A 258,534-nucleotide genomic window follows, 5' to 3' on the forward strand; every position below is an offset into this window, starting at 1 on the left:
CCACAGCCACCCAGCCATGATCACGACCAGAGGCACAGGCAGGTGGTGGGGAGAAGAACAGTACATGGAGGGGCAGGGAGAGCTGGTCCCTTCATATGTGTGTACTTCTCACCTGGTCTGGCTGACTGGGAATATTGCTCTTGTCCCAGAAGGATTCTTATATGTCTTCTTTGATTTGGCCCTATGCTTTGTGCCCTTGCTTCTTGGCCTCAACAGAAAAAGAAGAGATCAGTAAAAGTGTAGGAGAGAATGACTTTTGCTGGTGCATATCATTCCCTGCTGTTTATCACTGTATTTCTATGGCCATACCATTCCTTTTTGCATACCACCACATCATTGCATACCACTTTTTTTATTATTGTTATTTCTAGGGGATACACTAGCAGGTTCTTTTCTGCTGCTCTTTTTTATTTTTTTACTACTGAGGGAGCTGGAATTGGCTCAAGCTGTCCAGACAAAATTGCATTTAATATTCAGAAGTCCTCGGATTTCATAAGACCAAGGTAGATGGTTCTTACAACCACTTTACATTTTTGCTATGGAAACATGAAATCCAGTGCAGATTTTTCCTATCCTTCCAAAATCAAATGTTGTAAGGTCAACATTAGGCACTGAACAATAGTATAACTTGGAGCAAGTCCAACAAATTTTCGTTTTAGGATTAGGAATTCCTGTTTATCAGCAACACTTCATCCAACTCTCCATACTCTTTGCTTTTTGCCATGCTGAGCAAGTTGTCATGAAGTTATCAGTTCTCACTAGCAACCCTTCTCTGACCCATTTACCACAAAGAACTATGCAGTCTCTTGCAGTAAGAGTTTCCCAGCACAGACACGTCTGACACTATTTTTTGGTGAAGTTCCAGCAACTTGCTCTGTAATTCCTAGCTGAATTTCTTTTTTTCTATTATTAGGGTTTTTAAGTTGCCAAGCACAGCCAGCATTTAAGGCCTAGGTTTTGTGGCTAAAGTCAAATGCAGTCAATTCTGAAAGCAACTAGTTGCTCCTTGAATGAAATGACTGGGCCTTTGTAGCTCTATCCCAACTATTAAAATTAGAGAGAGAAAGAAGTCAGAAGGAAAATTAAAGCATTTCTGATGAAGCAAAATTGTCAACCCCAAAATAAAATGAAGGAACTCTTCATGATTTTTAAGCTGATCTCCCCAAATCTGTGGTAAGATTAGATAGGCTTTTTGGTTAGAAGTCCTTATTTCCCAAGCTCTTGTGTTTTCAAGACCACTCAAAAAATTCAGTGTGCTGCTATGTGAAGGATTAAAGTTTTCCTGACTAAATTATCAAGATTACAGCTGCATTCAGCAACTGCTTGCAACTTATTTTTTCTCTAGGGAATAAAAGACCCCCAGTTTTAGGGAAAGGGCTTGCATATGCATGGTAGTCTCTAGGTTCAGATATAGAAAAGAGATTTCTAAATGCAAAATTTAATATGGGAAATATAATAACAGTGTTCTTGATAAACACAATGTGACATCACAAACAGCCCTGAGTATAACCTCCACCTCTCGCTCATATTTGCTGCTGCAATTTAATATCTGTTATCATGTTGCTTTATAAACTTCATTATACATAGAAGATAAACCCGAGTCAAGTATCTCAAGCATCTTTCAGAGTCTGCAAGCACAATACCTTAAATAGAAAGTATTTCAGTTTCAGAGTGCTGAAACATTCTCATGTTTAAGAATTATATGTATAGGACAGTTCAGCTCAGAAATTATGTTTAGCTCTTTAAAATAACATTTTTTCTGATTTTAATCAGCTTAATTCTTTAGTCTCCTGTACTTAAAATACAGGAAACAAGAATTAGACAATGGATAAAAGGGATCATAATAACTAAAACAAAATTTCCTCCCATGAAGTTGGAGATCTGAACCTTGCAGGAATATCAAATGCAGCATATATTTTCTGTGCAATAAATATTTTTAAATACCATAAAATCTATTAAAAATAAATACCTTAGAGCACTATTCCTCCTAAAATATTTTTAACAGACACAATTTTGTTTTTTATTTCTATATTGCTGAAAAGAAGAGAAGAAATTCTGATGTAGTGGAAACCAGAAAACAAAGCAAATGCTGTAACATTCCTGTAGAAAAGTAAACAAACAAACAAAAACCACTGTAGGCAAAGATGTACTGAGCTATCAGATTGTAATGGCAGTGAAGGGAATCACAGACACCACACTAGAAAATGGAAATTACATATAAAGCCATATTATATTACATATAATCTCACTACAGAAATTAAAAAGATAACTAAAGCATGTGCATGCATTCTGTTGTCTTTACTTGTCCCTGCCACACATCTATGGATTTCAGTTGTTGATTAAGGATATGGGAGATTTTTACATTTTCATGTGTCTGCTACTGGCTTGAGGATATAAACTGTCTCCTCGACAGCGCACTGCAGATGAGAGATGGAAGCTTGCAAAAACAAATACTAGGTGTCCTCAAGCCAAGCTTAGAGCTGTGCATTTCAATGTTTTCTGGGGAGCTGGTTGTGCAGTACTCAGCCTGCTCTAGTCATTAGGGATGCATCTGCCTTTTCCCCAGGTCAAGATTGAGTGATAGAGCCAGAGCATTTCACATTATGAAAAGTTGGATGATAATAATATTTGTGAATGTTTTCTAAACTGTTGAATAACAGCTGGGACTGTTCTAATGGCACAGGTGCCTTTGCAGTGGAAAAGTCAGCAAAAAGTTTTACCCACTGACAGAGTAGCCAGAGCTAAATTTTGTGCTTTTGTCTAATGAATTATGACTTCAGTGATATGATCATTGATCCAGGTCCTACTGAAGTCAACAAGAATCGTTCTATTGATATTCAAGAGAAGCTGGATATAAATAGACCTACAAAGTCAGTAGTCTTTGGGAAATACTTTGGCTTCAGATAGAGAAAAATGCAGCCCAATAAGGCTGTAAATATTTCAGTATGGAGTTATATACTTCTGCTGGCACAGCAGACAGTTTCTTTTTATCTGGACATAAAGAGCACTTCAGACAGCGTCTTGATTTTAGCTGGTTAGAACAGTTTTAAACTTCACAAAATACTGCATTACAAGTGGCAGATGTATTCCTCACTGCTGTGGATCAACAGTGGGAAAGTTTTGAAAGAGCTTGAAAGAGCTCGCTGTTTGCCACTTTGATGGATATTCATTGATTTGCTGCATATTCTGGGGGGTTAATTGCAACTTTAGATGTAAGCATTTTGACACATCCATGGATCAGCAAAAACTCTGATGCAACCTTTCTTGGAGTTATTGCAGGACTGAACTTGCGTGGTGTCAATGATTGAGTCAGAGAGGCTAAGCCTCCTCCTTGTGCCTAAGATGATCCTTTAGAGAGACATTTTCCATGTTTTCTGAAGTTCCCAGTAGAGATTAAATTTATGGACTAAGGCTATTACTAGAACTAGAAAGGGGGGGTGGAAGAACCTCACAGACCTTTATATACAGAAAATTCCTATGGGATTAAAGTTCTCCAGCACAAAAATGTGTTAGGAGTGGACCAGGAACACCAGTGAACAAATCTCTGAAATCCTCAAAGAGACGAGAGGTAATTTAACTAAATAGACACTAAGCTACCTACATCTGAAAATAAACACACGGTATGGGGAAATAGAAGTATGTGCATAGTGAGGATGGAAGGAAATTCAGTTTCCCCATTAAAAGATCTAGCAATATGTCTTGCACTGGCCAGTGTTAATGAAGCAGACTGTATTTTCATCACTACCTGATAACTCTGGCCATGCCAGTGTGTATATGTGCATGCTAAGTCTGTGTGTGTGTGAAAAAGGACATTTTTTCTGTCTGTCTGCATGTTCACTTCCCTTCAGTGGACAAATCTGGCAAGAGATTACTGTCTTTAACTCTGCTTCTGCACGACCTCTCCTGAGAACAAACACTGTACCTTAAAGCTTTGCCCTGAAAATTTTTATAGCTCCACTAAAAATATTATACACACATTTAAAAAGACATCTTATCAGAAAACAATTATATGGAAGGCCTTTTAGAGTAAATTACTCTAAAAGGGAGGAAAATCATATCCTTCCTCTCCTCACACAACATCAACACATACCATTATTACGTAGGTGTTCCTGTCAGGAGTCCAACCACATATACTGCTACATATTGAAATGTTTGTACGTTAGACAGTTACATACTTTGAGCAGCTTCAGAAACTGCAAGCAGATTTTAAGCACGTTCTGTGCTTCATCCTTATGGCCCAGTTCCTGTTATCCATCAAGCCTGTTTCAAAATAGGACGCGTTTTTGGTACTGCAAAGTCAACAGTGTTGGAAAGTTGGCAGGTAAGCTTGTTTAAACAACATTCCCAAGTAGTCTCCTGGCAGGTGTTTCCAGAGTACTTTGAGCACAATTCTTTGGATGGGAGATTTGCCAAAGTACATAGCAACAGGGAAAGAAGTGTTTTCCTTTTACCGCAGTTGGGACAGTGCAGTGTTTTAGATGCTGCGCTGTGCATCCATTTCGGGAGCTTATTTTGGCACCGAGCCAGAACATATACAATGGCAAAATACACAGCATCTTCCTGCCTGTTCAATGCAAGGGAGCTCCAGAATACCGACTGGTAGGTTATCTTCCTGGCAATGGGCCAGCCTCTGACATGCCTCTTGCACCAGTCTAGTCTGTCAGCTATACAGAAACCTTTCACCTTGGAGCTGCTTTCCATAGACTGTCACGCTGCAAGGGTTTGTGCAAGTTCAGAGCAAATGTTCACCTCAAAGCTGGCAAAAAGTACAAAATGGGAAGGGCGGATGGGGCAGGAGAGGGATTAGAGAAGCCTTTTCTACCTGGCACTGATTTCTGTTATAGCCAAACCTAGCTTTGCTTAATTGAAACCTGTCCTTTGGATTTGAAAAACACACAACTGGTTTTATAATCCTTCTGGCAGCCTGTCCACATCTCAGTATGTATCCTGGACCTAAAATTACCCTCTATAATATCCCTGCAGAAATAGTCTCTTAGATATGTATACTCTTACCTACATACAAATACCCTCTGACCTAAAATAGAAACAGGTATGTGGAAGAGTAAACAGACATCAAAGGCTAAAGGAAACATTAACTGAGGGATATGCTGGTTTGAAATTTAACCTTTAATGCCATACTGAAATAAGCCCTGTTCAAAGACATGGTCGCAGCATGTTTGGTTATTAAGCAAGTTCTTAGTAATCTAATACCAAAGCTGCAGCTACAGGTGACCTGCACTCATGCAGCCTTGGCATAGGCTATGGAATGTGTTCTATAGCACAAAACTGTTTTCCAGAGCAGGGGATTTAATCTAAAATCCAATTCTAGTTCTTAATTGTAAAGAAAAGAAAAAAAAAAAAAAAAAACTGGGTCAAACCAAAGCACTTGTATTTTCCTGGATATGTAGACAGCCTTATGAAAAATTTCAGATGTGACCTATTCCAATCACTTGAGAACCTTTCACCATTAAGGCAACTGTGTCAGCATCCATACTGCCATCCACACTTGAGCTGCTGCTGGGCATGTGACACCACTCCACACTGCCTCTGTACCCACACCCTTACTGTTCCCCATACTCACCCACCCCACTGGCTGTACAGTGAGCTAACAACACCTTCACCTCCCTCATGCCTAACTCTGCAACCTGCCACAGGGACGTGGTGGTACTCTGTAAGCTGCAAATGACAATACTGTGAGGTAAATTCTGCTGGAAGACAAGCAGAGTGGGCGGTAGCTTTTTTTCTGTTTCATTTGATAAAAGTCTTCATTTCCCTATTGAAATTGTCCAGCACAGAATTTTCAGGTTGTTGGAGCCATCAAATCCAGCTGGCCCGGCTACAAAATATGTGGACTGGCAAGGACCTTCCTTTGTCCTCTGTAACTGCCAGCCTTCCTGTTTCACTCAACCCATCCTATTTCCCACCCAAAATTCACCTTGGCCTAATCTAGAGGCAGGCTCTTCTCCAGGGGCTTGGCTTCTCCAGGGAGTTGTGACTCCTCCCATCTTCAAAATTAACTTCAAAGCTCTCTTCTTACTCATATTTTATATGTGGCTATTCCCATTACTTTTCTTTGTCTTTTATGTGTAAGTAAAAGGGGATCTTTTTTTTTTATAATGTACCTCATATCAGTTAGAGGGCTTAGGTGTATGCTTACAGACAGGGACTCTGTGGGATCAGGCCCTGTGCAAACACAACACAAGCACAGGCAGCCTGGCATCAGACACCTCGTTGTGCAGGTGTAGAGGGTGGATGAGCAGGAGAGCAGAGGACACAACTAAACAAACACTGCATGGTCATATGGCAGATCTGAGCAGCCCTGCCCTTATTGCACTGGGACATTATGAGCATTGCAGCAAATGGAAGTTTTCAGCAGAGTTTAGGATAAAAACTGTCCAAAGCAAAGCACAAAGGATCTCTACAGGGAAGCCCAGCCCATCAAGATAGTTAAATATATTGTAGGGAGAGTCTACAGTGTCTTCTTTCTAATAAGTATTTAATAAATAGTTTTCCATTACTTTGTGTAATAACTGTTTTAATTAATGAAACAAAGAAACATGTAACAGAGAAAATGTGCAATGGATCCAGGGGAATCAGTTATTCTATGCCTAGATTTGGTGTCTGACTTACAAAACTACTTCTCAGTGGTACAGATTGATACTAGAGTAATACTGAGGCATTACAGGGAGAGTAGCTAAGTGTCCTTTTCTCTTGTTTTTTAGAATAACCTAGTTATCAATCATTTAATATTTTCAGATGGTGACATTTTTTCTGATGTTGGCTCTGTCCCCAGGGAAGAGAGTAATCCAAGAAAATAAATACCAAGGCTTTAAATCTGGGTGAAGCAAAATTTGAGTGACTATTTCCAGAAATGTTTATAGTACTTGCCAGTGTATGTTGCTCAAAAAATAGAGTGAATAATACTAGTATGGTTTGTAAAAAAAAAAAAAAAAAAAAAAAAAAGGTATATTCTGAGATGTTATTGGAATCCTAAGCATTTCCAGGTGTTGTGCATGGCTTACAATAGTAAGGATAGAAATGTTCCCAGCCTCTTTTTCCTTTTTGTTTTGACTTTTTCTAATGTGTGAAGGATACTAGACTCACAAGCCTGGATATTTATTTGTCCTGATAGAGATTATGTATGCTCCTGATGATTGGGCTTTTCCCTTTAGATCTATGATCATATTTCTTTTTTGACTTCATTCATTCCCTTATGTTGGAGCTGTCTACCTTCTCCAGATAATGAAGCGAGACCATCACCATTTTGTAGCAAAAAAACCCCGAAACCTTGGTCCATTCAAGTTGCATAAACCACCACAGATTTATGCATAAACCACATCAATTTGAACACAACCACTTGCAGTGATGATGTATTGATGAGAAGTAGGCCAGATGTAGTCTGGTTACCTAAAAACCTCAGATTTACTTTATAAATCCTATAAATCTCTGTATTCCTCAGCCAGAACTTGGATCTGTGGCATCTAATTGATTGTCAGACTGATAGACATGCCTGTTCAAGGGAATAATGAAATTTTAGTTCCCTGACAGTTATGACTGGGCATATATTTTCAAACTGCTTGCCTTTAATTTCTGGGGTTTGCTGATAATTATTACTTTTAGCTAGGAAATGCTTCTGTTGGGGAAGGTACAGTATGGCTGTCGTTTTTTAAAGGAAAATATTTAAACCTTTGTGATCTCACAGATCTGCATCAGTCAAACAAGCTCTTGGAAATGAAGCTTCAGAAACAGAAACAGAAGTTTTCAGAGCTTTTCTAAAACTCAGGGATCATAGTCTGTCATTCTCACTGGTAACTTTTGAAAGAGGAATGTTCCTGGATATTTTAATTCCCTTACAGTTCTGGATGTAATTTTACTCCAATGCTGGCATAGCTTCTTTGTCTAGTGTGGGCAAAGTTCTCACAACCAAAATGGAATTTCTGTGCGTGTGGTTGCAAAATGCTTTCTCTAGAGAACCTGACAAAGGAAATGCAGAAGAATGTGCTAAGTTATCAGTGTGGGGATTTTTTTGCGAACATATCAACGCCTGTCACCCTCTTTGAACAGTCACTTCTGAAATTTGTGGGACTTTATCTGTACCAATGCCAAATTACCAACTAGGATACAGTATTAAATAAGCTTTTCAGAATGCAAAGAAATCACATATTTTCCTCTATTGGGTGAAAGGTGCATAACAGTAATTCAGTGGAGATTTTCCTGCAGAAAATAGAAAGCACTTAAAGCCTTAGAACAAAATGTTTTTGAAGACTAGCTGAATGGTTACCAGGCTGTTGATTTGGAGCCAGCTTTCAGATCCTTGTTTGTTGGGACCAGTCTCTAGGCACAGCTGCTAAATCAGCTTACCAGCACACCTCGGTGGAACAGATCCTCCATCTCAGCAGCATGTGCTGCTATAGCATTTAGCTGCCAGAGACCAAAGCATCAGTTCTGAGACATCCCATTTCCTTTACTCATCTCAATAATTGAAATATGCCCAATGCTCTACCCTTTGAATCTTGTGACCAATTAATAGAGGGGATAGAGAATGTTAGCTGGCTGATTAGTTTGTTCCATTGCACAGAAGACAGATTAGGAAATCCCAGCCCATGCAGGAGAGGAATATGGAATAACAAAATTTAAATGTAGGAAGAACAAGAAAGAAGTAGCACATTAGGATTGCCTGTTGGAAGGTGTCATAGTTTTGATTTGCCAATTTAAATATACTAATTTTGGTGTCGTGAGACAGAACAAGGAGCAGAAGTATGAGAGGCTTTAAACTTAAAGGGATATAAAAAGAAATTTATTAACTACACAAAGAAGGGACAAAAAAACAAAAAACAAATTCAGAATAAGATCTTCAGACTACTTCCTCCTCCCCCTTCCTATTCCTTCTTAACAACAACATACAAAGACACTTCAGTCAGTTCTCCACTAAAATAATTTTATTCTGTTCACTTCAGAGAGAGGAGCTTCTTCTTGTTTGGCTATAGGGATCTCTTTTCCAAAAGTGGGAAGGAAACAGTTTTCTTTTGATTTCACTTTCACGAGTAGCAGCCGCCCGGGAACCTGCAGTCATGGCACTCTTCTTAACTTCACAGCCTTCCCAGAGCTGTGCTTGTGGGCCATGTCAAACTCATAAGGTATTACTTTTAAGACTGTACGGTTCCAAAACAAAAGTTCTGTTCATCTCTTTTCTCTTTGTTCATGCTTCATCCTCAAAAAACCAAGATCCCCTTCTTTTTTCGGGGCAAAAGATTTTTAACACAGGTGTTTTTTGGTCAAATAATCTATCAAATGGAACACTCCAACCCCTATGTCTTTTTTCTCCATGGTTTATGAGAATATTCAATGTAACATCAGTTCATCCCTACAACGTACAAAAGGATTTTCAGCCATCTTCACAACATTTCCTCATTTTTCTTCCATTTAAAGAAACAATGCTCTTGCTTCACTGACTTCAGAGTATCTCCTTTTTCTCTTCTCACTCCGGGGAGGATTGAAAAGTCTGCAAGTCTTATCTGAGCATCGAAAAAGTTAAAATTTCACACAGGAAAAAACAAGGCTGCAATGCTGAAGCTGTAGCAAGATCTCAAAAACTCGGCCATGCTGGAAAAGGAGAAGGATGGGGAGGAATTGGCTGGGATCTTAAATCAGCCTCTCTGGGTCTCCCTGGCCACTGCCCATGGCCACCCCTCATCCCTGCCGGGCCATGCCAGTCCCCAGACTGGGTGCCCAGCCGTGTCCCCTGCCAGCTCGCAGCCCTGCAGTGGGACCAGTGGGGCCCTGTTACCTGCACTGCTGCCTGAAAAAAAAGAGGGCTCTTTTCCAGATTACCTCCTTCAAAATGTGTGTTCACAGAGAGAACTAACTTTCTCCAATTGGTTGTTCAGGCTGTCAATAACCAAACCAGCCTCCAATTAGCCCCATCAACTCCCAGAGGGAGTTCTCATAGAGAGAACTTCTCTCTGAGTTTCTTCTCCCCAGGGAAAACCAGCACAGAAGGCAACTAACTTTCTAGCAAAACATGAGGACAAGGATAGGAAGGCAAAAGAGATGCCAGATTCTTTGGAAGGGTGCTGCTGCCAGGACTCTTGAGGAAGGAATCTCAGTGGAGGCATTCAGAGAAGACCATGGATGTAACATAAGCTGTTTTCTTACAGGCTCTTGTTTCCTGAGCTTTGTCAATATGACATCTCATTTTATCAGCTATTTTGTATGTGTTCTGTTCCGTGACACCACCCAGTTCTAACTATGCCAGGCCTGTTTTAAAAATAACTGGCAGAACTTAAGGATTTGTTTTCTAATTAAAAATCTGAGATTATCTTCAGACTTCAATATACAAGTAGGAATGGTTATATTTTAAATGACCATGCCCTCATAACAGTTATATAGCAGAGACAACTAAATACTTTTCAACATTTTGTTAAAGAAATATAATGGGAATAGCAATTCAAGCTTTCCTTTTATTTTTTTTAACCTGTTGTTAGTTCTGTGTTAATGCTCAGCTTCTAACTTGCTGAACAAAAGCAGTGACTGTATTTCCAATCCATCATTCTGCTCTGCATATTTTTTTTCGAGAATATTGCAGCAAATAAATTCATTAATACTATTCTTAGAAACTATGAATTTTAAGCGCGCACTAGGGTTCATCTGCAGAAAATAAATTTTCAACTCATAAAACTTAATTTTTAGACATGATAATCTCCATCATATTTCAGCATCTTAAATAATTCTATCTCAGCTCAAAATTAATGCTATGCAACTGAGTCATTGTAACAGACCACTGCCATGCGTTTAAACCACTACCAAGCAGAGTCAAATTAGTTATTGTAAATAGCCTCTAGTTGTTATTCTACCACAGAACAGGACAAATACTCTGTGGGGAATGAATCCGAACCAGACTAATCCTCAGCCTTAGAACTTTAATGATTGAATATTCTTACCCAAATGTCTATAAAAGATAAAGTCACCAAACTTTGAAAACCATACGCATTGAAAGAAAATTGGGAGGTGCTCACTATTTATTTCCAAAATTTTCATTTCATTGAAGTACATGATTTGTTGCAAAATATTTACCAGTTCCATTAATGACAGAAAGAGAGAGAAAAGGAAGTCATATAACAGCTTCAAAATAGAAAAAGGAGGTAGTGTTGACTGTCTTAGACTGAGGGATAAAGAAGACATTTCTCCTTCAGAGCAGGCTTCAACTAGTGCAGGATACCATGTACAGTGGTATTCATGTCATAACACTTCATTCATCTGGAAAATAGATGTTTTAGTAGCTGCCTCAGTATGCTCTGTAGCCAGCAGCAAGTAAGCACCTCCTGAAATTCCTCATCCACCTCAGATGGGCTGAATTCTCCTCCCCACTGGTAACAGAGGAAGCATCAGTAACTGGCCCGATAGCTCAGACAGCTGCCTTTCAGTAGGTTAATATCAAGTGAGGTGAATCCTCCTTAGGGAAAGGCTAAAATTACAGGTCAAAGTTTATTGTGTGCACGTTTGTATTTTGTCACAAGGGCCTCTGGCTGGTGAGAGACAAGTGTATCCATGACGTGGCTGTCCTGCTCCTGGAGTGGTTCTTGCTCTGCAAAACGCAACAGCCCTGGGGCTGGCAGCACTGGGAAAAGAGCAGCTCAAGGAACAATGGGCTCGCAGCTGAGCTGTGCACAAATGAGGAAAGGAAGCCATTTGTCATCTCTAGGCCTTAATGGAGAGCCACTTCCTATTAATTAGAGAAACATAGAAATTGGAAAAAAAAAAAAAAACAAGAAACTTACGTAATATGGTCTCAGAGCTGGCTGATTTGCTAATGTAAAACACAGGGTGGAAAAAAAAAAGGCTGATAATGTGGAACAGTAGGGCATGACTGCTGATCTCATAGAAAAAACATGCGGAAAATACTATTCAAAACACTGGCAAAATGACTTCATGTGAAAGGCAGATCTCTTCTCCTCCAGTGGGCAGAATGTTCCAAAGGAACCTGCATGCGTCTGCATGTGTGCTTTTTCCATTAGCAGGCGTGCAGGAGGCTTGGGTATTACAGAGTCAAATGGACACAGTTTGGTTCACACGGTGTGTGCCTCTTAGTCCTAGATTAGGGTGCTGCTAGATTGTATCTGAGACTTTTCCTGCTTCAGCCCTGCTTGTAAGGCTAGGAGAATTTTCTGAGGTTTCAACAGCTTGAGGTGCAAAACAAAGTTCCATACCAGATGCAATCATTCACCTCTCCAGACTCAAATGGTTAGAAAAGCAGAATTAGAAGCAGGACATGCCCTGTCCCTGCTTTTTAAAACTGGAGTCTGGAGCATGGGCAAATGACCCAAGACACTCCCTACTACTCTCATTTAAACACGTAACATGTACACTTTTAATTATTTTGTAAGTTGTGGATGACTGAAGAAATAGGCATTTGTTCACACAGAACGAACAAAAGCCCTCCCTTCATATTACTATAAAAAAATTAAAATTTACCAGGCAAAATTTCCCTTCTCTATCACATACTGAAAAAGGGTTTAATAGTGACTGCTTTAGGAAGAGATAGTTTGTTGTGCAAAAAGTAGAAGATGTCCAGTATTTTGCATGAAATTTGGTTTCAAAGTTGTTAGTATTTACTAAAATTTTACGAGAGATTTCTCTAAGTGCATATGAATTCTAACTCCCACTATTAAACACTCAAACACTACACTCTTTTGCTTTTATTGGCAGGAAAAGGAGTTTGACAGGGGCTGATCAGAGAGTTGAGAAACAAAGTTGTTGGCCTGTTTCTCATGCTGTTTTTCCTTCCATCACAAAATCTATAATGAGCCTAGACATTGAATGAAAGTCCACACATGCTGAAAAATGTGCCCAGATATCCCTGTGGAGATGAGCATGGTCCTCTCCTGAACAGGCATCCCTCTATTACTTCCCTGGAAGTAAATGTGCCATATCAGCACTACTTGTGTGAGCACAGTCTCTGTCACCCCTTTCCTTCCTAGCAAACCTGTGTTTCTTATCCATGTATTTTTGGAAACATCTGAGTGAAGTCAAAACTGAAGTTTTAACCCATGCCAAATAATAATTTAAAAAAGCTGTCGAGTCCTTTACCCTGGGTACTAGGTGTTTGTTTGTGCTTTGGTGTATTATTTTGTCCTTAGTTACCAGCTTCTCTGGCACTTGGTGTTATGACACCTTCTAATTCTTTGACAAGCGCAGAGGTAAAATGAATTATTTTATTGCTCATAACTGTTGCAAGCAGTGTCTTGCCTTAGTAGTGCTACTGTCTGGAATAAACAAATCTGCTTCAGGTAAAATCTACTCGAAGTGCCCAGTTTTAGGCAACAGTATTTTTGTTAGGTCAGGCACTGAGCTGACTCAGATGTAGCTTACACTGGCTTTGGGGTCTTTCTAAAGAGTTGTGCAGACACCATGGCAACTGACCCAGCTAAGAAGGGCAGGCAGGGCATTGCTAAATGAGGCTTTGAGATTTTCAGTGCAGTTCACTGGAGAATAACCTGACATCCATACATATATATGTATGTGTGTGTGTGTGTGTGTGTGTGGCACTCAATTGGGATTTTTAAGTATTTTTTTCATTAATAAAATGTTTTTCCATAATTTCTGACCTTAGGCAAAACAGCCTTGGCATTTGCAAAGGCTATAAAGATTGGTAATATTTGACTAGTCCCTATAACTTCAGCAAATCAAGCATCAAGAGCCATAAGGGATATGGAGTGTAACAGGAGTTTGTCTTTTTGTTATTCATATGGGAAATATACATTATTCTGAGTCATTGCATTTACCAAGAATAGATCTAAGAGCTTCAATAGTCTACAGCAGAGATCAACAAGGAAGGTAGGAAAACCAAAGATGGCACACAGGCATTCTTTCATGCTGTGTGGTCTAGAGATAGGAGCAACATCACAGAAGAGTGATCTGTAAAAGGAAACATCTCCCTGCTTCTGTTTAAATTTAAACTGCACTGGAAACTATTGTCTCATAAAAAATTGAAATAACCATCAGTAAAACATTCTGTCTTGGAGGTGCAACATGTCCTGGATTTCTGGTGATCTTTTACTAGGCAGGTTTTAATATCTATTTCAGGGGAAGAAAATTACATCCTGATGCAACTCTTTCAGATAGGCTCCTGCCACCTACATAGAGTACTGGGCAAAGGACTATATTACCTATAAGTAACTATATAAGGGGAGTTTTGTAATGTAAATTGTGCCCCACGTTTTCTTCTGATAAAATTTTATTCACTCTCTCTCTCTCTTTCATTTTTAAAACAGCTGAAAATTTGTCATGTGCCTTAATGTAGGACTGAAATCTTAATCCCAGTTTTATGAGGTCTATTAAACTGATCTGTATTGTGCTATGTGGGAATTAATCCCAGGTGGCTTCCAGGAAAGCCTGGTGTCTCTAGTTCTCAAGTGATTTTCTCCTGTGCATGTGATCTGTGTGTTTTCCAGTGTGTACAGTGTATTGTGTATTACAATTTAATGAGATAAAGACAAGTGGAATGTGCACACTTAATCAGTTCAAATGATAGTATTTCCTAACCCATATCATCAAGAAAGGCTCACAGCTGTTCAGGCTCATTCCAGTGAGTAACAGCTTTCAAAGAAAAATGAACCATAAAAAATAGTAGAAATCAAAATGTAATTAGAGTTAACTAGTAATCTTTTCTGTCTTAATTACAGCATTGCAATTGTCCTTACTTCAGAGAGAGAACTCCTGAGAGAATTTTGCCCACTGGATTGTTTAGAGGATAAAATCAAAACCCTGTAATTTTTTTCTCTCTTGTGTGGTTTCTTCCTTTATCCTATCAACTGTCAGGTTCATGTATTCTTAATTTCACTGTCTGGGAACATGTTAGCTGTGTTATGGAAGTGACAAAGAGAAACTGAGTTTTTCTGAAAGCTTATGGAAACTGGACAAAGTTTTATGAGATCATTATTGCTGCAGAAACTAGTGATTTCTCTTTTTCGAGGAAAACTGCTTAAAAAGTACTGGAAACTACTTTCATGAAGCCGGGTGTATTACTTCATGTATTTTGAACCTGGTGGATTTTACATGTTTCTCCAAATTAGATCTACCTCCCTCTTTGCTCCTCACCCTTCATATCCCCTTTTTAGGACATGTTTCTCTAGTGCCTGTTTTTGCCCCTAGTTAGACTGTCCATATTCTGAACAAAGTTCTTTTTTTTCCCCCCCCTTTTCATCTTCTCCCCTCTTATCTTGTCTTTCCTGTAATGAGCAGTTTAATCCCATAGGTATTCTAGAAGAGAATGTTGTGGGTATGCTCTGACTGTTTTCTCAAAGCCTTGTCCTTCCACCTCAGATGTCTCTCTGCTCACCAGAGCCCTTCTGCTGCTCCATGTGATTGTGAGGGTGGGATTCAGTCATGTAAACATAGGTGTAAGCATGTAAACATAGGTGTCCAGAGACCTTTGAATGCCTAGGGTATTCCCTAAGGCTTCCAGTTGTCTGTCTTGAAATCTTTTATAGGGTCCATGTCATTTGAGGCTGTCAAGCCTATGTTTAGGTTACTGAATTGTTTTCTCTTAAATCCTCTTCCTCTTCTCTGGTGAAGCAACTTGTTTTCTGTGACAAATACACAGTCTGTAGGCACAAGACAGCCTGCCAAATGTCTCCTCTCTGGCATATCTATTTCCTGGGAAGCTCCAGCTGTTGCTCCCCTTGAAAATTTTTTGCACAGCATCAACTTCCAATACTGAAAGAGTTCTAGAAAAATGAGTAAGTCACTCAGACACATCAAGGTTTATCCCTTGATAAACTATATTTACCAACAGGATGTTGAAGAAAGACAGACCAATTGTCACCCATACTTGAATCTACATCGTGATTTATCTCACTGAATACTATAGGAGGCCTGACAAAAGGGAATGCATTCAGGATTTTATCCTGCTTGTAGCATTAAATCCTTATTTCTCAGATTGTGATTTTCCCTTGCTAGTCTCTGATAACTTTTTATGTTTCCCACGTGAGTTCCTGTGAAAATGCAGCTCAGCCAGGTGTTTTGAGTGCAAATCTGAAAGACTGAACAAGTGCAACATGGGCTCAGAATCTGATATCCTTTTATTTTCCCAAAGCATTGCTCCATACAGAGCCTGAAGAGTAACTGGGAAGCTCAGCAGTACTTTAAAAAAATTGGACTTTGAAAATGGTGGCAATAGCTTCATTTTTCACCCATTAATATCTTGCAAAACCCCACTTAACATAATTCTTTCACAAATTTGGCTAAATAGTTGACCTTGTGCATCAGATTATGAAACAAATTACAGAAAATGCAATGTTTTTCTAAGAAATTAATCCAATGTAACCACAGAATGTCGGGTCAGTCTAGAATCCATCACCCTGGGATTTTGTTACATGTGCAAGTATTACTGGAAGGAGTCTAAAGAACTGACCCTTGGGAACCCTTTTTTATGGGAAAAAAAGCCAGAAAACATGAGTTTGCTGAGAGGGTTGAATGATTTTTCTTAAAAACTTTCTTCAATGAGATGGGAAAGCATCTATCTGAAAATCAGTTGTTTTGCCAAATTTTGAATCTCCTCCTCAACATCTTTGCAATGACAGTCTGGAAAATCTGTGGGTAGTTGTTACCAGCAGTAGTTTTGCCTAATTTCTTCTCAAGAAAAACCCCAAAAAACACAAAAAACAACCAAACAAACAAGCAAAAGAATACCTGTCCATTTTAGCCTACTCTCCTAATTTCAGACACAGTCAACAATTTGATGTCAATTAAGATAATGAACAGTCAGGTATTTGATGTTGTTAGCCAGGTATGTACACTTAGCTAGGTGTGTAACATTGTTCTTGTCCTTGCATGTGTGACAGGATTCTCTCTTGATCTCCCCTGAAAACTGACTGAAGAAGAGTAACATGTAGAGGTCATAGTCTGATCTCATGGGGCAGTACCACAAGATGGTAGAAAACCCTTGGCTGTGGACAGCCCCTGATATGAGTACAGGCTGGGGATGAACAGGTCGAGAGCAGCCCTGGAGAGAAGGACTTGAGGGTGCTGGTGGGTGAGAGGACATGACTCAGCCATGGGCACTCCCAGCCTAAAAAGCCAAACCTCTCCTGGGCTGCGTCCAAAGCAGTGTGGCCAGCAGGGTGTGGGAGGAAATTCTGCCCCTCTGCTTCCCTCTGGTGAGACCCCACCTGCAGTGCTGCATCAGCTCTGGGGTGCCAGCATAGGAAGGATACTGACCTGTTGGACTGATTTCCAGAGGAAGCCACCAAGATGATTAGAGGGATGGAGCACCTCTCCTGTGAGGAAGGCTGAGACAATTGGGTTTGTTCAGCCTGGAGAAGAGAAAGTTTCAGCGGGACCTAACTGAGATATTTTAGTACCTGAAGGGAGCTTACAAGAAAGACTGAAGGGAGAGTATCTACAAGGGTGTGTAGTGATAGGACAAGGAGGAATGGCTTCAAACTGTAGACAGTAGAAAGACAGTAGGCTTAGATTAGATATTAGGAAGAAATTCTTTACTGGGGAGCTGGGGAGCCTCCCTCTATCCACACCCTCCTGCAGATCACTGGCTTTGCTTGGCAGCTCAGTGACATTTACTGTTGTGGAGCACCTCCCTGGTTTGTTAGGTGTCCAGCAGCCAGGCATCTCTGTCTGATAAATGGCAGAATTGTGTTTCTGTGGGGTTTGATAAGTGAGACATTTTGCAGAAAAACCTAAAACCGTCAGGGGAAGTATTTATAAAGCAATTGGAATAACTTCCCTGTAGTGCTTTTCCAGACGTTTCCAGCCTCACAGCTCTCTTAGATAACTTTTCCCTCCATTTTCATTTTCTCGGGTACTTGAGTAGCCACTTCTAAAGTCTATTGCTCAAAAAAAAGCTTTCTGATTTGCAGGGGGGTTATCCCTGCACATAGTTCAGAGTCAGAAATAAATCTCCTTGCCTTTAATTGGGCTTAAGTGTGTAGAGGAGATACAAAGAACCAAGCTGTAAACTCTTAAAAGAGTAACGAATGCAACTTTGCTGGGAAAATATTTTCTAAACACCTCCGCTCTAAATACAATGATTAAGAACCAACTGTATGTTTTTATCTGCTCTAACACTGAGTTAGGTAATACCATTTAGTAAAAAGCTTCTATGTTATTGATTGTTGAGTCAAAATATTTTCTGCCACAAAATGGTTTTGCAGCATTTCGACACAGCTGGAGAAATTATCATTCAAGCCAAAGGGCAGCAGCTGTGACATTTCAAAGTCTTACCAGGAATGGAATTCTGGAAATGTAACAGATGTTTAAAAGTCCCCATCATCTGTCCAGTCCCCCTCACCTCTTTCTCTTTCTTGCCTACATATGTATTAAATAACAAATAAAAGAAATTACTGATACAGTATAGTTCTGGTTTCCAATTTATATTATCTGATATTTGAAAGAAAATCTATCCATATTATAAAAAAGGTAGATGTATTTGTCTTAGGGGTTGGATGTCTCAGTTTTAAGTATTAAACTGTGCTTTAAGAATGAATAAACTGTAGACATCCATTTGAATCCAGTAATTCAAGGCTGTGCTGTGAAAGAAAAGACTGAAAGGAAACCTGAAAGTTCACAGCAGTGATTGACTAACTTTCAGCCCACTAGACAACTGAATGGACAGCTTGCTTTTCTCAGCATTTACCTGAGTCTCACAGACCATACTGCTTGCATGCACTGTGAAAATTATTATCCTGAGATTGCAAGTTTGAAGACTATGGATGAATTGCAGGAAGAGAAAATGACATAGCAGGCAACTGCCATCAGCATAGTGATTTTTAGAGCAAATTTTTTTTAGTAACTTGCTCTCTGTCTTTGGGAATAGTTTGAGTTTGCACAGCTTTTCTTGAACAATTCTATTTCAGAGCATTTTCCCTCATGCAAAAGGGACAATATTTTCAGTTTACAATTCTTCAGCTACGGCAATAGATGAATTTATTTAGCACTCTTAAATGTTGCTACATGTATTTCACATAACAGTATTCATATTTCACCTGTATTTCATCCTCTCAGCATAATGCAGAGGAATACTGACCAGCATATGTTTTGCTGTTTTTAAAGCTTGATTTTCTTCTTTGATTCATTATGAAGCATCTTTGCACTATGGGTAGTATTCAATTTACCAACTTCTGCAGGTAGTTTCCCCAGGGCCACCTTTAACAATAAACTGTTCTTGACTTCAATGGCATCAAGAATGTATGTTAGGCAGAATCAAAAAAGAGCACAGAAGCACTCAGAAAGCAGGAACACTGAGTAGATGGCAGTTTCAGATTTGCAATCTGAGAATCCACTGGTTTCATTAAGAGCATCTAGAAATAGCTAAAGGCATCTATTGGTGATTTTTCTGTACCAGAGTATGAGGCTGCAGCAATGAAAGATGTATTCTGAAAGAATTAGCAGCCCTGTGCAGAGCTCCTGTTCTTGGAGCTCAGTTCCTCTGGGCCATCTCTGTCACAGATTTCAAGGTTCCTATTGCTCTCATTGGCATCAGAGTGGGTTTTGGTTTACTCAGTTTGGAAAACTGCTTTTGAAAATCTGATCATCTATTTGAGATGTCCAGACCTTCTGAATGGCAAGTTTGTTTGCTTGTTTGCAGTCATTTGCCTGCAAGTTTATAAGGGGACAGAAGTGTGTGTGGAGGGAATCTCTCTTGGCCAACACAACCTGTTTGTAACCTGCTGACAACACAGGGTAGGCATAGCTATGCTGAAGTAAAGGGAGTCTCTTCTGATGTATCTTGTGTCACGAGGTTTTATCCAGAAGGGCTCCAATGGGAGGCTCTGCCAGCTGATCCCCATTAGCACAACTCAGTTCAGTCTGGACAAGGGAGCTCCTACCAGGAGACACGGGTTGGCACCTTTCCCTAAGTGCTCAGAATACATTGTGAGGCTGTTGATGTTGCTAAGGTGTTAGTGAAATACCTAGAAGGGAGTTCTGCCTTAATATAAGTTATCTTCATGTCAGCCCAAACTCAAATTGTGTACACCCCCTGTTGAATGATGCAACCACCACCACTGGTACCATGTCAAAATGCCTACAGGGAAGTGTGAAGATGAAGCACAGTCAGCTCAGGCTGAACCCAGGCAAGACTGAAGTGTGTCTGGCTGAAAGGAGAAACACTTTGAAGAGCTGGCCAAAACATTGTCACCACCTTTCCTCAAAGATATATAGCTTTTATTCATCAAAGTTATGGCTGACTCCTCATTAGACATGGATGTATTTCCCAGAAATACTTTCTCTCACTTTCAGCTCACTAGGAAACTCTGTCATTTCCTTGTAGATGGACATGTCGTCCCAGTGATTCATGCAGTTGTCACCTCCATATTGAATTCTTGTAGCAGAAATGGATTCCAAAACCTGTGAATAGATCCAGAAAGTAACTGCCTAGTTTTTCCATAATGTAAGGTGTTTTTAGCACTGAATGGCTGAGCTCAAGTCCCTCAGCAGGCCTCCGCTTTCTCTCAGTACCTGTTTACAGCCTTGGCCATAATTTTCAAAGGAATTGAAGAAATGTCAGACTAAACTGGGTACTTCTGATGTGCTTTAGATCACAGGGTTCAGGAAAATATGTGGGAGAACTATTTGCAAAATCAATCTAGTTTTGTTTTGTGATGCCTGTACCTCTTGCCAAGATAATGCTGCAGTGGAATGCTCTTCTGGATTCTGATAATCTTGATGAAATATTAGTATTTTCCCTATGTGATTGGGTGGGTGAGGAAAAGAGCTTATTACCACACATGACACAATTCAACAGCTGTTTTTATTCCATAATCCCCTCTTCCTTTCACTCCCAAAAAACAAAAAAACCAAAACCAACCTCCCAAAACTTAGTAATCTTGATCCCACAGACTACATGCAGAAGTAACCAAGGACTTTACTATTGCTTTTGAAGTTCTGTGGAAGAAACCCAGATAGTGCCTTGTTCTGTTTAGGATTTAAGGCTTAGCAATTCATTTTTTTCTACCTTCAGGCTCTTTCCAGCTTCAGTTACATTTATTTCAAGGGAGGCCATAAAGGTTTTCAAGTACTCTGGGTTTAAAAAAATTTGAATTCTAGAGTTCCATGACTGAGATCTTCTGAGTGCAAAAGTCAGTTCATGTGATTTATTCACATGGAACAGAATTTGTTTCTGCTTAAATACAGGGAAGTTCTCTGCTTCTTCATACTCAATTTGAGGTTGTTAGGACAGTGTATTTCTTATGCAATAACAAAAATTTTGGAATTAGTCAAGTAAATCAACAGTTTCATTCAGAATGAAAACACAAGAGGGTGTGTTTTAAAAGTTTTAAAAGTTTTAAAAGCAGTAGAAACTGCTTTTAAAACAGTGAAACAGTTTAATATTTAGGTTTGTTTTGACAAGTGACTAAACACAAGGGGGTACAGGCTAAACCACTGTAGAAAGGGTGGTTTTCATATGATAGTAAAGAATGTGAATAAAAGTAAATTAAACTGAAAGGAATACTCCATCAAAATGCACATTTTTCTTTGGAAAAGCGGGATAGTAAAGGTTGACACAGAAAGCTTAGGTGAAAGTGAGGATACACAGACTGTTACTGCACTGAGGCCAAAAGGCTTGCAAGAGTAAGTAAATTGCATAGGAAAAATGCTTTTGGTCTTCAAAATATAAATCGCCCTTGAGTCAGTTTATCTGTCACAAGAAGAATTCATCGGCAAACTGGCTTGCCTACAACTTTTCTCGTTTTAGAATATCTTACAGAGCTAAGGGGCCAATGGCCATATGTTTTACCTAGCTGTATAGACCAGACTCAGGTCTCAGAGATGTTCTTGATGCTAAGTTGTGAAGCACCAGCTGGGAAACGGGCTGCTGCTTTGAATTAAACAGAGCAGCAGACCTGACTGGAATTCTAGACAGAAAGCAGCTGTAAATCTGTGGCTAACATACATTTCTATGGAGAAGAAGAATAAAAATTCATTTGCACCGATCACGGGTTGTGTTGTCTTGGTTGTTCATATGGCTAGAGAGCTCTTGTGTGTCTCTAAAGTTCTTCCCCAATTTCCTTTTCCACCACCATTCTAGCTGCTTTCATTGCTGGCTAAGTGACATACATTGGCCAAAATCCTTGCTGTGCTTTGGGACAACCTTGCAGCTTAAACTGTACATCTGATGAATGCAACTAGTTCACAGAGTAGAAGAAAAAAAGCTGGTAGAAAATGTGCATTTATGTATGATTGTCAGTGTTTTGGGAACAGAGCCTGCCTTTTGGCTCTGTGCATTCAGCAAGCTGGGCTACATGATCTTACGAGGTCCCTTCCAGCCAAGGACGTTCTGTGGTTCTGTAATGAAATTAATTATTTACTCTATCTCCTGTATATAATAACTGCAAAAAAATGGAAAAATAATCATTTGAAACTGCCATTCTTGTAGCAAAACTGGGCAGGCAGGCAGGCAGTCAGGCAGGCAGAAACATCTAACACAGATATTACTGGTGGGAGCCACTCATGGGAAGAGCCACTTTCCCATTCATACTGACTATTTCTGGGGAAAATGGGCACCCCAGAGTGTATAGACAAAGTATTTGATGTGCAGTTAATAAAATTCACACAAATGCTTTGGCATAAATTTCCACATTCCTGTCAGACTGAAGGCAGGGATGTTTGCCCCAAGCAGACCCCATGAAGCTGGAACTGTGGCTCTTCCTTTCTGCCATACATGGAGTAACTTCTACAAGAAATCCAAATTTATCCATGTAAAAAGAGCCTAGTAGAAATGGCAAAGAAGCTCAGCAAGAAAGAGAAAATAGTTCAAAACAAAAAAGCGAAAGGATCTCACTTTCTTAGTTGCTGTGGATTAGAGAAGTGTTCTGTCCTGAGCGCATAGCCAGTGAGAAGAAGTAGCTGGGGTTAGACAGAGGGAGCTGCTGCCCACACTTTTCCTATGATTTTCATACTTTTTTGGAGATTCCTGTAATTTATCGTCAGAAAAGATTATTATTTAACTTAGTCTGACCCATGTTTTCTTTAATTCTGACTTAGTCCAGTAACTTGTCTTTAGTTGCAACACATTTCCTCAATCTGAAGACCTTAAGAAATGCAGAATCTACCACCATCTGGACCAGGGGTTTTTTTTCCAATGATCAATCATCCTTCCAATTTTTAAAAGAATGAATGTCATTTCACAAACATCTCCCTTAAGCTTCTGGTCATTTATTACATATGATTTTTTTTTCCCAGTATTTTCTCTAGATGAACATAATTAATGCAGACATCTCAGTCTTATTCTTCCCAGCTGAATTAATCTCTGGCAACATAAACCAGAAGTAAAGCTGTCTAACAGTGTCCATGGAGAAACAGCATTGGTTTAACACAAATAATTCATTTTAGTGTTGCATTTTACTTAGCACAGAATACTCTCTACCACCAACAACCTTCTTTAGGGAACTGAAGCAGTCACCGCAATTATTGCCAGTGCTCCTAAGACCCAAAAAGGCAATAAAAAAATAGATTGCATATTTCCTTTAATGATAAATTTGTATTATTATGAAGACCATATTTTATTATTTTTGTTCAAATCTGAAGAAGAGTCATCAGAGTAGTCTGAAATTCAAATTTAGCGTTTTTCTAATTATTCCTGTTTTCGATCGTTTTAGTGGCAAACTGAGGTGTACAGGGGGAAGAGAAGTGGCAGTAAAATCAGCAAGATAAACACTTGTGAAAATTCTAAATATTTTTGAAATATTTCAACAGAATGGGCTTAGGGAATGAAATGCTATTCCATTTCAAAGCTTAGAAAACATGGATTTCTTTAGATTTTCTGAGAAGACTTCACCAAATCTTAGTCCTTTCTAATGTCCTTAATAAGGAGAACTCCTGGGGAATATGGAACTAAGCTGGTTTACCCAACAGATCCTCTGAAGGATATGATAAAGAATGTTTCTTGTGCAACTTTCTCAGATCAGGGAAAGCTGCTATATTTGCTGCTTCCCTCTTTTCCTTCCTTTGTGGAGCAGTAAGGCATGGAGTCATTTCTCAAGGGTGTCACAAAAAATGAATACATGGATCTAATGGCTATAGCTCACACTGAGGAAAAACAACATTCCTGATCAGCTGAGAAATATGAATTCTTTAAGCTTCCAGCATGAGAAGAGTTCTTACTACCGAGTAAGACTTCAATAGTTTAGGAACGGTTACATTAGAGATTAGAAAAGCACTCAGAGTAAATAGCAGTAAAATACTTAGAGCCCCTGGGGAAGGATTTAGAACTTTGCATTAATATTAAAAGCAGGACCTTGTTAGGTGATCAAAAGGAATAGTAACGTCTTCATCCTTTCCAGATGACTCAACTGAATCTTGATTGTCCAATGTTGTTTGACCTTAACGAAGGTAAATAAATCCACAGATATTTCTCTCACTGATTTAATCTAATTGGTTCCGATTACAAATCAAGAACCTCTGAGAATGTCATAGTTTGTTCAAGGAAGAAGGTTGGACACCTTTGTATTTGAATGCCTATATTCTATTCTTGGCCACAGCTCAGAGGTAGAGCCAGTTACCTTGCTAACTATTTTGCAAAAGTATTTGAACTTGAACGTTAACCCCATTACAAAGATCAGTCAGCTTTAAACAAGGCATTTGTGCTGTGCTCCACGGGAACAAGGGGTATGTGTGCTGCACTCTCCTCCTCCAAAGGAAGGCCAGGTGGCACTGTTGCAAAAACACTTGCTAACTCTGTCAACCTATGTGTAAACTGGCATGCCTTGAAGAGCTGCTTCTTGTCACTTGTGAGGCATTGTTTTATAAATCTCCCAGTAACAATTGTGTTCCTTTCTTTAATCTCTCTGCAAAACCATGGTAGGTAGGTTTGCTGCCGCAGCAATTGAACAAAATACTGTACAATGCGAAGATACTATGCTACACATGAGTTCTTACCACATTACTCTCCAAGAACTTCTTTCCACCCAGTTAAAAAGAGGTGGCACTTTTTCTCTCACTTCCCTTGGCAGTCTCTTCGACAGCTATTTAAATAATTCCATTGTGGATTATTTTGCCTGAAATTACTTTATGGGAAATCTTAATTCTCTTGCCTATACTCACATGGTAAGAGCAGTAACAGAACTGAGATGGGGCCATAAATAACCACAGGAATTTATTCCCTTTCCTTCCTCACACAGCCTAACCTACATGAATAGTAGCTTGACATGACAGGTGCTGCTGCAAGTGTAGATTTTCCCAGGGCTCTGTTCTGACCTCTAACATCTGATAGAGTCTTTTTGCTCTTGCTGATTTTCTAAGCACTTAAAAGACAGCTGTCATTATCAGCTGGAATGAAATTCAGATAGACGACCATTTCCTTCATCCAACACAATGAAGTTTCACACAGAGACTGAACAGAACATGCTGGTGTGTTTGAGAGGCTGACAAGAGCCCAGGAGTAATGTAGTGCTAGGTTAGTAATTTAAGGTCACTGAGACTTCTTAGCCGTGACCACAGCCACCCCCTGCTACTGATAGTGTTTCTTTTGCACACTGCTGGAGAAGCAACTGTTTATATAAATAAACTTTATCACACTTTTATGAGGAAATTGCCCACTATATCAGAAGATGAGGGTTTTCAACTCGAGCTCATTTCGTTTCAAGCCAACCGCTGTTTCTGTGCTGCTCAGTGAGCACGGCCCATTCAATTTTAATTTTGTTACAAACAAAGATAACTAGTAACATACGCTTTAGAAAGACTCTTTTTCCTAGAGCGAGATGTTCGCCAAAACCTTCTGCAACAAAGAGCCAAGAGCAAAAACTGTTCTAAAAACTCAGGCGTGACCCTGGGGAGTGCAGTGCTCTGCTCACAGAGCCGACCTTTCCTTTGGGCAGCAGGTGTTCTGAGCCACTCCGAGCACCATCGGCTCTCACCCACCCAGCTCCAACCTGGGATTTTTATACAATGGCAGGAATATAGCAGTCATTTCCTTGCAATGGCTTGGTAGTCCACTCTAATCTGTTATCCTATCTCTGCACTAAATCTCTTAGAAGAAACAACCCACCCCTCCAGAAGCAACGACTGGAAGGTATAAGGTCGAACTAGACAAGGACTGTCTTTTGGGCATGTTTCTTGAGTTAATATTAAATAGAGATGTCTTGATACGTTGACTGGCGTAGTGCCCGAGACAGAAGACACTACACTCTGTAATCTATATGACAAAAAGCCTTTATTCCCTCCTGACTTCACCTTATATACCCCTTTTAATGTTCCCGGGTAAGCACCTGTGATTGGCTCCAAGTTCAGGCTGCTCAGCTCTCTGACCAATAGCTCTCTGCAGCTTGGGCTGGAACTCATTGCATCACATCCTTGTCTATCTCCAATTCTGTGCTATCTCTGTTCTCTGGGGGCCTGTCTTATCAGGTCAGGCTGCTTCTCTTATCAGTGGTCAGATTAACCGTCCAGTACAAGCCAGCTTGCACTGTGACAATGTCTTTACATGTAATGTAATAGAGAGATCTATGCATATAATGTAATGAGATCACAAAACAGAGAATTCTACGGACCTAGAGTGGCTGATTTGTAGCCAAGTATTAGACCTGTTGGAAAAAATTCTGCATATTCTAGTTAGTATTAATCTTACCTATATGACCTAAGTGTCCTTTTTAAATCAGTGTCAAGAAAGCAAGACTCTCCTGGCTGCAATGGGAGAAATATCTGGCCTTAAATTTTCTACATATAGAGTTTTCTAAATTAGCTAGAAATGGAGCTAAACCAGAGCTGCAACCCCAGACCCCAAAACTTGGAGGTAGTTTCGGCTGGAATACAAGTTTTGCAGCTGGTGTTTGATCTGAAAAGAGCAAGCCCAAATCTAGGATAAGATCTCCTGTGAATGCTGAAGAAAATTGTGTTTGGATCCAGATTCAGACTTTACAACGTAGGGCCCATCTCCCAGTGGTGCAGGTGAAGGCCAGAAATGGCTGCCTGCTGCAGAAGGAGGCAGAAAGCCCCCAGCAGCTGCATGCTCTGAAGAGCGTAGCTGCCTGTGTACAAGAGCACCAGCACGGCAGGGGTGAGCCCACAAAGTGTCTATGGTAAACTGCTTTGCAGAAGCTGAAAGTGGTGTGCACTCTTCGTAGAGCAATAGCAGAAGACTATTTTGTGGTGCTGCAAAACAACCTCTAATTCCTGTTATGGGCTGCAAGTGCTGCCTTTGCAAAATGTGTGTTAGTCTCTGAAACCAAAGCTCACATTGGTTCTCACTTATCACATATTGGCTTGCACACTCTGTCAACACCTGCAGTTCTCACTTGTCACCACTTCTTTCACACCTGGAAGCTCATGTTGCTAGTCTATGATTGGTACTCAGCTACAAGTAGTAAGTGGTCGTGTTAGCAAGCCTTAGATGGATCCTTTTTGATACAACAGATGTCTTGTAAAGAATCATCAACATGAACACTGGAAAGAGATGGATGTTGGCACCTGAAAGGTTGTGTAGAAGAAAACATATTAGAGTTATGAAGTACATATATCATTTATGGTGTTTTACACCTGTGAAGTGAATTCTGCCTTATAAATCCTAATAGATAAATCCTATCCACACTGTGGGGTAGTAGTTATTACTTGTGTGTTGCACAGAAAAGAACATGTCCACAGAGTTATGAGTTATCTCCCATTTGTCCTTTCATGTCCCATACACAGAAGTAAACAACAGAAATAAATATACTTCTTTGTTTAAAAACCCATTCAGTGCTGTATGCAAAACAATTATTTTTTTAAGTCATAATGTTCACTCATGAGAAAACAAATTTGCTTGTTCTTCCTAGGAGCCTCTTTTTCCATGCATTCCAGCTGAGAATCTTTGAGCACTTCATCAGAAGCAGTGTATCTCTTTGTGTATAAGAATTATTGGGTTTCCTCTGATTCTTAGAGAACTCTTATGGTTCCCTGAAGAGAGGAAGAGTCTGTGGTCACGAATGGTGCAACTATGATAATTCACACCTTGAGTGGTTTCATCCCATGCAAAAACAAAAATGTAAAGCTTTTTACAAAAATTAACAATGAAAAAAAATTACTCGTGTTCCTCTAGAGATTACCTCTAGTGGAAGGTTAAATTATATTTATTTTTGCTTCACTAGTAGTTTGAGGGAGGTCTACATTTCCATGTAGAAAAGGCAAAACAGTACCTTGCTCCCTTCATCACCTCCATGACCTGCCTGCCTTCCGGTTGCCAGCAAAACCCCTTCAAAGGTGTGGCTTCCTTTGCCTTGACATGGTTGTACAAAGAGCAGAAAACAGGAAGGCAATGGAGCTTGGCTCTGTGCTCCAAACATCATGCAATACCATCACAGCTGGCACCATTTGTCATGGCACATGGAAGGAATTGTGGCTTTCAGGGGACGTTCTGTAGGACTGGAGACTTTTGGAGCCTGTGTTCTAAATGATTGGGCTGACAGCTATGTCTGGCTTAGAGTGGGCAAGGGAATGAACAATACTTGAACTGTCTGTGTAAATTTGTTCCTTGACAGATTTGTATAGTTCTCACCAACACCCAAGAGGATGAACAACATCAAAACTAATCAATAAGCAACAACTAGATATCCACGTTCTTAAAGACTCCAAGACAGCACTTACTCCACATTTTTATGGGTAGAAATTCAGAGATCAAAACCTCTTTGTCAATCATTATCGACTATATGACTGTGACACCAGCAAATTTTAATCACACCACTGAAGTGCTAAAAATCCTGTTTGCCTTTTAAATTTTCTTGCCCACTGCAGCTAAGTTAGGAAAGAAATTAAACAGTGACCTAGTAGATGTTTCAGATTGCATTTTACCTTGAATCTTTATTAGGTTTAAGAAACTTTACCGGAAATACCATGTAAAATGTTTCACAAGAGCCATGGAGTGTGACCCATGCGGGATTCACAAAGGCATGTACCCCAGCATTTCTTTGAAGGGCACAATAACCCAAAGCAACCATGACAAACCCTGGGGGCTGCCACCTAGTGAGCCATGTAGCGTGCTCAGTGGGCTGAGCAGGCAGTGGCAGCAGCAGCTGGCAGGAACACAGAGGGGATAGAAATAGCTGCAGGGAGACTGTGAGAGAGGACTCAGGAACTGGAAGGAGCAGGTGAGAAAATGCATTGATGGCAGAGTGGAAGGCAGGACAGAGAGGAGATGCTCTGAGACTGAAATATCCTGCTACAGCTCTGGGTTATGGTAAAAGTCTGCCAGTGTTTTAACTTCCCATGTAGTTACACAGAAGATAGGTCTTCACTGCAGTCAGCATAGGCTCTGGTAATGTGAATCTGAGTGTCTAAGTCAGCCTGCTCTACCTTTGTCCCCACTGTATCTTTCAGGAGTGAGTGTCAAACAAGTCTGGGAGTGGATCACTGTGCAAATGATCTGGTCCCTGGAAAAGGTAGAAGAGCTCACAGACAGACTGTGGGACAGCACCAGCAGATAGTCAGCACTCTCATGGCTCAGTTCACATTATCGCTGCAATTTAGACACCTTTTCACAGTGAAAATAGGAACTGTACTCCCCAACATGGCATTAAAATCCATAAGCAGATCAGAGAGGAGTGGAAACAGGTTCTGTACAGGAGGCCAAGCTCATTCTGCTACACCAACCCCAGTTCAGCTGCCAGCATCACACACACACATAATACAATTGCACTGCTAGAAAAGGTGGGACCTCATGCCATGTGTTTTTTTACAGGACTCTACATATCAGCTTATCAGCACATCTGAAAATACCTAGAAATTTTTGAGGGTGTTAATGAAATGGAGACCAGCCTGGGCTGGGACTCTTTATTGTGGTTAAGAGGGCAAATAAATGAGCTGTGAAGTATGTTATGCCACTCTCATTTCCCTGTGCCCTTTATTCAGGGCTTTGACTAAAAAACACTATGAGAGGCCCAGAGGTTTTACCACTGTTTAATTAAGTAAGTGTGGTAGTTGCTAACTGTGAAACTAATAGTAATGGGTTTTTTTTATGAAATGTGCACACAGAAGCACACACACTTTTGTAAAAGCAGTTTGTAAGTCTAACATTACATATAGTTTGACATAGTAATAATAGCAAAGACGTTAAAAAAAAAATCTTAAAACAGTAGTCTGTAATTGACACCCAAAGGAAACATCAATGGGGATGGATTATAACACTCAGAACAAATTAACTGAAATAAACAAAGGAAAGATTTAACAGAGAATAGGAGAAATGGGAGAAAGGAACCCAAAGAATGGAGGGGAAAAAAAGGCAACAAAATGAAGAAAAGAAAGGCATGCCAATACAGAGCAGCATACCCTTTAATGGGAAAACATTGAAATCATACAAGAGTAATGTCATACAGACAGCTGTAAATTATTTTTCATTTATGATGGAGATTATTGAAGTTGATTTTTCAATCTTTTCTTATTTCTGAATCACACTAAAAAATCATCAAAGATGATCAAAGGCTAGTATTTATGGCAAGCAAATGCATGCATCAAACAGCAAGGACTATAAAAGCTCATCAGAAAATTCATTCTGACTTCAACAGGATATTCTCACTCTCTAAGGAGCATCACTACACTTCTCTGCACGATATCCCACTCTGCTGCCTGGCTGTCTTGTTATACTCACCATAAAGCCAACAAATTCCTAAATTTCTGAGAATTTTTAAAATATAATATTGGCAGAGGTCCTTCAGGGCAAGAAGGCTCCAACTGCTGCATGATTCAGAGATCAAACTATGGTAGCACTGGACAAGATATCTCCTTCAAAACATGTGAAGAGACATCAAATATTCATTCACAGTCTCGTCCTTCATCATTGTCAATTGCACCTCCATTTGTAGTAGGCAGAAGAATTACCAAACAGCTTTCTCCAAGTACAGAAATATTCTTACAGACAGGGAAATGTTGAGTAAAAAATGTAATACACATATTTATGGAAGGGAAAAGTGAATTTGTACCAGCAACGTGCATTTTTTTCCCTCACTGAAATCAATACCTGGACATAGAACTTGGGAAATTGAAACTCCAGAATTGCCAGATTGACAGAAAATACAGTGTTATTTCTCCATAGTGGAGACAATAATGAATCTTTTATTAGCAAAAAAAGCACTTCACAGCATTTAATTCTCAGTTAAGGACTATCTATAACAGTTTAATATTGAAAAAGGTAACAAAATGGGTGCAAATTGCATTAAGGCTTTCTCTCATAGCCCCTATATTTCTCTAGTAATGGAGGGAATGTTGAGTATCACTGAAGCTGTGGTTTAACAATCTTTACCTCATCCTTGGAGAGGTCTTTAATGCCCCAATGTTTGTCCCAACTTGGCAGACAGAGTCAGTATCCTTTACATCTGAGAGTTTGAGATGAGCATGATGTAATTTTCATTGCTCAGTATTAGACTGCTACAGCCAGGAATTGAAACCACTGATGGTAGCCTGGCCACTCTGGCCTGAGATGTGACTGGAAATGCTTGCTCAACATTCAAGGTTAGTAGGATTGCATGGAGAGCATCTTCCAACTCGGGAGATATCGCACCAGTTGGAATATGTGGGGGACTGAAAATGGGGCTTGCAGGCTAGTTTGATGAAGATCTTAGTCACAGAGGAGGAAAATAGCAAAAGTGAATTGTATTAGCTAAGTTATTTGCAAGCCACAGTTAGCTCATTCGTTATGGGGTCAGCTCTGTTGGAAAAATATCCAACTTCCAAGGCATTCTGGATCCTCTTGAACTGCTTGCTTTTGACCTCTAAAGCACAGTAGCCACCTCCTGTGACCGCAGATCATAAAGTTGCCTTGCAGATAAAAATTATGGAACCGTGCATTTCCTTCCTGAGAGGAACAGCTGCGCTATCGCAAATAAATTTGTTTAAAGATCGCGGTCAAATGAGCCAGTTTAACATCATCAGTGTGCTGCATTCCTGAACGACACAGACATAATCTTCTGCTTGGTGGGGTGGGAGGATGCTTTCCTCGGTTCTGGGGCTTTGTGGTTGAAGTATTGAGATTCTTTCAGATTAGATTTAGGGATATATTTTATGATAGATTCACAACTCCCTTTTGTTCCTGTGGGAAAAATGAAACAGAAGGGCCTCTGTGTTATACTGCTGAGGTTCTTTGATAGTCTCAGATATTTTTTGAGGCTTGGCATCCAATGTCCAAATTCTTTCTAATGAAGAGCCTATAAAAACAAGCTTTGATGATAGTAAATACTACAAATTATGCGGTAATAAAGACAGGTTCCATGGGTAACCATATTTTTGAGCAACTTAAATTATATGCAGAGTATATCTGTAATAATTTCTTTCCGTGTCTTTTAAGAATGCCACATCATCGATACTTAATTTTACAAGTTCTTTGTACAGGTTAAATATTCCACAAAAAAATACAGCACATTTATGGAAGTGTGCAAGTTGCCCTTCAGCTCAGATACTCATTGTAGAAGCAGAAGAAAACAGCATAAAGTCTCCAAATGTCCTTTGCTTTTGGAAAAATAGGATGGAAGTTTTCATTTCAAAGGTTGTGTAGTGAGATTAAATGGTGTTTCCTGCCAGAAGCACTGCAGGAAGATATCTCTTCTGACACTAACGTAGTTCTGCTTTCACTGTTGCAGGGTATTTACGCATTCACAGTAAACACAGAGCAAGCCAATTCAGTGAAGCTTAGAAATGGTTGATTTGCATTATAGCGAAAAGTCAGAGATCATGTGAACAGCAGTGCCCTGAGAATCTAGTGCTACTTCGAATAATATTTCAAAACCTTATTTTGCTGAGTGTCACTCAGAAGATTTGTGCAGAAAGCTTTACTAAGATAAATCTTGAAGATAACATTATTCTTGTTGCCTCTGATGTGTGCAGGAGTTGATAACAAGCTGATTTCCTTTTTCTGATGGATGATTACATACAACAGATGTTTTAATTTGATTATATCTATGAGATAAGCATAATGCTGTGTTAAGTCCAAACACATTTTATAAGTTTTTCAAAACATTTTACAATGAATGTAACCTTTTGTAAATGTCCTTGCTTGAGGCTGTGTGTGTTCTCATAAAATGATGCAAATTATCAATAACAAGTAGGAACCAGTGATTATGTAAAAGAGGAAAACTGCATTTGACAGTAGCTGTAATTCTGTGCTTCATGATAACCTAAATTAAGAGAGAAATATGATTCAAATGGTGATACAGGGCACAACAGTTTCACACTGCTCCAAAGAGGACAATGTGTTCTTCAGCCAATGATACACAAGACAGGCAGAGCTATTATCAAGGATGCTGAAAGGCTAATACTCCATGCCAAGCACCCTCAATTTGAAAATTAGCAGGCAAATGTCAGCTTTGTGAACAGAGCCCTGCAGGGAACAGAGATTTTGAGTTTCAAATAATACAGGCTTACAAAATTTGACTTTGATTTGAACTGAAATGCCAAAATTTCTCTGAAAAATAAACCTCTTGCCTAACTGTAGTGAAATCAAAGTGTCGTATGTTGTTCCCATGTCCTTTTTTTTCATACATACCATGGTGAGAACAAAAAAAAAATAAAAATTCAAAACTAATAGTCTACCTCAAAAAAAAAAGCCAATCTGTATCAGAACAAAAACATTAAAATGGGACATGTTGGTTTTTCAGACAGATTTCCTATTTTCATTTTAAAAGTAGTTATGACAAAACTTGTCCAGAGTCATCAATGTTTTTTATTTGGGTCAAGCTACTTATTCCAGTTACTTCACTAATAGTTTCAGTAAGACAATATCAGCATACTATGTACCTGATTGCCTTGTGTCATTCCAAACAAAAATCACAGGCATTAACTCCAATGACTGCCAGTAGGTAAAGCATCTTGTAGCTTGCTTTATGTGATGTATACAATTAAAGAGCATTTCCTTTAGGATTCACGTCACCTAAGATCCTAACAAGTATATGTCTGAGTTAATTATGCTCCCTATCATCAGCTCATTGTTTTAAAAGGTTTTTAAAATATCTGGACTTATCTTTCCCTCCTTGAATGACCAAGAGAATGTGGGTGACCTAATAGCCTGCTGCCACCATAAAGGCAATTCTGTTCGTCCAGCATTTGTCCTGCAGGACTGCTCCATTAGATGGTGAGAAAGGCGACAGGTTTTCTCAGCCAACTCTTGGAACTTCAGTCCAAGGCTAACTTTTAGGCAGCTAAAGTTGAGATGTCTCACCTTACACCACATATACTAGCTCTACACAGGCATGAATATTATGTTGTGTTAGTGCAACTGTATCGGCCTTACTTAATTCTGCATCTGGGAACTATCTTGTTCTGGGATTCTTAAATAAAGCAACACTGGAGTTAATAAACTAATCAAAATAATTGCTTTATTGTGCACATCAGCAGTTTGTGGCTGTGAGCAGAATGGTTTTCAGTTGAGTGTATGTTAAGCATAGTGAAACAACAGTTTTTAGTAACAAAGCATGTTTTGTAGAAGCTTGAAAGTGCTTTTCTATGAGGATAATACTGTAGTTCACATGGGATTTTGACAGAAATATGATACTGAAAGCTAGAAAATAGTTAGAATAACAAAGAGAGATCATTTATACTCAGTAGTTTTATGGACTGTTTTCAAAGCTGTACTTAAAACCTGCAGCAAGGAGCAGTTAGCGTGTTTTCACTAGGAGGCCCTGAGATACAAGAGGAACTAAATTGTTTGTGTTCTGGGTATATATGTCAAAGGCTCTGAAAGAAAACACAATATTCAGTGCTTTCATATTTTGCCTTTCTAAGTGAGGAACTGAAAGTAGCTGTCTTCCCTTATCCTGTCAGATTGGAGATTATTATTTACACCTTTAATCTCCCACTCTTTGAAGAGGACTCTTTCTCTACCTCATTCCTGGTTAAATACTAACCTCAGGATGAGGTCAAATAAAATACTCACAGTTTAAATCTAGAAGAAACTGCTATCTGAAAACAGGGAACTAGGAGCTATGAACAAGGAAATGGAAAGAAATTACTAGTTTAGTCTTGTTTCATATATTTTGTCACACCTGGATCATGAGAGGTTTGAATAGTAATATTAAATCTGTACTTACTTGATTTTAAACTTCTTTTTCGTGTTGGAAGGTAGTCACCAAAAACTAACAGGAGAGTTCAGCACACACAGCCAACTTTCTAAGCAAACAGCAACTCTTTGGCACCTGCAACTTGACAGCTCCAAGGAGAGAGCAGTGTACAGCACACAGCATATACTTGTGGGGGTTGAGAAATGCTTTTGTTTAAGTGGATACTGAAAACACAGTCACCTTCTAGCACAGAGCTGGTGCACCGGAACTGATAAGAACACTCCAGTCTGTGCTCAAAGGGGAGTCTGCAACTTTTCTTACCTCTGAAGGGTGGTGACTGCCACCTGTTTGAGTGAATCTTGACTATATTAAAAGGGGATGAGGGAGAGAAAAATGCTCTTGGAGTGGTTTATGAGACTTTGCCATAAACTGAGACTTCATGGTGAAAATATGCATTTAGGGAGTGTTTAAAACTAAATTTACATAAAATCACAATGATTATTTCTTTTAATTGTCTGTTATAGGCCAATTAAATTTTTTATGCAAACATTTCCAAATTCAAACAGAGGTGAGCTGAGACATTCACGATTACATTTATTCCCCCTGAGGGCTTAGCCCTTTTTCTGAAATACCCAGATCTGTATCTCTAACTAGTGCTGTAACCAAGACAAAAGTGAATCAACAACATTGGAACAATCACCCTCGATTTACCCCTATGTACATCAGTTTACCCTTCAATCAATTAACTCAGAGAGGAAGGAAGACTGTGATCTGAAAATGGGTCTCAATACAACTTCTGGCTATGCAGTGGCTGGATTTATACAGGCAGAGAGCTCAAGCTTTATTCAGGCTCAAAACGGAGTGGTTCTTACAGTCTCTGACTGGGCCACGAAAAGCTGGCATCACCCATGTGGTCCTACTCTCTGAATCCTAGATGCAACTTCCCCCTTGCAGAGAAGGCAAAATCTCTGGTAGAAGTTCCTTTGGAGAGGGATGGAGACGAACTTCATTTGTGTCACATACGCAGCATTTGAGATAAAGTGATGCCCAACTAGCCTATTTGGGAGCAAAATAAGCAGCAGGTGACAAGTTGTTCCAGTCAGCTTCAACATCTGCAAGCTGAGTGCCCAGCTAGTCTGTGTGAACATTTCCTGCTATTACCCTGACTTCAACCTCCCCTGCTCCCTGCTTTGGTTCATCTGGGGGTTACGTCCTTCTTTCCGATACCGGTTCTGCAGAGGAGGAAACAGGCTGCTGCAGCAGCATCGTTGAGGTCAGGCATACGGATGCGAGGAGGAGCTCTGCAAACTCCCCGTGTCCCAGATGACACGACTGGGTCCTTTTCAACTCGCAGGGAGTAGGAGCCCTCCGAGCTGGCAGTTTCCTGTCGACCTTGAGGCTCCCTCCTCGCAAGCCACGGCGCAGCGCCGGGCGGGTGGCGGTGCCCGGTCCCCGCCTCGGAGGGAGGCAGGCGCAGGATCCGGGCTGCACGTCGGGGCTGGCCCCGACGCGCTTGTGGTGGGAGAGCCAGACCTGAGAGGGGCTGGCCTCTGGCAGATGATTGACACCCAACTGGGTGAGGTTTCATGTTAAAAGGGAAAAAAAAAGAAAAAGGAAAGAAAAAGGGCGAGAGCAGGGGAGGGGGTGACTGTGGGAAGGGGGAGAAGGAACTACTGTAAGAGTAAGAAAGTCCTGCCCAGCTGTTTGCGAAGTTTAAGATTTCCTGTTTCCCCTGCAGCGCCGAAGTGAAGTTTCAGTGAGTCACCCGCGGTCCCGAGCAGCGGAGCGGCGCAGCCCCGCTCCCCGCCAGCCCCGCCACCGCCGCCGCGGCCTCCCCGCCGCCCCCGCGCCCCGCCCGCGGCTCGCCGGCCGCGCCGATCCGGCTCCGCGATGACTCCCCGGCTGCCGCGGAGCCTGCGGCGGCTCCTGCTGCGCCTTGCCCTCTGGGTGCTCATGGGCAGCTCGGTGCCCGCTCTGCTCCGGGGTAAGTGCGCGCCGGCCCGCGCTGCCGCTTGACAGCTGCTGGGGCCGGCGGCAGCGGCGGAGCGGGGCGGGAGGGCAGGGGAGGGGGCAGCGGCGAGGGACAGGCGTCCGCCGCGGGAGGCGGGGGACACGGTTGCTAAGAAAGTTTTGAGGCTGGAAACATTTCGGGAGGGGGCGAGCGTGTTTGTTGATGGCCCTGCGGGAGAGTAAGCGGGGAAGAAAGGACCAGGAATCTCGAGGTTTCGCTGCCAAATCTGAGGTCCGACCGCGGAGGGAATAGCGGGGAGAAAGGAGCGGATTTGGCAGGAAATCAGCAAGGTCTGCTCGGGCCGCAGGAGCCCGGAGAGGGCATCTGGGGGGCTGCCTGCGGCGGCCGGGAAAGGGCTGCAGGCCCTGCCCGCAGCTGATGCGGCGGCTCCCGCACCTGGTGCCGGGCCGGGGAGCGGGACACGGGCCGGGGCCGGGCCGGGGAGCCCGCGGCCCTCGGCAGCGCCCTCCGGCCCCGGCACCGCCGCTCCGCTGGGCACCACGGCGCTGGAAGGTGCCGCGGGTGGCTCCCAGAGCGAGGGCCTGTGCGTGGCCACTGAGCCCGCTGCTGCGTGGGTCTGCGCTTGGCTACCAAAACCTGGGTCTCGTGTGAGTTTCTGCTAAGAGCGGATTTAGCCGTGACTGTGAGAAGTTGGGCTGAAAAGCGCTCACGCCTCTAGCACTGGCCGAGCATGTTGTTTGACACACTTTATAATCCTGACCCTGCTTCTGCCAAGACATCCTTTGATAGGTTTTTGGGGTCTGTGGCTGGCAGTATTCTTCATATCATAATTTATAATATACTATGAGCTTAAAGTTCCGCTGCAAAAACAAGACTCCTGCCCTGAGGAGCTTTCCGTCTCCGTCCTACCAGTAGTTACCCACATCTGTGAATTAACATCTGTAATATCAAGGTTAGGCCCTAAATCATGTTGCAGCACAAGTGGTGAACCTGAAAAGAAAACAGCAGATTGCAGCAAACTGAAACATTTGTGAAAAATTAAGTAGATTTCTAAAATATCTTGTGATAGCACATCTAGTTTTAGTCTTCAGGTAAGGTGTGCAGACACCTGGACTTCTACTTTGCTCTGGGCCCTCTGATTCTCAAGTCTGGTCCATTCATGGTCAGTAGGGTTCCCAAATTTTGGCTGAAACATAATAACATAAAGTAGATAACACTTGAATAGCTACTGCCTTTAGCTATGTGCAGTTTTGAATGACTTCACGCTTCATTAACAGCCCTGTCAAAGTCAACAGGTCTTGCATACCTGCAAAGTTACTCATGAAAGCTTAGTGCAGAAGAAACGAACAGTGTAAGAATAAGACACTATGGTGTCCCACGACTCAAAATTATATTAAATTTGCGGTGTGCAGCTTGTTAATTTTTAATATATTTTTAATATATTTTCATTAACATAAATCATACTCAACTAGTGATGGCTTATTTTGACCCTGGCCCCAACCTTTTGCAGATTTTCATCGCAAAAAGCTTTAAATGAAGAAGCTCAGCTTTTGTTAATCATATGTTATTTATTATTAGACTTCTTTTTTCCTACTCAATCAGTTACAGACAGTCTCAGCCTCTGGGTAGATTTTTAAAAGTGGGTATGGCTCAGGAGTTTGTTCTTCTTTCTTGTCACAGGTCCAGTGAGGAAAAAGAACATAAACTGGTTACAATTCCAGCATTTTTCATACTCATCTTCATCTACACCCTACAATAACCAAACCTGAGTAGATGTGTTGTCAGATAATCTATCCCATAGCTCCAAAAGCTGTTTTGATAATCACTGTAGGATTCCATTGTGCCATTGAATTATATTATGACAAGAAGAGTTGATCAAAAAGCAACAGTTCTGTGAAGCAGAAAGTGTGAGGTTTGGATGTTGGTAGTTATTTGGCACCAGAATGAAAACTAGACCTGCCAAATGCTTGGGGGAAAACAAAACATAATGAAAAAAAAAAAAAAAAAAAAAAAAAAAAAAAAAAAAAAAAAAAGAAGAAGAAGAAAAAAAAGTACTTATTTTGTAATAACTCAGCAGTATAGTGAGGCTGAAAAAAAGAAGATACATCAGTCTCAGAAGAGCTCGGTTCCCAGGTATGCCAACTAATTAACTGGACGGCTGGTTAACAAAGCACCGGCTAAAATTTCATTTTAACATTTTCACAGCAAAACATTAGACAAGAATGACACATTCCCGTAAAGATTTTGGTGAAATCCACAAATTCATTAACAATTTCAATAGGAATTATCTGCTTTGAAAAAGATATTGTCATGTCCTATACTACACACAAGTAATTGACCTTTTTTTTGCATAGAGTGAAGGGGCAAGGTGCGATTTTTTGGAATGATTTTGAATGATTTATTGAGAGTTTAATCAGTTAGTGCAAACCAGCAGTTGCCCATGTAAGAAATTTGTGTTAGTGTTTAAATGAATATGAATTTTATCTTTGGGTTATCATAACCAGAAATTTATTCCTTGGACTCATCCATGGAGTAATTGTTCATCTGAACATCAGGAACTTAATGTATCCATTCAGCCAAACACTATTTGCATTACTGTCTGTTTTTTTGAAAGCCATATCAGAGTTAGTTAATTTTATAGTATGAAAATCAAATTTAGAGCTTCAGATATTTGCAAAAAGGAGAGCAAACATTTTGTAACGGGATGGAACATGTAACAGGATTGAGTCTAAAGTGCATTCCTGCTCCCCATTAAAACTGGCATTCTTCCAGGTATTTCAGGAGGGAAGTAGGGATACATCAGAGATGATATTGCATTTTCTTCTATTTATGGGGTATCCTTGAATTGTGAGGGGTTTATACCTAAGACTTTGAAAAACACTTTTGTTTACATGCTATTTTTACTTTCTTGGCATTAACATGCTTCTCTAATACTCAGGTGGTGAATTCCATACTGGAATGGTTTCTATTAAAAAATTATGAGCCAGATCTTAAGCTGCTGCAAGTGAATATAGTTCCATTAGCATTAGTATAGTTACACAGAGTTGTAGCAGGTTTCCTGAAACAGTTTCAAAAGTAATTTCAAAAAAAAAGGGCAATGGAGTAATTCAGAGCTTTTCATATTCATAGTATTTTTTCACTCATATTTTAAAACACTATTATATGACCTATATTTAGTCAAACAACATTGCTTCAAAATTAAATACTCCTTTCTGGGATGAATTGTTACAGTTTCAAAGATGAAACATTCTATAATGGTGCCTGATAAAAGTTGTCATTGTGACAAGGTTAACTCTGAACATAGGAGGAAATATGGTGTCAGGCTCTTACCAGAAGGAAAATTCCTCGTGGCTTGGTTTGCGGGGGTTTTTGCAAGTTTGTTTTTTTTTCAAAGGCTTTTAGAAAGCATTTGCTCTTTTGAGGGGAGAAAAAAAAAATAGAGCATAGTATCACTGTAGCACCAGTTGTTGGAGTTTCCGATGCTTATATTTCCTATGCAAGATATTTTGAAAGTGATATTTTGTTATTTTTTGCATTTGTGGTATAGGAACTCTTTTCTCAATAGTGTACGTACGTGCCTTGTGCACTTTGCTAGCATTCACTGCCGCTTCTCTGACCTCAGAGGAGCTGTGCCTTACTTGCAGCACTGCCAAAATGAGCAAAACCAACTGGTTGTAGCCAATCTGTTACTCCTGGATCTTGCATCACAGGGTGTATTTGTATCAGCTAGGTGTGAAACATGCTCACTAGTGCAGTGACAGATTCTGACGGAAAGTGGTCCATGCAATCTCCACACTGGCTGGCATGGCTACAGACCAGCATTGGTGGCACAGTGGAAGGCAGGGCTTCCAGCCACCTCTGTGGTCCTGGGATCACAGGCTGCTGAAGTCTTGATTTGCCCATGGTTCCCACAGCCCTTCTGGCACCTGACAAGCAGAGGAATGAAAGGGTGCCCTGAGGAAGGTGGGAGACAACGGCATCGTTTCCTTTGCCGCAGAGGAGCCTTTTGACTCAGGGGAAATACCCAGGTAGCCAAGATAGTTTGTATTGCCAGAGCATTGCGAGCTCAGTAAAATTGACTGAGGTATCAGTCAGTCTCTGAAGATATTGGAGAGTACAAGGGGTTCCTAGCATGAAGTAGTGGAGAGCCAGTCCTGATACAAAAAGAAAGTTGGCTGAATCCTAGTCTAAGAGAGTTACTGCTGAGATTTGGGTTGCTTAATAGGTCTTTGCCTTAAATTTTGTTGGTATTAGAGGGTTTTTTGTTTCTTTTTTTTTCCCTACAGGATAATGGGAAGTGGTTTTTTAACTCTTAAAAAATTATTTCAAGAATAAAATAAGAGGCGATGTGAAAATACTTGCACTTTTCTATGAACTCTTATTCTGGAAAGTTAAGAATATGTCTTGGGCTTGATAGCCAAAGTCCTTTTGAAGTTTAACTTCACTGGCAGGTGTTGTATTAAGAAACAGAGGAGAAGCTTCTTAGTACACGGGATAGATTGCTTTTACAGCAAGTAGTGGGCACACACTGGGACAGGGCAAATGCTCCTACAAGCAATGGGTTGGCACTAAACATTTGCAGAACTGGGTTCTCAGTGACCCAGCTAAGTCTTCAACAGTTGTTTTTCATATTATGTCTGCTCTCTGGCATGGCAGCAGAGCAGCAGCACTGGCATTTGTTGAGTACAACATTTTATATCCTACTGCCTGAAAGAACACAGTTTTAGTTTTGTACAGTTTTACAGTTTAGGGTAGGATATGTAAAGAGAGCAAATTGCTTCAAACGCCATCCACTGATGGAATCTCATCCAGAGGAGTAGAATCTTATCAGGAATTCCCTAATTCTGTTTTTCCTGGTGTCAGCATGCTCCATTTTTATGTCCATTAGCTTCCAGGGATTTGAGCAGAATTTAAATGGAAGCAGGTATTAAAGAACTCTGCCCCACAGTTCATATGGACAAATGTCAGCTTGTTTGCATTGCTGTAAAGCTTTAGCAACTGTTCTAGATTTTACGAAACAATAACATTAGCAGTGTCAGGGGAAATACTAGTTGCTGATTTGTCCATGTTTGTGCATATTTTTTTGAATATGCCATTTCCTTGCTCTTTCTCTTGCTGTGAATGCCATTGTAGTTGTTACAGCTGGAACTACCTGTCCTTTTTTTCATATGGGTTTTAAAGCCTTTTCACCTCTGGGAAGATCATCTCAGGAAGAAGTAGTTTTCCTTTGCTCAAACAACTGGTATTTAGCAAGAACTTCCTGCTGGCATTCATCCCTGAGTTAATCTGGTTAGAATTAGAGCTGGTTGAGAGTTTTTGACACTGTTTTTCATGGGAAAATGCTGATTTGTCAAAACTGAAACAATTTGTGGAAATGTACCAGTTTCCATTAAACTTTCATCAGGAAACATTTCCTTTTTTTTTTTTTTTCCCTTCCATAGTCCACAGTGGAATTTCTGATATAGAAAGATAAAGAAATAAGCATTAATCAATAATTAGAACAAACGCTGGTCAATAGAAGAAAGGTGGGATTAAGTGCATGGCCTGACACACAGAATGCACATTTGAAACTGGAGCTCCCCCTATCCCTTCTCCCCAGGATATTGTCCATTCTCCCCAGGACATTGGAGGGCTGTCACTGTCTCACTGGGCATGCATGTACAAACACCCCTATACCTACCACCTCAAATGATTTTGGTTTCACTCTGTTGTGAATATGAAAATGTATGAAATGTTGAAGCACTTTGTGGGGCTGGAAAAACATTCTCCTGACAGTGTTTTTAAGGTTGACTTGTAGCCATGTGCTCATTGGCTCCTTATTGGGTGGGGATGGCAGTGCTTTGAATGGCTGGTGTCTTCTAGTCTTTGTTTCACATCATAATAACAAGCTGTATTCATAAATTATTGTCATGCAAAGGAACCACAATTTCGATTATTAAGTCCTATTAGTCCGATTACAGGATTCCAGTTCTCTGCTCACCCAGAAGAGTATTTTGGCAAAAATTTGACTGAAATTAATAGATTTCAGGAACAGATAGAGGAGTCTGCTCCCTCACACTCAAAGCATCCTTCAGTTGACAACCCAGCAGTGACACCTGGGATTAACACCGTGCCTTTCCAGCAGCAATCTGAAACCAGATCTGTTACCTACTATCTTCTGTTTGTACCCAGATGCTTCAGCCCACACCCTCAAATGAGCTGTTTCCCTGTTCTGTAAGTAGATACCTGAGGTTTTGAGGTAAAGAAGAAAGATTTATCAAGCAGCCAAAGCTGCACACTCAGCCAGTGATTTGCAAGTCACACCACATTTTTTATAGTGTTTATATTGGTTTATAGTGGTTATGCTGGTTTATAGTTATCAGTAACACAGGTTTTGAAGGATCAATTCTGCCCTCTGTTCAGCTGATCAGTTCCTCCAAAACATTGCATTGGTATTCCCATGAGCTTCGTTTAATGCAGCATTAAAGCTCAGTTTTAAAAAACTGGTCTATGCAGGGGACATTAGAAAATGCGTATTTGTTCCCAAGGTCGCCGTGGCTCTGTCAGGGCTTAGGGACTTTCTTCTGTTAGAAAAGCAAGTGAATTTGAACAGTACACCCAGAGAGCAGCAGGAAGGTCTCACAGTTCTATTCCTCAGAGCAACGTTTTCCAAGTAAAGACCCAAGCGTGGTTCTTACGTGCCTGGGGCACTTTAACAGGTCTCTTTAAAAACTAGCATTGTGCAAGTGGAGCGTGTGCAGCCAGACTGTCAGCTGGCATAAATCAGCTTCCTCTGTTGAAGGCGAGGAACCTGCCCTGATTTATACCAGCTGGCAGAATCTGGCCACAGAATAAATAATAGGCAACTGTATGTTATGAGGCTGTAATTCCCTCGAGGGGGCTTTTGTGGTATCAGTCTTACAGGAGCCAGAGTGATCTGGTTCTCTTTCTTGGAGCTAAAGAGTAATTTAACTGCAGTTTTTTGAAGTCCTCAGAACATTAAGAATGGGAGATTTCAGGCAGTCAAGGGAAAGAGAATACTTCCAAACTTCTTGTAAGGTGTCTTTAAGGATTTTTGCCCAGGAATAGTCATGGTAGGGGAATTTGGGAGGATGCAGATGAATTGATATGGGTTAGGTAGTCCCAAAAAAAGATAAATATCTAAGAAGGATGATTTCTCATCAAGACCAGGCCTTTCCTTTGAAAACACTTGTGTGCATTTCCTAAGATGTATGAAAACTGAAGCTCCCTCATCACTGATAAGCTTCTAGTGCTGGTATAATTAAGAAGGAAGAAAAGTGGAGAATGGGAAATGAGGACTAAAGGACAAACACCTCCTCAGACTGTGGATGTGGTTTTTAATTTTGTTTAGCATTTTACCCAGAAGGATCATAAGTGAGCTGGTACTCAATTCATTGATTTAGAAAGAAAAGGGGTTCAGTTAGATTTATCAAGTGTTGACCTGCAATTCTTCTGGATCTAAATATTTTAGATGAGATATGCAGGTGAGCCATCTCCCTCCAATTTTAATCCTGCTGTGGATTCTGCAGCCCAGAATGGGATTAAGTTCATCATGCCTATACATCACCTGTTGGCATAGTTTGATGGTGCCTGGGGCTTTTGGATGATAATGTGGCAATTTTGTAGATTTCATCTCAGTAACTAATATAAGCCCATCTTTAATGTTGCTGTACAAGGGGCTGAACTTTGAAGCAGACCACAGATGATTAATGGCTTATCTCTTTTAGTTATTTTTAGGGAAGAAAGCAGGAGCAGCTATCCAGGATTCTTGTGTATCTCGAGATACTGATCTGGTCTGATCCCTAAGCCTAATTAGCAGCTTAGACACTGCTGAAAACTTGTTACATAAAGTTGCAGTACATCAGTGGTTTGGATAGCCCAGCTTCAGCAACAATTTAAGAAAGGTCTTAGTGTTTACAGGAAGATTAAAATTCTTACAATTTTGGCTGCCCTCCTGATTTTAGTATTACCAAGCTGTCCTGACCAACTTCCATATGCTTTGGGAGCTCTGTGGCTGGAGCAAATGTGAAGTCATAGTTAAATCAGGACTCAGCACACCTTCAAGTACAGCAGCCAGTAGAGTACGTGAATGACTTCTGGCCACTGAAGTGTGTGCTTGGGGAAATAGGATACACGTAACTATGCCTTTTTCCTTACCCAGCTTTTTTCCTTCACCTGTCTAGTCTCTTAAAATATTCCTTCTTTATGCAATTAGTATCCACTGTGCAAATTCAGGCCTCACTTGGGATGCTCCTCTCTCTGCTCTGTAGCTATTTTAAGCTTTCCTTTAACATTTCTGGGTAGTGATTTCAGCGTGTTCCATTCTTCTTGAGAAACTTACAGAAAGCGTGAAGGAAGTAAGGAGTAAATCTTTGTGTGTTTCACTAATGGGAAGCCTTTTAGAAGATTTTGAAAAATTTTGAACAAATTTGTCAATCTGCAGTCAGGAACCAGTGGAGAGGAGCTGTCATTTGCAGGTGGTGGTTCATCTTTTATTCCCTTCGACCAGTTCTGCCCACCAGCATGCAGCAATTACCCTTCTCATTTGTCGCTGGCATAGAAGGAGATCTGTGATTCTGCAGTGACTGTGCTGTGGCAGTAGGCCAGCTGCCCTGCAGTGTACCTTCTACCTCGCCACAGCTCCTATTACCAATTTTCACGGTTGCCTTGCCTCCTTTTCCTACCGTGGTTAGAGCTTTTGCCCTGAAAGGGGGAGACCCATGGTCATGTCACTCCTCAGCCTGAGAGTATCTAAACTCCACCAATGAAGGGCTCTAGGATGAAGGATCCTTGCTGGTTGAGACAGGGGAAGGCTTTAGAGGCAGCACTTTGCAGAAAAAGGGTTGACATGTGTGTGGGTGGTCCCCCAAAGCATGTCACTGGAGAAGAAAGCCTGTTCCCTGATGGATTCATTCATTATTCCAGCCCCTGCAGGGTGACTGATATTCTCTCCAGGGAGTTCACAGCACAACAAAGAGACACTTTACATACAGAATCTTTTTTCCTTTCTAAACTGAAAACAACCATTTCTCATCCTCATGAAAAGATCAGAGGGGACCATGTAATAGTCATGACTTCGTAAGCTTCTTTATTTAAGCCTTCACAAAGTAACTAGGTCAGCAATACATGCTTCTGGGCTATTGAATTTCCCTTCTTCCCCTCAGTCTATTCTTCCATTTCCTCACCCAACTTTACCACAAGGGAATGCCTTAAGTCAAAAATCTGGGAAACTGATCCTTTTATTTAATTTGTAGTATTCTCATCTGGTAAGTCCAGTGCCAGGCCATGAGGCTTTCAGCTCTGAAAGCCATAACCCAAGTTTGCATGTAAACAGGAATACCACACTGTCTTGTTATTTGGTTGTAACCAAAGCCATATCTGCTCCCTACTTGCTCTGGATAATAGATATAGGAAGACATTCAGCAGGAAGGCATTGGTAAACTATTCTGGAAAAGAAAATACAATTAAAATGTGTTTCTTTTTTTTTTCTTTTTTTTTTTTTGTTTTTCTTTCTCCATCAGCTTCTTGCTCACACACTCCTTACTTCTCACGTTTTATACTTTTGCCTTAAGATTTCTGGCTGACTGGGGGCTTTGCTGTTCTCACTTTTCCCTGAGGCCACACTGGTATGATGAATATTTATTATGGCAGCAGCAGCCTGGGGATTCTTATATATATATGTCCCCTGATTTTAATGTTTATGAAGGAAAATAAAGATGTAATTCCAGCTAAATCATCAATATTCAGGAACTAGGGTTCAGAATTAAGAATCAGGTATATCCTGTTGAGTTATTTTTAAAAATATGCACTTGACTCTAAAAAGATTTCAAAGTATCTGTATTAGACATGAAAATTCCTCCTATACGGACTGGAAGGGATTAGAGGCTTCCTATTTTACATGAGAGGAGACAAGATTTGTTGGTGACTCACAACTAAGAAAAACTTTTGCATCTTGGCAAAAAGCAGTGAACTAGGAAATGAGAAGCTTCTTAGTCTTTGGAGACTCAAACACAGATTTCCAGCATCCTATGACTTCATCCATTGTATTTTTGATGTCACCATTAAACTTCAGTACAGTCATTTATATAAGTATTTCCACAGTTTCAACTTGTGTGGCTTAACATGTGGCAAAAAAATAATGTAATCATGTGTTAATTACAATTTCTATAGACAATTCTAGAACTTGTGGGAAATGAATAGAGATTGTTTCAACACTTGTCTATTGTGATTGGAAAACTGAGGTTCAAAAAGTTGTAACTCCTATTCTTTCTCTACAGAAATTATGAATTAAAGCCTTTAAAGAATCCAGAAATGATCAAAGGTCTCAAATACCCAGTCAAATTCAATAATATATTAGCACTTTTTTTCTCCCCTACTTTTTTTCAGTTTAAGAGGCTATATGCCAGGAGCTTGCACATGGAAACATTGGTAACTTGCTTCTGTTTGACAACGAAGGCCTAACTTCTCCCTCAGTTGTCCACATATATATTATTCATGGTTCAGCCAATTTGCACATTCCTAAACTAGGCTTTTTTCTTCTGGTGGCTAATAGTGTGATTATCAGGCACATACCTACTGGTGGTTTGAAGGCAGAAGCTTACTGGCCTTCTCATGGGTGAAGGTGGGCAGCAAATGCTAGAAGCAAACCGCTAATTATTTGAAGTATCTTACCCATGAAAGCTAATGACAAGGCACATTTACCACTATCATAACCACATACCTAGAAATAGAAAGCACTGACACCTGCTTTTCCAAGCTGTTGCTTAGCATGAGTACTTAGACTAGCTATATAATCATCACTTTTCCCTATAAAATGTGGATTTTGATTTAAATTTCCACTGTGCTTTTAAAAATGAGATATAGTTTGCTTTTATCAGGGCATCAATTTCTACTCTATTGTCCTTACCCTACAGTGGGTAAGGAAGGAGGAGGTACTGCTTGTTTAGGGAACCATGCTGCCTTTTTTGCATTTTCAGATGAGAGTTTAATGTTAATAATTTCCTGCTCTTTCAACATGATGAAGTGTTGTGGTTTTGGGCATAGGAAGAGGTAAAGAATTAGGAATAGTACCTACAGCTGCTGTTCTCTGGCTGGATATGAGATAGGGTTGGTCAGATTGGTCAGATATGCAGGCACTTTGCCATGCCTTGTTAAGATACCATACATAACATAAACACCAGTAACTGGGATAATTTGCCTTGAGGCACAGTTAAGGTAGTGCAACCTAGCTAAATCTGCTCTACCAGAATGTTTAGCTGTAGGTAGCAGAGCTCACGTGGAAGTTTGACACAGTTAGTTGGTGGAAAATAAGGTTTTAAGCTGTGCTAACTTGATATTTTAGACTCTGTGGGGGAGGATATTATGAAAGATGAAAAAGGATCTGTTCTGATAAATGGAAGCTGTAGATGAATGAAATGACCCCAGACACAAGGTGTAGATTTTTAGCAAACAGGATACTTCCATTATTAGAGTATGGCCAAAGGATATGATGGCCTTTTCAATGTGAATCTCTAAATTAAGACAGGGTTTGGCTTGTTAAACAAATACCGAGGTAAGTTAGGGCTTTGGAAAACTAGCTGAGTGGAATGGCTTCACTTTCAGAAGACCAGACTGGAAATACCATCCATAGAGTCATAGATCTCTTGCACTCTTTGAATCTGTGATGTAGCAGGTTTCCATCACCAGGCTGGTATCACTCACATCCCTCTCAGAATTAAGACTAGCATCTCCAGAAGTAACAAAACAGTTAAACTGCTCTGCTAACTAATGTTGTATTAGGAATATTTCAAATATGCATGAGTTACAAAATTTTACATCTAAGGAATTTTAAAAATGTCTCTATTGCTATGAAACACTTTCCTCTGGCATAGTCTAAGCTATTACTGTGTTGGGAAAGCTTGGAATTGTTTTGCCTTTTGAGAACACTTCTAAAAACAAACTGTGTTCTACATGAGTGCAGTATTTGTGAGAAATGCCAAAGTGACAGCTTTAGAGAATGAGCTGCCCATGTCACTGAACAGTTTCACCAGAAAACATAACAAAGCATGTAACTGGCTCGTGGTGTTTAAAGGGATGCTGAGTGGTTCGGCTGCTATGACCATGTTATGCACGGCCTCTTCAATGACTGTTGTTGAAATAGTATTTTCATTACATAATTATTAATCCACTTGGCATTTGATTAAAAAGATCAAGGCATTTCATAGAAGCCCTTAGACATCCTGCAGACTTTTACTGATTTCTACAGTTGAATAAGTGCACTCCAGATGAAGGATGATGATGACCAATATCCAGAAACATTTGACGACTCTAAAATATTAAACATCAATGAGTATAATTTGGCATAGCAACACTCAGAAATCACAGCATCTGCTGAAGATCTCATCTTATTAAATGTAACTCATATATGTGACAATAAACATCTTCTGTCCTGCAGTTGCAGGAAAGTTATGCTGCACCAGAAATGAACTGCACCATTTAAAAATTTATTAAGTATCATCATATTTTGCTTTTCACTGTTCTCAGTTGTTAGAAAAAAAATTATTGAAGTAATTGGAAGAAGTTTGAGGTATTCAGATGAAAATTGAGAGGTAGTGGTAGGTTCTAAGCTGCTGCTTGGTACACGTGCTCTTGCGATTCTGTCTTATCTCTTCCCAGCTTTCTCTTCAATAGAACAAATTGTTTTGTAGAGACTTAAATTGGTCTTTTCTTTGCAATGTTGCTTTTAAACAAGCTTGCAAGTGTATATGCTGTCTTGGAGTCCTGGTGAAAGATTATGGTCTTAAGAATGACTGAAGAGGCAGCTGGAGGACTGGAATAGTGGATTGAGCATAACAAGTATTACGTAAAGCAACTGGGAGGGGAAAACCCTGGAAATTCAACTTGATGTGTGCATTTCAAATTTACAATTATATTCTGTCTCATCATAAATGAAGTGTAAGAGCCTGCAGTCCCTCACACGTCTTCAGGCAGGTAGACTAAACATTTTAGATTGGCAAGTCCCTTCCTGCTGAGCAGCACCTAATGTGGGAATGTCCTCCCCTCACATTGTAATGCAAGCCCTGCTGGGGGCTGGGTGCTGCAAGCAGTGAGTAATGTGTTGTTGTATGGAATGAGAAGTGTTGCATTCCTACATGCAGGTCTTTAGGTGTCCACAGTTAATTATTTTTATATGGGTGGACCATGCACTCATATAGATGCAAGTGTCCTTAAAAGACTCAGTTTTATGATATAGTGAATGAGTTATCTTTGTATGTGATTTATAAATAATGGCAAATATAAGGACCTTTCAGTGACGTTTCAAGAAAGGTATTTAAGAGTAAAACACCTATTTATTTAAGAATGAGCAGATTTCACTCATGGCTTTTATTTTCTTTTAAGCCCGGTAAAATTTCAGCCTCAAATAGGAATGAAGGAGCTGATCATTCGTGCCCTTATTTTAGCAGGGTGGTATTGCCAGCTAGGGATTCACAGTCTCAAAGGTAACTGGAGGGAGTAATTTGCAAATGCATGAAAAGGAACAGCTAATACCCAGGGGATATGTTAGCAAATTTACCTTTGGCAGACAAAGGAGATGCTGCTTGTTAAGAGAGATACTTCTTCACCAAGAAATCTGAGAACTCACTAGCAGTATGCCACAGCAGTAAGATCTCTGCAACAGAAGTCTGAAAAAGAAAGTCTTCCTAAGGTTGAATATCATTAGAAGTGTGTAGTTTTATGCATATGCCCTTTTCTCAATACTCAGTATATAATTACCATTAATAGTTGTGGCAGTTAGATGCATCTATCAAGATAGCATATCCCTGGGATATTGAATTCTATTATTCTGCTTCTTTGCATGTAACTTGACAGAGACAAATATAACCATCCAAGCTACTGAATTTGAGAAGGATGTGTATTTTTCTTCAAATCTATTCAAAGTGATTCTATTCCTAGGGGATTGCATTTGTGTCTAACTCTCCTCTGATTTACTATTTTAGCTGAGCTGATGGATTATGAAAGAGAGTAATTTCTTTTTAATACTGTTTTCCTGAATCTGTCATTCAAAACTTGCTGTGTGGGGACAGAATGGTTCATAAACACCATTTTCCTGAAGGAAAATGGCTTCTCACAGTAAAAAGGAGCTCTGAACAGAGCTTCCGCATAAACATGTTTGCCCATCAGTAGCTGACAGAGAAGCCTCTGTGTGTGTGTTAAGGATGTGGACTTGTTAAATGAGTCTTCTTATTTGGAAACAGTTTTTCAAATTGACTAGGAAGGATGGATTGTATTCAGGTCTAGAGAAAGAAAATACATAGAATTCTGTCTTATCATAGCATTCTCTGGTCATGGAATGTGCCTTAAATTCCAAATCTCTCAAATATTCCTCAGGTTCAGAGGTCTTCAAAAACCTAAATAAAATAAGGTCTTTCATGCTGCTTACATTAGTAACTTGTCTTTTTATGTTAAGCTTAAACTAAAATCCCCAAGCCTAAAATTGTTACTACAATATTCGCATGCATAACATCCTTGGTTTTGATTTTGTTTCCTTGTTTGTTTGTTAATGGCTGGGAGGGACAGATAGTGGCAGTGAACACACTGTAAAAATCCCACTAATATCCTCTTTTTATCTGGAAAAACAAATATTTATAAATCCCTCTGATTTATGTAGCTTTGTAACAATTGCAAGTTGGAAAGAACAGTTGTCTGGTTAATCCATTTAAATGCTTATTTTGATTGGGCAGCTGTGAGTCTTTATGTGCACACAGCTTCTCCCCACACTTACTGGAGTGTTACAAAATACCATGGAAATTCTGGTTTGGTTCAGCAGCAGCCGGTGTACACACATACAGTTTTCTGTTGTACAGATAGAGACTCTTGCCATGCAGACCTCATCCTTGATTAATATGGCCTCAGGAGCTGTGGCTGAAGCCAGTTTGCTCTGTAAGCTCCAATACTGGCTGTACAGGTTACTGAGATCATGCCTAAAGAATGTGGGTTCTGGCTGGAGGCACAAAGCACCCCCTAACTCCCAGCTGGAACATGCTCCAGAAGCTGACACAAGAGGTGCACTTGGGAAGGGCCAGTGCAGAGGCTCACTATGGAGCTGTGCATGGAAAAAGGGTGAGAAACTTCTGCTCAAATCTCTCTGCCTAGGTGAAATTAAAACACTGAATGGCAGGCCTGTGATTTATGTGCTCCAAACCATGCCATTGGGCATAAAATCTTTTTATGTTGTACTCATGCTAATTCTGCCCCTCATGCTTCATTATTCTGAAGTATTTCCTTTTTACAAATGTGATGCTTAAACTGATATTTGAACAGATGCAGCCCATTCCAATTACCCTGTTACATTTTAAGATTGCTTTTGATTTGCTTTTTTTAAATCCCAAATCCATTATTTGTGTTTGGCTTTGTTTGACTAAAGCTTTGTTCGTTGGTCCACAGGATCTTGATTCCAGTTTAGAGAAAGGAATTGTAGGTAGAATCAGGATCTTTGAAATCAGAGATACAAGTTACAGTTCAGCAGAAGTTTCAGAACAAAAGGTTAAACTTTTGTCTGGGTTTACAGAGTGTTTTCCCAGACTAGTGGCAGTTTCAGGTAAATATTCATCACACTTTTCCCCTGAAACAAAGCAGAATTGGGGTGACTGGTTGAATTTTATTTTTTTGTGTTCACATTACAAAACTACTGCAAAATCAAATGTTTCATGTCAGACAGAGGATATATGTGCTTCACATACTCTGTACCTTTCATATTCTTCCTCTTGAAAAAAATTGTATTCTAAAAAAAGACTTCCAGCATCCTGTGAAGAGGAGGCATCTGATAGGTCTCTGTACTGCTGAAGAAACAGTCGCAGAGAGCAGTACCTCTCTTCTCAAATGTCTCCCATAAATCTTAACTTGAGACACCAAAAGTCCTTTTTCTATACTTCAAAATCAAAATAACCTCCAATCTACTTTTATAGTGGATTTAAACAACTATGAGGCCTGAGGTGCTTCTGCAGATATGTCTGGAAAGAAACATCAATCCTTGGAGTGCTCCCAAAGTGTCATAACCCATGCTGCTGAGTCCTAAGCAAATCCCATCTGCCCTTGCAGTGATGATGCCTGGCAGAACAAACGAACTGCAGAGCCCGTGTTCCCTCTCCTGAAAGGGCTGTGACATCTCCTGTTTCAGGGCAGGTAACATTTGAAAGCCGACTGTGGGTTGGAGACAGCAGCAGACAGCAGCTCCCCCATGTCCCTGGCACGCTGGGCAGCCTGACATTTCCCCAGATGTTGCTCCAGCCACAGCCCCACAGAGACTTTTCTCTGCCCTGAAATAGGCGGCTTCGCCTCAGCCCAGCTGCGGGTTGCTGCTCCTCATACCACATTCTTCATTGTGTTTGTGTTGTCAGATAGATGTCTAGACTGGAGAACTCTTCTGGGTCAGGCTGCCCTGTGGAGGGGGAGGGAGGTGTGGTAAGGTGCGGTCTGATTCCTCTGGGAGGGAGGAGAAAGTGAAATGAGGGATGTGGACTCATAACGAGCAGGGGAGCATGAGTGAAGGTTTTTGCAAAATTCTTTGTGCGGGTATTCCTCCATGGCCTCACTAGAGAGAAAGGCAAAAAGGTAAAAGGGGAGGCTATGTTGTGTTCACAATGCTTTAGAAACAAATTTCTAAATTTTCATTTAAAAAATGAATGAAAAAAAAAATTTAGTCATTTTTCTGAAAATGGTCTGAGGATTTCTCCATGAGGCAGACAATTGCTGTTCTCAAAATATGTCGTTTCTTTGCATCAGAAAGGAACATTAAAAATAAGATGTCAGAAGAGATGTGTGTGTGAGGGGGCCTATGCAGTGGCATCCCCAAAGGAGGGATCTCATGAGGGCTCTGTAAAGCTGCATGTAGCCAGAGCCTTTCAAAAGAGAAGATGGGTATGTTTTTCTGACTTCTAAACCTGTCATGAAAGTGTGTGCCAGTAATTTTTAGGGCATACTGGTAAAGCAAATACAAATGAGAATTAATAGCATAAAATGGCAAGTGCAGGAGTGATACTTTTTCTGATTCACCAAGCAACCTGGGGTTGTATCGAAGTGAACCTGTGGGAGTCAGATGTAACTTTGAATTTCCTGTTTTGTGTGATTTGTCACAGTCATTATGTCTGTGTTTCATTTCCACTGCTTTAAAAAGGAAGCAAAAGTCTTCCCCCAAAGTAACATACTCTCATAACCTTTCCTGGAGGTTGGTCTCTGAGACCAGAGAGGGTTTGGAAGTGCCTGCCAGTCTCCTGAGTGAACAAATAGTATTAATAAACATCTGCCCACCTGTATTAACTCTTGGCAAGCCACAGCAACTTCTAGATATTTAGTTTCCTCTATGTTTTAGTTCTCTTAGTGTGCTCTTTTGAATACAGTAGAGGATATACATTTGGCAAGAGTTTAGCTGTAGCAAGGGTTAACTAATGAGAGTTAACTGTGGCTTCAGCAGAAAGATTTGGCTTTTTGCCACTTGAGTTTCTGAGTATGCTGCCAGTGTAGAGAACAGTCTTCAAATAATTTCCATTTTACATTCGGAAGAGATTATTTTCTGCTGTGTATCCAGCCTTCCTTATTACTGCTGAAAATGCTGCAGGTAGATAATCAAGTAACAAACAGAAGGTTTTTTCACGTAAGGAATTCAGACCTCTTGAGCTTATAGCTGATTTTAAAGTAATTGAAAAAAACCACAACAACTTTATGTGTGGTAAGTCTCAATTTTGAGTCTGACTAGACTTGTTCCTAATACAATCTATATTGAGGTGACTTAACAGGATCCAGCTTAAACAAGATTTGATGATCTGCATGAAAACTTTAAAATCTCCACCCCTTTAATTGAATGCAATAAACTCATCTGATGGTGTGTGTGTGCCAGGACAGCGCTTAGTTACTTGTAGCCATTCAGAAAGTTAGGCAGGATGAGGCCTTATTTACTAAATAAGAGTAAAGTCCCATTAGAGCATCGTTTGTGAGTGTTTGGCCAAGCAAGTATGTTACTATTTTAGATTTCTCTGTGTCTTTGGTGGTGCAGTGGTCTGTGGGAGTTGAGGGCAGGGCTCCCCCTGCACAGCATGCTCTGCTGTCACAATGAAGAGTCAGCACAAGAGTTGTCGTTGTAAGGGAAAAATAGGAGCTGTACCCATGTGCCCACCAACTCTGTCCATCACAAGTACCACAGCTGCAATTCCCCATGGAAAGGATGGCAGGGTTTGGCAATACAGTACTGCAGGAAGCTCCTAATACTTTTGAAAGTTGCCTCTTTGCCTGTACCATGAATCCTAATGTGTTCTGTTGCCCAGAAGTTAAGCAGAAGGTGCAGTCTCTTGATCTGAGACATAGACTTCAAAACTTCTCTGCTTTCCTCCCACCTGTAGGCTGTCCAGTGAGGATGCACTTAAAAAGCCCGACAAGATTGCCTTTGCATTAAGCAGATATCCCAAGACAGGCATTTAGGACTGCTTGTAAGTAAGAAAGTGATGCCTCTCTATAAGTAGCGCTGTTACCTTAAGAATATCATCACTTTCTTGTATGATCTCATGGGCTTTTCGGTTTGCACGTGACATTGAGCACACTCAGTAGCCTTGCAGATAAGCTGAATTGCCAGGGTGTGTCTCTGTGGAATACTTCATGGCTAATAGGAATAGCTTAGCCATAGCATTTTTAGCAAGTAAGTTATGTTCCACCTGTACTGGGTGGACTTCTGAATTTCACTGTTGGAAACTGGGAGTTTAATAAATAAACCCTTGAAAACAGGGTAAATGGCTCTTTAAGATGGATGTTCCTCATTACTTTTGTCTTAAGAGACATAAGGGTAAGAAATATAAATTAAGCTTTTGGAGAGAATATGGGCCTCCATCAGGACAAATTATTCACCTTTCCCATTGCTATTATGAAAAATTAAGAGCTCTATCATATTTTGAAGCAGGCAGGTGGTGGTACTGAGGAAACAGGAGTGGAGAGAAGCAGGTTACTATAAACAGGCTTTCTTAAGTGTTTGAAGAAGGAGATGCTATGGGTTCAGAAACTCCACTCAAGGTATGTAGAAGGTACACTTGCATGAGTTTGTACTGGCAAGGTTCTGTAGCAGAGTAGAAGCTTATTTGTGTTTTTTTCAGTCAGAATTGTTCCTAATTATGTATGTTCTAAATGTTAGGGGGTCTTCCACAGAGGCTCATCTGTCATGAAAAAATATCACAGAAATAACTGTACTATGCTTGAATGGCTGCTGTCTATTTTCAGACCATATAACTTGGAAAAATAACATTTGTACAAAGCTGAAGTGTTTATATTCTTTCAGCACTGTTTCAAGTGAAGTAATGGCAGCTTTCACTGAGCAGAGGAGAACAAAAAAGGAGGTTTAGATGCAGGATATGCTTCTTAGTGCACAGGTCAGAGTTAGTTATGCAAATGTCAGTTCTGAACCGTGAATCATGCTTATTCCAACAAAGGAGGAAAGCTGTTTTTGCTAATCTTGAGAACCAGATGAGCATTGTTCTGTTCGATGTCCATTGTATATCTGAAGTCCCAGGAGGGGTTAACCACCAAAGACAACTTCCAGTAAATCCCAAACTCATTGCATTATGCAGGAAAAACCTAGACCCTGTAGTCATAATTGAATAAATTGAACTTGGTGTTATATCACATATGGTTCTCCAGTACTGTGTGCTGTTTACCAGCTTTATTAGGGAGGCTGTGGGTTAAAGTGAGGAGAAGATGAAATGTCCATTTAAGCCTATGGGAAGCCATAATTTAGATTTTTTTTTTACCCTCTTTGCTTGGGGACAGTATTCTTTTGTTCCGCCAACCATGGAGTGCTTAACAGTGGCCAGAAAATGTGCTGCAAGTTAACAATCCACAGGTGAAAATCCATCTCATTATTTGAGGTATCACAATAATGTTCCCAGAATGCTTTCACCCTTCTATTGTAAGTGCTGAGCTGGAGTCTCACCTGCACTGCTGTCAGTCAGGAGTCACGACAGCGAGCTCTGTTCTTAGGCATGTGTAAGAACCTAGCCCATGATTAAAACTGTTAATGATCACTCATTTTTTAAAATAGTGGATAAAAATAGTGTTATTTTAATGCTTTAAATGCAAAATTTATTTTCATCTTCAGGATCTCCAGCTTAGTGTGCTATTCCCTCTCTTATTGTCTCCGGTTGTGTCCCTTCCCCCAGCTCCTGACAGATTTGATTCTGTGTCTGTGTCAATGCCTGCAGCAATCCCTAAAGCAAAGTTTTGGCAGTTCCACCTGCTGTTAAAAGCCAGGCACTTCTACTGCAGAGGCGACTTAAATGAAGTTTTCCAACTCCTGCTCTTTTGTCTTCTCCCTCTGCATGTACCTTACCCTATACTTGCCTGCTGGTAGGTGAGAAATGGTGGTTTCCCAGATTCAGTGCAGTTCATCGGTGGTCTTCTGGCTTTCCTTTCTTCTGCTTTGGCCTTCCTTCAGCTTGGGGTGGCCAAACTACTCCTGACCAGGCTAGCTAGTCAACATGGCTTACCTAGTCTGCACTTTTCTTTCCTAGCAGACTTCTCAGTCATGGCTGAAGAGCAGGTCACACAAACCTCAAAAAATCCAGTGGGCCCCACCAAGTCATTCTTTGGTGTGATAGGTGTGACTTGCATTTTTTTCAGATGATGGGCAAAAAGCCTTTACATGACAGGGTGAAGCCATGACATGCATCTCCTCCAAGCAGTTCACAAAGTACTGTGTTCAAATGGGAAGTTATTTTGGCTTTTATCGATTTCTGAGCCCCTGAAGTTTGCAAAAGTGCAATCAGTACACTTAAAGGCACTACTTTAAGTACTGACTAAGGCAGCTGTTGTGCTCTGTGGTAGTCAGTGATCTGTGGCTAAGTATGATAAAGATCGAGGCTGAGAGATTCTGCAAAACAATCCAGAGGAATGTGGTTTCCTGGAGTCCTGCCACAGGGATAGTTAAACATTCATGGAACCTGTTTTCCTCTGACATATTTTAGTCATACGTAAAAGATAGCACATGTTTGGCTTTACAGAGGCTGTCCCAGCACTCTTGATATTCGTTGTTAATCTTAATAGAAACAGTTACAAAATCGTAAAAGTTCTGTACCCATGACAATCCTGCTGGGGAAACTCATAATTGAGGTAAAGGACTGTACCCAAAGCAGTGTCCAAAGTAGTGTGAACACTGTGAGCTCATACTCACATGGTGAAAATAGGACTATGTACCAGAGTGAGACTCTAGCTCAGATGACATTAAGCTTAGAAATGGCGGCTGCAACTGAAATACTGAAAATACATATTTCATAGGGTTACCCCAAAGGTGTTATGATGGGAGTTACCAGGTGATCTGCAGTGTTGCCAGCTCCTGTGATTTTATGATGAGTAATGCAATACAGCTATTTTTTTTTTAAGATCCACCTCCTGGATCCCAATGATTTATTTTCATTTTATCTTCTCTTTTTTTTTTTTTTTTTAGTTAGATAGTAATTCCAACCCTCCTGTTCTTGGCCAAAGTTTCAAAACATGTCTCAAAAAGCACTCTTAAGAGTACAGCCGGTAATGGCAAGGGAGAACCCAGCAGTTGTTTTTTGGTTGCTTGGGGGTTTTTTGATTGTTTTTTTCCTTCCTTTATTTCCATGATCTGTCTGGCTAGTCTTGTGATTTTGTAACTCATGATTTTTTTTATCTTTAGGATTGATTATGTTTCCATCTTCACTTCCTTATATTACCATACTGGACATAATCAGTATAATTAAGAATAGCCATCAGGACTTGGTCTTGAAAGCAAAGCTCAGATCATACACTTTCCTTGACTCTCTCACTCCTGCAATTAATTCATCAATATGTGTAAGGCAAATTTAATTAAGCTGGCATTGTCACCATAACTGTCAAAGTTCCACTAGGGTTGTAAATCATGTACTGGGGATAGTAGTCAAAACAGAAGTCATGCTGTGTTTAGTACAGTTCCTGGCAAAACTTGATGTCTTTCTGTTGCATGAGAAGGTAATACAGTTTGGATGCTCTTCATAGCTGCTACTGTGCTTTCCAAACATGGAAATATGATGTCATGGAGCGGTGCTCTTTGGAAGAACAAGGACAATCAGCTTCAAGGCTCTCTGATAAAGGCATTGTCCTCCTGGCAGATTTCCATGATGTAGTGGAGTGAAATCTTAAAATCTCTTCCGTCAGGTAGAATTATCACACACCAGCTGAGTAATTGAGTTCCCATCCCAAAGTCTCTCAGCATTTTTTTGGGGGGGATGGGATCTGCCTGCTGTTTTATACGTATACATGTGCCAGAGATACTGGAGAAAATAGAAGTGCTGTGACAGAGTTTTACAAGATAAGAGTAAGAGAAATTGGCTGCTGTTTCTGAAATACATCCTAAGACATAAAAAGTATTCCCATGTAGATATTGCCAAAAAGACAGCATGTTGGTTTGGGCTTTATTTAATGTTGTTATCTTGTGAGAATTATGTAAAGATATTAAAAATAAGAGAAAAGTAAACTACAACGTTAGGCTTCAATAGAAGTTACATGTCTATAGACAACAGATGCAAAGCAAATAGCTTCAAGCCAAGTCAATAGAATTTGAGTGAGGTGTCCTGTTTATGATGTCCCAAGAAATCATAAATAAAGATGTGAGCCATAGAAGAGAAATCATGTTCTGCAGGCCTGGTTCCACCAGAATCCATGGAGCAGACATTTCTAATGTGACTGCTCTAGTGTCTCTCCCATAATGTCCAGCCCACGGGTTGGCTTGCATGTTCCATGCATTTTAATCACAGTGGCTGATCTCTGCTGAACTGGTTGGCTGAAAGTTTCATAGCAAAGAAAGCACAGTCTTTTATTTGGAGCCCTCTCCATGGACAAAGAAGCAAGGAAAGCTAGAATTAGGCTTCCTGTAGAAGTCAAAATAAGAAAACTAACATTAGACAGTGGATGGCAAATTCAAATTTCAGGAGACAAGCGCACATTTTAGGGTGGTTTCATTCACCTGTGCTAATCTGTGATTTCTCTGTTGACTTTTCCATTATATCCACTTTTTAATGCAAAATCAAAGGTTGCTTCTGTCTACAGTGTTCAAGTGACTTTGGTTGTCTTAACAGGAGAAAATCTTGAGGAGTTGGCTCATGTGGCATGAAATGTGCAGCAGGATAGTCAAATATTTTCAGAGATGAACATTTAAGTGACTACAAGAAGAGGAACAGTCTGCTGGTCCTGAACCACTCTTTGCTTATGAGTCCCTCAGGGAATGAGTGAATACACTTTCCTAGGGAAGAATCCTATTAATTTGTCAGTATCCAGGAAGGACTTTGTTGATTAAAGATAGGCATGAGTTCATGTGACTTGGAAGAAGACCCATCTTTTCAGGATTTCTAAGTTCTCAGAGTCTAGTAGCAGGGTGTGATCAAAGAGTGATGTCAAAGTTCCTATCTAACTCCAGATTTCCTCTCAAGCCATCTGCAGGGTGTGGTTTCTGTGGTTTTTGTGATAGAAAAAGTCAAACTTTGCTTTAGTTTGGAACTAGATAGGTTATCACAGTAGACAAGGCCAAGGAGTAATAACAAACAATACACTAACACCTGCTAGAGCATTATGGCAGTCTTAGGGAAAGTAAACTGCAGTCTCACTTTAAACCAAACGTTGAAGCATGGAATAAAATTTGTACACCTGGACAGTTTAGACAATTCTTTGAATGGCTAGAGGCATGAATAAAGAGTCACTGATCTGTCAGCCTCTGTTAGAAGAATTTCAGGGAGGAAATACAAGTTCTGAAATCCCAAAACCCCATTAGCTTTTGACAGTAATTAAACCTGATCAGAAATTACCTGGGCCTAACTGCCCAACTTTTTGCTACTGTTGCTAGTGATTAAACTAGCCTATCATAGAAACTTAAGGTTTGTGACCTTACAGGGTCACAAACTGCTTTCCAGATGGCTTTTTTTTTTTAATGAAGTAGTTTGGTTTGAATATTCCTCCTTGGAAGAGGTCCAAAAATATTTATTTTCATCCATTTGTTCCAGTGGGTGAGCCTTGGCAGAACCTGGCACAGCCAGGGATGGCATAGCAACCAAACCCTTTCTCTCAACAAATATAATGTGCTTGAAACAGTTTACCTAAGGACCCACCTTCACATGGCTCTTGGCTCCAGTGCTGTGGGCACTGGAGGGAACTGAGTCATGTTTATGGCAGAGGCATCCATCGTGCCACAGCTGCCATGTGAGCTCAGAGCTGAAAGCAGCATGGATGCAGCTGAAGTCTTTACAATTTGAGCAGCAGATGCCTTTCACCTCTGCTCAGCTTTGAGATGCTTGGAACCCTGCCACAGGTTTCCTGTGTACATTTGGGTGAGTCAGTTCACCTCTCCATCAGTATTTGTCTATACTCCAGGCTTTTAGGACTGTGGATTTTTTTTTTTCTGGGTAGAGGAACAGTTCCTCACTATCAGGTTGTTTCAATCATTACTGCAACCTAGATAAATTGTGACAGCTATTAGTTTCTCCTCAGCATATGGTAAGTAAGAGGCACCATCCAGTAGAGATGTACAATTTTCTAGAGTGAGGATTATGTTAACATGTATTTCACGGAACACTACATTCAAGACCTTCTGAGTTCCTACCACGCCTACTTCAATGAGGCATTGTTCCTCTACATGGCTACTGGGAGTTGTTGCAACACATATAATTAAGAACAAGAAATGTTTACCTGGGGCTTAAAATTCTGCCGGCCCATAATATACTGCAAGCATTCTCCACCCATGTAAGTGCTCCCAGTGTTGCAAATGGGATGACACACTTCCCTTAGAAAAGTAGCAATGTTTATTTTAACAAAATTTGATAGTACGTGTGACAGTGCTATAACAAGCTTTGATGACAATGTTCACTTGGTTATTTGCTGCATAGAGAACAAGGTGGGACAAAACTGACAGAGACACCCTCATGTTGAGTTACGAGGTTCAGAAAGGACCACTTCGCATTCTAAACCCCTTTTTCAGGGGGTTTCCAGGTGTGGCTGGATCCAGACCTAGTTCCAGGCTGGGAATTTAGGTCTAAAGGATTATATGTGCACAAGCAATCTTTTATCTCACTTAGCTAAGATTTCAAAATTTCAGCATGCTTATTCCCCTTTCACTTACTATTTGATGCAATAAGGATTCTGTCAACCTCAAGCAGCATCCCTGTTCAAGGGGAGATCCTGGCATGCAGCCCACTGCTGTGCAGGAGAGCTCAGCAGACCCTGGGCTGTTCCCTATTTATGGAGCAAGATGATTGACTTATAGTAGTATTTGCATGCCAGCTGTATTTTGGTTGGCGCATGCTCAACTAGCCCTCAGCTGTTGAGTAAGTTTTATGACCCTCAGCTATTGTGTTGTTATCTGTCTTCCCAGAGTCCAGCTTTAAGCCAGGTGCAGCCCACACCACTGTTAGCTCTCGTTTAAGCCAAAAGCAGTGGGAGCACACTGCCACACCCACTGAGCTCATCCTAACCATCCCCTCTGTGTAGCATCTTCTTCTATATCATAAAACCATTGGAAGTTTTGCCACTGATTATAGTGGCTGTTAGATCAGAAACCTTAGGTCAGTACCAGAGCATGCTAGTGATGAGAAAGATGTGTGATTTAGATGAAGAGAGAAGACTTTTCTCTCAGTCCCTCACAATGGTTCAGAAATCCATTGAAAATGTTAGCAAGAGGCCCTTTTATTTCCTCCTGGAAAAATCATGTGTATTTATTTCCTGTAATAAAATAGTCTAATGGTAGTAAAGAGTAAAGTTCTAGAAGGAAAAAATTGATTTCTCAGCTAATTGAGTAGAGAGGGGGAAATTATAAATCCCTGGTTGCCTATTACTTATTGACTAGCAACATTTGGCCACAGAAAGCAATATGAACACAGTTTTAACATGCAGGTGGCTACAAGAGAAGGGCTGTGCTGCATGTAAGCCCAGTGTCTCCTCAAAGTGGTTCACCCTACTTTTCCAATTAGATTGCAAAGTGAGTCAGACTGAAACCGTTGTTGATTGTCTGCTCCGCTTCAGATAGTTGCATGTTCTAGCTTTAGTTGCATGTTTTAGCTTTAGAAAGAAGTTTGTGTCAGCGTTTTCGGTTCCTTATAGTTACACTGTATTTTCAAAATAGTTTATGAGCTAAAAGTATGTTTCCCGAAGTTCAAACACTGGCACAAAAAATATCTCTTTCCTTACTGCTGCCACACTGAAGCAGGTGGTGAGTACTAAGACTCGGAACCAGTAAGCGTGTAATTATTCAATTTATGGGTGCAGAAAAGTAGCTGTTGGGTTAAAGCAGGCATCTACAAGACAGATTGTCATTCCAAGTTAGTTTGAGTTCCAGTCCCCTGCAGATACCCACTTAGGCTCCTGCAGTAGATCACATGAGCTGCACAGATGCCCTATTGCATTGCTAGCTCGAGTTTCACCCACAACCTCTGGCAGACCATCTACCTTAAGCTCAAAGTCTGTTCCATCTCTGTGGTTTGTATGTGTGAACAGTAATCAGATTAGGGATGACACCTAGGTTATGCCTTAGGTTAGTAAAGACAAAACTGCAAAATTCATCCTGCTCCAGATTATAATGATGCCACACAGCTCACGTGCATTCTCACTATGGAACCCGCAGTTTCTGTGGCACACAGACCGTGATGCAGTGTTATACAGGGGGGACAGATATGCTGCCTGTGATTAATGCAAATGGGTGAGTGCAGAGGAGCTATTTCAGTGCAAACTGATGTTGGAAAATGCTTGATTCTGCAACTTATGAAGCAACTTTTGCTCCCTCTGAAGTCAATAGAAGTTCATTTCGCTTTTCAAATTCACTTTGATTAACCTGGTCTTGACATCGTGGCACTTACCCTGTTGTAAAGAAAATTGGTAGCTGTGAAAGATCAAAGATTTTCTAATTTTAAGGTAGGAGCGAGTGTTTTCTGCTGATGAAAACCTTATCTTCATAATAAGCAATAATGCAATCTGATCATCTACCATTATTGAGTTTCCCTTTTTTTTTTTTTTTCTTAAGCTGAATTTACGTCACCTGTAGACAGAAATAAGGAAAGTGGACTGAAAATGCCAAACCTATGCAAATTTTGTGATATTAAAGTAACAACCTGCTCAAACCAACATCAGTGCAGGAGCAACTGCAACATCACTTCTATCTGTGAGAAGAGTAGTGAAGTCTGTGTTGCTATATGGTAAGTTATTTCTTCATACAGGTGGGAGCAGGAGCACACCCTCATTCATCATTGCTTAGTATTTTCTTCAATTGCTCTGATATTCAGAATGTCCCTGCTACCTCACCAGGCTTTGCTCTCCTGCTTCCAACTCATATCTCTGCACAGCATACCGAAAGTTGCTTGAGGTTAACAATTCTGATATGAAATGTTCTGGGGACCTTTTTTTCTTCTAAAACAGTTCTGTTCCAGCTTAAGCTGTTATTGGAAAAAAGGCGTGGTTTTGTGCAAGCCGTTAAGCTGTATCCACCCATAGCACTCGAGTAGGAGCAGATTTGAGGCTCAAAAGAAGATTGTATTGACAGTTGCTGAACAAAGACAATTCTCTCTCAGGTTTCAAGGAAACTAGATTATGTTGATTTATCACAAGAGGCTTACTGCCATGTATAGGTACAAATACTTCCTCTTAATTCGAAAAAACTTCCGTGTAGATAGAGACTTTGATGAAGGCATGGTGCTTTTTATGTAGCCTATGTCTACGTTCAAAGAAATCAGGAGTTGACGAAAATGAGTTGTAATACTTTTTAAGGATTTATTGGCTTTAAGCTTGTGTTCCAGTCTAAAAACTGAGGCTTCTCTTGCCCTTCCATAAATGGGAATCCAGTCCTACCAAAGAAAGCCAGAAGCACCCTTAGTAAGTTAATAACTGGACTAAAGGAACGCACTTAGTAAAATAATTAGAACTAATTACAGAGGGTCATAACTAATTGATGTGCTGAGGGATTAGTTGTGCCCATTGACTTGAGATGTTCAACATAACTGGCATTTCAGTTCAGGATCAGTCCAGATCAGTGGGCTTTTCCATATTTGTCCTATGCTTCTTTAGTAAGTCATCAGTGTCTATTATTGCCATAAAAAGGAGCTGTTGGACAATTTAAGAAATATTTCGGATTTTTCATGACCAATTATCCAAAAGGCAAGCAAGTTGAGAGCTGTAAAGTGCTTTTTGCACTTTTGAGTCTTTTGACAATGAAATTAAATCTATAGATCAGGACAAAACACAGAAATATGGTCCAGATTATCAGATGTAAATATTTCCCTGACTGTGAGGCAGCTCTAACTTGCATCAGTTATTATGATTGGTATTTTGATGGGGTTTTTTTGGTTGGTTGAGGGGTTTTTTTGTATATAATTCCTTCAGTGCACAAACTCCGATGATTATAGGCTTCAAAAGCAAAATGAAAAGACCAACTTACTAGAAATTCCTCAGATTTTGAGGAAATAATTCAGTTTTTATCATAATTTCCCACAGATTTTTACTGTCTGCTCAATGACCACAAAAACCAAAAGTGTGTTCTGAAGTTCACAGCAGTTCATTGAGCATTAGCTTGAATATTCTAAGTGAGATTTTCAGAGGCACTCTTGTGAGCTTAGCGGTAATATGATACAGGAATAGCTGTGCCATTGTACAAATGTGGGGAGCCCAGACAGGGCCAAATTTACCCCATTCAGGAAAGACAGAGAAGAACATATGATGCTCTTTAAATGCCATTTATATTCTCAAAAGAGGCAAATTTTGGGCAGCCACAGTCCTGTCTGCTCCCTTTATGAAGTATTCCTTTTTTGATTTTAATTTTCTCCTTTTCATTTTTAGGAGACAGAATGATGAAAATGTGACATTAGAAACAATATGCCACGATCCCCAGGAAACACTGTATGGTCACTTTTTGGATGACTATCATTCAGAGCAGTGTTTAATGAGAGAAAAGAAGGACGATGGGGGATTGATGTTCATGTGTTCCTGCACAGGTGAAGAATGCAATGATATGCTCATTTTTACACCAGGTAGGTATTATCATTTACCTTGCATTCCTACATTCCTTGCAAGTAATATTAACTGTATTACACTGAGGATCTTTGGAATTACATTTTGTGGGGAAGAACTTCTAATGGCAGGTGCTATTTTGGTCTTTTTTGAATCTTGCAAAACCACAACCTTTCTTTTCTGTGTTCTGAGGGTTCTTCTTCCTGCCAGGCTGTCCTCATTTTGAAATAGGTCTGATATTTAGCTCAAGATACTGCACTTAAAAGCTGATAGAAGATGAAAACAAGATGTTTATAGTTGTTCTGTTGACAGACCAAAATTCAACACCTGCTCATTCATTATAAAACTAAACTAAAGGCAAATGCTGTTTTTAAGGTCCTCTTCTAAAAAAACTGTATTGCCATAGTGTGTTATCTGCACAGAGAGATGTTACTGGTAACCTGATAGGGGGTAACTGACCACCTGCACCTCTCCTGTGGTGGGTGTGACGAAGTTAGGTTCCTTCTCTGGGGAATATGTTCCCTCACACCAAATACGGCACAAGGAAGTGTACGTGAGTTCAGTTAAACCAGGGAAATGCGAGTACAGACCAAACCACAAGTGCATAACCCATCTCCATTCTGCTTCATGAGCTCTGATAGAGGCCATGCAGGCACACTGAGGACAGTGCAGGTGTGTGCAGGGCTGCTGGACCTCATACTGCACACATAGATGTGCACAAGTGCATACACCCCTTGTGCTTTACTTTGTCCTACCTGCTGTGATTCTTTTACTAAGATAAAGTCAGGTTTCTCACAGGTAAGAGTGAGGTCTCCTGTGGAGACACTTGTGTACACAAGCTTCTAAAGGGGTGTGGCACACCACACCCATCCTCATCACCCATAAGTTCCTCAGAAAAGGGTATAATTATGTCCTTGTTGCCTGAGATAACAAAGGGTTGGGATGCTGTTTTCACTCCTGGGAAACATGGTGTGTGACTGCACTGAGGTGAAAGACTATGCGAGCGATTGTGGCTCTCACTTTCCAGCCTCCAAGAAGGCCAACTAGTTTAGCTCAGAAAACCACACCAAATTAGCCAAGAGCAAGCTACCAAGTCTCTGCTTCTATTGGCCCAGGCTATCCATATCTGGTGCCATCCCTCATCCCTGTCTTCCTCATCCCCTCCCCAAGCTTGATTTGAAACCAGACAACCTGACTGCTGATCCGTGATTGTATGACCAACCCTTACTTGGGTGATCTTTAAAGGATTTGGAGTATATACTGGTATTGATATGAGCACAAAAGGTACACCCAGGACCTAATTCTAACATATTGCCTTGGTTTTATTGAAGAGAATGTTCTCAGAGAACAGATCTTACTCTGTGTCAGCTGTCTAGTGTTTTTGTACAACGTGAACCACACCCTTGTGGATTTTGGCTAAATTGTTACGAGTTAGCCACGTTATAGCTGTTTTTCCTGGAGCTATGTAGCTGAATGCAATCACTGATAAATGTGTGTCTTTAGTGTGTATGGTTATGAAAACGATTCTAGAAATTCAGCACCAAGTGCCTTCATTCATGTAAACTCTGCAGCTCACTCACACTTCCAGATCAACCTATAAGGAGTAGTAGAAATTTAAACCTAGTCTTTTTACCCAAATTCCTTTCAGTCTTCCAAGTGCAGCCTTTCCTTCTAGGTCACGTGCTGTAAGCAGATCAGATGACTCATGAAAACCATGTGCTGCATTTGTATGTATTAAGTGAATAACTACAGATAAAAATTAAAGTAATGTAAAACTTCACTTTGTAACATTTCCAGTTCATTCACAAACACAGGCATTAACTCCAGTCAGGAGGGGGGAGAATTGAGGCTTTGTCATTCCTTTTTTTATTGTTGTGGATTAGTGTTTCTTTTAAATGAAAACAGCCCCTTTGGGTTGCTTGCCTGGTTAGCCATGGCAGGAAGACAAACGATTTTTACAGTATCAGACATGCGGTTTCCTGTCTGTGTTTAACTTTGAGCAGAACATCACAGCCAGCTGGTCCATGGCTCCTCCAGACAACTAGATAATAGCCTGTAATAATTTTGCCTTTGGAATGACTGTCATCCAGATCTATTCTGTACATTGTTCTTGGGGGGTTTTTTTCTCTACATTTCTTGTAGACCAGAACAAGAAATTTTTTTTGCAGTGGTTTTGCACACATTCAATTGTTTTAGAGAGCAAGACAAGAGCTACTCTAAAAAAGCCTGATCAAATGGTGATTTTAATAGTTTATTCACAGAAACTGAGATTTAAAAATTTTTTGCCCGTTAATCACAGCATTTCCTTTTAAGCTATTGCTTTAAATGACTGATGTTTTACCTCTTCTTCCTGTATGCACACTTAAGACAAATCAGATTTAGTTTGTTTCTGAGGTAAGAAGAAAACTCTGGGTAAGGCAAAAAGTTCTAATTTCCACCAAAGGTTAGTCACCAAATTCCAGTGATTCACAGCTGAGCTGTTACTGTTTATGGAAGAATTGGTTTGTAGCACTATTGGCTTGCATGAGTCTTGACGGTGAAGGGCAAAGCTCCTGACTCCATTTTTAGATATAAGCATCTAAAAGTTTTGAGTATTGGAGGTCTTGTGACTTACTCAAAAGTGACTTTGGAAATGCTTGAAGTAATTTCATCAAAATCAAATGCCTGTTTATTTAAATTGTCAATCTGTAAGATAAGCAAGACACAGTCGAACATGTGCCTAAACATGCCTGTAGTTCTGCTTTGTCAGGGGACTGACTCTGATTCAGATCCCTGTCATTCCAGGCCACTGGCAGCTGGTGGAAAATACTGAGTGCAGAATCACTGCAAATAATGTTCTGTAGTTCTTGGAGAAATAGCATGCAGGAGACAGGTAACAATTGTAAATCTGACTACTCTGTTTATTTTTTTAATCCCTCCCTTTTTTGCCAAACAAAATTGTGTGTAACTGGCTAGCAGCTTACAGTCCTGTGGTGGAAAAATGCTTCTCACAGCAAATCTCAATGCCAGTGTGTTATAATTATTATTTATTCAAAAATCTAATGTTAGTGTTACCAGAAGGCAAAGCCAGGGAGCAAAACCACTGGAAAAGATTAGCCAGAATCAGAGGTAAAAGGCCTTGGGTGGTGAAAAGTTGGCTAGATGGCAGAGGCCTGGTCCTTCTGTCGTGGAAAAAATGAGCCCAGGACTAGACTATGAGGGTTTTTACTCCCTGATGTCTGGTTGTGTCTGGTGGATCTCCCGCATCATGCTTTACCATCTTCTACTTCAATCTACTGTGATGAATCAGGTCTGTCTGTAGTTGTTGGCACAGTTCCACTCCTGCCCTGATGTTTGGGCAGCTTTGTTCCTCAGCTTTCCCTTCACCACATCTCCCAGCCCTTAGCCAGGGCGAGCATCACAGGTGCCTAACAAAGCTGGGTTTTATTAGCAGTCCCAAGTTCTTTGCCTGAAGTCGAGCCTTATTTACCCTAAGGGACCAAGCAGGACTGTGCCCTTTCCAGCCCCACATCTGACCCGTTCTCCATGGACAGAGATGACCAGGTACTCATCGTAGACAAGAAAATGGTATTCCTGCATGTTAGTGCATGACCTACCTACCTGATGTGTCATGCAACTCCTTCCTCTTGTGCAGCTCATTTAGACATTCACAGTCAATCAGCAATATGCAAACCAGCAGTGGAGACTGCAAACAAGAAAACAAATAAATAAATACTTTAAATAAAAACTTTAAATACTGTTGTCAATATATGTGCCGTTGTTATCCTGGGCATCAAATTCAAATTCAGGCAACAGTGCAGAGAACTCCAAAGTTGGAACCAGGATTTCAACACAGCTCTGTTTGGTTTACAGTTGTTTCATTCTAATAACTTACATGGTGATGTTTTTTTATTGTCACCTGTCTCTTGCCATGCTATGCAAATCTCCATGCAGCTTGCAACCAAGTTGTCTGTGGGATTGTTCAGGTAGACTGTGTTTAGTGCTCACTTACTGCAAGATGAAGTCATTATTTTGGGCATTCCCACCACACCCAAATATAAGAGAAACCTCTAGCAGTAACTCTGAACCATCCAGAGAGGTGCCTTGAAATAGCATAACCTCAGTGATAGAGATGACTGACAGGTCAACAAGTGTTTATGAGAATAATGAAGCTAATTGAGGAAGCTTGTCAAGCGAGGGAGGGTGTTGTGCTGCTAAAAAACTTCACATTGATCATGGTTTAACAGAGATGGCCAGAGTATAAGAGACATGCCTATTTGATTAATCAGTTGTGGCTGAGTCATTTGCCTGAATGAATTACAGCCTGTGGATTTGCAGTCAAGTGCTGTGACTGCTCACTGTGTACAGTTGTTACCTGGGAGAGCTGGTGTTGCTCTGCTGCCTGAACCACCAGAAGCATGCCTGTGTGATGCCTTGTCCTGTGCCCAGACTGCAGGAGATATGGATAATGCTTCAAAGTGTCCTTAACTTTGTATCTCTCATTTGTCTCTAATATGTTGTCCCTGTCTTTTCCTTTCTTTCTCTCCTCTTCCTCTCCTTACTAGAGTCAAAGTTTTAGTGACTTTACTTGACTACATAGGAGGATCTCAGACTTAAGAACAGACTTAAGATCTGTGCACAAACAGTCACCAGTCCATAAATACTTACGTGATGAGTTGTCCGGTGCTCAAGGAACATCAGAAGGGAGATGATTTCAGCTGGACTGCTTCCAAGTGAATTTTAACAAAGGCTTTCATTAATCTCTTTTTCTGTTATACAACTAACATGTTCAGAAGGTAACTGTCTTCCAGCTGCCCCATAAAAGAGGTCAGTAACATTACATAACATTGCACAGAGCCTCTCACTGCTTGTATGTTGGCTTTGTTCTCTATGTTTCCTCTTAGGTATTTGCAGGCGCTAGAGTCCCACCCAGTGCCTGCAGCTGTGTGTAGCCAAAGGAGAGGCTGTCTAATGCTGAACATCTGATTCACTTAATGGCATAGAAAGGAAATAGAATGAAAAGAGGCTAAAGAAGCCAAAATTTTGTTTTGCTCTGTATTATTTATATTGTTTGCTTCTTAGGAAAATAATCATGCTCAGTTACAGATTTGTGTAAAAACAAACTAGGCAGTGCTCTTCCAGTCTGGTTGGCATATTTGTTACAATTTGCATCACTTGAGAGCTTAATAAGTGTGGGAATGTGGCCAACCTTTTATCAGGTTGTCATAGAAGAGACTTTAATAATTACAGACAGAAACAAACTGTAACTAACACTGGCAACATAATATTTTGGGAAAGGTTGGAGAGGTGAAACTCAGGCTGAGAATAAAAATAGTGGTTAATGTGTGGCATCTGTTGAAACATATTGAAACTGGAGAGATTGATTTGTTCCAGAAATCCACCAGCAAACAGCAGCAGACACCCAAGCTCTATGAATGAGCCATGTATCACAGAAAACTCAGTCACATCATGTAAAGTTAAAATATGTTGGCTTTCATATTGCTGAGTAGGAAAGCTCAGCTACAAAAGTCAAAGTGTGTGAGAGATGCTATGTACACACAGTGAAGGGACCTATTAGAATGGGAGAGATAAGAAGGGAATGCATTAGGGGGGTGGAAGATTTTAAGCAAATGGATGCTGTGCCAGCAAATCGAGGAATTACGCTTTCTAGCCAGCACTGAGGGAATAAAAGCAGCAACAAATTCTTTGTTCTGTCTTAGAGCTTAAGAGTTTCTTAGACCTCCTGGGTGCTGAATAGCATACTTGGCAATCAGTTGAAAAATGAAATTCTGCTTACAATAGATGAAATATCCATTAGGTCATTGCTGCCCAGCCTTTTTGCTGAAGTAAGCCACCCAGAGGCAATCAAGTTGCCTGCCTCCCACCCCTGTGACTAAGATGCAGCCATTCCCATCAGGTGACAGATGCATATGCATGACTCTTCCAACATGTAACACATGTAACTATATCATGTAACTGGGGATTTTTCCCTGAGCATTACACAGAATTCTTGAGTCCTGATCCCCTAGGTAGTTGTTTGCCAAGGCTGAAGCTGCAGGTCCGCAGGGCAGAGCAGCAATAGATGTGCCACTGGTCTTCAAAATAGCTCATACTTGCTATCTTCCAGGAAAAGGGAAGAGTGCTGGCACTGGGCACTGACATGCTTTAAGTGCTCTGAGAGCTGGGTCTGGTTTGCCAGCCATTTGTTGACTGCAGAGCAACATTTAGGCAGCCAAATACCCAAAAGAACAGGTGAATGAGTTCCCATACCTTTAAGTAGACCCTTAGGGCACAAAGTGCTGGAACCTGCACTTGGGTCACAGCAACCCCATGCAATGCTGCAGGCTGGAGGAAGAGTGGCAGGAAAGCTGCCTGGAGGAAAAGGACCTGGAAGCGCTGGTCAACAGTGGCTGAACATGAGCCAGCAGTGAGAGCATGTGGCCAAGAGGGCCCATGGCATCCTAGCCTGATTCAGAAAGAGTGGAGTCAGCACAACCAGTGCAGTGATTATCCCCCTGAACTCAGCTCTGGTGAGGGCACGTCAAATCCTATGGGCCCCTCACTACAAGAAGGACATTGAGGTGCTGGAGTGTGCCCAGACAAGGGCAGCAAGGCTGGGGAAGGATCTGGAGCATGAGTCCTGGGAAGAGTGTCTGAAGGAGTTGGAGATGTCTAGCCAAGAGAAAATGAGGAACCTTTTTTTTGCTTTCTACTACTATCTGAAAGGAAGTTGCAACAAGGTGAGAATCAACCTCTTCCCCCAAGTAAGAAGCAATGGAGCAAGAGGAATTGGCCTCGAGTTGTACAAGGGAGGTTTAGATTGGATAGCTGGGAAAATTTCTTTACCAAAAGGGTTGTTAAGCACTGGAACAAGTTCCCTAAGGAAGTGGTTAAATGACCATCCCAGGAGGTACTTAAATGACCTGTAGATGTGGCACTTAGAGACATGGCTTAGTGGTGGACTTGGCAGTGCTGAGTTTACTTTTGGACTTGATGATCTCAGAGGTCTTTTCCAACCTAAATAATTCCATGATTCTATAGCAGACCAGGCTGACCTGCCAACTACCGGAGGTGGTGCCTCTCCAGGAGAGAGATACTCTTTTGGATACCATGGTAATATCCTTTTCAGACTAAAAGATGAAGACATACAGCTCAGGCACAACTTACTGGCCTTGACAGACTTGGTTTACCTAGTCCAAAAAAAGCTCCTGTCAAATACAGGAACTTGTTGAAGGAATTCAACTTTCAGGAAAGTCTGCAAGAAATGCCAGGGTTTATTTTCCACTGGATAGTAAGATAGAGCCCACTCTGGTTTTAAGATCTAGTAATCTCTTTCTTCTGCCATGAGCTGGTTCAGCATAGAGCTGAGGAAGGGGTGGAATTGATTTCCTGCACAACAAAACTATAAATTGAAAAAAAATTCATCTTCAGCAAGTACGAAAAATTAAAATGTTTTCAAATAAGCTATCATGATTTAAAAATGCAGGTTAATTTGAGGTGCAGCATTTGAATTTGATTATTACCAAGTATTTTGTGTTAGGATCAACCGTTTTCCTAAGGAAACACCCTCCACCCTGAGTAAAAAAAGCTCCCCATCCCCCATCTGCAACCCCCCCCAGAACAATGCCTGTAAAACTAACAGAAGTTTTTAAAAGTTGTATCAACTTCCAGACCACTTTTGTCCTCAAGATAGGGGTTTCAGGGAAAAGCACAGGAGAGTCAGGAGCAGAGTTCCTGTTTTGAAAAATCAGTATTTCCCACCAAAAAATGTTCTGCTGAAGATATCCAGGCCATTTTAATTCTAAAAAGGCCAGAATCAGGAAGGTACATGAGACACTGAGCTACAGAATTTCATTTCCACTTTAGGATTTTTCAGTAGAGATAAACGAAATTACTCCAAACAGCTGCTCAGAGTAAATTTAATTTCACTGAAAGTGCAGCATTTTATGGAGCTAGTTTTCATCCAGAAAATACTAAAGAGATGGGCAGGCTTTTCCATATTTTGTTGCCTTGTGCCTTGCTGAGAAATCACTACATATGCAAGGTTCAAACTCCCATTTTGTGAAAAGCTTTCACTTGATTCAAACAGAGCAGGTCTTGAGCTTGAAGCTCCTGTACCCCACCCATACCAGTCTACTCACTGCTGGAGATTCAGCGCTCACATACATCTCTTGCCAAATTGCAACATTTGAACAGAAATTCTGTTCAAGCAAAAGCATGCAAAAAGTGTTAGTTTTCATTCCAGTGTGGAATTCAAATCAAACTTTGAAACCTCAGAATTTCTACAAAATGGAGTTTTCCTCCAGTCAGCTCAAAGGACTGCTTTGTGTCTTGGGATCTTGCAAAATAACTGGATCACAGTTCTGTGTCTGGGACCATGTTCTGTGGCTTTGTGTTTCTGGGAATTTTTAATACACTGCACAAGCTTGCAATACATCAGTGACGATACATTTAACTTGAATTCTGCTAATATCAAATATATTCTTTTTCTGCTGTGTGGCTTTGACTAGCAGTTGAATAGGCAGCAGCTTTAGAGCTCACAGGAGCAGCAGACAGCGAGGAAGTAGTTCTGTCAGTACTGGCTGGGCATTCTGCTGCCCTGCCATTCAAGTGTGTGTCCTCATTTCATTGCCATTGTTTCACTTATTCCTTCCAAAGTTCAGTGACACTGAAGTTGTATCAAAGGAATGAAAACCAACCTAAAGAATTTGCAAGCTCTTGTGCTTTGAAGTTCCCTGACTGAACGGGGAGCTGTATAGTGTTTCCATTTTACTTGGCACCTGAGCCCTATTCCCTCAAGGCTTAGGTAGTGTTAAGGGTTATGCAGATGGTTTGTGCTTAGTTTAAACCGAATACAGGAAGCTTTATTTTAGCTCAACTTCTCCATTGTTATGCTATATTAATAGGCTCTTTTGAAGCTTAAGAAAGGACTGATCCACCCAAATAATAGTTCTGGGTGGGGAAAGTTATTTAGAAGCACGTTTGCAAAACATGAAAGGCTGTTTCATTTAACCATTTCCTTGCCTGCCTGTGCAGGCAGGTTTTGCTCATTCCAGTGCTCAGAAAGAGGAAGCTGCACTCCATTTTTAAAATTATGAGGTTTCAGTCATAATAGGCATTTATTTATAAGTGAACATATTTATTCTTAGATTCCTGTAGTCGAGCCATAAAATGTTGGCTAGCCACTATACAAATATACAGCTATGCTCTGAATTTTGGTCCAGTCCTGATTTGGCAGAGAAGTGCCCCATCCTTAGTTTGTGCTGCAATGGCTGATTGATTCTGCTCATATCATCAGGCAAAATCAAAGGCAGTTCCAGAAATGTCTCGCTCAGGGCACACCTCAGTGTCACCAGCTCTTTGCTCTTGCAATTTCCCCTTTAATTCTTCTGTCAGGCAGCTTGGTCCCCTCCTAAGCTTAGAATTCAGCCTTGTCAGTCCTGACATTCAGCTCTCCCTGATATGTGCTCATTCTTGCATTTCCCAAACGTTGAGTGGGATTTGCCTAGTTGTCTTAAATACTGAAAATTAGCACAGCCTTTGTCCCTGCTGCTTTAAGTGGGGTTATGCAGCTGTATGCTTTTCACCCCCTGCTTCTCTGCTTCCTCCAAGCCACGGTGCCAAAGTGGATGTGTCACTTTGCAGCAGGGCTGCAGGATGATACAGTGCTCAGGGGGAAGTGGCCAAACCGCTCAGCTTCTGCTTTGATTAAATTTTTTTACATTCTTTTTCAAGTAACATTTGCAATATCGACAGTTTTTCCCTTCTACCCAGAAATCCCCCTGCACCACAAGCAGAGCTTTCTCTTGTGCAAAAAGAGGAAGAGCTGAAGGAGCTGTGAACTCTGCTGGAGAGTTCTCAGCTGTAGAGCAAAATAATACAGCTTGCTTTAGGACTGTAGGATCATTGTAGGAATGATTGGAGAGCCTCACACAGGTAGCCATAACAGTAAAGGAGCAGGAACTTTGGGTGCGTTTCTCCTCAATTAGAGCTGAACATGCACCCAGCTACCTCCAACTGCTCAGAGGGAGCAATTTGAAAGATAACTAATACATCTTAGGGCTTTGTCACTCATTTTGAAACATATTTGTCTTTCAAATATCTGGTCTACAAACTGCAGCTCTGTGGCAAAGAAAAAGGACTGTAAAGGCCATAAAGAAACATTTTCATCTTTGTGAAAGAGTGTACCCTATGATATAGATGACTTATTATTCATTTCCAAGAGCAGAGTCCAGACTTAAGCATGCTTTTTCTGTGATCAAGAAAAAAACAGAAACAAACCAAAACCAGCAAAGCAGAACCCCAAATGTTCAATAGAATTACTTTCTCTGGTGGTTACAGTTCATACTTGTGTCACGTAGTAGTGACACAAGTCACCTGCTTGCAGCCAGAACTCCAAAACAGCCATCCCACAATGTAATCAGTTCTCCTCCACCAGGGTGTTTCCCAAGTTCTTAATAAAGCAGATTTTCTAGAAACAAAGAATGCACAAGGGAATAAGCAATGCAAATCTATTTACTGACAGTGACATTTGAATTTCTAAATATATTCCTTCCGTAAGAGCCATACAAACACAGTGGTTTTTTCTCCTCTTCAATGTTTAAAAGCAGAAGAGTTGCCTTTAATCTGTGATGTACTTTTAGGTACTGTTCTCATTTTAAAGTTAATGATTTTAAAATTTACTAACATTTTGTTGTCAAGAGAAACTACTGGAGAATAAGAATTTGTTGTTTGCATAGGTCTGGAAGGATGGATTGCCTTAAGTTCTTTTGCATAATGGAAGGAAATACATTCTTTGTAGGTATTGCTAGTGCATGTCATTGACCTGTGCTAGGCTGGGAATGACAGTGCTAGAAAGGCACTTCCTCTTCCTTGAAACTCTGTAAGAGAGGCTAGGATTTATTTACTCACTTGCATCTGGTTCATGAACCTTTCGAACAGAGGAAGCACATTCTGGTTCAGGATTCAAATAAATTCTTCTTCCAAATAAAAAGAATATACTTTTCAGATGTGCTATCACCTGCCTTTGAATAGCTGATGGCTCCTGCTAATTGCCAACTGAGCTTAGAATGGAAAAGTGATTGCAAGTGAAATTGGAGGGTCAAAGATGCTGTTTGTGTTCTAATTGTAAACTTTTTACCCTCATCCGTTTTAGCATTGCTCACTTTTGTTTTGAAAGGCACAGAGTAGGGGAAACAGAGGCTTGTGGCTAATGTACTTGGTAACAGCTTCCCTTCAGAGCTTATTAAACTTTGCCTATTCATATCGACTTATGTGGCCTGATGCACAGAGACCGAGTCAATGACATGGCAGTCAGCATCTGCCAGAGCATCATGCTGCCACCACAGGCCACTTGCTTAACTGTAGTTGCAGCTTCATTTGTTCTAGTCCATTCAGGTTAGGCTCCCAGGATTTCTACCACACAATCCCTTCCCTCATGCAAAGATGATACAGTACATTTTATCTGACTTGAAGGAAGAAGGAGACTGAGAGTAAATTTCTGTATGTCCAATCAAATCAGATTGAGATATAAACTCTGACCCTTCTTTAATCTCTTCTTGGAGCAAAACCGTTCCCTTTTAAACTGGTTATCTTCCCTAAGAAATACTGAACTAGGAGGTAGTTTTTAAAGGTGACAGGGCAGCTCTCACCTCTAGGATTATAATCTGTACTCTTCCCAGAGCACATCCCTATCTAGAATAGGTCCCTTATTCATATACATTCTTATATGTTCCACCTAAGAATATGTTGCACTGCACTAGGTATGGAGTTTGAAGTGAACCTCTTTTCAGCAGAAAAGCAGTGTACAGCCAGCAAGGAACTCACAGGGGAAGTTTTCTGATACATAAATCCATGAAGTACCTGGAGGGTGGTGGTGGTGACCACTCTGAGTCTTTTTACATGCAGACGTTTGAATTTGTTCTAGCAGCGCTCACATACATCAATGCATGAGAAGGAGCTCTCTTTTTGGGGTCTGTATGCAAGCATATATATTTGTGCCTAAATATTTTCATACAGTGTGTGAACAGACTACCTGAGGATGGTTTTGCAGGGATCCTACTAAAATATACTGCATCTAGAGTAATAACTGGGCAAGTGGGAGTTTACAGGCTTCATTGTCTGTTTATTTATAGAAAAATTAATGTGTTCTAGTAATTAGTGGTTAAAGGAGCAGTTCTGTCAAGAATGCATTGACAGAGTAAGTACAGGAGACTTTGCTATTGTGTTCAGGAAAGTGAAGGTTTCATCCATTATGTATTAAAAGCCCGAGAGAAGAACAAAGTTACTAAATTAGTTACTAAATTAGGTTCTTATTTGTTCAGTTCTGGCTTTTTATAAAGTAAGCAGACAGGGAGGTCCTGGTAAGCAGAGGCCTACGTACAAAACAACATTTTGAAGCAAGAAAGCAAAGACAATTTTTATTATTTGCTGTTAGTGGAGAAGATAATGTATTGCATTTTGGATAAAAATTATAATTATTGACAGCTTTCTGTACATATCAAACTGTGATATAACTTCATGAATGCTTTCCTTCTGTTCTTTACAGATGACCCTCATAAGCCAGAGGAGAAAGATGAAATTTCCAAAGTCACAATCATAAGTCTTGTCCCATTACTGGTGATTTCTGTTGCTGTGATTATTATCTTTTATGCCTACCGCACTCATAAGAAGAGGAAACTCAACAAGGCATGGGAGAAGAATGTTAAACCCAAGAAGCATAAGGACTGCAGTGATGTCTGTGCCATTATGTTAGATGATGACCGCTCAGACATCAGCTCCACGTGTGCCAACAACATCAACCACAACACAGAGCTGCTGCCCATTGAGTTGGACGTTGTTGTTGGCAAAGGAAGGTTTGCTGAAGTGTATAAAGCCAAATTGAAGCAAAACACATCAGAACAGTATGAAACTGTGGCAGTCAAGATTTTCTCCTATGAAGAATATGCTTCCTGGAAAACTGAGAAAGACATTTTTTCAGATGTAAACCTCAAGCACGAAAACATTCTCCAATTCTTGACAGCAGAGGAGCGTAAGACAGATCTTGGCAAACAGTATTGGTTGATCACTGCCTTCCATGCTAAAGGAAACTTGCAGGAATATCTCACACGGCACATTATCAGCTGGGAGGACCTCTGGAAACTTGGTGGGTCCTTGGCCCGAGGAATTGCCCATCTACACAGTGATCACACACCCTGTGGTCGTCCCAAAACACCGATTGTACACAGAGACCTAAAGAGTTCCAATATCCTAGTGAAAAATGATTTAACCTGCTGTCTCTGTGACTTTGGGTTATCCCTGAGGCTGGACCCTTCCCTGTCTGTGGATGACTTGGCTAACAGTGGGCAGGTAAGTTGGAAGGTTGAAGGTGGGGGGATGGGGGTAATGTACCGGTTGGTCTGTCCATTCCTGGGCTGAAAAGATGAAAAACCTCAAGCTTCTATGGCAGCTTTGACTTAAAATAATTTAAAATTAATGTGAATGTGTTTATACACAATAGGCTCTAAACATTAAAGCAACAATGAGAGAAGTGCAATGTAGGTTTTGTTATGATTGGAGATCTGCATGTGTGTGATGCAACCATCCTCTCACTTATATTAATCATATTTGAGCTTGTCAGAAACTGTTCATGGTGCTGCTGCAATGCACACACACACACACACACACACACAGACAAATACAATAAGGATCTGATTCACGTTGTGAGGTTTTGACACAGTTTTCATACCTGATGGCATTACACTTCTGCATGACTTGACCCAATCCTGGTCCACCCCAGCATATGTGAAGTCAGTCTTGTATCCTCAAAAGCTGTAAGCACAAGACTACTGATAGATAATAATTTTAAAATTCAAAAAAAGGAGACCTCTTTAATGAATGGCACATTCTCCACATGCAAGCAAATACAAGGATGTCAAATAAAAATAATTGCTCTGTTGTGTTTTTTCAGCTAAGTAGCATGGATAATACTCATCTACTTGACAGGGATGCTAGGGGATGTTTATGAATGTGTTGAAGACTACATATATCTCTAAATATTGTCCCTTTTAATAAAAACTCACATAGTATAAATTCAGACAATTTGTTAACTTAATTCCTAATAGTTTAATTAAACATATATTTATATGTGTATTTTTATATTTATATTTTTATGCCTAGGTCACTCAAAGCCTGTCCATTTAAACTGACTTTTACCGCACACAGAACTGATATTTTAGCTTAGAACATTTTCAGGGACAGATCTTCGGTCTGTAGTGCTCTGTTGAGTTCACAGGAACTTTACTGTTGTTTTATCAAATGAAGATTTGCCTTTGAAAGCCTCCTTATTGAAAAGCAACTGTCCTGATCTCATTTTTAGAAGATCTATTATCCAGAGCCAGGAGTGAATGTTTATCAGTGGAGCCATATTTTACCTACTACAAATACCACTCTGTTACATATGATTTCTCTCCAGCATGCCAGATCTTTTTAGAGTTCTATGAAGTCATACCAGATTGTCAGGCATAAGCCTGGTCTCATTTGAAGCAAGACAAGGACTCTGAAATTCATCACCCACAGACACTTTGCTTAAAGCAGACCATTATTGCGAGTTGGTTTCTCTGACATTGCTCAGAGTCATTTGGAAGTTGGAGGATAGTATTGATACTGTGACTTCCACAGTCCACACCAGCACTGATGGCAAAGTACAGAGGCTGCCCAGATCAAGTTATGGCTTTGGAGTTGATGTCCTTGGGCACTGGTGTTGAGGCTGACTGTTTTATTTTGTTTAGCTTCAGTGAATCTGTTTGGGGGTGTCCCAGCTGGTGTCATTCTTCTCTGTGACAAGGAGTATGAGCCAATTGACTTGACTCCACTTCAACCTCTGCCTTGTTCTTCTTGGGCACACAAGAGCAAGCCACTTTAATTCTCCAACATACCATCTTCAGTGCATAGCTTTTATTAAAGAAGTCTTACACCAAGATTTGCCTTATGCATAATTTCTAAAATTTACCCTTTGACTCAAAACCTCGTCACCAGGATATTAAATTTTATGACATATATATTGGATCTGATCCAATTTTTAATTCAAGAAAACCTCAAGCTTTCTGTGACATAAATAAGAGTGTAAGTATTTAACTGTTTTTCTGGTCATCCCTAGACACTAATATTGAAGGCAAGTTGTTGGAATTACAAAGCCATTTTCTTTCCAATCTACCCAACTACCTTCCATATCATATCAATGGCAGACAGAACCATTATTGACTACAATACCAGGCTGGAAACCACCTTTTTTCCCCGTTAGAACCTTTGCAGTCTTTTGAGTTTGGTCATCCATGATGGTTAATATTTGCAGACATTATTTAATGTGACTGTATAACTCTGGACCTTCTTCCCACTCTGTTCAGGGGACTGCTAGGTGCCTGCAAGGCCAGCAGATCTGTACCTCACTCAGCAGCATCAGCACCCTTGTAATAGAGGGTTTACCATATCAGATAAAGAGAAATATCTACTGCCTCTGTGACTGATACACCTCAGGGCATGAAACATCTCTCAACAGCTTGAAAGAAATGTAAGATCTCCAGTAAAAAAAAATGCAAATGTCACAAAAAATGATAATGCAGTGCAGGAAGAGAGATGGTCCCTCGCTAGAGTTTTAGAAAATCAAGAACTGAAAGCAGACTGGTATTTACAAAGAAAAAGCATATCCAGAGCCTAGAGGGGCAACTAGCTTGGAATTGCCAGAGTTTAAGTCCTAAAAATGCCTTTGAGACTCAGGAGTCACTTGTTTTCAAGATACAGAAAAAGTGTCTTTGACTGAAAGACCTAATAATCTAAATGTAGATAAAAGAACATAAGCAGAATGGAATACATTATAAATTCTAAGCAGGATGGGTATAAGATCGGATTGATAGCATTCTTCAAGTCCATTTTTCTCTACACTTTCTTCTGTGCATTTTAGTTATAGGGCTTCATCCTTCATTGTCCTGCAAAAGTGCAGAATCATTTTCATTGCTGTGAAGAGCATGTGAAATGCCAGACCAGAACAGAACTTTGTGAGGGATCTGTGTCTAGGCATCATTAACTCTTATTAAAATCAGCAAGGTTTGTGGGTAGGCCGTATGTACAGGTAACCTTCTTAAGCTTTGGATGGGGATCTGCTTGGAGAAGGTGCTAGGGAGTTAATGGTGGGTAGCAACAACCTCTGCTTCAGCCTTTCCATATGCATGTTTTACATATGGAAGGGAGTTGGTGCTCGCCTCAGTGATGCTGGGATGTGACTGTCCCTTGTACCTCTTCAGTGTATAGCTGCTGCTCACATGCTTGGCCTTAAATTAATCAGTGTCAATGTAGCAGAGAACTTAACCTTGAGACTGCTCACACTGAATTTTTTTCCTGCCCTCTTTTTATAAAGGCTTTGATCCTACAACCATTCGGATATTTTTGACACAGAGATTTTTTGTTGTTGCAAGGTCCTGTGACAAAGCTGTGTTCTTGATCTTTCCTTCTTCTTATGATACTTTCCACTTTTTGTGGAACATCTTCCCATTTGCCCTGAGCCTGAGGTCATAAGACATGTTTACAGAAGCTTATAAAATGGGTGTCATAGGGCTCTCTCAAGACATTACGTTTACTCTGTGGATGTCTGCAGTTGCAGACCCAGTAACTGAAATGATCTTTCACAGCCCTGCTTGCCTCTGGGCTCTGGAGTGATTGCTGTAGTGTAAACAGCTCGTTTAAATCATATGTCCTACTGCATCACCCACTTGTGTTTGTTCATCTCTGCCATTAACTAGTGTCCAACTTGAAGCTGTCTTTGCCTGATGAGAGACTTCTGTTTGCAGTTTTTCAAGGGGAGTATGTTATTTATATCCTGTGAAGAGTTTGTCATTTGAGAGCAACTGTTGAGTGATCCAAGAATTCTTCCTTAAATCCTTTCTTGTGATAAAAGCAGACTTTTAAACTTCACCTTGTGTAACGCAAAATCATATCTAGATCTCAGCAAAGCTGCTAAAGTCATTGCTGAAAATTGCTCAGTATGAATAAAGTTTATGAGAAACATTTTTCAAGGGGCAGATTTTTGGTTTCGATTCAAATGTGTGGTGCTGCATTCAGTATTTTTGTGTTTGCTTTCTTCTCCCAGGCCTTCATTTACTCTCCTTTAAATCCTACCATGGAAAGAAACAGCTAACACTTTAATATGCTGTGCAATAAAATACAATGTGTTTCTTGCTCATCTGAAAGACACTTGGTTAGCAGCAATTGCTTCAGGCTCAAAGGCCAGAGTTTATCTGTGAATAGCCAAAGAGTGAGGAAACTTGTCAGTGTCAAAATTATTTGCTTAAGGAACTAAAAAGGACTATTTTTTTCCTTACCAAGAGAGGTGCAAGTAAGTTGGTAGTCAGGACAATGCCAGATTCCCCTGGCAGCAGGAAATACGAGCAGTGCCAAGTATAGCCTGAATTTCTGGATACATGTCAAATGGCACTGTTTCTGTGAAAGCTGAAGTTAAATCACAGTGGAATCCAAAACATGAATTGCAATTTCAGCTTGTGAGCTCTCTCCAATCTCTTCTCCTGTAGGTTGGCACAGCAAGGTATATGGCCCCTGAGGTTTTGGAGTCCAGGATGAACCTGGAGAACATGGAGTCCTTCAAACAAACAGATGTGTACTCCATGGCTTTGGTCCTCTGGGAAATGACATCTCGCTGTAATGCTGTTGGAGGTAAGTGCCATCTGTTTTCTTGTCTCTAAAAGTATGTTGAGACAGACATGCTCTCATGGTTGTCTGGGGAGAGGGTGATTCTCTTTAACTATCACCAGGTTTTCTAGTGTATCTCGATGCTGTAAATTAACAGTCCTTCAGTAGTGTGAGATGCACATGGTCATGAGCAGGCTTGAGCACCAAGCAAATGAGCACACGAGTAAATTGATCCTCAGTTGATGTAAGGATAAATTTGCTGCTAGGTAGGTCACTTCTAAAGATTATTAAAGTGTGGTTTCCCTATGACATCTTGGGTAGCCATGGATTGACTCAGTCTGGTTGATCTCACTCAAAATAACTGGAAACATAAATTTGAAATATTAAACCAAAGAAGTGATAACTGCTTCCCATTTACTTTCATGGAATGCTAATTCTCAATCCTAATAAGGGTCACTTAAGTGTCACATTTACTAATTGATAATTTCAGTAAGAGGCATCATAGTGGTATGGAAAATTTCCTGTTTTCCCAAAATCACCAGCTGCTGCACATCATGCTTTGTGATTTTGCAAGAGATCATCCATATGAGAAATCAAGGGGTGTTTGCTGTATAAAGTGTAGTAACAAAATAGAAATTATTGGAACTGACTATCAGAACAGGCCCAGGAAAACCTGCTATGCTTGTTCATATTCAGAGTTTCTTCTGAAACAAAAATCTCCATTTCTGCTTTGCCTAAAGTTGACTTGGATTTCCCAGTGTGCAACAGTAGTATGTGCCAGAAATCAGAAAAGTTGCTGTTGAGACATCTACAATATATATTGCCGTGTTTGAAATGTTTCACCTTACTTCAGGAACTAAAATAAGACCAAGTTGCATGTAAAATTCTTCAGCCTTCTGGAATCTTCTAAGAATCATTCTAAAAATATTGCTGCACAGTTCAGGGCTCACACAGGCAGTCTAAGGAGTGAGACTGTAAAAGGTAACACTAATGTGGATATTATAGTAGATATGCAACTATGATTTGATTTGTTATCCTTCTTCCAAAACCACAGAGGTTCCCTTTTCATCGGAATTGGCCCGGTTCCACCTTGAAGGGCTGCCATAGATGCAGAGACAGGACAGTCTTGCTGGCTAGAGCACTGTGCTATGAGGAACACAGTGTACAGGAGGGAAACCAATGTCCCAGGGGAAGATGTGCATAGCTGCTCCTTGTTTCTCTACCAGCATCTGTGGGATGCCACAAGGGAGGTTACTGAAGCCGCTATGCACAGTGACTGTGTGGCTGCACCACAGTGTCCATGTGCAGGAGGGAGGAACTGCCTCCATCTCAGCCTCCTGCTCTGTCTGACCAGCATTTGGTCTTGCTGGGTGGGCTGTACTGTGGGCAACAGACTTGCCCCTGTTTGCACCCTGCCAGGAAAGCTACAAAGCGAGTATATGTGCTGAACGTGCTAGCATAAAAGCATGAAAGGAACACCAAATTCTTTCCTAGTCAAACATTTAAGGGTAAAACATTTAGTGCTTCAGGAACTGAACCTCAGTCTGACATATTCCAAGGCAAACCTATCCATACTTAATGGATCATGGTCATGCCTGTTTCTAAGTGCATTGGCACAACCTCAGCCTTTCATTAGCACTTTTGTAAATGTGGCAGGGGAGATTTAAAACCTGAAAAAAAAGGAACTGTGGCCTGTCTCATGATCTGTCTCTGTTTCTTGCACTTAGGAACTCACCTGATTAGTATACATATGAGCTGTTCACTGTGGAGTCTTTTATCTTTGATGATGCCTGGGTCCCTCCTTGTTCAGATTTGCTGAGTAGGGCAAAATTAAGATTGTAGCAAAAGCAAATCTTATTGCTGCTGTTCTCAGAAGGCAACTGCTAAAAGAGGATATAAAGGGAGTTTCATAAGGAAGGAAAATCACCAGCATGTTCAGATAGAAGAGATTGACCCTTTATTACCTTGAGAAGAGCTGAAGTCATATCAGTAGAGGGAAATATTTCTCTGGCCCAGCATCCCCTTTCAAGTGATGCTTAACCCTCACCCGCATCCTGATTTTCCCAATTCATTTCATCCCTCAGTCATTCTCATCTCCAGAAACATATTTTTTGAATTTTATTTCCCTATTTTAGTCACCTTTCTTGAGGTGAATTCCCCAGTAAAACCCCAGGAGCACTAGGGCAGATCTGTAGGGGTTGGAACTTGCACTTAGCATGTTTGGTTAAAGCAGTTAAACACAACTCCCAGGATGCAGATCCCTTAACTTGTTATTGGTACTGTGCTGCAACAGCATTGCACCATTACTCTCATTTCCTTCTCAGATTTTCCCCTAGTTCGTGCAGTCTGGTTATCTTTGCAGCCAGCTGGTGAAATACCCTTACAGTGATTCATGACTGCAGCTCCCCCTCTGCTTTCTTTCTCCATCTGTCACTTGTGAGACTCCCTCCTCTCCTCACAGCCTTCCTGAGGAGCTGCCTCTGCTCACGAAAACCCCTCTTTTGCTCCTAGACTGTTTGGCAATGAGAGAAATGTTTTTGCATGTAAGGCAGAGTAGGCTGACCTGATTGCAGACAGCCTTTTCAAAGGAGCCCACAAGATCGAGGCTCTGTCTTTGCAGGGCAGGCTTGGCTGTGGTGTCAGCTCGGGGCAGTTTTGAGGACAAGAGTGGGAGTCTTAGCTGAGGCAACAGCATTAACAACTTTATTTAGGGAGGGAAGCATGCAAGGAAGGGGGGGCTAATTCCCATTCACCCGTGTAGAGGTACAGGGACTTATTTCTTTTTCAAAGGGAGCTCTCGGGATTCATTTGTCAGCGTGCAGGTGTTTGGTGAGCGTGGGAGGTGATGCAGGCGGGTCCTTTCACTATAGACGCTTTGTCAAACACAGCCTCCGTGCTATGCCAGGCCTCTTCAGGCCTCAGCAGACATTTAAACAAAAATACCCAGCAGCACAACCCGTACTGGGAAGCTGCTGTAGTAAATAAGCAGGTGGGGATCGGCTTTTGAGAAAGGCCACGCTGTTCGTTGTTACTTTGTTGTGCTAAATATGGAGAAGCAGAAATGGGGCACAAGGGAAAGGGAGACAGAGGCAAAGATCGAGGTTGACTGATTTTTCACCAGAGTATAATTTAAGAGGCATATTTAGAAACTCAGCAATACTACTTTGGGGAGAACTTCAACTGTTCCACACTGCTGTTAACTTGGTATTTCATTCAGCACAACAGCTGTGCACCAGATGCTGCACATTGCAAGAAATATAATTTTCATCTCAACCACTTGCTTTCAGAGTGACACAGCTTTGGTGACTGAGACAAGTGTAATTTCTCTGACAGCCTCCTAGAAAGAAAAGAAAACCATCTGGTTTGAATCGCAATTGCTATGGGTGAGGGACTATTGGGGGCAGCAGGGGAGAAGGAGAGGAAAGGGAACTTCTGGATAAACGGGTTTGGGGAAGAGGGAGAAGAGAAACCCCTCAGAAAATGGCAATGTTGCTTGAGCAGTTCTGTACTTCCTGGAGTGGTGGCTGACTTGAGTATAGTAGCAGGGCTTTGTTTAAAATGGCAGCCTTGCTTTACCAGAGCTGTGTTTCATGTGAATAAAATCAGGATTCATCTTATGCTTACTTGGAAAGAGTCACAAGAGCCACAGTTTGGCAACTAAACATTTGTGCATCCTGTACCTCATGAAATGCTCAGCTTTCATCACACTGACGTGGAGCAATGACGTTTCTGGCAGCAGGGAGCAAAATTAGATGGTCTGTACAGCAGGGCTGTGCCTGTGCAGTGGGCCCTGAGGTGGCTGCAGCTGGGGGCTGATCTAAATTTCTCCTTGTGTGAAGCAGAGCCCAATTAGGGCATGTCTGCACTGCACTGGCTTGTCGTGGCATACAGCCCTGGCTGCTGGATCCCCACAGTGCAGCATCACCCCATTACAGGTACCCATGTCCTGGAAATTCTCCAAGTGTCACCGCAGGGCTACATGTAAGGTAGCAAGTGCTGTGCTTCAGCATGCCCATGTGGCAGTGGATAAGGTCACTGCACCACAGCCTGTGTTGAGCACTGATATGCTCTGTGTTTGCTACTTTCCCAGCTCAGGATTCACTGTGTGTTGACTGAGCAGCCCCTAAGCCTACACTGATGGCAGGGCTTGTGCACTCCCAAACCTTTAGAAGGGTGACTGTGTCAGCATCTTAACTTGGCCATGAAACAGCTTTTGGACCTCTGCTTTGGGCATTATTTTCCCTTTGTGCAACTAGTACAAGTTAGCAGATTCCCTACCCAAATTCCTCTAGTATGAAGAAAGACACTATCTGAAGGACTCTACCTGTGTTTGCATGAGCTGTCACAGTAGCTCCACCATCGACTGATTTATCCCTTCTTCCCCCTGATAAGCTCTAAATAAAGGGGTGTTTCAAAGGGACCTAGAAGTTCCCAAACGCAAGATCACTGTTGTGGACTGTGCCTCACAGTTGACATATGCTGGCCTTTCACCTCACTCCTGCTTTGATTCTGCAAATAAAATTTCATCATCCAGCATGAGAAGTTGTCCCACAGAAATCAGTAAGGCAGATCACATAAGAGAGTATCAACAAGGTTTGTGGATATGCTTTTCTGACCCAAAGAAATGTTCAGTGCAAAAAACTTACAGTAGAAAAAGACCACAAATTTTCCAAGCTTTCATCACACACAACAGATAGATTTTCAGTAATGTCTCTTGTTTGGGGCTAAAAATCCAATCTCAGCCTTTCTGAAAATTAGTTAGGCCAATGTCAAAAGAGGTACAGCAGTTAGTAGTGCAAGTCAGGTCTCAACCATAAACATTAAATGCTAGAGGTTAAAGCTGAAGGAAGTCTGCCATTTCTGAATGCTAAAGGTTCTGTAGTTCATGGTTCCTGACGTATTTATGGTACTTCATCAGTTGTCATTTTTAGTGCCCAACCAGTCTAAAACCAATGAAAAGACACATAGAAGGCATAAGAAACTGAGTCAGCATCTGTATACAGCCACACACAGGCATCTAGGCACAAACATTTTAACCTACCTCAAATTGACATCTGTTACATTTACTGTAGCATGTAAACATGATCCATGAATAGCACCAGCTATTACTGCAAAATGTGTCTGACACTTGAGATTCCACAGCATTAGGATGACTTGCTGCATGAGGATTTAGTGGGCTTTTTTTTATTTTCCAAGGGAAAAAGAAGCATGATAATAAATAGCAAGAAGATGGTGCATGCTTTTCAAAGTGCTGACAGAAGGCAAGACTGTATTGGTAGAAAGTCATTACAGAACTGGCATCTGACCTCAATTTCTCTTTCTTTACCATAAACAAAAACAAAGCAACAACAAAAGATCCAAACCTGAAAAATCTATTCAATCTTTATATTTGGAAGAGGAATTCTCATAACTTACAAACAATTTCTCAAACAGAGAAAAATGTATTATGAACCTATCAATTCCCAGGAAAGGCTTTTCCTTCTCCTGCTTGAACCATCTCATTAACCTGAGCAACCTTGAGATTAAATCAGTGGGAGGGAACAAGTCAGCACCACAGCACCAGCTTCCCTCTGTTGGACATTGAGACTCCTCTGACTCCTCACCCTGCAAGATCTCAGAACCTTGGCTACTGTCCATGACCACTACCACAACTGAACCATGACTGATGGAGATGGTGCAGGAAATGGCCATCTAGGTCATGCAATTTAAATTCTCTTGGTGAACTTTAATATTTTTGTTGGCTTTGAACATATAGGTATGTGCAATATAATCACTGTGCATCTGCTGCATGCTAACCCAGGTCTGACTAGCAAGATGGCAACTTCCCAATTCATTTCTAGGGCTAGAGTCTTGTAAATTTACTTTGGCTGAGTAATCTCACACTCAGATTAATGTGGGTGAAACTGGTTTGCCTTCTTGTACAGGAAAGAAAGCAAAGCAGACTTTGGCACTTGGTCTTAGAAGATGGGAGTTTTGTTTTTGGACTATAGCCATTCTCCAGGGCATTTTTTGGAAAGTGGACAGCTGCAAATGGCTAGGAAGAAGGAAGGAGAGCTCTGTAGGAGGCGTCTATGGAGTGACCTGCTGCACTGCACACAGTTGTTTGCAGCTGAATCTCTAAATGCTGAGCATTTGAAGCACAAGGTTTAATATCCCTTCCAAAATGTTTGTTATTGTAACTTGGCCATTCATTTTAAGCATTAGTCTGATAAAGTTTTCATCTCATGGTCATCACACACTAGTGAGAACTACAGCCTTGGCTTTGGAGAAAAGTCCAAAGTTAGTTGTCTTCAATACTACCTTGTTTTTGTCATGAGACATGACAGAAGGATCTGATCTGTTATCTTAATCATTTTTTTATTTTCAGCCGAGTATCATATGACCCCTCCTTACCTTTCTCTCCCAAAGTAAACAAACCCAAGTGTCAGAGGTTCTTCCCATTTCTTCTGAGCTTTCAATCCTTATTCACATTTCTTGGCACTTTTTACCCCTTTATAGGAGTGAGCAACACTGAGCACTGCAGTTGAACTTGGTTGTAACATCATGCAGCAGTGGTTAGTCTCTCTACTCGTTCATCTCTGTTCACACATCATCTGGGCATTTGCATGCATTCTCCAGACTGCTTTGTAGATTGCACTTCAGTTTTTCTTGCCCTCAATTAATTCCTAGAAAGAAGTAAGAGGCAGCAGAACGGGCCAGCTTCATAAATCTTTCTATGATAGCAGCAAGTCATTAGGCCTGTGAGTAAAGTCTCCATCTGTTCCCAAAGAAACCACAGCATTTTCTACACTGTGTCAGCATTTACTATAATATTTCCGCTCTCAGAGATTTCTTGAGTTTTCTCCAAAGGTCCCATATGTCTGCCTCTTCCTTTCTCTCTCCAAAGAAAAGCAAAGAAAATATGCAACATGCAAACAAAAACTAGAGTGGCAGCATTCCCTTCAGAAAACTGTGCCCCTGTATCACAGGCCAAAACTGATCCATTTTGGGAAGGAAATCTAAAATAAGAGCAGATTACTACTTTCTACAAAAGAATGCAGCTTAGGAGTAAACAAGGGCAGTATGACAGTTTCCAGCATTGCTCCTTAACTGTATCTTTGTCCTTTCCAAGCAACCGTTTCATCCTAGCAATCTGCACATTCACATCTACCATGACCTATACAGATTTCAGTTTTTATTTCACCTGTTAAGTGTGTGTGGACTCCAGGAGAGCTAAGGGTGACCAACTCTTCAAAGGCTTGGCTCATGTAAAACTCACCTTAAAGGTCCTGTGCATTTTACCTCAGCAGAGATTGAAAGGCTCACAAACCATTATAGATTACTCTGCTTCTTGGACTGTTGCTATTATGTACTAAAGGGTTTAAATGAGAATTGTTTTGTTGGCTAGGAAACAAAAGGGGAGGGGAGGGAGTGTGTGGGAGAAACACATTTGAAACATTTTTGAAAATGCCAACTGGCTTTGCTTTGTTTGGAGCTGGTCAAGCAGAACAGTGGCAGTGAGCAGCTAATCAGTAGCTCCTGCTCCTCAGAGGACAGCCAGCTCCCTTCACTCTCGGCAGCAGCACAGCCCAGCTAAAAACCCTGTGTTCGTTTCTTCTCTTATCAGAGGTGAAAGAGTACGAGCCCCCATTTGGCTCCAAAGTGCGAGAACACCCTTGTGTGGAAAGCATGAAGGACAATGTCCTGAGAGACCGAGGGCGACCCGAGATCCCCAGCTCCTGGCTTAACCATCAGGTAAGAGCACCAGAGGTGAGCGGTGGGAGCTGCACTGTACATTGCACTGCTGCCTTACCTCAGTGCCCTGCCCAACAGGCTGGGTTGTCCTCTCTTTGCGTGGAGAGGTCTGTCACACATGGAGAATCTATCACAGAGTAGCACTGGTGCTGAAGTGGTTCAGACACCACAGTTCTCTGCCCTGTGCCTGCCCCAGTGCCCTGGTATTCCTGCTGCACACCAGTAATCTAGAAGCAATCAAAACAGAAAACATTGGAAGCCTGAGCTCCAACAATCATCTGAAGAGCCACAGAAAAATTCGGCCCTTAAAGCAGTGCTCACTGTGTGTAGGCTCTGAAAGGGCAAAGAAAACAACTTCACACATTGGCTTCTGTTGCAAGCAGAATGGGAGCTTCAGACAAAATTTATTAGAGAAGCCTTCCTGTTGAGTCACGAGTTACAGAAAGGATTGCCTTTTTTTCTAAACTCCATCTTAGAGAGGTTGTTGGATCCAGTCTTAGCCCCAGATTTTGTCAACTGTTTACATTTTAAGGATTATATAGGTGCAATTGAACCATTATACAACTTTATCCCACATGATTAAGGATGGCAAACCAGATATTAAAATATAAATTATTTATTATGATAATGACTAGACAAAAAGATCTTAATCAGAGTTATAAGCTGCACAGTAGAGGAGCTAGAACTACTTGTATACTGTGCACTATGAAGCAATATTGAGGCAATCATATTAAAGCAACCGTACTAAAGGTAGCAAAACCAATTATTAACTAAAGATTGATGTCAGCCACCCATGCCAACAACCATAGACAAATCTTTTCCACTCAGCCTCGGGGAGTAACCTTGAGGGCATGGGAGTAACCTTGAGGCATTGGACTCCTCAAGGGGAGGAATCTCTACGCTCTGTAAGAAGAGTTACATTAGAAGATGCTGTTGTTAAAAAGTGGTACTGGGCTTTCGTAGTATAAAGTGTTTGACTGTCAGTCAGATGTCTCCAGGCCAGCTCATTCAGTTCAGCAGCTTTAGATGAGTTATTAATAGTATCACTTATTTGTTCCTTTGTTGGGCAGTTTACCAAGTCTACCACATCTTTACCTCACTGTCAAGATATTTCACTTTGAGTCAGGCTGGTTTCAGCATTATTCAACACCAAAAGCAGCATGACCCCCTTCTCCATTCACCATGGTAGCTTTGCAAACATGGCAGTGTTCAATTTATTTTACCCCATTTCCAGGGAGACCATCCTACTACAAAGGGACTTCAGCAGAGAAAGCAAATCTCAGTACTTTACCATGGAAACCAATCATAGTTGTATCCCAGCTGTTGACAGGTTTAAGGAAATATGAAATTAGTGTTCAACAAGCCAGTCTGGTTTTATTCGGGTTGTGCATTAGTAGTCCCTTTCCCTTGCATATCACAAAGCACATGGTCAGCTTCTTCCACTCACCAGCCCCACGGTTGCACTTCCTAGGCAATAGCAGATTTTTCAGTAGATGAAACTGAATGGAAACAAGCCAAGCATATGCGTTTCTTCACCTTTGCTCTCAGTTTTTTCATTAGAGATAAAATGTGAATCATATCAGAGAAGCAAGGCTTGGTCATTCCACTTTTCAATGAAATATGCTGAGTGGGCTTTAGCAACAAAAGGAAAGTATCACAAATGTTTATAAAAGCCCAGGCAACCAAGAATGTCATCTACTGTTTCCATCAGGAGCAATGTAACACTCCCTTTTTAATTCCATCTGGGAAGTTAAAATCAGTCTAACAGCTACTTAAAAAAGACCAAGTGAGTGGCTAAAATCAGTCATTTTCCCAACCAAGAACATCTGCCACCTGATGACTGTAGCAGAGTGCAGCCCCTTCCTGGACTGCAGGGACTTGCTCCTTATGTACTCAGCTGAGAAGAGTAGGGTTATTGAGGAGAGGCTTTTAATTCAAAGTTGAATTTTGAGAGATGCCTGGATATCTGATACTACCAGCACTAAAAACCCTTGACAGCGAGGCTGAGTGTGCAGAGAGTTGCAGCTTGAGGTGCTGGGGTAGAACTGTAGGATACACTGCACATTTCATCATCTCTGGGTTTATAAAGCATCTCTGTGTTTATGGATTTAGACCTAGGTGTCCTGCATTTGACTTCAGAGATTTCTTCCCTGTATAAAACCCACATCTCAATCTGCCCCAGCAGAGAGTACCCTGCCAACTGGGAGGACCATGCACTTGTGCTTTTGTGTCACCAGAATGGGCACAGCTGGCTCCAACAGAGTTCAGCTAAGAGTCTAAGGGAGGAAATGGATGCCTGATAACACTCTTAGAGGACATTTAATGAAGGTGTATTTAATTCTCTTTGCCCGAATCCCTTCAGTGTTTCACATTATGCTATCTAAGATGCAGTGATGCATCAGTTTCCACAGGGCTATGAGAGTTTGCAGCAGCTGAGGATCTGCTTTGAACTCCATAGAAGTTATTCTTACTGTAATGGCTCTTCCATATTCATTTCCTTCCTCTGCAGTCATGTTTTTGTAATGAACTCATTATTCATCATGATAAAATTCTGGAATGGATTTACATATTAAAATTAGCCCCACACCCCCCTTAATGAGATTTGTTGCACTATTGATTTCAAGTTAATGTTTAATATTTAATTTAATTTACTGCTTGTAATTTCAATGCCAGCAGAAAACTAACGTTATTTGTATACAGACAGTAACATTCTGCTATTAGCATTGACATCAGTCAACATCACCAATTAGGTAAATTATACAATTAATGCAGTGTTGTGAAATGTTACTTTTTTTAAATAAGTTTAAGATAAATCCTACTTAATGGGCTTTTAGTGTCATAAAGCAAAACAGTTTCCTGGCAAATACCTCATGTTTATAAAATTCATTACAGAGATGCAACTGCTTTTTTGCTCATGTAAACATTTGCATCAGAATTGAAACGAAGGTTAAACAGTTACAACTGTGAGTGATGTGTTTAAGTGTTTGTGGGACTGTGGCCCATATTTGCACATAGATTTAGGTAGTCTACAAGGAATTCATAAAGAGCTGATGTACAGCCCAATACTGCTGGCAATCAGAATTTTGTTTGAAAAACCCAAGCAGAACACAGGCGTGCAAAGGCATGGGTTAAGCAGGAGGTCATATTATCCAAGAATTTTAGTCATATTTATTTAAAAAAAAACCCTGCTTGATTCTATAGCACTTGTCTGAAGTGTTCTTGTTAGAACATATCAGACCACATGCCCAGAAATGACAGTCCTAACTAAAGTGCTGAAAATAGTGCAGTAGGGTTTCTTTAAAAAACCGAAAACGCTGCCCTCTTGACAGAAGCAACAGATCCCATAAAGAACCCCCAGGACACACATGAAATAACCCCCAGACTTCTGGGGGCACTGAAGCAGCTCTCTGAGAGGTTTTGTTGGCGGCCGGCCCCCTCACGGCTGCTCTCTGTGCTCCCTGCAGGGCATCCAGATGGTGTGTGAGACCCTCATCGAGTGCTGGGACCACGACCCCGAGGCGCGGCTGACGGCGCAGTGCGTGGCCGAGCGCTTCAGCGAGCTCAAGCACCACGACCGGCTCTCGGGAAGGAGCTGCTCCGAGGAGAAGATTCCCGAAGACGGCTCCGTGACCACCGCCAAGTAGCGCGTGCCCGAGGGCTCCGGAACGGAGGGAAGCCGCTCCTACACGTGTTCACCTTGGCAAAGGAAGAAGTCTTGATCTGTGCCTTGACTTGCTTCCTGGAGGACTGAGGCTGTCGCTTCTCCCTTTAGGCTCCAGCTCTGGACAGGGAGATGTATTCTGGGAATTAAAAGCTGGGGGAGTAGCAGTCATACCCTAGCACTGGCGGCCAGCATCATGTCGTAGGAGGAGCTATATATGGTAGCACTTCCTCAGGAAAAGGATTTGAAAATAGCCAATAACATTATGCACTTTATTAATGCCTGTATATAACTATGAAATTGCTATTTTTATATATATATATACATATATATCTATAAATGTGTGTGTATGTATATATATATATCTATATATCTATAAACAACCATGTCCTGGGAAAAGAAAAGTTATTAAAAAAAAAAAAAAAGTGCTTCCAGGAAATTACCAGTGCATTAGAAATCCCACCCCTTAGGGAAGGAGCCTGGGGAGACTGGTATAGCACCACACCAGCAATTGTGCACTAAGCGTTCTGCCAAAAAACAGGAATAATATGCAATAAGAAGATGACTTTCAAAGCATGTGCTGTGACCACCTGGCTGTGGTCCTGCTGTTCAGAGTTGCCAGAGCAGTCTCACAGCAGACAGGCCAAGTTGACTTTGCAGTTGTACTTGCATGGTCCTGTCTGCAGCACATTGTGGAAGGTTCAGGAATGCCTTTTCCCTCTCATCTTAACCCCAGAGTCCTCAAAGTGTTCCAGAACAGGCATGTGAGCAGGTTTGGTCCTTCCCACATGTGTGTTTTGTTATTGAGTTCATTAATGTATGTTTATTGCTTTGAATTCGTGCTGCTTGCAAACAGGTTGCAAAATATCAGCAGGATGAGTTTTCCCCTCCTCCCATCCCACCCCCAAACCATACAGAACAGGACAGGGCCAGCAGCGATCCAAGCAGATGTTTTATATTTGCTGTGCATTCTGAGTGTGGGCAGACCTATTTTTTTTCTTTGTCTTTCACCTTGATTTTGTTGCTGTAAGAACAAATTTTTTTTTCCCTCTACAGTGTGTCTAGACAAACCAGAGCCTGACTCTGTTCCATGCTTTCTAAAGTAAGAGGCAACAGCTGGTGCCTTCACTTTTTCAAAAAGTCCTTGGAGGTGAGAGAAAGCTCCATAGCAATACGTTAATGGCATATCCTGCCCTCAGCATTGCTTGCATTAAGGGCTGCCTCAGCAAGTCAGCAATTCACAGAGTTAAAAAAAAAAAAACAAAAACAAAAACAAAGACTTTTTCAACAGGATCCTTCAGACTTTGCTTACATTCTTTCAGTTCCCCAAAATGCTTGAGACAGTTGACATCACATTGGGCCTCTATACATGACAGCAATGTGTGTTTAAGAAGTGCTAAAAATTTTGTCTTTAGGTGTTTTACAGTGATTTATCCACTTTTCTTCATGGCGTGTCAGCAGGTCCTACAAGTTAGAAATTCAACAGCACAAACCAATCCTGGACAGATGTATCTGGTGTAATTTATGAAACACCTTTGACAGATAAACATCAATACTTCTCTCAAAAATGTTGCCATACAAGTCAATAGGAATCATGCTTATTCAAATAGGAGTTAAGATTTATGATGGCAAATGCTTTATTTGAAATGGTTTTGTAACTGGTTTTTTGGTTTTGGTTTTTGGGGTTTTATTTTTATTTTTTTATTTTTTATTTTAACCAAACTGCTCAGAAATGTTAAAACAGAGCAACGGAGGCAAAATGGGGCAAAACCTCCACACCTACAGTGGAACTTAGAGGTTCGTTTTTGTAGGGATGGAATGTTGTAAGTTCACAGGGCTATAGGCAGAGGTAGGAGATGTAGGTAGGGAGTGCATCCAGGCAGGTTGAAGGTCTCGGCCCATTTCTCTTCCTCCATCCACACAGAAGGTCAAGCAATGGCAACCAGTAGTTCCTTACAGTACTGACGTTTTTATGGGGTTTTTTAACACTACATGTAAAGGATAATTTTTATTCTTTTAAGGAATATTTCACCTGTACATCATGTATGAAATAGGAATGTGAGCAATATATACTCTTGTATATCAAAAGTTTCAAACACTTACCTTGCTTTGTAAACTGTTTTGAGGGGGTTTTCATCTTGTTTTGTATAAATCAAATGTTTATTGGAGCAAATAAAATAACACCAACTCAAGTTCGTCTCTGGAGCATCCAGGATCGAGAGACAGGGCTCCCTAAAATGAGCCCTATCCTAAAATGATTCAAGTCCATTCCTTCCCACCAGGGGCCTGAATGTCACTCTCAGTGTGCCCAGTGTGCATGTGTCCTACTCTGTTAATGACTCCTTCCCCTAGTCTCCACCCTGCCCTTCAGCAGAACAGCATTAGTAGATGGCCAAACTTGCTGGCCCCTTAGCCCCTGCACTGTTATACCTTCACTAGTCTCAAAAAAAGGGAGGGAGAAAGGGCTTACAGCTGATGCTTTCCTACTTCTGGATTGCTCAGGTGTCAGTGTGGGTTTGACTCTTACAGACATGGTTTAGTCACGGACTTGGCAATTTTGGGTTAGTGGTTGAACTCTGTGATCTTAAAGGTCTTTCCAACCTAATAGATTCTGTGGTTCTATGGTAAGGCCATAGTGAGACCTCAGTCATTTTGGTGCTGATATTTAAGTGAGCCAGAAGACAGCCCACTAAATCCGTGTCACTGAGAAGTATGTGATGAATGTGCTTGTGCCTTACAGCTACTGCTCTCCACAAAGAACTTTCACTTTTTGAAGCTGATATCCCTCTCGTGGAAGATATGTGGAACACAGGCACCACATAAACAAAGAGTAAGATCCCTCCCTCTGCCCTCTTCAAATTACCTTGAATTTTACATGGGTTGAATCTAAGCCTTCCACCAGTGCCTGATACTGGCACCCAAGATGCTCCAGACATCACCGTTTTTTTCATGGATTGTATTTTCATGCCAAAACCTCCACTGGCCCTCACACTTGGCTGCACTGAGTCTCTCCTTTTGAACCTTCAAATGTGGATACCTCAAAGAGGCACCCACGTCTTCATTCACAAGTCAGGCAAAATCACAGAATAACTGAGGCTGTCAGGGGTTTGTTTGTCATCTGGTGCAGGGTCATGTTCAAAACAGGCACCTTAAATCAGGTTGCTCAAGGCCTTTTGAGCATGGAATTTTTTGTGTGGAATTTTGAGCATGTAGGTGATTTCACAGCATGTCAGTGATTTCACAACCTCTCTGGGCACCCAGTGCTCTGAACAGAGCAACACGCGCACACAGGCAGTGTCAGGTGTGCAAAGGAGAGTGGCCACATCTAGTCTAAAAATGGCAAAATGAGGGCTTTGTGAAGGAGGCCTTGCCTAGGTGCCTCTCCAGCAGACAGCCACAGGTGAGCAGCTCTTCCTTCAAGCCAGCTCCCCTCTGCCAAGTACAAGAACAGCTCTCAGCTTCCCGACAGCCGTGCAAAGGCTCACTGCCCACACCTCTGTGGTTTCCAGCAGTGCCCTGCTGAGCCTTGGCAAGCCTAGCATCCCTGTGGCTGGCCCCAGCATGTGCCAGTGCACTGGTGGCAGTGGCCACCCCTCAGCAGTCCCCACCACTGGCCACGTATTGGCAAAGATCTTCAGGCCCGGACATCCTGTTTATGCTGGCTCAAAGTCTGAGTCCTTTTGGCATAACACAGCAAGCAAGTGTTTCAAATGTCTTTTAAAAACGTAGCAGGCAAATTCCACAGATCTTTTAGTCTTGAAGTACATGATATCCTTGAAATAAAGTACCCTATATACTTCTAATATTTTTTCAGTTAAGACTTTTGCCCACCTTTCTTATCCTAAATATTGTATTCTACGTCCTACTGTGAGCAGCTCTTAATTAGCGTGTCGGTCAGCACTTTATCACCAGGGTGCACAGCAAGGAGGCTCCAGCTGTGCTGTGCAGAAAGCATTCCTTGGGTTTACTGCTGAACCTTGCAGAGGTCTGTCCTGGATAAGGAAGTTTCCCAGTGCAGCCTGCCTCTGTGTCACCAGTTCACATCATTTCCAGCACAGTGGGGATTCCACCCCCTTCTAGGATATTCCAAATTGCTACTGGAGTAGACGTGAATGATAAAAGACGGAAAAATCATGACCCAGCTCCTGAGGAAAAAAAAGAAATAGAAAATCACTAAGACAGCATTACTCCAAATGCACCTGGAAACAAACTGGGCCACATGTAGAGCACCTGCAATATTGTCCTCTTGTCAAGCCAGCTGTACTGGGGCCCAAGGGCTTCCTTTGCTTCCAGAGGAACATTGATTAATTTCTTTCTCGATCCTTGATTCTTTCTCTCTATCCTGCTAGGTTGTTAGCTTGGTTTTTCTTTCCTTTTTTTTTTTTTTTTTTTTTTTTTTTGGCATTATGTTTTTAATAAAATGCTGCCTGTGGCAATTTCTCCCTCTGGCCACAAAGAAGATGGAGTGAATTCTGTTCCAGACTGTCTGCCTGTTCCTGAATGCAGTTTGGCTGCCTTCATGCTGCTTATTACTTGGCAAACAGTCCTGCAAGTCGGTGCACACCATGTGCGTGTTGAGAAGGCTCTTGCTGGGGGGGGATGGCAAAAATTTGAGTTTCAGCCTGGGTTGCTATAAGTGATACACCTTGTTGCAGCATTTTGGTGCTTGGTTATTTTTTTTCTTTCAGGCACCTGTGTCCTACTGGGTTGCACTTCCCAGCACGACCCACAGGACTCAGTTGGCCTGAGCCCATGGTGCCCCAGCCTGGTTGTCTGGACCCCATTTCCTCTCCATGATTTGACCTATTGGCCACTCTCACCTATTTTTGACCTCTGGATGCGGAATGGCTCATGGGCAGAAATCTGGAGACACTCAGTGGTTTGTTGAAATACATCCAAATTGTGAGGCCCCTGAGAGGACCAAGCCCAGGAAATAGATTTAAAATTCTTGACTAATGAATATTTTGAGCACTATCTAATCACTTCATGAAGAGGCAAAGGCAAAAGGCAGCTCATAAATTATCTATTGTGAATGATTTTCTCAGCTATAATGGTGATAAAACAATATCTTCAGACACTTGCATTTAGGTAGCTAAACTCTTAAAAAGATTAGACAGTCACCTGATCAAGTTTGGCATGATTAAACCCTCACTGCTGAAATGTCTCTCTCACAAAGACGTTGCCATGTGAAACCAGGGAGAGCAAAGATCCCTGGCATTTCTTCCCAGGCTGATCCTCTCCTGTGTCTCAGGAGGAAGCACTCACAGATGAAAACACTTCTCTTTCTCCTCTGCTGTAGCAAGGATTTTCTGTGGAAGAAGAAACAAAAAAGCAATTCACCTTGCACTTTGTTCATTCATCCATGGCCTTAAGCCCAGGCTGCTGGCAGCCCCTCCCAACCACTCCTCCTGCCAGCACCTTCAGATCCCAACAGGGGCTGCACAGTGATCTCCCCCTGCCTCCGGTTTTTTATCAGGTTGCTGGTCTTTCTCTCACAAAAACTCCTCTCTCTGTGTGTGTCTCAGAACAAGACCTGCACCAGATATTGCACGACCTCCCGAAGGGCACCTCACCATTGTTTGTGATCAGTCTGGAGCTGTGCCCTTCCTCCTGCACCACTCTACCCCTCCAGCCTCATCCTTACCCCAACAGGGACTGCCCTGACCCCCAGGGTGTGTCCTCCAGAAACAGCACCTGAGCAAGCAAACCTATTGTATACACCTGTTTAACACACTGCCCCTTGGCTCGTTTAGGGCAGAAGTGATGCAGGGGAAGCAAAGCCCAAGAGAACCACACGTCAGATGTGTTTCTAACAGGCTTGAATAGGCATGGTGATCAAGTTTCTAGCCAGGTCTGCTGTCTTTCTGCTCCCATGAGTGGTTTGCACGAGGCTCTCTGGATCACAGCTGTTTTCTTCTCTTTCTAAAGGAGAGGACAACCATAATCTGCTCCTGGTACCCCTGGGGTAAAGCTTCCATCACTTTGAAATACACATGAGCTACTTGCATTAAGTCCCTCACCCTCAGCTCTCACCCCCCTGTCCCCACGAATCCCAGGTGCTAAGCCAGGAATGAAAACAGCATTTCCAGCCCTGCTGGAGCAGGGGTTTCTGTATTGTGCAGCTCAGCCGCCTGCCAATGTAACATAAGGCTCTCTGAAATGTCCCATTTTTTACAGAGTGCTTCAGCCACCAGCTGGTGGTGTGTGGGGCATAGGCAAGTGCTTTATTTTGGATGAACTAAACCAGCTTGAGATGCAGGACCTGTTATCAGAGCTGTATGCTGAGCTACAGAAATGGAGCTTCCCCTCTCCCTGTCCCCAGCTCAATAAAGCCTGCGCTGCACAAAGAGCTCCAGAAATAGATTCCCTTCTGTTAAAAATATGCCAGGGTCTTCATGATTCAACATTTCAGGAGACCATTTAAGGTTAGAAATTTTTTTACAGAAGCTATTGATTGCATCTAATTCCTGATTTTGCTTGAAGGTGAAAACTCTCTTTCTACTTCTCAAACAGAAGTCAGTATAAACTTCTTCTCAGATAAACATCTGTCTGTCTGTGGCTGCAAATGTTCAGCTCTTGAGGCTGGGCTTTATCTGACTTCCTTATACATGTATGTGAGTGCTGAGGGGATCTCTGCACTCACTGATCAAGGCTGTCTATGCTATGACTACTCATAAAAACGGATTTTAAAGATATCCATATTAAATTGGGAATAAGTTGTTTGGCAACATATAAGAAACGCTTCCCCAGACCCAGAAGTGCCGAGGGTTGTTTCTTCAGAGATTGACATGGAAATACATGGCCTACTCTGGGGTCTTTCAGTGCATTCTCACAGTGACTTTTTGAGAATCATTTAAAATAAAATACTATTTTTTGAAAGAGAAAAGCTTTTTATATGCCTAGAATGACAAAAACAGTGTTTCATCTTTGATCCAACAAAACTGAAATAAAGGCTGTCAGGGAAAGGATCCAGTGAAAGAAAACACAAAACCCATCTGCTCAAAACAGCTATGTGATGCTGCCACCAAGGAGAATTACAATTTGCAGCACATGGGTTAGCAGACAGCATATTCAGGAGCAGCCCATCAATAAGACAGGCACTAAGCAAGTTAAAAATAATAACTGCTGATACTTGAATCCAGACATTTCAGGAAAGATGAGGTTTCCTCCTTTCATCAAATTAAAGTCAAGCTACTGATTCTCTTCAACAAAAAATACTTGCTTTCCATAAGCCATCTGTGCTTCTGGAGGCAGAAGAAAATGGGCCATACCTTTAATTAGCTGAAAAGTTTAGACAGGATATAAATCTCATACCAAGACTTTTAATTTTCCAGTTGGTAAGTCCTGTACGATTCTACACAGACTCACTCATGTACAAAAGGGGCTACCACCCCTTCTGCTCATATAATCCCCATGTGAGCAGCAGGGGCAATGTTTCTGTGACATGACATCGCTGACACTTCAGCCCCAACACTGAGCAAGAGTCAGCAGAAGCAACTTGCAAGGGATTGGAAGTCAGGAAAGACACCAGAGGGTGGCTGGGCACTGGAACAGTCTCCCCACAGAAGTGGTCACAGCACCAAGCCTGAGAGAGTTCAAGAAGTGTTTGGACAATGCTCTCAGGCACATGGAGCAACTCTTGAGGAGGGTCCTGTGCAGGGCCAGGAGCTGGACTTGATGATCCTGATGGGTCCCTTCCAACTCAGCTTATTCTGTGATTCTGTGATTTGAAGAATTTCTTGTAATGCTTAGAATGCCACAGTGGAATGCTCCTGTGTTTTGTTCATAAGGACATCTTCCATTAAGCAGCTGATTTTTTATCTTGTGTACATCTGGAAAGGACATGTAAGCCTTATTAAATAAGGAGGAGGGGAACCCCATAACTTCATTTTAATGTAAGAATGTTAATATTCGTTTTCTTGCCTTGAAATAATTTCTGGAATAGTTGCTTTAAGAACCTAACCTTAGGAAAGCTGTAGGAATTGGAAGAAAGAATTTAAATTAACTTGTTTCAACATTTCTCAATTGTTTAGGTTAATCACAGTAAACCAAACAGGATCCAGCCATACTTAAACACAGCCTTTGCCCAAGTATAAACTGTTTACTCTAACCATGACACACAACCAGACAAAATTAATTCCTGATCTGGGGAAGAGTCTAATTTGCTTTTATTAGGTCTAGATGAAAACATTTTGGCAGAGTGAGGTTTGCTTTTTGATGTGCAACAGTCTCAAAATGTCCCGAGAGCAAGCAGGCGATGCAGCAGTCTCAGCATCCTCACCACACCAACAGCTTGACCCAAATGTGGCTCCTGTGGCCAGGCTGGAGCAGGGCTGTCCAAAGAGCCAGGGCAGCCTGAGCAAGGGCAGCAAATGATCCCACAGCTGTAGCCTGGAGAGGAGAAGCCTGCTCCATGTGCTTTCATGGGCTCGTTTTGGGACCATCCCTTAGCTTCACCAACCCTGCTCAGGTCAATAGATTAGACTTCAGCAATTTGACTTCTCTTGTCTACAGATTGCAGACAGGTTTTCAGCACTAGCACGGTGCTTTGCCCACCAACACATGGAGAGTGCTCACAAAATAGCTTAAAGACTGGTTGTTATATCCTTTAGGGGCTTTCAGATTAGTGTTAATAGTACAAAGCATTTTGTTAAAAAAACAAACAAGATAGAATGGATTTTTACAAAAACATTTTGAATTGCAGTTTTCCGATGTGAATTTTGACAATGCTTGCTGAGGCCTGATTGCCATATGGGATGGCTAGGCTGGAGCTCTCTATTTTTGCACTACCTTTTCTGATGTGCAAAATCAAGCATATTAGCTTCTAGAAGAGATGGAAATTTTTTTCATGGACAAATGCATGAAATAAGCTTTGGATACAGGGTCAGAAAGGTCAAATGCTGATGTTCATCTTTTTCATCTCCTTTTCTGTATGCACAGCCAACACATTAGCAATAGGAATGTATGAATGCTATGGAGTAAATGTCTTCTCTTTACCATCATAGGAATACACTTCTTGCTTGAACCACATATCTTGTCAATCCTAAAATTATTAACTTGAGGATATATGCTGGGTTTGGCTGAGGTAATTTTTTTCACAGTGGCTTGTATGGGGCTGTGTTTTGGATTTGTGCTGAGCACAGGGTTGATAATGTAGACATTTTTGTTATTGCTGAGCAGGGCTTGCACGAAGCCAAGGCCTTCTCTGCTTTCCACACTGGCAAGGAATTTGGGAATGCATGGGAGTCTGGGAGGAGACACAGCTGGGACAGGTGACACAGACTGACCTAAGCCATATTCCAGGACTTATGGCATCATGCTCAGTTTATAAAGTGAGGGAAGAAGGAGGAAGTGGGGGGGGAACATTTGGAATGATGGTGTTTGTCTTGTTAAGTCACTATTACATGTGACGGGGCCCTGCTCTCCATGGGATGGCTGAACAGCTGCCTGCCCATAGGAAATAGTGAATTAATTTCTTGTTTTGCTTTGCTTGTGTGTGTGGTTTTTGCTTTCCCTATTAAACTGTCCTGTAGTGGGTTGATGCTGGCAGGGTGCCAGGCACCCACCTGAGCTGTTCTATCACTCCCCTTGTCAGCTAGACAGGGGAGACAAAATGCAGTGGAGAGTTCATGAGTTGAGATAAGAACCAGGAGAGACCATTCATCAATTATCATCACAGGCAAAAGTGACTTGAATTGGGGAAATTAACTTAATTTATTACTAATAAAAATCAAGAGCAGCATAATGAGAAGTAAACCAAATCTTAAGACACCTTCTGCCCACTCCTCCCTCCTTCACAGGCTTTACCTCCTCCCCTGCAGTGGCACAGGGAGACAGGAGTGGGGGTGGCAGTTCACCACAGGTTATTCCTGCCACTGCTCAGGGAGAGGAGTCCTTCCACTGCTCCAGCATGAACTTCTCCAGCCTGAGTCCTTCCCATGGGCTGCAGTTCTTCACAAACTGCTCCAGCATGGGTCCCATCCATGGCGTGCAGAATTACATTTTTAAATGACTGCTTTAATTGTCTTCCAGAAGTAATTAAAATGAAATCATAGGTATTGTGAGCTGCATGTTGTGCTTTCATTAAGACAGTAATTATGGGGGAAGAGCTCTTAATTGGGAAGGGGAAGTAGCTTTTTTTGAATGCCATATCTCCTACATGATTGCCTCATCAGGTTCAACACTCTGGGTCCAGATCAACATCTTTGCCCTCCAGTTCTAAAGAAACCTAGCAAACTAAATGCTGAGAGTATGCTTTATGAAGAAAAATACACAGAAACACAGAAAATAAAACCCACTAGGAAGAACTGAAAAAAGTATCTGGAAAGGTCAAACTGTTTTGTATTTGTTTGGCTATATTAGTCTTCTCTCTATCTACAATCAGACAAAAATGGATTAATTTTCGAAATAGCACAGATAACAAGAGGGTGAAGAATGCTTAGTGTATTGTATTGTTTAGTCTGACTGAACTGTCTGAAATTCATCCTCACAATCTCTTACCTAGCCATACTTGCCTTTGACTACTCTGACTTTCCTGCATAAAATGAGAGTACATGTCTGGCTCCAAACCCAGATGCACGTCCCAGCCACATTGTGACTCTGTCCCAAGGCAAGACTCCAGTGCTCCTTCATCGTCCCCTTCCCATGCCCTTGCTTTCCCATGGAGTCAGCAGCCAAGCACATGGCCTCGATAGACCTCCCTGCACCTCCAGCCTCAGCTCCATCCACATCCAAGATGAGGCTCAACCACTCCAGGACCAACTTCTCCAAGCTGCAACATGCCCTCGAGAGGGTTTCTGCAGCTGCTCATCTTGCTCCCATGTTGTCCCAGGGGCAGAGCTGGCACTTGTCATTTGAAAGGGTGCAAGAGGAGCTGGGGAGCACATTAAGTCCCTTGTATCTCAGATAATTACGAGGGGTGGGAAGAATCAATCTATTTTGAAGACAACTGGAAATCCATGGGAGAAGAATAGGACTCAACATGGATTTAGGCAGCATTTGAATATGGTTCCACAGCAACCCTGGTTCCTACCCAGTGTTTTATGTACTAGCCTAGATGATGGACAAAAATAGCTGCTTATTAAGTCTGCAAACTGCATCGTTCTCTGAGAGGCTGCAAGTGTGCTGCAGGACAGACAGACTGACAATTCAAATTGTTCTTGGCAGATTAAATAAATATTTTGAAAATGCATGATTCTCTTTAGTGGAAACACTTACTAAGGACTAATTAAATGTACAGATATCTAACGGGGAAAAGCCATTTAGAGCAGTTGGCCAAAGCTCTAATGCCAGGGGGGATCACAAACCTGACAAGAATCAATCATTTCTTGCTGTTACAAAAGAAGGTGAATATCACACTGTGATGGATAAACAGCAGTGGTAGCTGAGAGATGTAGAGAGTGATCCTGCCACTCTCAAAACCTGGTAAAGTTCGGTCTTATTTTGGACAGAATAATCAGAAGATTTTAAAACATGGCCTCTGAGGAAACACTGGAGGAATGACTGCAGTGCAAGACTAGACAAGAAGACAATTAAGGGGGAATAAAATTATAATCTTTAAAAATGTAGAAAACGCAAAGGGGGAAAATACTTGTTAACCCTAATTATGGTGGTGATCAAGGACATAAGAGAAAATCTGAAACATCCATTACAAAAACCTCGTGAGAAGGCTGCAGATTTTCCAGAATTTTTGGTCATGAATTATAGACTAGGAAAATGTTGGACACTAGTTCTCTGATATCACCGATCCTGTTTCAGGATGGAGGTCATATTTTCTCAATGAGATCTTGAGATCTTTTCCTGCCACAGAAGTTGCAGGGCTGTGTTCAATCAATTCCTCTAAATGTTTGAGTTCAGAGTGGCCAAGAAGCTGGAAATTTTGTTCTGTGGGAAATTGCAAAATGTGCTGGAGCTTGGGGGCAGGAAATCCTCTTTTGCAACTCCCTATAGAACATTGATATTTCTCACAGAAAGGAAAATATGATAAAAAACCCTGACATTTGGATTGCTTCTGAATAAATGTCGTGCTCTACTCTGCAGTGGTGCAGACTCATCTGGAATTGTGGGTGCAGTTTTGTGTACCACAATATAAAGAAGACATTAAATTTTTAGAGAGTGTCCAGAGGAGGGCAACAAGGATGTTGAAGGGTCTGGAGGAAAAGCCTGGTGAGGAGTGGCTGAGGTCACTTTGTTGGTTCAGCCTGGAGAAGAGGAGGCTGAGCAGAGAATTCAATGTGATCCTCAGCATCCTCGGGAGAAAAGCGGCGGGAGGGGAGCAGCTACAAATCTCTTCAGTCTCATGACCAGTGATGGAACTCAAGGAAATGGCATGAAGCTGGGTCAGGAGAGGTTTAGGTCAAATATTAGGGAAAGGTTCTTCACCCAGAGGGTGTCTGGGCACTGCAACAGGCTCGCCAGGGAAGTGGTCACAGCACAAACCTGACAGAGTTCAAGAAGTGTTTGAACAGTGCTCTCAGGCACATGGGGTTATTCTTGGGGTGTCCTGCGAAGGTCCAGGAACTGATAATCCTGATGAGTCCCTTCCTTAACTTAATAACTCAGCTTATTCTATGATTCTATGATAAAATCAAGCCTGGAAACTGAGCATTCTGAAGCCATACAACTTAAAAGAGGTTTGCACACTCTTGAACTCCATTTTTTACCTTGGTAAAAAGCAAGGGTTAGGAATTATTGGCTGAGTATCAGGGAAGTGAATTTTTCATGTTGCCATGAATCCTCCATTGCTCATCTCGGATGCCTCAAATATACCAGTGTCATAATGGGTTACACAGCATGGAAACACATTTTGGTCACTATTTAGGCAGGCTAAAAACAAATAATCAGAGGTCTGCATATTTTTCCCTGAAGTCCATCAAAATCCAATATTTTCAAAGGAGACTGCCACAAGCAAAGCAACGTTTTCTGAAAAATATTTTTTGCCAAAAAAATCCCAAGATCTTCCAGTTCCCTTCTCTGCCACATGTGAGAGGTCCAGGAGTGCCCTTGGGAGAGACCTCCTGAGTGTGGTGCAAGTGGGTACAAGAGGATACACCAGTAGATGGAGCACACGACTCTGCAGTGCTATGCTTTGGCTCTGTAGCACCAATTAATATTTTCACTGTTCTCTGCTCACAGCCTGAGGTACAACAGAGCTGGACCAGCCACTGAGCCTGCTGTCCAGCTAGAGTTTCCTTGCTGCTGTGCTCCAGATGAGAGGCCAGGTCTGCTTTGATGACCACTGAATTTCTTGGCTGGGTGGCTTTATTTGCATGTCATTTAGGCTTAACTCATACACGGCTTTTTATACCATCATTATACTTCTCTTCATAATTTTCTGTTTTGCAAGCGTTTAGTTGTTCCTACCGTACACAAAAAATTACTTGCTGCTTTTTGCAAGTCCGCAAAGATTTTGCACTTTTTTAACTGTCTCCTGTGTCACACATACTTAGAAATCACCTAGTTCTCCATGCATGTCAAACTCTAAAATTTCCAAGAAAACTTCATCAGCAAATTTCATGAATGTATGTCTGATCTTTCTGGAAAAGTTAGTGGTAACAGTATGAAGTTAGAGTAGCTCAGAATCAATACCAAAGTATCCTCCTGTCCCCATTACTCATTTTCATCTTTCACTAGTAGTCCTATTCACTTTACATTTTCAGTCCCACTTCCCATCTTATGTAGACTGTCTCAAATGATAAAACAGCAAATACTTGAATAGTCCAGTCTAGAAAATCAAGTTTTTATTCCCATAAAGCTGTCTGGCTGGTCTAGTAGCATCTCCATCTGCTAAGCCAGTTTCAGAGTATGCCCCATTTTTCACTCACTGCTGTCTCCTGTTAACGCCTGTTAGTGACTCCTTCCACATTTTTTCTAAATCTATGGTACAAGTTTTTACAAAAATAGAAGTTTCAAGTTCCTTGTGTATCATTCATTGGTAAAAGAGGACATTTCTCTCTGCCACTCTTTGTCTTATTCAGTTTCTCAAGGCCAAACTTGATCTCCCATGTGAAGTCTTGATTTTGGTGTTACCACAGTTCCAGCAGAAGCAGTGGCTGCTCATCATCTGAGCATCTGGACAAATCCCTTACTGGAAAAAGGAAGACAAAATATTCCATCAAGATAACCTGAGCACTACGTTTGCTTCAGCTTTCAATCTTAGCCCTTATGCTACTCTGACATTTTTCCTTATAGCTCCAAATACTGAAAATATCCCTCTGAAAAAAATTTACAGGCATGAGAGAGGGTACAGAAACAAAGAAAGAATAAAAATTCATATCAGCTGGCATGAAAAGAAGGGATGGATAAATCTGCCAGTGTCAGTGCCTGACAGATTTAAGGAGTCACTTCCCAGAATGACAAGCTGGGTGAGAGTTTCTTGGAAGAACAGTGTTGTGCACAGTCCTAAAGAAAAATGTTACTTTCCATGGGTCTGCGCTATTTCATGGGAAGTTTTTTCATCATACTTTCCATTTTTAAATAGCTTTGTACAAGTTAAAAAGTCACAAGAAAGAAATTACTTCATCGAAACAGAACATGTGTTTGACAGATTGAGTCCATACCTTTCTGTTATTTGCCTTCATCCTTGATAAAATAAAGATTTTACAAGTTTTCTTCAATGAATTTTAGAAATGTGATCTATTGTTCTTTAGTTGTACATGAGCTACCAAGGCTGAAAGTGGTCCTCTCTCTCGGACTTTTAAAAGATTACCCTTTCAGTGTCACTTTTCTTACTAAGACCGTTTTAAAACAAACTTTATCTTGGTACATACAAAAATTGTCAATGAACTACAAAGATGCAGACTTGTGGAAGGGCTTCTCTAGGATGCTGGGGCACATTGCTCCAGTGCCAGGGCATGTACAAGTTCCTTGATGATTCCGTGACTGGAACAGCTTCCCTGCTCCTCTCCTGCAGCACAGGCTCAGAGCAATTCACTTAGCAGAGGTTAATAATTCACACAGCCATTGTTTTCTTCTGTGGGCTTGCCTTGAAACCTTTGACATTCTCTTTTTTGTTCCTCTTGCAGAGCAAATTTCCTTGATTTGTTTTGTTTTATTTCTCAAAGTAATTTTTTGGTTGATTATTGTGCAGTTACAAAATTAGAGTAATAACATCTAATTGTACATCTGAAGAAAAAACATGTAATTGTGGGAGACTAGATTCAATTTAAAGAAAGAAAACCCCTCCACCAGGGTTTCTTGTGGTGTACACTGTGCATTTGTCAGGCAGTGTGGCTTTGATTGCATCTAACCTGCAATTAGCGTGAGCAATTAAGACAAAATTAACGTGTGCAATTGCATTATTTCAGGATTTAACAGTAGCAATATTTAGCAGTTACTGCACTAGATATAGTGCTCATAAGCTCAAATAATTACCGGCATTTACCAGTTACACCACAGAAAGGAGGGCAGGAATGAGTGGGCCATACCTTCAACATCTGATTTCCAACAATTGATTTTCCACATGTCACTCAGCCACTGAAAAAACATGGAAGTAGCCAACGGGGAAGAGAGGCTGGGAAGATTTGGCACTGTGGAAAATATGGGACTCAAATGTCACTTTTAGTTCACTTTTGGCTTGTCACAGAGCTGATGTGTGAGCTAACAGGAGAGAGCAAACTCAACATTTAGCAATTCTGAATTATTATCCTCTGCCTTCAACATTTCATAGCAGTTTTCTAAGCCCTGTCACAATACCTGGAGCTTTAAAAATAAGAATTATTTCAGCATGAATCAGTGCTGTAGGCTGTGTGTATGAGGAAGCTTCAGGCACATAACAGGTTTTTACATACTCTTATTTGGCATTCTGGGAATGCAACTCTACCAGTTCTACTAGGCTTTTCTTAAAGGACATTGCTTGTCCTTTAAGGACAGGTCAAATTATGTTTGAAAAGCATCTTAATGTATCGTTGAAGGATACAAATGAAAATACATTTCAATCCAGTCTCACAAAAATAAAGATAAATCTGAATCTCTAGGCATGAACCTCGAGCAGGTTAACTGAGATATTCAGAGTGCCAACTGGTGTTGAAATGAGAGATCCCAGTGATGAGACTCAGGGTCCAATCAGAAAGGGTTTCCAGTTAAATGAGTGGGAGTTAGAAGCACTAAAAGCATATGTAACCAGACTCTGATGATTAGTGTTCATTAATCACAGAAAATCATATTAGAAGTCCTGAGACAGGGACTGCTAGCTCTAAGCACAGTGATTTATGTGGGTGATTTTGCACATGGACCCATCACAAAATGCCCAAATTTCTCACAAGATGCAGCCAGACAACTAAGAGTAAAATCTGCCTCCATATCCCTTCTGTCTAAATATTTCTTTCCTTTTCTATTGTAAACACTATTAGAAGTAGACACAAGAAATTATAGGTAAGAAATGGATCAGCTTCTACACTGATTTAGGCATGTACCTCATTACTTCCAGAACTTTGTTTAACATCCTGAGAGATGGAGCTTGCCAGTAACCAGGAGAGGGAGTTCATGGTCCAACCTCAACTAGCTAGAATAGCAAAAAAAAATAAAAATTAAATGTCTTTCTGCACAATTAAGCTTCTGCATTTGAAATCAGGAGTAAGATAAATCGTGACATGTTTTCACCCAAAATGTTTATAAACGATGATGTGGGCACAGCACACGGATAAACCACATCCTGAAGCGAGGTTAAACTAAGTTTCACATTTTAAGATGAAGTGCTATTTATCTGGAGTGCTTAGAGTTACCACCTATATTTTTATATGCAGTTTTAGATTGACAAATGACAAACACAGCCTGTATTTATAAGGTTATCATTTACTTCAGTTTTTATTAAAATCACCATCTACAAAATAGACCTTTTGTACATACTACTCCTACATAAGCAACTATGAGAAAATTACATTAGTCTTGAAATGAAACCATCTTATTGAGCACCTGGGACATGGTAAGGCGTCAGAAACAATGGAAAATATATGGAGATTGGATAAGGTACTCACATCACACTGGAAGGTTAACCTATAGCTTCAAAGAAATCAGTGCACATGTTGATCAGAGACTGATTTTCTGCAACTATGGAAAAAGTTCCAGTTTACTCTAATTTAAAAACACTATAGCCACTACTGCTACAGAAAGGAACCGTGTTACTTCCACCTGACATGTGCCATGAGTGTCACAGTGTCTGGAAACAGAGAAACGCACTAAGAACATGGAAAGAAGCAATACAGTAACACTTTTTTGATAGTGGTGGTGTCACAAAACACCACAGAGCAAATCCTTAGCTGATGAAAAGTGTCAAAATTTCTCCATGAATCAAAAAATCAAATGCTCACCAAGAATCTGGACCGTAAACAAAACATCCTCTCATTGTATTCTGTCCTTCCCTTCAAGGTCAAAAAAAGAGAAGGAGAAGGGGTAATGGTCCTGTCTAACTCAAGATGAAAGAGCAAAGTCATCTCCTTCATGCAACATTCCTTGTGCCCTCTAAACTCATCCCAAGTGACTGGGAGGCAAAAAAGGGCTTATGGGCTCTGAATTTAGGTTTTCCAAGACCAGAATAAGTTCTGGTATAGCCAGAAGCACACCCCATCAATAACTGGTGGAGTGTTTTGGGGGTGTTAATGAGCAAAATCCAGGGGCCACGTTGTGATATTCATTTTATTATCAACATGGGTTTTGCTTAAAGTCCAGTGGATCCCTATGATAGCACAAGTATATCCACTTCCAGGGCACTGTTAAAGGCACCTGTCAAGGGCTGCAGGTGACCCTTGCTCTTAACTACTGCTCTGACAGTGTGGCCTCCTTGGTTACCATGACCTTGTTAAGCTTTGCACACCATCACCCTGGAGACTGGAAATAGGAATTTCGTACCATGTGGGATCTTAGTACAATGTAGGAAATGAAAACAAGGAAGCATTGTGTCTTAAAACAGATTTCAGGAGGACAGAAAACATTATAGCAGAAAGGTTCATACTGGTCAGTGTTACCTCAAATACAGAATAAGGAACAAACAGCAAAGCATTAACATTGAGTAGATGTTGATTACAAGGTGAAAGACATGGCTATTTCCATTGGTTTGCTGCAACAACTTCATCACAAGGAATACATTTCTATCTTTATAAAATGGATTCTTTTTATGGAATAAAAAACAGGTGAAAAGTAAAGTCAAATTCTTATGACAAAGACGAAGTGCAGAACTTAATTTTGTAACTTAAGATTGATCAAAAATGTTCAAACTGTTCACATCCTAAAATCACTGGAAGACCTTCTCTGATCACCACTACTGTAATTTCAGAGTAAAATTACAAATTATACACTGGTAACGTAAGATTGAATATCTCAAATCTGTAGGAAAATATAAACAAGCACTGACAAATAAGCAGTTTTTCTATATTATTAATATAAAGTCACCATGCATAAAAATATGTATCTTCTGCGTAAATATATATTTTTTCTCTGTTAAAATTTTAAAGTGCATCTAAACGGTTCTAAATAAATCTTTACACTTTAAAAAATAGATGAAGGTGAACAGCAGCTCAGAAATCATAGGTAATTCCTGTTAACAAAATAAGAAGTTCTGAATGTTATTCCAATATTTTCAGACTCTCCTTAAGTGGTGATATTTTGGGTGGGCAACACTGGCAAACACTAACTGGATCAAATGACTGTGTTTCACAAACTCACAAAATCCTGTGGGTTGGAAGGGACCTTGAAAGGTCATCTGGTTCAACCTGCTCCCAGCAGGGTCAACATGGGTTACTCAGGGTTTTGTGCAGGAGGTTCCTGCAAACCTCCAGGTGTGATGACTGAGCCTCAATGAACTGTCTGCCTGTGCTCACAGCAGAAAACCTGGGCAATCCACCTAGTTAGGTGGCCTTGAGGAACTCATTTCATATAAGTTCACAATTTCCAGTCTTCTCATGTTAATTACCAAACTAAAATATTGACAGAGCAGAGAAGAGAATTAACTAGCAACTTAAGGCTCACTGACAAATCCACTCGTAATAGCAGCTTCAGAGGAATTTTGCCTGCATACATAAGTGACCAGTTAGAGCTGCACTGTGCACAGGCACCCAGTAAATAGCTGCCTTTCCTGGGGCATAGACACCACTTTCAGAAGTGCTCCCTTCTTGAGGAAACACTTCCCAGAATGGCAGCAATGGTGCTGGAAGCACCGGCCTGCCCCCAGCCCCTGTCAGCAAATACTTTCCTGTGAAGGGGTGTTCTACTTGTAAAGTTCTCAACATCAATCTGTAAAATGACAGTCTCCAAACTATATGCCAAGCTTTTTACTACCTTTCCCAAAATAGCACCAGAATGCTGCTGCCACTCTTCCTCCATAAATATCACACATGAGCAGCACCTGATGCTGTGGACCTACAGCTACAAGTCCTTAGCAAGAAGCTCGATTTCATCCAGCAGGAAGTCCATGTCCTCTCGGCTAACTTGAGGGCTGATAACCACCTGGCGGAAGAAGTTGACTTTGCCCCGGTGAGGCTGGTACCCAAGCATCATGCTGCCCTTCTTCATCATCCTCTCCTTAATTATAGGAGCAACCTGAAAGTAGAGACAAAAAAAAAAAAAAAGGTTCGATGTCACGCTCAGAAATACAGCATGTTTGGGCAGGAAGTGTATTTTGTGACTTAAAAAGTTTTTCTGAACTCTCTGAGATTCACACTCCTTGCCTGTCTTCCCCTCTGCCGCCCCCCAGGAAAGCCAAGCTCAGACCTGCATGTTTAAAGCACTCAGACCCCTGTGTTCTGCAGTTCCTGGAAAAATTGTACCAAGATCTAAACCCTGGTGCTTGAGGCATTCATCATTGACATGGAAAAGGCTGGGTTAAGGTCACTAGTCTTCCAGCTTTAGATCAAAGTTTTGAACTCAGGAAGAACATGAGCCACAGCTGGTTAAAGGCAGGGTTTGTCTCCTTGTGCTAACTAGGCTAAGCATGCTTTCTTGCCCTGGATGACCCTTCTCCACCACATCTGCAGAGCAGCTGTCCCTAGAGGACATTCTGCACTGAAACCCCGTGAAACTAAAGTTGCCAAAAAAGTCAGTGTGATGCAATATTAAAGGACAAGGCCTCATCCTGGTGCTTAAGATTTCATCTTGTAGATTTAAGACATGAGTAGCTTTTGGCTACACCAGTCTTGTGTTGCATGGAATGAAATCCCATGGCTGTCTTACTGCAGAAAAAACTCATGAGTGAGATTGGCAGAGTCAGGTCCTTATAGCAGAGCATTTGACCTCATCCCAGAAGGGCTGTTAATTTCAGCCAATTAATTTTGTGCATAGCTTAAAGCATGTGAATAGTTCTGCATTGTCATGCTTGAAATAGGTCATAAGCTTAAATGCATTGCTAGACTATTCCTTGGAAGGCAGAACTAAGTATTTTGAGAGGAGTATTTTTTGAAAGGTCTTGCATTTTAATTTATTCGTAATAACACCAAGGTATTTCAGAAGAGTGTGTTCCTCTTCTTCTCTTTGTGATGGTTTGACTTTGAACTAAGAAAATAGGTATGTGACCTAACCCTGGTTTCTGCATTAATTTATTTCAGTTGTGCCTGATTTGCAAAAGAAAAGTGATCATGCCAAACTTACCTAATAGGTTTATTTTTTCATTACATATTTCAGTAGTCTTTTTTGCTTAGATAGAAACAGATGAGGTTCTCAACACTAACAGCCTAGCTTTACTGTGTTTCTTTAGTGGCCAGGTCCCCTGAGAACAGGTCACAGCAGCAGAGGAGCAGCCATTTCCTCAGACCAATGTCCCAACAGCACAGACGTGAACTGCAACTAGTTACTTCTAAGTGTATTCATCTAGTTTGCTTGTGGGAGTAGTGTGCAAATTAATAACAAATTTAATTTAATTTATTTCTTAAAAAAAATAAAATCCTCTCCACTTCAGCCCAAACATTCAAAACTGCACCCACAGTCAGGACACACCAGCTGGTAATGTGTCCTCACATTACCTTGACACTGTGACATGGTGCCCCAGAGGTGTTGTGCTGGACACCATGTACACACAGAAAAGAAAACATTCCTCTACCTCTGTCCTTGACAGAGCCCCCAGGTGATTTCTGCTCATGGAATAAAGACATTACAAGTGCAAGGGGAGAAGCGAATTCTTCTTAATACACTTTCTCAGACTCTTCTTTAAGATTCAAATCCCTATGGCAGCTTTTAGCCTTTATTGATGTTCCATCACAGTTATTTCATCTTTTGTATCACGCTATTGATTCTCTTCATCCCAACACCTGGCCCTCCATAATCCATCATCCCAAAATGTGCAGTAGCACAAACAGAGGCCATGAAAGCAAAAACATTTACAGCTCGAGTAATTTGAGGACTGTAAATATACTGTGTTTCAGCAGGTCTTCTCTCATGGAAAGGAAAGGTAGAAAAACCTCACTTTCATGATCTCATTTATTATCTCATTCATCCTCCATGCTAATGAAGCTGTCCTCTTAATTTGAAGTGTGTTCATCCCTTTTTGAAGGCAAAATAAACTCTTCCTACATACATAAAACAAAGCAAAAAACTGATCTAAGCTTTTGACAGGATTAGTTTTGGAAAGCTTTTCCATCACATATTTTGCGTGTTGCTTTTGCTAAAGTGGTGCAGTTAGTGTAACACAGAAAACAATAAGGAACAGAATCTATGTTCAAATGCTTAAGCACATGTCTCACAAAAGAACCATTAAATGATGCCTGCATGCTGAGGCTTGGACTTGAGTGGCACAGGGTATGACTGCTAATAGAAGGGAAAGGCAGCTACCACTTTGCAGCAGAAAAATTAGACCTAGAAGAAACTAATTGCCTAGTGAGGAGTTCAATGAGTTTAATTCTCACTGAAGTCAATGAGAAATGAGGATGCTCAAATATCAGAAAGAGCTGCACAGCCCCATTCAGGATAGGCTCCTTGGAAAGCAATTTAGTGAGAGTGAGATTGCTTCACCAGTCCAATTATTTTCTTACGGATCTTAGTTCAAATTGTAAATCTAATTCTTTATGTGGCCCATCCATGGAGCAGTCTCAGAATTTTAAGTGTAATATATCCTGAACTCAAAGGTCTCTTCTCTCCTTTGCTCCCTTTACCTCTTCCTTCCCACTGCTAGCCTCCCCTGCCAATCCACCCTGGAGACTATTGTTTCAAACACTACAGCACCATAAAATCTATCAGACAGGTTCTTCTAGGAATGTGGGGAGGAGGTGCCATTTGTGCAAGGCCATTCTACAGCAGAATTTCCCACATTGCACTGTGCAGCCAGAGCCCAGGGAGCTTTTCCTAAGGACTGATGGGTGCATCACAGTCTGCCTGTGCAGAGCTACATGAGGGCTGTATCAGGTCCTACTTCCCTTACTACCAATAGCAGAGCTTTTTAAAATAGACCAAAGATTGCAGAGCAGTTCAGCTCCTTCTCTATCTACTTGAGTGACAGGGTAATCTCTTTTCCCACTCCCAGCCAGCATTCAGCCACACTACCAACAATAAAAAGTTTTAGCCCTAAACTTTAAGCTGTTTCTATCAAGAGTCCAGACCACAGCTGATCTTCATACATATTTACATGGAAGATGTCAGTGCTTCTTCCCAGCACATATACACACAGAGCAGTATGATAAGTAGCTGGGATCAGCTTAGACACTACAGCTGAAGTATTTAGTGCACCAGGGGGATCAGAAGAACAATGTATCTCCTTCTCCATATCTCAAGTATCCTTGAGAAAAGTGATTCTGCACAGTCACACCACAGAGCAACATTTACCTTTAAACCACTGTGTCCTACTAATTGACTCATCAGTGACATTTAATCCAAATTTCTCCAACACTTTAAGAATCTCCATCAGGCTCAGGTCATAACAGCATAACACACTTCAGCAACCACCATTACAGACTGACACAACAGAAGGATTGAGCATATTCTCAGCAGAAGAATTCCATACCTAGTGTTTCCAAGAGTTAGTTCCCAAATTTGGACAATAAATAGTATTCAGAGGAGTTGATGAAACCCCTATTGGAGAAAATTTCTTCTTCCAAATAGCAAGGCCTCCTAAACCATTCTCACCTTGGTCAAGGTATGCAAACCTTGTTCTTAGGCCAAGAACAGCCTTCTAGCACAGGGGTTTGTTGTGCAAAGTGAAACCTTCAGAGCAGCTCTTTAAATAGGTAATGTTCTCACTCCATTAGTTATGGCACAGTATTATGCTTTGGAATTCATTCACCATTAGCTGCCTTCTGGTGAACACTATGAACATTTGTAAGAAGAACTGGTTTGTAAATTTTATTCTAATAAAAAAAAAAGAAAAATTGCAGCAAGATAACAGAGCACTTGATTTGTTCAAAGCACATAATCACATTGACTTCTAAAATACACACCCCACTATCACCAGTTTGTAGTTCAATTCGTACACTTAGTTCAAAATAGCAGATACCTTCTGATGCAAAAGAACAGAGCAGAGTAATCTGGCTCCTTTGTTCACACGAGGTAAATGCACTGAGCCCCCAGCCCCAACTGCACTGGTGCTGCTGGGTATGGATGGCCAAACAAATTGTGCTAAAGAAAAGCAGAATTTCCCAAAAAATATGCTATCTTGTTCTTTTTTGCTAAAACAAAGAAATTGACACCCACTGGTTTTAATTAACCCCTTATTTTCTGTGCTAATGTTGTCCCTGTCAATTGCAATTAACAGATATGTTAAAAGTGCAAGAAAGCTCAGGTTGGACAACTGCAGACTGGCTTGCTGATAATGCAAGACCATGTCAACCTTGATTATAAGTTTCTTTGTCTAGTAACCTCCTTTAATCTGTAAGTGATCTCATTGAGTATTTTCAAATTGTGCCATCACAAATTATATTCCCCACCCCTGACACTGTACCTCTGTTACCTGGATGCCACCTGTACTGCCTTCATTCTCACAGACTCCAGATGGATTTCTCTAGTCATGCCTGATGTTACATATCACAACCATTTTTCCAAACTGTAGGCAAGAGGCTATAAGCTTTAGAAGCAACGTTATGGTTGGGGGTTTTTTTGCTTAAACGCTAAGACAAAAGGAGTGAGTTGCAAAATTGCTAGCAATCCTGGGTAAAAATATTCTGCTAAGCAATGCATTTATGAAAATATATTGCTTCAGGGGGGAAAAAAAGTGAATTTGAAAAATAGCCTAAGATATCATCAGCCAGAAAAATAAAGAAACCAGAAAAAAACTAAACTTTTTCTGAACTTTGGAAACAAACATATTTTGAGTATTTGTTTCAAAATACTGTTTTCAATTAAAACTTCAATTGGAAATCGACCCATCTTTATTAAAGTCTGTAGAAAAGGACTAAGAAAATTGAAACTATGCAAATTGCTTCATTTTAGCTTGCCTGAAAACAACTTTCTGGTCAACTAAAACCAAGAATTTCTTCCAGTTTCTCAATTCAATGGCCAAGCAAAAAAAGAATTCATTGTTTGCACAACCATAAGTATGTGGGATCAAAAGTGCTGACACTGCTTAAATAAAATATCTGTAGAATTTCTGTCCCTCAGAAACTATGAGAAAACTCATGGGACTGCCCATTCTGTTGGCAAAACCTGTCTGGACATCCCATGTGAACAGCTTTGAGTAGTATGGATGAGTCTAAATGTGCTAACCCAGCAAGTACTGCAAAGACAGAAAGCCTACCAAAACTAGTGTTAATATTGGCAACTGCTATCAGAAATATTTTTCCAAATCTTTTAAACGGTTCCCAGGTGGTTGAGCATCTCCACAACATAAAGCTGAAGAGTATTTCCAGTTGCTGGCAGCAGTAACTCCCAGTCACAGGACCCCATTCTGCTTCTCCTGATATTAATTTCCAAATTGCCACGGACTTCAATAGAAGCAGAAAGCAATTATCTAAATTTCCTGCTTAAGCTTCTGCTTCAGGTGGCAGTTTGCAAACAGCCTTCAGCTTTTGCTACAGAAAGCCACATTCACAGTAAATCAATAACCTTTCTAGGGATCCATAAAAGCAGGCTAGACAGCACTGGAAGAACAGGAGCATATTAGCAGCTCAAACTATTTCTCTTCCTCAAATACAGCCTTGATTAAATTTTCCAAGGTACAGAATACCACATGAGAAACTGGCTGAAGATTCGTAGCTGAAAGACAAAAAAGCTGCCCTTCTCACAAAAGGGAAAGATCACATTCTCACGATTTCACAGATATGGGAAACACATTTTGTGCCCTTGTCTAAATTGTTCCTTGCAATGAAAGACAAATTTATACAGAACAGTCCCTCTCATCTGACCACAAAAATCTATTTTGTCTCCCCAAAGAAGGGGCAAATTTTTATTTGGAAGTTCATGATTTTTACTTAAAAGGCAACTATTGGCTGTTCAAAATCTGACAAGTTATTCTTCCTGCTAGAAATTACCAGTTTGAATTCATGCATATTCATAACAAAACAACTATTGTACAGCAATTGCCAACAAAAAAATTAAAAAGTCAATAAAACCCCAATTTATTAAGTATTTGGACACAATCTTAAATTTTTACATAATTATCTTTTAATTTCAGGGTTTTTTCACAACATAGTTTCTTATCTTGCTTAAATGATAGAACAGTGGTTTGAAGTGGTTTGGATACAGACTCCACAAATAGGGCTGGGCTCAAACCCTGCCAGAGGCTGTTTGGACAAATTACTACATCTCTTTTGGGTAACACGCTTCTTTTTTCCTATATAACCCTTCAGAACAGTGAAGTTTTTATGTGTTCATACATTGGTGAGGGTTGGTCTCTTCTCTCAAGTAACAAGCAATAGGACAAGAGGAAATGGCCTCAAGTTTTACCAGAGGAGGTTTAGGTGGAATATATTGGAAAATTTCTTCACTGAAAGGTTTTTCAGGCACTGGAGGTGTCAGCGCAGGGAAGTGGTTGAGTATATTTAAAAGTATATTTAAAAGCCAATGTAGATGGTTTAGTGATGGACTTGGCAGTGCTGGGTAATGGTTGGACTAAATGAACCCAAAAGGTATTTTCCAACCTTAATGATTCCATGACTCTGTGATTCTATCTATTGCAATTGTCCAACCTGCTACGCCCTGATACAAGTGGGCAGAGCATCCACAAGGTATGATATATGCATTTTATCATTTCTGTGTTAAGTAGGTCTCACAAACACCTGCCACAGCATGCCTGCTGCATTTCCCAGTGTGGCTGCAGAAGATAAGCTTGATATCAATTATACCAGTCAAGTAAGAACAGTAGCCTGACATTTTAATATCCATCACTGGATGCAATACAAATGAACAAAACACTTTCCTTGGTTGGCTGTAATCACAAAACTAGCTAAATACTATAAATATTAAGTAATAGCGCTTTCATCATATTTTAGCACCAAGAAAGTATATTCTCCACTGTTAAATATCTTTTCTTGCCTTTTGCTGCAACATCAGCTGCTGGCTTTAAAACAGGCTTTTCCCCTCTTGGTGATAATTAAAAACAAACTCAGACCATTTGTCAGCTGTCACAGCAACCAGGACAATCAAAATACCAAATATTTGCACACCCAATCACAGCTTTGTTCCTGTAGCCAAGGCTCTCTGTAAAACCCAAACATGTTTTTCTTTTGTCTAGAATTTGTTCTGGGCCCACATCCCTAAACCACTAATAAATTATTGCCTTACACGATTGCACCAGTGCTCCCCTTGTGCCATACCACGCAACAAAAGCAGAAATAAGTGCATTTGTCAAAATAGCAGTAACCACTTCCACGTTCTTTGGGCAACCAGCATATCAAAGAAGAACAGAAGCTGCTGCATTTTTGTCCCAGTACCAACATTCTCTGTGCACCTTCTACTCACACTCAGGGCTGCACAATATGTCCACACTACCATATATACCATATGATGATGATATACCATCTTCCCATCCACTGCTTTTTGCCAGAGGACATGTTATGAAATCCCAAAAATCCCTGAAAATTACCTGAATAATAGGAGATAGCGGCTGGCTTCAAATTTTGATTGTCTTCAATGGCTTCTTTAGGCTGGTCATTTATGCAAGGGAAAATAGCCTTCAGACAAAGGCTTTCACACTAATCTTATTGGCCTCTGAAAAGGAGGAGCCAGGACAAACAGCTTCCAGAACAGAATCAGCACTTGAACAAGTTTGTGTGTGTTTTTACTTACAGCTAAAAAGTACATTGGTGAATAACACGGTTTTCCAGGTGCACAGTCCCATGTCTGCTGCTGTCTGAGCACATGTGGTTTTTCAAGACAATTCACACGGAATTCTTGTTATTTTTCTGTCATTTCTGTGTTGCTTTACCAAGATCTTATTAATAAGCTGTGTAGAAAGTGCAGGCACTAAGAGAACTCCAGAGGCTAGCACACAACACTCTGATTCCAGTGTTCTGATTAGTTCAAAAGAGTTGAGCACTAGTGGTTTTATAAAAGTAATCATTTTTTTAAGAGCATACACAAAGCTCTTCTGTGCACCATTTTATTAAGTTCCCATTTTAGTGACTAGGATTTCCAGTCTTTCAACTCTGCCAAAACTCCCCTTCTCCATCCAGGATGAAAGGGTAGCATATCATCTTGAAAGTAAGAGTAACAAAAAAACCTATCCTTTTTGGTTTGCATGCACAGGGCTGAGATTCCATTCTACTCCACTGAGAGAATAAAGAAATCACAGTGCAATGTGAATGTCTGGGGCTGGGAGGAACACTTTACAACAGGAAATGGTTGCCTTATGTAGTGACACAAGTTCAAAAACTCAACACGCCTCTAGTGTAGAAAAAAGAACGTCAATTCAGAAGCTTGGAATTACTCTCCATTGTTAAGATCTTATTTACTATTTGCACAAGTCAGCTTCTGGTATAAGATATGAGCACCTTCTGTATTTGCAGTAAAGTAAGAACTATAGAGCAGCAATGCCTATTCCTTAACCAGATCAAAGGAAAAATGTGTATTTCGGCAGAACTAGGTAACTTTCATGACTTGTTTTTTTCTCCTTTTCTCTCCTTTCTCCTCATCATACTGACTTTCTCAGAGGCTGCATACAATTCCTTGGGGAGCATGAGGGGATGGTGTCTACCATGACCCAAAATGCTAACACAAAAGCAAGGCAGTTGTCTAATTTGATCACCCAGTTTAACAAAGTAAATGATCCCATTTGCCCCTCTACACAGTGAAATACAAGGCCAATAATTGTCAGTTATCAAAATTGCTTTTCTACCTGAGATTCCTTCCTGTAAAGCCTGATATGCCTATGAAATAAAGGCCACTGAGCCCTATGAAAATCAACACAACATTTTTCCCATGTACATCTTGCCCCCAGACAATGTTCACTCCAGGTCAGCCTTGCTCCTCTCCTCATTCCAAGTGAGCTGTTTTATCTTTTTTTCATCTCAACTGAAACCAAATATGTGTTACAAACCTCTGTGATTAATGCATGGACAACCAGGAAACTGAAAGAACAAAGCAGGATCTCTAGGGTGTCAAAATGTGCAATTCTATTGAGGTCTGAAAGGGTGAAAAATGAAAGGAAAATAATGATTTGCACCTATGAGTATTTGCAAACGAAAGAGTCAAAGTATAGGTAATGATGATTAATAACAGTGTTAGATAAGTAGAACTAGACTGCAGTCAATCCCTAGATAATTTAAGGTCAGTTAAAGAGGGAACAACTGACTGGGCACAAAATTTAGAATCCATTTTCCAAGGATTTGTAACCTCAAAGGAATACATGCAATAAGAAATCTGCTAACCTTGAGCCTAAACCCTTAGAGACATAGATATGGCTCAGTATTCAGAAGCACAGATGAAATTTTCTAATCCTATACACCAAATTGCTCTGAGGACTTTATTCTTTCACCAGTCTGACCAGGTATTCCCTACATACCATGGTAAATGCCACAATTTCCCTTTGTGCTACATCTACCTATAAATCACATGCAATCAGAAAGAAAATAAAAGCAGGGTAAAGTACTTGCATGTTTTTGTCAGGGTTCTGCACCAACAAATGTTCTTACAGAGAAGGAGAGAGAGCAAGAACAATGTTTTGAGCTTTGAAAGCAATTATGATCTGCTACACAAAACTCATCCATTAAAGTCTGATAGATTTCACCTTTCTTTATTGAAAAAGTTCTGCAGAACTCAATAAATAAAAATAATTTCCCTCCAAAAATTTATAAATTTTCTGATTGTTCAGTGTGTCTGGAAAAGATTCTCTACATTAATCAACATTCACCAACTGAACTCTGCCATTGAAGTCACAAGTTTTATAGCTAAATTCACCTGTGATAGAGTTAGACTAACCCACGTTTCCTTATAAATATCACCTATTAAATAATCTATTAAATTTGAAAGGAAGGTCTAAATATCTGCTAATTGATATCAGTCTCAAGGATTTTCTCCTGCTTTTAGAGGACTGCTTCTCAATTATAATTTTCTTAGACTTGTAGATATTTTTAACCACACTGACCCCTTTGGAGAATAACAAGAAATCCCTCCCTTGTAGGCATGAAAAAGAAATATATTCTGTCTCATTCCTCTTGAAACTCTCACAGCTGGAAAGGAATCTGTGCTTAAATATCTGAAGCACAAAATTAAATCCAAAGTCCTAAAAAGAACTTTGTATCTCACTACACATGAAGGAGCAGAATTTCCTCTCACTCATCCCCAAAAATATTTTTGACACCACTCACAACATCACACAAGTATAAAGATTGCTTAATTGTGCAGATGATGCAAGCTATACACCTTTTCTGTGGCATTAATAGTAATTGATTTTTTCTGAACATTTCTGAATTTTCTCAGCAAGCAACAGCAAGGAAGGGCAGTTTTATGTGACGAAAGGACAGTTTAGGGCCCAGACCTTTTTTCTTCCATCTGCAAGCTCAGTGTTTACCTGAAAAATGAGTTTGATGTAGCAGGAGAAAAGTGCAGCTCCCCTCTCCTCCCAGTGAAGCTGGTGACAGGAAACAGAAGAGTGCTAACGTAATAAGTAGATACTAATTTAAGTGGACACAAGCTTAAGATTTATTGACCAGAGAGCAAGAGGTCAATATTTATTCAGAGAACAATAAATCTTTATACTTTGTTCTAACAGATGTTAATCCAATGTATTATTAAATCCATCCCATTAAAGCCAATTAGACTGTGCATCCTCATGAGCCTTGTTGCCAATAGTCATTAGTATTGCATGGGTTGTTATTACTGTGCTTTGATAATTAAATCATATAATATTCGATAAAATTAAATATATGGGGATAAAAATATTTATTTTTCTCTATCATGACTATATTGTTGCACATTTCATTAGGTTCTCCTTCATGCTCCTATAGACCTTTCTTACATTCTTCTTCCACGACCAGCACAGCTAAAGAATCAAAAGCTCTGTTTTAACTACACTATTTTTAAAAATTTTTCATTTTTCTTAGAAACCTGATGCTCTCAAAGCCACATCCATCTACTTGTCATGCTCTAGGCAGGTAAGAAGGAGAGACACAAATCGCTAAGTAGCTATTGTTAGGGAAAAGAAAAAGGAGTAAAGCCCTTAAGTGAAAAATTCCTTATATTTTGGAGTTTTACAGTGCTGTCCGTCCTCACATTTCAATGCACTTCTCAGATAAGAAGAAATACTATTATCTCCACCTTAATCTCTGAAAGGAACTGAGTCACACAGAAAGGAAGTAATGACTGAGATCTTAATCACAATCTATGCCAAAGCTAGACATCACTCAGGTACATTAGTGAGCAGGACAGGGTATTTTTAGTGCAAATTTGCCTTACAAATACTCTTGCAGAATGCACACAAATTCATCCTATTTGGGTCAAAGAGGTTTCCTTCCTGGGGGAGCCTCACCTGGACAGCAGCAGCAGGATGCAATGCAGAGTGCCCCCCTTGCAGTGCAGATGCCAGCTCCTCCAGTGGGTAGCACTCCACAGGGCACATCCAGGGCTGCTGGCTGCTGTGAGCTTCACTCTTAGTGAAGGCTTAGTGAGGGATCACAGAAAATCAAACCCTGGTCACTCCATCTTCTTTATACCACACACATCACTAACACAGACTACCATTTCCCAAGTTCCAGCTCTGTATATTGACTTAGATTGATCTTTGACAGTATTTTTCTTCCAGGACCCACACTGTTTACAGGCTGCAGTTGGTTATTTTTGTAAGAGCCTCACATATAAATGGAGCAACAGCTTCCTTGAGAGGAAGTGTTAGGTGCATTGAACTGTACAACATGTTACCCAGAGACACAGCCTTCAGCACTGAGGATAAAATGTGGAAGTAGGATTCTATTCCCATCATTTTGGCAGTCTAAAGGTTAGATCGACATCTAGCCTATGCTAGCTATCTAGGTTTTGGCTACAGTTAAGGGAGAAAAAGAGGCACTGCTAGAGAGTGATTCATCTCACTCTAGAATAAGACAGGCCTTAAGATAGATGGGCTCAGTTTGGAAAAGATTCTCTCCTCCTAAATGGGCTTCAGTGGAAGACCTCTGCCTAAGTTTTAATTGGCTAAAGCAAGGTAAGATGAAGCCCACACAGACAGTTTATCTTGAATCAAAGCTATATAAAACCCATGTTCCTCTGCTGTGGATTGCTCCAAAAGCTGCACTGGATGAAATACAGAGGGAGGATATCCAGAGTACAAGAAGATTCAGAGGGAACCAAGTATGGAAAATGCATTATGCAATGCTTAGGTGAAGAACCAACAGCGTGGACGGAGCGAGGTCAGGAGGATGGAGAAAAGTGAGAAAAACTCCATGCAGCATTACAGGCTTGGGGCAGAGTGGCTGGAAAACGGGTCAGTGGGAAAGTACCTGGGGGTGCTGGCTGACAGCCAGCTGAACACGAGCCAGTGTGTGCTCAGGTGGCCAAGAAGGCCAATGGCATGCTGGCCTGTATCAGAAATAGTGTGGCCAGCAGGAGCAGAGCAGTGATTGACCCCTGTGCTCAGCAATGGTAAAGGCACACCTCAAGCCCTGTGCTCAGTTTTGGGCCCCTCACTACAAGAAAGACATCGAGGCACTGGAGAAAGCCCAGAGAAGGGCAACAGAGCCAGGGAAAGGTGTGGAAAGTAAGTGCTATGAGGAGCTGCTAGGTAGCTGGTGTGGTTTAGTGTGGAGAAGAGGAGGCTCAGAGAGCACCTTCTCACCCTCTGCAAGTACCTGAATGAGGGGCAGCCTCTTCTCCCAGGCAGCCACTGACAACACAAGAGGAAATGGCCTCAGGCTGCACAAGGGGAAGTGCAGGTTGGACTTCAGGGGGAATTACTTCACAGAAAGGGTTATTAAACATTGGATTGCCCAGGGAGACGGTGTGGTCACCATCCCTGGAGGCATCCAAGGAAAAATTGGATGTGACACTTAGTTCCATGGTCTAGCTGACAAGGTGGTGGTCAGTGCAAGACTGGAGTGGATCTTAGAGGTCTTTTCCAACCTAAGTGATTTTGTGCATTAAAACACAAGGAAAATAAGATTAATAGGGCAGATACAAGGAGACAGATGGTCAGCACACTTACCTGTCTCAATCCTGCACTTAATCACTGTGGACTATCCTTTATCCTTGTAAAATCCAATTTCTTTCTTCTGTGTGGGTATGTGAACATTAATAAACTCCAAGATGGACAAGCCAGATAGCAGAACAGGAGGTCTGAATACCTGCAACCAAGGTGTCAGCAACTGGATAGACTCAATTTCCAAAACCAGCTACTAGAGAGATGGGAATGTGAGCATATTTCAAGACTTCAGTCTGTACCAGCTGAAGAAAATATGATTGTTTGTAGTGTTCATTTCTGTATGACATGATTTTAGATGTGTTCATGGGGATGCCAGTAAAGACACTGCTTTCTGTGCTGATCTCTGCAGCCAGCTGTGCATCATGTATTTTATGTGTGTGCATGCATGCACACAGGTGTGCACATGTGCACATCTTGGAATTTGTGTACTCACTGGACTTGAGGACAGGGAACCACAGTGGTCTCCCACTTATTAGGCTGGAAAGGGAGGAATGTTACTGGGTCCCAAGGCCAGCCACCTTCTGACACTGTACTGAATTGCCACTGCTCTGAAATCTTTTCTGTGGTTGATAACCCAACACAAACTATTCTATGGTTCTGTAGTTTTCACTGAAATGATAGGGATCTGTACTTTGAATAATTTTCTGTGTGTAAGAAATTATTTGCATTTTATCCCAGGAGCATCCCATTGGTCCCACAAGTGCACATTGATCATTAGAAAATTCTGGGGTGGAGCTTCATCTGGCATGAATTTGAAATGTAACTTCAGACTAGGATTAAATCCACATATGTTTTTACCTCATTATTTTATCATATGTTAAGTTCTCTAAGATCAAAAACTTAAACTGTACAGAATGAGGCAATGTGAGGTTTGCATTTCTGATGGTGTTTGAGCAAGAGCCATCTTTAACCAAGAACAGTTGTGAGAATACGTGCTAACACCATGCTAAGGGTGTGCCTCAACTCTCCTGACGCTATTTCCCTTCTATGCTTGGAGCCAGTTTTTATAAATTTAGCACATACAAATTCCTTTGGTGCACTGCTGCCAAGCTGGTCATGTGTACATGCAAAGATCAATTTTTCCTGCAAGCACAGATTATTTGTATGCATATGTTACATATATGTATACATGCAGCTGTGCAGGGTCAATTTAGAATGAAAGTCAGGGTTGCAGTGCAAACACAAAAAACAAAGGAAAAGCTCCATCTTTTGCCTGGCACAGCTCTCCAACAGGCTAAAGAGCAAATGACTCTCACATCTAGCATAGCTATAGGCCACGGCCCTCCTACAAGCTTCAAACTGTAGTTATTTTACTTCACTCAGATGATTCTCATTATGACTGGGATGAGTGCTGAGTTTAAAAGTCAGTGTATGAATCATTTCATCAACTCAGTTGTCTGGAATTTTGCTTTTCCATGCATTTCCTCGTTGCTACACGGATCACCAGTGTGAAACACGTTGTAGCTGCATCAAATTTCCTTTTGCTCTTTTAACCCTACAATTGCTGTGAGCAGATACATATTTACTGCTATCCAGCTTCCTAACCACTGATGATCTGTGCCTTCACTGCCTGCCTCACAGAAGTCACACAGTGTCACAAATATTTACACTGAGGTTAAATCCAAGGGGGATTTCTTTATCCAGCTTCTGGGATAAAGTCTCTGCACTGAGTGCCTGTGTTCTGTTCAGGAAAAAAAAAAAGAAAGAAGGAAAGGAAAACCCAGATGTTCAGTTTAAGCCTAATTTAAGCCATGCCATTGCTCCATGCACCATCAGATCTCATCCATCTTTCCATACACGGAGGTGACTCCAGAGCACTGCATCTTTTGCCACAGCCACCACCCATGGCACCTCCTCCCACACTGGAGCAGAATGAGGGTTGTTTCCACCAGCTTTTAACTTTGCTAGAGAAAGGATGTATGCATGTGAGTGGCTCTGAGCACTAGTCACAAGACCAGCTTCTGCTTCCTAACAGATTTACACACAGGACAAGAAAGAACTTTTCCCTGCTATTAACACTTACTGTTCATGTGACACGCTGCTTCTTTCAGCTGTTTATTTGAACTATATTTATTTGGCCTATAACAGCTATAGTACAGTCCAGTGTGTTGTACATCATCATCTTACAGTCCTGTCTGTGTTTTGTACATTTCCCTCTTGCTGTCTGAACCCTGCACCATTGATATTTTCCACCTACAGTCACTCTGCACAGTACTGTACTAGATTTCCCCTTGTCCCAAATCTGTCTAGGTCCACCTATCAGCCTCCATTCCTGAATATTATACCTTGCCTTCTTCAGTAAAAGAATATTTTTGACTGATTCTCTTCAGTGGAATGCATTTTTTCCAGTTACAGAATCCAAAACACATCTTGCAATCTTTCCCCTTGAAGCCAGTAGTAATCTGAAAGTACAGGACTAGAGCAGGTTTTATAATTTCAGGGTGGGAAGTAAAGAAATGTTTTTTCCTTGATTTGTTTTTAATATTATAGAAAACTATAATCATGTTTTCAGAGTAATGCCCCTCCACTTTTTCATTACTACCTTGTATTAGCCAATGGAAGTCAATCTCTACATTCAAAGACTTAAGTTTCAGTCCATAGCAATTACTTCAGCAGCTAGTATATTTGAATTCCTGTATTTTGGAAACAACACTAATCCCAGCTTGAAGTTATGGAATATTTGATGAATGTTTTACAATCGGACAGAGAGAAGCACTTCCTACACTTTTATCCAACAACTGATTTTTAAAAAATCACAGTTAGAACAGGATATATGAATTTAGCACCACCTCTACCTTAATGTCTAAGATGATTCTACTGAATAGATTAATCATTAAAGGACAGCAAGAAAAGTTTAAAAGCGGGGCAGGAAAAACTGTCAATCTTGGGCTTTCATTTTCCAATGTCAGCTGCGATTTTGGGAAGAAGAGAGAGATTTTGGGCTGCTTTTGATCACCATCTAGTGCATGAATTAAAGAACTGCACAGGTTTAAGGACTGATTTACCAATTTAAAGTTAAGCAGCAGCAGGATTAACAATTCTTTTCATCATTTCTAGAAGACCTCAAATAGGCTTAGAGAACTTGAAAAAGCAGGAATTTTCAGATGCCCCTATCTGCCTGATGAAAGTCAGATGCTTCATGAAAATACTGTTTTCTAGTTGTCTTGGTTATGATGGTCTAGGGATATAAAGAAAACAAGACCTGCATAGTGAAATAGTGTCTTTTTCAGTCCAGCTTACTTTGTGAGAAGGAGCAACATGGTTTCAAGCAAGGAGTCCTTTCACCAAGCCTCTTCCATGTGTTTAAATGCTACATTCATTTCATTGTTTTGTGATTTTTTTTCAAGTCAGAAACACTATTTGCAAAATTCTTCACTTACAAAAATTAATTGTTATAACTAAAGCCCACATTCTGATTGTGCTTCAACATTTATCAATGCAACGGGGATTTCAAGGCTGGTAAATCAGTAGGATAACTGGACTGAGGAAGACTATCAGTACCACTGGGGATAAAAGCCCCTGGCAGGTTTAGGTGAGGACCATTGCAGATGACTCAGAACAATGTGGACTATGCTTTTCAACAGTACTGGCCAACCAAGGCCAGTTCTTGGATAACAGACCCACTTTTCAGTAATCATACTGAGGCTCACAGAAACTCAATATCTTCACCCTCAGGAGCTTCCTTTAAAAGACCAAAACATAACAGAAAATATGTATTTACTAAAAAAGGCTTATACCTTCAGTATTAAATATTAATACTGTGAATTTCCATCAAATATTAGAAGCAAGAAGGCTTTGCATGTGGACAGCAGAACAGCCTTCTGTTTAAGGGAAACAATGCTTCCTTCTCCCCATTTTCTTAGGAGGCCAGGTGAAGGAGCAAAGATGCTTCAACATCATGACTTACCAGTAGCCCATAGTCACTGTTATATAATATCTACCCATGCTAATAACCTCATACAGCAACAAGCCAAAAATAATGTCTATAGGTATCCCTTCACATCTGAAATTCAGACCATCAGCTGAACTCTCAGGAAAAAAAAAAGATCAAAAACAACAGAAAACCAAACACAGCACTCAACTAATGTTAGAAATGTATACTAACTCCTCAAATATTCCTCTGTTCAGACTCCATATAGGACCCTCAAATGCCTAGGAAGGGCTGTAAAATCCTTACACGTTTCACATTTTATTAGATACTGATTTCTCGATGATAATTATTCAGGAGGAAAGGAAAAGGAAAAAGGAAAAGGAAAAGGAAAAGGAAAAGGAAAAGGAAAAGGAAAAGGAAAAGGAAAAGGAAAAGGAAAAGGAAAAGGAAAAGGAAAAGGAAAAGGAAAAGGAAAAGGAAAAGGAAAAGGAAAAGGAAAAGGAAAAGGAAAAGGAAAAGGAAAAGGAAAAGGAAAAGGAAAAGGAATAGAGGAGTGCTGCCAGGAAAGTAGGAGACAATTCATGCTTGCTAGTTTATTCTTTAACAGCTCATGCCTTCAAAATAGAGCTTGCAGTATTAGTGAGGAAATTATGTTGATTTAAGAAATGGCAGAAATTTCTTGCCCCCCTGACATAGGGCGGGTTTTCCCGTGACTGCACCAGAGACATTACGAGCCGGAGCGCTAATGACACATTGCTGTCGTTCTGGTGCCCCCCGATGGTCACCCGGCTCCACTACTGCGGCTGCAAATCCTCCTGGAAAAGCCGCGCTCCGGGACTGACCCCCAGCTGCAGCTCTTCGGCCGGCCGGACCCGAGCCCTGAATTCCCATCCTTGGGATCCAGAGCGGGGCATCCAGGGCAGCTCCTCCAGCCACGTCCTGACCAGCATCCCTAACCACTTCCAGCAGAGCTCTTTGGCAGCTTTGGCAGCGAGTCCTGCTGTCAACACAACTGCCTCGGAGCTGTTGGTGATTGTGGAAAGCAACCTGACTCACAAGCACAAACGCTAGGCAGAATAGTCTGCATTGACCTTTCAAGGTCAAGATCCAGCAACCTGCAACGAGCAGGGAAACCACACATTGACCTATCACATCCACAGACTCTAATTCATACAACAATCACTTTTGCACACCCTGTCCCAACTCACCAGCACGGTGGTGCAGACCCAGTACACATCTATACAGGCACATCTTCATTTTCAACCATATTTCAGCCCAAAGAAATTACACGCTGATCTATAAATCAGCACTTCCCACTGTGAACTCATCACAACCTGGCTATACTCAGTGAAGCTTGAGGAAAAGGATGGTCACAATCACAAAGACTGTTTTAAAAGACTTAATTTCCAAAAAACTTCAGGTGGAAAAGATATATGAAGGCTTAAAGCTCTTTAAGAAGAGATTAGATGGCCAAAAGCTGCAATACTTCAATCAAGAAAGGAGACAGCTTTATCTAAAAGCCCATCCCGATTTATTGGCAAAGGGAAGATAGCAAAGCAATATTTAACAAGTTGAAAGAGGGAAGCAGATCAGATAGCAATCAATACAAATGTGACATGAGGAAAATTTATCAGAGAGAAAAGAAAACCTTTGATTGACAGGACTAAGGAAAGAAGAAGCAATTTAGTATGTACATTAGGGATGACTGAAGCCCTATCCATGGTTAAATCATTAAAAATTCAGGCAAGGCAGAAATGTTCAATAAGCTTTCTTTTTCTGCTGGGAGAGATTCCTACCACAAATCTGATGAGCTTTCCAAGCCATCAGCAGCCATTGGGATGTTAAAGATCTACTGAAAAGAAATGTTTAGGTCTACAGGCCTGAATGGCTAAGATTGAAAACAGCTCATTAAAGCTGTGGATAATTTTTGAGGATACTGTGGAAATTTCAGAAAACAAGCACTAAATATTAGAAGTGGTAAGGAGATAGATCTAGTGAAATAAGGTTGCTTAAGATGCAACGTGGACCTAAAGTTAAAAAAGAAATCTCATGCTGGATTTAATTTACAATGAATTAAAGGGTAGGAATACATAGAAATTCTAAAATGTATAGAGACAGATTTGAAATGCAGTCTTTTGTGTTCAGTCATATTTATATCTTTGCCAAGTACCATTTTTTTGGGTCAGCCCACCTTCATTATTTTGCTGATATTCCAAGTTTTCTTGATGATTTATTTGCACTTAGAGCATTAATAGGAAAGCCTTACACAAGCCATTTAAATGAAAAATAGCAGGAACAATTCCCACAGGAACAGCACCAAAAAATTAGGACCACACAATAGGAATGCAGTAGAACTAAGCAAGATTTGAATAACTAGTATATCTTCCCATGCAGGAAAAACAGAAGGTCGATCAAACACTGCTGCTAGTGAGGCTCCACAGAGACCAGGATTAACCTTGATGCTGATGCTCACTGTTGGTTTTCTGAAAGTCAATAAATGACAGCTGATACCATTTGCAAGTGAGAGACTCACAAAGGGAGAAAAACGAGGAAGACAAACCATTGCACAGACCTGAACTGCTTAAACTCACTCAAAAGGTAAGTTATGCATGCAGAGAAAAAAAAACAGAGACAGCTCAAAATGGATGACTACTCTAAAAACAGCGACTCTGAAAAGACTGTAGCAGTCAACAATAAAACAAAATTCATATGAGCTTCCAGGTCACACATCAGAAGCCAAAAATCCTTTCTGGCAAGGAACTCACTTCTCTGCAATTGTTTTCACTCTACACCCAAGCCAAAATCAGCTTTTAAAAGTTCTGTCAAGAGGCAGACTACAAAGTTTTGTAATTAGGTCATTTATGTGAATGCTTTAAAACAGCCAAGCCTGCTCTTAAACAAAGATTCCCAGATCATAGGACCACTGGTTTATCTGGGATGTCAGCTTGTTTTCCATAGGCCAACATGAAAAATAACCCAATCCACCCAAGATGTCTTGACAATTTATTTTGATCTCAAACTAGTAATTTATACACACAAAAAAATTTCTAATTTCAGCATTCATCATATATATATATATATTACAGAACCTCCAAAAGAAATACAGTAGAAGAAAATATGCAACATGATCCATGATTTTATAAACAAGTGCATAGGTATTAGGGAGACAATTTTTTCTCCACGTACAGTAGTGGGAACACAGGTGCTGGCAAGCAATACAGAGTTCAGATGTTTGTTGGGGTTTTTTTTCAGTAATGAAAAATGGGAAGGATAATGATGACAGCCACAGAAATAACTCAGTGTCTAATGAAGACCTAAAGATATGAATCTATTTAGTTTATTAATAGAAGAATGAGAGGTGGCTTGACGATAACTTATGAGCAAAAGGGAAAAACACATTAGAAAAGGCTATTTTAGTGTGGAAAGCATTTTTTCACCACATTTTGTATAGGAAGGCTAATTTGCCATTGAAAGGAGGTGCCAAAGAAAGTGTTATTTTTGTCATTCCTTGATGTTTTCCAGTCAAGAACAGATGCCTTTCTAGAAGATGTGCTTATACAAAAGTCACTGGTCTACCCAGAGAAGAGTCCCCAAAATACAGAGCTGGCCAAGCAGAAAATGACAGTACCCTAAAACAGCCTCTAAACAGTTCTTTGATCAAATATTTGCAAACTGTGGTTGAATTATGATTGTAATTATTTTTTAGAGATGCTGCATTTGCCCAACTGCCCACATCCTTTGAAACTCCACTGACAAGGGAGTTCCTACTTATGCCTGATATAACAAATACAGTGAAATATTTCCCCAGCTAGGCTAAGCCAGTGTTGAAATGGTCACCCATGTTTCAGACTACAGTGGATTGTGAGGCAAAATAAAGACTTATTATTCAGCAGCTGCTCTTTTCTGGCTGGTAAAGCAGAAAAAATATCTTATTTTCCAACAAATATATACTAACTCATGTTGTAGCAGTCCATTAATTAAGGATGAAACTCAAAGATTTTATTTTTCTTCTGTCCAACTCACTACAAAATGACCCAAAAAAAAATCACTATGCTATTTTATCTCACGATCACTATTACTGCACTATGGTCAATTCATTGCTGTTATTTATTAAACTTGTCAAACCCAACAGAATGCTAGAAGACACTTGCTTCATTTAGAAACCACAGCGGGTACCAGCTGACAGGGGTGGTACCCCCACCAATACCACCAGAAAGACTTGTAACCAGAAGGAACTTTATTGAGTAGTGTAGAAATGGTTCATTTAAAAAAAACCACCACCAACAGACCACACTACTACTCACTGTTCATTCAAGCAACTTCTGATATTCGAGTACCTTTATATCTCAAGCACTCAGAGAAGGTCCTGTTACTACACCCTTGCAGGGGGAAAGGCAGCACTTAAGAAGGTGCCAAGAAATGGTGCCTTCCATTCCACATTGCAGGTTAACTAGTGCAAAAGCAAGACAAATCATGCATCAACAATTAAACAACTGCTAAGAATGATTTTTGCTTGGCCATGCTCTTTACTTTCACTCTCAGTGAGATTCATCCTATGCACAGGAGCAAGGGGAGAGGTAGATATTAATGTTATCCTACACGTACCCTTCAGCATTGAAATACCAATTATTAGCAAGGTTAATGAATATATATAACCATCATAAAGGAATATATATATATAGCCATCATGTACCAAGCCAGTGGCTCTGGTGGGCAGCTCCCTTATCTGTCCCTAGTGCACCCTAAAATGTCCACTGCAAATGCTCACCTAAAAATCACCTCAGTCATCAACCCCATTCAGTTCAAACTCTCCCCGTGAAACAGATCCTCCGAACTGCATACCAAAATCCTCCCAGGGCCAGGGAGCCAAAACTTGGGCAGCTGCAGGAAGGCAGCTCTAGGACCAGCTTACAGGCACAAGGTGAAACAATGCAGTGAAAACATGATGGTCCTCAAGGAGCACCATTAAACACCCGGAGAGGGGACTGACCTGGGCTGCACGGCTGCCTTGCTGCCCCAGCCCCGAGGGCTCCAGATCAGCCAGCCCTGCCACAGTCACACAATGCAGCCCTGGCACACCAGCCCTCTAATATTCAGTCAGGAAAGGTTCAAGGGTCTCAGTCTTGCCAGGACTCCTACAGCTTCATTCCAAGTCTTTTTCTCTGTCAAGCTGCTGCAAAAGTCAACTTTCCTTCTACCACATTTAAATAGGAAAATAATTTATCCCTTGTGCAAACCACAGAGCAGCAAGTCCACAAAACCCTTCTGTTACTGCTGTTTTTCTGAGACAAAACTACACATCCCCCCATACCCACACAGTACCACCTGTGCAGCTTCAGGCTTGCAAATTATTGCTTTCCCATCACCAGGAGACCAGTTAGGATCCTTCAAAGCGCCCCTGAGGCTTCTCATATGAAAGGAGTAAATTCAGAGTTGGCAGACGGATAGATCAGCCTCACAGACCCAGAGAACGGGTTCAGTGCTCCTGAGGGACCATTCTGCAGACACCCGGGACAGAGACGAGATAGCCATGAGTCAAGTGTGCTGGAGGTACTCTGAAATGCTAATGTCTCTCAAGGACTGTTTTTCTCATTTGCAGAAAATTAGGAGGTGGAAGAGGCAGAAAAGGGAGTTTATTGTTCCCCTGAATGTCAGATAAAATAATTTAAGTCAGTGCATTAAAATATGATTAAAATTTGTTATAAAATAATAGATGATAGGGCTTTTATTCAGGTAAAATCTTAGCACAGAATGAAGCTTCTAGGCACCTCAGCACACCAGTACTTCGACATTCCCAGAATGCTTCAATTATTGAGTTCCCCTGTGATATATACTGGGTTTCATTCTGATCCACAGGCTATTAAACATGATCTATGATACTTTCAGAAAAGCACTAGTTTGGAGTTCAACCTGTAACTCGAACTTCTTTTCTTCTATCATTGGTTATTAATGTGCATACAGCACCAAGAGAGCAGAACTAAGGGGTGCACAGATATTCAGGAGCACAGTGCTGCTTTAGGAGAACAAAGTCCACAAGGTCAGACAGAACAAACTGTGTTGAGTGCCTTCAAACTCTGCTTTCTTACTAAAAGCAGTTCTCTTCACAGAGAGGCACAAAAGGCCATTTAAAATATTAGCCAGCATGTTCTAACTCCAAAATGAAGCAAAGGAAGTGTAATTAGTCCCATTTAAGCAGAGGAAAATACATGCTGATTGGGCAAACAAGTACTATGCAGTCACAAATCTAAATGCACTTTTTCATTGTCAGGGTGACCAAACACCTGCCCAGGGAGGTTATGGAGTGTCTCATCCTTGGAGATATTCTAAAGTCACCTGGACATTGTCTGTTTTGTGGGGCAACATGACTCCAAGTAAGAAGTACTTATTTATGTTATGCTATTGGGAAATGGTGAAAGGTACAAACAAGGATGACATTGAAGTGCTCTTAATGCAAACAAACAAAGAGAGAGGATAAACTCCTACAGTCATTACAAAATCCCTTTTGTTTTCTATACTCAGAAAATAGTTTAATATTTGCTTTTTTAAAATGTCATAGTTGACATAGTTTTCAGATTAGCTTTTTCAATTCTGCCCAAACACAAAGAAAACAATTTTCTGAGGCATGTTTCCAACTGCCTGCTTAATTTCTATGAATTGCACCACTTTCATGTAGTCGCCCCAAACATTCACCTTTCTGGAAAAGAAATGGGGTTGTTTAACCCTCTTGGTCTTTCCACAGTTTAAGAGATGCTTAACAATGGGTGCAAAGCATCTGCTGCTCTGGTTGTATCTATTTGAAAGCCATACAAATTTTAAAGTACTGTCTTTGTTCACACTGAAATAGCAAGGAGCTCTTATGCAGTGCTTAAGTGCCCCTTAGTCAACTGAGTCTGTGCAATAAAGCAGAGAGTGCAGTTGCACTGAATCCCCACCACTTCTGTCGACCTATCAGTTACAAAATAAGACTTTTTAGAAGTTTCCTGTCTACAGACAGAAAGATTCATTACATGTGACGCTTTTAATAATGCAAAGATTTGAAAGGAGGTTATTTTCTATATCTGAACTGAAAGCTAGAATGACCCCCAGGTCTAAGGATGTGGCATGCAAAAATTTTAAGATATTGGACAAGTGCAACCCACGCTTTCCCTGAAAGAAAGGAGTATGCCTACACAAAATATATACCACCACCATAGGTGATTTGCTTTGGTCCTGAAAGAACAGTCATGTCAACTGTTCCTTTTTAACCTGAATTAAGTACCATATTTAGCCTGTGGCCATATGGCTCCTAGTACCTGAGCCATCTAAGGTATCATCACAGAGCATTACATACCGTGATGGAAACACACCTTGCAGTCGTCTCCCTGGAAGGGTTGGTCATTTACTTTGAATTTGAATCTGTGGGGCTCTTGTGATTTTATTTCCTAAGATTATTTCTCTCCACTTTGTCTATCACCCCCAGCTTCATTTATGCCATTATGTGTATTACCACATGGAGAAATTATCAGACCCTCCATTATCCTTAAAAAGATTTCAAGCAAGAAACGACTAGTGTGAAACCTACTTCATCTCTGGAGATCTGAGCAATCTTGCTCTGCAGGTGGCTTGAGGAAGATGAAATCCTTGTTCAACTTGAATGCAACATATGGAGCTGCAGCAGACTCCCTCCCTCCAGCTTTGATTGTTTCAGTAGGCTGAGCACCAGGGATCAATAGACCTCAGTCCCCAGTGTGCCTTGAACACGCACAGCTCAATGTTAAGTCTCTGACAAAAGTTGCCCTGCATTCTCGTCTAGTAAACCATTCAGCATCAAAATCATTGGGCTTTCTTCTCTTCTTTTTTTTTTTTCTCCTAAGAGCTGAGGTGTAGTTTTAGCTTTTAATATAGAGTTGTTTTGCTTCCAGATGTATTATTTAGTGATGTTGATTGTTGCCTATTTGCATCAACTGAGACAGGTACCACTAACCTAACAAATGTAAAGATTTCTGCATAATGGGACTGCCTTTAACTGGAGCCCAGCCGATGCTACACACCCCTGAAAAGTCAGTCTGGAATAAGGGGCAAAGTAGAAAGCTAGAAAAGAAATATCTATGACTGTCATATCATGAATTACTACAGTATCACTCGGGACTATTACAGAAAGCACGGGCTGGAAGCAGTTCACACCCTTGTCTTATGACATCTACTGCAGTTACAATACAGTCATACAAATATACCTCTGTTGTAGCCCCATACACACGCCTGATATGCCACACATCCCATGAAAGAGCAAGTGTGAGATCAGGTCACTCTCATACACCATTATATGTGGCTGAAAGTTAGGCAGGTGTACAACCTCACCAATGTAAAATATACACTGAAGTGCCCCTAACACCTGGGTCGAGTGCTAAGGTGAAATGGACACTGTCAAGTGCATTGATTCATGCATTGATTCCTACTTCTCCTGATGAAGACTTTATCATCCCTTAGACTAACACTACTACTTCAGTAATCATGCAAAAATAAATATAAAAGAGAACAAAAACATAAATTCCAGTTATAAGTAGATACACAGTCAGAAACCAAAATATTCTTTGAATTAACATTTTTTTCTAAAATGCATGTATTTTTTTTTATTCTTATAACCCAATTCTGTGGAGGATACATTTAAAACAAAGTAATGTTAAATACCTTGTTTAATTAACAGCTACAGTCACTTTTTGTATTGATGAGTTATATAAAACTGCAGAAAAAGACACATATTAAAAGGCAAAGTGTGCAAATCCCTCATTAACGAGGTACTGAAACACTGCTATAATTTTTCTCAGCTATTATATTATACTGTACTGTTTCTTCTCATTTATCAAAGCTTAGACCTTTCTTCTGAACAACAACAGTCATTTATATGCAGCCAAACCACAAAAATTTTATTAATCTGCTGCTGTATATTATGCAGTATTAGTTGCAAAATAAGAGATGTTGTTACATTAAAAAAAATGCTTATTTTATTATTAAACTTCTGAGCATCACCTTTTGCTGAGGAATCGTCACACTACAACATAAGTCCTGATTATTACCATGTTACTCATTTTGTGGCTTCAGTGCTTGTTGTGCCTCTCTCCCCTAAGGTCCTTGCCTTTCTCTGCAGCCCTGCCTCCTGATCTCACCCCTCCTGGAATGCTGCATTTCTGCCCCTCTTGAACACAACACCGAGAATGCAGCTATGTCCACTCAAATGGGAGGAGGTTTTGCAGCCCTTCTCCCCAGAAGCCTGTGAAATAGAAATCTAAAACAGCACACAGCACGCTGAGGATTTAGTGTTAGGGTCTTTTTACCTGTATTTATAAATAATGCAGCTAATCAAGCATCGTAGCATCTCTTAGGTTCCCCTTCTGAATAATGAAGTCTTTCCCAAGGGTGCTTCTGACTGCAGGTTGCCTAAGTCATGATCTGGGAGCTCCCTTTCTTGTTCTCCATGTCAAAGATGGTGGAAAACCAGCCAATTCCTCAAGTAGCTTCCTTGAGTAACTGCCTTAAGTTTTATAGGGTGAACCTGCAGCTTCTGTTGACCTTGATTTCCCTGAAAAATCAAATTTCTTCAAAAAGACCCTTCAGAGGTCCCATGTGATATGCTGAAATGGCAATTCACCTGCCCCTGGAAAGTCTAAAAGAAAGATTACCAAAGCAATTTCTTCCACCTATAGATTTTTGTTTCTTGAAGTCCACAATAGATTTGAAGGGTGATTTAAGAGAAAGCAAAGACATTGAGGGACGGCACTACTGAAGTCTAGACAGACAATCTCCACAGCCTTTCCTTCATCCCTAAGCTAGTCATCTTGTCATGGAAGCCAATGATTTGGCCAATCTAACTCCCAAATATTTCTGTGCAAATCTTACCATTTGTTTTCCTGACATTTGTTGTGGCCCTCCACTGAAACTCGTGTCAAACTGAGCTAGATGATAGAGGCAGTAGGCTACTTGCTATCATAAAAGTAATTTATGTAAGGAAAGATCACAGAAATTGTCTCTGTCATTACTCTTCAAACACACATATTAAAGTATTGTTTAATTGTTTCCGTGTTCAAGTGTAAGAAAAACTCAAAGTGTGGTACACAGAGTTGCAACAAATCAAATAACATCTTGAACAAAAATCCCAAGTAGAAATACACTTGCAGTGACATGTTTGGGACCTTTCTTATGCATAAACCTGATTTTCACTGCATTTAATACTGTGGTTATAACTTATGTTGTTTTTCTCTTGTTCTTCCAAAATGCAGAGGACGAATTTTTTTAATATAGCCAACCGGAGGTCTTGTTTTCCCTTGCTATTCAAATCTTGTACCATAATCAATAGGTATTTTGAATATATAAATACAGCTGACTCTGGTCCTTGATTAAGACTACAACATCCAGGGGTTGCCAAGGCAACCCCTCTTCACCCTCCTTACATTTATGCTTTTATATGAAATCTCTCATTACGCAAATGTATCACAACACCATTCAGCATGACAATCTATTTTACGAATATGTCTTCAGAAAACAGATACATTCTTCTCCTAAACAGGAGAGAAAGGCTGGAATAAGCCTTTTACTAAGGTGAAGAGAGGAGGGGCAAAATGGCATTCCAAGCTATCCAGGCTTTAGTAGGACATTACTACCTTAATATGACTTTGCATCCTGAGCCTTCCATTAGAGCAAATAAATTTTGTATTACTTGGCCAAAAATCCTCAAAAGGAAAGGAAGGAAACAAAACAAAACCAAAACACACCAACTGCATCCCACAAGTAGAGTCTGAAACTGAGATGCTAGAATTCTGAGTTACTGAAACTAACAACTGTATATAAAAGAATGAACCATTGGAAATCTAATACTCCAGCATACGTTCTTTAGAACTACAAAGCAGGCAAAGTTTAGTAAATCACAAAAGACTTACTAGAAACCTACTGCCACTCTTTGAAGGTAGATTTTGAAGGTCTAAAGTGGTACTTAGGAATAAACCACTAGCCTCCTTTACTGAGCAGCATTTATTACATAGTACTCTACCTACAGTTATGCTCCAGGATCCTTTGGCAAGGCCAGGATCCTGCAGGAGGAGGGGTCTGTTAAAGACAGTTACTTCTGTGTTGTCTTTTAGTCTGCAAGACTAAAGTCTGAGTTTCAGCAGAAACTGATCCAGAATGAGTAAGAGATGGCTGGCTAGCAATAAGATAGTTCCAAATGTATCCCTTCAAACTCTTCCTTGTGCCCTAGCATCCTCTGTGCTGCCAGGAGGCTTTCCAGAGGTGCTATCATTAACAATCAGCTAATTCTACATCATCTGCAGCCTTTCAGTATAAGCTGAGAAAGCTGGCTTTTCTAAAGATAAGATTGTTATGAGAAAGAATATGCAAAGATATTTGTTGGTATGGAGAAAATATGAAAATTTAAATTATATCTGCTTATGCGTTTTTACTTCTTCCCTAACTCCCATTTCTGGCTTGCAATTTCCAGTTCAGCTTTTCTCTCCTTGACCCTGGGACACAGCGACCATTCTCAGCAGTAAACAAAATAAATCCTACGGTGTGTCACCAAAGGAAAAGGAGTGAAATTCCCACTGGGGGGCGCATACAGCACTAGCAAAGCCATCGCTCCTTCATCCCGACAATTTTGTCAGTTCCAGGTCAGAGACAGCAGCCCCCAGTCTGCAATGACAAAATAACATCACTTAGAGACACTTCTAGTCGGATCTACCGGCAACTCCTCCGTACCACCGAGGGCCCGTTTGCATGGTTTCTACAAGAAGAAATCTCTCCTCACTTGTGAAGGATGGCACTGGAAAACACCTTACACAGCTGGATCGTTTATGGGCTGTACAGCCTGCTCAGTGTTCAGGGCTTTCTCTGTCTTGGACCATCTAACTGCATCCAAAGCCTTGCTGCACTGTTTACAGGACTGGTTTCACTACACAGCCAACTCCTGCTGTAATCCCAAAACATCAAAGTGGTGTCAGACTGTGGATGTGCACAGAATACCCAATTTCACACAAAACAGAGGAAAGTACCATTCATGCTGCTCGTTACTTCCCCCACCACTGTGTTGTTTTCTCACTCCCTAAATTGTTCAGGGGATGAATCAAATGACCAGTTAGTGGCTGTTACAAGTCTTTCAGGCATCTATCACCTTTCTGTTTTGAATGTAGGAGACTGAAGAGCACAAATTTCACACCTGAAGTTGAAGGCTCCAGAATTTAAAACAAACAGCCTACCCCCAAAAAAAAAAAAAAAATTTAAAAAAAATAAAAATAAAATAAATAATAAAAAAAAAAAAGTAAGCTTCTGAGAGACACATTCTATGTAGGACAACAAGAAGGCTGACAGAATCAGGTATCACGCTACCATCCAGTCAGTCCTGACACATTTCCATATAAAGTGGGCCATGGAAACTGGAGAAGAGCCAGTACAGCAGAAAACCTCCAGGGTTATTTTGCATAGGACTATGCAAATTCTTCACAAAACTGAGGATTTTAGATCTGAACAATTTGCTTATCAACTTTCACCAGCATTAAAACTCATATAACTAGTCTTAGAAGACAGCATGTTATTCTGAACAATATTGCTGAACAAGTAGTTGAATAAAATCAATTGCTTGCCCTAGGGATTTTTAAGACATATGTTTCCTTAATTATCGTCAGTTATGCAGGTCAACAAAAAGGAAGATTGATTTCTGGATAAACAGAATAACTGTGATGTTAAAATGTGGTGTAAAAGAGAAATTGTGAATTAAAGCATTTTAATGCTCATTTTAGTGATATTATGGGAATATTCAGGAACTGCTTGCAATCAAGAAACCCTCACAGCCCCATCTGTCTGTCAACAGCACCATGTAACAACCTCTTCAGCCTTAATGCTCTTATCATTTACACCTTGCTGATCAGGATGCATTCCTTTTGTCCAGCAATATATTTGTATTGATTAATGTAATATAATGACCATGCTGTTTGCATCAGCAATGTTAAAACAAATTGATCTTAGCTGAAAAAGTCGTCAGTCTTATTTTTTCTGACCCAGTTCTGTCATCTCATCTGCTCACTGATACATGTTGTACCCCAAGCTGGCCCTCAGCATCCAAAAAGCAGAGTAACCCCAGACCTGTTCCTGTAGAGAATTGGAGAGGTGAAATAATATGTTTTCACTGTGAAACAGGCTCACTTCGGTAGTGTCAAACTACTTCCCAGCAGTGTCTAAAATAACACAACTAACAATCATAATTTTTTGTTTCTTCCAGGAGAGAAATTTGTGCCACCTCCGAGGGAGCTTTGGTCTGTTTTGTGCTAGATTTTTTTTTCAGGCATTTGTAGGGAAGAGTGAAATACTTTACATCTTAAGATTCAGGATTTCATAGTTTTTCAAGCTTTTTGGAAGAAGAGTGAAATATTTCATGTCTTAAGATTTGGGATTTCTTAGGTTTTCATCAGAGGAGATATAAGAATCAAGAAAATGTCACCTTGCCCATGAAAAGAGTGGTTGAGATCTGCAGCAGAGGTCAGTTCTTGGAAGAAATTGCATGCAAGCTTCTTTCCCTCTAAGTTCTTTTCCAAAAACACTGGCTAGGAAATCTGTATTTCCAGAATCAACCTATCTGTATTGGTACATAAAATAAAGGCAGGTATCTATTCCCTACCCTGACTAGAAGTACCACAGAGTAACAGAGCAAAGAACCAGTAAGTTACACTCCATAAGCCACTCAGATATATGTGTTCAAAGCCATTTGTTGTGCTTCATCCCTTCCCTCCTTGGTCCCATCTGTAGCCACATAAATCAAACAGAGACAGTTGGAGCATTGTTTCTTCTATGCCTTCCTGTCGCTCCTTCCCAAATTCTCACTCCTCCATGAGTAGATGAGCTGTTGTACAGCTCTGTATACATACAGACATATACACACACACATATATATATACACACATATTCATATATAAGCCTTCCATTCTAAAGAGAGGACAGGAAGCCCCAAACAAAAGGAACATAACTTTGTGAAAGCATGGTAAATTCCACGCCCTTGCATCCGTACTGCAGCTATGCATGCATCTGTACTACAAAAGTGTACTTTTCAAAACAATACAGATGGGGTTAAGGAAGATCTTCCTCCTAAAGACACCAGCCTCCAGCAAAAATTGAAAGTAATTCCTGTGAAAGCTGCTGAAATGAGAGCAGATGTTACAGGAAGCATGTATATAAAGCATGTAAGCTTGTTTACATAGCATGCAGATGATATACACATCTTTGGTCTAGTTTAAGTTTCTAGTAGCAAATCCTATGAAAAAAATAAATACAGAACACCAAAGCTCTTCCATAGATGAGCAAACGATGAATTAAATTCAATTCCTCACAGAATAAGTTATTCAGTAAAACATAATACCACAATGTCTAGTGGCTTCTTAATTAAGTCTTAATTAATGATTCTCCACTAGTAAATTCAAAATTTTATTGCTGCTTTTTTTCCAAAATGTTCATGATTTTCTATCAGGATGACAAAGAGTTACCAAAACACTCATCTGGGAAGTTTTTCCCACAGTCTTTTCCCATTGTATTCATGTTGTCATTTATGTTCAACATCAGAAATATATTCTTAGGCACTTCCTTGCTTGTCTTACCATAGATTATGAGAGATAATGCAAGCCAGGTTCCAAGGACAGCACTAAGTATATTAAACAGGTAATGAATAATCTGTCTAGACAAGAGATGCGCCAACACTGTTCCTCTTCTCTCAGTCTGCCAGCTGCCAACAGCTTGGATAGCAAGCTGAATATTTGTTAATGCTTACATCTCTTATAGTAAGAAAAATATTAATTAGATTTGTCAAAACCAAGAAAAAAACTTAAATCTTACCCACATCTATTCAAGGATTAAATCCCCAGTCTACTGATTGGTTATAATGGTGAGCAAAGCTGAGGGCTATTTCACAATCTTATCTGGCACAAAGATAAGTCAGTAAGCCTCAGGTAACACATGACACTCACCTGGTGCAGCTTTTGCCAAAATTCAGGTCCATCCTCCATTTTTCGTAAGCTTGGTGGAATGTACCAGAAGCAGACGTTTGCATACTCCGGCTAAACAAGAGAACGAGTGATTGTTTATAAGATGCAATAGGGATACATGTTATAGCTTTTCAAAGAGTTCTGCTTTATTTTTCATGAGGGTGAAGCCTTTGAGTTTACAGCCTTTCCTTTAAAGCTTCCTTTTCCAAGTTACCTTTTTTTCCCCTTTTTTTGAAAGTAGAAATAATTTTTCATATCATCCATTCCTCTTCCTGCTGCCAGGGGCTCCTTTTTAATTTCTACTTTCTATATCCATCTTTAACTCTGTTTTACTCAGTAAAAAACTTTTGCTAGAAAAAGTTTAAGAGAGGCACAGAAAGGTAACTTACAGAATTCATATTTGAAGCAACTTTAAAGAATACTTTTTCTTTTTACTGTTTTGGGGTTTTTAAATGGAAATTTCTAATTATGCCTTTTATACAAAACACAAAAACCTGGTTTTTGTGACCATTTAACACTTGCACATCTCGTCATTTTTCTATTGAGCAATGCCAATCTTCTCTCGTGTCATAAAGCACTCTATACAGTGCTGGAGTTAATGCCAAATTTCTCACTTTCCACATTTTATAAGAATCTCAGGACCCCTTGCAGGGTGTGCACCATATCCTGAATGCGTCTTGTCTAACACCTAAGTAGGCCTTTTGAGTGAAGACTGCAACTCCACATGTCTGCTTCTCTCCAGAGAAATTTTGCCTTTAAACTCAGCAGTTAGCTGCACAGCTCCTAGCAGAAGTGGCTGTTCATTATGCATTATAAAATAAGGCATTTTGTGCTTATGAGGTTTCCGTATCATATATGATTGAGAAAATGTTCCCAGCAGGCCAGTCCAGGGTCTCTATCATTTCCTGCTAATTTTGAACTTTTTTTTGTTTACCTGCATAGAGAACAATAATATGAGGAATAGATATACCTTCTGATCCCATCCCACACAACCCACAAATCACTAAGTCAATCTTGACCTCCACTGTCTGCAGTACAGCATTCAGATGCCATCTAGATTATAGCATGGATTATGATAATTCAGATTGTGAACTCACACATCTCACTACTCTCCCATATGCCATCCTCATCAGTACTAGTGGAAAGTAAAAAAACACTGTTAAAAGGGACTTAGTAGCTGAGTCACACCATCTCTTTACCCCACTGTGGATGTGGCTGCTATTATAATCCCAGACAGTCTCCTGAACAAGAAGAGCCCACCAACTGGGACATATTCTTCCATGAAAGGCCACTGAGAGCAGCTCATATCACTTCCCGCTTCACTTCAAAGAACGCATTAAATACAATTTAATCATCAAAAAGAATATCATTGTCAGCAGGAACTGAGCTGCAAACCTGCCATGTGCTGCCACTGAATGGAATAAAAATTGGTTCTTAAAGTGCCATTTCTTCCCCCAAAGAGCTTGCTTTGAGTACACATGTAAACACAGACCCTAAAAAGGCAGCGCCTTCCCTGTAAGAACAAGCACTAGCTCAGTGTTACAGGGTTTACTGCAAAACTACTTAAAATCAGATGGCAGGAGCAGACAGATGGCATACATCATATTGCCATTGCCTATATTGCCTCCTTGATTATCTCAGTTTCCTTTCACACATCAAATACATCATTGCCCTCTGAAAATACCATTCATCTTAGAAAACTACCCCCAGCCATGCTTCACCTCTATTTCTGTTTATCTTGTCACAGGTCTTACCCGAGCAGGTAAGCAATTATACAACAGAAGAGTTCAAGATGGCTCAAGTGGCATTTCCAGGCTGCAGAGCAATTCTCATTACATGATTTTCTTTACTGCAATGTATCAGAGGATCATCTTCCAAAGATTCTTGTCTGAAGCCCATCTTCCCTTCAGAGAGGCCTTGCACAGCTGGGCCTTGCTGCCTCATAGCATCTTTTCTTTGAATTCTCATTGCTTATCCCCAGGCACTCCTGAAAACTTTCTTAACCCTTTCAACTTCTCAACTCATAGAAGAACTCATAGAACTCGATAAGCTCAACTTCTTTCTCATAAATACTCCCTTCAAATCCACTTTTAATCCAGAGGTCCCATTCCTGCAGGAACTACACAGCAGCTTCTGCTCTTACCAAGAGTTTTCACATCTACAGCAGATCTGGCCTCTCTGCTAAGGTCCATAATAACAAGAAATGGACAGCTTTTAACAGACTTGCCACCTTACTAATCCCATCCCATGCTGCTGGCCAAAAACTCTTCAACTGACCAGAAGTTTTCAAAGTTCAAGACAAATTTTACATTGTATGAATAGTATAAAATATTTTTCATATTTTGTATTTTGTCTAGCCTAACCTAGAATGTCCACAGTGACACTTACTCCATTTCCCATCCGCCTCCATCTACTCTCTTCCTCCTGATCCCACATACCAGCCTGTCTTTCATACAAGTACATTTCCAACAATATAAAAAGTTTTTTTATAAAAATGACAGGTCTTTGCAACATCCTCAGATATCAGCCTTATTAACCAAAGAGCTGAGGACAGGTGGAAAAACAGTACTTAAGCTCTATTCCCTTCACTTACTCTCCCCCAAGCAAGATCACCAAACAGGAAATAAGCTGACAGGTTTAAAAACACATAACTTTTGGGTAGTTTGTAGGAAGAGGGGAGTCAAAATAGAACTAGGAAAAAAATATAGACTTTAACAATGAAAAGTCAATTTTTAGGATCAAACTATTTTTCCATCCAGCACACAGTCTTATCTGTAGGTCTGGCAAGCATTGCTTTTTTTACAGCCAGCCTCTTTGCTCTCACAGAAGAGTGCTCCAACTACACCCCCTGAGGCAATTCATGACCAGAAGCTAGGAAATTAGGCAGAATGATGGTAGGGAGCACAGCATGTGCTATGTGTGTTCAATCATACCTGTGGATCTCCAATACATAAACTTACTAGATGAGATACTTTAAATACAAATTGATAATTGACTAAAAAGAGCAGAATCAAACAATGGACACTTCCAAACAATGACAACAGTTCAGTTCTCTTTTCACTTACCTCCAAAAGAAGCTGGAATCCCTCTCTTTTTCTAATTTCCTCCACTAGATATCTGTAATTTATAAATCAGGGGTTTAAAGCATAGAACAAAACAATAAACACAGACAACAACAAAAAACAGGGTCTTAAACATGTATTTATTTTTCTTTTTTTCCCCCACACTTAGAAAACAACAGAGTTAAACCTCATTTCTACCTGCTGTGAAAATGCAATAGCTATCAGTTCCTGGAAACAAAATAAGTCTACAGCCAGCCAAGAAGCATTGAGGAGAAGCCAACTTCTGTCCTCAGGCACAGCTTTTCAGCAGAGCCACACGGCACAAATTGATCCTATTTGCATCAGGTTGTGAACTTTCCCAATGCAAATTAATACCTCCATCCCTTGTTCTCAAGTGCCAGTGCTGGGCTGCCATGCTATTTCACAGTCACTCTGACACCTCCTGCATTCTATTTCTCTTAGTTTAGCCCAGAATTTTAGAATTTGAACATACTTCAAACTCAGCAATTTTCCCAGTACTGTCCACATTCCACAGAGTACAACAGTGCAACTTCCCATCCAGTGGGCCATGCTTATGTACAACAATCCCTAGACCTCCTATGCTAACAGTGTATTTAAATGCTTAAATTCTTTTCTTTCTCACCCGCCACGTGTGAAAAACACAGAAGCCTCTAAGGGAAAGATGGATTTGAATCAAAATTTTGGACACAAACAGCTTCAATTTACAGATTTTTTTTAAAACATTACCACAACTTTGCCACAGCAAAATCACACAGGAATTCTGAAGCAAAGAGGACATAGATGGGAATTCTCTCTTTCTTCTCCCCCCCTCAAAGCCTTACAAAGAAAAATTTCAACAATTTCACTGCAAATACATGCTGCTTTTCCATTCCAACAGAATTTTAGTCTTCCCCATGAAGATATTACTGTCTAACATTAATAAACCTGACACAGCTAAACTACTGATTGTGCACAAATCTGTTCTTCTCTTGCACTCACTATTTGGCATTTTCCTGTCAGAAGCTGCATTACTGGTCATCATACTAGTAATTCTTTTTGGCAAGAAAGAGAAGAATTGTGAGAATAACCTCCCTTGGTCCTACTTGTCCCTGGCAGGGACACCATCTCTAGCACAGTTGTCTCTGCAATGCCTTCTCCTTAACGGAGGTGCTGCAGAAACAGGCTGTCTGGGGAAGCAATAAACAATACCCTGATGGCACACATTTTTCCAAACAGCTCCTGGGGAGTTGTCACGCTGTTTATCATTAGCAAGTGCTGTGCCTGTGACTCATCACCTCCCAGCACACATCCCAGTAAAGCCACCACTGCAGTGGAGGGCCAGAGCCCACAACAAACAGCTCAGGAGCTGTGCTGTGCACTGGTGAGGTGTTTCCTCTGGCTGGGACAAGTCACAGCAGCTCAGGAGCTGTGCTGTGCACTGGTGAGGTGTTTCCTCTGGCTGGGACAAGTCACAGCAGCTCAGGAGCTGTGCTGTGCACTGGTGAGGTGTTTCCTCTGGCTGGGACAAGTCACGGTTCTGGTCTTTTCTGCCATGACCACTCAGATCCTCCTGTGTGCATTTGTTTGTTATTTGGCTGTTAACGTCCACACTACATGATTATCTGTAGGGTAATTATGTCTAAAGAGCTCGCTGCTTCTGTCCTGTTTATTAGAAGATACCTGATGTCTGTGCCATAAAACCAAAATGCAGCTGCATCAGCAGGCTATTCATATGACAGTGACCTTCAATTTATTTTTGTCTGTTAATAAATTATGAAAGTGAAACCTATGCATAACCACTTTCCTTTTTCTTTTGTTTAAGGTCTTGAATTGTTAGAGCAATTTTGCAATGCTTAGCACCTTTCCCTCTTACCTCAAGTGCCTTTATTTCATATCACCTTGTCATAAAAACTGATGTAGGCTACCTGATGGTCAGGTCAGGGTCACAACACTGTTAATCATGTTCTTAACTATACTGCCAATATCCTAAGAAGACAGCCATTAGAAAATCCATTGTCCATGATTTATCTTGCCAGGATCATTTGAAGGCAGTGGAGCAATTTACTTTGTGCATCTTGCCACAGTTGACAATGAAGTTTTATTATCACATCACAGTTGTAGTATGTTAGAAGGGCTTGAATCTTAGTGAAGACCAAAGTACACAGAGAAATGTCATTTGCTATGATTAAGCCTTGCAGAAAATGAGGGTTGGAGATTTGCTGTGAAAGTAGACATATGTCTGCTAACAGTGGGTGTCAGAAAAGGAAACAGGCAGGAAAATTCCAAACTAGATGAAGCATGAAATGCAGAGGTGCTTATATAGTAACTATAGTTGTATTCTAAAAGCAGTTTACTTCTATTTTCTTTTTAGTGTACTTTATAAAGCAACATACCTACATCAAAAATAATTGAGGGGAACAAAATACACAGAAAAATTCTGAAGTGATCAGCTGGATGCTCTATTCTATGCATTTAAAAAGCAAGCCTTTCCAAATAGATAGCATCACAATGTTCCTGGGATATTTAATATCCTGAAAGCATGATTCATTTCCAAAACAAGAAGATATTACTGGATTAGCCAATAGGCAAAGTTCACTGCATCAGAAATACATGCCTGCAGTTACCCTAAAACCTTCTCAGCTCTGCTTCTCTACCAAAAAAAAAAAAAACAAAAGCAGCAATCTCACCCTTAAATTCAGTGGAATTAATTCCAGCATTAATCCAGTCAGTGTTCAGGAACACTGAAATGCTACCCTTGCAATTGAAGTAACATCTAATGTAACAAATGAGGAGAAAGGCTGCACAGCTGCACAGCTGAGTAGTGGGTAAACCTGGTACAGTGCCCATGTCCATGCAAACTCAAGATGGCAATGTGAAGAATCTATTTCATCAGATAATGTCTAAAAATTAAATTACTTCCTAATGGAAAAACAAACCGAAAACCAGAAGAGACAAGCCAGTCACTCCTAAAAGTGTTACCATCTGAATCCTAATGTTAAACAGAAATATCGATCCCAGAAAGGTCATTAATCACTACACAGTCACTCAAATGACCTTGGCCAGTGACCTTGATAAAGCTGAATTCTCCTACTGATAATGGAAAGAATTACTTACTCTGAACAGACAAAGAGCAGTGCAATGCTTCACAAGAAAAACAAGGTGCAATTTAACCAGGACATACTAAAAAACACAAAACCAGCCAAAAACCTGAGTGGCTTAAAAGAAATAAAGTAGAGAAAAAGTCACCGTTTTTTTGTGCTTTTCTGGTTTTGGTTCTTTCTTTTCGTTCCTTTCAAATCCACTCTGGGTTTAGGTCAGAGGCATTTTTATTTTCTTTTAAAGTAATTTAATTAGAGTCAGACTATTCCTTTAATTTTGGTTGAAGTAAACATTCAATTCTTTTCTACTTGTCATTTCATATAAAAAGTAAAATGTCAATACTAATTATTTGACTTAAGGCGGTGTGTAGCTAGTTTGGTGTAGTTTTTGTTGTGCTTTGTCTTGTAAAAATTCTGAACAAACATTTTACTTAAAGTGACCTGTTTTTAATGGACCATTATCTTATTTCAAAATAATTTCTTCTAAGAGAAAGCCCCTTGTGTATGGAAGTCTTTTCTCAGAAACCAAGACATCACCTTCACTCTATAGACACCTTCTACCAAGAATTTTGCTGAATTCACTTGTGAAACTCAGTTCTGCAGGACCAAAAATTTAAGGAAATTGAAGAGGATGGGTATGGGGAAGACCACAAGAAAAAGGTGTTTCGGTCCTTAACAGAACACAGTATTAGCATTAAGAACCTCAGCAAACTTGAGGAAAACCACTCAGTACATCAGAAAAATATTGCTTTCATATACCTCTACTCGATCCTAATATTATCACAATGTCCTCATAAGAGTTTTCCATGATCAGTTTTTGTATTTCCTCTTTCAGAAGGAATGACATGAACAGGAAAATTTGATTCTTGCCAGACACAGATTGGATTCTGGCACAGAGAACTTCTTTTACACCAATACCAGAACACACAGTTGAGCTAGAAGAAAGTGTTTTAGTAACTCTGTCCTATGTCTAGTTCAGATAATACAAATGTTCCACAATACAGACTGATAGCCTAATTTTGACCTCCATGTTTACCAACATTTATGCTTATTGAAAAAAAGCAGTAATTACTACTAAATATTGTAGCAAATATAATAACACTATTTATTATTGTTATTAGTTCCACCTATTATACACAAAGAAAAGGATAGAGGCAAAATAGAACAATGGGGTCTGTTCCAGAATATGGAGTACCAGCAGTGCCAACATCTCAGCCAATCAAACAGACTAGACATTCTCCAAACTGTGAGGCAATACCTCGCCAAAGCCAGTGCCCTGTTTACTCTCTCCTCCAGGCCTGTAGTTCCCACTGCTTTCCACATCAGCCAGAATTTGAAAGCATCTGGACGCCTGCTGCACTGGATGGACTTGTCACCAGTGTCGTAGCTGACATCATAGAACTTGTCCTGCTGGAACAGGTATGCAGCCTCGGCAGAGTAACACTTCTTCAGGAGCCCCTGTGAGGAAACATGGTAGAGACTTCGATTGGTGAGAAGCATTTTCAAGTCTTCTCATAAGCCAAAGCCTTTCTTTTCCTGTCTGTATCAAATGCTTATTAAAGCAGATCTGGATATACAGGATACCATCCAAAGTTTATGGTGTGATTTAAGAACCCTGAATGAGCCTAAAGTCAGTGAATTACTCTGACAACCAGCAAACATTTTTTAAATTATTATTTTCTTCATAATGTCATGGAAGAGCAGCAAGCTGAAGAGAAATTTTGACTCAGATCTCAAGAAATGGGAGTGGGTACTATAGAAACAGTTGCCCTAAAACATATGGATATGAAAGAGAAAGAAGAAGGAGACACCTATGTACACTGCTCCAGTCTTTAGGTCACAGAATCACAGAACATTTTAAGTAGGAAGGGACCCACAAGGATCACTGAGTCCAATCCAAGTGAATGGCCCATACTGGGACTGAACCCACAGTCTTGGCATTATAAGCACCACAGTCAAGAACAACCTCTGAGGAACTTCCTACTGTTCACAAATGGCTCAATCCATTCCTGCTTTGGTTAGGTGCAGGTAGGGAAGATTTTAGCCCAAAGAAATAAATGTTTAGCCTTTAACATCAAATAGTCACTGTGGATTTAGCATAGGCTGACTGTTTGAACAGAAAAAACACAAAGATTTGTACAACCCAAATTTTTTCCCTTTCACATTTCAGAAAAATGTAACATTTGAAAGCAAACTTAAGAAAAGATACTTTCACATATGCTAATCACGATTTCTAAATAAAAATATTTTTATTCAGCAATCTCTAGCCTACAGTTTCTGAGGGGCAACCTGGGCAGAGATGAGCAGCACAAAACAGACAAAGATTAATGAGTGATGTGGCAAGCTCCAGCAGAGAACAAGGCTGGGAAACAGAAAGCACAGAGGCTGTTATAGGTTTAAAGATGCAGAGGAAGAGAAGAGACATAGGACTGGTCATTGGCTGAAGAATGAAATATCAAAATATACTCTGTAAAACTGTTGAGTAGAGAGAAGGGCTGGTAGAAAGCAGGTTACAAGAGCAGAGATGAGGGTGGCCCTGCAAGGGGCCCAGGAGACAGAGAACGTGCATCTGTCAGTACTAAGAGCACAACTCATTTTCCAATTCAACATCACTCTTCAAACTGAACCAACAAAAAAAACATTTCTCATTTCCCCCTTTTCTCTGCATCTGCTTCAAGTTTGATTTTGAAATGGCACAGTGTCTGATATCACTCTTAATCAAAGTGTCATACTCCCACAACAGAGATACAATTCTTGATCTACATTCTAATACCCTACTTATGACTTTGGGGCTGGCAATAAAATGGAGTAAAAAAGTCAAGAGAAAAAAAATGAACAAACAAAAAAACCAAAAAAAACGCGGCACAGAGTAACTCTGCATCTCTCCTAGATTTTCAATTCTCTCCAAAAAAGCAAAGCAAATAAAAAATCCCACATATATGCCTATTTATAGAGGACAAAAGGAATACCACCAAGGTTTCTCCACAATTTCTGTAATGGTTTGACAGTCCCATTGTAATATTTGTGTGATAAAAGTACAGCAAATTTGGTCTGAACTGTTTAGTCACAGGAGCAGCATGTTCATCCTTGTGAAAAGACAGTTTATATGACAGCTTGGGGGGAAAAAAGGGCTGGTGTCTGCTCTCTCTTTGCATAGTGATAATGTGCAGCTGCAGCACAGGGTAGCCACAGCTGGAAAGCCAATGATGGATGCAGTGTTTTGCAGCATATAAGATTCTAACACCTACTTTCCAATTTTCTCAAATAAAGAAAGGCAAGAAGATGACATTAGAAACGACAGAATAGTCAAGCACTGAGTCATCTATACTTCTGAGGTTTTTTACAGCTTTTTTTTCTCTGGCTAGCAGCTGCACAACAGAAACAGGAGTCATTCTGTCAAGACATTGTGCTCTATTCTATTTAGACCTTTATACCTTTACTTCAGGAGAATTACAAGTTCACTAGACATGGTGCTTAAAAAAAGAGGGGAAAAAACCAAGCAAAACGGCAACAACATCCACAAATTTAAGCTAATTGCTTTGTCTCTTACTGACTTAAAATGTTGAACGATGTATCTGCAGCAAGTGTACAGCAGGGTTGATCAATGTGGAACTACCTTCTGCCCTATCAGAATGCAATGCAGCTGCACAATGAGGATATCAGAGAACAGTAGCTCCCCTCATGCCTGTCATCCGATAAACAGTAACCACTGTTTGTCACAAGAAACCTAAATGCACTTGGCAATATTACACAAGACTGAGAAGTTCACTTAAGATCACAGGACAGTTGCAGAATTACATAGCTTTTTAAAAATGCTCTAGAGTGAAAAGGCAACAAATAGTTTGATGGCCCTGAGTTAGCCTGTATTGTTGGTAATGTAGCTCATTTTAAAAAAAATTAAAAAAAAAATTTTTTAAAAAATGGCAGGTACTGTCCTGGTCTCCTGGTGCATCTGAAGCTAACAATACATGTTGGCTTGATGATCCTTTACCACCTACTTATCTTACTAAGAACTGCTGAAGATATTGACACTATCAGTCTCCAGAGGCAAGTACAATGACATCCTCCTGCATGTCACTAGATCAGAGAGGAAAAGAAACAAAAATCATCCTTTGTGACAAAGAGAGAAATATTCCAGAAGAGTGGTGGAGGAGAAAGAGAAGGGAAAAGAAAGGGAATGGAGGACTAAAAAAGTCAATCTCAATTTTCCTAGTCACACAATGAAAAAGCAGAATAAAAAAAAAAAGAAAGAAAGAAAAAGAAAAGAAATATGCTTTCTCAATCAGCATTCTCAGTCCCAAGAAGATCTCAACAGTTTTCCACACAGTAACTGAGCTGCTACATCTGCTCGGAAGAATTGCAAGAGTTTCATTAGAACTGGACAACTTTGAATTTCTTTCTTCAGCATCTTTTAGCTTTCTACCTTTTTTAATGCAAATTCTCAGCCTTATAGTCAGTCTGTTTAAGTTTAGAAAATAGAAATATTATTTTCATAGAAGCCCCAGTCCACTGTGTAGTTTCAAAGAGCTTTTGATTTTGATGAAGTCTACATATAGTTTTTGTGTATTCTAATTATTGGCAAATTGATGAAAAAATATTGATACTGAAAGCAAGAGCTCCAGTTTCATAATTCAACGTATTTTTCTCATTGAACAGACTTACCTACAGCAAGTCTTCTGATCTCTTTCCATTTCCATTGCTAGTTAAAAGTGAATTTCCATTTCATTAATAAAATATATTTTTCCCCAAGACAAGCCTCCCCCTGATTTGTCTTTTCTAAGGCAATAGTGACAATCTTTTGAAAAGCACACTTGAAAATTGTCAAAAGCAGTGCAGTGTGAAAGGACACTATAGCAATTCATTTCAAGAGGTGAGGAGGTGCTCTCAGTTGTATTAAACCCAAGCAAAAGCAATGAGAATAGAGAATTTCCTGCAGCTGTCCTGGAGGGGAATCTGGGAGGTAGATATGTCTATGATATTGCTGATTACGAGGAAGAGATTACATGTGGGCAGCTATCATCATCACCGTAATCAATTATATTCTGTACTAAAATGAGATTTCATTAGCTACATTGAGACTTTTTTCTTAACTAATAAGCAAAAATTCTGCTTATTACCTAGAACTGATTCTTAATTACCTAAACTAGTGCTTCACTCTCACGAGTCACAGAATTTGGCACTGGTGATATACAGTAGTTCTCTGTTTATATGTCAATAATATTCACACAGATATGGATGACAGCAAGGACAAATTGGAGTAGCTCTGTGGTTTTAAGGGAGTATGTACAACCCAACACTGATTCCTAGTATTTTAAGAATATATAAGACCCAAACTGATTTCACCAATGTTTTGAGATTATTGGTCCATCTTTGTGTTTAAACAATCACTGCAATTCATGATGCAGCAATACCAGTGTTTTCTGAGTAAGACTTCTTGGAGAAGTGATGAAAGTTACTCAGGGCATGGGAGTGAAAAAGGAATAGCTGAGCACTTCTTGAGTGCTTTAAGCACTGAAGAACTACAGTCATTGATCTGAGCTTTCACAAAGGATTAACCAATCTTTCTTTCCCTTTGGTGAAATTGCTTCTCTCGTCTAATCAAGCCAAACACATATGTCTCTTTTCTATCTCTACCTTCCCTGGAAATATTCCAATTTTGTTTCACTAAGGCTGGAAGATACTCTTTTATCAACATTTTACTGCAGTTAATTTTTTTTAGGTATTTTCTTTAATCTGGATAGGAAAGTATTTAATTACAATATTTCATTCTAACAAGCCAGCTGCAGTGCCTTAAATATATTAACACTACTAAACCCCATTGAAGAAATATGGCAGAAGAAAAAGCCAAACCAAAAAGAATATTACTATTACTAAGAACTATTACTTTTGTTAATGGGAAATTACAGTATTACCAGTACAACTGAAACGTGATGATATCTTCTAAAGATTGTCTTTCATACAGAAAATATGAAAGAGGAAAAGAAAAACTGAAGGGGATTCATTTGCTCACTTATAATCAACTAAGCTTAATTCTGAAGTATTCCACAATTTCCAAATGGACCTCAAAGCAAATGAGAAGATGGGCTAACAAAATTTCCTCAATCAGTCTTTTAAAGGAAGATAGGGTAATTCATAAATGGAACTTAATATTCATGATTAACATTTTGCTGCTTTGATTTCTTGCAGAATTCAGAATCTACCTGAGGTTCCTTGAACATCCACTAGCAGAACAATGTGTGCCAGACTCTTCCAGCTCACATCTCAGTATCCAGTTCCCACTGATGCATCCTAACCACAGTGTGAAGGACTTATGTTCACAAATAAACATGTGATTCATCTTAGCCATAGGTATTTATGTGCTTTAGATGTGGAACAAGCTCCCAAGTGAGAAACCGATACATGTACTTTTTCCTTCTCTTACTGGTGCAAAAATAGCATTCTTAATGAGAAACTGGATTCAGCTGCCTGTGCCGGTATGGAGAGGATCAAAGTGAAGCAACACTTTTCTGTCAAAGTGTCTTAAACATGCATTTGATTTTTTTTTCTTCAGGATTTATATTCCAGCTAGTTAATAAGAAAGTACTTAAATCTGTATGTGTGTCTGTTTGCATATAAAGACTTCAGTGGCACATACACTGAATGAGTAAGAGCCCATATTCCAGGAATTAGACACAGAGTAAAACAACCTTTCTTCCCAGTGCAGACAAATCTTCTGCGTTCCAGAACATGTCTCACTGTACAATGGGATCTGATGCTGTGATCCATAATACTTGTTTTCACTCCTCAAAGACCTAAGATTCAGCTTTACAAGTATTTCTAATACAATATTGCCTTGCTGTGGTTTAAAAGTGGAATAGGATCACTCTACCAGACTTCCACTGCACAGAAGGGAACCACAAAAAGGCTGCCAGAGCTCTGAAGTTGGAACAGTGGTCATAAAGTGACTCGAAAGGCTAGAGCAGCTAGAACATTTCCATCCTCTACATTTCTTTCCTTTTTCTTCCTGAGAAATTTCCACTATTCAGTCCAAGTAGCCTTATCATTACCTGGGGCGAAATCTATGTACTGAGCCTAATTAGTTAAAAATACAACACTGAAATCTTGCCAAGCCTGCAATTAAGACCCCATATTAATCTTAGTCAATAGCTTTATTCTGTTTGTTTTTCAGCTTGGAATAAAGATAACACGATGGATAGTAACCCTGAAATCTAATCCTCTTCAATCCCACAGGCTCTAATCTAGAAATGAGGTGGCACACTTCTCCTTGCTGTCCTGTAATGTCTCACCCCTGACCTGGAGCAACCAGCTCCAAGAGTGTGCTGATTAGCAACTATGCTCTTTGGTCCTCATCAGTTCTTACTAACTGAAGTTAGTAACAAATTACATGGATAGCTAACCCTAGCAACTGACTAGAAAATATCAGTTGTTTTGACAGAGATTTATAAAAGCAATTTACAAATCACAGCCACAGAATAGTGATGCAAACCTTAGGGGCTCAATATCTTCGTGATGTTCAGTCATTTATAACCTGTGGAGTATAAGGTAAAACTCACCCATAATGGTGGGCAGTTGGCATAGGTTTTAGCAGGTCCGATTTTTAAATGAAGCTTGAAATAATGAACCTCTTACTGTTTTTTGGTGGGTTCTTTTTAAGATAAAAGAACGTCACAAAGGCACAAGAAAGGATTTTTGCTACATTGCAGAGTCATCTAGAGATCAGAGCTCTGTTGTGCTCTTGGTTAGACCTTTAAATTAGTCACGGCTTTTGGGAAGTCCAAATCACCCTGCTGATGAGGAAGAACTGGTGGAGCGTGGAGAGAAGGCTCAGCACCTTTACCTGCATGTGCTGTGACTGCCATCCCTCCCCCACTGAGGTGCTCCCTCCCGTACACGGGGAGTGAAGATGAGCCCTGCCTGCCTGGAACAGACGCTGCTGCAGTCCCGATGCATGACAGCTATTCTGAGGGCTTTGGTGAGCTCCGTGTTTGAGTGTGCCACGCCAGGTGACAAAATACTCCCTTCTGAATGCAAATCATGTGCACAAGTTAACTAGCAAGGGCACCAACCACAAAATCTGACCACTTGTGAGTACAGTGACTTGGATCATTTTCACCCTGCTCTTTTATTCACCCTTTATTAATTAAGTGGTGAAATTCAAAATAATATAATTCAGCCTTTGTACTGCAGCATAGTAAAACTGACTTTCAGCTGTTTTCTAATTATTTCCACTTTCATATTACAGCAATGACAGCCTATTAGAATTTAAAAAAAAAAAAAGGAAAAAGGAAAATTAAAATTAAAAAATAGGTCAGGAGGGCTTACAGAGTTGTCTTTCACCAGAAGAGCACAGCACTGGATTCCTGCCAACAGCATTTTATGGGGATTCCAGGCAACAGAATCAGCCCTGCAAAAATCATAAATGGAGAAAGGGAGGTGAAAATTGCATCTATAATCATGAGTCCTTAAGAATCAAAATGACCAAACACAATCCAAGCAAACAAATCAGATTTCCCACACACATATCCCCACCACAGGTTCAGAAACCTCTCCAACTATTTTAAAAACTGCAACACTTAGAGAAGCTAACAGGACATAAATTCCACCTCAATCCCTAGTATGTGAGCCCATGGACTAAACAGACTTACCTTTGGATACCATAAAGAAGTCTGCGATGCTTCCTTGATATCAAAGCTGAGCCACCCCAAGAAGCCTGTTGGAAAATTTATGGAGGCAAGAAAATATTTGTATAAAGTCATTTTGATAATACTTCAACTAATAATTTCTAAAAGATGTCTTATCTCATCTAAAACTTTGTTTACTACATGGTCAGGGCTAAAAGGCTAAATTTTGCCTTTATTTTCATCTCCTGAAATAAAAGTGGCAGCCTGGGGCTATGCCTGAAATAGATGAGGTTGTGGTCTGTGCCACTTCATGAGCCACAAACCAGAGTGGCCCTTCTGTGTAAGCAAGGGCAATGAACTGAAATGTCCTTGCATAACCAGACTCATTCCTGATTCCAAATAGAGCTCTTTCCTTTCCCCCAACCTTAAACTATCAGTGCCAGCAGAAAGCCCCACTTTGCACATCTTTCTCCTGCTAGGCCATTCCTTTCTGAGAATTTCACAGGGGAAACAGTGGACAGTGATAATCTCTGGCAATTGCAAAGGTCAGATTTTGCACAGATATGAAAAGCAAAGTCTGTCAGTGGCAGTAGCAGCATTTCTGTCACCAGCAACACAACTGACCATAAAATGACTTAAGACTCCCTCATCTCATCTAAAAACTAAGTATATGCTCTAAGAGTCACTTAGACCTCCTGTAGGGAGGAGCTCTCCACTGAAACTCCTTATTTCGTTCCACCTACACTAGACACCCATCTTTGGGTGACACCTTTGGCAGATGTGTCTCTCCAGGGACTAGAGAAGGAACCCAGACAACAAGTTTCTATTAATAAAGTTTGATTTCTGGAAAACCTGAACCAGGGAATGTGACTATTTTTCATGAATTCTGCAAGTATCATCAGGTGCTATGTACCTTTAGATCCCAAACAACATTTATCCACAGTGTGAAGGTGAGGAGATCATGCAAACATTAGACGTTTCACACCATGCATTTGAGAAGTTACTGCTAAATAAATATATAAAATTATTTTCAATATTCATGCAGGCAGAATACACTCAAGCAAACTACCTAAGCATAGAAAATATATGCTTGTTTGGTTTTTTCTTTCCTTGAAATAAAAATATGTGATATTAATTTATCATCAGTATTTGCTTCACAGGCCATACATTAGGAACAAGATCTGCTATCTCTGGGAGACAGGATGGCAAAGGCTCACAAGGGAGATGAAAGTTATTAACTTGCCTTAAAAAATCATCTCATTAATGCCACAAATTAATAGATCGCATAATATTTTACATGACAATGTTAGTATTGTCACGCTCTCAACATCCTTGCTGAGACAAGGGCTGCTGCACAAACTACAGGTGGGAGCTAAGGAAGGAAATATTTTTGCCTCAAACTCATGGCAATCCTGCAGAACCATGACTTGCAACTTCTTTTCTCCAGCTAGTCCAAATTTGCCATGCTATGGGATGAGTCAAACTGAACTTCCTATTCAGAAATAAATTTTACTCCTCTCATTCTATGATTCAATAAAATAAAAACAGTCACTAAATTATTCCCTGATTTTCAGAATTTATAAACAATCCATTAAAATATAATGAACTTTTACAAAATTTGCACTCAAAACTTCCATGTTTGAAAAAATTGGCATTCTCACACTGTTTGTGAAAAACAGACTAGAAAGGCATTTGAGAGGTCATCTATAGTGTGTCACCCCCAAAGACAAGATTAGCCATACTCCTCTCATTTCTCTCAACCACATCTTTTCTAGAGGTTATTAATTCACAAATAAATTACACCTGTAATTAGCATTGAAGGGAAAAATTAAATGCAGCGAGAGACCAGCAATTGCTGCCTCCACAGAGTTATTGGCCCTACTTTCTGCCTATTTTAAAAAAACTGCTACTGGAGATCTAGATGAGAGAAATTCTATTACTCTCCTAGAGCCAAGTAACACAAGACGAATTTGTGAATCTATGTTTCTTTACCCAATTCAAAGAGCAAGTGCTTAAGGATCCAAGGCGGGGGAAAAAAAAAAAAAAACGACAAAAACCAACAAAAATAATAATAAATGGGAAAAAAAAACCCAACAAACCACAAATGCAACCAAAACAAAAAACAAAACACCGTGAATGAGAAGGCATTTAAGAAGACTGAGAATCACTGGCTTTGTTTGGTTTTAAAGGCCTCTCTAACAATGGAGGCTGCACAACTTAACCACTTAATTTGTGTCTAACAGGAATAACACCATTTTAATTTAAAGTGTCAGACCTAAAGAATGTTACCATTTGTCACATCTCCAGTGGTCAGGGAAGCAGATTAGTCCTTTTCTTTCAGCAGCACCTTTTAAAGCTTCTGTAGACTAATATGTTCTGTTTATTTGTCTTTCCTAGTTTAAATAACATCAGTGCTTTCCATCTTTCCTCATTGGTCATAATTTCCAGATACTATCCTGTTTATCTACACTGCTTTCCCATTTTCTCATCTTTCTCCTGTAGGGCCTTCTTGAACTGCATCTTTTTATTTGGACAACATTTAGATAAAGCAGATGGCGTGTGAAACAGAAACAAAGAATTATTTTATATACTTCCTTCATTCAATTCTGAAAGGTATTGAACTCTATTTTAAAATATCACTGATCTGTAAACTAGAAAAAGTTCTGGGCTGTACAGTAAAGATCTGCTATCTAGCCAACAATCCCCAGCCTGTGTTTGTGTACTTGAGTACTGCAGCTTAGAATGCTATCTTTATTGAACTGTAGCCTAGTTTTTCCACTTTTTTCTCCAAATTGTCAAAATCCCTTTGATTTCTAATCCTGTCCTCCCACTGACTTTTTCAGAAGTCTTATGTCATTTTCAAATTTGTCAGCATATTCTTTTTCATCCAAGTTATTTAAAGAAAATACCAGATAATTTCTACCCTAGGACAGACCTTTGAGGAATCCAGCTCAAAATCTTTTCCCCTTTCAGTGAATTACTGGTAACTACTCTGTGGGAATGGTTTTCCAGCCAGGTTTTCACTCACTACCAGAGCTACAGCTTGGCCTGTTTCTCTGACTTTTTGATGAGATATTGCAGACATAGTAAAGTTGACTACTGCTCCTCCATCCACAAGACTATAGAAGGAGAGCACATTGATCAGACTAGAATGACATTTTGTTTAAAACAAATCCAGCTGAGAGCAAGGCAGGGTAGGTCAAAACACGACTGTCCCACACAATGTAATTGGTAACAAGGTATGAGAAAATTGCTGTTTCATAGGCAACAAATCACTTACAGCTGAATGATGGGAATCACAGTGTGCACTGCCTGATTAAGCTAATTACCTAAGCATGGGCTAATAGGTCAAGCCTGATTTTCTCTACTCGCTTAATAGTAGGAGAAAAAAAATAGTCAAAATCAGGACCATCAGGAAAGAAATACATAGCATTTAAAGCTACGTTAAGATAATACATGACATATACAGATGCTGGAGGGCATATTGATGATACAAAACAAGTTATTAAGAAAGGCAGCAGAGATGGAGGTTAATATACAGTAAGCAACTGGAATGCTGTAATGTGAACAAAATAATCGTGGTATAGCCTCTGCTCTTAGGCTTGACTGAACAGCTTGATGGCTAGGGCAGTTTGGATCTACTGGTATTATCTTCTTAAAACATTTTCCTTAACTTGCTTTTTCCTCTTTGGTTTGTCTTCATATCAGAGCTTATCTACTATTTCTGACTTTATTGAAATTTATCTTCCTGAAGCTTACTGAATTTCTGTTGACATTCTCCCTTTTGCCCTTCCTAAGAATCACAGCTTTATCATTTCATATTTAATGAAAAGAGTCTCCCTAAGGCAAACACATCAATTTTTGGGATCAGAAAATATTCTGAAACGAGATAAATCAGTGTAAATCTGGAAACAACACCACTGACATTCATATAAGATACTCTAAGTAACAGCCTGGGAGAGCACTTACAGTAGATAATCCTGATGCCTATCAATGATGCATGAAAAGTCCTAAATTAGACAACTTTACCTGGGCTTTACGCTTCATTTTGATTGTACGGTACCTTTTTTCCTTCAAAGTTACAGCAGGCCTAAACAGCAGTCCACACTTGTTAGACTGCACAATAATGTGTAAATCATTCAACAAGAAGCCAGGCCTCTCAGCAGACTGTAGATTCTCAAAGATTTCAAAAATATTACATTCCATCCTATAGTGATAGGAGATATGCTTGATTAAGAAAAAAAAAAATCCAACTCTTCTCTGGGTTTCTTATAATCTTTCTGAATGGTAGAGACCCAGTCTCACTGCACCTGCTCACATGCAATTTCAGTAAATCTATTTCTAGTGGTGCTGTGAGAGAAAAAGTGCCACACTAAGAATCAGAGTCTGTTCATTTTACCATAGCACACTTGTATATACGTGTGTGCCTGACGTCACTCCTGTGGAAGGCTTTCCATCCTTCCCCATATCCTGTTCTCTTATAAATACAGCTAGAAACTTTCAATGAAAAAATAGAGAAACAGCCACCCACCCAACCCTTCATATAGTGTGAAAGATAGAGAAAATACTGATAGAACGTCTGAGAACCACTGAGAGGCTCATAATATGAATCACATCTTAAGAGAACAATTGATCTTCCAGACTGTAAACCCAATTTATTACTGGACATTTGTCCTCCTACTGGGAAACAATTAACATCTGACAACTACACTAATTTCAAAAAAGAAAGTAACTTAGATATATTCCTGGACATTTTACCTTAGTTTAAGATGAGTTGGAAGAATAAAGTTAGTTCTTTTCAAAACACTAACAGCTCACTAAGGTTCAAAACAGGACCCAGGCTTACCTCACCATATTTTAGTTCAGCTCCAAGGACACTACTCATTGTTCTCCTACAGCCACTGGAGATGGCTCCAGCCACATCTACTTGACTCACCTAAGATCCAACACAGACTCCAACTACATCCCTCTTGCCACCAGCTATACACAGACACACAAGAGAGCTGTGTAACAAGAGTGCTGCACTCCTGTGGAAATTCTGATGAATTCTTCTCAGCAGCACACAGCCATGAGGAGGCTTGGCAAACATTTTAAATATTCAGCCTAAATTCTGCATTTTTGTCTCCAAGAATATAAGAAAACTCTTTTGACTCACACGTACAGTGACTTTATTTATTAATGTCTGTGAGACATTTATTTGAAACATGCATCACTGCCTACGTGAGCTTTCTTTAGATACCCAACATTATACAAACATTTCAGAAATTTAGAGCAGGTTTGGAAATCTCCACAAATATTGCTCCAGATTCTCTTATTGCTCCATGACTTTTAATCTAGCCATTCTGGATTTGTGGCATTGCAATTATAATGCAATTTTAGAAAATATGAAGTGGCCTATCTTTAGAAAAATACATTTACAGCTAATTCATTCAAGTCATAAAAAGGCACATAAAAAAGGATTATTCCAAAAAGATTCATGAATGGATTTTAATATGCAAACCTAAAATTACATATAAATTTTTTAAAAATAAAAATTTCTGAACAGTTTAGGAAAATGTAAGGACATATACAGGACATTCAAACCTGTAAATATGAAATAGAATGACTAGCTGAGCCAGAAGCATATCTTTATTTTAACATGTACAAACCTCATACCACAATTCGAATGTGTCTATTCCCCAACAGAACATGGGGAGAATCAAAACTTGGGTTTGTATATAATTGCTCTTGAAGAATTTTTAGGAGGTATATAACCTTGAAATATAACCAGACAATAACAAAATGGCTTTGGCTTGTCAGAACCAAGTTATTTGCTGCTTTGCAGTATATGTAACAGAGTCAAATCAGAACATATTTCTGGTCCCTATGCAAGGAGAAAGCAATGTTATTAGACCCCAATTTCTAAAAAAAAAATATCAACAGTCAAAGTAAAATAGCAATTATAAAAAAGCCGTGCTAAATAAAACCATGCAGTATACAAACTCACATCAACATGAAGCCAGAGGCCATGCTTTTCACAGATATCAGCAATTTTATCCAGAGGATCAAATGCTCCCAGCACAGTTGTGCCTGCTGTAGCACAGACAAGAAATGGTGCTGACCCCTGCAATAGGATTCAAAACAAAACAAAAAAAAATATAATTCGCACTGCTCATCTCTTGCTTGGATACTTGCAGAGCTAAAGTATAAAACGATCTAGGAATGTAGGACAAAGATGTGGAAATCTGCAATTTAGTTTCCCAGCAGAAGGTACTGCATTTAATAATGTTGAATCTCTTTTTTTTTTTTCCTTTATTAAAAAAAAAAAAAAAGGCATTTTCCATTTCTAGTTAACACCATCCCAGGGCAGACTTCTGCAGCTTCAGACTGTTTTGACAGATGCTAGTTTTGTCAAAATCAAAACATACCAGATCTATGACATTTCTCTTTACACACTGATTTTCAATTCTCAGTCTTTCACATTTCACTAACATATATGCTGTCATTCTGATAAAATAAAGTGATTAGCTGAGCCAGCAGACTACCCATGCAAGGAAAGGTGTCTACAACACCCCTGCTCTCTGCCTGGTGAAGAGGAAACTTCAGCAAGGGAACGTGATTTTCCTGCAGCCACACTGGTGTGTGCCATGGCAGGGAGAGTCACTGCTGTCTGATCCCACACCTGACCTGCAGCTGGGTGCTATTCCCTGGCTCCCACTCCTCTGTCTAGGAAAGAAGAAGGGCTGTAGATGGTAAATGAATGTTAGGAGAGAGACTGCTGGAAATCTCAGACAGTGTTAAGGTCAGGCAGGTGGGGTAAGGAAAACTTTTGTTAGGTTGTGTCACAGCCAGCCACTGACAGCTCTCCATCTTTGCTTCCCTTCAGCTAACACAGACCCTGGCAGATCCATGTGTCGGGTCCAGTTAGGAGCAGAAACTGCAACAGTGGAAAGAATGGATGGAGTCGGCAACAACTCCATGAAATTGAGGGTATCAGGCCCAGCAACGACTGTGCAGTCTCACTTGCTGGAAGAACTGCTCTGCACAGTTCAGCATCCGGCCTGCAGAATGACAACGCACTTACTGAGGAGGCACTAAAGTTGTTACTAAGTTGTTCAAGCTGGGATCACTGAGGTTCATTTGCAGTGAATTAGATCTCTCAGATGATGTGTGTCTGTGGAGGTAACTCAATGGAGCTCTAGTGACAACAGACATCAGCTGAAAAATCAAACTCCACACAAGTCTCCCATGTATCTTCACTCAGCTGAAATCCGATTTATTTTTTTTTCTTTCTTTTTCTTTTATTTTTTAACTGTTGCTACTTTAAGCATCTACAGAGACAGACAAGCTTGATTCATGTTTACACTCTGACAGTTTTATACTTCTTTACAGTGTAGAGGACTGTTAGAATGGTACATAATTATGATTTATTTATATTTTAGATTTTCTTTACAAACGACTAAAGCAGTGAAAAGTAACATTGGAATTAACCTAAATTAATCCCATACATTCACATAGACTTACCAGTCTTTAATTCACTTCTTGGTCATTTATTCTGAGTGCAAGCTACCACAATAGTTAATCAAACTTACAAATCAGCCTGAAGCTTGAGTACAAAACACTTGCAAGTGAGGCAAAGATGTATCAAATGCATCTATTTTCTGTTAGCATTCCCAGAAATTTTGTCCCACAGCTACATCAAAGGTAAAGTCAAAGGTTTTCAAGCAGCCAATTGGTAGCACAACTGAATACAGGAACAAGTCTCAGATCTCTACAAATTCCAGTAATTGCTACCATTATACTTTTCCCACAAAGAAGTGAATTAAATTTTTATTACTCTTGACAATATAGTTAAACTAATCTTCCTGCCTAAATTCTTTTAAAAGAGAAGACTCTTGCCATTCATATTCAGTGATCATTTTTGTGCTTCAATCACTACCAAATACATCCTCTGTTGTCTAGAGTCATTAAAATATTTTCTGTAATTCACTGAAGTGTCTTTCTGTAAAAGCTCTAAAGTAGCACTTTGTCAAGGACACACTGAAGCTCTGATGAAATTAAAACCTTCCAATACACCTGTAACTTCCTTTAAAATGCAAGTGAAATCATGTTTTTCTGTAAGCAGAGCATTTTAATATAGAACATTTGTTTTTAAATTGCAGAGTACCATACTGAGGTTGACCTTTCTAAAATAGTTATAAATGCCAGGTGACTTCTTTCAAATGACCATTACATGTATTGTTACAAGAAAGAGAATACTGTTTATTCAAAAGCAAAGGATTGATTATCTGGAAGCCTGCTTCCTCTTGCTTTATTTTATTTCAGTCCCTTTTCCCACCCAGCTTGCTCAAATGAGTAAAGTACAGGTTGTCTTCCTCAGAAAATGCAAAGCACAGAAAGAGGCAAGCAAGAGAGTTTGCTAGGTCATTATCAATAGCTCTGCTATCCAGAATGAAACTCAAATAAGAGATGGCGCTTTGCAGAAAATGCAGCCAAAACAGAACTTACTGAAAGCTGTTGTGGCCGTGACAGTGCAGGACAGGACAGGACTGCCTTGGCTTTTCTATCAGCCACAAAGGTAGATTTCCCAAGATAGAATTCCATGGAAGATATTGTCCATGCCATGGATATTGCACTAGTTGCTTTGTATTCAGTCACCATGGACTAAGGGCTGAGCTCTGAATTCTACTGCTCTGATGCACAAATTGGAAGTGAGAAATAGGGTGAGCTAACCAAACCAAAAGAAGATCCTCTTGGAAGTCACATTTAGTCCTCCAAGCTCTCTAAATTAAATTATACTGACTATAGGTAAGGGCTGTCTTACAGATTGTGGGAATGTGTGTCAATGTTGTCCAAATGCACACATCAGTGCCTTTCCAAACTCTTGCCTTTGACTTTCTACTTGGCAAAGTCCCTGGGGGAAAAGAGGCACCTCTCTGCACTCTCGCTAAACTAATAGAAAGGACAGAATTTATCATTTGAAGCTTGTAAGACAGTTTTAGAGACTAAGCCACATGTTACAGTTCTTGCTCACTGCAGAGGCAGTAGAGCAATAGCTGTTGTAATTAACTGAAAAATCGTTTTAGGAAAACACACTGCATCCATTTAAAAAAGGATCAAGGGCAAAAGAAATCCTATAAGAAATGCCCTAAATACTTCAGAGCAGCATTGTACTTGGGACTTTCATTAGCAGGAAACACCCTGTGGAATTTTCCTCCCTTCTAAGAATGTAGAACCCATAAGCCTTGGCTTGTTCCACAAGTTTGTGGTAAACAGATTGCACCTGTAAGAAAGATATTGTTACATTAGCTGCCCTATTTTTAAGATTTTGGTCACTCTTAGTTTTCCTTCCTTTCACTCAGATACAAGCACACAATCTGCATACACTCCTCTCTCCTTCACGCTCTCTCTCCCCCTCTCACCTCTTTCCTGGCCCGCTGGACTTGTTTCTCCAGTTCCTCAGGTATCATCTTACCTCTAAAGGACACAGATTTAAAACTTTTTCAGTTACATTCAAATAGGTTACTTATGTACAGCACTACTGCATTTTTAAAAGGCTCAGAGATCAGTCATGGCTTTTGCTTTCTTACCTTTCATCTGTTTTGATGAAATACACGTTCTCTGTACCAATACCCAGGAAAGAGGCTGCCTTCTTCATGGAGTAATGGCACTGTGGGTGAGAGAGACACAAAAAAAAAAGTACACACACAATTAAACAAGAGAAACTAATTCCCTAACATAGGGAACAGTGACAAGTACAACAGCACCTAACAGCCATGACAACAGCATATTCTAACACAAAAAGCAAACTAATAAGTTACATATTGCAAAGCCCATCTTGTACTTAACACACACAGAGAAAACTGGGGAAAATAAGGCAAAAAAAGTTGTGCACCATGTTTAAAATGCAGGCTTAATAAAAAAGTTAGAATCTCTATTTCATGCAATTTTACTTAAAGCTGATTCTGTGTGAATGAAAAGTAGAAGCTTTGAAGAGTCATCAGGGAAGAATTATTAATTGTTTCAGAATGTTTTAATAGAACTGAGTCAAAAGTATCAATGAGTGTAAGAGTTAGGAAATGCATGAGGAAAAGGGTCTAAAGGCTGCTTGACTCAACAGCTTGGAAGCAATTAATTAGGTCTGAAAGTCCAAAAACACCACTCCTTGGAAACTGGGCCCTTTGTTAGGATGTATATTTGAAGCCTCTACTACTTTTTTTATGCTTGTAAAAATTCTGTACGCTTTCTCTAACCCTCAGCTGGTGGCCACTACCAGAGACAAGATACTCCAGAGACAGGATATTCTGCTGAGCTGACCCATGGCCTAATTCAGCAACCCGTGTTCACAGGATCAAGGACCTCAAGTCCCAAGACCTACCAAAGCTTCAGATGTGGTAAAATGGGGATTTGCAAGGCTTTCAACATCCCATCTCTGCAAAAGGATCTGGAAATCATGGTGGCGTGAAGATAGCTTGTGTGAATGTGAACCTTAGAAACTACTATGAAAGCAAGCAGACTTTAGACAGGACTCAGTACACCTTCAGACTTTACTGTGGGTTTTGCAAAAGGTTCCAGTGTGGGCCAGTCTGCATTTTTCAGAAAACTGAGTTACTATTTTAGCAAAGAATTTTAGCTAGGTCTCATCACAGAGACATATCTGAATGGGTACACAAACACATGCAGCCCACTTCTCACTTTGCACTGAATAAAGGGCATCAGTCTATGAAGCCTGAAAAGTCAGTCTAAAAGAAGACTTTAGAAATGGGAGTTTATTTAATCAGAATGTGGTAAAATGACTAAGGTGAGAATGCTATTCAAGCTCACATATACTTTTTACCACTATATACTTTTTACAAACTTTTTTCTTTTCAACAAATAATAATGGTTTATTTAACCATATTTCCAAAATTCACCTTTATAAGACCTGCTGTACTGTGGATACTGTTATTCCAGCACAAGAGCACTGTGTCTTATTCCAGAACAAGAGTACACTGATCTCTGCTTAATTTGTCTTCAAGATTAGCCTGGGAATTCAAGATACAGTAACCTTCTTAACCTGAAGATATTTAGACATCAAAACTACCACCTATACCAGTGGAGTCACTTTTGAGAGTACACCACATCCCGTAGGACTAGACAGTTCTTCTCAGAACCAAGACCATCCAACCCTTGGGTTATCACTGCCCTTCTCACAAAAACAAAATTGTCTCTTTTACACATAATTACTGAAGGGTTAAAACAATGCATACTCCAGCAAATGCAAAGATGTCTAGAATTGTTACTTTTCATACAGGAGGTGAAGCCAGGTGGTTAATTAATTCCATTTTCTTCCTGAGAGTTCACACAAATGCAGTTACTGCAGAACATAATTATGAAAAATGTACAACATTTTAATGTGTGGGCATGAATATATTAAGGGTATTAAAGCCTGTCACGATTCTTTTGATGAGATGGATAATCTCAGAGGGCTCTTTTTCATTTTGACAAAGAGGTTTCCCCCACCATCACCCACTTTTTAAACAAAGCATACAAAGACACTACCTGATGCTACTGAGTAGTTTTAAGAAAGCTTAATTTGCAACATGACACATCCACAAGGCCTTTAGGGCTCAGTCATTTAGACTGTTACAAGAATAATAACATACATAGGTGGATAATTAGTCTTACATTACATCAATAAAGGTAATAATGATTGTAAGTGGCTGTGTGTTGTTCAGCAGAAGTTTGGAGATGTTTTTGATTGACTAGTGAATCACTCAGAATACAAGTTGCTTCCATCACTGATATCTAGCCATTACTTTCAAATGAAAGGTATGAATCACCAAGAATAATCAGATTGCTCCAAACTGAGTAAGTAGCAGACCTGCAAATTCAGTATACTAGTAAGCAGACAACCAGTAAATTATATATTTTATTATAAACAATGGTATGAGAGACTGGAAGAAAGATAAAAGAGGCTTGAGTACCCAAGAGATTATACCAAAAAGCAGAGGAAAAGAGAAGAATAGAGGGAATACAAAAACAAACAGGCTGCAAATACATTATTTTTCCTCCAGAAGTACTTCTGTACTTCTTGGGAAATTCTGTTCTTCAGTAGGACAGAAAATAGAACAAGACTCATAATACTACATAGGTTTGGAATATGCTTCCTTTGATGAAAAAAGAGGTATTTCAGTTACATTGACTAAAAACATGTAAGAATTTCTTCCCCCTTCTTCATTACTAGAAGCCATTATGCTAAATCACATTGCATCATTTTAAGAAAAAATACACCAAAGAACATTTAGCAGCTACAGTCACAAGAGTGCCAACTAATTCACTTTTCATAGTTTCTTTTCCAAAAAAGGAGAAGATACTTTTCATCTGGATATTTCTATTTTAAATACTGTGAGTTCACATTTCTCTTGCCACGTCTTTCACAGTTGAGTTTGCCTGGAAAAATTATTAAATTTGTAGCCATTTGTGGTAAGAAATTACCATCTTTGAGCACAAGATCAAATTGGAGTATTGGTGCATTTAAGATGTGCTGCTGTACTATTTTACCTTTATCTAGACATAGTTTCCATTTCCTAATAATGTTTACAAAGACAAGGCACTTCCTACCTGTGCTCATTAAAACAGAAGATAAATTTGTATTTTCTGGGTTTTAAAAAGTTTCCTGGAAACATAATTGCATAAAGCAATTACATTATTATGAGATTGCTTTATTACCCATTTTTGTCTGTTGTAATTCTAACAGGGGACAACATGATAAGTTAATGTTGTGTTCTCTCACTTTATTACTTTCATGATCAAGTTGCACTGGGGAGGAATTTCATTTCATTTCATCTAAAAAACTGCTCATATCAGCATGTACATTTCAACTGTTTACACATCTTCTCCTACCCTTACTTACCTCAAACTTATCAGATTTCTGCCTTTCAGATCAATGTAACACATACTTGTGCCAGAATAAAGTTTAGATGGGACTCAAATAGCAAAAGGGAATAAAAGGGTGAGCTGATATCTATAACTAGAAGCATATTTATCTCCTACAGAGCCACTAATCATGCCTCCAGAAAGTGGGATATAACAATTACTCTTCTGCTGCTCCTGTCTCAAGCAGAATCACTCTGTAATGATCCAGTGAGAGTATTACAGAGTAGCAGTATAAACAGTGCCCACTGTGTATCACCAGTTTTAAATATCTAAGCATTTACTTGCAGGAACAAGGAGCCTTTTTATTCCTGAGGGGCAAGCACGATATGTGAGGACCCTGAGTGGGCCATGCATTAAATATACATCTTTATGTTATCCAAAAACATACAAAAAAAACATAGCCCCCGATCACATAAGTCACTGAAAGTCTGTGCATTCCCCTGCCCTGCAGCAGGGCAACTCTTTCAACCTGACAAGTGCCAAACTGAGACTTAGAGACTTTGCAAATCAAGGCAAAAATAATTTTATGACAGCACAGCACTGCAGCCAAGCCCTGAAATGGCACAAGGGCCTTGAACAGTCAAGGCTTTTGACTTATTAATACTCAGTTCATTATTGTCTCATGGCTTCTCCATGGCAATGCTCTTCTTGCCTGATTCATAATGGCCCAGGCTGTCAACTTCTCCAAGTATTGTTTTATTTTTTTGTTTGTTTTGTTGGGGGAAGTTGACAATTTGCTTCTCCAGGTACCTTTTCAGTTAAAACAAAGCCAACATAAAAACATCCAGCAAAAACTAAGGATGTTTGGATGAGGGGATTGACTGTACCCTCAGGAAGCTCACAGATGACACCAAGCTGGGTGGGAGATTGATCTGCTGGAGGGTAGGAAGGATTTTCAGAGGAATCTGAACAGGCTGGATTGATGGGCAAGGCCAAGGGTGTGACATTCAAAAAGTCAAAGTGCTCAGTCCTCATCCTTTTAGTTATATTGATTGAAAACATGTAAGAATTTCTTCTCCCCTCTTCATTACTAGAAGTCATTATGTTAAATCACATTGCATCATTTTAAGAAAAAATACACCAAAGAACATTTAGCAGCTACAGTCACAAGAGTGCCAACTAATTCACTTTTCACAGTTTGCTTTCCAAAAAAGGAGAAAGAAATATCCAGATTAAAAGTATTATGTTAAAAACTGATTACATATATTCTCAATATGGCACATCTGAACAAAAGTTTCCAAAAGGTCATGTAGCTTGGACTCAGTAAAGGCAGATCTAAAATAAGTATAAATTAATATTCCCTTTTCCTCCCTCATAACACTGAATAAACACGAGTAATCTCGGAAAATAGTCGCATTATCTAGCCATTAAAAACATCAGCTTTACAGTAAATAATTGAGCACTAAAGACTATGTGGTTGTGTGAAGCAAACAAAGTATTAGAGATCAAAAGCATGGCCTTACAAATAATTTACCAATTTATTTTTCCTGGTCAGCTCTATGTTTTATGGTTTTGGTCTTCCTGGTGAAGCAAAGACATAAAAATAAATTTATTCTGGTAGCCAATTAAAATTTCTTTTGACATGAAATTAAATATTTGCTTATTTCAGAGCAAGAAAATATATTGTAGTTAAACCATGCAATGAAATAAAATGTTACTTCATTTTAGAAGTTTCATGGGCTTCACTTCAAAAGCATTGATGGAATTTGCTTCAAACTCATTTTCTCCTCCTTAACTATTTTGAAGATGTAACATGATGGATTAAGTATGAGCTGGCATGTCATTTCACACACACACTTTTCAGGAAAAAAGAAAGAAAACAAACAAGAAAATATATTTTGTTGGGGAAAAAAACTAACAAACCACCTTTATTTAGGACATGTGGGCTCAGTTCCAAAAGACATGTTATCTTGGAAAACAAAGAATGCCTTCATCCCCCAGGCTTCTTCAAAATAAGCCTCTCAACAATTTATACTGCAAACTGTTTGGAGCATAAACGTCTGAGCTAAAATTATTCTACTAAGTCTATATTTTCTATTACAACAAGGTTTTGTGCAGGCTTCCACTGGGGTCTTTATATAGTAGAGTCAGAATCAATAACAACTCTGCACTAATCAAATGATAAACTCTCAAAACTGAAGGGACAGGGAAGAGAAAAAAAACTCCATAAACTACCTTCAGAATAAACGTATTAATGTAACTCAATTCCCCACAGGTGTTTTGGACAGATATTATTCAAAAACTTTTAAAACTAGCCACATATTTTCAATTATTTAAAGAAAAAAATGTCTAAAGGTCCAGCTTTTTTTTTTTTTCTGAGAGGCATATGGTGGGTTTGACTCTGTACTACAACCAATCTGTACTCAGACACAGGGCAAAATGAGAGCTGCAGAGAGCCATCTCACAGGCCCACAAGTGCTCAGTTTAGTACAAATTAAACATGCAGAAAAAAACCTTTGACATCCAAAACCTACCTACAGCTCCTGCTAGACTTAATGTTGTGGGAAATCAAATGCTGCAGACCTCAACAATTCAGCACATGCATTCTGCTTCAGGTTTACCCCATGCACAACCTATTCTTATATCAGCAGTTTTCCAAGCAGGAACATCTGTGTTTGTTTTCTGAAAGCAAGAAAGCTTCTGCAGGGAAATTAACCATCAGACTTCTCCACTTAGCTCCAATATTCCACATCATACACTGATGTCAGAATTATTGTACCAGTGTCCCATCAGATATGCAAATGATATAATTTTGATGCTACTGAAAAAATAAAGTTGAAAAAGCTTTTCTTTGTTTTCATTTTACCTCTTCCGAAGCGAACAGAACTAGTCTTGGCAGACCTGAAAGCCCTTTCTCCTTTATCTCGGGGTAAAATTTGTACCTTGCTAAGTTCATAGCATACATATTAGAGACAGAGCCACCTGCAAAAGGAGACATACAAATATTGCATTAGCCACAGTACAGGTACCTTCCCTGCATCTGAGTGCTTGACCTAGTAAGGGAAAAATAAACCCCACAGGCATCCTAGTAATGCATCCATCACAATTTATTTCCTCTTCTGAAGGCTACATACATAAAATGAGCCTTGGGCTCTGCAGCAGGCATGGAAATGGAGCCTGTTTGGAGGCTCTTTGGGGATATTTCCTGAGGAATAAGAGCTGTGCCCAAGCAGTCCTTCCCAACAGAGAAAACCCTGCCACAGCACCTTCCCCTCTACACGGAAGCAGAGCAAGCTCAGCTGCCTGCACCAAGCTCAGAGCCTCGGAGATCTCTTGGGCAACCAGACCTCAGAGGACCATGGGAGAAAAAGATCTTTGGAAAAAAAAAAACAAAATAAACATAGTGAGTGGGAATTGCAAGGTAAGATCTGGATAAGTTTTATTCACTCAGGACAGGTTTTATTCCTAGAAGAACAAAACCAAAGTAGTAAGAAAAACTCTTATGTAAAACTAGAACCAAAAAAAAGGACAATTAATTTATCTTTTCTCAGTAGATCACTAAGTTTTAAGCCAGAAATTCTCCTGTAAAAGTAACGCTTCTACCAGAAATACACATCAAATTTGATGGGGAAAAAAAATTCCATACCAGTTATATATTTAAAAAATAGGGATTTTTAGCTTATTTATTTTTCTTATACTCATGTAGGCTAGAATTACTGACTTTGTTTCAGTTTGGGGAAGGGACTTTAAACTCATGTACTCATTTAATTTCTTTCTCACTCCCAAAATAGATACAAAAGCTTCACATCTAGTCCAATTATTTGTTATCTGAATAATCTGTGAAATATCACCATTATGCTTCATAATTTCAGTGCAGTGGGTAGAAACACTGCCTTACAGAATATTATAAAAGCATGCTTTATCAAGCAGCTTAAGACATACCTGTTTGGCCTGTCTTATCATAACATTTAATAAAATTATAAAAATTCAAAGGAGTTAAGATCTTGTAAACACTTGCTCCCTCAGCTCATAGGCAGGATAAACAGATCTATGTCCTCAGGCACCATGGGTTGACATCTAGCACATAAATCAGCTCCCTGTCTGTCAGCTGACTCCTTCCAATGAGGTCAGGAAGGGCATCAGCTACAAACAATTAATTTCAAATAATTCTATATAATTATATTTAATGTATAAGTGTTTTCATTCATTCATTCACTGATCAGAATCACTGAATTATTACTAGAAACACATAAAATAAGCCTAGATTGAGTAGTTTTGTGTATCACTACACTTTTCACTTTTGCATTCATTTTCAAATATTCTACATGACTCCAGTGTTCATAGAATTAATGGAATTAGGCAGTTTATAATGACTCAGACTGAGATCTGAACAGTTCCTACCTGGATTAAATATACCATCCCCTTCTTCCCAGCCTATGAATTCAATCATTTTCTTGATGACTGCTTCTTCCACCAAGAGAAACACAGGGGATACTTCATATGTGTATCTAAAGAGAAATGATAATTGATATGAAAACTACAGAACTCATGGCACAGAGCATTGCTAAAACTAGATAAAGGCTTCTTGCTCCTTTCTCTAATCTATCAGCAGCTGATCACCACCAGCAGTAGGACTCCAACTAAAAACATCATGAATTCGATCCAGTAGAGCAATTGCTTAGTTTCTGGCAGCATCTCATTGACACTCCCACTCCCAAAGCAGTACACCAGTTTGCTCTTAATGTAGGTCACATGCTTAAATTTCAGCTTTACATTTGCAAGTAAACAGTAGACAGGTAACCATTTGCATTCAACTCTGTGCAGAATGCCTCAAAGGAATGAACAACTAATTGAAGTCTGATTAATTCATTTTTATGTACTAAGTGAGGTAAAAGTCTAGGTTTAATAGCATAAAGAAAAAAATCTCTTCTCTTAAACCCCATCTTCATCCAATCAGAATCAGCCTGTTTTCTCTCCCAAAGTCTTGCACAATTCCTACCTCTTCTGTAACACTGAAAAGCAGAAATCAGAAGCAACGAGGTCAAAGAAGCTGTTATTCCCAAAATCATGTTATGTTAACTCATCATCAAGAGGACAAAGAACCACACTTACACACTGGGGTTCAGAGCTTCTGTAATGAAACGAGCCACTAACGAGTAATGATCTATTCCAGCATACAGCTGATTGAAAAATCTTGGATGATCTGAAAATACAGATGAAAAGCAAGTGACAGGATATTCCAGAAAAGAGAATACATCACACTCCCTCTCAGTTGAATGCTGATTATTGCAAACCACAATTGACTCCATTCTCTCAGCATTCTCTAGATTTGCTGTCCTTTCCTAAAGTTAGACATTCCTTTGAAAGTAAATTTAATAAGCTCTTTCTAACCTCAAAACATGTCTTGAGAAACACAAGCGGTGCACAGAATAAATGTGAGCTGTTCACAAGTTTTATAAATCAAAAAATAAAAGGGATTGACAATTGAATATACCTAGTGGCTTTAAACAAGGGTTTTGAGAGGCCACAGTCAATGCTCAGCCAAATTTTGCTAAGCAGTAGAATACAGGAATCTGCTATCCCCCAAGCTTTTTCTCCCACCAAAGTCTCAACACAGACAGAAAGGCAGTCCAACAACTTGGAAAATTTTGCTGTGTACTTAAAATGAATGAGAAGTTAAGAGAATTTGTTTACCTGCCTTGAAACACTGAGATATAACTAATTTTGATAAAATTCTGTACTATTTCTACCTATAAAAAACAACTCAGTTCAACAGTGGGGTCACCACCTAAATTTTAATCCATAGCACAGCATTTTTACATGCAAAACCAGGTAAACAGTATGGCTCCATTTATATTATAACTGGGGCTTCAGTAAATGTCCATACTCAAATTAAAGGCTTATTTTTATATATGACATCCTTGCTAAGGTGACATAGTGTAATAAATTATAATCTAAAGGCAATTTGCAAAAGTGAGATAAACAGAACATCTTCCACTAACTCTGTAATTATATCTGTATATTATTAGTACACTCCCCCTGCAGATCAGTATCATTACTCTTCTGTGGTTTTCAGAAGCATAAGTCCCATTTCAAAATTATTTTACAGTTTTACTCTGCAGCAACAGTGCTTGTAGCAGGGAATGCAGCCCAGAAATGCACAACTAACTACATCAAATGTCTTTCTTACCAAAATACAGCCTTAGCCGTACAACATCTGAAATCCTGAGCTACGGATTCACAGTGCTATTTCCTGAACAGGTGCTGCCCATCCCTTTTCACCAAGATTGAATTACCCTGCACATGCTGCAGAAAGGTTAGCTGTAGAGAGCTAATCCTGCAGAGCTGTGGAGTACTGTCTCTGAAACACTGCAGGCTCTCTTCTCATGGTGTCTGGAACAGGAATTACTGCCTATCAGCAAATTAACACCCTACAAGATTATTGCCCAAATAGAACAATACCAAATGGAGGGTAATCATCACAACGAACACATGAGGGCAATGACGGTGACTCCAAATCACATCACTCAGACAGCAGGAAATCACACAAAAAGGTCCTTCTCCTGCCTATTTTGCTAGACTGTCATATCATTTGTCTAAATGACTTTCCCAAGACTTCAGAATTACAGAATCTACTATTAATGCAAATGGCATTATGTTAATTACTTTTTGATTAGTTTACCATTATTACATATTTTAATCAAACCTATGGTGACCAGAATTCAGTAAAACAACTGTTTGCACACTTGTATAGGCAGGAGGGAAACAAGCATTCATACTCCCAGTCCCCTTAAAAGGTGACAGGGCTTTGTAAACATTATCCTGTCTAAGTCAGCATGCAGAGCAACTGTGCTTAAAATCCCATTCCTACTGGTTTTGACGCTGTATTTTATAACATCACGGCAGAGCTGCAGGATCTTCTCATGACATTCTCCAGTGTCTCTCATTTCCAGGTCAAGAATCTGCTTAAGCTTTTCAGGGGCTTGCCACTCACAGACCTAGAGATGAGGAGCAGGGCAGACAGCATCAGTGAACAGCTTAGCCAGGAGCAACAGGTTATAGAGGTACAAAGTAATCACTCCATTCTGCACTGCTTTCACAAAACTTCCCATGACAGGGCAGCATGCCACCAGAAAATACATCCAGTAAACTGGCCTCATGGGATGTTGGTTTTATCATGTCTCAGGCAACACTCAACCATGAACATTAGAGCACGAAATGCTGAAAGGCAGAAAAGAAAGAGGCCTGCAGCTCAAATCCTGTCCTTAGGTAAGGATTTGTAATCACAGTATTTTCAGATGCTGCTCTGCCAAGGGGTGGGAGCAAGCAGTGCATGCCCAAAGGCAAGCATGGTTTATTTGCAGGACTTCTTCCCATACAGTCTCTTAACCAGGTTCTGCAGAACCCACAGCAATCTTATAATGTTGTCCTCTCCAGTGGTACCACACCCACTTCCCTCCTTCTCCAAAACCAATGTCCCTGAGGCGCAAACAAATAACTCAACCCCACTCCAAACATGAAAAACACTACAGCCCTTTGTGATCACAAAGAAAATGACCTTTGTATTCTGTATTCTTTGTATTAAAAAACCACCATCATTTTCTGGCATGTATGCTAATGTATGCTAATTATGTTATTGGAATATTTTATAATACATTCTTTATTAATTTGTAAGGCTGTATTTTATTTTTGAGCTAAGCACAGGCTAGAAGCAATTTTGAGGCTACTTAGAGTGCAATAAAATACAGCTTATAAGAAATTGATTTATTCTTCATGATCTTCACTACAAAGTCTCAACAACACTCTATGGCTTTACCTTTTCTGTTACATCATCTGCTTTCTGGACAACTTCTTCCATTATAATCTTACAGGCCTCTTCCACAAACTTCTCTCCTGCTTTTGAGTCCATTATTGGACCATTTAGGATGACCCCATCCACCAAAACAGCATTCTTCTTCTGCAGCATCTCCTGCCTGCAAACACCAACTGTAAGAGAAATAACTCATCATTAAAGCAAGGATAAATAAATAATAAACTAAAACAATATTATTTCACTGATGGAGATTTAGTCAACTTAAGAAAAAACTCATATGCACTTTTTACCTGTACAAAAATCCTAGATTTTGGTGGAAGAATCTTTACAGACAAAAAAAACCCCACATTACTTCAAACATAGACTTATTCTGTAGGCACTAATAGCCTACTTGTATATTATCTACTGCTTTCTCTAACATACAAAAGCATGCAAGGGACCTTCCAAACACAGAGGAAAATACAGTTCTGTTTTAGAACATGTTACAGCTGTATAAATGAAAACACAGCAAAAGATAATGGGCATTTTCCTCAGCTAAAAATATTTCCCTCCAAAAGCCATCCCTCTGCTCCCACTATTTTCATGAAATAACTTTCAGCTTTGTTTCCTGTATCTTTATGCTGGCCCTTCCCACCAGCCAGTCCTCTTGCTCAGTCTTCTGCATTCTTTGCAGAGTGCTTCACTGACCCACACTCCATGAAATTAAAACCTTTCGATGGCACATACCTGTACTTTTTTCTGCCCTTATCCTATTAAGTGTCCTCAGTCACGAATTACAATAATCTGCTGGGCAGATTATCTTGTTTATTCCTTTCTCCAGCGATGATCTCTTTCCCCTCCCTTACCTTTACCCAGGAGACACTCTCCTGGTGTATTCCGTGAACACATTTTTACTTCCTCCTTTACATTACCCCTGAGAGCTCATCCAAGATGCTTGCAAGACACTGGCCAACAGTGACAACTACGTATCTCTTTCATGGATTGATTTCATATGGTGAGATCAGGACTCTAGTTTTCATCAGCATGAGGATGAAGATGAAATTGAGACATTTGGAGATATCAAGGGAATAGATATTTGAAACAGTATCACGCTGAAAGGAGAAGCGGTAACTACTGTAGCCAATTATCTGGGTTACAGGCAGTATCTGTTCACTGATCCTGCTTTGGAGCAGCCGAGATCTATAACGCCAGGCAGCACTGCCACCATGGGTTGTCTTCATTTACAGCGAGGATGATGCAAGGCTGGGTGTGTGGAGAAAGTTCTATGCCCAAGACCACTTTATCTTATTGCTTTACTTTTTCACCACCTACAAAGTAGAGAAGTCAGGTGGCTCTTTCACAGGTCCAAACAATTGAATTTCCAGAGGACTGCCAGGCACTGCAGTCTGACACATTCATCATGCTTATCATAATTCCAGCTCCTCGTGCACAGGAGGACATAGAGGAACAACAGTGCTGCTTAGAAGTGTGCATCACTTCAAGGTCCATTGATTGAAAGAAACCCTGCTAATCCCATGAGCTTTTATTTTCTGGTGACTCAGAGAAGCTATTCAGTCCAATTTGATTTATCAGGAGAGATATGACAAACAAGATAAAATTCTAACATAAGACAAGACCTCACACTTCTCATAATGCTGCCAACAAAAATGACACACACACCCCTCCACCATGCATTTCTGAAATTACTTCTATTTTTAATCCAAATGAGCAGCATAGTAAATTTCTAATACTCTAATACATACTAATACTCTAAACAGAGTAGCCTTCAGCCCACTGTTATAGAAAAGGCATGAATGTTCTTTCTGGACAGATGGAGAACAAGCAGGCAAACAGTATTAAATCTTCAACAGGCAAAGAGGGAAAATCACAGACATCAAAAATGTCAATTCTCATCATACTTTCCAGCACACTACAGCAGAGGCACTGTAAAGAAACTGCAGCTTTGGAAAAGTCTTAGGTGTTTATCTCTGGAAATGCAAGCTAGTAGGTCAACTTTACAAGATTTAAAACTCTGGGTATTACCAGAAAATGGAAGGCATCAGGCTTTGGGCAAAGAGAACAGAGACTAATTTTGTGTTGAGACTTAGTTATTTGACGCATAAATAGCTGTCTTAAGTACTATTCAGAATTCAACATAAACACAAAAAAGAATTTCAGCCTTAATATCACGTGTAGAGACTATGATCTCTATGTATGCCAAAGGTGTTTTGTTTCTACAGAGAAGAGGACAGGATCTAAAACTACGAGGGAGATTAATATCTACTGCAGGGCACAGATATTGATACTTCCTTTGCTTACAAGAAGAATAGATGGCGCAGCAAGAGAACTCACTAACTCTTCAACTCTTTTTTGTTTGTTTGGGGTATTTTGTTGTTGTCGTTGTTGTTTGGTGGATTAGTATTGGGTTTTTTGTTCTCCTTCAGACTCTCAGGAGTCTGCTAGAAGCCGAGTTGTGAAAAAGATTTCTATTGGTAACTCCCTTAGCCCTATTCCTGTCACTTTTGCATAGAGACAAGATACTAGTAATTCCATGGCTTTACAAGAACCTTTTTACAGGAATTCTGCAAAACCAGAACTTTACATTACTTTTTCTACCAGGTCTTTAGAGTCTGAGTCATAGGTCTAACAGCTTCCTGTTTGAAGCAGGTCTGTTCACCTCTACACGGTTTTACAGTCTGCCTAGGATGCTTTGTGGCTCCTGAGGAAGAAGATATGCTCTGGAAAATGGGTGACGGTCTGCCCCTAGTCCCCACATCTGTTTCAGAACTTGAGCACAGTCTATGAAAGAAAGGTAAAGCAGAGAGGTTAGAAGGAAGAGATGGAAGACTGACTTCACTTTAACAGCATTTTACCCATTTAAAGGTCCATCAAAGAGTTTGTAACTTTGCCCATATTTTATTTCATGGAATAATACTCCTTGCCGTTATTTACCACTCCTCAATAACTTTTTGGTTATCACTTATAATTTCAATCTGAATTTGTTGCAAATTGTGCCCCGGAATATACCATATAAGACCATTGCTTGAAATCAGCAGAAACAATTATTTCACAATCAGGTGCTAAATCATGCTCCAAGCACACACATTTTTCTGAGGTTGTCTTCAGGTTTTGGAAACCACTACTGAATACATACACTCTTCTCATCCCTCACGATCTTTCTGTGACTGATGATACTTAATCTTCTACTTTTAACTGTCTGGTTTCTGGAGTGCTTACGAGATGACTAAACTCTATCAAAAAAATTAATGCGTTTCCACTTGGTTGCAGTAAAACCCTGAAGAGAAAAACTAAGTAGATGATAAACCTCTGAAATTCCATAACATTTTTTCTTTTCATCACATTTTTAAAAGAGGCGAATGACCAATTTATTATGCTTTAGAGGTGAAGCTCCAGAAAGATTCCAGGTTCACTTTTACTTTCTATGTCACAGTTAAATAGATGCCTTTAACACATTGTCAACATCCAAGCTAAGAAACACACTATGCTGATGATACATGTTGTCTCTTATTAAAAAAAAAAAAAAAAATCATTCATCAAATGCTCACATTATTTAACAAAAATTTTGGGCCTTTTATGTATCTGTCTCAAACACATGCAATTGCACTAAAGGAACATCATTTTCTTTGAAGTGGGAAGGCCCACTTCATAGAAACAGCATCTTGTCACATACACCTTTTTTGTTTTCAAATATGAGAGGGAAACCGTCTAGAGATGTGACTGTAATAAATGTGCTCTTTCCTTTTTGAGAATACAGAAACACACTCTGAAGCAGACTCAGAAAACAGACTTCCAGAAAATACATCAAATACAATTTCAGCCAAATGGCTTCAGGCTTGAAACAGAAATAAAAATTTAGCAAATGGAAGTGCTTTAACACAGAGATTAAGAATTACTGACTGTTTAAAATATCCTTCTGCAAAAGAGAAGACTCAATTCTGCTCTAGTTGAAGGCAATTGGGCATTCAGCCACTGGCTTCAGCAGCAGCAAAATCAAGTACATAATTCTCATATTTCATCCTGAAAGAAATATTCTATTACAGAAGCCTAAGTATTTCCAACCAGCATTTCATTTTTATGATCAATATTATTTTCTCAGCAGAAAACATAAATTAATTGGGGTTGGAATAACGTAGAGAAAAAAATAAACATTTTTTCAAATGTTGCTATATCTTCATGAAAGTACTACCATATATTTTAAAAGCTTCATCTGTGTTTCCATATTTGACTGCTAAATCCTTGCACCACAAAAAGAAACTGAAGCATTGTACTTGGCCCATTCTAACAATATTTGGGAGAGTAGCATGAAATGACTAGAAAGATTTACTGCTTGCAAGGCAAATGAGAAAACAGAAGGGCGTTCTTGTGAAAGAGTAGCTTGTGCTTGAATGCCAGAGCCAAATCCAGTTCAGTTTATACTGTATTAGCACCACTGACTATTCAAGGGAATGCAAAAAGCTGGCTTTGGCCAAAGGCCTATTTCTGCTTTGTAACAAATGCACTAGTAATTGCCAGCATTAATCAGAAAAAAAAAATATTTTTTTTCATTCTGTATGATCTAGTTATGGGTCTTCTTTTAGTTGGTCCAGCAAAACAAACCACGTGCCTTCAGCATCAAGATTCCACACCACCATGTTTAATGAATTACTATGGTGCCATATCATGTATCAAAGCATTAAAACACATACTTGTCCCACACCATGCAGCTATTTGAGTCCCTTGGTATAAATAATCTTTAAAGACACTTCTGTTTCTTTAATCACTGCTTTCTGTACATATGAATAAAGTAGAGCCACTCCAGTCTTAAGGCAAAAATACATTATTTCTTCATAAACTGATTTCCCAGGCCTGCTGCCAAGTTAATGAGATGCAGTTTTCTTAAAATCCAGTACATAAAATTACTTGTTGTCCTGGAAAAGCTATCCACGTGAAAAAGAGAAGTAGGCATGGGTATGGTAGGGCTTATGCAATTCCCACTGTATTACATATTCTTGTTTTGCACATTTATGGACCAGGCCTGTGGATAGAGAACAAGTTGGGTGCTTCCCCTCAGAAGGTCAGCAGCAGCCACCCCCACACAGGAATCCTCTGACTGTGAAAAGGCAAATGTGACCTCTATAGAGAAGGACCCAAGGGAAACAAAAGTGCTTGTGTCTGGGCTCCAAAACCCCTGAATAGACTCATTGAGCACACAGAACAGTAGGAGCACAACAAATGGGTCCTATTCTCCATCCCACACCTGAATTTCCCTTTCCTAAAGGAGGGGTTGGGAGAATGAAATGAGGAGAGGGGACCCAATGATGAATATCTGACACGGAATGCAAGGACCATACTAGGACAGAAGTCCTGCTTTCAAGCTTTCAGAGGTATTTCCTGAGTTCTGGGGGGGAAAAAAAAAAAAAGTATGTAGAAGTTACAAAAGAAGATTCAGACATTTTTCTGCAGCCAGTCCTTAGCAATTGATGTCAATTTTTCATAACAACTCTGCAATGTCCTAACTAAGTAAGTGCGGGAATGATTTCTGCTATAACATTTCCAATTGGGAAGAAAAGCTGTGGAGAATCAGAATTCACCTCGATGCAAAACTGAGAAATGGCAAATGCCAACTATGAAATGGAAATCCCAACTTCTTGACCCCAGTGGGATTCTATCTCACATGTTCTAACTCTTAACACCTGATAACAGTGTAGGAAGTGTCTGAGAAACAAAAGTCTTTTCATTTTAATTAAAAGTTGTGTATTGATGATGAACATCTAATGAACATTCCTTTTTCAGTGAGAAAGTGGCTAAACAAGTCAATCAAAGCGCTGTGCATAGGATAGCAAAGTTAACTTCGGGAGGCTGAGTTCAAACAGAAATGGTGAATAAAGGTGTGACCCACATAGAGCATACAGAATCCCTGAGATTTTTCTGGTTCCCAGTGGAAAATAAAAAAAGATTAAATGAAAGCACTTTTTTTTTTCAAATGGAAGTTCTGCAACTTGTTTTAAAAGAGTTCCTGACAGCCTGTAATTTCATGCAAGAACTATATTTTTAATATAATATAAAATCAATTTTTAGCTCCAGTCTTTCAAAAATCAACTAAGAAGGCAGTAATTTACTAAAACCTAATTTTATATGATTCAATGCAAGTTAAAAATGTAGAAATAGATGAAAAGTCTAAATTTAATTTTAGGAAGTTTTATCTGCGCATTCAAGTTACAGTCAAAACAAGTGTTTTCCTCTCATTTTTTCATATCATAAACACATCTATATTTTCTGCTTCCTACAAAGGATGTCCAATTGCTGCTCAATAACTCACACCCACAACATAACTCTGAGATACGCCCTTATTTACTAACATGGGGAAGCTAGTGCATAGCTAATCAGGTTGTAACTTTCCAGATCACTAGGTTCTCTGAACTAGTTCCTACATAGATATTCAGAATTTATTAGCCTATCATTTCAATGTAAAAGTAGTTTGAAGTAGCTCCATGCACTTTCAAAATGGAGCAGGTTGCCTTGCCCAGGCTATTATAATGCTGCTGGCCACATCAGATGAGGGCTCTGGACACGCCATTTCAAGTTGTGCCAGCCGGGGGTTTAGTACCTGATTTTGGGAAAACACTCCTGAGCTGAAAGGGGCCAGGCTGCTGCATGGCACTGGCAGGTGCCAGCTGAAGACACTAGCAGCCCTTTTCTAGAGCATCAGTCTGGATGGTGCCCGGTGGAAACACAGATGTGATCCTACTGAGCACGCTAGGGCTCAGCAATGGCAAGCTGACAGAGACCCAAACAGAGCCACCACACTGCCTGTAGTCTGGCTGCACCCAGGTCTTCCATTCTTCCTCCATCGCAGGCAGAAAATGGACACCTTATTTTGTTTGGGGTTTGTGTGTTTGGACCATGCTGAAACTTAAATCAGTCATTTGACCCCAGCATTAGTGCAGCAACCAAATAAAAGGCACAAACAACATTTGTCACTTGTACTTTCCCCTTCAGGCCGGTGCCAGAGCTTTTTAACATGATATATTGGCCCCAAAGAGGGCTCAATAATCCCTGAACAATGGAGCAGGGCTGCTTGCAAAAAATTAGTTTAAGCAGCTCAATAAGACCCTACAAGCTGTCTTGCAGTGTAACCAGCAGAGGGATGCCAAGCCACTTAAAGACAACCTTTCTTGTGGAAACCGTGACATTTGTCAATGGATAAGATCATATTTATAAGGCATTTCAGCATACATAAGATGAGATGTGACAAAGGGCAGAGATAGCCAAGCTTTAGAGACACAAGCTTTTCCAAATTATCCAGATTTAACCAACTACTTTCTAGAGTCATTGCTACCTTGCTGACAAAAGACCATGGTCACTAAGAACCACCTTTCTCACAACATTCATGGTACTGAAAAGCTTCTGATCTAGTGGCTTTTACTTTGAAAGACGATTCTATTTGCTGACACTTGACAAGTTTTTCATTAAAAAAATAAAGATCACATATACTCAAGAAATGGCAACAGAGATGGACATATACATATATTTGAATCAGGTCAAAGATACCTTTTATTACCCTTAGAAGAGGCCTGACAATAATTATCAACAGAAACAACCACCACTGACACACTAAAAGCAACAACAATTTGCCTTTTCAATTTATCATTCCCTCATTGCACATGTATAAACCTCAGTAATGCTAAAATAAGATTACTTGTGTGCACAGATGGAAGAACAAAAGGGAGGAAATGGCCCAAATTTAGCCATGTCCTGCTGAGTATCCTGGACTTATCAATGTTTTACCAACTGCTACCTCCTACAACCTCTGCAGTTTGTGATGCAAGGCAAAGCAAAAAAGGCCGTAAGAAATTTAACTTCTGATTTTTGGAAAGCTTGAAGAGGTAGTTTCCGTAAACATCTGGGATGAGCATAAAAAAATATCTCAAACTGGACCACAGAGTGGGGGGAAGTCAGAAATACAAAGGCATGTACTTCAGTGTGTCCATTTTTTCTGTCTTGAGTACGTAATAAATGCTTATGCAAATATAAATGATCTTTAAAGAAGCAGGCGGCTTAAAATAGTCAAGAGCTGGGAAATTAAGGCACAAGAAATCAAAACTGTTTAATAGGCAATAATAGCTGAATCAGTATGCAGCAAGATCTCATAATGCATTAAAAAGTGACAATTTTTGGTTGTATAAGTGACAGTTTAAAAGATGCCTTAATCAAGAAAGAAAAATTGTTTATTGAACTTCTCAAATGTCAAATTAAGCTTCTTCACTAAATGTTCATTAATGCCAAGAAATCCTTATTAATTTTAAAGCATTATGAATGCACTCACACAAAATGGCTTTATTTGATGCAAGCTTCATTTCTTGCAAAATGATGTCTCCCTTCCTCTGATGAAGTGATATTAGAAAATATCTGAGTACGTCTTTTATCAGATCAGATTTTAAGACACAGGAGAGATCCTATCCCCCTCCTCTGACCAAAATACTAACCTGAGTGTCACATTACCAGTGCCTTAAAGTCTCCCTAACTTCCAGGGTGTTTTACCATGCCTCACATTACAGCTGTTTGAGACGGCAACATGGCAACACCTCACACGAAGTGTTTGCCAGCTCATCTCCCCAGTCTGCCGGTGGCATAAAACCATGCAACTCCCCATTGATACCAAATACACACTGAGCCACCAGCAATTCAGAAGTTAAAAAGCAGCATATTGCACAAATGCTGGCTGCTCCCTTCCTCTTGTGACTGCCAGCTCTGACTTTGCTGATGAGCTAGCAACCTGCTTGAAACTCTGTTTAACACACTCAGACTTATGCCCCACCAGAAAACAGCTCACCTACTTTTTTTTTCTCCAAATACAGAATTTGCCAAGCTTTCTCCATGCCAAATCAATCCTGAAAAACTATCCTGATGCCAAATGACTGAAGTATATAGGCAGTGAAGATCCCTTTTTGCAGCTAGGAGTAGGAATTTACAACTTGGCCTCCTCTCATTGATGGGATTTTGCTGTCTTTTGTGTGAATGGAAGCATAGCCAAAAGAAAATCCTCTTACTCATCCCTGCATAGTCATTAAGGTTTCCCTTGTAGATAGTGGTGATGTCTGAGAGAAATTAAGCTCATCTAGCAATCAGCAAGATGAAATTCAAGTAATCACTTTCAGATACATTGAGGGGGTTTAGAAAATAGAGGGGGAAAAAAATTAGGAAAAGAACCCAGACTGTCACCCCTCAGATTGCTCCCACTGTGCTCATCACAGCAGCTACTGCAAGTGTTAACTCTCTGCACATTCAAGTCTCCACTTTGCCAGCTGCTCCAGCTGTGCAAAGCAAACACAATGCTAGTGCTGCAACAGATAGGTGCCTTCAGCCTCTCTCCCAGACGATTTCCAATAGGACATTAAAAGATAAGAGCCCATAATATCAGTACTGAAAGAAGAGCTGCACTGATCAGCCCAGAAGATCTAGTTTTAACAATGGACTCACATTTGTTTATGCAAAAAAAAAATTTCATCAGGCAGCCAAGTTTTACAGCTTCCAGAACCACAGAGCCAAATTTCTACAATAACTTGAGCTTATATAGAAGGCTACAATGTAGCCAAGCTTCATTCACCATGCCACTTAAGAGAAGCTCATTCACAGACAGAACTTGTCAGAAGACACAGCAAATCACCAAATGGAAACAGAGGTCTGTGAGAGTAAAGAATTCCTCATGAGAGACAAAGTGCAAAGAAATAACAGATGCTACTCATGAATAAGGTAGAGAGATTGGGAAACCTGCAGCAACAAGGGTGGAAATCACATTACCATCAGACACATTCATTACCAGCACACACCAATGGTTTTGGAAGGAAATTAAGGAGGAAATTAGGACTTTTGGTAGCATACAACAGGTGATATTTATACAAGAACACTACTACTCAGCTAAACCACCAGGACCTCAGCCTTAGTGACTGCTGGCAGAGATATCTTTGCTGTTGTTTTGGCAGAGTATATAAACATAAGCTGCATCTAAAGGAAATGACTTTGGGAGCTGCTTTCACTCATACAGTACTTACTGCCCCTGCTAGTCACGTAGTACAGCTGTCCTTACAGTACAGCTTGAAACTGCTATGGGCACCAGAACATACTTACTACACACCAGAACTGTCATGTAACTTTACAATGCTCATTCAATTTACAACTAATAAAGCAAAAGGGATCCACTGGTTTTAAAATATTAAGTTTCCGCAGTTTTCTTTCAAATATATGATTTTGTTCGGAGATTTTTAGCCAATACAGTGCTAATAATTTGGATCACCCATGAATGTAAGAGACTTCTCAACCTAGAAATAAAAGCTTTTTCACTGTTTCATCCATGTTTAGGGTAAAATATAAAAGATACTTATTAGGTCTCAAGTATTTTTTGATGATTTTCATAAAAGAGTCACAATTTGAGAGAAGTGGAGAAATTATTATCAAGAATATTGATCTTGTGGAAGAGGAGGAGAGCCATCTGCAAACACTTTTACTATTTTCTGACTTAGCAATCAGCTTCCATTCACAACCCTAAGGACTTCCTCGTTTCTTAACTTTGCAAATTTAATCTCTGCATTTTCTAAGGTCCTCTGGCAGTGTCATTATTGTATTAGCCATAGTTCATCCACAGTCCCAACTTTCATAAACATATGGTCAACTTTGGCTTTTCATTAATGATGCGAGGCCTTCCTCTTCATGTGGGTAAAGAACTTGATAATACCTTTATAAAACAGGATTAACTTCTCCCTTTTACTGAGACCTTTCGTTCCAAAGCAAATCACCATATCGCTATATATCACTACGTTATTCTGGTGCCTGATGAAAACAAAATGAAAAATTTAAATAAAAGCCACCCTTTTTTTTTTAAACAAAAACCATTCTGCTCTGCAATACTGTTGTAAAGTCTGTGCCTTATTAAACCTCCCGGGCTACGCTACTGCTGCGCTGTGACAGAAGGAGGTCACAGGTAGGTCCCCAGCAGGCAGCCCTGCCCCTGTGCACCGACCCTGCCTCTTTCCCCTCGCCCCGAGGCCCCTCTCCTCGCCAAGCCCGGGGACACCCGCGGTACCCGGGGAGGCTGCGGGAGCCCCCGCGGGGCGAGGCAAGTGTTGGAAGCCGCGGAGAGCCAGCCGCTCCCTTATTCCCAGCCCGTCCCGAGCCCCTCCGCCCGCAGCCCGGCCGCAGGGGGACAGAGAGGGGACAGAGGAGGGACGAGGCGGCCAAGCCCCCAGCGTTTACCCTGCATCTCTGCGCCGCGCTGGGACCGGAGAGCAGCGGGGGCCGCTCCCGCTGTGCCCTGGCCGCTGCCGCAGCCTCCGGGCTGCCGGGCCCGCTATAAATACCCTCGGCACCGCCGGGCCACCGCCCCTCCCGCGGGGCAGGGCGAGCGGGCACGGCCGGCCACGGGCACGGCTGCCAGCCACGGCCCCGGGGCTGCGGCACAGCGGCGTGCCCGGGGCTGCCTTCGGTGCCAAACCGAGGGGCTTGCGGCAGTCGCTGCCTGTGCTAGCGGGTTTGTTTCGCTGCCTCTAAAGCCTGAGCCGGCGCCTCAGAGCCCTGGCGGGGCTGCGTGGCTCCCCTGCCGGCAGGTAGCCCCGAGCAGGGCTCGCCCAGCCCAGTGCCAGCAGCCTGGCCCGGCACCGCCGCCCGCCGGGGACAACTTCCACAGAAGCACACAACAGTCTCGGCTGGAAGGGATCCACAAGGATCGCCACGTCCAGCTCTTACCGCTGCACAGGACATCTCTAAGAGTCACGCCGTGTGCCTGAGAGCATTGAGTCCAAATGCTTCTTGAACTCTTGTCGGGTTTGGTGCTGTGGCTGCTTCCCTTGGGAGCCTGTTCAGTGCCCAACCACCCTCTGGATGAGGAACCTTTTTCTAACATCCAACCTAAGCCTCCCCTAACACATCTTCAGGCCATTCCCTCGGGTTCTGTCACTGGTCAGCAGAAAGAAGAGATCAGTGCCTGCCCCTCTGCTTCCCACCATGAGTAAGCTGTACACTGACCTTTCATTCTACTCCGAACTGAACAGAACAAGTTTTAAGGGCTCTGGATGAGTTGTGGCTGACATCCCTGTTCCAGTTCATTCCAGGACACCTGCCTCATTCAGTGCAACATAGACCTTCTTAATCCTCATCCCTTGAGTTCCTCCTAATTATTAACTTTTAAAATAAATTTCCTCCAAATTACTACCTTTTTAAAGAAAAAAGTAAACAAGCTTTGTTTTTGAGTGCTGCTGTGGCAGGAAGGTCTAGAAGGGTCCAAAAATTAACTACCAATGCCCCAAAATTTTATGCCCCCCCCTTAAAATTCAATCCTGATTAAAATTTGACAGAGACGTTTAGAAGTAGTGAAATAGTCACGTGTGAATTAAACATCTATTCACAGTAGTATCCTAATTTTTCTTATTTGCAGGGAAACAAGTGTAGCCCTTTTGTAGCTTAACAGCAGATTCTACCAAGCCACTAATGACTTGTACAATTGGAGAAGGTAATTTTGTAGCCCAATAGATACCCTACACTACAGAGATAAGTATTTTAACCTCATTTTGATAGATAAAAGGGATTGGTATCACTAAATTAAGAGTTTGTAGTTGCCTGGGAACAAGCAATTGTGGTCTGATTGTATTCATCATGGGTAAATGAATGACAGTCCCAATCAAAACTATGCATTTCTGCTGCTTCAAAGAGCTAATTTCCCCAAATTTCTGAGAAAAACAGTAGGGATGGCTGACAAGGGAAAACATATTTAGTGTGAACGTCAAAAGAGGGGCTCTCATAAAGCCTCTAATAAATGGCCAAAAGACTGAGGCTTTGCAATCACAGAGAGCAGTATCTTTGCCATAAAACCTCAAAGGTGGCAGTCAGAAAACATATGGAAAACAAAGAGAAATTATATAAATTACAGTTGCTATAACTAGCAAATTACAATATCAGAAATCAATAATTTAATAGAGAAGAAAAAATATCCACGGTTGTGAAAGCTAAAGACAAACAGGACATTTAAAGTGTGTTAGGAACAAAAGAAAACCCAGTGATGATACTGGCCCATGTAGTAAAGGTAGTTCATAAGTGGTTTTGTGCTGATGTGTAAAATGTAAACATGTTCTGTAGGTACTTCTGTGCTACAAAAGAAACAAGTGATGTATCTCAAGGGGATTATGAAGAACTGCTCCGACCTGCTAGTAATTAAGAAAGATGAGAATAATGATTTTTGAAATTCCAAACGGGTGTTAATCTCATACCAGTAGTCAAAAAATGACCTAGTGCAACGAGAAGAAAATACAGGCCAACACTGGCACCCTAAATAATAGCAGGATAAACATTTAATTTAAAAATATTTCAAAGTAATTAATAGAAATAATTCTAGTCTTTTTTATGAAGACCAGGTCTTGTTTGGTTACGTGCACATTGATGGTTCAGGTTTTAAGTCTGAAAGAAAATGTGGTACCCCATGATACCAAAGCAGTAACCATTTAAAGAACTAAACTGACTAGGCCTTGCCTAAATGACTGATGACAAAAAGCAACAAAAAGTAAAGGAACCTTCTCTGAATGGGTGTGTTTCTCTGAAAATGACCCACCCCAAAAGGAGAAAAATGGCAAAGGTAGCAAGCAACCCAGTGAAGCAGTCAGAATTGAGTGGCAAACTGGATCTTGTCAAACAAAATACATCTGGTATAGCTAAATCCCTGTAACAAGCTTGAAGGATTGTAGGTGTTGTGTACTGAGAGGGTGATGGCACTCACTGGAAACGATTTAGGGGCTGTAGTCACCAACTCATCCTAAACACTGACTGTGGTGTTGCTAAAAGGGAGGATTAACCTGCATCAAGGGAGTAGGAAATAGGAAACACAGCTTTCTCTCTGGATATATCACTGATGATATCAATCTTGCATACTGTGTTCCTGCCCATGTTTTGAAAAAAAAGTCGAAAAATAGCAGTGGGGGCAGATTAAGAGCTGAAACTGTGATTTGAGAATTGAAGAAAAATGCTGCTAAGTGAGACGTAAAGAGCACAATCTGTTTATCGTATCAAAAAGATTGACTTGATTACAGCATATAAGTACCTCGATGCAGAAAAAACTACTGGATTCTGAAGGGCTCTTTAATCTAGTGGAGAATGGCATTACAAGAAGCTGTGGTAGAAACTGAAGTCAGATAAATTCAAACATAGCACAAAATTTTTCTTTTTAAGGTGACAACACATCACTGGAGCAGCTAATAAAGGCGCCAAGAAATTTATAATGGTTTTGTGTCCCTCAGCCAGGACAAGATGCTTTTCTGGAAGACAGGTTTTAGCCAAATGCAGGCTACTGTTACTCCTCTCAGTGCTTGTACATGTGTGAAATGTAATGACACAGGATACAGAGGAGATCAGACCATATGACTAAATGGTCCTCTGTGCCTTATTTAATTTTTTGTCTTATGCTAAGTAATTATAAGTAGGGCTGGCTACTGGTGAGTATCTGCTCAAGATGATATTCTTTGTCAACTGACTGCAATCAGTCTGAAAAAAAAAATGACTACCCTGAGTGTGTAGGATTCTAAATGATTGCAGTATGTAAGACATTCTTGGCAAGCAGCAGATGAAATACCAAAAGACAATCAAAATTAGTCACCTATTTTCATTTGTCAGTGCACAAGCTGACAAGATTTCAATTCATTTCTGTCAAAAATGAGCTCAGAAGAGCTTAAAGAGAGGCTGAAGGAAAGGGCAGCAGTATGAATCCATTAAAAACACTGGCCATCAGATTTAGGTAACGTGATAATTAAACGCAAACTTTTAAATGCTGGCAGGCAAACCAGACAACTAATTCAATATGCAATATTACACTGGTAAATATACATCAGTTTTAAATATTTATTAATTTCTTGCCCAGTTTGTGCATATAAATGAATTAGGTTACCTCACCTGAAGCTATGATCCCCCATAATGAGCTGTGGTATGCAGTGAAGACTAAAAGGTTTGACAGGACGAGTAATGCCTACCTCTCTGAAAGCAGCCAGGACCACACAACTGAATTGTGTTGCACATAAACTACTGAGAACTGCGTTAAAATATTAATGAACTAACATTCTTCTTAAATTGTTGCATTTGCCAGGATGTGAACCTGCATATTCTCTCTGCTGCTTACCAAGCTAATATGGCAAAGTTACAACATACACTTGCTGATATTACAAAGCTGAAAGGTCTCAGTGGTCTTCCTGATCTCGTTACCTGTCCCCTGCCTGAAGTTTATTCTCTGAGTGCAAAACCTTTTCAACAAGTCAGGAACCTCCTCTAAACTATGCAGAACCCCAATGCTGTAATCAAATAGTTAATATAGAAGACTAGAGTAACAATTCATCCTCTACTGAAGGAAGAACGAATTGTATTGAAGAGGGAAAGTTCATTTTGGAGATGAGATGAAAATTTTTTTTCAAATCCACTACTGCAAAATTCAGAACAAGTGTGCTTTTCAAACAAAAAGCTTAATTTTATCCAAAAGAGGCTCAAAGATTTGTAATACCTAATAATGGTATGCAAACTCTAATTACACGTGATTGGTCCTGACTTTTAGAAATTATTTCGATAAATGCCAGGGCCTTTAGAATGTCTTAAAGATGGAAGCTTTTAAAATTGCTGTATACTCTACAAATCTAACCTGGAAGGTGCATAAATTAGGGTCTCTTCCTCAATCTTTTCCCTAGAAGAAGCTGCGGGCTCCATTTTTAGAATGAAAAAGAATTCACAACTACAAATGGAGGGGGAAAAAAAGCTGCAGGATCCCTCAGCTTGTGAAAATCAGATCCAGATCCTGAGGCATGAATAACTGAAGTGTCATGGTTACCTCCATTGGTGTCAACATCACCTATGGAGCTCAAACACTAGTGGTCCAGTGCAGGTAACTGAGACAGGGAAGAAAAAGCATTAAGGAGTTGAAGGGCATTCATTACCTTTTTGATGCCTAGAGGAATAATGTTGCTGTGCTAGTGGAGGCCACACAAAGGTGAAGACTGATCATTCTACACAGTAAAGTGAAGAAGTAGTTAGGTTCTCGAGTTGCAGCATCTGATGCCTTCAAAGGAACAATATGGCATTAGATGGCTGGCAAAACACATTGTTCAGAACATCAAAGCAACAAAACAACAGCTGCCAAGGTTTGGACTCTCAAGGCATCAGCAAAGACAACAAAGCCAGCAGGAATTTGCAAATACTGAATTCAAGCTGCAGTGCAGGATATTTTCTGGAGATGATATTTTGCAAATCAGAGGCAAACAAATGTCATTCTCTTTACACACAAACAGGCCACATGTTCTTTTGGATAGCACATCTGCAGCTGCCCAGAGATCACATATATAATAAAGACTGGGTGGAGGAAAGACAGGGAGCAGTTCACAAACAGCAAAATCTCCTGGATCATTAGGAGGCAGGGCAAGGACATGACAAATGCCAGGACTCAGTGTGGTCCCTGGTGGTGGTGTCAGGGGCAGGATGAACAGGAAACAGCAGACTAAAAGAGTCAGAGGCTCTGGAAGGAGTTCTCAGCATTCCACTGGAGGCCTGGGCTGGACATCCAGCTCAGTCCTCTGACAACCTCATGCTGCTAGTTTTATCCCCACTCGCTGCTCAAATGGAAATTTACTCCACTAGCTGGCAAGTCTTTTGTGGTTTCATAGACCGAGCTTAGATACCCATGTTGTGCATTTAAATCTGTTAAATCACATCTGTATTTTCTTGGGGTAAAAAAAAAAAAAAAGTAGGGTAATCCAAATAGGTCTGTTTATGACCTTTCGAGACTGATGGTTGTTCATTCAAGTCAATAATGAGTCTTACAGATGTGTTAATATTCCCATGTTTAATAAAAACAGACATGCAACATATATTATTAAACAGTAGACTGCCTACAGTGGCTGATCTCAAAATTGTTATACTATTTTTGAACAACTGGTATGTCTTGTACATTTTCCTTTAATCAATCTTGGCAAACCAGGTCATGTCATATCCCTTCTCTAATGTTGGTGGGAGGTGAAAGAATTTAAAGTCTCTTAGGAGGAAGAACCTCTCAAGATTTGGGAATCAGCATACAGTTTCACCCATTATGTTTTAATCAAATATTTTTTCTGGAAAATATCCTCATGGTGAAATAATACTTAACAAATCTCATTACTGAGGTTTACGGAGTTGCTTGCCCCTTCTGTAATTCAGAAGGATTAAATCACTCCTGCAAATTAAAAATAAGATAAGCAACCGATTAGAGCAAGGTTTCTCTTTGGCTTTTGAATCACAAAAAGAGGGAATAGGTGCAATAAGGAAATCACAGATAAAAATTGCAACAAAAGTGAGGCTATAAAAATAAGACCCTAATTTTATCTAAAGATTTTGTTGATTACAAAGAAATTGTCTAGACAAGCTTCATTCCTATAGTTTACAATATTACCAAAATCTTTTCAGAGATATATAACCCATTTTTGCCTATTTCATTGTGTTCTAGACAGAAAAGCTTAGGGGAAAATAGCTAAAAAAAGCAAGGTGCTTTCACCCTCATTGTGTGTGTGTATTTGATTTATTTTAATAAACAAAAATATATAAACATGCACATAGCTTTTGTCTTGCTATTTTTAATGCAAGAATCCAACTATTTTAAGCCAAGACAATAACAGAGAGGGATAGAAAAAATTAGAGAAACAGTAGCTATCACTCTACTGTGGTTACTGCAGCTAGTGTGGGCATGTATGAGTTCTCTCTAAATTAGCAGGGTTAGATATTGCTACAGAAGTACCAAAAGTAACACAAAGCTGAGGGCAAGCTGCAGACTCTTGCTCAAGGCTGGGTATTTGGCCCATGGCCCACGTGGAGGCACATGCTGCTGCAGCTGGACACAGCTGCACAGGAAGGTACCAAATGGTGGTATGTATGCTGGCTGAACAGATCCTAGACCAGTCCCTAGGTTGTCTTGGAAGTTAGGAGATAAAATCCATACAGGAATATTACAAAAGTTGAAGATGAAATTAGTAAAAAAACAGGGTTTCTCTGCTCAGTCAGCTACCTCATAATTAGATTCACCCACAACATCTCTTTTCCTAAATTTTTTTGTGAATACTGCTGAATCAGGTTTCACTAGATATTCCTGAGACAATAAACTGAAGAGAACAAGAGTAGATGTGACAAAGCAGAGCATGAGTAAACTCTCCATTTTGACATTTTGAAGTGTCAAGAATCTTAAGAAAACCCTATATACGTAGTTTTTCACATAATGTGTTTACATATTTATTCCTAAAAAAAAATCCTTTGTGGTTTTCAAAAAAAATAAAACTGGGAAATTTTGAGCAGGCTAAGTACATGCCACCCTGAAATACCTTCGCAGCAAAAGCTGTAATTTTCACATTAGCAAGCTATAAAATAAAAGGCATGAGTATTGTTTCTAGAATCAAGATTTATGTCCTACAGCCCCCAGAAGGTAACATGAGTCCAAGAAATGCACTCAAACAGGTCTAGCTCTCCATCCAGTGCAGCTCATTGTGTGGAGCCATTTGGAAGCAGATAGAGACTGCAAGTGGAAGATATCTCCACTGTCCTCCAGAGCATGTAACCATGCTAAGGAGGGTTAATGCTCCAGCTTCCCATCTCTGTAAACTTGAGGAAAGAATGAAGTTTATATCAATTCAAGACAGATTTTACATGAATTCTTTCCTGTTGCAAAACAGGAGTCCAGACCACATAATATTTTAAAAGGATGCAAAGCAGCAGGCAATTTCAGAACCACACTGAGCAATGTTATTTAGCAAAAAACTAGCCTGTGGGTTCTGCAAATGAAATTACTCCCAACGCTCACTTCCATGGAAAATGTAGAATTCTGTGTACAAACAATGTACACCAAGCAGCATGAAACTGCATTTGAGGACAAAAAAAAGCTTCTTTGAGCCATCTTCAAACCTGATTTGACCTTCGACAATTTCACTGCAATGAGCACAATTTCTTCTCTTTGTGTGAACACCTGTTATGGATAAAGAAGTCTGAGGTAAAATGAAATTGCTGCATGCAGGGATTTTAACAGTTGATGTCATGGCTGGGATACAAAGACTAGGAACAGACAAGAAGCAAACAGCTGTCACCATCCCACACCCAGAACAAAGGGGTTTTTTTAACAGTAGCATGTTTTAGATAATGTAAATACTGCATGTAGATTAGAGAGACGGTTTCAGTTAAGTGGCTTACTCCTTTTCAGTCTTCCAAGGGAAATGGAGCAGCAATAGAGAAAGGCATAAGTTCAGCATAGTATCAGCTATGTGAAACCAGAAGGCACTTTTGGCCTATGTCTGCTCTGTCATGCTAGCACAGGCAGAAGTTAAGTAATTCAATGGCTCCTTTTTGTCTGAGGATACACTTTGTAAAAAGCACAGCTACACCAAACACTGTGACTGTGATAACTAAAAGTGGTTCTGATATCTAAGTCCCCATGCAGAAAAGGAAGTGACCACTTATTTCCAGTGGACACACGTTCAACTGCAAGTCAAGTCTGTCCTGCTGCATCTGGATTTCACACAGCTTTCACAGCACCGAGCTGTATCCCTGATGCAAATAGGCAGCATATGTGACAAGCTGACCTTGCGAAATCAAGCTTAAAAGCAGGAAAGAGATGACTGGAAGCTGGACACTATACAGTGCATATCAGTAATATTTGCAAATCTTTTTCTTTTGTTTGGTTTGTTTTGTTGGGGTTTTTTTTTTGGTTGTTATTTCTCCAGCTGCCTTTTTCTAGCAAAGAAAAAGGTCAGTTGGTGACAAAGCATATTTTCTGAGATCAAAGGAGATAAACAAGAAATAAAAGCACCTCTCAGGCCAAGAATTATACTAAGCAGCTCACTCCTCTTAGCATTCTAAGCTGTTATATAACTTTAAAAGTCTCCTTTGTTAGATTAAAGAAAACAGCCTTGCATGCAGCCAATACAGGGGACAGGAAGGTCAAAGCAACACCAATGTGCTGCTGAAAGTTAACTACTATACTCCTGAGAGGTCAAGGATCTGAACTCCCATCTCCTGCATCCCTGCACACGGAGCACATTTCACACTTTGAGCTTGGGAATGAGCCAGTGAATTTAAATTATGACAGGGCAAAAAAGAAGTGGAAGTCCCAGCCCCTAACTAGGAGAAAAGCCAGATTCTTGTTGCTGAAACTATAATCCCTCTTTCTGCTTCTCAAAGACTCAAAAGGCCACTTCCTCCAAAGAAAACACCGTGAAAAGTGCCCGATGTTTCTGCTGATGGAGCTGAGGCAAACCTAGGACAGGTTTACCTGAGGAAGGAGCTGGAAAAAGATGTGGCACTTAATGAGTATAGCACAGCTTCATCCCTTCTGACATGAACACCTTTGGATACCTTTTGTAATATGACCATTATATAAATAAAAAAGAAACTAGAGTTTGTAGGTAGAAATGGCAGTGTGTAAACATGAGAAAATAGGAAAAAAATGAATAAAAGATTGTTTTCACTGTCTTCGGCTACATTTTCAATCTGGCAAAGACACAGCTGAAGGGCTGAACTGGAGCCTGTGCACTGCTATTTCTTTCACCATCAAATGCTTTTGGAGCACTATTAGATATTAGGATTGTGTGAACTGTTCTCCTGAAAACAGCAATTCACACAGTGGTTTTGAGAAATTTTAGGGAGAAAAAGAGATAAAAATTTAGCTGAAAACCAACAATTGCAACTTAAAGGAAGTGTTTTAAAATCCTGAATCTTTCAGTTATGTAGACTCCTTCATGGGATGGGCTGCTCATGCAGGAAAGAGAAATCATTATTACCAATGCTATTTTTTTTTATTTAATCATTTAAAACTGATTTTCTCCTGAAACATCATCCATTCAAACTTTAGTTGAATTCTTTGCCAAGACATCTTTTCTCTTGGGGTCTCTCTGGATTGCACAGGTGAAGAAATGCCAACTGTCACTGCTCACTCAACCAGCTGTACTAAAAATAGTAGAGATGACAACACTGCATAGTCTTTTGTACTTGACAGAATGAAAGAATACAAAGACTTACTCTACAAGCACATCAGAAGGAATAGAGTCAAATGAGTCATGAAATACAAGGCTTGTCAGCAATGAAATGGAAAGAAAGTAAAATGAACTTCCACCTTGTTTTAGAAAAGACCCAGCTAGTATTTTACAAATAAGCTGAACTATAGGGAATATCTGACAAATATGTAAACTAAGATGTATGAACACACATACTATTAAGAATTAAATAAAGACAAATGTATCATTTTAACGTATTCTTTCAGTACCTACTTATATAAAGCAGCACAGAGAAGTATATAACACATTTAGAGAGAAAGATGGTATTAAATTATATACTTCACAACCAAATATAGTACATTAAACCCAATTGCATTCCCTGCTGAATCATAACTGTCCTAAAACATTTAGTGCCAAGAGCAACTTAAAACCAAAATATGTAATTTTACATCCTCTGTGTTGCATCCTGCATGTAAGCATCCCATTTTGAAAGGTTAGTCCAGATACACTTCTGGTATCAGTGTAGCAGTTCAGATACAGAAAAACTAGCACAACCACTGAAACAAATTCTCTTACCACTGGAATTTAGAAGTGTTAAATCACTAGATTAGGCCACCATATTGCCTTTTAAAATAGAGCGACATATATTGACATAGATAATTCTTCTTAATCGTGTGGATATTTGATTTCACTTCAAAGGTCAATCCCTATAGTTTTGAACTTCTCAATAAACAGTATAGCCCCCTAATATAAATTGACTTACTGTAGCAAAATTAGGTATCTCAGATTTCTTCCACTTTTACAAGATGACTCTTTAAGGCAATTTGCTTTTTATTACAGTGTTTGGCCATCATAAGACAACACTGCCACTATTTTTGACCCCTCTCTGTAAATGCATGAATATATTCTTTAATCCTAACCTCTTGTAACTCAGTTCATTTACAGTGGGCAGAGTGACAATAAGGGCTTTTGTTCCATTCTGGATGCCTTGGTTTCTTAACAGATGTCAAACAAATTCCTGAGTATTCTTAGTACTAGAATGGATGTAGTAACTGTGCCATTAGAGTTTTCAAGAAAAACATCTGTTGACAGCAAACAGGACTTTTTGCTTGACAATCCCAGCCCTGAGTATCTTGCACACTGTACTGCTCCCATTTTCGCAGCAGCTAATTTTAAGAACTGGTTTAATAAGAGAAATATCCCAAAGAGTATTCTCTTTACCTTTCCAAAGCATATATAAGTTTTTTGGAAGAAATAACCAAAGGTCTGAGCCAGTCCAGAATCATTGGGAAAAGCCCATATTTATAATTTCGTTACTCTAAGGCTTTTTTCAGCATTCTAATTCTCACAACAATAAAAATTAGAACCTAATTAGTTTCATAATTAGGCAAGCTATAAAAAATGGAGAGAGTTAATTAGTATTTCTCCCTTACCAGTCCAGGAAAAAATTCTATTCAATAAAAATGTTGCAGCAAAATGATAAATAACAGAACTCCATTCAGGGAGTTTCTAGATTCCAGTCAGCACTAAAAGGAATAGGGAACTTTTGGTATATTAAGACGTTATAAATCCAATCTTTTCCACATGCTGGGAACTATGTGTGAGACTTTTCAAAGGTTTCCAACTCAGAGTTGAGTTTGTCTGTTTGGGAACTGCCTGGTGATTTGTGTGCTGCAATGCCATTTTTTGTCTAAGGACAGCATAACTACTAGTGCCTCTTTCACGGTCTCCTCTTCTTTGAGTCCTGCTCCAGAGTGCAATGTACAACCTCTTGGTGTAAAGAATACACTGAAGCTTTCACTTGATTTCTTGTTTACAATGTCAACACTTCTGCTTTCTTCTCTTTTGTTTAAAGGCTAGAAGCATGTGGCCCTTAGTGGCCTTGAAACCTCAAAGGGTAATTTTAACAGACGTGTATGATAAAGACTCTAAAAGTTAACCTAGTTTGACAGCAGTCCCACCTGAAGGAGTTTAATTTATAAAAAATGTATAGGAAAGGACAGATTTTCCATCTGATCTGTGCTACTATAGACAACAACAGAGAAAAATAAGATAGATGCACAGAGTGGCAACAAGAGGAAAACAAGCCTACAAGATTTCTGTGCTAGTCTCTAATGAGCTCCTTCTCCCTCACCAGAAAGCTCTAACAGAAAAACAAGCAAACATTAAAAAAAAAAAAAAAAGGTTATCTTATTTTCAGAATATCGTTCTTACAAGATTTGACACAATCTCTCTAACAGTGGGTTAACAGCCAACGTAAGATGCATCTGAAAGTCTGTGTCCAGTTTCTTGTGTGTCTCACTATCACTATATCCAGGATCATCAATACTAACACGAATCTAATTAGCTGTCTCAGAGGCCAGTAAAAACCAGACTGGACATAGAGGATGAATGATTGTCCAAATCAAGATGCATCTTGCTCAGGCACCAAGAGTTAAGCTGGTCCCCAGGAATGAAGCCAAAAAATCCTTCCAAACTAGATTGGAGGGAAAAGCTTGGAAGATTTTAGTCTCTATCAATAACATGATGGATTGTTTACTTTGTTGGACCTTCTAAACTTCTTTAAAGGACAAATTCTCCTGATACTTTAGAGTCTGAACACACTGGTATTGCCCCAATCTCTTCTGCTTCTTTCCTGTCACGTGGTGTGCTTTCATGTTTCTGCCTTTTGTATTATGGCCTTTTGTAATTACAAGTTTGGGGGAAGTTCTGTGGCTCCCAGGAGATACACAGAGCAGCATTTCTGTTGACTTACCTGTATTAAACATTTATCACAGGGCTGCCTGCTACTGCAAAGGACTATATTTGATGGCTGAGGTGACTCCTTCAAGATTCTTCTTCTTTTGAGGTGATCTTTACAGATTATGTATTAGACAACTTAACGTGCAGCTCAAAGGGAGCATGCTCCAAACCTGCCCTGCCCAGCCAGAAAAAAGAAAGCTATACAGTCTCCAGAGCCATCAACACATCATAAACTCAATATTGCTGTTAAAATAAACAGTAAAAGCAGAGATTTCTCGGTCTGACTGCAGCTGCTGCTGCTTCCACCATCTCCTTTCTTACCCCAGGGAATCAAACTTCGCACTGCAGATATTTCCACAATACATCCTCCTACCTGGCTGCCTGGTATGTTAACACCAGGCTCAAAACAACACATTGTCTCCATCTACCTTTTTCTTCGGGTGATTGTAACCCTTTGGCTGCAGATATTAATCCTTTCCCTCCTGAAATTTGCCATTTTATTTTAGACAATTTTTCATCTCAATCTGTCATTGTCACATACACAATTCCAGAGCCAGTAGTAATGAGCAGTGCTGGGGGCAAATAGCATAATTCAAGTGCTACCTAAGATCCTGCCCTCAACATGTTTAGGAATTACAAGGAGAAATGCTGTCCGCATATGAATCAAGAAAATGATTTACTACTAACTCTAACAGAGTCAGATTTTTCAGCCCTGGTTACTGAAGCTCCAAGCAAAGCACTTTATACTGAAAGCTTCCCCTGTGGCTGCCACCAGAATCAATTAGCAAGGTATTTGTAGGAAAATACTAAGGCAAAAGCAGATCCACATTCATATACACCCTCCTTCATCCATTCTCCTTCTTCAAACCATCAATATACCTGACCCACTTTCTAACTCCCTGTTGTTGCAGATGTTGCTGATGCAAAGCCTGCTTCAGCTTATTGGGAAGATACATTCATCAGAGAAATAATGCAGTGCAGCAGTGTCTTCTTTTGTCAGGAGCAGCTGGAATTATTGCTTATTTGGTGTCACTGCAAGGCATTCATAATTAGGAGCAGAAGATGTGTGTGCCAAGATAAGCTGTAAAAGACACATTTTATGCCAAAAGCAGGTTGGGAATGTCTTTGTAAGTATGGCAAATGGTTTCATTTATACCTTAATGAAGGCAGTTTTCTTGGATTTCATTTTTACCATTTGCATAGAAGAATTTGATCTGCTGCAATAAAGATTCAAGTAGCATGCATCTATGATGGCAAAGTACCAAAAAACATTACTTCAGACTGCAACAAATTCATAATTCCATAATAAAGAAAAAAATCTCCACAATTGCTCACATCTCTGAGTATTTAGATATGAATCTGAGGATTTAATTTGACAATGAAAGAGCATTATTTTACATGATTTTCAATTAATTTAAAACTAATTTCAGCATGAAGTGTGTTAGTTTCAACCTCGCTCAAAAAGTTTAAAACAAAGTCCCATGATGCCCCAACACACCTGATAGTTGGCAATATCAAAGGACACGTGTTTCCACTAAGATGATAGACTGTGGATGGAAATGGCAGAGGCATGGGTACACGTTTCTTCTTGCCAGGTTTCCCACTGCAGTAGTAAATGCTGGCAGAGTAGCAATCAGCAAGGAGACTATAAGATCTTAAACCTATGCAGCTGTTTTCTTAGCAGCTGACCTAGCCCTAACTGCAAACACATAGCTCACTTCACCAAATGGGTGATAAACTGTTATCCCTTGTCACATTCCCTTGCTTGGCCATGAGTAAAGGTATCTGTGACAAAAGGCCGCATACAGCTCAGGTTCACCACCAGGACTGTGCTGTGTGGTTTCCCAGTGGGACACTGTCCTGTCCTCTTCTCTCCTAGGCACAGGCTGAATAAACCAATTCATCAGTCTCCTCATTGTCAGAAGGAATTATTGCTACTTATTACTGAACAAGTCCAGCCAAACCTCCTTGCAGGACTATCCCCATGCATCTGACAACACCAGCCATTCCTGTGAGCAACTCAGCTGGGAATAATTGTGTTACAAGTCTTCAGTGTGACATATTGCAGACTACTGACTACCAACCTTTTTAGTCCAAGCCTCACTCCAGTGACTCCTTTTGCCACCAGTCATAGCCAGGAGCTCTTTGGCATAGTGGCTTGGTGGAGGAGTCTGCAGAACACTGGGTGAGCATCTCTGCATCATCTGCATGTGTGAGTGCAAACCAGTCATACCCCAGAGGTCCAAGTGTTGAGTTTCATTACTTAATACACAAACATCCCCCATGACCTCAAGTGTCTCTGTACAGTACTCAGATAAATCCCTCTGCCAAGATCAAGTTGCAGGGGCCAGAGACAATCACATACTACATGATGCCATAATAAGCTCTTTTCTAATACCTCTTCCTGGATAAATGAAACTTAACCTCCAAATTATTTTTTAAATTAAAAAATAAAATAAAAAGCCCTATATATTTCAAATATATAATCAATTTCATTCTTTATCAGAAATCCTTTTAGCTGGAGTTTTCCAGAAAAAAAAATTACCTGGGATCCCCAGATGACTTTGTATTTTAACCCGAGTAGATGACCATTATTCTTCTAAAAGCAGAAAAATAAATTAGCAGTCACAACACAGAGGAAGAGAACACTGATACATTTTGACACTTATGACTTGCAGATCAGAGACCTACGAAAACAGTACTGCCCTGTCAAGATTTTAAAAAATGAACTGATGAAAATCACCTACAGAATTCTAATTAGGCCTATGCTTCTCTGTCCATCCCTGACATGCCACATGTTGAACTTCTGCTTCTTCCCTCTGCAACTGAAAGTCAAAGAGTGAAAGGTCTGACATTTGTTGCTGGGCTGCACTGACCATTAAACAAATGAATGAGGTGACAGGACATGTATTTGTTAGGTCACCTTATAACTGAGATGAAACCCATGCATTTTTAGGGATGAAAGGGAAAGGGAACCAAAGCACAGGATTATGACTGCATGATTAGAATTGTACAGGACAGAGTACCTCAAGACAAAAGCCTGAAAAGACTTGGCTCAGAGCAATGACATGCAAATGCAGAGTTTCCATGGGAATAAATTATTTTGGTCCAAAAAGAAGCTACTTGGAATTCAAAGTGGGGCAACACTTCTAAGGCAAAAGGACCATGTGGTCATAGTTTTTCCTCCCTTGAAGGAACAAATTTTTTTCCAGTCTTACTCCACTTACACACACATAGTCACAAAATATGTAACCATTTCAAAGACAATAGAGTTTGCAAGTGGACTAAGTATTCACACTTTCATATAAAGTTTCCTCACTGATGCTGGAAATTGTTAGGCATTAATAGCAGAGGTTCTTTTCCTTCTTGGTCAGCCTTGTAGCTAATTGGCCTCATTATGGCACTACCACCACAGTGATCATCATTACAATGTGCTGCAGTGGAACATAAAACACTCAAGATGTTCAATCATAATAACTAAATACTGTAATATATATACAGAAGAAATTCTTTACTTTTGAACCTGGTCTGGTACTGGACACATTGCCCAGAGAAGCTGTGGATGCCCCACCCCTGGAAATGTTCAAGGCCAGGTTAGATGGGGCATTGAGCAAACTGGTCTATTGGGCAGTGTCCCTGCTGATGGCAAGGGGTTGGAACAAGATGATCTTTAAGGTCCTTTCCAACCCAAGCCATTTCATGATCCTGTGAATTTATTAAATAAGCAGGGCTGCATACTGCCCAGAGCTCTGGACTGTGATCATCGATGCCATTTAGGTGTTAGTATGCTCTCAGCCCAGTTCTCACCCATCCAGACTCCCACTCTTCCACGTCCTACCTTGGCTCCATTTTGGGGTGGAACAGTATTGGCATGTTCTTACTAAGCCATTTTGGCTCAGCCATCACGTTCAAAGATGGAAAGAGAATTTAGCCATGTGAAAATGAGCTAAGCTACACTACCTGGCCCCAGATTTGTCTAGCTTTAGAGACACTGCCCCTACACAATATTCACAGTACTGGCGCAGCAGGGGCCCAGCTTAAGGCCAAATTGCTGAACCAATTGTCACCTGGAAAGCCTCTACATTTGTTGGTATTGAATCCAATGACAGTCAGAGAGAGAAGCTGACCTCAGATGCATCTTAGGCTTTGCAGGACAATTACAGGTGTACTTATCTACCAGACAAAGGGTTCTGATCTCACTCTGAGCTCACTGACTCTCCTCAGTGAGACTGAAGCAATTTAATCATTGACATGTGGCCAAGAGGGGCTATTTTTTAAAAAAAGTTCTCTGAAATAAAATAGGTATATATTTAGGTGTGATAAAACTAGAACATTTTTCCAACAATAGAAATCATTTGACACTGCTCAGAAAATCTGTAAAACTTTCACTGGAAGAGTTCATATAATCAAAATTTAGTCACCAAATCACTTTTTTTTTTCAGGAGGAAGAGAAATAAAAACAACTGTTGTGTTTTGGAATCATTTATGATCTCACATGAATTTTTTCCACAATGTTTACTCTGACAAGGACAATTTCAGTTCCAGCAATCTATGCCCAAGTGCAATGGATGCAAATATATAGTGGTTTTAAAAACAATAATAAGACAGTATTTCACTATCTTGTTTTGATTCCTCTTCAGGAAATGTTCTCCATATGGATATTTTCATAATCTTACAACTGAATCGAGGACCTTCAAGACATTTTGAATTGTTTCAACATCATCAAGTAGATAAAATGCTGTGAAGTGGGCAAAGTGTGAAGTTGCATGAGATATTAAATTGAGGCTAAGAGAAAAAGGAAGATGCTGAGTACTTGGGAAAGGAAATGGAAAAAAAGAACATCAAGATCAAAATTTTCTCAGAGATCCCGTCCCCTGCAACAACAGTGACCTGTGCAGATCACAACTAGGTCAGAGTCCCTGCAAAACTAGAGGACAAAAGATAAGAAAATCACAGTTTTCTCACAGGTTGCTGAGCTAAAGGCAAATCTCAGGAAAGAAGAACATACCCTTACAAATGCTAAAGGCCAAAATAATAAAGCAGAGGGACAGCTTCAGGTCTCTCTGCCAAGAATCTAAAAGAGCAAATTCCAAGTCCCAGAAATATTAGACAGCAATCCCTGAACAGAGACACCAGTTCAGAGCATATAAGGACATTGGGTATGTGCACACAGATGGAGAGGCCAAGACTGTGAAGCTTGGCCTTTCTGGAAATCTGAAGAATCAAATTTCCAGAATTCAGTGTTTAGGGTATCCATGGTCAGGTATAATAGGAAAGAGACATGGTAATGAATCAAAGAGCCTGGATTTCGTTTCCTGCAGCTAACTGGAGGAACTCGGGACGTCAGCTCTACAGTCTCTGGGCCTGAAAAAAAAAATTGTTTTGAACTTGCATATGCCAGAGAAGTCTGTACAAGATCAATTTGCAGGATGGAAATGTAAATTATATTCTCTACAACAGAGATAATTAGCTGGGATCTGTACAAAGGAGATTAGGGGAAGACCCTGGCAAAAGGCTCCTGAATATTGGGTCCCATGAGAGGGAGTATCTGTGCTCCATGTAGGACTGTGGCCCTGCCTCTCTACCAAGCCACACAGCAGGTGCCACAGGTCACACTGGTCATGCATCCTCCATCATCAGCCTCCATAAAGCAGGAGAAAGGACAGGGTGTTTCTAGTGGATGGCTAGGGCAAAGGACAGTCAGGTGAGAAAAATGAGATGCAGTGCCATGGCAGGAGCAGGTAGGAGCCTTTGTGCAATGCGAGATTTGACAGGTCTGTGATTTCCTTAATCTAAAATAAAAAGAACATGTTATCCTTTTAAGAGGAAAAAAGCTTGAGGCCCTTAATTGTAGTGACAATCATTCTAACAACATCCTAAAAATAATCCTAAGAACAACCCACAATAACTGAAAGGTCAAAGAAGGATTGCTGCTAGGTTTAGCTAAGGAAATTCACTTGTGGTTTTAATTAATCATATCCAACTGGCTTAAAAACTGTTCTTTGGACTCTTTTGAGCATGTCTCACAACACATTCACTGAGCCTCCCTATCCTAAACTGCAGGGAAGGAATTTATGATTGTCACTGAAGAGCTGAAAGTGCAAACACCAATGTAATGAGTCTGCCTGAGCTGCCTAAATTTGACTGTACCCCTCATGTGTGTGCAGCTATGGATATTGTGTGGGCTAGTTCTCAGTTTCTCAGACCACTTGCCAAGCAGAAGATAGTCTCAATGAAGCATACAAAGAGGGGAAACCAGGACAAGAGGCTTCCTTGATGGAAAATATCTGATCAGATTTCTCCAGTATCAAAAGCATACAAACAGATCTTTCCGTATTCATCTTGTCAATAATTTACAATTAAATTAGCATATACTTAAAATCTCCTACACACAGATGGACTGGAAAACTTCCATGAAGCATTACACAATCAAGAGGACAAGTGGATGTTAGATTCAAGAGAGCAGGGATGAGAAGCAGGAAGCTGTAGCCAGTACAGACAGAAGGGTCTAACAAGAGACTCACACTAACATTGACTGAAGCTTCAGCTTGCAGCAGAGAGCAGCATGAAGCCACCATTGGATGGAACTTGCTTTCATGTTCAGCTAAGAACAGAGAGAGCTGACAGGACTGAAATGGGCTCTGTCACAGTTAAGGGACCAACTTTATTCTCCCACTGGTGCTATAAATATTCCCGTGATTTAACTGTTTTCCAGCAGTAAGTGCACAGACATGTCAAGACAGAGATAGTGCTTTTTCAAGCAGGATTTCAAAATTGCAGTCTCAGTTACTCGCTTTTAGGGGGGCACGTAAGTGCCAATCCAGATTGGAAAATCATGTTTTTAAATGGCCTCCTTTGAAGCATCACACTCAAAAGTAGCACATCTTGACAAGCAGAAGAGAATTACGGTATTTACCAATGTGTAAGAACTCGCAGTTGCTAGAAATATGTATACCAACATTTTTGCTTTATCGTATATGGATAGAAAGTGAAAAATACTAGGCAGTGCTCAGTTAGCCTTCTGCACTGTGAAATGCACTGTGGTCTGTTCTGTTTTCTTGTGCCTAGCAGGGTAACAGCTCCCCAGGCAAAGCACGGGGATGTTCAGTGCTTCTCACCTACCTTGTACATTTGAGCATGCATTGTACTGACCCTGCTACAACTATTCAAGATTACGGTAAATGTCATGTAGATTTCTATAGTGACAAATTCAAAAATAAAACTGATGTAAGAACTGTGTGAAGAAAAAGAAGTCAAACATGGAACTTTCTGGTCTGCAACAAAATGGGTTCCAACATCCAAAGCATTGTGCATGAGCTGGAGCTGTCTGAGGAAGTGCTGCTGGATATTTCAACAACTTCACTCTATCATCAAAACTTGCATCCTATTAAAAAAAAACAAAACACCTGTCTCAATGCAATCCAACATGTTTTCAAGCACCGCACAGTTACAATCTGGATTCCTACTAATTAAGCCTTGCAGGTGAAAAAATAATCCCCTGCAGAAATCATTCAGATCTTCTAAACTTTCTAAACTTTCTTCTAACTAGCTTTCTTTGTGTAACTTGTGCAGCTGGCACCAAACATATATTACTGTGGTTTTCTTGGCACGAGGTTGCAATGGCAGAAGGCCATGTTGTTCAAGTGAAATAGATACTAAGTACCAGATGCACAGAAGGGCTAGGGCATATACATTTCACTTCTCCCTGTATTTACCTCCCTACCCTGAAGCTTGGATAAGTAAAACTGCTGGCTGTCTCCTTCCCCTCTTGGCATATAAGCCCTGAATTCCCTCAAGGGACTCAAGCGTAAATGTGAGTGTTCCCTGAGTCTCTGGAATAGTTCTGGCCATGCACACTGATATTTAACATCACTTGGCAGTCTGGTGCCAAGCCCTGCCAGGTTCCACCAGTTGTTCCATCTGAGGGGTGATCCAGCTGGTAGACTATCAGCATATCTGAAGGAGGAGTGTTATTCCTGCCTTTGGAAGCACAGCTAGGGGACAAACCACTGCTCCCCGTTTTGTACCACAAATTAGTGGTAAATTCAGAAAATGAAAATGTGCATTTACAGCCATCTTCTGCCTGATGGGATTCAATTGTCCCCTCAGAAAGCTTCTCTTAATACTAGTGCTTGCCTGTTTTATGGGGCAGAAGTCCTTACAATCTCTCTGGCTGAGTTAGCTTCGATTTACATGAAAAAGTAAAAGCTCATTGAGTGAAGGAAAGTAACTTAACTCTGTCACCTAGTGGTCAGGATTCTCTCCATGGAGTTTGCAGTCCCAGGTCAACAGGAGTGATTACAAATTTTGCAAAGAAAAGTTACAATAAACAGTCAACATTGGTGAAGGGATAATGCCCCAGAACTTCATATGGGGGAATCACTGAATACAAAGCATACCCCTTACATCTTTCATTATTAAAAAAAAACTAAAACAAAAAACAAACAAATGAGGGAGCGTAAAAGAAGTACCATCCCTTATCCTCAGATAAGGGCAGTTTCAGTGAAAAAGATGGGTTAAATTCCACTCATCAGAGCAGAACAAAATGCCCCAGTGTCTCTGTATGCTGGTTATTGCCTCTGAGCTGTTTTGGTGCTGTCTCATTCTTCAAACATAAAGGAGCAACACAAATCTAGGCTTAAGAAAAAATGCATCCTGCAAGCTGAAGGGTGGCTGTAACACAGCAAATCTCACACTCTCACAATGTACGAATTTGTATTCTAGCACTTGTACCCAGGGACACTGGGAGCCTCTGAGCTTGGTTAGTTTGCCATCCAGCAGCCATTTTACAGGTGCAAAGGACACCTGGAGAGCCACTGTGCTGTTCTGTTTAGACAATCATCTTTTGCTTGTTTTCTTCCACACAGAGAAATCTCTGAGTCATCAGCATCATTACTGCCTCCTTTTTGCTTACCTAGCCTCATTAAAAGGATTAAACAGATCAGCAAGGGGCAGTAATTTAACCAGTACATACTTTACAAACAAAGCTACACCAATTTCTTCCACCTCCTCTGATATTTTTGCCACATGAAGAAACACTGTGGCCTGATTTTCCCTATGCAGCACTTCTGTTCAAGGCAGTACTTTTTATTTGATGTCTCCGATACAAAATGCCCACGTATTTTAATTCTTCCCATCAGTCTAACATCTCTAGCTATAGTAAGTTGAAGAAGCTTATCACTCTATTGTCCAAGCAATTACCCCATACGTGGCAGAGAACATTAAATGCTCCCTCCTTAAATCCCATTACAGCCAGAGGAAGATGAGTCACTGGATGGCAACTAAAATAACCATGGCATTGAAGTTGTTTTCAGTGACTGTTGCACAAACACCATTGAAAAAGTCAGGATGAGTGACATGAAGAGTCTACCAATAAAATCTGCCTCTCTTCAAAATAAGATGAAAACAGTGGTTGAGATTAATATCTTTAAGATCACAAAGTATATATATGCTCACACCAAAATACACTACAAATACCTGAAATGCAGGGAAAGGCACTTTGCAGAGCAGTCATAGAGTCCAGAGCAGTGTTAGGGGACATGAGTCAAGTCTTATACAGCTGAAGGATGGATTTGGCCAGGGAGCATTAAAGGTGAGGCCTATTCTGCCTCAACAATAAAACTGATATAACAGTTATGGGCAACGACAGCCCTTCCCTTCAGTAGGGAATCTGAATTCCCTAATTCTCTTTCTTACTCTGGTGCTGACCAGGAAGGGGGAGTATCACCCACTGCCCTTAAAAGCACTGTTCCATTTCAGAAGAAAATTATTTTCTTGCCAGTTTGCTGTATGAGCAGGTACCCTACCTGTCCTGCCAATCTACCTAAAAGCAGCTGGTAAGCCTGATGGGATATCAGTGTTTTATAGTCAAGGATAGGAGCAGAGAATTCCTTATCTGTGGGTTTCTGACTAAGCTGATACTTGCTACTCTAAAGTGAATGCTGAAGTCCTTGTTTCTCTCGTCTCAATGAGATTCCTGCCAGTGAGGTATCAAGGCATAAGGATGCAGTTCTCAGGGTTTCTGCTGCTCTCAGCTGCATCTTAAAATTCTATAGCTATTGTTAAAGAAAAACTAATGAATAAGACTTGGCACAAAGTAGCAAGGCAAGCTTCAGATCTTCTGTTTATTGCATTTCATTTAGTGAACTTCCTTGGATGGGATTAAAGATTCGGCTTTCTACAGCAGCAAATATTTTGATTTCTAATAAAAAAAATCATGTTGATTATTCAGGCCAATGGATCCACAGCAACCGTGACATTACTTGTGACAAGTGATGGGAACAGTGGATATTTTTCGCTGGAGATAGTAAATTGGAAGACAGCTGAAAAATGGAACCAGCACTGGAAGAGATTAATGAGGAACTAAATGATTTACAAGCGCCATGTCCTCATTTGACTGGGAATTAGATAAATTAACAACAACAAAAAAAAAAATCAATGCTTTAATGAAGCTGAAGGGCAACTCCACAAATATATTAGAAATGGACTTGGAGACAAAACGGGGGGGAAAGAGAGGAGGGGAAAAGCAAGCAAAGGAAAAAATGACAGCCTACATGTAAAATGTGCTTAGCAACCCAATGGAAATGGTAACAATTCAAGCAGAAGCCCTTAGTTTTTTTTCCTGAGGGTGACAGGCAGGGAAGGAGAAGCTGGTATAAGACAGTTGATAGATCTGTTAATAAGAAGATACCTTGTATGTGGGGAAATCTTATAAAATAACTGGGTCATGCTACCAAAACTATAGAAGAAGTTTAATTTTAAACATAATACATTGGCTGGATATGGTGGTGTACAGAGGTACAGAGAAATTTAGCCTATATTAAGGAGAACACTTAGGATCTTCCAGGATACATTCCTCCAGCAACAAAAAAATGTAAAAGCCGTTGTAACTTGTCCTACTTCAGCAAACTTCCAGAGCCACAAGATGAAAAATATTGATTCTGTACCAAAAATAAGTTCTATATGAAAAGGAATATTTCTTGGGAACTGGAAAAACATTACTGCATAGCAGGATTATTACAAAGGAAACAGCAATGCCGTTTTTCAATAATTATCATCACCAGTTCCATTTCTTGACCATTGAATTCAATCTTATCCTTGACAAACCAGAAAAGGGGCTGCAGCTTAGCAGAGAATGACCAGTTATTTACATATTAATGGTCATCCCTCCAGCCTGTTGTTTTATTAACACAATTTTCACTGACTCTTGAGCTGAGGGCTGTTCATAGTCAGCTTAAGCATTTTAACAGGCCTACTTACTGCTTTGTTTCCAGCATTTAGGTCCCTGGAAACTGGGAAAGGATTCAGAGAAAATTTTTACAGGCCAGGTTATTTATTGAGGTGATTCAGCTATATCTTGTTGATAAAACATCTATAAGATATTACATCAGTTTTACCTTTGGTGGGAGTTTGCAGCTGCAACAGCCATGTTTGCATAATATAGTCTATAGTGTTTGTCCTGCCTAAAGCTTCCTGCTCTAACACTTACTAGCACACATAATAATTAATATGTACATTACTAAAAGTATATATTTTTAAGCATTCCTCAGTTACGAATAAAACTGAAAGAAAATCCAATTTTTCTGGTTCAGACACCAAAACCAAGAAATGGAAAAATATTTTAACACTAACCTACTTGTCAGTTTGAACATTATCTTTAGCATAGGCCATATCCAAATATCTGCTTGATCAGAGAGGGACAATGAGAGTCGCTCTGGGTGGCTTCAGGCCTTTTTGTAAAGGAAGCTATCTGGCCTGCCTCATCTGCTGCAATGAATGCTTCTGCATTACACACATTAAAAATATCATGTTGGGAAGAGTCAAACATACCATCCTAGAGATGGATAACAAGTGCTGTTCCAAGATGTGAGAACCACTGCTGTAATCTGGGTTTAGCCTAGATTTAACACTTCCTCATACAAAATCCAAGCAAGAACCACTGGAGTTTAGGCTATTAATGGAGAATGGGATGATACTTTCCCTTTCTTTATTGTTGTAAGTTCTCTTCTGAATGAAATCTCTGATTAATAGTTTGGCTTGATGATCTTGGAGGTTTTTTCCAGTCTTAAGGACTCTCTGATTCTGATTCTAATCCTGAAAATACTCATGTTTGGAAAATATTAGAACTATTCTTTTCAACATTTTCATCTCTTCTTTTCTTTTTAGGCTTTGTTGTTGCTGCTGTTGTTGTTGCAGCCAAAAGAATTTGCTGCATTAATCTCAAATTCAAATATTATTCTGACCAACCAAATACAACCTATTTATTATTGAAGGAAGGACGACAGGAAGCAGGCAGGATGCAATTCTGCTTTGGGTAAAGATATTTTATAGGTTGTGTATGTGTAAAAAAAGGTTAAGGACAGGAACCATGAGATGAGCTGTCCTTTTAGTGTGACATATGGCAAATTTTAACAGCATCCTTAGAACTACAGGAGAATGAAATTCATCTCTGAGTAGAAAATTGCACTTAAGCCTTCAAAACAAGGCTATAAGTGAGAGATAATGGTCGTATATACGTTTTCCTGGCTCATGAATGGAGTTGAATTTCCTCCCAGGGGTTTAGGATAAATATGAATATTCCTCTGAAAAACTGCAGAAATGCCACAGGTAAGCAAAAAAAATTTGTTTTCATGAAGGCTTTTAGTGAAACAGAGAAGTGTTGTGAATTCCTGCACTCTTGCAGAAGTGCCCTTAGTGCATATGATACTTCCTAGTAAGTGTGTTCATGCTGTTCCACTTCACTGCATGGTAGGCACAGCCATAAAAGACGTGGATTTTTTAGTATTTACTCCTGAGGATTTTCCTTTCTACTACATTTCACTGCTTAGGTGGAACAGGACAGAAGCACACTCACCAAAAGTATCATCTGTTACTGGTTCTATTTACAAAAAAGGGCAGTTAAAGAGAGATTCCTCATTTGGTTAAAAAGTTATGCTAATTTTGCTGGACATTTAAACATAATCAATGCTTTCAGTAGAGCATTCTTAAGAGATTCATAGATCCTCTAAAAGCCAGATCCAGTTTTTGATCCAATCGGCATGCAAGCACATTTTTTCCAATAATTTGAATATCAAAATAATGTTGACATGGAGCAGCCCAAAAGAGTATTTTTCCAACATGACATCAAGTACCCATTAAAATCCAGTTTTGCAAGGCAATGAGTAATCTGATGAGAGCCTAAGTTGTCTCTGTGCTTTGCATAAAGGTTCTCAGACTGCAGCAGCAGGATCAAATTGAAGGAAAAACAATACAAAGATGATAAGAAGAAAAGAAGAAATACATTACCCTTCTGTTCTTCCTTAAAGATATTTGCTATCAGTGATGATAATGTTGCAATGAAATTAAATCTAGTCTACAATATTGTATTCTCAAAACAAACATGCTTCTCAAAACAAACACATATTTATTTATTCTCTTCATATAAACAGCAATGTCTATCTGGAAGAATCAGAGTTGTAAAAGGAGTAACTTCCAAAGCTCAGGGAACTTGTTATGCTCTTCCCATATCTCCCTCAAAGTACACAATAATCTGAATTGTTGGTCTCAGCAGGCAGGCAATGAAGGAGCACTAAAGCCACTGCTCCTGTGGTAAGGAAAATACTGATGTCTTTGTGCAGGGACAGCAGTGCTTCCTCGCCTCCCTTTGAAGGAGCTCCACCTGCCAGGACACACCGGGCAGGGAGCAAATGCCTCTGACACAAACCACCCCCAGGTGGGCACTTACTGCATGTAAGGCATCTGCGGGCATGCTGGGGAGATGAAACACTGGCAAGAAAGTGTTTTTCACATGAGTGCATGTGAAAAGGGGGCAGGAGGAGGAAGAGGAGAAAGGACAAGATCATCTACCAGGCCAGAGGGGCAAGAGGAGAGATGTTTGTAGTTTCACTTGGAATACCTTTGTGATTCTTCCCACCAAAAACAGCGGGACCAAAATGTTTCCTGGTGTTTTTAGAGATAAATGCAAATAAATTGGAGGCTGTGAATGAAACCTCAACATGAAATCGCTCTGATAGACTAGTGAGCTGTACAAGAAGGAAAATCATGTTCTGAATGAGTGAAAAGCTCAGTTGCCCTGCCATCAATATGCTAAATGAGCCATCCTTACTCTCCACTGGCCCTGGGACAAATGACAGACATGCTGGCAGATTCAGAGGAGTGCCAGCCACACATAACATACACCTGTGACTCCTTATCCTGTGGAGAACTTGGGACTAATCTCTGCACCACTGTGTGATACTGCTGAAACTTCATAAGCCATTCCACCACAGGACAACAATTTTTTAAAATAAAAACAGAGATTAAGAGGAGAAGACCGGGAGGACAAATTATTTGAAGTATTTCAGCACTCCACTGTATTCCTACTCTTATGAAGATCACACAAAATATTTGATGGAGCAACCAGAAGTGCCAAAGTGTAAAACATTTTCTTCATTATTAAATTTTAAAGCTTTAATTATAAACATGTCTGACCAACTCTAACTGGCACCTTTACCTTTATGGTAACGAGAACAAAGCCAATGGAACTTGAGAGAATTAATTATTCTTTCATTTATTTGGATAAAGGCAAAGGCATAAATCTTCTAATTAAGGGAGAGTTTGAACTGCCAGTGTTTGAGCCAGACAAACTAGATCTGTCTTGCACGTAAGCAGGGGCTCATAACCTTGGTATGATAGTTAGGACACACACTCATTAATGGCTGTCTAGAGCTATCATATGAGTATTCCTTTACACATCTGTGCCTTTCATTCCATTCATAGGATTTTAAACTAGCTTTTTTTGGCTTGCCACCTGCCTTCTCATCTATTCAGGAAACCAGCTCACTTTGTGGACTCAATGCCAGCTCCATGCCGAGGGCTGGCACGTGGTCTGTGGACTACTGGAAGCAGGAAGGGAGCTCAGGTCATACAGAGTCTTTGTACTATATCTCCAAACACACACACAATATCTATCCCTTGTAACTACACCTGAGGGAACACCAAGAAATGTTCCATGCAGGTGGAGCTCAGGAATGTAGAAGCAGCTGATAGCAGGTGTGTCCAGAGGTCCTTCCTGCTGGAATCCTCTCTCTGACAGGGGCCAGAGCCAGATGTTTAAGGAAAACAAAAACAACAGAGTTAACATGTAGAGAAACTATCCAACAGTGGATGGAAATCCTTAGCACTATACAGCTTCCTGAACTGCTGATAATCTTTTTATTATTTTTTAGTCCGTGCATTTGTCCTGTCACTTTTGAAACCTGCACAGACTGGTTTGGGTACAGAATGACACTTCACCCAGGCAGACCTAATTTTTACCTAACTTTTGCTGTATAGGTCTTGAATGGCTGGTCTAGGCCATTTTCTGCAGTTCTCTATCAGCTGAGACAAGCAGGGTTTTCAGAGGGAAATTCCACTCATCATAAGATTAGTTATTGCAGACACTGGGGATGAGTTACATCATGGAGATGTTTTTTCCTCCATTAACTTAGAAGGGAGCCTAATGAAAGCCTCACTTCTGACAGCTATAGCTAGGTGACACAGATGCATTGCCAAAAGCATTCTTCTGGAATGCAAAGACGCTTTTGCTTTAAATGGATGTTCCAAGGAACATAGAAAATAGAGTTAAAAGGGATCTTGTGAGGGTCCCTTTAACTATACAGAGATTCTCTCAACATCACAACTGAGTGATGCCACTGCTCTTTAGGATGGAGATAGTTACTGGAATGACCTACTCACAGTACGTGTTTTCTTAATAAAGTCCAGGGCTCTGACACAAAGAAAACTGAAATTAGTACAATATTTGACAACACACTTGACATTTCCAAGAGAATGCTCTATATAACAATAACAAAAACAACAATAAAATGTTTCAGAAAAGCAGAATCTGATTATGCAGTGAACTGCTAAATAGGAATCTGAGCAGAATCTTTAAAGGGGGGAGATAATTAGGCAAATGTTCGAGAGATAGAGCCTCATAAGAATGTCAAATGTCACAATTATCCATTTACTTGATAAAACAAGTGTTCTGTTGATTAAATTTTATTGCTCTCACTGCTTCCTGCTTTAAAGATTAAAACATCAGAATCAACTCTAAGACACAATTTTTTAGGAAGGGAAAGAGGATGCCTGTGTCAGCAGAGGTCCTCAGGCAAATTCTGGGCCACTCCTGAGAGCCTGTAACACCTGCTGCCACTCACAATCACAAAACCCTGAGTTTTGTGGCCTGTGCTGGTGGGAGGGGCGGGCAGGAATCATAGCTTTGGTTTCATCAGACCTTTTGGGAAATCTAATCCACCCACCAACACCAACTGTTCAATGGAGCAGTCCTCACCAGCCATAAAAGCTGGCCACTGCAGGAGTCTGGGTGAAAAACATGGCACTTATACTCTGCTTTTCTGGAGAGCCAGCTATTGCCTGGCTTTAGGCAAACATGAAAAAGTCACAACCATTTGTGCTCCAGTCCGGCTCACCGTGGTATTTCCATCCCAGTGTAATTTTATGCATCAGCACAAACCTGAAGTGACACAGGAGTTATTTCAGCCCTGGCTATTTAAAGTTTCACAGAGATGAGCTGTTACAGTAGGTCTGTTTACATGAGAAGAGGGACATGGTGATTTACAGCTCATGACAGAATTTGGAAAGGCCAGCTGCTTTCACTCTCTGTTACACTATCGTTGGCTCTAGCATGAATCCAACACATCAGTTTAGGAAATCCCTCTGTTTCTAGATGAGGCTATTTTCACATCTTGCTAATCATGTGTAGCAACAACAACTACAGCCTTTGCCACCAAATCCAGATGCATCAGCTCCAGGCTTCTGTCCTGCTTATTCAGTGTTGTCAGTGAGCTATGCCCTGCATGGCGTGGAGTGGTACTGTCATACTACGTTGTCTCTGAGCTCCTTGGCTCAAGCTTTCAGTGGACTAGAAGCAACTTTAAGCTTATCAAGGGTCTCCTTTCTCCATCTCTACAGTGGAAAAGAAGAATGGGAACTGTGCAGCAATAGCAGCTGAGCAGCAGCAGCTGCAATCATAATACCTGTGAGGATTCCTGGAGAGATAAAGCAAGTATAAGGAATGGGAGGGAGAAAGTAGGAGCTCCTTCAATTGAGTTCATCTTTTGATACACACAGATGTACAGAAGCTGAAGGATGCTCAGCCTGACATGTTGGTATTACAAAGTATCTGCCAAAGGACAGTGAATACCATTATCTCTGTCGTGCTATATTTTGTCCTTAGCAGCACAATTATAAACTCCCAAAGACTTAGGCCAGTTTTCAGAAATAGAAACCCAAAGTTAGAGCTACATTTAGACATTGGCATCAAATGGTGAGTGATGGCTGTTCCAGGCTCAGAAGTTTTCACAGTTAACCCGCTCATGTCTCAACATAAACTTAGCTGCTCAGCTCTGCGCTTCTTTTCCTAAAATCCTTGTGTTGTGAACCCACTTTCACCACACCCCAAATCCTGAGCCCTGCCTGCTCATTAGTTTCTGATTCAGTAACCTGCCAGCTATCCTTGTGTTCAGATGAGCTACACACAATTCCATCAGAGCCTCCTATCACCTCTCACTGTGATTTCAACTGCTGAGCAGATTAACATTCAGAGGACACAAACAATAAGCATTTTGCTTCATTACTTGTAACAAATAAATAAAATGGATTCTAGAAGTCCTCCCAACCACTTCCTCATTCTTTATTGTTTTTGATATACTAAGCCACAGTGTCCCAACCATGGCATATTTCTCTTACATTCGCTTACTTCACCGTGAAATGACTCAAGTCAGCCAAGAAGATCTGAAATACACACCAAAGGCAGTGTAAAACAGCAGCCTTACCAAATGTGGAAAAAGAAATATAGTTCATAAACAGAGTAGAAAGCATATTTAAAACAACTTCTAATGAACTCCAGAGGCAGTAGAGCTTGAACCAGCCAACATACCCCTGACATCAGCATCGGCTTTCAAAAAAATCACATTGTCCACAGGTCATATATTTCACTGCATCTCTGAAGAAATGCTAAATCAATAAAATAGCTAAAGGTTGCCAATGAATCAGGCAGTGTTCTATAAAAAGCCAAGTATTATTGCTGCAGGGCAACTTAAGAGCTGAAGAAATATTTGCAAGGAAAAGGCCATCCCTCCCACTGGAGCCCATTCATATTCAGTCGTTTGACACATTCCAGCGGACACCAGTGAGCGGTACCAGGAGCTGGAATCGTGTTGGCCTGCTTGCTCTGCTACAGCAGCTTTTCTTGATGATGTGGGGTTTCTTACACACTGTCAGTTTGATTTCTTGAGTGTTCCCCCTCCCTGAGCCTGGATTTTAGCACCGTTATGAAAACTCAAGCTTGCATTGGCAATACATTCACCAATTAATGTCTGTGTTACCTCAGCACTCGTATATCCAGACTGCACATTCCATACTCAGCCTTCAAAGGGCCACAAATTTACCCATACCTGGTAATTGCGAAATCAGAGCTGGGAACTTTTTAACAATTCAGAGTAGATCTTTGGTTTGCTTGTTTCTGTATATACCACGGGATGCCATCTTCTTGCTGAGGGGAATATATAGAGGAGAATAAAATATTAGGTGAAAGCAACTTTGATATTCCATTGCAAACCCAGAAACTTAGCTTATTGGTGTCATAGAATACTTTTGGGTTTTGTTTCCTTCCTATGTTGACATCCATCTTACTGAGTGGAGTCCTTAGAAAATCAGACTATCATACTCATCTGACTCAGTTTTCACAGAAGTAAAAATAAAGGTAGGTGTCTATTTCCTGATCTCCTGCAGAACACTTTTATCTTTTTAGGCTACCAATTTTAAAAGAGAGAAAAATCTGTCTAAAGCCAATTCAGTGTTGATGGGGAGGCTAAGAACTACTGGAACTAAGATTGTTTTAATTTCATGCAAAAACTGGGACTAAAACCTTTATCTCCCAATGTAAACATTCTAAAAAGTGCTCTCTTTTCAGTCATGGGAACATACAATTTCTGCAGTAGTTTCAGAAAACAATAATCAATTCCAGAAGTATATAGTGCATATATTATGTCTTGACAACACAGTTTTCTGTTTTGCTTTCTGTTGCTAAAAATACAGATTTTTCACAACCTTACTTTCAATATGCATTTAATATTTACATACCGGCTGTTTTTGACAAACAGGGTTTTTGGATAAGCTTCAGTGAGCACTGTGTTCAGCTCCATTACCTACAGTATCACGGCCCTCTGAAGAGAAATCCTCCCACTGTTACCACCGACATTGACACAAAAAAGGGGTCTTATTCTCCTCACAGTCACTCTCTTGCAAGCTTCACAGCTGGAAAAAGCCAATCTCACCTATGTTTCATTACTCACCTCAAATAATTTCAAATAATTTGAAAGTGCAGGGCAATGTCAGAGAGCATTTAGGTTTTATACATGTCTTACTTATAAATACTTATAAGTATACTTATAAATGTTCAAGTTTGGCCCTACATCTTTACCTCTCTTCCTCTAAACGCTTCCATGCTAGATTCACTTCTCATAGGCACTTAGCAATGGCAAAGATAACATTTTCAAGCAGATGACTTTGTGGGTGACCAAATGCTCACCAGCTAAACACACATCAAAATTGTTTTCTTTATTTTTTAGGAAGGCAGCCCAGAAAGACTTATGGATTCCAAAATGTTTACCACCATGTATATTTCAACATTGTGCTTGCTGGCAGATGGTGATTAAAAACTTCTTTTCAGCAACCAGTTCTGTGGAACACTTACCTACAATACATGAGGTTTTTCTTTCTCCTGTGGTAGACCCACTGGATCCTCACAATGTATGGATTACAAATATTTTCCATTTCTTCCTACCTTTCTGATGTTAGACTCTGAGGTACTGGGCAATGAGAAGCAATGTCAGACAGTACATGGCTAATTAGTCTCCTTGTAAATTCATCAGGCATTTCCATTTAGCATTGCTATGATTTTTATCCCCCTGAAATTATACTTTTGATTCCAGTTGCATTCTATCATTTTCCTGAGCAGAGCATTTATCGTGTAGTAATTTTAAACACGTTTCTGCAAAACAGTTGTCCTTTTAGCCCTAATATAAAAAAATAAATAAATCCTCTGCTGCATAGAATGTTTCGTCACTGTGCTGTATCCCTTTTGTACAACACTGATTTCTTTTTCATATTTAAACCTGACACAAGTGGCGAAGTGGGTGGAATGATGAGCAAAATTCAGTCCATGTATCTTCAAGCATAGAAAGATTAAACCAAAAATTAATTAGGCCTAAGTAAGTAAAGCTCTACTGCAGGAATGACAAAGCAGAGGATCTCAAATGTTGATTGCATTTCTTACAAGTGAACATTTACAGATGCAGAGGGTATTTTTTTCCTCACAAATTCTGATTCCCAGAATGTCATTAACAACACCAACTCACTAAGCTTAACAAAGATAGGTGATCTTGTAAAATTCTCATCAAATGTAACATTTATATCCTTCACCCATACAAGTCTTTAGTATTAACGTGATAACAATTCCCACAAAATATCTGCAGATTAGTTTGCATTGTTCAACATTTATCAGGCTGTAAAATGAGCACAGAGCATACCTGGAGTGAAACGTTTGCCCCTCCAGATTTTTGTGGAGTGCATCTTGTGGGTTTTATTGTGGTAGAAGGAGCAATCTATGGGTAGCACTTAAAATATGGTATTTTAGATGAGCAATATATATATGTACAAGCTCCTAACATCAGGGTGAATCTTGCCACTGGTTTCAAAAGCTGTTAGGCAAACCCTAAAAAGTGCATTGAACACATCCCCATTTCTTCCTCATGAGTGCAAATAATGCTGGGCACAGTATGACTCCTCCTGCTCGGGTGTTAAATGGAGGCTGGAAAAAGCAGATGGCTTTTTGTTACTGAGATGCTGAGGGTACTACGGGGAAAAGACAGTTAAGGATCTAACTAAATCAATATTTCTGCAGTAAAAAAAATGAGCCAGTGGTAGAATGTGTGCAACTTTTATAGCATTATTTGTGTTTCTTTAGGCTTGGGATATGGTATTGTAGTGGTATCACCTCTATGCCTGAAGTGTGTCAAATCTAAAGTGTACAGGTTCTGAAAGAAATAGATTGTTAAAAAAGATATATGAATGGTGAAATCTTTAAACAGTTGATGACTATGCCTACAAGACCTTTTCACATGATATATTATGGCATGTATCTCCATCTTTTTCTCCCCATACTATTCAAAATGTTAAAACTGTCTCTGATTATGATTTGTGTCTGAGCTAAGAATACAGAAGCTGATCAGCCACAGCTGCTTTATCATACTTCTCAGTAGGTGTAAACTGAGATATTTCTACTGGATTTTTCAGGTTGACGTTTGCTCTTTTCACCTCCACAAGAATGCTGGTTTTGCAGTTGGTGATTTGGAAACCTGCTCTGGTATCAGGATCAAGGAAAACCGTTCACAATTGCCAACCACCAAGAACTGTCAAACTTTGGACCTTACTCCAGGAATGAGCTGCCCAAGCTCACACACTGCACTACTGGACAGGACACTTAAGGGCTTGGCTACCACTGGGCTCTTCCATTAGGTCCTTCTGATGTGGGCACAAAGAGTTAAGTGCTCCAGCACATCCAGTCAAGCAAGGTCAGAAAGGAGAAAATTAATGTCAGGTTACATTTGATGTGGTGTCAGTGAGGTTCATTTTCGATAGAGGTTGTATCAGTAGGGCTCAGGTCATTGAACTCTTCCAGCCACTCTTCTTGTCTGATTAATTTTTCTTATTATTTGGTAGCTTTCAGGTGTGGTTTGCTGAAATCCTCTGGCCACTGTGGAGTAGAATAATACACTGTAATTTTACCATTTCATTTTAAATCTCAGCTGAAAAACTCAAGTCTATAATTTGCTGTGACTGACTACTCCTTCTACTTTTATTAATCCAGGTAGCTATATTATTTAAGTCTGTGAAGCACATTGGAATACAGTCTACCTGAAGAACACTAGTAAGTGGAGAATGAAGTGGGACTCTTATATCAGATTTCACTGATGACTTTGAAGAGCTTCTAAAAATTCTCACCTGGTGCTTCCCAGTACAGTCATTCCTTATACATCTATTCCATAACATGACATGAAAGGAATTTTCGGCTTCAGTCCTTCTATTTCTGACTCCAGCAGCTCCCGAAAATCTTTCCAATCAAAGAACTGATGGCAGTTTGTCATCTTTGTAACAATGCATTTTTAAAAGGTATAGCTGGTGCAAGAAGTTACACGTACCTTTTCTGCATCAGTGCATTTTTCCAATTAAGTAAGATTCCCTGTTTTTGCAGGCTCGACTGGTCAGATAATGGACTGCGGTGAGATATGTCCTAAGCTGGATGCTGCAGCAGGGACAAAATTAATGCTGGGAGAAAAATTACATGAAAAGTAAAATTAAGTGGAATGATTGCAGTGCAACTGTATAATTCACTTCTAAATTGTTAGAAAAAATTACAGAAGTGTTAATCTTTTAGCATTTAATGGGCCTAATTAATCCCCAGTTTTTATAGTCCATTAGAATGTAACAGAAAAGTGGAAAAAATCTTGTGAAGAACCTTTAAGCAAGCTGCAGAACTCAGTTGAAAATTATATCCTTACTACACAACACCACAGGATCTTTTATTCTTGGCATAAAAAAAAGGGACACATTTTATTATGACATTCTGTTGTTGCAAGGCTTTCATATTTAAGGAATTCTAGCCAACCCGTTCCTACCTTGTGAAGACAGGATCTTTATTTGGACGCTGCCTGCTGGGTAACACAACTAATTCTGCCGCTGTCGGCAATGTTTTTCTTTCCATCTTTCATGGTCAATTCAAATACAATTCAAATTGAAAATGAGCCCAGGACTGTCACTTACTGCATGATTTACAGTAACAAGGCAAACGGTATGCTCTTTGCAACTTGTTCTTTAGTTAATTTTCAGCAGGGGAAAAAAAAGAAATGTGAAAACTGTCTTTAGTTGCCTTTTACTTCAGCAATATGGGTTCATGATGAGTAAATTGACTGAGGAGTAGGTCTTGGGCAAAGAGATGCAGAGTAATCAGTGGCCCACAAGTGTGCTACAGAAAGGCAGGCTGCCCAAAAATCTTGGTCAGCTTTCAAGTTGGATTTCAAAGTGCTGCACATGCCCATGATACCAGATCTTCTGCTCAACCACGGGGATCAGTATCTTCTCAGATATGTAGCTAGACACAGATTTAAAGACCTTATAAGGAGAAAAGCATCTCACTTAAATATTCTTTGTGGGAAGGAAAAATGCAAATGAATGAGTCATGGCTTCAATTAACATCAACTGCACTCTAATGGCCAGCTTCATTCTGTCTGATTCATCATGTAAAGCGACATGTACCCCTGCAGAATGTATAACTAGGGGTTTACTAGTCACTCAGCTTGTAGAGTTCCTCTGCTGGCTCAGGACATGAAAGTACTCTAAGCCCATGACTGCCATGACACACCAAAATTCAGGGTTTATAGCTGTAAGGGGCAGCACTGCATCCCCAAAAAATTCCTGTCCAAAAAGATGTGGCCATGATGGATAACTGATAAAAGTCGTTTTACTTTGAGAAAATAAGCCACTTTTCACTAGCAGTGAAATGCTATCAATAGAAAGAGAATATAATCTACATAGAGAAAGGTTCTCATTTTTAAAAAACAGTATAGAATTAATCAATACATCTCTGATCCTGTTACCTCCTTTTGGAAAGTAAGGTTTTGGCATTGAGAGGCAAGGACCATACTCTGACACTGTTATTAGACTATTTCTTCTTAGCAAAAAGCTAACCGAAAACTGCTAAACAGATTATTTTGGATTAATGATTAATGAACTTCAAAATATTAAAAGCCATAAGATTTCCATTTACTAATTGCTGCATCAAGACCAATGATTGTGTGCAATTGAAATGGAACAAATCTTTCAACAGAAAGCATTGAATTCTGATTTTCTACATTAGAAATTTTCAAGAACCCAGTACTATTCTACATAAATTATTTCCAGTGATTAATTATCCTCCTTGTTAAAAAGGTGTACCTTATTTCGCTAAATCCCAGTATCCACTTCCATGGATAAATACTAAAATATTATCTTTTTTTGATCCTTCCAGGAGCAAAAGTAGAGCTAGAGCAGGAAAAACAGTTGTTGTTAGACACTGGACAAAATAGATCCCCACACAGCTTATAACTTATATTTATACACAATGTCTGAACTGGAGATGTGAAATCAGTTGCTACAATCTTTATCTTTCAGATATTTTTCTGCTCTAGGGAGAAAAACTCAGTGACTGAAAACCTCAGGTTTGACTTTATTTTTGACCAACAATTATTCACAAAATGAGACAAAGCTGAACACAAAACTTGAGTACCAGGGAAGGGCTAACAAGTAAAAATGTACAGATCCTCCACAAGGAGAAGGCCTGATTCAAGTGATGGGGACAGATGTGAATGGATTTTGAGGATGCTACTTCTGAGAAATGCTCTTATGAGCCAAAACACAACACTACGAAACAATGTACATGTGCATATTATATCACGTTGCAACAGTTTGCAGAGCTATTCAACCAAATTATCTGCCGATTTTAATGCCCAGCACAGACTGCAGCAAAAATGTGCAAGCTTCCACCAGTCAATGCCATAGCCATCTTCAAGAACCAAACAGAAATGAAAATGTTTTCAGGCACTGCATTAACACTGAAAATTACCATCCAACCTTTCACCAGACTTTAAATTCTTGAGCATTATTTGCCTCTCTGGTTTTAAAATCTGAAAAACCAAAAAACTTTCATTAGAAGTAAAACTCATCCATGGAGAAAAAAACAAATCTGAGGAAGAGAATGCTCAATGGTGAGCCAAAAACTTCCCAGTTCATCCTTGGCTGATGCTATAGTAATAGGGAATATTGAATATGTTGGAAAACGGCAAGGTTCACTTCCCCTTTGCTGAACCTCCTCTCGCTCAATGGCCAGCTAAAGGGATACTGTCATTCCTTCATTAACACTGCTGACAATCTGTCTCTGCTTTGGATCAGAGAGGCACAGGGTTGTGCTAAAGAGGAACAAAAGTTATTTGGATCAGGTGTCCAAATCAGGAAAATTCTAAAAATCACTGATTTTATCCCAGGCAGACATAGTATTAATAAACTCCAACATTTGCATTTATTCACCTGGTTTCCTCATGGACTTTCAAGCATTCATATGATAGGAAATCAGCAAGTAGTCACAATGAAATTTACTTTTAAACCAAGTATTACTCCTCCTCAGCTCCTTCCCACTTATCAGCATTTTTAAACCTGCTCAGATACTAAGAATTCAGAGCAACCTGTTTTAAAAACAAGAATAATTCCTTTATTTCATGTTAGAAAAAAACAAGTTGTCAAGCACAATCAAAATAATCTTCATTTTCGAGGAACAATAAAGCCAGCCTACCTAGGTTTGCATTGTTTTGCATGTGTGGGATCCAGAGAGGCTGTCTTCCATCTTTGGCATGGAAATTCCAATGCATCCTAAATTTTGTTAACAGATGAGACAGCAAGACATTGTTTGTGGCTAAATTCTGCTAAGATCTCTGCTGCTAGGCAACCTGCCTTAAGCACAGTGTGAATAAGGTCAGTAAAGTTTCTAGTTCAGCAGGCTGTATTTTCTGTGAGCAAAATTTGGTGGCAGACTTGACCTCACTCTTGAATCCAAGTTATCTCTTATTCTGCATTTCTCCCTGTTTTGTATTTGGTCAGCTCTTTATCAGGTTTGAAATACTGCAAGGACCAGGCATCTCCTCACACTGGTGCTCAGACTAACACAGGTATCATGAGGGAAGCCAGTTATTGCAACACACTTTAGCCTGGAAACCTGCTGGATGTTCTGCCATGCTGAAAACACACATTGCAGACCCTGGGCAGATGCTGGGATAGGGACTTAGTGAAATATTCTAAGTGCAAATAGAATGGCTGCAACTGCTATGAGATTACACCTCTCATGCCAGGTCACGTCTGAGGACAGGCTGGAGCCACTCCAAGCCAACAAAATGCCTCTCTGCTTTTTCTCCAGCTCCCCAGAACCACAGAGTCTGCAGGAATCCATAACTCAGTGCAAGGAATATGTGCAGTGCCACTGCCACAGCAGAGACACGGTGGCAACAGAGAAATTAAAGCTTTAGTGCTAGAGGCTCAAGGGCCAAGTGCCAAATGACTTCATGCTATGGTCCCAGATTCACCACAGCCAACTTCAGGTCCTCCACTGAGGCATCCAAGCCCTGGGCTTGCCCTGTACCTGCCCTGCAGTGAGCAGCTCAGATGGTGTCTGCAGGTCAGTTCGTTGTTTCAGCCCACATGCCCCAGCTGAGTGACTCTGGTGAAATGGGGTGAACAAGGAGCACGGATCCCTTTCCTGATAACTGATCAGCTGCAGGGGTTGCACTTTAGCTCACTACAGCCCCATTCTGTGGTGACATGATGTCCCCTAACTCCAGCTAGCAATAGTTGTAGGTTTGAACTTCTGGAATAGCTAAGGACCATGTCCTGCACTGTATTAGAAAAAAACCCCAAACAACAGTTTCCAGTTTATATGGCATATTTTCCAAAGCACAGTCGTCCTGAAGATATGGATGGTTAAGAAAAATTGATTACCTGCCAAAATCACCCAAATTCTTCTCTGTTTTGACATTGGATCTAAACAAATATTAAGTAATGAATACACAGCATATGAACATATATATGGTTGAATACTAATCCTTGCTACTGTGTGGGAAAATTGATCAAGGAGAGTTTTGATCTAACTTTAAAATAGTGCAAGCAGTGAACTGTGTCTATGCATTTTTAATAGCCTGAATGCATAATAGAGTGATTTTTTTTCATTATTTCTCACATGAAATACAGGTGAGTTGAACACACTTGTAATACACATGGCGTGGGGGGTTTTGCTTCATGTCATATTATGCTATGAATAATATTTCTGAAGTTTTGTTCAGATTTCTTGACACTTTAAACAGATTCGTCATGTTCATGTTTAAAATAAGTTTGGCCATTAGATCTTCAAATAAAAGCAAAACATTAGCCATCCTCACTATAAAGCTGCACCTGGTAGACTTTCATATGAGAAGTGCTTCCTGAAAGACAATGGACCAAATGGAGATGGCAATGAAAATATTTTGCAAAACAAGAACAAAAAAGTAACGTGCATAAAACCCCCCTGCTTTGATGGCCAAAAAAGTCCCTATTACAGTGTGGGTACCTGAAGTCTTTATGAAGTCAAACAAAACACTTCGAGCCAGTGACTATGTGCTGTCTAAATTACTTCATTCCAGGGCAGTGGGTTTTTTTTACTACCAGATGGTTGTTGCTCCAGTTGTGGTAGCCTAGATATGTGCTGACATCTAGTGGGCCTTTAGAGAATAAATACAGCCCAAACACTTATTAATTAGCATTAAAGAATAATAATTTCAGATTCAAAAACGTATCTTTTCACTTTTCTTCCTTTCCCCCCACAGTGCATGTAATAGTGTTCTAGATAAGAGAATTTTAGTGATTATTGTGCTTTTCAATATTTGTTCAAGCTGATGTTTTCTAAAGCACTGTTCCCATTGACACCATGCTGAGTCCTTTGGGAAAATCCACCTGGAGGCATTTCTTGACTGACAATCACCATGTGTTTAAGCAGAGACTGTAAAATTGAAAAAGAAATAGATAGGTATGCAGTTCTGCATGTCTGGAGCCACAGTAGGATCTGTATTGCACCTGATTTGATCAGAGACTCCTCAAGCTATTCCTACTAAATTCAGATCAAAATTTGTCTTTAAGCAGTTGTTAACCTGTTATTGTAAGTAAATGGCTAGAAAATGATAATTTTGTTTACTACTGTCTTGAAAACACCTTGCTATATTGTAGACACCAATGAATATTTATAACAGTCAAAACCCTACTTAGAAACCCACTTTCCACAGTATTTACTCCATCTTCATTTAGCACATATTTCTGCTCATTTGCAAAACCATGCGTGCAATGCACTCCTTACTCAGGATAAGTAAACTGGGGAGAAATTACTAGAACCTTAACCACTGATTTCAAAGTAAGCTGACAGAGGAAACACGACCAGAAAATCAACTGCCTTTGGGAATAATTGATTTGGGAGACCAAAACCTCCTGCTTTGGTTTCAGTTGATCTTAGAGTCCCACGAATGAGAAAGGCTTTTATTACTTGAGAAATAAGATGACTGAGGGTTTTAAAGTTACGTACGTGGTCAGAGAACCCCAGTCATATTCAAACCCTATAAAGAAGGTCTATACCACCTCCAAGGGGTCCCTGAAGCCATCTTTTAACCAGCTTTCATTTCCAGGACATAGTCTTTTAGGCTAAAGGAATAGGCTGCTGCAGAAGACCCCAAGTCACAGAAAGGGAGAGGAATGATATGCTGAAGTAGCACTGAAGAAATTTATTTTGAAGGAAGAAAATGGAAAACACCCTCTCAGCTGGCATATGTGTGCTGTCACTGTTTCACACAATCACCAGGGTCCCTGACATGTATCCACCAGTGTCCCTAATAACCCAGTGTGCTCAGGTCCTCATGAACAGGTCATTACTTACCACTTGCATGACATTCATTTTGGGGGTATTACAATTCAAGTGGCTGCTCAGCTGGTACCCTATAAAGAGTCTTGCCACATAATGCTATTTTTCATTTTTTGCCTCAGTGCAAGACCTGCTTGTGATTTATCGGCTGTAGCAAAGCACAAAGCCATAATTTTCTTTTATTGAACTCACTCTGGGTAGCCATCACTCTGCAGAAATGCAGATGGTCATCTTATTCTTATTCTTTGCAATGGGATGAATGCCACAACTCTGCTGACAAAGACAGCAAAGCAGCCATTTATAATAGTAAGAGAAGCATTCAATTTAATATCTGTGTTAGCTGGACATAGTTAGGCTTTTTGGACACAGTTGTTAGAGGATCCTGCTCTGCTAATACTTCAGGACTTTCCAGCATTTAGGCAAATTTGCATAGCATGTGTACTGGCATCCAGGTGCGATTTCTGTGCTTATGGCAAATGAAACTGAACTATACCCTAATGTATATATAGTTGGCCTCCAACTGAACTCTAATCATAATCAGGCTTTATGGTGTGTGTTTGAGATAGTGCAGTTTATTAATTTGTCTACCTCTTCCCTTCAGTTTTCAGAGGTATTCACACAGTGCAGATGAAATTCTGGTTCTGGATCAGAACTGATGAGCTTGAGTGAATTACTGTATTTAACTATTTCATTGTCAATAGAGCTAAGGGGTTGACTTGCAGCTTCCCTTCCATTTCAGAAAATATGGATTTAGGGAATTTCTGGTGCCAGCATGATACAAGAAACACAGTTTCTCTATTCTAGGGTGAGAAGAGTGGCAGTGAATTATTCACAGCAACTAGTGGAGTGCCCAGAGACTTGCCCTGTGATAACCAGTGATTTTGTGGAGAACAAAAATATGGTGTTGAATATTAAACAGAAAGGGGCAGGTGTTTTCTAATAAGCACCCTGCTAGATCCTGCCAAAGGGCCCCCATACAGACCTTAACAGCTGAATCTGGAATGTGCTTCATTTCATCACAGAACTGGCTATTGCCACAGCAACGACTCTTGACTAATAATCCAAAGAAACAAAACAGAGATGCAAGTCAAATCCAGAAATTAGAGTACTTAATCGTTCAGAATAAGGGGAGCTTTACCTAGCCTTTTCATTGAATGGAATCAGAGCAAAAATTCATCCAACATCTGCTAATGCCATACTTTAGTATTGCCTCTTCAATCAGAGTAAATTATATAGCTTAAGTGTTCATATCACCAATTAATCTCTTCTGAATCAGATCTGCATACTAGTTGCTTGAAATAGGCTTAATATAGCCATAATTGTTCAAAACATGAATACCATTTTTCATAATAATTAGCTAGTCACTTTGCCCTTTTTCTCAATTCGTCTAAATGTTCATATTTACATTAGAAGTTAGCAGTTAATTTTATCCATACAACCCTTCTCAATTACTCCATTGGTCTGTCAATAGAACCTTCAGCTTAAGGCAGCAAACCTGTGCAAAGTACCAGCATTCAACATTCACTGTATCAATTTCCTAAGAGGCCCATTTGAGATGATTGGAACTCTGCTCCAACAAGCACAGGGCAAGGAAGCAAACAAGATATTTCCCACTTTGGAAAAGGCTCAGTGAGAGGAGCCAGGCACAGTGACCATCAGATCCTTTCCTACCAAGATGAGAGCAGGCTGTGAGCTTGCTGTGAGAGGACCACGGAGCCTTGCAGAGAAACTGCCTTGTGCCAAAACTACCCAAGCATTACAGTGCTCTTCCACAGCACAGTCTGAGTGCCTCGTTTGCTACAAAGACCCCAAAAGTGACTGGGAGATAATTACTTTGACCTCTGCTTGTTAGACGTTGATAGAGAGAGAGTTGATAGCAGCACCACGAGCTGTCCTCATGTTTCATTTCCTGATGTGCTGTAAACCTTTGACTTGCTGCCAAAATTTAAGGTTGCCTTATGAGATAATCCCAGCTAAGAAGTTCAGTTTCTAGGCATCTTCCTGCCCTTCTGCTGGAGACGGAGGCATGATGTAGTTAGCTAAGAAAAGAAACACAAAAGCTTAAGGGCTGTGAATAATGATCTTGAATAAGTTTTTGCATTTGCAAAACAGAGATAATACTATTTACCCTCATGCTAAATTTATAAAATACTTCTCTCCTGCTGGAGTCTCTAAATCCCTTATTAGACCACCAATAATTCTCTTATACATTTCCTGCTGGTTTTAATCACCTACTCCCAATTTCAAGGATATTTTCCTAAAAAAAGAAACAAAACAAAACAAACAGAAATTGTGCATTTCAGAAACAAACACTTACAGTAGTACTCAGGAAGAGCATGAGACTTGGCTTGCACTAATAACTTAAAAGATACTATAAATGCTTTTTTAATCCACGCTGTTGACAACCGCCAAATTATCTGTGTTGCACTGAGCCATGACACTCTCCCATGAGGTACTAAAGTCCACCTTGAGACACCATTGAAGCCAAAGCTTTGATCCTCAAGGCTGACTTGAGTAAAGCATTACTTTTAAACTCTTTAATCCCTCATGCATCCATAGCACATAATTTTAGTAATGCATTTGACTTACAGTTCTTATTACGTCAGAATTCAGTCCAACTTCTCCTGCAAATAAAGTCAGAGCTCCCAGGGGCTCCAGAGAGAAGAATTACTCCTGCTCCACTGCAATTCTCCATTGAACTGATGAGACAACAAAAAACAGTGTTTCATCAGGAAACATAATTTCACATTCTTTCGGTACTTTTTTCTCTTTTACTGTATTTCAGTGCAGCATTTTCTGAAGAGAAGAAGCAAAAGAATTGGAAATCCAGAGGTCTTTAATTTCAGTTCTTGCTCCCACACAGGATCTTGAGACGACTGCACAAATATCACTCTTAGTAGCAGACAGCAGCTTACATCAGCTCAGATAACCGAGCTAAGGTCTGGGACCTTACCCACGCTGCTAAATAAAGTTCAAGCTGTGTGGCATCGCCTCATCACACTGCATAATGTTGGGCCAAGTGTTTCCCTTTGGTCCCCTGTGGTTGCCCCATAGCCTGATTGCATAAACACTATTTAATTGTGTATTATTCTCAGTTCAGAGCATTTTAAATAATGCTATGGCAGTGTCACAACTCATCAAAACAACATTTCATCAGTACAAATGCAGGCTACAGGTTGCATTATCTGTGGTTTAACAGAAGCCTTGAAGGTGCAAAACATCTTAGGATATCATTAGGGAGAGGGGGCAACAAAACTGGTCCTGAAAACACAAAACAGTGCCAGACTGCAAAACAAGCATTAGAAGCCCCAAGGGTTCATTCCCTGTCCCTAGTCTCTCCTGCAGTAGAGACACAGCCATGGATCCCTACACAGTCCAGCTACCTGGTCCATACTGTAGGCTCTACCCTGTACAAGGCTGCCTCAGGCTGCTCCTCCCTGTAGGCATATATCTTGTGCAGCCAAATGCAAACTCAGTTTCTGCCTGTAATGCAATGATAATAACATTTATCCAATTACTCTCCATAAAGTCCACCTTATCAACGCCAATATACCGTTCATTGTATTGAAAAAATATATCTTCTTTGTGAATACATATCTTCAATAAAGGGAGTAAAGACAGAGATGCTTTATATCACTGTGATTGCAAACTGTGATTTAGGCAGTCATTTGCCAAGTGCTGTAAAACACACCAACTTGTGAAACTGCCCTATCTATTAACTGTCAGTTCAAAATCAAAGGCCAAAACGAGCTCCTGCTGGAAAAAATAATTAGTGCCTAAATATTGCTGCAGCATTCTGCTCTCTCTGCAGTTCCTGGAAGGACAGGTTGCAGAGTGAGCATGGGGTGCTGAGCTGCAGGATAACCCCTCAAACACAAGCTGCCCACGGAAAGTATCACCAGCAAAGCTGAGGGGAGCTGTACGTGCATGATCAGAAATCCTGCACGCTCACTGCTCGGCTGATCTATGTGTCTGTTAATTTTCATGGTGGTGCTGTAACTCAGACATCATTCCAGTTGAAGGAAGCTTATTTTGCACGATACTCAGTGTCCTGAAATAAAGCCTGTCACTGCTGTCTCAAGCTTACATTGCTACCAGGAGTCAGCGAATCCCAGTGAACTTGACAATGTCTTTGGAAAACAAATTTCTTGCTTCTCAGAAAAACATCACGTGCTGAGTGTGAAAGGGATGGATAACACAATCCCTTGCTTTGCCTGCTCTGCTCTTTTCAACTCGCTAGGTCTTCAAAAATCTCCTTGCTGGAAAAAATGAGCAGAAATGTGGATGATCTGGTTCTGTTTACCAGAAGTACACATTGCACATATGTCTCAGTGAACCTGTTTTCTGGATAGCATTTTTTAAAATCCCAATCAGCTAAGTGTTTCAGAATTTTGCTTTTGCTTTCAGGGGACGAAAAAAACAGATTTAGGCAGGGAAAAGTGATTTTAAAACAGTAATATATAATAACATAAATAATTTTTAAAAGCTTTACTAGCTTAAAGCATCATTATTATTCAGTAAACACTGTTTTCATTTAGCACTGCACACATGGCAAGGGCAACAAATCCACTAAGACCAAGCAAGGAAAAGTATGTTTTTGAAAAAAAGATGAATGCTTGTCCTCCAGGTTATGTCCAGCAGACACCATCCCCTTAAAACAATCTTGTTTATATAAGCTGCAAAAATTTACAGTTCTTCTATCACCACCACTACACAGTGGTCAAAAAATGACCCTCAACAGAGGGAAATAGCAGATACCAACCATGTTCTAAGTTCTCAGTGAGCAGTTCAGTGTGCTTGCTTTTAGAGATGCTGTACACCTCCACATTTACTTGAGAAGGACCTCATTTCTACCATAAGAGACACTCCAGTATAATAAAATGCTTTGCATGGACTGCCTCTCAGTTGCTCCTTCTGTCCCTAACTTCTACCACAGAAAATGCAGAAATCAGCGCTAACAAAAATTCTGACATTGTTTCAATACCTTGCAGACCTCCCTGCTTAGACATGTGTAGCTTAGCAGCACCTTTCAGTATAGCTTTGCAACAGCAGATTAAAAATATGACCTCTGAATCCCATTTGGCTGGCTAACAGACCGAGGGCTCAGATGGAGACAAAAATCAGAGCTCTCCAGAAGTCTGACATGCTGAATTTTCATACTGGTGGTATTGAAAAGATAGAAAAAGGAAGGTAAAGAAAAAGTAGTTAGACTGTCATTTCACAGCTAAAATGAGCCATAAAATAATTGCTAATGAAGAAATTCACTTCCTATGAATACAGAATTAGCAACTGTAATTCTTATGAAAGAATCAATTAGGATCAGCATAATGGTAGTAATATATAAGTTTATATGACAAAAAAATTATCTTCAACTGTTCATTAATATTAAAAAGTGTCGTTAATATTACTTTAGAGAACGTTCTTGACATGTTTGTAGGTATACATTTTATGTTTCCTGTGTAGTTATAAATCCTTAGCACTACAGAATTTGGGCACCTTACAACTTCCAAAGGAAGTCCATTGTTTTTTACTTACTTTTCTTCAAGGACGAGAGAGCATAAAGATCATGAAAAACAGTCAAAATGCTCTACATTTTGCCTATAGCTTTGCAGATTCACTGTAAACACAGTCCTAGTCTTCCTAGTGTAATAATGCCAATCAAAAGCTTTGTTATTTCACAAAAAGAAATCCACAACCAACAACTGTTGAAGCCAACCGAGAGAAATCAATGTGGCTCTAGATTCTATTTCCACCTATAAACTCTGCCACTAACACAGCAAGGAGCAAGCTGAGCATGACGCAGAAATGATCTTGCTATTTGTAGCAGGAGGTGCTTGCCAGTTAACACACAGCAGAAGCTTCATGCTCTGCATTCTATGCAGCAAGGGGATGCTGCAACCTGCCATTCAAAACAGTCCTTGAAACTGCAGGCAGCTGTGGGATTTGGGGGAAACAGTGAGGTTGTTTATTAGCAAAGGCAAAGAAAGAGTCTGTGCAATTATCATAACAGTCAGACAAACTACAGGTTCACAGCTATATGAGGCCCAATTGCAGCCACAAGCTGGATGGAGATAACTGAAGGCTGGTGAGACATTTCTTCTGCTGCTGGAAAAATGTCAATGACTATCCAAGAGGCCTGAAGCAACAGGACTGACTATCAACCAAAACAGGTAGATTCCATCTCAGGAAGACTAAGGTGGAAAGAAGTGGCAAAATTTCGTAATGAAAAGGTGTGAACATGAACAGCAGGGAAAGAGATCTTATAAAATTTCTCTTTTCTTTATCATCTCCATCATCCCTACTTCCCTTACAGTTTTGCTAATTTGAAATACCCTCTCCTTCCATGTCCTTCACCATTCTCTTAAAAAAGGCTTCAATCTTTTAAAGTCCACAGAATCCATCCTGAACTAAGGTATTAAACATATGCATCTTGAAGATGAAAGGATAGGTGAGAGGCCAGAGACAGAATAATTTAAATAATGGGGAAAATTCTGGCCATGAAATCAAAAGGTGAGTGAGCTTACCCCACTCCTAAGAATTCATGCACTTTCCCAACATGCTCTTTAATTCAGATTGCCTCTTATGTCTACTCTTTCCATATAAACTACAGGATCACTCGAAAAAAATGTCATCGCTCCCTTGAGCCCTCTTGAATTTAGAGTCACTTCTGCATTCTTTGTAGGATGCTGCTTAGAAAACAGAAGTGCTACATCATGTTACTTGAGAGATCTGAAAGATAGGGTGAATAGGGGCATTCTTCACATTAATACTTGGTCAGCTAAAGCTAAGAAAAGTACATGCAGAAATACTCAAAAAAATTTTTGAAACACTGACTTGTGAATTTTAAATCATTACAGGAAGGGATGTGGGACTGTAGATTTTCTCCACTGACTTGGATACATGGATACATAAATCACACTGCTCTTTCAGAACCACCCCATAAATAAAATCAGTCAGACTCACATGTGCATCAATATGCCTTATTCAGAGTCAATAAATTATTTAGTAATAGCACATTCCGAGGTGTGTGAACTCTACAATAGGCAATATACAGAAAAAGGGTAATATCCTTTTAAGCAGTCCATGAGCTCTTAAACAACCTCCCCTCTTGCTCAGTGCCCAAAAGGCTCATGAGAGCAGCTGCATACAAAAGGAACTAGCCTTCACCTGCTCTGTATGATTAATAAATGCATTTATTGGTTATTACTATAATTATCAATATAGGCTAAAAACGGTTCTGTTTGTGCAAGTCCTTATCAGGATTATATATAGAGAGAGAGTTATGCTAATATAGCAGAATATAGTTAGTATGATTATTAATACATGCTAAACTTATTCAGTTTAATTATAAAATTACATTATTTATAAAATTCTATGATAAGCATATATTATATTGAAAGTATGTATATAAATAGAATATCACCCAGTTCCAGACTTCAGTGTTTGCTTTGAGCCGCTCATGTTTGCTTGGAAAGGATGTTCCTGAGGCTGCTTTAAACTACAATCTCAAGTTTTTGCCTCTTGCCCTTTGGACTCCGCACAGACCTTTGAATCTCAAGCAGACCACCGGATTCCATAATCTGAGAAGATTTACCATTTATAGTTAAAAGGCACCTCAAGATAAACTGGACTTTTCTGCTTAATTATAGTGCAGTATGGAATAATTCTTCACAGCATACAAGTACAGATAAGTATAGTGGAATATGTTGTAACATCTTTTAACTACAAAAAAAAAAAAGGAGGACGATCTCTAGTTCCTTTTTAGATGGATGGAAACAAAGTAAATCACCTTTTGACACACAGGAGAAACACAACCTGCAGGGCACTGTGTAGCTTGCACTAGAAATGCATTGATATAACATGAGTAAATGCAAGAATTGTGGTCTAAGACTGCATTTAGGCGAGCAGATAGAGAAGAAAAGCAAAGCTGGGGTTTTAATAGTGTTTGTGGTATCTTGGAACCCCATTCTGTGAATTATGTATTTGAATTGCCAAAGCTTTATAAGCGCACTTCTCATCTCAAAGCAAGAGATGACCTGTAACAAATAACATTCACAAGACATTTATACATCCACTTGCAACATGCACAGATAAAGCTGATACAAATATAATGCAGTTTTTTAAGATGCTTATACACACATATCTCAAAATTGAGTACTGTAGAAAAGAGACATATGGATAAGAGCATAATTTCTTTCAAATGACATAAATTCTTATATTAGAATGAAAACATGGCATGCTGTCTGTGCTAGATGCTAAATTCATTCTATTTTTTATATACACAAATATTTCATAACTTTGCTAATTTAAAAGGGTTCTACCTTTTCACATTTCCCAGTTATTAAAGTAAATCAATTACTTGTGAAAGGTTATACATTGCCAAGACTGTTCACACAGGACCTAGGACTGTGTTCTTTGTTTTATAAAGCATCAACATTTTTTTTATGTGGGCCTGGGTGGCCTGAAAATAGCAATGACTGGGGCTAGATCTGAGTTAAAGAACATCTTCACAAGCTGGGTTGTCTCTTTGGTGCATCCTGACAGTAAGTCCGAGTCTGAAGTAGGAATGGAGGTCACACATACTTTGTCCTCTCTTTTCCTATGGAAGTAGTTGGTGCAGTATAGATTCTAGCCCTGAGCTGGTACATGTGTTTGACCAGCAGAGTACAATATGTTGCCCCAACAGCTACTGCACATGTCGTCCAAGGAAGAATTGGCTAGCCTCATGGAAATACCTCACAACCTCCAAAAATCAAACACTCCACAAATCCAACAGCACTATATTGCAGGTTTTAGAATGGAAGCACCAAAACACGTGAGCAATTTTAAGCATGTGAGCTCATGAGACCTATGCACAGTTCTCTTCTGGGTCAAGTATCAGAAAGACAACTACAGTGTATCAAAAAATTCCCAAACCTTCTCATGAATATGCCAAAGCTTTGGCACAGAGACATGTGAGAGAGTTATTCAAACTCCAGCTGTATTCAACCTTCAGCTGCTTTGTTTACAGTTTTCACAAAACTCATAGTCTTATTAGCACTTATTTTTCATTAGCTATTTGACTGACACCATCAGTCACCACCAGCTGTCAAAAAGTTATGGTCTTTATTCCTACTGATTGACAGGATCTGCCCTTTAACCTGCTTTAATATGAATGTCTCATATATTCTGTGCAACAGCAAAAACACAAAGCACATCTTCATTAGACCCCAAACTGTTCACCAAGGATGCATTTTGAATCACAGAAAAAATTGCAGCTCCTTCAGGAACAGAAGATACATTGCCACGGCAGGAATCACAATACAGACAATGCTGAAAGAAAGAGAAAAAGAAGCCGGTAGGGTTAAATTAAAAGTTCAGTCCAAACGCTGCTTAGCAGTGTGAATACAATTGTCTGTCAGACAAAGAGCATAATTTCCAACACTGTCAGTCATTTACCACAGAAAACTACAGAGTTGCATTTTGAACTGGTCAGAGCCCAGGAGACTTCACATGAAATGAAAAGCAAAATGAAGAAATGCCAAGGAGGCAGCGAACTGTTTAAAGATCTTTCTGTTTAAAGAAAGGATAAAAAGGCAGATCGAGAGGCATTTTAAGCTAAAAATAAGAAAAAATCAGAAAATAAATATAATTTTAAATAATGTCTTATGTGCAAACATTCCAAGTAGCTTTGAGCACATAGTAATCTCATAAGTGCTGTCAAATAGTGCTCACCAGTCAAAGCACTTTCCCAAGTTTTATTGCAATTCCTTAAATTTTATAGAGGCAGTTAAAAGGGATGTCAAGCAAAGGCAGCATTCTCTTAGCCTTTTATGACAGACCTCACAAATTGCTTTATTCTAAGGAAATAGCTATACCTATTTCCTACTGTATACAGTAATGGTGCTTAGGAAATAGTTATTTGAGTAAAATCAATTGTAAACCAATATTCTTTTTATTTTATATCTGAACTCCAAAGATACTGCCAGCATTAAATCCTCAACATTTCTTGGCCATGTAGAAAATTAGTAATGGGAGTATCATGCTGCTTTACTTCTAGAATTACTACAAAAGACACAGTAATACTGGGAAGCAAAAAAAAAAAAATTCTAAGGGGGAAAAAAAAGCTATTTAATCCAGAAATATAATCAGAGATATAGCTTGGAGTTTAGGGGAATGGTTTAAGACTTAGTCTTTCTTTATATTTAGCTAGTCATTAGAAAGAAAAATGCTTCTGGAATATCTTTAGAGAACATAAAATCTAAGTACAGGTGAACAGTAAATCCAAACAAAAGGAGGAAGTGTTTGCTATTCAGATCTGCATCTCTGTGAGGAAGAGGCACTCACTATTCCAGGATGTGTGTGTCAGATGAATGTTAATCTGCTTTGTTAGGATACCTGGCCAGGTTTTCTTACACGTGACCCAGATAATATGACTCTAATTCACAGACACAGCTCTGTGCACAGGCATTCAGTCAAGGATTTCTAGAAGGTCAAACGAAAAGGTGCCAAATTCTGCACAACCTCAACAAGAAAGGGATGCCTAACTCATCCAGGTGCCTTGGCAGATCCAGACCAGGGCAGAGGCAACCCTGAATGCTGATGTCTCAGTTGTACATGGCAACAAAATATTTGAAAGGGCACATTTGAAAAAAAAAGTTAGCCTTTTAAAGTTTTCCTTTCATTTCTTCTACAATCATTCAGTGGCTATCTAATTTGCTATTAAAAATGCATTTGTCCTCATGAATGTATTTTTTTTAGAAAATGGAGTTTTTTATCTAGACAGAACTTTTCATCTTAAAAACAGAGTAAATTTCTCATTTCTAGCAGTGATATTGATTCCAGGATGCAGGAATGGAAAGAACAGCTGTACTATGCTGGATCTCTGCCACATCATCAACTGCCACTGGCCAGTATCATTCTGCCTAGAGCAGAGTGTAAGAAAATAAACATTTACCCGCAATATTGCCCCAGCTTCCTGCAGTTTATTGAGGCAGATGTAAGAATTTTCTTTAGGCAGCTTTGCTTAGATTTTCTTTCATGAATCTGTCAACTGCTCTATAAAACCTTAACATTTTTCAGCATCTTGTGTTGATAGCTTTCTTGGCTGAATTACCCATTATATTCAGAAGTGCTTCTTTTTGCTGTGAAGCCAACACCTTCTAATTTCATTTCAGGTCTCTGTGTTTTGCACTGAAAAGGATAATGAACTCTACTCACCTTCTTTATGTCAAGCTTTAGGGACTTCTAGCTTCTTGTCCCTTAGCCAGCTTTTCTCCAGACTAAACAGTGTTAGCATACTTAACTTCATATTATGGTAATTTTCAATACCCATGATTATCTTTGTTATTCATCTCACTAACTTTTTAAGCTATTTTTCATTTTATTTGAGATGGGAGAACCAGAATTGTTTAAAGCATTCAAGATCCAAGCCTAATGCAGATTTATACTATCGTATAATAGCATTTCCTTAAAATTGTGAAGGCAGCTTGCTTTCATCATATAAAAATATAGAGATAAAGCATCAGAACTTAGAATTCACTATCTGTAAATAGATTTAGACAATATTCTTAAATATCCTTGCTGTCCTTAGGGCAACCTTATTTTCATATATATCGAAGAGAACCTACACTCATTCTGATAACAGAGACTGACCTGCATTACTTCCTGGGTTTTTTTTCATAAGGCAAGAATCCTGGTCCTTCTGCTAACATCCCTATGGTAGTTGCTACTAATTCCATCAAATTATTAAGTGATGAGATAAAACAATAATCAGCACGTTAGAAGAACCCAGATAAAATCAAGCAGAAGACAGTAATAACTCAACTTGTTCTTCACCTGGCTGGTGCTGAGGTCCAATATGGGACTGGCATGGAACAACTGCTTCTCCTGTCAAGGAAAGTCAGTCAAGATGATCAAAGACTATAACGTCTACCAGTAAATTTCCCTTGCAAAGCCCTGCACCCAACAGATGGCAAAAAAAAAAAAAAAGTGTTTAATTTCTCATTTTAGTTCTTTCAGATATTTGCATAACAGAAACAAATGTTATAGGACTGTTCTAGACTGGGCTCTGTAGCAGCTCCTGGCAAATGGCAGAGCAGGAAATGCTCCACGCTGAGGTGCTCTGCCTGTGACATTCCCCATGACAACCTGATGGAAGTTGTTATATCTGCCTTATCAAGCCTGGCAGCAGCAGGCTACATCTTCCACTTTGAATGTTGTAAAAGTGTTATTAGGTTGAATGGAATATTTCTTTTCATAAGCAAAAGATATGTTTGGTAATACACTGAATCATAATGCAGCTTCTCTTCCCTGCATCCCTCCTCACAGCAAACTGCTGAGTTGCGTGTTGACAGGTCTCTTCAGACTGAAACTTTAACATCATCCTTCAGTTATCAAGCCCTCTGCAAACCACAGAAGGAATAATCAAAGGCCTTTAGGTTTTGTGCTGGAGGGAGAAGACAAGAGAGCTGCACTAAAGTACACACACAGATGGTGTTCGCACATTTATAACACATCCAAACTGAGGTTGTCAACTGGTCTGCAAGGCGTAACACCCGACCATGATGTTGCAGGTTGCAAGGTCAGACAACAAATACCCCGGGAGCTGTTCCTCAACACTGGAGAAAATCAAAGGGAAAATTAACCAGCATTTCTCAGCTTCTGTGAGCTGTTCAAAATCGTTTTATGGAGGCACATACGTCATTCTTTCTTGCCAACAATATCTATGGTACCAATTTCCTACCAACACTACAAACTGAGACAAGAAGAAAATACCTGGAACTAGATATATATTACCTGGCTGAGCAGACTAAATGCAATAAAACTGAACTGAATCCCAAGAGTATTTTAGTTATTGTGTATACCACCTTTAACCACTTTTCAGTCTTTCTTCCAATAATTTAATATAAGTTTAAAGATTTGTGGGTCTTAAAAGAAAAAAAAAAAAAGATTAAAATTAAACCTAGCACTATGAGAATGTTTTCTAGAGAAAGAATTGTCAGGATATCTATCAGGATGTTCTTACTCAGATGTCTAACAAATAAGGATTTATTTTTGGATGAAGCCCTGCACTGGAACTGAGGATGCTTACATTTAATCAGCAGCACTGCTATCAGCTTCTTGCATGACCTAGGGCCAGCCAGTAAATTACTCTTCTATTCAATTCTTTTCAGTGAAGACAATATTAGTTAATTTTTCCTAGTTGTGTTTATTTAGCAAGCCATTTGAGGCAGAGACCCTTTCCACCCTCATGTATATAAAGTACCTATCACAAAAGAACTCTGGTCTTTTGTGCTGCTGCAATAGGAGTAATTGTACATATTATTTCCTCCAGGGAATTCCTTCCCCTGTTCTTTGAAAATAAACTCCTGGATCTACAGGATCACTGTGTAGTCACCAGTAGAGGCAGGGTAAAGCTGGGTACAAAGAAAGAAGCCCTGAGGTAATATTAAGTAACATTCACAGTGTATATGACTGAAACACATCTTGCCAAGATATTCCAGTTCATTTAAGCACAGAATTAGCCTTGATTAACAGTCAACTTTTGCTATCAAATACCACCTATTTAATTAAGTTATCCTGTAAATTATCCATAATAAGAACTGCTGTGACGTAGATACAAGATGTAGCAGCTGTAGAGAAAGACTCTCTTGGACTGGTGATTGCAGTACGAAGCCTTGATGTGTGAAGATACCACAGTTACATGGTGGTTTTTATATTATTTTTATGCATTAAAAACAGAAAGCAGGTCCCAAAATTTACCTGCTGTTTAAATTATAGTGCTTGCCCTATAGTATTTCCTTTTTCCAAGGTATAATCAAGCAACGCCTTTGGGGGTTTTAGGTTTTGTATCTAAACAAAATTTAAGAAAATGTTATTCTGAATGGTAACTAGTACAAAATATATTCTTGACAGGTAACACAACAGAGTAGAGAAAATTGTTCATGAAATTGACCTATTGTTGGCTCCTCTATCTATAAAATGAAATAAATGTGACCAAGTGTCTTAGATGAAAGACTGGAAAGCAAAGGAAAAAGGATGCTTTAAATATATCAGCATGGCTCTGACTCAGCTGCCTTTAACTTTTTTCCCCCTTTGTCTAAGGCCAATCCCCTTCAAATCTCTGAAAAGTCAGGTGGTCAAGTAGTTTTAAATCCTGTTATCTATATTTAGAGTGCTCAAAAAATTTCCTGTATAGACTTTCTGTTGTCATCAGCACAAACATGTGCTCTGCAATGTTTCTACAATGTCAGTCAAAAGAGAAAAAAGAAAGGTGAAGTAAAAAGGAAAAAATGTTAAAATTATTTTTCAAACTATGTAAAATATGGTATGATTCAATATTATCAAAAGTTTGCCAGAGTTTCATGAGCATTTTTACTTTGATTCATAAAGAAAAAGTATTTTGGTTAACACAAAGACCTGAAATTAAAATACACCTGACAGGAGGTCAGGGATTTCATGTTTGTCAAGTATAGGATATATTATCAACAATTCATCTTTAGTATTTATATTTTTATGATCTGAAGTTCTGCTGATTTGTTTCAGAATCCTAGAAAACTGCACTTGCAGAAAATTTTTTCCTCAGGAATTATAACTAGCTGATACCAAAACCTGTATCCCAAGAGTTTTGTTGCATTGCTTCAGTGGATTTTCAACCTCTGTTTGTGATTGACTCTTTTGTCAGAATTTATGTAAGCTACAAATTTAATCTAAAAAGTGTGATATCACACCATATTTTCTGAAACTCTTCCTAAAATAACCCTTCACTAGGATATTCTATGTGATGTGTGTTTACGATACTATTTTAGATTGTAAGTTGTGAAATGAACTTCAGCATTCAAGCATTGCTTCTATATCCTATAAAGGGCAATGTTTGGAATATGAACAAAATTATGGTCTGTCACTACAAAATGACATTGTGTTATCAAGTAATATCTGGCAAGATGAAACAGTTGGATGGGGATCTAAACACTTGATATTCATCCAAAGTGAAGAAAATAATATCTGTTCTGACTGGTTGAAAATTGTTTTGAGCAATTTATCAGACTATCAGTGTCAAAGTTAGTGTTGTGAAGTACAGATTGAGACAGTAATTTTGGTCTCAAAGACAAACTTCAATTCCAGCATTAAGAAAATATAATATTAACACACATTGTTGTAATTAAGACAGCTGTCAAATTAGTTGTGCCATGAAATGAGCTTTGAGAGTCATTAACATGCAAAGATACTTTGTTAATTACATCAATGGTAGATGATGCACTGAGTATGCCTACCAATGAAAGCATCCTTAATGGAAAGCTGTAACGTGTAAGTTAATGCTGTTTGTTTCATCTGAATGGCCCTCTCACTGGAGATAGCTGACATATAAAATCAAAATTTGCCATCAGAAAAGTTGCTTCAGCTGTAACTTATCCAGCTCTTCACAGGCCTTTTTTAGGACATAGAACTCTGGTATTTTATAAATTTCTGTTTATTCAAGAAAGTAGAGCAATAATCTATGGGCAAATCAGATTTCAGTACAAGTGGTGACCCAATATCCAACAGAACAAAAGAATTGCCTGACCCCAAAGGATTAATGATAGTAACCCTAAAAGACACCATTTTTTACACTTTTCCTTAGATCTGTCATAGCTACATACAAATTGAAATAGGTTTGAATCAGAAGATTTAAGTGTTACATGCTTGATAGAAAAGATGAACCATAGCTCATGTGATGTTCACAATCATAGAATATTTCACATCTTCTACATAGCTACACTTTCTACAAGTTCCTTTGGCAATTAACCGAGCTTTTCCTTGGTGCTGTTGAATTAAATTCTCTGCTTTGCTCTCAAGTTGCGCTCACCACCCCTTGTAAGCTCCTCAGACACAGTCCCGTTCTACAACTAGTTGAAATTTGATAATTTTCAGCCTGTTTAAGGTTGCTTTGCCTGACTCTTTCATGGTTTTTGCTCTATCATCCTTTAAAACTTCTTTCCATTTAATGCACTTCTGCGCATTCAGAAAAATCCTGTAGTTCAGGATTTTTTCATGTTTGTCCTTCTCTGTGAACCCATAATCTCTGGGCCATTTGTCCTAATGGTTCTCTACACTTCCTCATGCCCAGAATGTTAAATCCCTTGCAGCATGCCAAAGGGCACCATTTGTTCTTCCTAATCCCATTGCAAATATCTCTTCTTCTGCCACCATCTACCCATCTCATCTGCTGTTTTCTCTCTGCACCACTTAAAATAACAGTTGCATATAGAAGACTAGAAAACAAAAATAATGCCTCAAAATTAACAGTACATATTCACTCACCTGCATGATTTATTACTTTTATATTCTACCCCACAAAGCTGGTTTTTATAACCCCTTTCTGTTCTGCCACACAAAGAAGCAAAGTTCAACCAGAATTCCTGTCACCACTAGCAGCTCACTTTTCATGTACTAATTCACACTGCAAACCCATTGAAGCAAGGATTGTTCTATTTAAATACCTTTTGAAGGCCTTTGGGGCTTAACTCCTCTCTGCCGTGCCCTGATTCTCTACCCTAACATCACACAGCCCTTCTCTTTTACCTGTGAGAAGCCACAGCACTGTTTCTACCATTGTCTCCCTCTTCCTTCTCAGAAGCAATGAAAACATGTTTGTTTATTCCATGAGCAAAGTGAAAGAGGATGTCTGTCTAGAATCAGGGTCAGGAGAAAAGACTTTCAAACTGAAAGATCATAAGGGCAGGCATCTCATTGAAAAATGAGGGTTCATTTCAAAGCAATACAGGTCTCGGTTATAACCCTGTAACAGTTTTTAATTGACAGGGACCTAAGCAGCCAGGGAAGAAATCCCTCCCACTTCAGAGAAATTGAAGTTATCTAAAGGTGCTTGCTTATTTGTGCTATCCACCCAGCAGGATGGAGGCCAAGCACTGCAACATAAAACAGCTGCAGTATTAGAATTATATAAAACAAACTATTATAATGCTCCACACTAAGTTATTTATGACCCAAAGATTAAAAATTATGTACAAAGTCACACACACACACACTCCTGCACAGAACTGGTCAGATTTGTGGTGTTATATTGGTCTACTGGAATCAGCTATGTAATTCAAGGCTCTCTGGGATGAAATTCTGGCCAACTTAAATATGCAAATTTACATCAGAGTTGGAGATTGAGTTCAATTTGTATCACTAATGAACAACGAGATGGAGCTAAATAGATTTAAAATCATCTTACGCTGAATGAGGTGCTCTCATTCTTGTTTTTTCCCCCCTTCACATTTGCACAGGAAACACCTCACAAATTAACAGTTACAGATATAATAATAAAAAAATACACAGGAAAAACAAATAGAACAGGGTCAGTATACAGAGAAATGTATTACACTCAATGTCTCCTCTTTTAGAGTTATATTTTTAAGTTTGACATCGTATATCCACCAGTGAATTCTTTATCTCATAAATGGAGCAAGAACCAATTCTATATCTGAATAAATTTCTTAGAAATTATTTTGAAGCATAAATTAGAACATACTTTTTCTTCAGACTAACCCACCATAATTTTGATTAAAATGAAACAGTATGAAATAAAGTTTATTCAACCTGGAAGAAAACTGAATTCTATCAAGCCTGATGAGCATATGAGGTCTATAACCTTTACTTGTTCTAATCTCAATTTCTGATCTATAAAATATTGTACTCATGAATTCCTATTGATTGCTAACAATGCTTTTTTTCAAAGGAATTTATTTTCAGCATGCCTTTAATGGCAGTGTTCATACACACTGCAAGGACATTGAGCTCTCTGAAATCCCCAATTGCTTTTTTCTTTCTAGGCCAGTCCTGTAGTGATGTTCTCCAGAAAAGCTGAAGAGTGCTTTAAAAGAGAGAACATTTTTCTCTGTTGTTCAGGCTTTGATTTTGGTCTGCTCAGTAGAATCACTAATATGCCTTGTTTCACGTATGTTTTGAGGAGCTGAACATCAGAGTTCAGATTTCCAAGCACAAAAGATTAACATGGACCACTTCTATTGAACTCTTTCTGTAGGCACCAGGCACAGAGGCACAGCAGGACGTTTTGTTCCCAACAGTTCTCAGAGCCTGTTTATAGATATATGTCTATAGATGCATTTCAAAACATCTAGTGCTTTTAGATGTTTAACTAACCTCTCATTTCTTGGGGGACTATCCCTTTCCTTTTTCTTCTCCAGAGCAAAAAAAGCCCCAACATAATATTTTATAAGCATATATTTATGTATAAGAACTTAATGCAAGAGCTAGCAGGGTCTTGCATGAGAATTTAACTGAATTAATCTTAAGTCTTGTAGTTCATGTCTCTAATTGTCCTGTGTGCAGTGCATGACTACACAAAGGGATGCCAAAGGACAACTGATGAACCATCACCAGATCTGGAGGGTCTGGTAATGCATGTTCTGTTTGGAGAGTGTGCAGAAGTGACTTCACTTCTCAAACTGGAGAAGATTTATAGAGTATTGCATCAAAATAAAACAGAAAATTAATTTGTTTCCTCTCCTGCCCACTATGTGGCCTGATATTCAACATTGGACTAAACCCAAAACTTTGAAATAGACAGCTACTTTTAGCAAAATGGAATGCTCAGATCACTAGGTGCTATAGAGTAGATTATAGACTAGCCATCCAAGATCAAAAGGAAAAAAACAATAAAAAATATTACTTTGTACTACTTTCCAGTTTAAATCTGCAATCCAATACAGCTAATTTATCAGAGCATACAGAGTTGTGACAGATGGGGCAAAATGCCATCAGCTACAGACTTTGTTGACAGACTCATAGCTAGGAATTCTTAGAAAAATAACATCTGAGAAGCGGGAGAAAAATCAAGCAGTGGCAATTGGATTTCTTTTTCATAGGAGAGATGCTGAAGAGAAGTGTCATGGGAGAAACAAGAGATTACAAACCACATACCCTGCATAACAAAGTCCTTTATTTCCCTGGATGAAGGACGCCAGTCAAAGCTCATTCACCAATGACGTATGGTAAGTCGACTGTCTGACTTTATTTCTTCAGTCAGTAGAGGAAATATAGGCAAGAAAGGAAAAGTTACAGATAAATATACCACAGGATATCTCCTCTGAGCAGAATCACCAGAAGGAAATGTATATGTAATACCAAAATATGATGTGAGAGGAATCACTCTCAGTTTGTAAAATCTCCCTTCCATCTCCCACACCTGAGAAGTTCTGGGGCAGGAAGAAATTTGTGAAGTCAGAAAGACTTTAGTGTCATTGTCAGCTCGTCCCTGACCTCTCCAGTCCTTTTCTTTATTGAGAGGGCAACCCTCTGCAATCCTGTTTTCTTCTTCAGTACAGCCAACCTCCTGCCAAGAGAACTCCAGAGACAAGGACAGGACCTCTGCCTGAATGCAATAAAGAACAGGAAAAGTTTTATCATGTAGACTGAGAATTCATCCAAGGGAAAAAATCCACTGCTCTCCCTGATAATGAGGAGTTATCTCTCCCAGTGGCCCGGACTGAACCAGCTTGTTTCCTCAAAAGAATTCTCAGAAGAGTTCATTTCAGGAGCTACTTTGCGTAAGTAATACTGACAAGTCCATATACATTTGGCTCCCTTTATCTTCTCATGTCATATTAAGGGCATGCAACACAAATTCTTTGTGCCATGCTACAAATTGAGGATTGCAATGGGCTGTAAGGCTCATTATGCAGGTCTTACATTGTTTCACAGTATCTGAACCGGGGGAAAATATCAGGATATTTCCTGGAATCCAGGAAAGATCGAGACCAAACGCCCAACAGGATGAGCTAAACCTGAGGGGAGCATACTCAAGGTACTCTGTACAATATGCTAGACCTTCTGAAATGCTGAAGAAACACAGAGCAGTGCTTCCCACAGTTTTGGGAGAGACTTGGCATGTATACATGATTCCCTGAAAGGCCAGGGCAGACTTTGCTGTCTTGTCCACTGCCTGTTCCTGCCAATGCCTCTCACACTGCTCACATAACTCATAGCCTACCAGTACTCCAGGCAGCACCTGGTTGTAAAGCACAAATAGGATTTAGGAAGCAGAAAAACTACCTGGATGTTCACCATTGTTGTTATACATCTCTGCATGGTCAGGCAAGCACAGTACAACCTACAGACATTAGCTTTGCACCAGCTGTTCTCTTACTCCAAGAAAATAATGTTGCTTTAATCTCATTTGCAAAAGTCTGATAAAAGGGAACCATTTATCATCCACTTTAAATGGATAAATCTCATTTTAAAATCATTGTGATGCAGCTTTTATGTGATCTATGTTGCTAACTTATCACTGCAAAAGCTGACAGGCCTAAAATTAGATCATCCAGATGCATATGGATATGGGGAAGTAAGATTGAACACCACACTGTCCCTTTGCTTCACTCTGCTCTATGGTGGACCGAAGTCAGAAACAACAGCTCTGCAAAGCAGAGAGTAGGATCTTTGTGTATTTCAGTCCTTTGAAAGGTGTTTCAGGCCCTCCTGAAACAAAAGGAAAAGGAAAAGGAAAACAAAAGATCACTGACAGACGTCAGTAGTGTGTTTGAATGTATGTGTTGGTAGCAATGGTGAGTTGTCTGTCCAAGAAGCTAAAAATGGTACATGTTACAGCTTTGTTTCATTTGTGTACACAGCTCCCACACTCTTTAGGAGCTATGGGTTGAAAATTGTTGGTCAGTTTTTAGAGGTTCACAGGAGTTTTAAGATTGCTTGTATATTGGACATGCAATTATGCCAGTCAAAGCTCATTTATCATGTGGTAAGCCAACCTTCTGACTTTGCATTTCTTGTGTAAATAGAGGCAACATGGGTAAGAAGCAGAAAGTTACAGACACATATAGCACAGGATATCTCCCCTATTCAGCCTTGAAAATGTTGCTCTAAAGTGGCGTGGGAAGAAAACTATGTAGCAGAACCTCAAGACTAAAAAACCCATGGATTGCTAATGTAAGCATGAATTGCAAGAGAAGCATGAATTTCCTATTAACCAGACACTTTATTCACCGATCAGTGAATCTTGTTTTCAGACCTGGTAGAAATAATACAATAAAATATGGCTTGTAACACCCCCAGGGACCTTTGCTGAGAATATGATTGTAAGGATTAAAATAACTTGAGTTCCTAGTGACTCGTGTTCTGTCTGCCCTGACCCACCCTCATTTTATCTTGGGTGCACATACAAGCACAGAGTGGTTGAAGCTGGCGTGGGTATATAAGTACACTGCAGCAAGTGTGTGTATAGGCACCCTCTGCATAAAGGAAATGAAACAAGGATGCCAGGACGTGGCAAAGTGTCCATAAAAGCATTATGTACCCCTGTTTTGACTGCTAAGCTTGTTAAGACTGCAAATAATCCTATGTACAGAAACATCTAAGAAATATTATAACGAAAAGAAAAGAAAAGAAAAGAAAAGAAAAGAAAAGAAAAGAAAAGAAAAGAAAAGAAAAGAAAAGAAAAGAAAAGAAAAGGAAAGGAAAGGAAAGGAAAGGAAAGGAAAGGAAAGGAAAGGAAAGGAAAGGAAAGGAAAGGAAAGGAAAGGAAAGGAAAGGAAAGGAAAGGAAAGGAAAGGAAAGGAAAGGAAAGGAAAGGAAAGGAAAGGAAAGGAAAGGAAAGGAAAGGAAAGGAAAGGAAAGGAAAGGAAAGAAAAGAAAAGAAAAGAAAAGAAAAGAAAAGAAAAGAAAAGAAAAGAAAAGAAAAGAAAAGAAAAGAAAAGAAAAGAAAAGAAAAGAAAAGAAAAGAAAAGAAAAGAAAAGAAAAGAAAAGAAAAGAAAAGAAAAGAAAAGAAAAGAAAAGAGAAAGAAAAAACCTTAAACCACTGAGGATCTTTTTGAAAAATCCAAGGATAACAGTCTATGCAGTGTTTTGAACCAAGTGCAAAGACAAGCACTGCCTCATGAAAGGCCTCTGTGTCTTTATGTATTTCTCCCTACTGAGGAAACTAATGGAGGATGCTTAAAGCTGTACTTATCTGTCTGTAAGATGGGAATTCTGTGCACTGAAAAGTTACCAGAGAAACCAAAAGAGGTTTGTAATGTAAGAAGAGAAAGCTCTGGAAAGGAGATAAGAGAGGAATATTCTTTTCTAGCAGGAATGTTGGTCCAGCTCGAGGAAGGACTGAGGTTAAAGAGGAGCTAAACTAGGAAGATTCAGCAGCTTGGGAAACCAGTCACAAACTACAAAAAGCAATTCTGGACCATCCCAGAGGGACACATCCTAAAGACTAAAAGACGTTTCAGAGTAGTAAGAAAATTGAAGTATAGAAATATGTCCAGGATTTATTGTTTTCTGGCTCTTTTTTAACCCCCAAGCAATTAAGGGTACTGCCACTTTCAAAAGGCACATACATAGCACTTACCTCAGCTTCCCAGAGGAGTTCTGTTTCAACTACAACTGTACTTGAAATTTTGAGAATGGGTGCCAAACATACACAAATGTTTGGAGATATTATAGCCAATTGGAGACCTAAGCTAGGAAGTCATCAGAGGCACAAGGGAAGAAACAGCACTACAGTCCATTTGTACATACAAAAACTTCCAGCAGATGAGCTCAATAAAATAGGATCCAGCAGTCTGCCAAGTGTCAGCACTGCAAAGACTTTATTAGATCACTGACAAATCATTAGGTACGTCTTTTCAAAATAAAGATGCTCTGGATTATACAACTGCACAGTTAACCAAGACTCAGAAATACCCTTAATTAACTTTCAAGGACACTGCATGTGCTTGAACTACTTAACAATGCCTCCAGTTCAACTTTTGACATTAATATTTTCTGTAAGTGTTATGAGAATATTAGGAACAAAATAAAATTATGCAAATGTGTCTCTGTGTCTTTCTATCAGCACCTGTGTAACTAATTTCCATTATACAGTGGAAACAATACAGTTTCATTTTTCTGGTAAGTATTACTTCTCATGCAGTCCCTGCAAGTCATTTTGCTTTCCCCCAAATATCTGCACTGCCACATACAACAGTGTATTCTAAAAATCTAGAGTACCAAAGCATCCAGCCACTCTAATTTTACACACAAATACAGCATGCAGTACAGATATACTCTCAGCTCCATTTTCTTAGGTGTTTGCTCTGTTCTAGTGACAATGAAGTTTCTATCTGAGTTCACACCAAACAAAATGCTTGTCAGTAAGTGTGGGGCTTTTCTGAGTGGATGCAGCACAATGGGTACAAATTCTCACAGTGGCACAGTAGCCACTCATACATCATCTAAAAAAATCTATAGAACAAGGAAGAAGACAAGAAAGAACAGTATGTCTTCCTTTGTCTTCCTTTCCTTTAAGATGGGATGAATGTTATTAATTTCCTTGTTATCTTCACTGTTTGAATCTAAGTTCAAAAACAGCACTTCTGAGATAAGGTCAAGGTCACGTTCCACCTTATTGTTATGGAAACAGTACATAGGGTCAGGACTCATATCTTGTTGAGATTTTGCTTTCTCATTGCAAGGTCCCTATTACTACAGCTTCTGATAGCATAATGCTTCATAAAGAAACTACTGGAATGCCTGCACACTGAAATCAATAATATTTTTCTCACCCCTGATAGAGATATTGAAGTAGATTGCATAGAACTAATTGATTGGAGGGAATGTGGAGCAGTAAAGATTAGAGAGAAAGCAAAAATTTTATAAAGTGCCGCAATCTTGGCGTGTACAAGAAAGATCATTAACTATTCTACACCGTTCAGACTAATCAAAAACCGAGGTCACAAATGCAACAAAAGGTAGGACAAGAAGTGCCCAAGAATACCAGCCCTCTGCAGGGATGATGAAGACACAGTAACAAACACTTTTGCTGTTATTTTGTCTGTACTTTTAATTAGTGCCTGTTTACTGTTATCATCCAAAATGAATTGAAACTTTTACTATATACAAGTTTAAAGTTTAAGAACTTGATAGACTTGGAAGCATAAGGGAAAAGAAAAACCACGTTCAGGAAATCTTCCTTAGGTGATCTTTTAATGATGTATTAAATTTCTGCATACTGCTGAAAACTGGCAATTAGTCAATTTTAGATATGAACAGATAAAAATGGGGTTGTCATGATGCCAAGCAGCACGGACACAGAGAACGCAAATACCAGCATGACAAGCTTTATAGTTCTGTTATTTTCATTATTACTCCACTCAGTCTTTCCGGTCTATTGCAGGTAGGCATGCAGGTCAGCTTTACACGATCATGTGTAAAATGAGAAAGAATTGCTATAAATCAAAACCATAATAATTTACAAGTGTTTGGCTGAAAGGCAGACATGCTTTTCTTCTTCTGAGCAAGACCACTTAAATGAGCTCCAGATTTTTCTACACTCTAAATATAAACTCCTCGGCTCCCAGTTCTTAGTTTCAATAAACTTATACTATAGGAGAAAACAAGCACCCATGCAAAAGAAAATACGCAATCTGAAGTGATGAACTAGAGCTCCTAAAGCAGAAATTTGCTGCAGTTTTGGCAGACATGCTTATGCAGCCCTAAGCAAGGCTGTGAGTGAATACATGAGTTCTTTTTGTTTAGACACA

At 39.9% G+C, this 258,534-nt stretch overlaps 2 protein-coding genes across 4 annotated transcripts; one reads left to right on the plus strand and one right to left on the minus strand.

The window, feature by feature from the left end:
• The first annotated feature begins 36,791 nt into the window (after positions 1 to 36,791).
• Positions 36,792 to 97,161, plus strand: TGFBR2 (transforming growth factor beta receptor 2). Its single transcript, XM_014884055.2, has 7 exons — positions 36,792 to 36,945; positions 63,944 to 64,115; positions 65,749 to 65,939; positions 78,446 to 79,245; positions 83,457 to 83,598; positions 91,181 to 91,308; positions 94,773 to 97,161. The coding sequence occupies exons 1-7, from the start codon at positions 36,852 to 36,854 to the stop codon at positions 94,950 to 94,952; spliced, it is 1,707 nt and encodes a 568-aa protein (XP_014739541.2). The 5' UTR covers positions 36,792 to 36,851; the 3' UTR covers positions 94,953 to 97,161.
• Positions 97,162 to 111,742: 14,581 nt separating this feature from the next.
• GADL1 (GAD like acidic amino acid decarboxylase 1) lies at positions 111,743 to 225,313 on the minus strand. Of its 3 annotated transcripts, XM_088164455.1 has the most exons (16): positions 225,199 to 225,313; positions 223,898 to 223,995; positions 181,735 to 181,904; positions 180,790 to 180,916; positions 179,031 to 179,121; positions 178,320 to 178,426; positions 176,785 to 176,900; positions 170,651 to 170,730; positions 170,483 to 170,537; positions 167,068 to 167,184; positions 161,106 to 161,170; positions 160,783 to 160,864; positions 153,719 to 153,918; positions 149,366 to 149,417; positions 146,283 to 146,372; positions 111,743 to 114,499 (listed from the first exon to the last, which is right to left on the minus strand). In XM_088164455.1, the coding sequence occupies exons 3-16, from the start codon at positions 181,882 to 181,884 to the stop codon at positions 114,326 to 114,328; spliced, it is 1,506 nt and encodes a 501-aa protein (XP_088020581.1). In that variant the 5' UTR covers positions 181,885 to 181,904; positions 223,898 to 223,995; positions 225,199 to 225,313; the 3' UTR covers positions 111,743 to 114,325. The 3 variants fall into 3 exon arrangements, with proteins under 3 accessions (XP_088020581.1, XP_014739560.2, XP_088020579.1); XM_014884074.2 differs by lacking the exons at positions 223,898 to 223,995; positions 225,199 to 225,313 and adding an exon at positions 197,661 to 198,013; XM_088164453.1 differs by lacking the exons at positions 223,898 to 223,995; positions 225,199 to 225,313 and adding an exon at positions 192,961 to 193,026.
• Between the last annotated feature and the right edge of the window lie 33,221 nt (positions 225,314 to 258,534).

The sequence above is a fragment of the Sturnus vulgaris genome, chromosome 1, assembly GCF_052056855.1.
Source record: "Sturnus vulgaris isolate bStuVul1 chromosome 1, bStuVul1.hap1, whole genome shotgun sequence".
In the NCBI taxonomy this organism is placed as follows: domain Eukaryota; kingdom Metazoa; phylum Chordata; class Aves; order Passeriformes; family Sturnidae; genus Sturnus; species Sturnus vulgaris.

Coding starts and splice junctions, on each gene's coding strand:
- TGFBR2 (XM_014884055.2), top strand. CDS start 36,852: ATGACTCCCCGGCTGCCGCGGAGCCTGCGGCGGCTCCTGCTGCGCCTT. Junction 64,116..65,748: donor GAAGTCTGTGTTGCTATATG/GTAAGTTATTTC, acceptor TTTCATTTTTAG/GAGACAGAATGATGAAAATG. Junction 65,940..78,445: donor TATGCTCATTTTTACACCAG/GTAGGTATTATC, acceptor TGTTCTTTACAG/ATGACCCTCATAAGCCAGAG.
- GADL1 (XM_088164453.1), bottom strand. Junction 180,917..181,734: donor CAGATGATGTAACAGAAAAG/GTAAAGCCATAG, acceptor CCTCATCTCTAG/GTCTGTGAGTGGCAAGCCCC. Junction 160,865..161,105: donor CTTCTTTATGGTATCCAAAG/GTAAGTCTGTTT, acceptor TGATTTTTGCAG/GGCTGATTCTGTTGCCTGGA.